The 288,358-nt window shown below is 39.1% G+C and overlaps 2 protein-coding genes and 2 non-coding genes across 4 annotated transcripts; 2 read left to right on the forward strand and 2 right to left on the reverse strand.

The window, feature by feature from the left end:
- Positions 1 to 30,226: 30,226 nt before the first annotated feature.
- Positions 30,227 to 198,381, reverse strand: CLCN5 (chloride voltage-gated channel 5). The gene is made up of 14 exons (XM_063083763.1): positions 198,304 to 198,381; positions 195,999 to 196,152; positions 74,758 to 74,904; positions 49,644 to 49,795; positions 46,742 to 46,841; positions 43,537 to 43,724; positions 40,099 to 40,221; positions 38,948 to 39,154; positions 36,176 to 36,256; positions 35,402 to 35,944; positions 33,388 to 33,574; positions 32,111 to 32,509; positions 31,738 to 31,954; positions 30,227 to 30,510 (listed from the first exon to the last, which is right to left on the reverse strand). Exons 2-14 carry the CDS (start codon positions 196,012 to 196,014, stop codon positions 30,420 to 30,422), a joined length of 2,451 nt encoding a protein of 816 aa, XP_062939833.1. The 5' UTR covers positions 196,015 to 196,152; positions 198,304 to 198,381; the 3' UTR covers positions 30,227 to 30,419.
- LOC134368768 (U6 spliceosomal RNA) lies at positions 171,659 to 171,765 on the forward strand. The gene has a single exon (XR_010022477.1). It is a non-coding gene; the product is annotated as a U6 spliceosomal RNA (small nuclear RNA).
- An 11,991-nt stretch (positions 198,382 to 210,372) lies between the features above and the next one.
- TRNAI-GAU (transfer RNA isoleucine (anticodon GAU)) lies at positions 210,373 to 210,446 on the forward strand. The gene has a single exon. It is a non-coding gene; the product is annotated as a tRNA-Ile (tRNA).
- Positions 210,447 to 253,137: 42,691 nt separating this feature from the next.
- LOC134368041 (ubiquitin carboxyl-terminal hydrolase 22-like) lies at positions 253,138 to 256,552 on the reverse strand. Its single transcript, XM_063084654.1, has 2 exons — positions 256,007 to 256,552; positions 253,138 to 255,652 (listed from the first exon to the last, which is right to left on the reverse strand). Exons 1-2 carry the CDS (start codon positions 256,550 to 256,552, stop codon positions 253,400 to 253,402), a joined length of 2,799 nt encoding a protein of 932 aa, XP_062940724.1. The 3' UTR covers positions 253,138 to 253,399.
- Positions 256,553 to 288,358: the final 31,806 nt, after the last annotated feature.

Here is a 288,358-nt window from a genome sequence, read left to right on the forward strand (position 1 = left end):
CCGATTTCCTTCTGGCCTGTAAGGTTTCAGTTGAGAAGACTGCTGTTATTCTAATGGGGGCTCCCTTATAGTTGACTTTTGGTGCTTTTCTCTTGCTGCTTTTAGAATTCTCTCTTTGTCCTTGAGCTTTGCCAGTTTGACTATAATGTGTCTTGGAAAGGATCTTTTTGTATTGAATCTGTTTGGGGATCTTTGGGCTTCCTGGATCTGAAGGTCGACATTTCTCCCTATACCCAGGAAGTTTTCTGTTATTATTTTCTTGAATAGGTTTTCAATGCCTTTTCCTTTCTCCTTCCCCTGTGGAATACCTGTGATTCAGATGTTTGTGCGCTTGAGGTTGTCTGCTAGCTCTCTCAGATTTTCTTCATTTTTAGAAATTTTTTTTTTTTTTTTTTTTTTTGTCTCCCTGGCTTATTTCAAAAAGAACATGTTTGAGGTCTGAAATTCATTCTTCTGCTTGCTCTAGCCTGCTGCTCAAGCTTTCTGTTCTGTTGTTTATTTCACTGAGTGAATCCTTCAGTTCAAGGAGTTCTGCTACATTCTTTTTAAAGGTATTAATCTCTTTGTAAATTTCCTCCTTCATATCCTGGATATTTTTTCTTGTTTCATTGTGTTCTCTGATTGATTCTTCTCTGATCTCTTTGAGTTTTCTAAAGATCAGTGCTTGGAATTCCTTTTCAGACATTTTGAGGGTTTCTTACTCTATGGCATCTGATACTTGACTATTACCATATTCCTTCAGTGGTGTCATATCTTCTTGTTTATTTGTCCTAGTATTTTGTCATTGATGTTTGATCATCTGGTAGGGCCCTTGTTTCTTCTATTACTCTGAAGTGGGCCATGAGGGGAAAGACTTTCTTTTCTATTTGTAGGCTGTGCTGGTGACTCTTCTTGTATCAGTGCAGTTGAGTGTGTGGCATGCTGCCTGGACTCCTGCCAGACAGTGGGCAGGCCTCTCCATGGCTCAGGTGTGGGCCCTGTTATGCTTGCATTCTGAGAACCATATGAGAGTAGAATGTATTACCTTTTTTGAAATGACAATAAATTGCATAGGCAAATCATTTCCTTAATGCTAAAATTTCATTTTTTATTTCATTTATAACCTTGTGTAAGTACATAGCCAAGTTTGGTTAGATTTTAGTAGAAATTATCTTCTAGAGTAGATATATGTCTCCTCTCACACTAGGATGGGTGGAGGTAACTTTATTGGAGAATTTCATGCATAGAAGGTGTGCTGAGCAGTGAGATTATTTAATATTTTTTAAACAATTGCACAAACATGCTACTGCTTAGATCAATATAGCCTCTAGGGTCCAGTTTCTTTTAGTAATTTACTGATGAATAAATTTTACTAATTTAATTTTACTTGGAATCAGATCCTGACTTTGCTGCTTATGAAGAGTAAAAATTGCCTACCTACCTTAGAAAAGCAACCTAACTATACTTTACCTCAGTTTCCTTATCCATATAATGGGGACAATAGTAGTGGCTCTTATTAAAAATTAATGAGATAATACATGTAAAGTTCTTTGCACAGTATATGGTAATGAGTAAGTACTTAATAGACACTAGCTATTGTTATGATTAAATGGGTTTTCCATAAAGGTAATGTAGTCAATTTCTAGATTAGAAACAGTGTGAAAGCTGTTGGTCATGTAATAGGTGGAGGCATATTTCTGTGTACCACTGGGAATGACAACTGGAGTGTAGGTTAACAAATAATTTTAGCACATCTAAGGAAAGGGTGTGTCAACAGAAAATGAGTGGTCACCATAGAAAAATGAGGCAAAATTAGATTTGGGAGTTATCCAGTGCTGTTCTAGGGAAAAGAGATAGTGGACCTAGGGGGCAAAAGTTGCAATCAGTGTCCTGGTTTCTCCAGAGCTTGGGTGACAGAGCCTCTCCTAATGTCTCCTTTTCCCTTGTTTTGACACCACACCCACCGGCCAACCTTATGATTTTACTTTCCAAGTAACTTGATTCTGGGTTGGAGATGGGCCCTGGGCAGGGCCATAAACATGGCAATAACTAGAAAGGGATCTTTCCAACTGAGAAGTAATAAATGAGCATTCTGTTTTAAATATGTCTTGTGTTAAAGGAAGCCATCAACAAGAGTACAAGAATTTATGGGTATACTGAAAATGTATTTTGGGGAGGGAGAGTAATGAGAGATCAAAGACAAGACCCTTGGTTTCTGATAACAAAACTGAAGTGCTACTCTTGGGTGTCCGATTGAGTGACCATTGCCCCTCCCCCCTAAAAACAATAACATGATCTGATGATCTATAATAGGAAATGTCTGCCACTTGTGCATCTGAATACTGCGGTCCACCTGTGAACAACACTGTATTCTAGTTTGTTTCAGTTCGACAAATATTTTCTGAGTGCTTACTCTGTGCCAGGCTGGATACTTAGACATGAGGGATACAAAAGTCTTAAAGGATGACCAAGAGTTTTCCAAGCAATAAAGGGCTATAAAGGTGTTTCAAGCAAAGGAAAACTGGGAGCAAAAACATGGAAGTATGATGCTGGGTTCTAGAGAATTACAAGCATACTGGCATATGCACTTACAGGGGTCCATTCAGTTATTCAAACATTGGGAGTCCGTGTGGTAGATTCAAAGGAATGTAGAACGTACCCGCATCACTGAGTGACCTTAGCAAGTAACTTGCCCTTTCTGAACCCAAGTTTTTCTCATATGCAAAATGGAGATGAAAATACCTCCCTTAAAAGATTGCTGTGGCTATGTACTATTTTACAAACACTTAAGGAGCAGCCTTGGCCACTCTAAATGATAAATAAGGGCACTGATCAAATGAAGGAGGTATTTGAGTTGTGATGAGATAGTTCTGAAAGTGGTTGCTCAGTTCTTAAGAGGTCTCTTAGATACAGAGAGTCATGCTATAATGTGACATATATGTTCCTTAAAATCACTATGCTGTCAAGATTTGTACAATACAAACCTTGGGGCTTATGGGGGAAATAGGGTTAGGGGCACAACACTCAAAACCTTCATCCGTGACACATTAAAAAAAAAGATTGGAACCTAATAAAAAATGGGCCCAGCTTAATACAGGTTAAATGCTCAGAAATACATATACATATGGCACCTTGCACTGAAAATTTGCTTGTGGAAGAGGTGCCAAAGGGCTGCAGCTTGTGAGTTGTCATGAAATGGTGGATGGGAGGTTATCTGAAATTAGAGAGGAAGTTGTAATACTACATGTAGATGCTATCTTGTATAGGTTTTGGTTTTATTTTGTTTTGTTTGTTTTTACTTATTGCTCTAGGGATCACAGTATACATATATACATAACTTATCACATCCTCCTAGTATTGAAATTTTACCTCTTCAAGTGAAATGTAGGTTAATTTAGGTCCTTTTATGCTCCCACTTTATCATTTACTTATCCTAAATATTTCCTTTACATACATTGTGAACCACATCAGACAATATAATTTTGCTTTCAATAACTTAAGTTTTAAAACTCAAGAGTAGATGGATAGTCTATTTACACATATCTTTACCCATTCTGTTGGTCTTCAATGTTCCAAGTATCCTTTCATTGCCGTTTCCTTTCTGTATGAAGAACTTCCTTTAGTCATTCTTTTAAGGCAGTTCTACTAGTGACATATCCCATTAATTTTCTTTCATCTGAGTATCTTTTTTTCATTTTCATTTCTAAAGGATATTTTTGATAGATAACGAATTCTGGGTTGACAGCTATTTCTTTCCATCACTTGAAAAATTTTGTGCCACATCCTTCTGGTCTCTATGGTTTCTGATGAGAACTCCACTGTCATTTGAATCTATGTTCTTGTAAAGGGTTGCCATTAAGATTTTTTTGTCTCTAGTTTTTAGAAGCTTTATTATGATGTGTCTAGATATGGACTTCTTTGGGTTTATCCCATTTTGTTTTCTTTCAGCTTCTTAAATAGGTAGGTTACGTCTTTTGCCAAAGTTGAGAAAATTTCAGCCATTATTTCTTCTAATATTTTTCAGCTCTGTCTTCAGCTACTCCTTTCGGAACTCAGATGGCATGAATGTCACATCTTTTATTATTGTTCCATAGTTCTCTAGGCTATGCTCATTTTTTAAAAAACTATCTTCTCTCTGTTGGTTTGACTAGATTTCTATTCATCTAGGACACTGACTCTTTCCTTTATCATCTTCATTCTGCTATTGAGTCATTATAGTGAGTTTTAAAATTTCTGGTTATTGGATTTTTCTGTTCTAAAATTTCCATTTTGTTCTTCTTTATTACTCATATGTTTTTGCCTGAAACTCTATTTTGTCATTTGTTTTAAAATTGTTTGCATCTACAAGAAACACATTTTAAATACAAGGAGTCTTCAAAACGTTAATGGAAAGATTTGCCTTGTCTTTTAATTAGATTTTTTCCACTAACTTTTTGAAGTACCCTCACATAATGATACAAGTAGGTTAAAAATAAATGTATAGAAAAAGATACACCAATCAAAAGAAAGCTGGCGTGGCTACAGTAATATCAGACAATATGGACTTCAGAATGGGCCAGTTTCTCAAAAAATGCAAAGTACCAAAACTCACCTGAGATGAAACAGATAATCTTAATAGTCCTATAACTGTTAAGTAAATTAAATCATTAACTTTAAAAGCTTCAGAAAAAGAAATCTCCAGGCCTAAATGTTTTTTTTTTTTTCCCAGAGAATTCAACCAAACATTTATGGAAGAATTAACATCAATTATGAGCAGCCTCTTCAAGAAAATAGAAGAGTCAGCAACACTTTCCAATTCATTTTATGAGGCCAGCATTACCATGATGCCAAAACCAAAGAGGATATTAAGAAAAAAATAAATAAATGAAAAATGCAGACCAGCATCCCTTATGAACACAGCCACAAGACTCCTTAACAAAATATTAGTGAACAGATCTCAGCAATATATCAAAATAACTATAAAACATGACCTTGTATGGTTTATTCCAGGGATGTGAGGTTCACCTAATATTTGAAAATAAGTCTATATAGTCCACCATATCAACAGTCTAGAGAAAAAAATCACAATCATATCAATTGATGCAGAGAAAGCATTTGACAAAATCCAATATCCATTCCTGATAAAAACTCAACAAACTCAATAAATGAGAACTTCCTCAACTAGATAAAGAACATATACAAAATCCTATAGATATTATCATACTCAATAGTGAAGTACTGAATGCTTTCCCCCTAAGATCAGGAACAAATCAAGAAAGTCAACTCTCATCACTTTTTTAACATAGTACTAGTAGACTTAGCCAGTGATACAGACAAGAAAAGGAAATATAAGGCATACAGATTGGAAAGGAGAATAAAAAAAGTCCATATTTATAGATGGTATGATTCTCTACATGGAAAACTCCAGGTAATCTACAAGAAAACCCTGAGAACTAACAAATGAGTTTGGGAAGATCACAAGAAACAAGATTAACAAAAACTCCAATCTACTTCTTTATGCTAACGATCAACTATTGGCAACCAAAATTAAAAACACAATACTATTTGCAATCACTCCACAAAAACACCCAGAAATACTTAAACATAAATCCAACAAAACATAAATAGGATCTATATGTTTAAAATTACAAAACCTTGATGAAAGAGCTCAAAGAACATTTAAATAAATAGAGACATGCCATGAATAGATTAGAAGCCTCTACATAGTAAAGATGTCAAGTCCCCCAAAACTGATATATAGATTCAACAAGTTTTTATTGTAGATATAGACAAGTTTATCTTAAAACTTATTTGAAATGACAAAGAAGCTAGAACAGTTAAAACAATATTGAAATGGGGGAATAATGTTGGAGGAGTCACACTGACCTATTTTAAGACTCAGTATCAAGAGAGTGTGGTATTGAAGGATGGATCTACACATAGAACAAGGAACAAAATATAGAACCCAGAAACAGAACCACTCCAATATGTTCAACTGATTTTTGACAAAGATGCAAAAATGATTCAATGGAGGAAGAATAACATTTTCAACAAATGGTGCTGCAACAATTGGACATCGATACCTTCTAAAAATATGAACTTGTACTTTAACCTCACACCTTAAACAAAGGTGACCTTAAAATGAATAATAGATTTAAATGTAAAATGTAAAAGTTTAAAACTTCTAGACTAGAACATAGGAGAAAATCTTTGTGACCTTGGCTTAGGGAAAGAGTTCTTAGACATGACATTAAAAGCATGATCTATAAAGAAAAAATGGATGCTAAACATTTTTTAAATAAAAAACTTTTTCTCTGTGAAAAATATTGTTAAGAGAATAAGACAAGCCACTGACTGCGAGAAAATATTTGCAAATCTCAGATCTGACAAAGGACTCATACACAGAATATATAAGAACCCTCTAAATTCAACAGTAAGAAAACAATGTAATTAGAAAATTGGCAAAAGACTTTACCAAAGAAGATAATAAGGATCTAAAAATGCATAAAAAGATATTCAACATCACAAGCCATTAGTGAAATGCAAATTAAAACCACAATGAGATATTTCTACATACTTATTAGAATGGCTAACATGAAAATACTGACAATATCAAGTGCTGACCAGGATATGGAGCAACTAGAACTCTCATACATTTCCGTTGGGAATAAAACGATAAATCTACTCTGGAAAACAGTCTGGTAATTTCTTATCATATGACTCAGCAATTACACTCCCAGAAAAAATTCATTCTAGAGGAATGTAAACTTAGGTTCACACACACAAAAAAAAACCCGTACACAAATATTCATAGCAGTTTTATGTGTAATAGCCCCAAACTGGAAACAATACAATGACCACCAATGGGTGAATGGTTAAACAAATTGTACATCCACACCATGAATCACTAGTCAGCAACAAAAAGAAATAAACTATTGATGTAGGCAACAACTTGGATGGATCTCCAGGGAATTATGCTGAGTGAAAGAAAGCTAATCCCAAAATGTTACATACTCTGTGATTCATTCATATAACATTCTCAAAATGTCAAAATTAGAGAGGTGGAGAACATTTAAAAACAGAAAGGGAAGGAGAGGGAGTGTGTAATTATAATTGGGCATCTTTGTGGTGTTCTGTCACCTTTGTGGTGACAGTAAAGTTCTATGTCTTGATTGTTACGGGGGTTATAGCCACCCACACATGTAATAAAATTAATGTAACAAAATTATAAACAAAGACATCCAAAAATGAGTGCATGCAAAAATTGGTAAAAATTTGGGTAAAAGCTATAGTAGATACTTGTATTGAGCAATTAATTTCCTGGTTTTGATATGCACTTTAATTACATAAGCTATCACCATGTACCTGGGTAAGGGTACATGGGACCTCTATGCTAATTTTATAACTTCTTGTGAGTCCATAATACTTAAGAAAAAATAAGTTCTTACTGTGATTTTGATTTGTATTTCCCTTATGATTAATGATATTGTGCATCTTTTCATACACCATTTGGCCATTTGTATGTCTTCTTTAGAAAAATGTCCATTCAGGTCCTTTGTCCATTTTTTAAACAGTTTTTTGTTTACTTTTTGCTATTGAGTTGCTTAAGTTCCTTATATATTTTGGATATTAACCCCTTATTGAATATATGGTTTACAAATATTTTCTCCTGTTCTGTAGGTTGACTTTTCATTTCATTGAGTATTTCCTTTTCAGTACAGAAACTTTTCAGTTTGATGTTGTCCCACTTATTTATTTTTGCTTTTGTTGCTGTGCTTTTGGTGTCAAATCCAAAAAGTCATCACCAAGTCCAATGACAAGATTTTTCCCTATGTTTTCTTCTAGGAGTTTTACAGTTTCAGTTCTTAATCTGAGTCTCTAATCCATTTTGAGTTGTTTTTTTATGTATGAAGTAAGAGAAGGATCCAATTTCAGGTGGTTTTTTGTTTTGTTTTTTGGGGTTTTTTTTTTTTTGGCATGTGGCTATCCAGTTTTCCTAACATCATTCAGTAAAAATGTTATCCTTTCCCCATTGTATATTCTTGGTGCCTTTGTTGATAATTAATTGACCGTATATGTGTGGGTTTATTTCTGGGCTCTCTATTCTGTTCCATTGGTCAATGTGTTTGTTTTCATGCCAGTATCATAGTGTTTTGATTACTATAGCTTTGTAATATAGTTTGATATCGGTAAGTTGTGGAACATACTATAAAGCATATGTACTTCACAGGGCCTGGTTTTCCAAAGCCTTGCAGTTTCAAATATTGACCTTGCAAGGACAGGAAATTTCCCTCAGGCTATAAGTCTCTGTTGCAAGATAAGGACTGTGGCACAGCAGGTTGCTGGCTCAAAGACAGACTAGTTACTGATTGTTATGTAAAGACACTGAGAAATTACTGTTAAGAAGGAATGTTTGCTAAGATCAAACTGTTGTTGATAGGACCACTTAATTGTCTACTGGAATGTCATCTGGCTTGTTTCACTGAAAGTTATCAGCCTATATTGTTAAATTATAACCCCACCTTGGTTCTCTTCCTGTAACTTCTGTTCTGGAAAATAAATGCAGGAAGAGAACCCCAATTTGGCGTTAATTTCCCAAATGGAAGGGTTGGCTCTCGCTTGAGCATTCCCAGGGAGATTAACCACTTCAGGGCCTCTCACTGCTCGGAAGAGATGGGCTTTGAGTAATCCTTTGCATCTCTGTCACCCAGGGGAAGTGGGGTGACAAATCTGTGGGGGGCAAAGCAACACAAAGCAACAGTAAGTGTGATGCCTCTAGTTTTGTTCTTCTTGCTCAAGATTTCTTTAGCTATTTGGGGTCTTTTGTGGTTCCCTACAAATTTTAGGATTATTTTTCTACTTCTGTGAAAAATGCCATTGGAATTTTGACAGGGATTGCAATGAGATATCACTTCACGCATGCTAGGATGGTTGTTATTAAAAAGTCAAAAGATAAGTGTTGATGAGGGTGTGGAGAAAAAGGAACCCTTGTATGATGCTGGTGGGAATGGAAACTGATAGAGCCATTATGGAAAGCATGGAGGATCTTCAAAAAATTAAAAATAGAAGTACCATAAGATCCAACAATCGTATTTCTGGGTACATATTCAAAAGAAATAAAATCACTATCTCAAAGAGATAGTTGCACTCTCATGTTCACTGCAGCATTATTCACAATGGCCAAGATAGGATGTTTCGGTCATAATGGACCACATATACAACAGTGGTCAGAAAATAGGCTATGTGTGTAGTAGGCTGTACCATCTAGGTTTGTGTAAATATGTTCTATGATGTTTGTGCAACAACAAAACTGCCTAACAACGCATTTCTCAGAACATATCCCTGTTGTTAAGCAACACACTACTGTATATACAATGCAATATTATTCAGCCTTAAAAAAGAAGGAAATTCTGCCATTTGGGACAACATATATAAATAAACCTTGATTATACTAAGTGAAATAAGCCAGGCACAGAAAGAAAAATACTGTATAATCTCACTTTTAAATGCAATATTTTTTTTAAAAAAAGCAGAACTCATAGAAAGAGAGTAGAATAGTCATTACCAGAGGCTGGGATATGAGAGAAAAAGGGAGATATTAGTCAAAGGGTATAAACCTTCAGTTACAAGATGAGTAAGTACTGGAGACCTAAGGTACATCATGGTGACTACCATTAATGATAATGTATTGTATAGTGGAAATTTGTTCAGAGTAGATCTTAAGTGTTATTACCATACACACACACACAAAATGGTAACTATGTGAGGTAATGGATATTTTAATTAGCTTGATTGTAGAAATTATTTCACAATGTATATGTATATCAAAACATCACATTTTATACCCAAGATAGATATAATTTTTATTTGTAAGTCATACCCCAATAAAGCTGGAAGAAATTTTAAGGTAAAAAGAGAGAAGAAACTTAGAGTTGGTTAGTGAAAGCTATCCCCTAATGTTCTAACGCTCACATGGCCCTTATTTGCTCAAGAATACTAGCCCAAGGGCAACTTTTCAGAGTATAAACCTTTCACCAATGTCTCTATAAAGCCCTTGGTCTTGAGAAGCTACCAGACTGAAGAAATGGAATATTGAATGTGCGGTCAGGTTGTTTCCCCTAAGACAAGGTTCTTAAGAACCCTGAAGTCTGGACCAGGCTTTTCAAGTCTATCAGTGCACCCTTTGATATTTTAGAATGGTGTTTTTTTGTTTATTTAGAAGCAATTCACCAACATGATAAAATATTTGTAGAGTACTGAAAGTTGAAACTTAAAATTAAGAGCTCCCTGATCCCAGAACTCTAGTCCTTCTATCCAAATATAATTTTATGCTTAACAGTTTTTGTGTATTCTTCCAGGAGTAAAGGAGACACAAATGGCACTATATTATATTCACAGTGCCTTGCTTTTTATACTTAACAATGCATACTAGAGAGCATTTCACATCAGCACTACACTCTACCTCTTGCTTTTAAATAGCTGCTTAATGTTCTTAATATTAATAGATGAACTGCAATTTATTTAACCAAATTTTAACAATGGATATTTAGTTTTTTGCCATCATGAAGAAATTCTACAATAAGCAACCTCATATGCTTATATCATGACACACTTTTGAGTATATATCCACATGGTAAGTTTCTAGCAGAAGTATTATTGGGTCAGAGATAAATGCATGGTGAATCTGATGCACACTGCAAAATTGCCTCCAAAGAACCTGTACCAATTTGAACTTCCACCAACAATGGAGGATAGCACCTATTCTTCTTTATGCTTTGCCAACCATGAGCATTATCAAACTTTATTTTTTTAACCATTCTGATAGGTAACACAAGACATCTCCTTGTTTATTGCTGGAAAGAACCAGCTTTGGATGATTAAGATTCTTCCGCCGTTCCTCTCTAACCTTTCCTCTTTGTCTGTTGTTGCTTATTTTAAAATACAATATTGTATTGTTTTTTCTTGCACAAGTAATAAATAACATTTGTTGTAAAAAGAAAAGTCAGCCTATATAGAAGTATAGAGAGTAAAAAGGAGAAAGCACTAACCTAGAGCATGGTTTTGAGACTTAGATGGTTTGGGGATTTGGGTGGGAGATGGGTGGAACGACTTTAAATGTAAGTGTAAAATGATGGTATGATGAGTCCCAATTTCAGAAATTTGAAAAAATAGTGAATTATACAATTGAAGAAAAACAGTAGTTATACAAGTATATTCAATGAATCTATTACTTTGGTAACACAGGTAGATGATGATGATGATAGTTAACATTAACATTCATTGAGCACTTACTTTGTCTCAGGTACTGTACTAAGTGCTTGCCAGATATTATCGCATTTAACCTTCAAAATAATCTATAGCTTCACAACAAACCTATGAGGCAGGTACTGCCATCATCCCTATTTAACAGATGAGGAAACTGAGGCATAGGGTGTTTAATTGACTTGCCCCAGTTCACACAGCTAGTCAATGTGGGAGCCACATTTTCAACCCAGTGTGTTTGACTTCAGAGGCCACAGGTTTCCGTCACTACATTGTGTTGCCACCTGAGAGCTCCGTGATCTTCAGAGATTTTGGTGAAATCAGATCAAACAACCTCTTTAGATGACCTTACAATTCCTGCAAATTCTCAGGGGCTTATATTCTCATGGTAATTTCTACCTCTGGCTTTTCTGTCTTTCTTCTGCTGAACCTCAACCAATCACCCCACACATTCCTGCCAAGTGCTTGGCTCTCCTGTCTTCCCTTTCCTTCCATCTCTCTCTTCTCTCTCCAGCTGTTTCAGGAGCAAAACCAATTCCCTTTTTTGTCTCATGCATAGCAATTTAGTAAGGGAAAGGAGGAAAGGAAAGATGAAAATACAAGGATATTTACAGATTTGATGTAGTTCCTATTTTGATGGCTTTTTTAAAAAATTTATTTTTATTTTATTTTTTTTTTTTTTGGTGGATGGGCTGCATTAATTACAAAAGCAGTACATGCTTGTTGTAAAAAAATTTTCCAAAACACATAAAGTAGAAGTGAAAATATCACTCTAATCATTTTTCTTAATTACACTCCCTAGAGGTAAGTACAGTCAATTGTTTAGTGTGTATCCTTTCATATGTCAATCGACAAATTTTTTCTATCCCACTAACTTTCCCTGCAAGATGTCCATATGCTCATGGTCACTTGGTCACTTTTGGCTTGAAGTACCTGCTGTTGGTCAATCACTCTATATCCTATTTACATTTTACCTCCTGTAGCTGATCTTTTCACCTTTCTCTGAAGCAATTCCTACATGAGACTCAGTCTCCTTTCCTTAATTTCCACCAAAATCACTCACAAAAGACATTTGTATATGTAGCAGACTTTACCAGAAGCTTGGAGCAATAGAGGGGAATTAATACCATAGCAATACCAAAAGAAACTTAACTCTGTATATTTGATATTCTTGTCCTTAAAATCCTTTGTCCATCTCCATAATAGATAATTTTCACTGTCTTCCATTCATTTTGCTAACTCCCCAGGATCTCAAGTTCCACATCACAAGAGGCTTATGAAGATATTTTCATTAAAAAATGCATTTCCCTCCCTAAGGGAACTGTAGTATTAAATTCTACTATTAAAATAACAAATGCTTAACACACTACATACAGATACAGAGTATTTTTTGTTGTTGTTGCCCACAAAATGGACTTATATTGTTCTTAATCTTCTGCAAATTGTTTCTTTCAATCGGTTATATTTAATGGCTATCCTTCTGTACCAGTCTATATCAATCTACTTTATTCTGTTTAGGGTATAGAGTCATTATATGGCTGTACCATAATTCATTAATCACTTCTATATTGATGTATGTTTAGGTTATATCCATTTTTACACGGTACAGTCATGAGATAAATATCCTTTTACATAAAGCTTTGCACAATTGTTTGATTATTTCTGTAGAAACATTTCCCAAAAGTGTAATATCTGGGACAAAGGGTACGTACACTTACAATCTGGGCAGATCACGCCCAGTTGGCCTCTATAAAAGCCGTTTCTATCTACATTCCAACCTAGGGTGTCTGGGGGTGTCCCTTTTGTTGCACTCTTTCCAACATGAGACAGCAATCTTTTTTCAATATTAATTAATATTTCTTTGACTATGAGTGAGATTGAATGGCTTTTTATGTGTTTGCCATTCGTGTTGCTTCTGTGAGTTGCCTGTTTATGGTTTTTGCCCCTCCCCACTCCCCTGCCATCAGTGTTTTGAACTGGATCCATCTTCATTTCCCTCCATGCCACTCAGGTCAAAGCCAGCCTCAAAAAAACTTCCACCACTTGAGGCTTCAATCACATTATTTGTTTGAGATGGTCTATTTCATTTAACATATTTTCTGTCATTCTTAGTATGAAAAGCAGGCTGCTTTTTAAGTCATTCTTTCAAGGAATATTTAATAAACTAGAAAACATAATGCACTGTTTACACTGTTAATGTAACCATTCCTCAAGAAGTTTGAAGCACTACAGTCACAACTTTGTGTAACCCATGCACATTTCTGCTAAACTTGAAATCACAGCTGGAGTGTAATTTGTGCCTCACTTTCAGCATTTATCATTGGAGCATTATTAACCTCAAGCTTTTCTCATCAACCCAGGGCCCATTTGCATTCCTTTGTTTCAGCCTATGGTTTGGGTTCTTTTGCTGTGCTTTAGTAAAGGAGGACTTGAATCTGTGACTTAAGGGAGTCACATGTTCTAGTTTGCTTCTAGAGTCATCGTTTCCTCTTATCTTCCCTGGGGAAGTTGCAGGTGGAAACTTAGTTACTGAGAAGTCACATGGCTGGAGGCAAGTCTAAAGGCAAAGCTCCCTTGGGCTTGGAGCCAGGGCCTGAAAAAGGATGAAGCTGGCCCTGAATGAGCTGGAGAGCAGGAAGTCAAAAGCCCAGGAGAGAAATCATTGTGAAGGAAAAGACATCTGTGGAAAGGAATCTGCTCCAATAAATGTTAAATGGGAGGAAAAAAAGAATCTAAGGCATCATTCCAATTCTGTGTGTGTGTGTGTGTATGTGTGTGTGTGTGTGTGTGTACAGTCATGTATAGAAAAATAATAAAAATAAATTCAACAAAATATTAACAGTGCTATCTCCGAGTAAAGCAATTATAGGTAATTTCACTTTCTTCACTATGATTTTCTAATTTTTTTTACAATAAACCTATATTTATTTTACAATCAGAGAAAAAGGAACACTATTACTTTAAAAAGCAAGTTGTTGCTTTCCACATGCCCCAATGCCATGTGTTGAACAGTTAGAAACTGAGGGGAGTGGGTTTTGATGTTTGGATTCTAATGGCTTCACCCAAGGAAGGTGTATTAGTCAGATTGGGCCGCCATAACAAAATACCATAGATTGGGTGGTTTACACAACAGAAATTTATTTTCTCAGTTCTGGAGGCTAGAAATCCCAGATCAAAGCCCAGCAGAGTCAGTTTCTGATGAAGCCCCTCTTCCTGGCTTGCAGGTGGCTGCTTTTTCACTATGTTCTCAGATGGGCTCGCCTCAGTACTTGCAATGGGGGGGAGTGAGTGTGCGCACACACATTGGCAAGAGCGTGTGCACGCTCTGGTGTCTCCTCTTATAGGACACTAATCCTGCTGAATTGGGGCCCCATCCTCATGATTTCTTTTAACCTATATTACTTTCTAACTCCAAATACAGCCACATCGGGGACTAGAGCTTCACCATATGAGTTTTGAGGGTACACATTTAGTCCACAACAGAAGGAAAAGGAAGGACTCTATCTATATGCCCACTGTATGCCAGGCAATTTCACACACAGTCTCATGAAATTCTCACAACAACTTTGTAAGATAGGTATTATTTTTCCCATTGTATATGTAGTAATAGCAATAGTAAAATTTATTAAGCACTTACGATGTGCCAGGCACAGGGCTATGAGGGATCCCTGTACAACATGCTCATAAACAACCAACAGGTTGAGGAGATGTTGGTCAAAAGACACAAATTTTCAGTTTGATACAAGGAACAATTACAAGAGATCTACTGTACAAAATGGTGAGTACAGTTGATAATACATCGTATTCTGACAAAATGCTAAGAGAGTGGATATAAAGTGTTCTCACCACAAAAGTGATAAGTATGTGAGATAATGCACATGTAAATTAGCCAGATTCAGCCATTCCACAATGCATATATACTTCAAAACATTATGTTGTACACAGTAAATATATGCAATTTTCTCTGTCAAATTAAATAAATTTTAAAATATTTATAAATTTCTATGGACTCCATGTATCTTCTTTGATGCGATCATCATAAATCACTAAATAACATATCGTTACTCTGTTGAACAGATAAGAATACTGACTACTCAGAGCAGTGAGTGCAAGGGAGAGCAGGGCTGAAAGCCGCATCTATTTGATGCTAACATCCATATGAAGTCCACGTCGTTATTACTCCCAGGTCCTTTCCCCTTGTATCCTTTCCCCCTTTCTCACTGATCCAGCTTTGTTTGGTTCTCAGCCCATCTCCTCCTCACACTTTCAGCAGCTCCTTATCCCAGAGACCACTCCCCAGATGCTCTGGCACATTGCCTGTACATCCAACATAAACATCTACTAGACTGGAAGGAAATGGATGTTTTGAACTCTTTCTGAGAGCATAAAACAATTGTTATATATATATATATCTTTCTGTGTACTGTTAAAGAGTGCACATGCCAAGGTGGGTGCTTTGTTTTAGACCTGTTCTCAGGGAGTGAGGAAGTAGACAGATGCCTCAGGGAGAGATGGAAAGTTCCCTCCTTGTGCAAAGGGCAGAGGAGTGGCAGGTGCCTGGAGGATCTAGAGGCTGCTGTAGAGGGAGGCAGGGGAGGGAGAACTGTTGGTCTGAGGGAAGTGTAGGAGACTAGAGAGGGCACAAACCCCGGATCATAGTGGGCACCTAGTAAATGTGCTTCGGAGAATGAGATGTGCTAAACTGTGGGAATCTATATAGAAAGGAAACCACCTTCCAAACTGAAGCTGTGACTAGGACAGCTGCCTGCAGTTATGTGGAAAATATAATGTGTAAGTGATTAATGGGATTATTTAATAAGATTTTCAAGCAAAGTGTTAAAGACGTGAGCTGGATTTTTCTTGATGCTTATAGTAAAATGTAAGAGGAGAGACATCAATTGAAGGAAGAACTATTAAACCAAAAAAGAACTAGTGTTTGATGATTCTCAGCCTCTCCAGATGGCAAAAGATGCTAAAATTAAGAAATGGCTTTCAAGCACTGTTAGGAAAGCATGGCATGGAGAAAAAGCCGTGGGTGTGATTCTTATTAAAACCTCAGAAAGATCAAAGGATCGGAGTGGTAATCAGTCACACAAAGAGACCTTTCAAGAGATTAAAGGTGTGATTTGCAGAACTTCTCAAACAATAGGGCCTCTAGGAAGCTCAACAGCAATGTATCTTAGCCCTCTCAAAAGGAGTCCAAGGTAGAGAAGGGCTTATCTCTAACAGATCTGTGGGTATGTCTCTTTTTTTTTAATGGAGTAAACCCCAGTTAGATCCACCAAAAACTCAAAAAGTTTTTGAGAAAGTTACTTAAGTAGAAATACTGCTAGCTTGGACTGAGATAGAGTACAAAATTAAAGAAGGCCTCTGGACCCCCCAAATTCTAGAGGCAAGAGGCAGGCTGATAAAAGTGCTCAGTTGCAAACATGTGCAACCTTTCATAGAAAAGGAAGGATAATTCAGAAGGCAGAACCAAGAGACCAAAGAGGCTTTAAGGACTAATCAAGGAATATTCAACATTTGCCCAGCTGGATTTCAGAATTGCCATGGACCACTGACTCTTTGATGCCTCTCACCCACCCCTTTCAAATGGAAATGTATATAGCAGTCGTCCTAAATCTCCCCACCATTTTATGTTGGCTATATGGAGGGGGGCAGATTACTTGTCTCTTTGGTTTTGCAGATCAACAGATTGAGAAGAATTTTACCTAAAAGACTGCATTCAAACCTGGACCTGACTTAGATGATGAGATTCTGGACTATAAGCAGATGCTGCAATGGGATGAGATTTGGGGGAATGTTGGGAGGGAATGGCTGAGCTTGGTGCTGAAACATTTGATCAAACATTATTCTGGATGTTTCTGTGAGGGTGTTTTTGGATGACATTAACATTTAAGTCAATGGAATTTGAGTAAAGCAGATTGCTCTCTATAATGTGGGTAGACCTAATCTAATCAGCTGAAGATCTTAAGAGAACAAAAGACTGACCTCCCCCAAGCACAAAGTAATTCTGCCAACAGACAGCTGTTGGGCTTGAATTGCAACATCGGCTCTTCTCTGGGTGTCCAGGATGCTGGCCCATCCTGAAGATTTTGAACTTGCCAACCTCCATAATCACGAGCCAATTCCTTAAAATAAATCTCTCACCACCACCACCACCACCCCCACACACACATGCACACACCCCATTGGTTCTCTTGAGAACACTGACTAATACAGCAAGGAACCAAGAGCAGCCACTAGCCAACAGCAAGCTAGGAACTGAGGCCTTCCGTCTAGCAGCCCACAAGGAATTAAATGCTATCAACAATCAGGTGAATTTGAAAGTGGATTTTTGACCAGTTGAGCTTCAGATGAGAGTCCAGCCCTAGCCAACACCTTGACTGCAGCCTTACGGAGAACACAGCTAAGCCATGCCAAGACTGCTGACCTACAGAAACTGTGAGATAAATATGTGTTGTTTGAAGCTGCTAAGTTTGTGGTAATAGTGTTACACAGTAATAGATAACTAATACAAACAGGTATGGAAACTTGGGGATTCCTGTCTATAAACTGAGTGTAGTTGATCCTTATTTTTTCTCTCAAGGACTCTCCTAGCTTCCAGCAAGTCAGCCCTGTGTAATGCTTCCTTAGTAGAAATAACCTATGGAAATACTGAAGCATTTGTGGTATTGCAGAAAGCAGCTCAGGAGTCATACAGACCTGGACTTACATGCCACCTCACTACTTACTATCTGTGTGACCTACGGCAAGTCACTTCACCTTCCCACCAGCATGAACCTTTCTTTTTCTGACATACTGACAAGAAGGGTTTAATAAAGTATCTATCTATTTCTCAAGGTTGTTGTAGGGATTAAAAAAATAATGGATGTGAAGCATGGAGGCTAGTGCTTGAAACAAGGTAAGCACTCAATACATGGAACTTTAAAACTAATCTGCAGAGGGTTCCTAAGCCTGTGAAACCCCAAGGACCAACACCATTGCCTCTTCCTGCCCAGATCCAGGGCCACTTGGTCATCTGTGGCAACAGCTGGTAGTGACGTGATGAAGATCTGGTGACCATGGTCACCATTCCCTCTAGATAGCCTAGAACTGCCAGGCCCAATAAATATTTGCTAAAGGCATACAAGGAAAACAAAAGAACAAAAACCTCCACTAGACAATAAGCCCTGTGAAGAAAAGGACCTTGCCTGTGCTGTTTGCTGCTATATCCCCAGCACTTGGCACAGTGTCTGGAACAGAATAGATGCTTAATAAATAGTTGCTGAATAAATAACTGAGTGACAAGGAGCTAGTCATGTGAAGGTCTAACAGAAGGACATTTGAAAAAAGTGAAACAGGTGCTGCAAAGATCCTGAGGCAGGAATAAACTTGGTGTGTGTGTGTGTGAGAGAAACTGAAAAGAAGACAGTGTGCAGGCAACGAGAGAAGGGGTAGAGTGGTAAGAGGTGAGGTGTGTATGACGGCACTTCAAAAACTTCATGGAAAAATAGAATTAAAAGATAACACGAATCTTTCCATGAATGTTTTGAAGACCCTTTGTATTCATTTGCTCAGGCTGCCATAACAAAGTACCACAAACTGGGAGCTCAAACAACATAAATGTATAGTCTCACAGTCCTGGAGGCTGGAAGTCTGAGATCAGCAGGGTTGGTTCCTTCTGAGGGCTATGAGGGAGAATCTGTTCTGTGCCTCTCTCCTAGCTTCAGGTGGTTTGCTGGCAATCTTTGGCATTCCTTGGCTTGTAGAAGCATCACCCCAATCTCTGCCTTCATCTTCACATGGTGTTCTCCCTGTGTATGTGCCTGTGTCCAAATTTCCCCTTCTTATAAGGACAATAGCCATTTGGATTAGGGGCCCACCATGCTCTAGCATGACCTCATTCTAACTTAGTTATAACTGCAACAGCCCTGTTTTCAAATAAGGTCACATTCTAAGGTACTGGGGGTTAGGACTTCAACATGATTTTTTGAAGGACACAATTCAACACATAACACAAGGTTACTTAGTGGGTTATGCCAGATGAAGTTCATGGAAGACCTCAGAGACCAGAGCAAAGAGTATGGATCTGCTATCAATGAAATGGGAAGTCACCAAAGGATTTCAAATCAGGCAAGTGACATGATCTGATTTGTTTTAAAATGAACATTCTGGCTGCTGTGTTACATTATGAGAGAAAACAGTCCCCTGTGCCTGCATGAGTCACATGGCTCCCCTGCTTGGGATGGGAATTCTCATCATAACCATTTACTGGACCTGAAGCTTTAGTTTTCATTATCATTAGTTCACAGGGAAAACTAATTTAGCTTCCAACTGTGAGATGGACACATCCTTATAACCACATACAAAAACACTGTTTTCTTTCCTAGATGTTTACTTTTAAAAAATTATAAAAGGAATACAAATTCTTGGTAAAAACTTCAAACAACATTGAGGGAGGTAAATTAGTAAATACAGGACCCCAGACACTGCTCCCTGACCCCTGTCCATTCCCACTGCTTAATTTCTTCACATCCACATTTTAAAAGAAACCTCTTTGGAGATCCCCTTCCTACAATTGTTTCTGGTCATCTCTATATGTCTCCATACAGATTCTTACCCACAGGGAACTAACACGAGGCTAACTGTCTGACTTCACCAGGAAGCCTCCTGTTAACTTCTTCCCATAAACTGGCATGAAAATGTCCAGGTTGAACAGGAGCATTGAGCCACAAGATTAGTAGCAGAGAGATCACTGGACTTGGGGTGAAAAACACTGAGTTCCAGTTTCTGTTACAACACTTTCCTGTCTCTGAGATACTGAGAAAATCACAATCAAGTCTTAGTTTTGGTTTCCTCATATTTTGTCTATTTCACAGGGTTGTTGTGAAGTTCAAGGGTATTTGTGTAATAAAGCATTTCGAGTGTATTGTTGCTGAAACAACCCTCCTCTCCACTCCCCACATACACACGGCCATATCTGTTGGTATTCATTCACAGACAAGGGAGTTTTTGTTTTGTAATAGAACTAGAAAGAGGAGTCATGCTGGAGTACAGGCAAAGGGGGAAGAGACACAATTGCCTTTGTCAGGCTGGTGATGTCTGGCTTAAGGGTTCTCTGAGTGGCTTTGCAGGCTTCAGATGTGGCCAAGTGGGAGTTGGAGTGGGGGGAAACAAAATGAGTACATTCCTCTTAACCCCCACAGCTGACAGGTTGGTTTGAGTGCGCCTGATTTAGTAGTGTACTCAGAGTCTCAGAGGGAGAAACAATGGGGAAGTATTCTGGTGGAAGAAGAGGCTCCAAGAATCTTCTAATATTCAGGAGAGGCTGCCCAGCCCGTAGACGTTGGACTTGGGGAAAACAAGTACTTCATCACTAGAAAGACTACTGGTTTATGCTATGAAAAATTGACTGTGTTTTAGATTGCCATCCAGGGAATGGATCTGTTTTTTTCCTTTCCTCGTACTCCTAGTGTCTAGTACAGTACATGGCACCAAGTAGTTGCTCAATAAATATTGGTTGAATGAACTATTCCTCATACATTATCTCCTTTAGCCCTCAGGACCAAATGAGCAACAACGATGTTCGTATAGCTAATTTGTAAAGTCAAGTTTTCATACCCAGTTTCAATTTATCGTTTCAACAGTCCAACAAGGCAGGTTTTATCATCATTCCTACTTTACAGATGAGGTTACTGAGGGCTAGAGGACAAATCACGTGCCTAAAATCACCTTGTGAATAAATAGAAGCACCTGAAGTAAATGTGCCCTCCATCATCTACAAAGAGTTGTACAGAGACGGTGATGATTTCGTTGCGACATAATATATAACATATAAGAACCCCTTGTGACTAGGTAAGCATGGTGTCCCCAGAAGGTGGTGTACATCTGGGCAAGAGACACATCTTCAGGCAGGAAACAGGAACTAAGCAGGCAAGCTTTACACAGCCAGCCAGTACTCAGCAAGCACTGTATTTTCTGAGGTCCTGCTCTGTATGAGGCACTGTACTTGGTGCTCGAAAGACAACAGCGAGAAGCAGCATGACGATGAGTTCTCTCAGGTGGTGGCAGGTGCTGAGATAGTGCCCTTCGTGTAGAAGGCTGATAAGGCTTCAGGGTGTGATGAAGTCTGTAATATCCCTCTAACGTTTTCCAAAGACTAGTCCAAGACCTGGTGCCAAACTGTTCAAAAATCTCTATTTTAATGCCCATTTCAGGTGATTCTGATGCACAGCCAGGCTTGGGAGCCACTGCTATAGGTAAGTTGTTTGATCTCATTGTGCATCACATTAGCTCTCTTTTATTTTCTCCAAGCTTTTAGGTGAAAACTTCTACCGTCACCTCAGCTGCACTACAGAGGCACACTTAGGCCAGAATATTATAAAAGGAGTAATATCCACCATACCCCTAGGCCAGTGAGGTAACCAGTAAAATTACCTCCAACTTAAGGAGAATCTTATGGATCATGAAGGCATACTCTGAGGTCCAGAAGCCCCTTTTCAAGAGGAGACTCTTCCTTCAAGGCCAGTCTTAGAGATCTTGAGTTTTGTTTGGTCAAGAAAGCTAGCAACTCCTTTACAGTCCAGGTCCTCTGGCTCCAAATCCTATGCTTTTTCCATTCTACCTATCTTCTATTCTATCTTCAGACTCCTGAATCAAAATCCTAAAATGGTCTATTCAGAGACAAAAGCAGCTGGCAACATGTAGGTATGGAACCTCCTCAACCTGGCAGCTTGAGGAGGCCTAAGGGTACCCAAAAGTTGCTTTCTCTCACCCTGAATGTTGCTCTTTGCTCCAAGCCCTGTTATTGTTCATTTGAATAAGAATTTTTTACTTGTGGTTGTTTGAGCATTTCTCTTATGTCACATCTCGATAGCAGTTGACAGTGCTTATTACCAGGGAGGAAAGAGAGTCCAGGGGAGGGGCCTCGGCAGTTCAAGGGAAGGAGCTTGGGAGACCTGAGGCTAGGGTCCAAAGGACAGTAGTTGGAGAACCTGAGGAACAGAGTGACCACACTTTTTGTTTTGCATGGGATAGTCCCAGTTTACGCCTGTTGTCCCGGGTAATTATTAACACCAGCCTCCCACTATCGAAAGTGTCCTAGTCATACAAGTGATACAGGTACCCTTCTGATGGAGGAACTGGAGCCCGTCTTTCCCCACTGTTTTCACGTGGGACACTGCTTTCAAAAGGAAAGTACAAATTTCAGACACCAGGAGAGTAAGCTCCTTAAAGGCAGGGACTGCCATGTGATTTTTTTTTTTTTTAAATAGGAAAAGCATGAAATTTATTATATACATTAAAAAGGGATTGTCTGATAATCTAAGAAACACGATGTGATTGACTTTTGTGTTTCCAGCACCAAGCTGTATGTATGAATTAGCACTTCTTGCCTGCCTAACCCTCAGACACAGTCCCTCTGGCCAAACCTTAGCCACATCAGTATTTTAGTGATTGTGCTGACATCTGGTGGTCTTCTCCAGGTTTTTCTCTGGGCGGCTCCTGTACTAGATGATGGATCCGTCTCTACCTCAGACTCCATCAAAGAACTTTTATCTGAGCCCTATAGCAACCATACATAACACTCTAATTTATAGCAAGCTTTTGATAGCTGTTAACAGGTGTATTGTTTTTTCTCAATAGGCATTTAGAGGCAGGGATGGTGATAGTGTGGAAGGGCCCAGTAAAATGATAAATAACATCAAGAACCGAAACTTTTTGTGGGATTTCAGACTTATAAGGGAGTTATTTTTACATAGTGTCCTTCCTGAAATGATACCAAGTAGGCCAAAGGCATTAAAGTTCTTGGTAGCAACAAGATATCAAGTCAACACCAGCGCAGATGTGATCAAATGTCAACTAGAGAAATTCTTAAACTAAAACTTGGGCACATGGTAAACCGCCTTACTAGTAGTGTAGTGTCCGGCTAACGGGGGTGGGGTGGGGAGGAGAGGCTGAGAGAGGAGTCGGATGAAGGAAAAACAGAGAAAGTAGGAAAGCCATTCTGCAAAGTATAGCTTTCCTTTGTTTTCTGTGTTCCAAAGAGGTATGGAAAGAAGTGTTTGCATATTCAACCATCTTTCCATGCCCTTCCATACTTTAATCTACATGGTCACTTCAGAGGGTTTCCCACAGAAGATATTTTAATCCCAACACACCATAAAGAGGGTACTAAGAACCCTAGTAATCATCAAAGGAACATTTTAATCACCCATCCTACTCCTTGTATGAAGTGACTATAGGCAAGAGGCCGGTCAAAGCCCATGATCTTACACCATTAAAAGCTCAAAGAGAGAGAAAAAATACAGCTCCCAGCTAATTCTCACGCCATCAGGAAAGTATCACCAATGTAGAGAGACAGGAAAATTTAAGTAGCCATAATGAATGAGGTACCTGGAGTGTCTCAGAAAACGCAAGTGCACCCTCACTTGCCACTTATGGTAAAAAGTATTACTGAATCTGTAAATATAAAAATAAGTAAGTATTTAATAAATCTTTTTAAAAAGTGAGCTTTGCCAGCAGAGTTTATAGCTGCTTTTTACACAACCCTTCCCTAAGCCCTACACCCTGCCCCCAAGCTTTTCTGATCAGAAATCAATAGCTACAAAGTTTAGGGTCTTCAAAAACACACCAGACACCAGGTTGGATAAGGCTGTGCTTTATTACATGCATAATTATAAATCTGTGCTAAGTGAAAATGTATAAAGCAATGGCGACCTGGGTTTAAGCCACACAGAGAAAGGGCTGAACGATCCCATTAACCCTTCTGCCAATGTCCACTCCATTGCCTTTAACATGACTGTTTCCATTTCTTACAAATTTGCATAGCACTTACTTGTCTTAAGTACTTTCCATTCATTGTCTCAGTTTATCCTCACAACAACCCTGTGAGGTAGGTAGGGCAATTAACACTATCCCCATTTTGCAGATGGGAATGCTGAGGCACAGAGCGGTTAAGATCTCAAGGCTAGTTAGTAGAAGCACAGGGAATAGAAACCAGGTCTCCTAACTCCCCAGTCCATGTCTTCCTTTTTAGATTATGTTGCTATGCATGACTAAGGAGCATAATAAAGTGAGCAGTGAACCACAGCTTTGGGTCAGGCTGTGCCTAAGAACAGGTTAGAATAAAGCTAAGAAAGCATAGCTAAAGGGCTGGCAACACTCAGATAAATAACTGCTCTGAACGGCTCAGCACCAAGCTTCCTGTGGAAACTCGGGCTATATTAGCTTTGGTTGAAGCTAGTTTCTGGATGCCTAGCTACTGCTGCTGTCTATACATTAGCTTCAGCTGAACTTTTACCAACTCTCAGGAATTAAAATGTCCAGTTAGACAGGTTTTCTTTGGCTACTGCAGTTGGAGCTCGCCCTACAAATGAGCTTATTACAGAGATATTCAAATAGTGGCCCATGGCCTAGAACCTAGCCCCTCTGACCCTCCTGGCCTCATTGGCTCACCCAACAGTTGGTATTTTTCCCATAGCCAGAAATGAATGGGCAGAGGTAAGAGCAAGAAGCTGGCCTTGGTCAAATGAAGAAGAGTCACCATTATGATATCACTGCTACCCTTAGGTGACGTGACCAAGGTGCTGTCAGGCCCAACTCCTTTCTGGCCAGTACCTGGTTAGCAGCATAGCTTCAAAAGACAGTTTACAAGAACAAAATATTAAACACATCATTTTTACCTTAATGGAATAAATTCTTAATCATTACATAGTCCCAAAGGACCAAATACATAATAATAAAAAAGTAAACACATAAAAAGCTGAGTACTAAAAAGGCAAGACAATGGGAAAGAAAGGAGACGAAGGGACAAAGTGAAATGGAGGAGGGAAAAGGAACATTCTTGAAGGACCATATATTCTGAGGTACCCTCAACATGATAGTGAGGCTGAACATTCCCACCCTGATAAAATTATCTCAGGCTATGCCCTTTTCCCATTTTACCAGATTGCATTTCATTCACCAAATCCCAGACTGCCCCTGAATTCCAACAGATTTGGACTAGTAGATAAAAATAAGTTTTGCAAAGAATACTTCATATGTCTACCTTGAGATGCCAAATCACTTGACACTCCTGCCAGGTATCACTGGCTTCAGCCCCTACAGTGGAGCAAAGCCCCATTGGCCCCATCAACTCAGAAGGATCTTCCATTCTCTGTTCTCAGAATGGTCCTCTCCTCCCCGCAAGGTCCACATTCAGAACAATATGCTTGTAGAGACTGAGAGAAATTTGAATTCAGGCCATGGTAGGGGGAGAGAAAAAGAGTGGGGTGGGGCAGAAATCATTTTTTAAACCCTCATATTTTTAGATCATCACATACTGTTTCTCATCAAAAGGCCAAACTTTAAGCAAGGCATTCATTCAATGAGTGTGCACACAGAGGCTGAAGACCCTTTGGCAGGAACTTAGAGGTAGGAATTTATGACTGCAAGATTGGGCTGGGCGACCTGATAGCTCCCTCCAAGAAATGCAAACTCTGCACATCATACACTCTCTTTCTTGGGTGATTTGGCAAAATCAGACTACACAGTGGAAAAAACAATTTTGTTCCCTACACCTCTTCAAAACTTTACCCAGATCCAGATGTTCAGAAATGAGAATGTGGCCAGCAAACATTTGGGGAGTAACTTAAAGTTGCTAACCTCAGTATTATTAGAACTGCTCTCCTTGGAGCAAACAACTGAAATTAAAGCAGAGCGAAGTTCAGCCATCACCCCAGGTCCACTACACCAACTAACTTCCAATTTACACAGCTCCTGAGCTCTGATCTGAGGAACTCTCACCTTTTTCTTTTCAATATACAATAAGAACATACTAGGGAGGCTAAAAATATAGATTTAAACAATATTTAGTTATCAAAACTCGAGACAATCTACCTAAGGCTTATCAATGAGGCAAAGGCAACAATGCCACATTATCTCACGAGCAGATGCCTTGAGTCAGCTCTCCCCTTAAAATAAGACTGCTTGCAAGCTGAACACTGCTTTGAGCTCCTACTTTGCTTAGAAATCCCGGTCTTTGAGGGATTACTTGTCTTTTTCTCCCCTTGAGACACATTATCAAGTGGTTTATAAATGCCAAGATGAATGTCACGGGGCATGGGATGTTTTCCTCCCACCATCTTATGCCATTCACATATTTTCGTACTAGGGCTTTTCCACTGCCATAACTTTCAATTCCCTCTCCAAAGGGAACCCAGGTGATCTCAGAAGTGGTTTTAAAAAAATCAAGGTTTTAGGACACTTAAGTTCAGACCACATATTTAGATGTCTATTTGTTAAAAATGACTCAATATTGTACCTCCCATTTACTTTCTAAATTACTAATTTTTCTCAGGGTTTTCAAGAGCTCAATACTCTATGCACCACCACAAAAGATATTCTCCTGCTTCCTCTGAACAGATGAGTGGCCAACATTTGGCTCTGATCCAGTGTGGGTAAACCAATTCCTCATAATACAGTGTGGTCGGTCATCAGTAAGTACTTCGGAAATACAAAACACATTGGCCATTTCAAGATCTTAATATTGCCTTTGCTATCACTATTAAAAACTCAACTTCAAAAATTACACTGTGATTTATTAAAAAACAAAAAGATAGTATGGGGATAACAAGTACACCTTCCTACTGATCACCTAGCAAAACAAACTGAAATCAAGATCCAACTGCAACAGGTAACTGAACTACTTAAAACATACACCAATGGTTGGTTACTTTCCATAATGGACTCCACTGCACACTAAGTTTTTTAAAATATATTTGCTACCCCCACATCTGAACGGGTTCATAAAATCTTGGTGGTGAATTACTTCATAGCCTTAGGCCACACTAAGTCCCCATTACTTTATAATTCTCACGTTCAACAGAATTGAAGACTTGTTAGAGAAATGTATACTATGCTCTTCCTGTAAAGGATTTTTAGATTCAGCCTTTGGTGCCAAAACAGTTGAATTGTGTTACAGTTCAATCAGCAAAGTATTTTGCTCTGCCAGCTGGCAAATTCAAAATATCATCAATGCCAGATCAATCCACCAGAAAATACCTGTTTTGTGGACCATACCACCTCTACTCCACGGCCAAGCCAGGATGCTGGGGCCAGAGAAAGAGGAGTGTAGGAACACATTTCTAAGAAAACATCCAAATAGAAATGATCTTTAAAGTAGCCATTATTTTTGCATTATCAGTCCCTTGCTTCTTCCCTCCAATATAATTAATCATGCATTAGCTATTTCAGCTTCCTTAAATTCTTTAAATCCAACATCTGAAAATATAAAATATAGCAGTTAGACTTTTACAAGTCTATAGACTCTCACTCTTTCCTGGCTGGATGTCTACCAGATATTTTTCCTTAGAAAATTCTAACTCTGTTGAAGCACTTATTGGCATTCTTTTGTAAATCCTTCCCTTGTGTCAGGCAATTTTCCTTTTTAATACCAAAATAGACTGGTCTCAACTCATTAACCTTTAAATCACAAATTATCTAGTCTTTTACCAGTGATGTATGTGGCCATCTGAGGCTACTGACATCTCTCTGTACTGGTGTTGGTGGTCAAGTATGCCCAACTGTTGAACTGGCAATGGCAGAAAAAACATCTGCCTTTACCTCAAGACGAGAAACTCTGAGTGTCATGGTGCTGAGTTTAGTAGAGGGCCATAATTAGCCAACCTTTGAGCCAAACCATAAGATTGCACATATAGCGGATACCAGACACTATAGCTACTTCTAGCATATGAGCTACAAGGATTCCTGAGAAGCTGAAGTTAATGAATGAGACGCATCAGGAGTGAGGTACAAAAGGGATATTGTCATTCTCTGGAGTGCCAATTGGTGCTTAGCTTCTAGAAAGTATACCTTGGCACAGTGTTATCTAATTTCTTGAATTTATTCTCTGAAGTAGCACCTTAACACTGGTTCATACTGAAGATACCTCCCATATCACTGCTGCACTATGAAATATGACCAAACCTTTCATTGCCATCAAATACCAGAAACAGTAATGATTCCTGTTTTGCAAACTTTAGTGGGGAAGGACGGCTAATAAAATAGGTATTGAACCAGAAATATAGAGATAAGAACTTTGATTTCTACACAATATACATTGTGGTCAGGCAAATAGTCTCATCTCATATGAAGGAATCAGTGGCATGGAAGGGACAAAAGATGTAAACTCACCAAGCTATGACTATGATATAATGTACCTTAGAGGTTTTGTTGTTTTTTTTTTCTTTTTCATTAAAACGCTGGAGTCATATACTTAAAAGGAGACTGACTGCCTTGATATTTTAAAGATAAAAATCAAAATAAGCCTTAGCCATCCAGTTCTGGGCAATAAAAGAATCAGATTTTGGAAAGATAAGAAGTAGGGGTAACAAGTCCTAGAATCAGGGATCAGCAGCTTTTAAAATGAGGTACACTGAGGTGTTTGGGGGTGGAGGGTTGGGGGGAATATGCTGAGTGACGGCTGATTCTGGGCTGGAAGGATGGTGAGAAGTGCTGTGAACGGATCTATAAAATGAGTGGGCTGAACTCTCACCCCTGGCAGCAGCAACTGGGCTACACAGCAAAGAAAAAGGCTGTATGTCACCTCTGGTTCATGTGCCATAAGGCTGCTAAGCCTCAGTTTATAATTTAACTAGCCGTGGGAGTTCTTTTTGTAATAGGAATGATTAACCAGGCATAGTGCTTAATTCCAAAGACAGGATTCAACTAAGAAGGAGAACAGAACAAAGTGTGTGTATGGGGGAGGGGGTATTGCACACGGGTAAAACTACAGAAAACAAAATAGTGGTCGGAATGATGGTGGTGGCTCTTTAATTCCACCAGGTGTCCCTATAGTGTGATTTATTTATTTATTTGTTTGTTTGTTTGTTTATTTATTTATTTTAACTGTAATAAAGGCGGCAGGAAACTAAGACAGGCACCTTTTCAATTGGATACAAGCACCTTTGGTGTCACCAGGCCTTGTCCATACCCCTGGGGCTTAGGATGGCTCTGCATTTTATTTAGAATTCTAAGGACCCTCAAGGGAGTCACAGCTGCCTATCCCGTTCCAACACCTTGAGTACATTTCAAAGTATCCCACGCTCATGGAGACAACACTGGCCTATTCTGTGCAGTTAACGCTGGGAGGAGGCGTAAATGTTTGGTTATTCCAGCACTCGTGGTCTTTACAAAGGAATGCATGAGGATGCAGATGCAGCTCTGAATCTTCCCTGGTTTACCAGTATGCAGTCTACGCTTGGTTCCCTTTACTGTTCTTACATATTCCAGAAGCCTAAAGCACCATCATTCATGGAGGTGGCCTCTGGGTAAGAGGATTAGTTAGGACCTCACAAAAATGTGAAATTCCTAGTCATTGACTTTGCTTTACTAATCATTCACTTCAAGGAAGCTGGAAGAAATCATTCCTTGCTACTAACAAATTCATGGCAAGGTCCTTGTCTACTAGCTAACAAATACCATCTGGAAAATTACCCTTTTTGCAGACAAGGAGAAAGCTCTATAACTTATCTTTGTGCACTTCAAAAGAGTACCAGAAACAAGCAAGCTATAAAAGTTAACCTCTCTAAATTCGTTTAGAGGAGATTAACCAAAGCAGCATTGTCTTATAACCAGAAATTAAAATTAACATATACATGTACACATAACAAACTAATAATGCTAAATATTATAACAGGAACAAGAATAACATTTGAACCGAACCTTCACAGTCTAGAAAATACCATTACCATTTTCCTTCTGGCTTTCCTTTCTGTGGTTTGAAAAGCAAAGCCCCCTACTTTGCACTTCATCTTCCACCAACGACAGTTAAATCCCAAAAAAGTGAATTTTTCATGAATTTCCTACAGGCTTTAGGTCAGAACGATTGGAATTTTTCTTGCATAGTTTTCAGTGATTGCATATTGGCTAACAATTATTTTCTAAATTAAAAAAAAAAAACTTAAAAAAAACAAATAGGATTAAACCATAGCAATCTTGTTTATACTTTCATGAAATCTCCCCAATGCAATATCACAGAAGCCCAACTGTATTTTCTCCTAGAGATGATTAATTTCCAGAGATTATGTAGTGCAACTGGTTAACTGGGAAGAAAGACACAACACATAGTATGACTTCACCATCCAAATATGGGAAACGTGTTTGGGTACCCAGTTAATAAAATATATCCATGGTCTTCAATGTTCCTTGTGTTTTATATCCAGAACAAACCTACGATTCTAGTTGAAAAGAATGGAATCAGGATCTTGGTTCGCCATCTGTGCTATATGCTTTAACACATCCTTTTTGGTAATGATTCCAAGCAATCGCCTAAAAGACAAACACAACACAACCAAAACAAAATAAATCTGTAGTTAAAGTAGCATTCCAAATGGTGACACTTATTCTTCCCAGTCCTTTTCAACTTTGTCTTTGAACACTATCTGCACTTCCAGAATGATGAGGTAACAAGAACAGGATACATGCCAAGGCAAATAGGACAAGGCACGGGCCCCTGAATATATGCAAGCGTTTCTAGCTCTAGATCTCAGATCCTGCAACTTCCTTTTGTTTAAATATTCTTCTCTACATATATGAATCTGAACTACTTATTGCAGCCCAGTTCAAATGCCCCTCTTCCAGAACACATTACCTGGTGCTAGAAGCCAGCAGAAACTCTGCCCTCCTCCCAGAAAAAAGCAAGCTCTATGCAGGCCTCTTCCAAAGCACTAATCCCCCCTTTGCTCTTGTTCTATAACCACCTGTGTGTTCTCACCTTCCCTATATCACTGCACATTCCTTAAGAGCAGAAAAGGATCTTATTCGTTTTTGCGTCTCCCTAGAATCTAGTGGAATATCTCTCACACAAAGTAAGAATTCAGTAAATGTTGACTGAACCAGTTAGGGAAATTTACTGATTTAAATCCTGTAAGACATTTGTTACACCACATAGAAATTTTAGAGGAGGGTGAAATTCTTATATAATTGCTGGATTAACATGCCATGTTCAGAAAAAAATCTGCCCCTCTCCTCAACCTCCCCTTTTTTTCCAATAAAAATAGCAGGACTTCCTTACTGGATAAGAAATACACCAGGAAGAAAGGGCCCTTGGCAGTCAGAACACTTGTGTTTAAAGCCTACCTCTACTATTTATTAACTGAGGATCCTCGTGTAAATCATTAGACCTCACTGAAACTTGGTTTTTCATCCTCAAATAACAATAAAGGGATTGTAAGGACCAAATACTACACGTAAACTACTTGATACTATTATAATTTCAGTGCTGTCTGTGCACAAGAACACAGCTGTTTCCATCGTGGGAGAGGAACTGGGTTATTTATAATATGCAACTAGCAGTTCACATCTTTCAAACATACTTTCTTCCCCAAACTCCTTTTTCATTAATGATGATGATAAAAGAAACACATCCATCTTTATCTCAGAGCTTCAAAAAGGCCTAAAAGTGCTACTAATGTTCATTTAAATTGGGTTCTCCCTCCTCTCTCTACATTCTCTCTTCTCCCACAATCCAATTTGCCTTCACCCAAGAGTTCTCACCCGTTGTGTGTAACCAGGCACTGCCGCAGTCCCAGCTTGCGGAAGATATCCACCACAATCTCCATGGGTGTAAGGTCCGTCACAGTGAAGGGGCTGAGATCCAGGATGTTCCGAAGCTTCAGGGTAGGTGGAGTGTACGGTGGCATTGGAGGAGAATGCTCAGTGAAATAAATGATGGAAGTGCTCACAACACCATCCTGTTTCTTTCGAGCATTTTCTATTTGAACAGAAGGGAAAAAAAGTTGAAAATGGAAGTGCTAGTTCTATCCTTCTGGCCCCTAACCAGTCTCCTCGTCCCTCTGTATTCCCCTGTCTCACACATATTTATTAAGTTCCACAGTGGATTATACTATCCCCTTTCTGAAATCCTTACCAATTGAAATAATGAGATCTCTTCGGAGGACAAAGCCCACAAGTCTTTGGGACTCCCGAGACACCACCACTGGGAACCCACTATAAGTGGTTTCACTGATTATGGTCTCTACATCTTCCACAGTCATACTGTCCTGAGTAAGGACAGTCAACAAAGGATCATTTCTCCGGGGTTTCATCACATCCATTGCTAGGGTCTTATGAGCAAACTCTTCTTTGGCTTCAAGAAAGGGGTATCCGTTGAGACGGATGTGGGCATCATAGATGCCCTCCCGCCCAAGAGCATCTGCCACCCACTTGCTTGTCATGGCTGCAGCCATCAGAGGCACAATGTATTCCAAGCCACCAGTCAGTTCAAACATTATGACAACAAGAGAAACAGTCATCCGAGTCACCCCACCTGTAAAGAAAAAGACACAGGCTACTGAAGGGAAGCAAAGTACAGCATTCATTACAATTATGGCTACAATTGCACAAAACCTTATTGTATTAAATAAGGTTAAAATGGACATGATTCAGATTTCTCAAAATAACATCTACAGAAGTTCAAAATGCCTTCTTGATTCTTATTTTTCATTTGTGTGTTGCTTATTTTCCCTAATTATAAAAGTAATGAATGCCCATTGTGGGAAATTAGGAAAATATAAAAGAAAGTCATTATCCATAAGCTCACTGCCTATAAATAATCAGAGTAAAAATTCTGAATGACTTTTTCAAGTTTTTTTCCTATGCAAAAACATATGTTTTTACATAAATAAGCTCATATTATATGAGGGTACTTCAAAAAAATTCATGGAAAAATAGAATTAAAAGATAAAACAAATATTTCCATGAACTTTTCGAAAACCCCTTGTATGTTTAACTCCCTGCCATGGTTTTTCCCTCTACTTTATGTTGGGAACATTATGCATATCATTACAAATTTATTTAACATCATATTTAAAGATGTTAAACATATTATCATCATATTTAAAGGCTACATAGTATAACATACATGGATGTACCATAATTTATTTAACCAGTCCCTTACTGTGCAAATTCAGGTTGATTCTAATTTTTTGCTCTCATAGATAATACTCTGATGCACATTCTTGTGCAGATATCGTCCAAATTTCTGATTTTTTCCCCAGTGTGAGAGAGTAGAATTAGCTTTCTTAAAGCATTTGAAAAATGGCAAACCCAACAGGAAATGGTCATTAAAAAAATTCTGGAATCCTGTGTTTAATATCACTCTTTTTTTTATGACACTTCTTTGAAACCAATGCAAACACTACTCACCTAAGCAGGCTGCAGCCCCAACCATCGCATAAAGGCCCGGGGTGATGCAGTCAGCTCCCTGACTACACCAACTATTGAAGATGGTCCAGTCTTGGTGGTAATAAGCCAGTTGTTCCATTCCTACTCCTAAAAGTCGACCTGCAATAGCACCAACAGCCATGCTAGGGATAAAGAGGCCAGAAGGGATCTGCAAAGAGAAAGCAATAGATGGTCAGTGAGAAATGATGTAACTGCTTGGCATATGGTAAGGGTTGGAGGACTGACCCTCTGCAAAGCAAACAGGCCAATGACAATTTAACTATGCACTATGCTAGCAAGTGGCTGTAAAGATTTGTGTAATACTACAGAGACTAGAGGTTCCTTGGGACGTGCAGGCAGAGATGACTGCAAAGAAGCTTACCCTGATTCGGGGTCCATCAGGCAAGAGCCTGAACTCTCCAGACCAACACAGAACTGGAGGCAGAAATTAGGCCTTTCCCAAAGAAAAAGGAAAATAGATGGAATTTCTCATATATGCAGACATTTCCCCCAATTTTGAATTCTTACCAATAACAACTACCCTTTATTGACTATCTACCATGTTCTATGCTGGATGCTCTACATACAAGATTTCATCAGTTCTTTATATAACAATCCTAGGAGGTAGGCTGTATTATTCCCAAATGACAGCAAACCTAAGGTTCACAGAGGTTAAGTAACTCACCCAAGGTCAAGATTTAGTAAACATTGGCAATGGGACTTAAATGGAATGCTCATAACCATATTCATATACTGAATCTTAACCCAGTGCTCACACAAAAAGGATGGCACATGAGGTTTCAGTTTATTTTGTAACACTATAAAGACTAAACAATTAAGTTTTTTAATGAGATAGTGACTATGGTTGCATGATTAACCAAAGAAGGGACCCTCATCTATCTCCCCACTCTTTTTCTTGACTCCTAGGATACTACAGTAAATTCTTAATTTTCTGTACTAAGAGAGGGAAATGATGATAAGGATAATCAAAACAGTAGATTATTAAAAAAAATAGCCTGTGTTTGATTCTGGAATGCATTTGAATCTGGTGTTCTGATTATCTACAAATTCCCTTAAATGAGAGAATGAAGCCACAAGGTGAAAATTAACTCAAGAAACACTGCAAAACTTTTCAGGTCTCCATCTTATCCCTGTGTTGAGGGGATTAATGATGTAGCCACAGAGATTACAGTATTGCCTAAACTGAGTTGCTGTCTCTTATTTTCTAGTTTGAATCTCCATTTCCCTCCCTAGAGAATAGAGGGAAATAACTTGATAGTGCGGTGCTAAAGAAACAAACAAATAACCTAGAAAGGAGGAGAAAAATACCTTAACAAATTTTCCTTTCCAGTTTTTTCTGAAACATGGAAATAATAACAAGTATTGAAAGTAAAAATGCCGGCCTGATGTATGCTTTTGATAGTTTAAATACTAATTTAGGATTACCTGTGAAATGTTTCCCACTTGTTAATAAATGAGCATTGACACCAACTGTAAAAAATACATTTAGCTATATTATGGGCTGAGTTACATAAAATTGCCATATTAGTGGTCAAAACAATTGAATACTGTAATATTCATTTGGTTCAACCTAATAATTGTGCTTTATGGTAAACTCTAAAGCCATCCTATAAGGACTAAGACCGTTGGTCAGATATTGTTTTAATACAAATGTACTGGAATAAATACCTCACCATCCTTTTTGTGGGGCAAATACGTTTTGTCCAGAAAAGGAGAAAACATTTCTCCCTAAAATTTCATCACCGAGGTTTGCATTTGGCCTAACACTAGGCTTGGACAATTTTAGGGAGAGGTACAATTTTCTGGGTAGTTATGAGAACATGTGGAGGTAAAAGAGGCATTTGGGAGTGGCGGAATAATGTTGGGGGGAAGTTGAAAGTGCACATGAACTATCAGGATTGCATGATACCTTGTCTTTGCCCTCCAAAACCCACAGCCACACACACAGCCACTGAGTACCAAAACAACTCCTCACCTTCATGCCAAAGGTGAATATAGTAATGACGATTTTCAGTATGAGAGTCAAAGCCAGCTGCCACATTGCACTGTAGACTCCCACGCCAGCCGGTCTGTCAGGCAGTTCACCCCCCTTGCTTGTGTTGAAGCGGTTCTTATAATCGCAGAGCTTGGAGGAATCCAGAAGTCCACAGTCATTGAACAGCTCTGAAATGAGCTCACTTGTGCTCATGCGGGTGTATTCATTGGGGAAAGCCAGGATGGCAGTGATGGCTGTCACGACGAGTACCTCTATGACAGGATACTTGCCCAACTGGGTTGTCTTACGTTTCCGACACCAGGCAATGTTTGTGCGGATAAACAGAGCTCCCCACAGACCACCAAATATGCCCAGCAGAATGAATGGCACAAGCTCAAAGAGATGCCAGGGAGTGTGAAACTCCACGTAAAACAGAACCAGGCGGCTGTTCCCAAATGGATTGATGGAGCGGAGAGTAAATGCTGCCACCAAGGCAGCAAAGAATGAACGCCACAACGTTTTGAGGGGGAAATAGTAGCTGACCTATGAGAGAGAAAGTGAGGAAGTGAACTTAGTTGATATGCAGAAACTGCTTCAGGTGAAAAGTTGGTGCTTTAGGCATTAGTGTCGAGGATGAAAACTGCCCAAGGATTTCTAGTTACATGGTAAAGTTGGGCAGAACACTCAGGGACTGCAATGTACACAGATATTGGCCAAAATTCCTGACACAAAAGCACGCACATGCTCTACAGACCATTAAAAGCCATTACTTACCTCTTCCAGGCTGAATAGTACTCCACCAATAGGTGCCCCAAAGGCAACAGATACACCAGCTGCTGCTGCAGCCGACAAGACCTACAATCCGAAACTCAAAATTAGCCATAGAATAATGCTGCTTTCCCATGTTCAATCACATTTTTAAACATTAAGAAAAATACCTTTACGTGCTCCATATCATCAAAAATGAAGTTCAATTTCTGTTTACACTGAGAGCAATCACTGTAAGCTGAATTCTGAACACACACACACACCACACATGGTTCATCTGCTTGAACAGCTAAGAAGGCCTTTCTTTTGCAATTAATTTAGGCATGTGCTTTTATTCTAAATTATACCACCCACCCCCAATATTCCCAAATCAATAATTGAATTTGAGTTTGTAGACCTATTTTTATTCACCACTGAAATGAAGTTCTTACAGTAATGTATTTACATAGCACTTTGTAAAGAAATGCATTTTAAATGAAATGTTAAAGAAGGCTCTACGTTACAAAACTGAAGTGACAATTGGCTCACAGTTTTCAGGAGCTGTGAGTATTCCTACAAAGAGTATTTAGAGTTTCCTGTACTACATGTTCTACTCCATGCCCAGTATGGAAACAGAAATAGGCAAGCAACTAGATTTTTAAGGGAAGAGAAGACCTAAATATGTTTAGGTGTGGCAAGGAAAGAGGCTAAGAGGGAGAGAGAATGGAAAAAGTGGTCAGCAGGAAAGAGAGACAGAGATCAGGAAAGAGAACAAGTGATATTTAGAGAGTGCTACCTCTGTGCATAGGCATGTGTGCGCATGGAAAATGTACATAACAAATGCTGGTGATGGCAAATAAACTGAAATTAATAGAAGGACCAGTCATTCCACTGGATTCTGGCTGCTGGACAGAGGTAGATGATGTGGGAAAGAAAATATTTTAAAGAGAAAGTTGAACAAAATTAAGAGTTTTGAAGAATAAAATATTTCTTGGAAAAATAAGTAGGCAAATTTCTCTGGGAGTATAGGCTGACCCAGGAAAATGAAGGGAGGAAAGAGAGAGATCTCTGGTGCTAACAGCGAGGACTTCAAAATTCATAGCCAGAATGGCTTTCATTCAGAAAGGATGAGGACAGCCAACATGCAACATGAGAAAGGGAATTTCGGTTACTATGTTTAGAATGAATTAGGAGGGAGAAGAAAGAATCAGGCTGACTAGGTTGCTTTAACTGTATATCTCAGAGACTTGTCTACAGCCTTCCTTCTCAAATCTCTCACTTTCAACCATCTGTCCACTTTGACAAGGCCACTGGACACAAAAGGGTTGCCACTGATGGTGAGAATAACAGGAAAAAATAAGTGGAAAGTCTCAATAAGCAATAAGAAGTAAATTTAAGATTCCAATATTTGTATGTTTAGTCAGAGGACTATTTGGTGTCTATACAAACAACCAAATCAAATTCCCCTCTCATTTTATAATGAACTGTTTGAACAAAAATGCCAATCTGATGGAATGAAAGCAACCAGCAATCTGTAGTTTCAAATTCACCTCCACCCATGCAAAACCAGCAACAATCAACACTTCACTCTGGCCCATTAAAATGTTTAGTCAACTCTAGCTTCTGTTATACATTATTTCCATTTAAGAACTTCACCAATTTAACACTGCCTTTACCTCCCTCTACCACATGCCAGGTAGCTAAACAACCTACTCAGATTTCCCTCTCTCCCTCTTGCTAGCTTTCCTTTTCTTTCTAACCATGCCAGGAACTTTCAAAATTTATGCCATATTTGAAATCTCAGCATCTCTGAACATCCTTCTGGGTCTTGTGGTTTAATAATCTCTGTTTTCAGAAGAAATCACTAGGTTCCAGTTTTGTGAAAAATTATTTTAATGAAATGACCTTGGTCTTGACCCATTCCATATGTGATTACTTTGTAATTCAAAGAAAATAAAGCAAGAATCATTATTTTCTTAGATCCTTAATTATAGCAGGACAAAAGTAACCAATGACTTTGAACATTTTTTTAAAAATATTCCTCCTCCTCAAAATAGCATACATTAGCAACTGCATAATTATAAGAACAACTACAGAGATGCTGTGGTGGGACTAATTTAGCTGGGTTGAGGCAGAAGGCAGAGAGAGGTACAATACAGAGCAAAACTAATTCAAGTGTGGTGTTGGGTATAAATAACAGATGAAAAAGCTGGCTGCATTTATATTTACTCTCGCACAGGAATAAACGACTTAGAAGCAACACATATTTGTACAGAATTACGTACAATACAAAGTTAGAGTACTTACTTCTCCTTCACTACCACCTCACTCTCCCACTCACCAGACGCAGACATTTTCAACTGTTTGGGGTAAAACTGCTTTCCAGACATTGTCTAAGCATATATGTACATACTTTTAAAAAATATTAATTGGCTTATACTATATACATTATTCAGAAATTGGCTTTTTTTTAACTTAACAGTATTTTATAGCCAACATTCCATGTCAATATATATATAGGGCTATCTCATTCTTTTTAAAAGCTGCATAGTATTCTACAGTATGGACAGAAGACATTTTGGTTGCTTCAGTTTTCCCCTATGTTGACAAATACTGCACTATCTCCATACACCTTTGTGCACACACATGCTAGGATGTCTGTAGGATATCCTAGAAGTGAAATTGCTGGGTCAAAGGGTATGTGCATTAACATTGGTAGAATCCCTGAATTCTCGCTCCTAATATTGTCCCATTTACGCTGTCATCCAAAAAGAGACTATTAAAGCCATTTGTTATTACCTCTCGGCGCTTGGCTTCATTCTTCCTGTATTTGTTGAAGCAATGGCACAAGATGTTCCCACAGCAGCAAGCCACATGCACTAGGGGGCCCTCTTTGCCCAGGCTCAAGCCTGATGACACTGCCAGCACCAAGGTGATGGTTTTGATAACCAGGGTCCACTTACCCAAATAGCCCCTAATAATGAAACCACTCAAGATAGTTTTTATCTGTAGGTCAAACACAGAGAGATTGAACATAGACTAAGGAAGTAAACAAGGCTAAAAAGCAAAATTCTTAACCTCATTATAGAAAGAGCACCTTCTGAACAAGTGACATATAAATGCTTGACCTACAGTGATCCCAATTTGTGGGGGAGCCCAGTAGCCAAAAAAAGCAAGAACTGTTCTTCAAGTTTTCATGTTCCTTTTATGTTCCTTTTTATTAGGAGAGGTGGGGGGTCATGTGATAACTGTGCAAGGGTGTACTGTAAGAATGAGACTGTGTGTACATGGAAAAGGGGGAGGTGAACAGGGAGGGACAGGTGTTTTCTTTACTTTACAAAATGGTGGCCCAAGAGGCATGTTCTGGGAGTGGGAGGTTAATGTCCCTGAAACAATCTTAAAGGTTACATGTAGTCCTGGTTCCCTGCTAAAGAAATTTGTGACTATTACGTGGTCAGGAAACAGAGGGGAGCAAGGTAATCCTGGTAACCAAAAATCTCAGTGGTTTCAGTCACTGTCAAGCAATTTAAATGAAAAGTAGTCAGAAATAGGGTTTTAACCAACCCCTTTCTAGCCTAAGTCATACTGTGGGAAATGTAGCAAAATGGTTTTATTTCTTCTGCTCTAAAAAAGCTGACAATACTACTACTTTTCAGGTCAGAATCTTGGCATTTACTCTGGGAGTTTCTTGGGTAGGGAGTTGGGGAGGTTTTCAGGAGCCTGGTTCATCAGGAACCCTCAGGAGGCTCAGAATCAACTCCTTTTAATTTCCAGGTGGCCCAAGCTTAGAGAAAATTTAAGGGAAGATCTAGAGAGGCTTTAGATGGCCTCAGGATCTGATCCTGTTTAATACTCACCAAATTGTGGTATATGTTGAAATACATATTTAAAAAATATGACCAAAAAGGATTCATATTATAACAACTTATAAACCATTTTAAGAGACTCACCTCAGGGATTCCAGAGCCACAGGCATAAGGTGCAAACACCTTGACAAGAGACACAGCAAGGAAGGCAAATAGGAGAGCCCAGAGGACGTACATGAAATAATTGACTATGTAGGCAAAGGCTCCCTGGAACAGGGGAGAAAAAAGAAGCTTGTTTTAGCCTAGATAGCCTCAGTAAGGCATGCAGCTCTTCTTAGTAATGGTTTTTCAGGAGAGAAGGTCAAAAAGAAAAAGACCAACATTAAATTGCTCAAGATATTTCTTTCCAGATTGTCAGCAAAGCAACTACTGAAACACCGCCAGGCCACTTGGTGCTGAAAATGAGATGCTTTGCTACACCCAAAGGAAATGTACAATAGATTATAAGGATGGACAAAGACAAGGAACATTAGATCTCTAGACTTATTCATCCTACCTAACTGTACATTTGTACCCTCTGGCCTACTTCTCTCCATTTCCTCCTCCTTCCTGCCCCTAGTAACCACTGTTCTACTCTCTGTTTCTATTTACTCAACTTTATTTTTTTAGATTCTGCATATAATGACTACATCCTTAAGAGAATTTTGCTACCACAAACTCAGCAACAAGTACAAGAGTAGAAAGTTTCGGGCCCTGTCAATGCCAGATATTCCAAAGAATAAAATGACAATAGCTATTTTTATTTTTTATTTTTTTATTTTTTTTTTTTTTTTTTTTTTTTTGTCTTTTTCGTGACCAGCACTCAGCCAGTGAGCGCACTGGTCATTCCTATATGGGATCCGAACCCGCGGCAGGAGAGTCGCCGCGCTCCCAGCGCAGCACTTACCAAGTGCGCCACAGGCTCGGCCAGACAATAGCTATTTTTAAAATGGAAAGAATATACTATTGAGATTATTCCCCCAATGATAACAAAGTGGGCCACAAAAGACATCTAGTTGTGACCACCAGTAACGATACGCCACCATTAAAGGGCTCACAAATAGTCAAGCCTTAGAAAAAAGCAATTTTGAATGTTAGGAGGTATGCTTGCTGGTAGAAATATTAGGAGTTGAAACTCACTCGAATTACATAAAATAGAAAACTCAAAGGATTTTGACTTTAAAACACTATTAAAATAATTCATTGACCTAGACAAGGAAAACCAGAATGCTCAGGTTTTTTCTGAGTGGTGAGTTTGACACAGGTTTTCCATTATCTTAGTGCCTCAGAGGAACAGATAATTGCTACTACTTTGCCTTTCAAATGTAGCTAGGGAGGAGGAAGACCCCAGAGGCAGGAAACAGAGGGAAAGGGAGGGAAAGGGAAAGTAGTTGAAACTGGCTAGAGGCAGAGACCAGGAGGCCAAATTCTTGGCAGAAGAAGGCTTCTTAAAACCTAGAAAACTCTTCCTCCCCCCCACCCCACCCCCCCCCCCCCGCAAGGATTTCATTCATAAAAAGGAGAGCCAGAAAAATTTGTCACTCAAGCAAATCTCAGTCTCCAGTTGGAAAGTAACTGTTGGAACACTTACACACACACAGAGCTGTGAGGGAGTCTTGTAGTGATAGAACAGTTCTAAATCTTGATAGTGGTGGTTGTTATGCAAATCTACGCATAGGATAAAATTGCAGAGAACCACACACACACAAATCAGTGTGTGTAAAATCGGTGAAATAAAGACTATGGATTGTACCTATGTCAGTTTCCTAGTTTTGCTACTGTACTATAGTTATGCAAGATATTACCATTGAGGGAGGTTGGGTGAAGGATACAGGGGACCTCCTTATATATTATTTCTCAACTTCCTATGAATCTGTGATTATTTTAAAAATAAAAGTCTCCCCAAAAAGCAAGGAACACACACACACACACACACACACACCCTCACACCCTAAGTTTCAGGGCCTCTCAAACTTTTCTACTCAAGTCTTCCTAATCTAGGAGAGTAATAGAGATACCAAGGTAAGGGATGGAGTACCCAGGAGCCGAGCTGCAACAGAGATCTTGTTTTTTCTTAACAAACATGGAATTTTGCATTCCATTTTTTAAGGATTGTTTACATTTAATTTTTGAAAAAAATATTTACTCCATATATTCAAAAACTGATGCTCTGGGAAGGCACATAACATTTACCCTGTAGTTTCACCTACACTCTGACCTTACCCCAGTTTGAGAAGCATAGACCTAAACCCTCTCAAACATACAGCATATTTCTACCCCTTTTATTGAATCCTTTCCCCAAGCCAATATGCACAGTCATGTATATACATAAGCACTCCCATTTCTGACTTTATTATTTTCCTATCCTTCTTTTCCCATGATTGATTGTGTATATATGTGTACATGACACCTCAAATTGTTTGTGGACCAAGGTGGGTAGTAAAAATAAATTTTAAAAGTACAAATGGGCTGGCCAGTTAGCTCAGTTGGTTATAACACGGTGTTATAACTCCAAGATGAAAGGTTCAGATTTCCACACCAACCAGCTGCCAGAGAGAGAGAGAGAGAGAGAGAATTAAAAGTATAAACATATATCCTAGTCTTATCTCCCTCACTTCACCAACAGAGTGGATAAGTAGTGAGCTAAGGTGACACCTGTTTTAGTTGGTGGACATCACAGTAGAATTGGGAGTTGAGTTTTTTGTTTTGTATGCTTTTGTTTTCAATAGGAGAGATCTAATATATAATTGAGCAGTAACAGAAAGGTAGGGAACTGAAAAACAAAGTTACTTTTGCATCAAGAAACATATGATATGATCTCAATCATATGTTGAATCTAAAAAAAAAAAAAAATGTTTCTCACAGAAGAAGAGAATAATTGTTACCAGAGGCCAAGAGGGGAGGGAAAGTGGTGGATTAATGGGTACAAAGCTATGCTATTTACCCTATGTGAATCAATGTATAGTATAAGCATGTATTGAAACAACACACTGTACCCCACAAATATATACAAATAAACATTTTTAAAAACAAGCTAAAAGACAAATGAAAATATTGATTTGATCAGAAGACAGGATAACGGACAATTTTATTCCAGGGTTTCTGTTATTTTGATGTGAAATGTATCATCACTTTTCCAATGTTCTAATGCAATGCTCAAGGTAAAATCTCTTTTGGTGTCTATACGATAAACACATTTCTTTGTTAGAAACTGCACCTTACCTATTGGCTGCCTCTGACATTTCTACTGAAATTATTAGGGAAAGATAAATTCAGTCACGCTGTGTACTAACAACTAAGAAGAAACACTGAGGTTATTTAAAACAAACAAAAAATTTAACTATAAGTATCAAATGACTCCACATGGCAGAAGAGATGTAAATAGGGCTGCACTTAACCATAGAGAAAGGCAGCTGGCACTGGTTCCCCTTTTCATGAAAAGGAAAATAGTGGATGATTCCACAGTTGCCAGGAGTACAGTACAGAAAGGAAATAAACGTAAGAACAAAATTCAGTGGCTCAGAAATCATCACTTCATGTTACCTCATCAGTGCTGATGATAAGCTGGGACCAGCTATTCCACTCTGGGCATTTGTCTCTGTCTTCAAAGGTGACATGATCAGAGTTCCAGCAACAATGTTCGTGGTTAAACCAGAATCCTCCTGTGCATATACCTTCTTTTAAGTCCGTCATCCAATGAGCAGAGATGTCTATCAAACCAGCTAAGGAACCTGATTTGGAGAGAGGGAGAGAAAGGCCAAAGTTAAATTCAGTCTCTGAAAGTCTGTTCTTTGGTAATCAGAATAAGCTTTGTCAGAGAAAATGAATGAAAAGGAATCAAAATAACAGACAAACACATACTTTCCTGTTCATGTGCAACCTCTTTCTGATTGTGTGTTGGCTTGATTCTCGCTTATTATTTGTCATTAAACACTAGTGTCTGTAGGATTTCTTTATAGGAGGGACTTAGGGGAAAGCAAAATGGTTGGGAGAAAGCAAGGGGCTAGTGGAGTTGTATTTATGTTGAATTTACAATAGCAAAGACACTGCTTTGACTTAGAGTTTATGAATGCTGATCCATAAAGACAGTCAAGTTTATTAAAGATTATTTTATTCTAGCTATATACACAAGATTGAGAAAATGAAAACTGCCCACATTGAGGAATATTCTATGACATTTATTTGAGATGGCTTGGGGAGGAGAGCTGACAAAGATTATGGGGAGAAGGGCTAAACCTTGATAGCAGGATTTTGTTCCATGGACAAGGGAATTTGAGCAACGGCAGGAAGGTACTGTAGGCTATGGGAATTGAATTTATCGAAGCACAAACTGTGACGTAGACATGTTGAAGCCTCCTGAACCTAGGACATGAACATTCTGAAGTTTTCTTAGGGAGAAGGAGCAAGCAGTGTTATACAAAGAACATTCACCAATGAAAATTATGGGAAATAAATAGTGAACTGGGGACTTATGCACTTAAAGCGAGCAGACTGATAGAGTTAAGACAGTTACAGTACTTTAGATTCTGGCCTTCTCATCCTTTCTGTCATCCAGATGAAGAAACTCTGGCATACAGAAATTAAATGGCCCAGAAAATAGGGAAATAGTAAAGACATCATAAAATTCATAGCCTCTGACCCAGACTACACCAACATTCAGACACATTGCTTCTATTGTTGCTCTCTAACGCTTAAGAACAAAATACCCTGTGTGTATGAGGGCTAGAAAAATATTCACTGACCACCTACTGACAAGAAATACATTAAAAAGGTGACGATACCATGCCTACATTCCAACAGGCAGGAGGCCATGTCATGTGTATGTTTAGGTAGGTGCTAAAAGTGTTAACACGCGTTACTTACATACTTGAATAACCTAGTCAAATCTAACACATTGTTTGACACCTACTCTTGGCCACTCCAGCTCCCAGCCGTCTCTGCCTTCTAAATCTTATTGCACTTACTGCCTGGATTCAGAAAAATTAACATGATGTTATAAAGTTTAGCTTGTTCTCTGGTTGTTTCACATATGCATGTCTTACTTTACCCAACACTGGTTCCCTCAAGCCTGTCTAGTTCTCCTCCTCCTTCTCCCAATGATTCTTTCTTCTCTGGTTACAAATTTTATTAGGGTTCCCCTACCCTAAAGAATAAAATGCTTTTGTCTCCCCTCTCTTTCTAATGACTACTAAAACTTATACACTGGGTGCCTTCCCTTGAAATCTGTCTCCTAATATTTACCTGAGTTGGTTTTTCAAGGTCATTGGTATACTCCTAACTGCTAGAATGCATAACCTTTTCTCAGCCATTTCCTTCTCCTCGGCCTCTCTGCAATACTTGGCATTACAGACCATCCAATCTGTTATGACCCAGCTCCAAACTGGCCAGACCATTTTCTATTTCTTCTAAGAGCCAGAAGGGGCAGAGTTAACACCTTAGGCCACAAGGTGGCAAATTATGGCCCAAGGATCCCCTACATTTGTAAATAAAGTTTTCCTGGTCACAGCCAGGCTTTGTCTACCTATGGTCCATGGCTGCTTTTCTGACGCATCAGCAGAGTGGAGTAGGTGCTACAGAGATCATTTGGCTCACAAGTCTAAAATATCGACTACCTGGCCACTTTAAAGAAAAAGTTTACCAATTCCTGCCCTAGACAATTACTGAAAACTCAGCTATGTAGGAGCCATTCCTCATTTGCTCCAGTCATTTTCTATTCCATGGCTCATTAATTATTATGTCTAGGTAAGAGCAGCAGCATCATTAACAACTAGGCACTGTGCTAAGTGTTATATGTGCTATATTTCAGTTAGTACTCTCAGCAAACTTCTAATATAGGTACTTTAATTATCCCCATTTTACACATCAGTAAACTAAAGCTTCCAGGGCTTTAAGTAAGTTGCCAAAAGCCATAAAACTAGCAAGAAATGAGGCTGGAATTCAAATCCAGGCAGTCTAAAACTGGAGTCTGTGCTGTTAACTACCATTTTATACCATCCACCTCCAAGTTTCCTAGCTAACTGCTATTTCAGCTCAAGTTTCCAGATTGTCCTTGGCTCCATCTTTTAACGCCATAAGGACACACCTCTCAGCATCTCTGCCTGGTATTCTTGACTCTCTGCTTTCCCCATGGGAGGGGAAGCCTGCTTGGGAACCTGCTTTAAAGCTGTATTTGCACAGCAAGTACACTATTCTTATCTTGTATGCTATTTGAAATGTCAGGGGAGGCTGATGGCATTTATAGGAAAAGCTAGTACCATCTCACCCCTCAGCCACCATAAAAGAATGAGAATGTAAGCTCCTTGAGAGTATGAGCCATATCATACATACCTTTCTGTACCAATGAGAGAGCAGATGTTTGAGACACACTTACACAATGTCTCGGGAAGTTCTCCTCCGCATCTTCTCCTATAAACCCCATGCAGTATGTGTTTAAAAAACTGTCTCCAACAGAAGGGTTCTTCCTCAAGATAAGCACTAAAATGCAGTACTAACATCACCTTAAAATGGATATGATATCTTATAGTGTACAAAATGCGTTTAAATGCATTTCCTCCTTTATTAAAGGAAGGTGATGCAGGTATTAGTACCCCTTACAGATGGAAAAACACTGAGTTTCCCAAAGGTTCACCAGCAATTTATTTTAGGCAGGAAAATTGGAAAACACAGCACTCAATTCAGTTCATGACCTGGTGGAAGAGCACCCCACAATTTTAGGAGATTTGTTTTGAAAAATAACAGTTAGCCATACCTGATAAAAGCCCAATAAGGAGCATCAACAACCAGCCAGAAAAAGCATCACTCACACTATGAATTAAGGCCCATGTTGACTCTTTGCTTTTGTTGGTAATCTAGGGAAAAATGAGAAAACGTTAGTGACTCTATACACATCCTTCCTTTTTTCACCTCAAAACTGCTCAATAAAGAAACACAAGGACAAATCACCTGGGAATAGAGACCAATTTAGAGTTGCTTCTCACATAATCTTTAGCTGAGCCAATTTCACTAAGAACTTGGAGGTACTGAACCACACCTTTATCTACAGTATTGCAATGCTCACAAGTAATTTATTTAGGGCTTCCCTATTCAGCTGCTAATTTCGTATAGCATCAACCTGTTCGTATATTGTAGTGGTCTCTTTCTGTACTGGACATTAGATATTCCAAGGATGATCTCTTGATTCACAGCAAATAGTTTGATTTTTTTTTTGGAGAATAAAAAACATGAGCTTATTTAAGTGATAAAAGTACAATTTGAGGTTTACTGCCTGGGGTTATGGTTCAGGTCAGGCAAATTCCAAGACTTGATTTCACAAACCCCTAATTTTACATTGATCACTAAATTGCTAAATTGCTGTGGACTGAATTCTGTCTCCCAAAGTCCATGTATAAGAAACTAACCCCCACCATGACAGTGTTAAGAGAGTGGGAATCCTATTATGGTAATTAAAAGGTGGGGCCTTGAAGAGGTGATTAGATTATGAGGACCATGCCCTAGTAAATGGATTAATCCATGGATGGTTTAATAGTGGTCATGGGCATGGTTCTGAGGTTTTTGAAAGAAGAGCCAGTGAGGAGGTTAGGTCTATCTCTGACTCATATCACTTCACTGCATCGCTGTAGAATTACCACCAAGAAAAGCCTCTCACCAGATGTGTTCCCCGGACTTTGGACTTCCCAGCCTCTGAAACTGTAAGAAATCAATTCTATTGTTTATACATTACCTAGTTTCAGGTATTTTGCTATAAGCAACAGAAACAGACTAATACATAAGTAATATCTGTGATGCACCTCTTTCATTTTCAAAACCCTGCTGGCAATATCTGAGGCTATCAAGAAGCACAGGAAGTTTTACCTTTTAGGTCCTAGCCTTGTCAATTTAACCCTTCAGTGCTCACATTTTTAAAACCTGTTCTGACTGCTTTGTCATTGGTCCATCCCTTCTCTGTACCTCTATTTCTTATCCTGAAACAGTGATGTAGCTACCCCACCTTCCTCTACAGCAACATCACAAATAATAATTATTATAAAAATTTCAAACACAGTTTTAAAATTAATTTTGACCTTTGACTTTACATTTCCTATTTCAGTGCTGAAAATGAAGTTACATTTTTCCTTGTGACACTGTTTCCCTTCTGATAATAAAGTTAATCTACAAAAAAGCCCCATTGGACCATTTGATAAACCTACTTTAATTAGTTTTATTCATTGGCATCATTTGTCTCAGATGCAACTATTAATATGATGGGAAATATGCCTTTTTTATATCATAGGTGACTCATTTTTGAATAACATGTTGACTATGCAACTGATAACAAACTGATCTGAGTTACAGATAGCAGAAATTCCAAAGTCAGCAAGATTCTAAATTCTAAAGCCTGACTGATGAATTGATATGATAGATAGAATTTGTGTTCCCAAATTGCAGAAATCTTATGAAAAACATAAAATGTTTTATAGAGATCACATTTTTGAGTTGTGATAAGAAAACTCAGTGGAATTACCACAATCCAAGGATTAAGAAGGAATTTCTCAAAACATGTACCCAGGATGACCTGACTCCTGAGGTCAGGTGGTCATGAGAAAATGAGTCAGGAGCTGAGAAAGGCTTTAAAATGAAAAGCAATCTCTACCTGATTGCTTGGGAGATTTGCTTAGCTCTGAGAGAAGGAAATCATAAACTCAGGAGAGAATGGAGTCAGCTTAAAAATCAAATTTTAAATTTGAAGTTCAAGCAGAAATAGTAAGAAAGAAAAAATAATTATCTCTATTGTAGGCTGAAGAAGTGATTCACCAGAGGACCACCTACTGAAAATCGCTGGGGCTGGGCACCTGCCTTTTAAACAAGTTCTCCCTATAGCTCACACACAAACTAGAAATCATGATTCCCTAATTCAAATGATACAGAGCAACATGTTAAAGGCAAATGGCCTTGGCAGACTACTCTGAGAAGTTTTCACAGTACTCCACAAAGAGAAAAGCGAGGAAATTCTCTTGCCAAATTTAAAAGAATCTGTGTCCTAGCCATAAGTACCATCTATTACCTATCACATTAAATGAATGTCCTTAATTTTAATTTGATTGGTCTTCTGGTTTTGCTGGAGTTGAATGCATAAATTTACTTTGGTTTTATGGTTGTACAACAGCTATAATCACAAGGAGTTTATCTTGTAAGTTTCAGTGACGACTAGGGCTCTGAGAATCTTTTCTTTTATTCGTTTAAAAGGAGCCCATTTACTTTTCATAGTTTTAAAAGTCCTGCTTCAAGGGAAAAACCATAAAAGGGAGATGAGATGGGTGAGGAAGATCATTGGTATTTATTTTGCCACCCTCACCCAAGTTTGATTTCACCTCTTTGAAAAGGCATTTATACCCATCTCAGGGCTCTAAAGATCCTTTTCAACTATTTACTATAGGAAGATAAATCATCATTAAATACAACTTTTTAGAAAAAAAAAAAAAGTTAGGATAAAAATCATATACAAGATGTCTTTAAAAATAAAAATAAAAAATGAAACCCTACATTGCCAATATAAACCAGATTCAGCCACATCCAGGGCTGAAGAAAGGAAAGAATAGAAAGAATACAGATCTTAAACTTCTTCCCCTGGTGTTTCCTCTAACACTTAACGCATGTACCATCTTTTCTCTTACCTCTCGGTGCCTATCCCGGTCTCGAGATTTCTCTCTCACCCAGTCAATTGTATTGAAGTCATCATAGGTCCCTACACCAGGGATTGGCTCCTCCAAGAAGTCCATGATCCTATTTGAAGAACCTATTCCTCCACCATTGTATGACTTGTTCTCTGTATTGAACAGGAAACAGACATTAGTACTTCAGACACTCTTAACATTTTTAATATCTGCTTTCTGAGCTCCAAAAGGTGAGCCCTTAAACTATCAGATGATTATGGTCAGGGTGTGCCAATAAAGCAATATAATAACCTGGTGGGAAACATCCATCACATTCACAGGTTTCTGTGGTCTAGGCACAAAATGATGAGGGGCTAAAGGCAGTGTGGATGGAAAGGGACAGATAGAGTGACAGTACAAAGAGAAAAATGACAAGAGTTGATGTGCAATGGGAAAGGATTTATAAAACAAAACACAGAAAGGAGCTTGGAGCAGCTTAGGCATTTCAGTTTATGGAAAGGAGACAAAAGGATCTAAGGTCTTTGCACACATATCACATCAAGAACCATTTTACATTATAAGGCAGAAATTCAAACCTATGTGGTGGCTTTTGCTTGACTGGGGACTCCAAAGAAAGCATGTCAGCTTCTTCAATAGTTAAGCTGGATGGAATGTACAAATTTCCCTTCAGGAGGTATAAGGCTTTGGTCCCTGATGTAATGGGCCTGTAGAAATTCTTGCTAAGTATGTCAGAACAGTCTAAGATTTACAAGAAGAGATTTAGAGAACAGTTCACGGCTCAGTAATGAAATGTATCTCCCTAATTCTTCAACCAGAAGAAACATATCCATTTGTCCACCCATCATAGTCCCTCATTTGCTTTGCTTTTAGCATTTCTATTACAATTACTTATGCATGTACTTTATTTTCCTTTCTAGACCAGAAGCTCTTTGCTGGTAGCCCTATATCTGATTCATCATTGCCTTGTCCACCGTGTCTAACACATATCCAAGACTCAATATCAGCTGAACCAAAATTTGTTTGATGATGGTGGGGATGAGGGACAACTATTTTTTTTTTTTTTTTTTGAAGGGGTTTTTATTTTTTTATTTATTTTTTTTTTTTTAATTTTATTTTGTCGATATACATTGTAGCTGATTAATGCTCCCCATCACCAAAACCTCCCTCCCTTCTCCCTCCCCCCCCCTCCCCCCCAACAATGTCCTTTCTGTTTGCTTGTTGTATCAACTTCAAGTAATTGTGGTTGTTATATCTTCTTCCCTCCCCCCCCCGATTTGTGTGTGTGTGTGTGTATGTGTGTGTGTGAATTTATATATTAATGTTTAGCTCCCTCCAATAAGTGAGAACATGTGGTATTTCTCTTTCTGTGCCTGACTTGTTTCACTTAATATAATTCTCTCAAGGTCCATCCATGTTGTGAACTATTTAAACACAGAAGCTGTACTCACACAAGGCTTAGCAAACTTGTTCAAAATACTTCTGCAATATAATCTGATGGAACAATATTTTGCTATTAAACACAAAATGTAAAACAGTATTGAGGAATTTATGCAAATGCACACTGGAGGAAAATGCAGAGTAATGCCATCATTTAATTCACCCAGCCCATGCTTACATTTGCAGCACCAACCTTGGCAGGGACAAGGCTTCATCCAGACTGTTTGGTAATGAATTCCTCTGCAGAGAAGGCCCAAGTGCGCCTGAGCTGACTTCCTCTCCTCCCATCTGCATCCCCACCTTCACTGTAAACTCCTAACAGACAAGCATTCTCATGGGGTAAGTTTGAATGAATACCCCAAGGAATACCTGTTTTACCAAATGTAAATCTTCTAAATACCTAATTCAGTATACCTTTCACAAGCAATGTGCACATTTCAAAGGAAAAGCTCTGCAGAGTCCAAATCATCTGGAGGGTGGGAGTGGAGTGGAGGAGGTGAACAAGTTAATCTTAAAACCCCAAACCAAAGTCCTTTCCATATCTTCACTCGTACCTGGTTGTAAAATGGATGGCTGCTGAATCACCAGCCCAGCATTTCCTATCATGTCAGTTTCATACTGATAAAGATGAAAGCTGGTGTGTTTTGAGAGCTTGGAGGGAAAAAAAGCCAGCTAGGAAATGAGGGCAGAAAAAGAATTAAGTATGGTGGGGGGGAGGAGGGGGCAGGGACCAAGCTGTTTCAATTCTCTAGTGAAATGCTGATATGAACACAGGATACCAAACAACCAGAAATTTACTTTTTAAGGCAGGTTAATGCTTCAGTTGAATTTGCTCTGGTTTAAGAGTTCTCCTTGAAAGAGGGGGGAAAAAAGGATTTTGTGAAACTGATTTAAAAAGCATCCAATAGCTATCTAATCTTACACTATATATCAAACGAGGCCCCCAGCTTTGAGGATATTAAGGCAAAATGAAGATCTGCAACAGCTTCCTAGCAGGAAAGAAAGAATCCTATTACATCACTACGTAACATGAGCACCGCAGCATCCTCCTTTGTAGTCGGTCTCTTGTTAGAAATGCAATTGCCATGCCACTTTCAAAGAGCAGGCAGTGATTAGAATCCTACAACTGACTGCTTGCGATTCTCCAGATCCCCTGCTCCCGGGGGCATGCTACAGTCTTTGGTCCGGCTCAAGTCTGCTTACCTTCAATCACAGTTTTCTTTTTCTCTGCCTTAAGGAAGAAATAACCTTGGCAGCCCGCATTTGGTCATTTAGGTTGAGGAGCTTTTACAGAAGTAGCCCCACTCTGAAGTGCTCTAGAAGGGCACTTGCTGCATTCTCTGCCTTTCACAGCAACAAACGCCACCTAAAGAACCACCAGTTTTCCGGGCGGTCAGAATGTGATGTCATTGTTGGAATCACGTGACCAGACCCTTGGACCAGCCTTGGAGACAGGAAGATTTTTTAACTGAGTACAGAAGCCTTAAAGATGTAGTCTCATCTAAACAAATGCCATCAAACTGGGGGTGGTTGGGTCAGCACAGAAAACTGGGGTCCAGACAAGTTTTAGTCTTCAGACCTCATTTAGCAGAAAGTCCAAGAAGGCAAAGTAGAAATATCTAAAAGCATTTAGAGTTATAGGGGTCCTGAAGAAAAAGGAGAGAGGCAAATATAGGAAAGGCTTTTTAAAAAGCGCACTGGGTAGCAGTAACATGGATAAAATCTCACAAACATAAGGCTGAGTGAAAGATACCAGACATAAAAGAGCACATAACGTTATGATTCTATTCCTATACTTTCAAAAACAGGCAAACCTAAATTATATTGTTTGGGGATGCAAATGTAAGTGACTACATTATAAAGAGAAGCAAGAAAATGACAAAAGTAAAGACAGGAGCTACCCAGAGGAGAGAGTCACCGTCTGGGAGGAACACATGGTCAAGGCAGGGCTTCCAGAATGCTGGTCATTTTTCTTGATCTGGGTGGTGGTTACCTGAATGTTCACTTTATAATTATTCTTTAAATTGTACACATATGTTTTATGCCTCTTTCTCTACGTACATATCATAATTAAAGAAAAATGTGAAAAACTAACTGCATATGAACTTACTATACAAGGCCAGTTCTTTAATAGCACTTCGTCACTTTGAAAACTCAGAGTACAGTGAAGAAAATGAGCTGTTTCTTAGTGGTAGTGCTCTACCCAGAAAGCAACATCAACTCTGATATTCATTAATCCAGCCTGGGTGAAAGTAGCTATTGCAGGACTGATAACAAATTCTCTACTATGTTCCCATCATTTTAAAGAATTTCCTTTCCCCAGCCCTATTACGAAGGCTATCTTTAAGCAGGTCTTAATTAACTGTGCAATAAGGCCAGTCCAGTAAAGAAGAATAAAATTGCTATCTCCCAGCTCCCTAAGTGAATCTGCAGGACAGCCATTGTTAAACATTAACCCAGTCACAGTGTGCTCCAATAATTGAACCCTAAGTGTAGGACTTTGAAATGTTATTACTCTCATCAATTCTTAAGGCTCGATGCATCCTGAAAGGTTAATACAACAAAACCTTATAAAATGTGAGGCACTGCATGAAGCCTGTATGTTTTTAGTCAGTCCATCAGTATAATATTTCACTCTCTTGATGAACTAATCTGGCATTAATGAGGAGAATTAAAATAAGTAGCAACTGATAATATTAAGTGGCAATGAGCTACAATGCTGTAAAAGGCAAAAGTTTTTTGAGTCCCAAGAGTGACTGTATTATATGATTAAACTTTTAGAAAAAGTACACATATCTTATTCAAAGAGGATAACATGCCCAACGTCATAAGCTTCCTTTCAAAGTCATTTTTTAATAAATATGATTTTACCTGTAGTATCTAAAGACAGAATTCACTTACATTATCTAATAAGACTTACACTATCTTAGATTATTTCACACTTCAGCAGATATAGTATTTAGCAGTCAATTTAGCAATGATACTATCTTTTTGGTACTTAGAAAACATGTAGTTCTATGGATTGCATAGCTGGTGCCATATTAATAACTTCTAATAAAAGTTCATGTATTTTTCAAATGCTCTATCACTGCTTCTAGGGGAAGGACTTTTGTATTCCACATAAAGTTACTTCCTTTGAGAACTTGAGGGCTGCTAGCTATGATGAAGTCCTCATACTAAAATGAGATCTAATTACAATTTAGATTAAGAAATGAGGCACCCGTATTCAGAGTTTGACATGCTGTATTTCTTTACTTCTTTTCTACCCCTCATTTCCTTCTCTGCCAAATTTGTAATCTCTAGCACATATTCATTATACAGATTGCCAAGTGTAGGTCAATTGATATTACTGTGAAAATAAGATAAAGAAATGCTTACCAATTTTTAATGCATCCTATGATAAAAACCCAATAATAGAGTTAATATTTTGGACCAAGCAAGTTGTCTTTCTGAAACACAGATCTGACCAGATCCCAATTTCTAAAATATCAGTGGCCTCTACAGTAATGTTTTGAAAACTTTCAGCACATGAAGGTCCCTAATGGGCATTTGGTACAAGTATAGAGCGGGAATGTATAAATATTCATCATAATTTTTAGAATATGAAAAATAAAATATTTTAAGATATAATAGTAATGATGATGACAACGACACTGCTACTATTTTAGATTTCATCAATGAGAAGGATTAAATTGTTTGCACTCTTTCACCAAGATATCTATATTCAACTTGATGACAAAGAGCTTTAGCTGCTGGTCATATTCCACATCCAGTTGATTTCTTTTCTTAGCATTTTTTAAAATTTAGTAGAAAGAAAGAGTAAATTCATAAAACTCAGTTGTCAATAATGGCAGCAGAGATTAACTACCCATTCAGGAACAACCAGTAAGGTACAAATAAAGTAAAATACAAAGAGCTTTTCAAAAACTAGTGCATTAAGAGTTAAGCTTCTGGTATGTAAATACGCTGCCAAAGAAGGCAGAGTAAAATTAAACAATGAGCCTAAATGTCAGACTGCGGTACTTAGACGAGTCTAGATTTTTGCCTCTATAAGAAAAAGTAAAACTAATTTCAAGTAAGTTTTGAGGGCATAGTGAACATAATGTATAAAATAATTTAATGCTCTAACAGAAAAATGATTCAAGTCAAAGCACAATTAGATCTCAACTTGAATAATAGAAGAAAAACACCCAAAAGGCTAATTTGCACTGCCTGCGTCCAGGAAAAACATACAGTAAACTACTCACATAAAAAAGTCAATTATTGAAGCAGCTTTCCCCTAGGTTACACTTAGCTCTAAAGATTTAACAATGGGTCTTTAGAAAAACACCGCCTTGAATGAGGAGGCGTATAAATGAATGCATTTAATCTACTTCCCATTATGAAAAGCACTTTCTAATTTTTTCCTAGAAATCACATGATGCTTAAAACTAGAAAACCCCTTAAAATACAAGAAAAGAAATTTCCATTTGAGAATAATGTTTATTTCAATCTCTAACCAATATGCCATTAGAAATTTACCTGGGGGTGCTGAACAGTAACCGATTAAGTGAACTAGTTAAACACTAACAAAAAAACAAGAGGAAAGAGGATAGAAAGAAACCTCATGCATAGACCTTGAAGTATTGCTTTAGTAATATCACAGCTGCATGAGGGCTTACTAACTGGCAACAGCCTAAAGAAATAAGCACTCAAAGAAATGGTGTGGGGCTGTTGGTTTGTATCACAGGACTTGAAAACAGTCCTTTTAAAATATATAGTTCAGTTTTACAGGGATATATTGTATTTGTGCAAGACTGGAACCACATCTAGAAAAAATTCAACACTATGCCTAGCACACATCAGCAGACCTTCATCCTGTAGTCATTTAAACTTTACCTTCATTCAACAGCAAATACAAAGAGCCTGTTATATGCCACTTCTTACTTCCATACCTGCACCCTCTTCCCTTCTTGTACTTGTTCATTCATTCTAGATGTCCCAATATGTCATAAATTCTTTCCCATTCCTTTTCACTTATATGTCTGAGAATACATCACAGCTGAAACTCTATTATCAACATTTGTAGGACCTTTCTATCTAGCATCTTGTGGCTCCATTTTGCTTTCCCACTTACCCAAACCCAGTGGACAAAAAGCAAATGTTGGGGGAGTAGCCCTCCCATCTAAGCCCTGGATAGTATCACTGGACCACGTTATGCTTTAATACACTATCTTAGTTTGACCTCTGGGACATTTATTCAGGGTGACTATTGTGTTGGTATGTATCCGTATACCACACTGGCTGTTAAATACTGAAATACCTCTCCAGCTATAGATAAATAACCACTCTTCCCTGAGGACTCTCCTCCCCTCACCCTCTAGAAATTCCTAAAGTTTCCCATGATCCAGCAGCTGGAATACCAGCAGGCTCCAGGACACTGCCCCAGAGCTATGTCTGACATCCAATCTGATTGGTCAATGCCTATGTTGTTTTGAATATCACCCCTGCACCCATTTCATTTAGGGATCCACTGCTTTAGTTCCTGCTTGCTGGTTAAAACTTGAAGGTGTCTAAGACCTAAGAAGGATAACAAAGAAGAAACTATCCCAACACCGCTAAGACAATAAAAGGGGTGGTGAGAGATATGGGTAATGTCAATGGAACTGCAAAAAACCACAACAAATCCATGATATACACTATTGAAATGAAGTTTGAGAGTTATGAGAAGAATTACAGGAAGGGGGGGGGCATGGCCGAAAGGGTTGGGGAAAGCTCTAGAGACAAACATGAATCTAGATCCTAACCCACCTTCTGACTAACACCACCTTGTTTCCCATTGGATACAGCTCTATCCCCACTGGGTGGTAGACATTTGCTTGAGGTGTATCTCTTATGTGCCTCCTATTCCTGGCATCTGCCCTAATCTGGAAGTTCCCAAACCAACCCACCTTCATCACCAATGGAGTCGGGATACTAATTGCCAGAGTTATCAGTTAGGAAAAATAGCATGAGGATTTTGGTATCTGCAAGTTCCCACTGGACTAGAATGCCACAGAAATCAATGTAGAACTAGAAGGGGATAGATTTGATGAAGTTGTTGAGAGGGCTATCTATATAAAGAAAACAGCCCTTTGTTCCATTACATGCTCTTCATTCCTTCCTTCTCCAATTTACACATTAATGGGATTGACAAGAAGATGGGGAATGTGATAGGTAGGGAGACACTGCCCTAAAATGCACATTACATACCACGGTACTGGGAAATCCTTTGGGCAGCATGAGCCTTCCTACCAACCTGTAATTACTGCTTAAGAAGCAGCAGTTCTCCAGTTCTTCTGTACTAAGTCTACATTGGTTTTTCTCTATTAATCCCCAAAAGCAAGTTGGGGACAAGCGATTAGCAATTATTCACTAGCAGGGAAAAAATCTTCAAGAGCAAATGCTAATTAGGAGATTCTTCTTGAACTCATGTGAATAGTTCGATGTTGTGGATAGAAAAATGAGTTTAAAAAGCATACACATATATACATATAATTACTCTTAAAGAAACAGTTGCACCTGTGCACATCAATGTATGTATGCCATTCATTGCAGCACTATTTGTAATAGCAAAAACCTGGAAACAATGAAAGTGTCCAGTAAGAGGGAAATAATGCAAGGAAAGACATAGACTGATGTGTACTGAAATAGAAAAATCTCCCAGACATATTATTTTTTAAAAAAAAGCAAGTCAGAAAATAATAAGTAGAATATATATATTTTTTAAAGTATGTGACTGGATAGAGAAAGAACTGAAAAGATTACACTGAATTCTTTTTAATGGTTGTCTCTGGAGTGGGAAGAGGGGGACTTTCGCATTTTATAGAAATGTGTATTGTTTGAATCTTTTATAGTGAAGTGTATTTATGTGTTATACAAATGATTTTGGAAAGAATAATAATAACAATGTAGCTAGAAGGGTAACGACAGGACACTACAAAGAGCAGATCTATATTCTGGGAGGCAGACCATTAGGACTTTTATGGACAAAGCAGGTGATAGCTTCTGGTGAACACTAGGAGGAAAGCCCTGAGAGGAAGATGGCTTACTCAGTTTTTAAATGAAAGTCAATGGGAAAAAAGTCTTTGTGATCGGACCTATGGTCAGCAGTGAGAAGATATGGATTCTAATCCTAGCTCCACAACTCACTAGTTGTGTCACCTTGGCCAACTGCCTTAATTTCCATAGGTTTACAGTTTTGCCATCTGTAAAATGAGGGGGTATGAGCAAGTATGATTTTTAAGGTCCCTTCCAACTTCATACTCCATCATTTTAGCAATGATTTTTTTGTTTGGTCACTTATATACTGTACCGAATGACTTCTGAGGGGACCTTATCTTTGAGGAATTCCAAATAGTATTTTAATTGCACAGTTATCTGAGAACACTCTTTTGGCAAGATCATAAAATGGCGCTACCAATCCTTAGAAAAGAATGGTAAGACTCAGCTGGCTCATCAGTGAGGTATAGGACAACCTAGTTTCTCACTGGGACCAAATATTTTCAGCATGTGGTTAACCAGAGCTATACCAATATGGCTACAGTATCTCTGGAGTACCTGGTAGCCCCAGACCCCAGAAACACACATTGTATATCCCATGAAGCATTACAGCAACCTTTTCCTCTAGTACATGTCATAAATTGGAACAAAGTGGGGCTGAAAATTATCCTCTCAGGAATTACAATACTTCCAAGGAGCCTCTAAAATATATTTCCTTCAAGAAGGGACCAAAGTGACTTCATTAATTGAAAAATAAATGAGGAACTCCCGGACTCAGCACCTACAAGTAAAGAGCTTAGAAGTCTTTACTCCCATCCTTACAATAAGAAAAGTCTGGACAAATCAATGATTTTTCATGGACTCACAGGAGAACTGAGGTTGCAGAGGAAAATGTCATCCCCAAATCTGAAGAAACAAGCTTATTCAGAGATATGGCTGAGGTCTGCTTACCTGGAGTAGAAACAGCTGGAGCCATAAACTGGTATGAACACTTAAACGGCAACTTGGGTGAACTGCTGGAGGCTGTGCTTGGACTGGTGTGTGTCTGAGAAACTTCCCAGGACCAAGATCTTAGGAGCGCTCCCACACCAAAGCTCTACCTCTAGGAACCCCACCAGGTTCTCACAGTGAAAATCCAAGAAAGAGCCCCTCCTTGCTCTGACAAGGGAGGGGAAGAGTAATTATTGTGAAATATGCCCAGAGACTTCTCCATAACAAAGGTCTATGCTCCAGGGAAAAATACTTTGTCAGAGCCTTATCCCAGTTGGGGAAAGGGCATTTCTCCCACTCTAGCCTCCTCTAGCCTTATTGTCTCACCTAAGGAGGGAAAAACATACTCAACAGGGGCCACGGTTTCAAGGAAATACTAAGCGGTCTTCAAAAATTCATGGAAAGATCTGTATTATCTTTTAATTATATTTTTCCACAATCTTCATTTGAAGTACCTTCATACATAGGGAATGCTGCAGTCAGCAAAGGGAGTAGAGGGCAGGGTGAACATAAAGCTGTATTACTGGAGAAAAATGTGTGAAGGTCACAGCCACAAAACATAGTCCCAATGAAACACTGAGATTTAATCAGAAGATTATAAAATTACCTCCTCCCCCATATTTTGCCACCACACCAACAAGGCTCTGGTATAATACCAGTGGATTACAGTTGAAAGAGCTGCAAGACACAGAATCACTAGAGGAGTTGTACTTAGGGAAACTCAAAATCAAAGGAGGAGACAAAAACAAGGTAACTATAGGAATTTAAACCCTCTAACACCTAGTTACATCAAACATTAAACACAGCCCAACTCCCAGCCAGTTGCCCATAAATCCTAAAAGAATGGAATTAACCTAGAAACCAATAACAGAAAAAAAACAGCTGGAAAATCCTCAAATACCTGGAAATTAAACATCACATTTCCAAATAACCCATGGGCCAAAGAAGTTTCAAGATAAATTTTAAAATATGTTGCAGTAAACGAAAATAAAAATATATATTAAAATGTGTTGGATGCAGCAAAAGCAGTGCTTACAGGGAAATTTATAGCATTAAATGTATATATTAGAAAAGAATAAAGATCTAAATCAATAACCTAAGCCTCCACCTTAGGAAACTGGCGGGGGTAGGGGGTTAAGCAATGGAAGCCTAAAGCACATGGAAGAAAACCAAAAAATTAGAGCAGAAATCAATAAAATTGAAATGAGGAAAATAATAGAGAAAAATCAACAAAACCAAAAGCACGTTCTTGGAAAGGGCCAATAAAATTGATAAACTGCTATCCAGGCTAACCAAGAAAAAAAGAGAGAAGGTACAAATTTCCAGTACCAGAAAAGGAAGAGAGGTCATCACTACTGATCCCTTGGACATTAAAAGGATAATAAAGACATACTATGAACAACTCTATGCACATAAATTTACTAACTTAGGTGAAATGGACCAATTACTTGAAAGATACAAAATACCAAAACTCACTCAGGAGAAACAGAAAATCTGAATAGCCCTACATCTATCATTATGATGATGATGATGATGATGATGATGATGATGATGATGATGATGATGATGATGATGATGATGATGAAAACACCAAGCCCAGATAGTTTTACCGGTAAGTTCTACCAAACATTTAAGAAAGAAGTAATACCAAGTTTTAACAAACTATTGTAGAAAATATTAGCAGAGGGAACATTTCCTAACTTACTCTATGAGCCCAACATTACCCTACATAAAAACTAAATAAAAACATTACAAAAAAGGAAAACTACAGATAAATATCTCTCATGAACACAGACATAAAAATCCTCAAAAAAAAAAGTATTAGCAAATCAAATCCAACAAGGTATAAAAAGAATTATACAGCACAAACAAGTGGGATTTATTCCAGGTATGCAAGGCTGGTTAAACATTCCAAAAATCAATGTAATTCACCATACCAATAGGCTAAAGAAGAAAAATCATATGATCACATCAACTGATTCTGAAAAAGCATCTGACATAACTCAACACCCATTCATGATTAAAACTCTAAGCAAACTAGGAATAAAGGGTATTTTCCTCAACTTAATAAAGAACATCTACAAAAAACCCTATAGCTGACATCATAGTTAATGGCGAAAAACTGGACTCTTTCCCCCTAAGATCAGGAATAAGGCAACAGTGTCTTCTCTTACCACTGATCTATTCAACATCTTAGCTAGTTAAATAGTACAACAAAAGGAAATAAAAGGGATACAGATGGGAAAGGAAGAAATAAAACCATCGTTATTCAAAGATGAAATGACTGTCTGTATAGAAAATCTGAAAGAATCCTAAAGAAATTCTAAAGGGAAAAACAACACAAAACAAAACAAAAAACCTCCTGGAACTAATAAAGAGAGTACAGTAAGATCACATGATATAAGATCAATATAAAAGTCAATTGCTGATGAGAGGAATGAATATTCTGAGGTTGTTGGATGGAATGTTCTGTAGATATCTGCCAAGTCCAATTGGTCTAAAGTGTTGTTTAGATCTTGTGTTTCTCTGCTGATTCTTTGCCTAGATGATCTGTCTAATATTGACAGTGGGGGGTGTTCAGGTCTCCTGCTATTATGGTATTAGTGTCTATTTCCTTCTTTAGGTCTAATAGAGTTTGCTTTATAAATCTGGCTGCTCCAACATTGGGTACATATATATTTATGACTGGTATGTCTTCTTGATGGATCAATCCTTTTATCATTATGTAGTGTCCCTCATTGTCTCTTTTTATGGTTTTTAGTTTAAAGTCTATTTTGTCAGATATAAGAATAGCTACTCCAGCTCGTTTTTGTTTTCTGTCTGCATGGTAAATCTTTTTCCATCCTAGCACTCTTAGTCTATGTGAGTCTTTATAGGTGAGGTGGGTCTCTTGAAGGCAGCATATAGTTGGGTCCTCCTTTTTAATCCAGTCAGCTAGTCTGTGTCTTTTGATTGGGGAATTTAAGCCTTTTACATTAAGAGTTGTTATTGAAAACTATTGACTTATTCCTAGCATTTTATTGGTGATTGTTTGGTTGTCTTTGGTGTCTTTTGTTCCTTCCTTTCTGATGTACTGGTTGTTTTCTGTATTTGTTGGTTCCTTGGGTTGTAGATAGCCTTTTTGTTTGTTTGTTTTCCCTTAATGAATGCCATTTTTATTATACTAGTGGGTTTTGATTCTCCTTGGGTTTTTATGGCAGTGGTAGTTATTTTTCAGGAACCAAACCCAGTACTCCTTTGAGAATTTCTTGAAGGATGGTCATGTGGTGGTGAACTCCCACGGTTTCTTTTTTTCTGAGACACATACTATTTGCCCTTCAATTCGGAAGGATAGCCTTGTGGGGTAGAGTATTATTGGCTGGCAATCTCTGTCTTTTAGTATTTTGAATATATCATCTCATTCCTTTCTGGCTTTTAGGGTTTGTGATGAAAAGTCTGATGTTAGTCTGATTGGGGCTCCCTTACAGGTGATGTGACACTTCTCTCTTGCAGCTTTTAAGATTATCTCTTTGTCTCTGAGTTTTGCCAATTTGACTATAACATGTCTTGGAGAAGACCTTTTTGGGTTGAATACGTTTGGAGATCTTTGAGCTTCCTGGATCTGAAGATCTGTGATTTTTCCTATACCTGGGAAGTTTTCTGCCACTATTTTGCTGAATATGTTTTCAATGCAATCTCCTTTTTCCTCCCCTTCTGGAATACCCATGACTTGGATATTTGAGTACGTAATGTTGTCTGATATCTCTCTCAGATTTTCTTCAATGCTTCTGATTCTTTTTTCTTTTTTTCTGTCTGCCTGTGTTATTTCAAACAGCCCATCTTCAAGTTCACAGGTTCTCTCTTCAACTTCCGCAAGCCTGCTGGTTAAACTATCCACTGTGTTTTTTATTTCGCTGAAAAAATTCTTCAGTTCAGCAAGTTCTGCTACATTTTTTTCCAGGGCACTGATTTCCTTGTACATTTCTTCTCATCATATTCATTCTCATCATATTCATTCTTCTCTTCAGCACATGGATCATTCTCCAGGATAGATCACATGTTAGGTCACAAATCAAGTCTGAACAAATTTTAAAAAATTGGAATTATCCCATGTATTTTCTAAGACCACAATGGATTAAAATTAGAAATCAATAACAAACGAAATTCTGGAAACTATACAAACACATGGAAATTAAACAGCATTCTACTTAATGACATATGGGTCTAGGAAGAACTCAAGTAGGACATCAAAAAAATTTATTGAAACTAATGAAAATAATGATACATCATACCAAAACCTGTGCGATACTGCAAAAGCAGTACTAAGGGGGAAATTTATTGCATTAAATGCTCAACTCAGAAGAATGGAAAGATGGCAAGTGAACAACCTAACACTTCACCTTAAAGAACTAGAAAAACAAGAACAATCCAAACCTAAAGTTAGCAGACGGAAAGAAATCATTAAGATCAGAGCAGAACTTAATGAAATTGAAACCCAAAAAACAATACAAAAGATCAATGAATCAAAAAGTTGTTTTTTTGAAAAGATAAAGAAAATTGACAAACCATTAGCATGGCTAACAAAAAACAGAAGAGAGAAGATTCAAATAACAAAAATTAGAAATGAAAAGGGTGATATTACAACTGATTCAGCTGAAATACAAGGAATCATTCAAGACTACTATAAACAACTATACGCCAACAAATTTGAAAATCTGGAGGAAATGGATAAATTTCTGGACACACACAAGCTCCAAAAACTGAGCCATGAAGATGTAGAAAATCTGAACAGACCAATAACAATAAAGGAGATTGAAGCTGTTATCAGAAGGCTCCCAACAAAGAAAAGCCCAGGACCAGATGGATTCACAGCAGAATTTTACCAAACATTCAAAGAGGAATTGACACCAATTCTTTACAAACTATTCCAAAAGATTGAAACAGACGCAAATCTCCCAAACTCATTCTATGAAGCAAACATCATCCTGATACCAAAACCAGGTAAAGATATAACCAAAAAAGAAAACTACAGGCCGATATCCTTGATGAATATAGATGCAAAAGTTCTCACTAAAATAATAGCAAACAGAATACAGCAACACATATGTAAAATTATTCACCACGATCAAGTGGGATTCATCCTAGAGATGCAAGGTTGGTTCAACATATGCAAATCAATAAATGTGATACACCATATTAATAAACTCAAACACAAGGACCATATGATCATCTCTATAGATGCTGAAAAAGTATATGATAAAATTCAACATTCATTCATGACAAAGACCCTCTATAAGTTAGGTATAGATGGAAAGTATCTCAACATAATTAAAGCCATATATGATAAACCCACTGCCAATATCATCCTGAATGGGGAAAAGCTGAAAGCTTTTCCTTTAAGAACAGGAACTAGACAAGGATGCCCACTCTCACCACTCCTATTCAACATAGTGTTGGAAGTACTAGCCAGAGCAATCAGAGAAGAGAAGGAAATAAAGGGCATCCAGATTGGAAAAGATGAAGTCAAACTATCCCTGTTTGCAGATGACATGATCCTATATATCGAACAGCGTAAAGCCTCTACCAAAAAATTCTTGGAGTTGATAAATGATTTCAGCACAGTAGCAGGATACAAAATCAACACACAAAAATCACTAGCATTTTTATTTTCCAAAAGTGAACATGCAGAAAGAGAAATCAAGAAAGCTTGCCCATTTACAACAGCCACGAAAAAAATAAAATACTTAGGAATTGAGTTAACCAAGGAGGTGAAAAATCTCTATAATGAGAACTACAAACCACCACTGAGAGAAATTAGAGAGGGTACAAGAAGATGGAAAGATATCCCATGCTCTTGGATTGGAAGAATCAACGTTGTGAAAATGTCCATACTACCCAAAGTGATATACAAATTCAATGCAATCCCCATCAAAATTCCAATGACATTATTCTCAGAAATGGAAAGAACTATCCAGACATTTATATGGAATAACAAAAGACTACGCATAGCCAAAGCAACACTGAGCAAAAAAACAAAGCTGGAGGCATAACACTACCTTACTTTAAAGTATACTACAAAGCTATAATAACCAAAACAGTATAGTACTGGCATAAAAACAGACACACTGAGCAATGGAATAGAATAGACAATCCAGAAATCAACCCACACACCTACAGCCATCTGATCTTTGACAAAGGCACCAAGCCTATACACTGGGGAAGAGACTGCCTCTTCAGCAAATGGTGCTGGGAGAATTGGATATCAATATGCAGGAGAATGAAACTAGACCCTTACCTTTCACCATACACTAAAGTCAACTCAAAATGGATTAAAGAATTAAATATACACCCTGAAACAATAAAACGTCTTAAAGAAAGCATAGGAGAAACACTTCAGGAAGTAGGACTAGACACAGACTTCATGAACATGACCCCAAAAGGACAGGCAAACAAAGGAAAAATAAACAAATGGGATTAAATCAAACTAAAGAGCTTCTGCACAGCAAAAGAAATAATTAACAGAGTTAAAAGACAACCAACAGAGTGGGAGAAAATATTTGCAAAATATATATACATCTGACAAAGGATTAATATCCAGAATATACAAGTAACTGAAACAACTTTACAAGAAAAAAATTAACAACCAATTAAAAAATGGGTAAAAGAGCTAAGTAGACATTTCTCTAAGGAAGATATACAAATGGCCAACAGACATATGAAAAAATGCTCAACATCACTCAGCATTCGGGAAATGCAAATCAAAACCACTCTGAGATACCATCTCACCCCAGTTAGGATGGCTAAAATCCAAAAGACTGTGAACGATAAATGCTGGCCACGTTGCGGAGGAAAAGAAACTCTCATACATTGTTGGTGGGACTGCAAAATGGTGCAGCCTCTATGGAAAATGGTATGCAGGTTCCTCAAACCATTCAAAATAGATCTACCATATGAACCAGCTATCCCACTGTTGGGAATATACCCAGAGGAATGGAAATCATCAAGTAGAAGGTATAACTCTTCCCCAATGTTCATCACAGCACTCTTTACAATAGCCAAGAGTTGGAACCAGCGCAAATGTCCATCATCGGATGAGTGGATACAGAAAATGTGGTATATCTGGAATGGATATGTGGTACAATGGAATACTACCTCAGCTATAAAAAAGAATGAAATACTGCCATTTGCAAAAACATGGATGGACCTAGAAAGAATTATATTAAGTGAAACAAGTCAGGCACAGAAAGAGAAATATCACATGTTCTCACTTATTGGTGGGAGCTAAAAATAAATAAATAAATTCACACACACACCAAAAAAAAAAACCGGTGGGGCGGGGGGAAGAAGACACAACAATTACAATTCCTTGAAGTTGACATGACAAGCATACAGAAAGGACATTGTTGGGTGGGAGGGGGAGAGGGAGGAGGGAGGGAAGTTTCGGTAATGGGCCACAAAAAAGATTTAAAAAAAAGTCAATTGCTTTCCTTAGACTAGCAAAGAACTAGAATTGCAAATTTTTTAAAAAATCAATACTGTTTACCAATAGCACCCTCAAAATTAAATACTTAGGTATAAATCTAAGAAAATACATATAGGATCTGTATGCAGAAAACTACAAAATACTAAGGAAAGAAATCAAAGATGTAAATAAATAATCTATGTTCATGGAATGAAAGATTCAATATTGTTAAGATCTCAATTATTCCCAACTTGATCAACATAATCCCAATCAAAACCTACACAAGTTATTCTGTTGCTAAAATAAACTGATTCTAAAGCTTCTGTGGAAAAGCAAAACACCTAGAATAGCCCACACAATACTGAACATGAACAAAGTTGGAGGACTCACACTACCCGATTTAAAGATTTACTATGATGCTATGGTAATCAAGACAGCATGATACTGTTGAAAGAAAAGATACACAGATTGAGAGAACAGAATAGAGAATCCAGAAATAGACCCACACAAGTATCGTTAACTAATCTTTGACAAAAGCACAAAGGCAATTCAATGGAGAAAGGACAGTGTTTTCAACAACTAGTGCTGCAACAACTGGGCATACATATGTAAAAAAGAGAACCTAGACAAAGACTTTATACCTGTCATAAAAATTAATTCAAAATGGATTACTGTCCCAAATGTAAAATGCAAAGCTCATATGTGGGAGCTAAGAGAGAAAGAATGAAAGAAAGACCACAGTGGTACACTGGACTTGCAGAGGGAGAGAACATTCCTTGGGCTACAAAGTGGAGTGGGGGGGGGGAAGAGGGATGGGGGGAAAGAGGGATGAGGAGGGAAGTTGGGGATAACTGGTTGGGGGACACAGAGTACAAATGCAATTTGTGGTAATGAGTGTGCTGCCAGTATGAATCTGGCCTTCACATCTTGGGCACAAGGGGTGACAATCAGCTTTGTATCTCATGAATATTTATAACCAATAAGAAAAATAAAAAAATAAAAAAATAAGAAAAAAAAAACTTCTAGACAATAACATAGGAGAAAGTCTACATAATCTTGGGTTTGGCAATGACTTTTTAGATACACTCAACAATAAGAAAATAACCCTATTTAAAAATGAGCAAAAGACCTGAAACTCACAAAAGAAGATATATATATGGCAAATAGCATATGGAAAGATGCTCAACATCATATGTCATTACAGAAATGCAAATTAAAACAACAAGATACCACAATACACCTATTAGAATAGCTAAAATACAAATCACTGACAACACCAAGGATGCAGAGTAACAGGAACTCTCATTTATTGCCGCTGGGAATGTAAATGTACAGCCACTTTGGAAGATAGTTTGGCAGTTTCTTATAAAACTAAACATAGTCTTACCATATGATCTAGCAATCATACACCTAGATACTGAGCCACCTGATTTGAGAACTCACACAAAAACCTACACACAGATGTTTATAGATGTTTCATTCATAATTGCCCAAAACCGAAAGCAACCGAGATGCTATTCAGTGGGTGAATGGATAAACAAACACTGGTACATCCAAGGATATACTATTCAGCAATAATAAGGAATGTACTATCAATCCACACACAAAGACATGGATGGGTCTTAAATGCATATTGCTACGTGAAAGAAGCCACTCTAGAAAGGCTGCATACTGTATGATTCCATTATGTGATATTCTGGAAAGGGCAAATGTATGGAGATAATAAACAGATCAGTGGTTGCCAGGAGCTCGGAGGGTAGGGAGTTGAATAGCTGAAGCACAGGGGACTTGTTAGGGTAGTGAAACTATTCTGCATGATACCATAATAGTGGATACATGTCACTATGCATTTGTCAAAACCCGTAGAACTTCACAGCACAAAGAGCAATTCTAAATGTACGCAAATTTTTAAAAAATCACTTGGGGGCCAGCCCGTGGCTCACTCGGGAGAATGCGGTGCTGATAACACCAAGGCCATGGGTTCGGATCTTGTATAAGGATGGCCGGTTCGCTCACTGGCTGAGTGTGGTGCTGACAACACCAAGCCAAGGGTTGAGATCCCCTTACCAGTCATCTTTAAAAAAACAAAAAGTCATTTGGGAGGTTGGGGATCCCAGGATGGAATGTGGAATGTCACAAAAGAATCTAACTGTATCACAAATTTATGAGACAGCCTCACTGAAGGGGATAAAGGGAAAATGTGCTGACCCAAGTAACTGTGGAAATGAATGAAGTCTGTAAGACTAAAGGCAAAAAGAATTGTGCATAAACACTGCACTCTAGTTGATAAAGTTGTCTCTCATGGAAAGTATGGGTTAATAATTCTGAAACCACTATAACTGCATACTGGAAGTGAATAGTTAAGTAACAGATGACGGGAGCCACGTTTCTCACTGTTGGGGTGGGAGATTACAGACAAGCAAGGGGAGGAAGCTAAAGTAAGCTATGGGGTAACTGATTAGAATTAGAGACATCAATAAGATTTCATGTTTAGCTTAGATGGAGGTGGCTACATATAGACATATTCATAAATTGTATGTGTATATATGTGTGCATGTGTGTGTATATATGTACACATACACATATATTTCCTTACCCTGTTGACTGAGAGGGCCTAGAAGCAACAATGCCCCAGCAGAAATGAGCAAGTATGCCTAGTGCTCAGATTGTGGTTTCTAGTACCATTCTCCAATGAAAGGAACCAGGGCTCCTTAGAGAAATGACTAATTCTATTCCTGGGGCAGGGAACATTCAAGATGAACCTGGGGCATCTTGTGGTACCAGAAAGTAAGGAAGTGCTAGGAAAAAAAAAAAAAAAAACCCACAATGATAGGGGTATGTCAAAGGGAAATGGAGCCAACTGAAAGAGCTCCCAATTGCCAAAACTGGAACAATTTGAGCAACAAAATAAAGTAGTAATGGATTATAACCCAAAGTATAAAATGAGTTCATACTTATATAAATAATTGAATGGAACATCAAGATGAAACATAATTTCCTAGTCCTTAGTGTGATCTACACAGTGACTTCCTACCAAAGAGTACAGTATCGAAAGGGGGAAAAAGGAGTAGCCGTACAGTGGAGAAACCTGACAAAGACAACCCCAGCCAGGTGATCAAGGTCAGCATCAGCAGTGGTAAGTCATGTTGACAGTGTGTACCCTTGATGTGGTATGATGAGAGGGCACTTAACCCCTGTGGTCCTCTCCAAAACTCATAATCCCAATCTAATCATGAGAAAAACACCAGATTAATCCCAACTGAGGGACATTCTACAAAATATCTGATTCTTCAAAACAAGTCTGAGAAACTGTCACAGCCAAGAAGAGCCTAAGGATACACGTTGATTACACATAATGTGGTGTCCTGGATGAGACATTAGGCAAAAAATAAGTAAAAATGAATAATGTATGTACTTTAGCTCATAAAAATCAATGGAGGAAAGATTAGAGGATATCAGTTCTAAGTCTTACCATTTCCCTATTAAGTAACCTAAAGGAAGCCTTTAAGGCCTGTGAACATCATCATTGGTCTCATTTTAAAGATTCGGCATATAAAACTGATGTGGTTTATGGCCCCACAGACCTTTTGATATGGGCTTTTTTTTTTCTTTTCTTTTCAGGCTCAAAAAGCAGCAATAACGATGGCCATTCACCCAGGCTAAGTGTTTGAGTATTACAACAAGGATGACGATTTCAAAGTACCTTTTCTTCTCCCCATACAATTGCACTCGTCAAATAGCTTAGGGGAAGCCTAACTGAGGTGATGATAGTAGGTTTCTCCATCATGTGGGGCCCAAGATGTTTTCCTTTGTTTTCAGTTTCTCTCTGGAAGAAAACTAGGACTATTTTTCACTGTAGAGCAGAACAAACAGAACTGTTTCACAAGTTACTTGGTGGATTTCAAGTACATACTGTCATGTTTTTCATTCTATCACATTTAACTATTAAGATTTTTTCTTCTCTGGGATATTGAGAAGTTATGTTGAGACTCAGCAGGTGGTATGGGGGAACATAGCCTATGCCATAATATGCTTAGGCTTTGAAGTCATCTCTGACTCTTCTCTATTTTATTCCCCATATCTAATTGATCCTATCAATTCCCCCTCTGAAATTTCCCCAGGACTTATTATTCCTTCCTGTCCATTCCTGTTATTTTCATTCAGGTCTTTTGGTCTTTTTCCTAGATTAAAAATAATAATAACAGTTCCATTGGTCTTCTAGCCTTCAACCTACACTTCCCTTCAATCCACCCTCCTCCACACTGCCAAAAATTCTCTAAAACTCAAATCTGACCATATCATTTAATGATACCTTGGTTACAAGGTAAGGTCCAAAAGCATAAACAATCTGGACCCTATGGAGATTTCTAATTACATCTTCTACCCTATCCTCTGCAGTCCTCCCTCTGCTCCAACTGCCACCACCCTCTCCACCCCAGGAGCTTTAGACCTCAGACACTCAGACTCTGTGTTTCTTAAATAAAAAAGGCTGTCTCATGCTTCTGTGCCTTTACTTGTGTTGCTCTCTCTGCCAGGAATGTCTCCTCATTCGACAGTTAGGGAGTAACAAAGCACCCCAGGTAGAAAGACAAGGAGATGAGGGAAAGAAGGGAATCAAAGAGCATTACTAAAACAGCACAGTGCTGGGCTCATATCTGGGCATTCCATAAATACTGAATGAATGAATGAATGAACGCACACACGCACACATTGTTGACCATGAGGTCCAGGCTGCAGAGGCAGGTAAGTGAGAATAAATGGACTGTAAGAACAGCTTTAAATGTTTTCTTGTTACTCAAACCCTTTTTCTGTTTTCCTCCCCCTCCACTTCTTTCAGACCTCCAAGTTTATGTTTCTTCTAATTTACAGACTACTATAACACTACCTCAGATGCATTTAACCATGCCATGCATAATTTATTTATTCATTCCTCATAAATCAATCCCTCCAGCCATCTGGAAAACAAGAACCACTTTTACTGCCTTTCAAGCTCCTTCTAACTATTTTTTTTAGTATGTGCTACTGTGCTAGTACAAAATGTAGCAGTATTTTATGCACAGTTTCACCCCCAAATATCAAGGACTTTGTGAATTTTTTTTTCTGTTGTTGTTGTCATTATTAGGAAATCCCATGTGAAACATTAAATAAAATAAGAACAATTAGAAAGCAGAGCAAGAAAATTATATCACTACAGAGTGTAGTTAGTGGACTGATTTTTGTGTGATGGAACGGAGCCTCATTATTTTATGATCAGACGTTGTAAACCACATGCAGTAATTCCTCTATAAAGGCTAGTGAAAAATGGTGAGGAACTATTCATATAAAAACACATTCTACAATCATAGACAATGTCAGAAATACTGTTCTGCCTCAGTTTTCTAGTCTATGAAATGGGAATAATGGATAGTCACTTGTCCCAATTATCTACTGAGGGCAACATGAACACACAAAAAGTTCTTTGGTGATATGGATGCTATATGAGACCATTTTCTATTAGAAGCAATGAAGATAACTAAGCTAAACCACTCTGGTTTAGCTAGAAGGCTTAAGTACAGGTAGCCTGTTTAAGTTTATGGATACTCTGACAGACCATGTCACTAGAGCCAGTGATTGATATAACTGACTCACTACGGTTATACTACACATACATGGGGGTGATATGCAAACACAGTTCCCTTTTGTAGAAGTAGGCAAATATGAAAAACCACTAAATACCAAACCATGAGTACCTCTCTTTTATGAACTTTATATTCAGGGGCTCTCTCCTACTGTAACTTCCCTGAGGTATCTTCCAAGGCAAATTTCTTGTCATCCTTTTTAACCTGTAGTTTTCATACTGGTACGTTAATCCCTAATTGGTCACTTCCTCAAAGAGGCCTTCACTGACCTTCCTAACTAAAGTGTTATTCCTTGGTTATTTATTGTCATTCAATTTATTTCCATCCTAGTACTTATCACAATGGGTAATTAACTAGGTAATCTGTCTATTCACTTATTTACTGTCTTCCCCAGCTATGTCTAAGTTCCAGGTCAATATTTGTCTTAATCCCACCTCTGTATCCCCAGTGCCTACAATGGTGTATGGTTCACAGCAGGTGCTCAAAAGCTATTTGTTAAATGAATGGATAAAGCAGCTTTGTCCTCACAGTGACAGTAAGGTTTATTCAAACTTGGGCATGACATTCAAGGCCCTGACTTACCTATTTGGACTTATATTTAGCCTTTTATATATTTTTATATTATGCCTATTGATATATCTGTAAAAGGTTGCTTTTGGCCTAGAATGCTCTTCTTCCCACCAAATAACTAATCTTTCAAGGCCCTGCTCCAATACACCTTTGCTGTGAAATCTTCTCCTATCCTTCACAGATATACAAACACACACATACACAGAGGAAATGCTTCCTCTGCTAAGTTCCTGTAAGAACTATGGCACTTATAGGGTTATCGTAGTAATAATAATATAATAATAATAATAATGATACCTAACATTTTGCTGAGCACTTACCTACACTAGGCACAGTTATAAGCAATTTGTATTATTTCATTTAATACTGAAAACAACTCTAAGAGGTAGGTACTATCATAAATACTTACATGGCATTTTTTTTAGCTACAATCAACTTCACAAAGGCAGGATGTTGTCTTAAAACCTTGCTAATTCCCAGAACCTAGCAAAATGTCTACAATGTCATATGCCCTTAATACAAGATTGCTAAATAATGAATTCTGACAGTAGTTCCTTGTCCTCTGACTTTATTTTGAGAATGGCAATTCCGGTCAATTAAAAACACAGACAGTAGTTTAAAAGTGATTATACAAATTTAATCTTAAAGTGATGCAGTCTTTTCTAAGTACAATGAGAAACTAAGAATCATAAAAGAAAAGGGTGATACACTATACCTGGCTATATAAAAATTAAAAACATTTGTAGATCAATAAAACAAAGTTGAAAAAGACAAACTAAAAATGGAAAAAAAATTCAACCTACATCAGACAAAGGATTAATAATATATGAAAGGCTCTGATAAATAAAAAAAGATAATCAGCCCACTAGAAAAATAGGAAGATCACATGAACAAGAAACTTCCAGAAAAAGAAATTAAAATGATTAGTAAACATGAAAATATGCACTCAACCTCATTAATTTCAAAAAGTGAAAATTAAAACAACAATGGGAATCATTTATTTATCCATCTATCCTATCATATTGTAAAGATAAAAGAAGAATTATAATATTCAGCACCGGTGAGGCTGTGGGAAAATAAGCACTCATTTACACTCATGCCACAAAAATGCTCTCCTACACTTAAAAGATATACGCACAAGGTTGTTCACTGCAGTACTGTTTGTAACAGAAAAAGATTGGAAATGACTGAAATGCACATCAATAGAAGATTGGTTAAATAAACTATACTATGGTTTGGTACAACTATACCATGAAATTGTATGCAGCTACTGAAAAGAATGATATAACTGGGTAACCAATTAACAAATGAGGGTAATTTTCATTTCATAGATGTATTCCAGTTAATTAAAAATCCAGTTATAAAAAGGGGAAAGAATTTGAACACACACTTCATTAAAGAGGATATAAGGTTGGCAAATAAGCACATGAAATGTCATTCAGCACATTAGCCATTTAGGAAATTAAACTGAAACCATGATGAAATAACACTACATTCCTATTAGGATGGCTAAAATAAAAATTATGGAAAATATCAAGAGCTGTCAAGGACATGGAGCAAGTGGAACTCTCATACACAGCTAGTTCAGATGCAAAACGGTACAGGCACATGGAAAATGGTTTGGCAGTTTCTTGTAAAGTTAAACCTGGTGATCCTACTCCTGGGTATACTAATCAGCAAGAAAAGGGAATGGACAACTTGGGTAAATCACCAAGTTAAGTGAAAGATGTCAGACTCAAAAGGTGACATACTATGTGACTCCATGTACATATCACATCATCCAAAAAAAAAAAAAAAACTATAGGGACAGAGAAAAGGTCACTAGTACTGGGGGGAGGTCTGACTGCAAAGGGGTAGGTAGCAAGAGGTAATTCTTTAGAGGGTTGAAGTGTTCTGTATCCTGTCAGTGGTTGCGGTTACAAGAATTTAGGCATGTGTTAAAACTCATAGGACAGTGTGCCAGAAAATAAAGGAATTTTACTGTACATAAATAAAAATAATTTTTAAAAAGATAAATTATCATCAGCAGTAATGATACCTTCTACTTCTCGGTCTAAGGGAGGAACATCATCTCTCATGGAGAAATCCATAGCTGTCGCTGCTATGTCCATCAAGTCTTCATCACTGGAGCTGCTCCGGAAGCTACTAAAACTCCCCTGCTGAAAGCCTCTGTTATCCATGGCTCCTGTACAGAAAGAAAAATAAGAAGCTTATGACAATGACCTCCAAGTCCCTTACCACTTCTGTCTTTTTACTGTGGTAAAGATATATAACATAAAATTTACCATTTGAACCATTTCAGAGTATACAATTCAGTATCACTGAGTACATTTACAATGCTGTACAACCATCACCACTATCCATTTTCAGAACTTTTTCATCATCCCACACAAAACCTCTATACCCAGTAAATAACAACTCCCCACCTCCCAACCCCTGGTAGCTTCTATTTTACTTTCTGTCTCTGTAAGTTTTCTGACTCTGGATACTTCATATAAAAGGAATAACAAAATATGTGGCCTTTTGTGTCTGATTTCTTTCATTTAGCATAATGTTTTCAACATTCATCCATGTTATGGCATGTAACAGTACTTCATTAATTTTTATGGCTAAATAATATTCCATTGTGCAGATAGACCACATTTTTGTTTATTCATTCATCAGTTGATGAACATTTGGGTAGTTTTTTCCTTTTGGATTGCTACTTATTCTTATGTCTTCTTTCACGTTCTCACTTTGACAATACAGACATGTGAACTACTTAATATATTCAGTTACTCTCTAGATGTAATATATCTCTAGCCTTACCATGTAGTTGAAAACAGTTTTTGAAAACCATTAAAATGAGCATAAACCAAATGAGGGCATGTGTACAAATATAATGGGAGTTCACAAGTAATCAATTGAAATAAAAGCTAGACATCAGTATTCAGAAACGTGCTGGCCATTTGGGAATGGAAAAAACATAACCTTATGCCTCTGACTTTCCCAGAGCTCCTAATACAACGTAGATGTATAGAAATACTGGGTGACTGACACATTGAAAAAGAGGCATACTATGCCATTCAATTTGCTCTCTGCTCAAGAATTTAATATAAAAAACGAAAAATTTTCTACATCAAGTGTAAATCTTCAGATTATAAATTTTACTAAAAAAACAGTATACTGATTAAGAAAAAAAAACAGTATTATGGTCTTTACTTTGCACCACCCTTCCCATTTTTTAAAATAAAATCTTGGTCAAAAATCATAGTCAGTAATGTTCTGTTGGATTAAGAAATAATACTCCTTTTGAAATTTCCAACTCTTTTAAGAAACTTCTTATTCTAGGTTTTCAGAATAATGTATGATGAATGAATGTGGTAAAAACACAAATAGGATAAATTAATTGTCCTGATAAATTGTAATCAGAACAGATAAATATTTTAAAGACTGAGCATAAAAGATAAAAAACCAACATTTACCAGGTACTTATCAATTTCCAGGCTCTGGGCTACGGGCTTAAAGCAAATTCTTTCATTTAATTTTTTCAATATTCCTATGCTGTGACATTATCACTCCTAGTGCAGATGAGGAAACTGAAGTTTGGAAAGGATAAGTAACTTGCCCAGTTACTATTAAAAAAATGTTAAGCTCCAAATCATGTGCTCAATTTCACAACACCTCACTTGTGATAAAGAGACCAGCCTAAGGTGTGAGTGAAATTTATGAGCCACCTACTATGCATGAATTACTGTGGGATAGTGGAACAGATAGAAAAATGATGCTGGGTAGACCAGATGAAATGAAAATTGTAAGGCAAAGATTTGGAAGTTAACAACATCAAGGTGATGGTTGAAACCAACAGAACAGATACTCCAAGGGAAACTGTTTACTTATGGATAAGGATGAATATCAGTAAAATAAATGGATTCTCAATATTCTTCTTTAGTATGTACAAATAGCTTGAAATCTGTGCAGATGTGAACTAAATAGATTACACTGGAACATTACCATACTTACATGATGATATGTAGTCAGGTAGGGAAGGAGAAAAATTTACCCCAAGTTAGTAATAATGTACAAAATTATTGATCATAAAACCGTTTCCTCACCTATAAAAACTAACCTTCTTATATGGAACAAATGGGTTGTGGGACGCTAAGAACCTATGTTTTGTGCCCTCACCTGAACTTCATTGCTCGCTAGTGCATCCTTGCTGGACTTTTCCCCCTTCTCACATCATTTGGGCTCTGACTCCCTAAGCCAGGCCACATACATGCACAGATGTCCTCTACAAACAAAAAAAAACAAAATTAAAAAAGAAAAAGAAAAAAATACCCCTTCGCTTTGCTCTGGATCTTAAGATCCACCTGACTGAGGTAATAGATGTCTCCCAGCCCTAACCTGATTTACTTAATTTTATCCTTTAAGGAAACCTACTATCTCTAGCTCCCTCAGACTTGAGTCCTGAATTCCCAAAAACTCCATTTGACACCTTTGTTGCTATTTCGAACTCAAGAGAAGGAAAATGAAACAGCAGTGGAAATAATATTAACCTAAACACAAATAATAAAATCCAAACAAGACATGTTTCTTGCCCCAACTCCCCGCATCAACTTTCCTTTTTAAATGCAGGCAGCATCAGAGGCAATATTACAGTTAATGTTTGTCTAACTCTGGGATTTACTACATTTAACAAATCTGCAAAAAGTACTCAATCTTACAAGTAGGCACTCCAGGTTGCTAGAAATCTTAGCTGAAAACAAGCACCTTTTGACTCAAGAGGTTCCTTTCAGTTTAAATTTATTAAATGTCCATGAGTTCAATACAGTAACTAGCACTGAAAGAAAGCAAGAAAATGTGTAAAGTGATACAGAATCACTTCCCTCTATCCCCACTGGTTATGTGTTTCATTCAGGAAGTGATTTAAAATACATGATTCCAGCAACTCTACATTAGCCACACAAATTATAGGAAGAAAAAGTGTGGGATGTCCAAAAATAATTTACGTTTGGTTTTGGAATGTGTCCTGTAAGTCGTAGCTTCAGATGGGTGTATCTATTGTTCTGGAAATTCATTAAAACAAAATAATGACTTGACAAAATGATGACCCAACAAAAGAGAAGCTGGAAAACTTCAGTTTCCCCACAGGAACCTAACAAACTTCTTCCTGTAACCCACTCACACATAACAATCTGGCTAAATCGAGCTGCCTTATTTCAAACATTTCCTGGAGCAGCTATCTGGTTCACTGTTTGGGTTATAAAGTGTCTCCTTAATAAATGCATAGAAAGAAAGTGTCAACAAAAGAAAATTAGAAGAAGTAAGTAAATCAAGCAAAACAGATGCCATGAATAGCAGTTCAACAAAGGAAATAAATTCTATCAGTAAAACTGAAAGTGATATTTGCCCACAGATAATCCATTCTGATAGTGTCTTTGGTTTTATTTTGATAAATATATTCAAGATATAAATGCTCAAGAGAAAAAATTGAAGCAGCAGAATAACAAGGAAACAATTTAAAGTTCCTTAGAGTTGAGATCTGAACCCATATCTAGCTGAACTCCAAGCCCAATGCTCTTTTTCTAACACCTTAGGGCTTACAAGAATGGCACATCTGGAATAAATCAAACCTCTAGATGGCCCCAAGCCTGAAGTCATCCAGCATTTGGGGCAGGCCAGGAACAATGTAAGGAGGTTTGATTTATTCTCCCTACTAGAGGATTGCAGATAGGACTTGTCATGCACTGAAGGGCTAAGGAGGAGAGCAACCAGTGAAAAATGTTGTTTGGGTAAATATTTGTGTTACAAAGCTGATACATGCCGTTTGTCATTTTCTTGCTTAAAATCATAAGCTGGTTCTCCATTGCCTAGGGGTCAAGTTTAAACTTCTCTGCATAGCATTCAGGACCCTATTGAGTCTGCGTCCCATCTACTCAGACAGACTTCTCTCATGCCATAAATATGTTATACCTCAAATAGGCCATGCACTTTTACACCTCCATGCCTTTGCTCAAGCCTATGTGGAATACCATCCACTCCTACCTCCATTCTCTTTTCAATCTGGTAAAATCCCATTCAGCCATCTAGAACCAGCTCAAACAGGCTTTTCCCCCTTTGTTCAGACATCTATGTTGATTGCATAATCTCCTCCACTTGAGCATTGTGACTACACCATGTCCTTCTCATTTCTGTTGTTCCAGCAACTCCTTTGCTGTCTCAGAGTAGGTGTTCAATAAATGCTTACTGAGGAGAATTCCAGTTGGGGAGAAAAGGTTAACACCTAATTAACATATTTATATAACTGACACTCAATAAATCTATACCTTGCACAATGAGGGGAGGAAATTTGGGATACAAAAATAGTTTATTACTCCATCATTACTCTCAAGGAATTTATGATCTAGCTGGAGAGAACACCTTCACATAAAGCCATCACACAACAGCTAAGTGTTAGAAAAGTGCAACTGGCATTCAGAAAATTGAGGGGGGACTGTAAACTAGAGAAGGCTTCATGGAAGAGAGAGGGAAACAAAGGCCCAGGAAACAAAACGGCCAAAGGCTTGGAGATGAAAATGAGGTTGGCATTTGTGCCTGACTAGAGGACAGGGTAGGTATCTGTGAGTAAATGGATAGAGATGGTCATGAAGAACCTAGGAAGCTAATGGAGTCACTGTGGTTTATGAGGAGGTAAGTGTGGCAGTAGTAGGCTGGAAGAGAGAGAGGAGGAAAGGGCTGGGAAGGCAGTTTACTACTTCTAGTTTCAATGAAGGTGATTGAGGTTGAAGGAGGAAGAGGGGAAAAGGAAGGAGGAGCGTGAATTCCCAACAGTTGTACTAAGACCAGGCAAGAGCCAGGTGGTGGGGGTGAATGGGACAGTGCTAATTTGTGGTATGGCATATTGGCATCTTGTTTTACTAGTGACATTGACACATGTTGTTTCAAATAAATTAATACTCCCTTCTCAACTAACCCATTTGTCAAAAACAAATGTATAAACTAATGGGTGGACTGATTCACATGACCCCTCAGATGAAAATATAAAGCATGTCATGTATTTCAACGCTAACGAGCATGGAGAAGCAATACATTTTTCTATTTCTTTTTTTCCTCCACAAAAATATCTGTTGACCCGCACATGGCATTCTGGGTAAGCAATATATGCCAGATACTGCAAACATGGAAAAAGGAGAATGCAAGAAGAAAAAAAGAGTAAGAAACACATACAAGGGTACTTCCAAAAGTTCATGGAAAAAAAGAATTGAAAGATAATATGTATCTTTCCATAAACTTTTGGAAGTATTGTCGTATACAATTTTCCAAGATATGAGTATTGTCATACTATTTAAAATAAACATTAAGACAATAATAGTGAAAGCAATAAGAGCTGGCACACACATAAAATCACCTTCTGTCTACCCACTATACTTGGAGCTACTTGAGGATATGGTTACTTAAATCTGTATTCCCAAGTGCCTGACACAAAGAGTGGGCTCAGAAAATAATCTAGTTTATACTCTAATTCCAATTTTAATTATTTTGTTTTGAGAAACAAATGAAATGCAGATCTCAGATGTTAAACTCTGAGATGCCATAGAAGGTGTTATTTGAGAGGTTTGGGCTAATCCTTAACACTTAACAAGGTACTTTCTCCACCCGTCAGAATTGCGGACATAAAGTCTCAGGAGGAAATAATAGTGCTTCTTCACAAAGAGTGGTCTTCACCTGGGAGTCATCCTCATAGATGAGTAGGGATTATGAGAAAAGATGAGAACTATGAACAGGCAATACCACAGCAACAGTTCTCAAGCTTTTTGATCTCAGGATCCCTTTAAATCTTCAAAATTATTGAGGAGTCTAAAGACCTTTTATTTATATAGTTATTTACTGTATTTGAAATCAAAATTGAAAAATGTTTAAAAAATATGTTTGTTTAAATATAACAATACTCAATACGTTAACATTAACATTTTTTGAAAAATAACTATTTTCTACAACAAAAATTACTGAAAGGCATTTTTGTAAATCTCTTTAATGTCTGGCTTAATAGAGGACAGCTGAATTTTGCCTCACATAGTCTATTAGCCATCAGAGCAATGACATCATCACCCTTCGCACAGCCTCTAGAAAACGCCACTGTACACTCTTCAGAAAATAAATGAAATAGGAAAATGATGTCTTAATATTAATATGAAAATGGTTTTGACCTTGAAAACCACCCAAAAGGGTCTCAGGAACCCACAGGCCACACTGTGAGAACTGTTGAAGCAAAGAAAGAACTCAGCATGGAGAAACTGCACTTTAGCAACACCCATGATTTATGAGGAGGAGGAAGATGATAAACCAGTCAGAAGAAACCATTTTGGCAGCTGTGAAAGTGAAGCAAAGGAACTAATCTTTTTTTGTAAATTATTTCCAATAATTTGGTAATAGCTTTGATATATAAACAGATTGCTTAAATCATTAAAATTAGATACCTAAAGACACTGGCAGATAATTTATTAAAGAAAAAATGGCTTTAAAACTTCAGATAAATTAAAATTAAAATAATAATGTGCTATCTTCCCTTAGATCAGCTCTTCTTTGGCTCTATATCAGAGATTCAGGTATGATAACAAATATCCTTTTATCCACGCTTTCAAGAATGTGATAAATGGGATGGCTAGAGAAGCACACTGGAGGATCAAGGACAAGGATCTACCAGGCCTGACAAAAACACAAGAAATTTATAGGTCACTTTCACTTTGGAACATACATGTAAAACTCCTAAACAAACTTTAACAAACTGAATGCAGTATCACATTGAAATATTTGCCTACTATATATAGGAAGTATTTATTCTAGGAATGCAAGACTGGTATCACAAATGAAAATATCAACATAAGTTATCAAAATAGCAGATAAATTTTTTAAATCCCTAATTATCTCAACAGATATCAAGAGTGGATTTTTAAAATTTACAGTTATTCTGGATTAAAAATTTTACTTTTTTTTTTATTGGTTATGAATATTCATGGGGTACAAAGGAAATTGTCACCACTAGTGCCTAATACGTGATGGCCAGATCCAAACTGGCAGCATGTCCATTACCATAAATTGTGATTATACCCCGTGTCTCCCACCCAATTATCCCCCCAATTATCCCAGATCTCCCTCCCCATCCCCCTTTCCCCACTCCACTTTGTATCCCTAGGTATGTTCTCTCCCTCTGCAAGTCCAACCAACTACTGTGGTCTTTCTTTCCTTCCTTCTTTCTCTCTTAGCTCCCACATATGAGTGAGTACATACAGTATTTATCCCTCTGTGCTTTGCTTATTTCACTCAACATAAGTTTCTCCAAGCTCATCCATGTTGTTGCAAATGGGAGAATTTCATTCTTTTTTACGGCAGAGTAGTATTCCATGGTGTATATATACCACAGTTTCCTTATCCAATCATCCACTGATGGACATTTAGGTCAGTTCCATATCTTGGCTATTGTGAACAGAGCTGCGATGAACATGGGAGTGCAGGTATCCCTTCGACATGATGATTTCCATTCCTTTGGGTATATGCCCAGCATTGCCTTCCTGTATTAAGGGGAATGATATTTTGCTTCTTGGTTTTAACTGAAATATTCTATATCATGTCATGAAAGAAATCCTCTACACAGGGTATTTTAAAATTTTTAATTTAATTTTTAATCCAGAGGCTCAGTGTGGATGCATTTGAGAGCTAAAAGCTTGAGGGGGCCCAGTCTTATTGAGATCCCACAAGTTCATGAGTTTTACCTTCAGAAGCCCTACAAGATTCTCACAGTGAAAATCAGAGAAAAATTCCCTACTGCTTCTAGCAGTGGGAGAGGAAATGTCATTTTGCAATACAATCAGAGAATTTTGTTCTTCATACAAGGCCAACCCTCAAGAGAAATGATTTTACAAGAGCCTAATCAACCTGGGGAAAAGTCAATATCTAACTATCTCCCTCTAGCCTTCCAATCTCACCTAAAGAGGCGGGAAACAACACAAAGCAAAACAGGGGAGAACTTATAAAGGTCATAACCAAGGGCACAGGCTCACTGAGACATAAGCATAGGACTATAGAATGCTTCCCTTTCCTCCATTCCTAACCACCACTTCAGTAAAGCTCCTGTATAATAACAGGGTAATATGATTGAAGGAACTGCACATCTTAAACCTTATTTAAGTCTCTAGGGAAATGGAAAAAACATGAGAGAGACAAAAACAAAGACACTAGCAGAAATTTCAGCCTTTGACACATAAAGCTACAGCAAATAGTAAACACAGCCTAACCTCTATTCAAATAAGCATAAAACCTCACACTAAAGGCCTATTTACCTCAGTTACCCCATATATCATGTCCAGCTTTCAAAAAAATAATCACAAGGTATACTAAAAGACAAAACAAACAAACAGACAAAAAAAACCACAGTACGAACAGAGTCAGATATGGAAGGAATATCAGAATTATCAGAAGAGCAGTTTAAAATAACAATGCTTAATATGCTAAGGATGATAATACAAAAAGAGGATGACATGCAAGAACAGATGGGTAACATAAGCAGAGAGATGGAAATCCTACAAAAGAATAAAAAGGAAATGCTAGAAATCAAAAATACAATAACAAATATAAAAAAATGCTCATCAGTAGACTGGACACAGAAAAGGAAAAAATCAGTAAGCCTGAAGAAATATCAACAGAAACTTCCAAAACTGAAATGCAAAGAGAAAAACGGAATTGAAACAAACAAAAAACCCAGGATATCCAAGAACTGTAGAATAATTACAAAAGATGTAACATATATAACAGGAATACCAGAAGAAGAAGAAAGAAAGGAACAGAAATATATGAATTAATAAGGACTGAGAACTTTCCAGAAATAATGATGACAGCAAACCACAGGTCCAGGAATCTCAGAGAACACTAAGGGGGATAAATAGCAAAAAATCTACACCTAGGCATGTCATATCCAAACTTCAGAAAATCAAAGGAAAAACATTCTTCAAAGTAACCAGGGTAAAAAAAAAAAAAAAAAACCTTATCTATAAAGGAGCAAGGATAAGAATTACAACAGACTTATCTTCAGAAATCATCTCTTCCAGGAGACAGAAAAAGATATAACATACCACTAATCAAAAAAAATCTGGAATAGGTATATTAATTACAGACAAAGCAGACTTCAGAGCAAGGAAAATTATCAGAGATAAACAGGAGCATTACATAATAATAAAGGAATCAATTCTCTCAGAACACATAACAATCTTTAATGAGTATGTGCTTAACAACAGTCAAAATATATGAGGCAAAAACTGATAGAGATACAAGGAGAAATACATGAACCCACTATTACAGTTGGAGACCTCACACCGCTCTACCGGTAATTGACAGATCCAGCAGGCAGAAACTCAGTAAATACATAAACTGGACAGCACCATCAATCAATTGGATCTAGTTGACATCTACAGAATACTTCATCTAACAACAGAAAAATACACATTCTTCTCAAGTTCACACAGAACATTTACTAAGATAGACGACATCTAGGTCATAAAATACACCTTAATAAATTTCAAAGAAGAGAAATCACACAAAGTATGTTCTTAAACCACAATGGGATTAGACTAGTAATCAATATGATAGCTAGAAAAACCCCAAATACTTGGAGATAAAACAACACCTCCTAAATGTTACATGGCTCAAAGAAGTCTCAAGAGAAATTTAAAAACATTTTAAACTAAATTAAAACGAAAAAACGACTTATCAAAATTTGTGGGACACAGAGAAATCAATGCTTAGAGGGAAATTTATAGCATTGGATGCATATATTAGGAAAAAAGATATAGAATCCATAATTTAAGCTTCTACCTTCCAAAACTAGAAAAAAGAGAAACAAACTGAATCCAAAGTAAGCAGAGGAAGTCTTAAAAATTAGAACAGAAATCAATGAAATTAAAAACAGGAGATCAATAAAGAAAGTGAACAAAAGCAAAAGCTGGTTCTTTAAAAAGATTTTTAAAAATGATAAACCTGTAGCCAGGTTAAACATGGAAAAAAGAGTGAAGGCATAAATTACTAATATCAAAAATAAAATAGGGACCACCACTATTGATCACATGGTGATTAAAAAGATAATAAGGGAACATTATTAACAATGCTATGCCCACTAATTTGATAACGTAGATGAAACTGATCAATTCTCATTGAAAGACACAATCTACCAATACTCACATAAGGAGACACAGAAAGCGTGAATAGGCCTATATCTATTAAAGAAATTGAATCACTAATTAATAAACTTCAAAAACAGAAACCAATCAGACCTGGATGGGTTCACTGGTATATTCTATCAAACATTTAAATAATAAATTATACCAATTCTCTACAATCTCTTTCAGAAGACAGAAGCAAAGAGAATACTTTCTAATTCATTCTAGGAGGGCAGCATTACCCTAATACCAAAACCAGATAGAGAAATTACAAGAAAACTATAGACCATTATCTCCCATGAACATTAATGCAAAAATCCTGAACAAAATATTAATAAATTGAATACAATAATGTATAGAAAGAATTATATACCATGATCAAGTAGGATTTATCCCAGTTATATAAGACTAGCTCATCATTTGAAAATCAATTAATATAATCCATCATATCAACAGACTACAGAAAAAAAGTCATATAATCATATCAACAGATGGAGAAAAGCATTGACAACACCCAATACCCATTCATGATAAAAACTCTCAGTAAACTAGAAATAAGGGGAACATTCTCAACTTTTTTTTGTTGTTTAATTTTTATTATTTTAACTTCTCAAAATACATTGTAGTTGATTTTTGTGTCCCTTTACCTCTTACTCTTTCCCCCCTCCCTCTCTCCACTCCCCTCCCCACTACATCATATCTGTTCACTTGTCTTAACAAGTTCAAAGAACTGATGTGATTGTTGTGTCTTTTCCCCCCAAACCATTCTTTGTTTGTGTGCTTATTTTTAGCTCCAACAAATAAGTGAGAACATGTGGTATTTCTCTTTCTGTTCCTGACTTGTTTCACTTAATATAATTTTGTCTAAGCTCACTGATGCTGTTGCAAATGATAGTATTTCATCCTTTTTTTTACAACAGAGTAGAATCCCATTGTGTAGATATACCACAGTTTCCTTACCTACTCATCTGATGATGGACATTTGGGCTGGGTCCAACTATTGGCTATTGTAAATAGTACTGCAATAAACACTAAAGTACAGGTATCCCTTCAGCATGATGATTTCCATTCGTCTGGGTATATTCCCAGCAGTGGAATAGCTGGGTCATATGGTAGATCTATCTTTAATTGTTTGAGGAACCTCCATACCATTTTCCATAAAGGCTGCACCATTATGCAGTCCCACCAACAGTGTAAGAGAGTTCCTTTTTCTCCACAACCTCTCCAGCACTTATCATTCTCAGTCTTTTGGATATTAGCCATCCTGACTGGAGTGAAATGGTATCTCAAAGTGGTCTTGATTTGCATTTCCCAGATGCTGCGTGATATTGAGCATTTTTTCATGTGTCTGTTGGCCATTCATATATCTTCCTTTAAGAAATGACTATTCAGCACCTATGCCCATTTTTTAATTGGGTTATTTGGTTTTTTGCAGTAAAGTTGTTTGAGTTCCTGGTATATTCTGGGTAATAATCCTTTGTCAGATGTATATTTTGAAAATATTTTCTCCCACTCTGTTGGTTGTCTTTTCACTCTGTTAATTATTTCTTTTGCTGTGCAGAAGCTTTTTAGTTTGACATAATCCCATTTTTTAAAATTTTTCCTTTAGTTGCCAGTGCTTTTGGGGCCATATTCATGAAGTCTGTACCCACTCCTACTTCCTGGAGTGTTTTCCCTATGTTTTCTTATAGGAGTTTTATTGTTTCAGGATGTATATTTAATTCTTTAATCCATTTTGAATTGATTTTGATATATGGTGAAAGGTATGGGTCCAGTTTCATTCTGCTACATATAAATATCCAGTTTTCCCTGCACCATTTGTTGAAGAGGCAGTCTCTTCCCCAGTGTGGAGACTTGGTACCTTTGTCAAAGATCAGATGGCTGTAGGTGGGTGGGTTCATTTCTGGGTTCTCTATTCTATTCCATTGATCTGTGTGTCTGTTTTTACGCCAGTACCATGCTGTTTGGGTTATTATAGCTTTGTAATATAGATTAAAGTCAGGTAGTGCTATGCCTCCAGCTTTATTTTTTTGCTCGGGATTACTTTGGCTATGCATAGTCTTTTGTTATTCCATATAAATGTATGGATAGTTTTTTTTCCATTTCTGAGAAAAATGTCATTGGTATTTTGATGGGGATTGCATTGAATCTGTAGATCACTTTGGGTAATATGGACATTTTCACAATGTTAATTCTTGCAATCCAAGAGCAAGGGATATCTTTCCATCTTCTTGTGTCCTTTTTAATTTCTCTCAACAATGGTTTGTAGTTCTCTTCATAGAGATTTTTCACATCCTTGCTTAACTTTATTCCTAAGTATTTTATTTTTTTGATGGCTATTGTAAATGGGCTAGCTCTCTATATTTCTTTTTCTGCATGTTCACTGTTGGAAAATAAAAATGCTACTGATTTTTTGTGTTGATTTTGTATCCTGCAACTTTACTGAAATCATTTATCAACTCGGCAGGTTTTTTTTGTAGAGGCTTTAGGCTGGTCAAAGTATAGGATCATATCATCCACAAACAGGAATAATCTGACTTCATCTTTTCCAATCTGGATGCCCTTTATTTCCTTCTCTTCTCTGATTGCTCTGGCTAGTACTTCCCACACTATATTGAATAGGAGTGGTTAGAGTAGGTATCCTTGTCTATTTCCTCTTCTTAAAGGAAAAGCTTTCAGCTTTTACCCATTCAGAATGATATTGGCAGTGAGTTTATCATATATGGCTTTAATTATGTTGAGATACTTTCCATCTATACCTAACTTGTAGAGAGTCTTTATCATGAAAGAATGTTAAATTTTGTCAAATGCTTTTTCAGCGTCTATAAGGATGATATGGTTTTTGTCTTTGCTTTTATTGATGTGGTGTATCACATTTATTGATTTGCATATGTTGAACCAACCTTGCATCTCTGGGATGAATCCCACTTATCATGGTGTATAGTTTTGCATATGTGTTGCTGTACTCTGTTAGCTAGTATTTTATTGAGGATTTCTGCATCTGTATTTATCAAGGATATTGGCCTGTAGTTTTCTATTTTTGATGTATCTTTGTCTGGTTTTCGTATTGGGGTGATGTTTGCCTCATAGAATGAGTTTGGGAGAATGGCTTCTGTTTAAATCTTTTGGTACAGTTTGTAGAGAATTGGTATCAGTTCCTCTTTGAAGGTTTGGTAGAACTCTCCCGTGAACCTGTCTGGTCCTGGGCTTTTCTTTGTTGAGAGCCTTCTGATAACAGCTTCAATCTCTTTTATTGTTATTGGTCTGTTCAGATTTTCTGTATCTTCTTGGCTCAGTTTTGGTAGTTTGTATGTGTCCAGAAATTTATCCACTTCCTCCAGATTTTCAAATTTGTTGGCATATAGTTGTTTATAGTAGTCTCTGATGATTCCTTGTATTTCTGAGGTGTCAGTTGTAATATCACCTTTTTCATTTCTAATTTTTGTTATTTGGGTCTTCTCTCTTCTTTTCTTAATTAGCCTTGCTAAAGATTTGTTGATTTTATCTTTTAAAAAATTTTTTTTTGTTTGTTTCATTGATCTTTTGTATTGTTTTTTGGGTTTCAATTTCATTTAGTTCTGCTCTGATCTTAATTATTTCTTTCGATCTACTAACTTTGGGTTTGTTCTTGTTTTTCTAGACCGTTTTTTGTTTTTTTGTGTTTTTTTTTTTTTTTTAAGATGACCAGTAAGGGGATCTTAACCCTTGACTTGGTGTTGTCAGCACCATGCTCTCCCAAGTGAGCTAACTGGACATCCCTATATAGGGATACAAACCTGTGACCTTGGTGTTATCAGCACCACACTCTCCCACGAGCCATGGGCCAGCCATTGTTTTTCTAGATCTTTAAGGTGAAGTGTTAGGTTGTTTATCTGCCATTTTCCATTCTTCTGAAGTATGCGTTTAATGTGATAAATTTCCCCCTTAGTACTGCTTTTGCAGTATCCCACAAGTTTTCATATGATGTATCATTATTTTCATTAATTTCAAGAAATTTTTTGATTTCCTGTTTAATTTCTTCTTGGACCCATTTGTCATTAAGTAGAATGTTGTTTAATTTCCATGTGTTTGTATAGTTTCCAGAGTTTCCTTGTTATTGATTTCTAAGTTTAATCCATTGTGATCAGAAAAAATACATGGAACAATTCCAATTTTTTTGAAATTGTTAAGTCTTGCTTTGTGACCTAACATGTGGTCTATCCTGGAGAATGTTCCATGTGCTGATAAGAAGAATGAATATTCTGAGGTTGGTGGATGGAATGTTCTGTAGATATCTCCCAAGTCTAATTGGTCTAAAGTGTTGTTTAGATCTTGTTTTTCTATACTGATTTTTTGCCTAGATGATCTGTCCAATGTTGAGAGTAGTGTGTTCAGGTCCCCCACTATTATGGTGTTAGTGTCTATCTCATTCTTTAGATCTAATAGTGTTTGTTTTATAAATCTGGCTGCTCTGATGATTGTTATGTCTTCTTGATGGATAGATCCTTTTATCATTATATAGTGGCCTACTTTATCTCTTTTTATGGTTTTTGCTTTCAAGTCTATATTATCTGATATAAGAATAGCTACTCAAGTTCGTTTTTCATTTCTATTTGCATGATATATCTTTTTCCATCCTTTCACTTTTAATTTATGTGTATCTTTATAGGTCAAGTGAGTCTCTTCAAGGCAGCATATTGTTGGGTCCATCTTTTTAATCCAGTCAGTCTGTGTCGTTTAAGTGGTGAATTTAATCCCTTTACATTTAGAGTTATTATTGAAAGGTGTTGATTTACTCCTAGCATTTTATTAATTTTTGTTTTGATGTCTTAAGTACCTTTTCTTCTTTTCTTTCTAATTTTCTGTTTGTCTTCAAACAGAAATTTGCATTTGTTGGTTTCTTGGGGTGGCAGATAAACTATCTTTCTCTTTGTTATTAGCATTTTTGTTCTGCTGGTAGGTTTTGTTCTTTCTTGAGTATTCATGGCAGCGATGGTTGTTTCTGGGGTATCAAACCCAGTACTTCCTTGAGAATTTCTTGTAAGGCCAGTTGTGTGGTAGTGAACTGCCCCAGTTTTTGTTTGTCTGAGAAATAAACTATTTGTCCTTCATTTTGGAAGGATAGCCTTGCTGGGTAAAGATTTCTTGGCTGGCAATTTTTGTCTTCTAGTATTTTGAATACATCATCCCATTCTTTTCTGGCTTTTAGGGTTTCTGATGAAAAGTCTGATGTTATTCTGATTGGGGCTCCCTTATATGTGACTTGCCACTTCTCTCTTGCAGCTTTTAAGATTCTCTCTTTGTCTCTGACTTTTGCCAATTTAACTATCACATGTCTTGGAGAGGACCTTTTGGGGTTCAATATGTTTGGGGATCTTTGGGCCTCCTGAATCTGAAGATCTGTGACTTTCCCTATATCTCAGAAATTTTCTGCTATTATTTCATTAAATATGTTTTCAATGTCATTTCCTTTTTCCTCCCCTTCTGGAATACCCATGATTCAGATATTTGAGCACTGAAGGTTGTCTGTTATCTCTCTTAGATTTTCTTCAATTTTTAAAATTCTTTTTTCTTTTGTCTGGCCTGCCTGTGTTAATTCAAACAGTCTGTCTTCAAGGTCAGAAATTCTCTCTTCTGCTTGTTTTAGCCTGCTGGTTAGACTCTCTGTTGTGTTTTTTTATTTCATTGAATGAATCCTTCAGCTCCACAAGCTCTGCTACATTCTTTTTCAAGGCATCGATTTCTTTGTACATTTCTTCTTTCAGATTCTGTATATTTTCTTTCATTTCATTGTGTTGTCTAACTGAGTTTTCTTTTATCTCATTTAGTTTCCTTACAATCATTGCTCTAAATTCCTTGTCAGTCATTTCATAGCCTTCCTGTTCTATAGGATCTAGAGCTTGAGAGTTATTATTTTTCTTTGGTGGTGATGTGCTTTCTTGATTTTTCATATTTCTGGTATCTTTCCTTTGGTGTTTTGTCACTGTGGTAGAGGGTATCACCCTGATGTTTGGCTTGGATCCTGAAGGGACTGCCAATTCCAGGCAACAGGAACTAGCCTGGGTCGGGGGTCCCATGGTGCCTGCCTGTTCTGGCACAGCTGACTTGGGGTATGTCAGTCCAGTGGCTCTCAGGCCTCTCTGGGCAGCAGGGACAGACCTGGGCTGGGGGTCATGCAGCACCTGCCTGTTTAGTGCAGCTGACTTGGGGTGTGTGGGCCCAGCAGCTCTCAGGCCTCTCTGCATGGTGGGGACTGGAATGAGCTGGAGATCCCACGTCACCTTCTTCTTCCGGCACTGCTGACTTGAGGCATGTGGACCCGGCAGCTCTCGGGCCTCTCTGTGCAGCGGGGACAGGCCTGGACTTGGTGTCCCATGGCACCTGCCTCTTCTGGTGCAGCTGACTTGGGGTGTGTGATCCCGGTGGCTCTCAGTCCTCTCTAAGCAGCAGGGACCAACCTGGGCTGGAGGTCCCATGACACCTGTCTTTTCCAGCACAACTGACTTGGGACACATGGGCACAGCAGCTCTTAAGTTTCTCTAAGTGACGGGGAATGACCTGGGCTGGAGGTCCCATGGCACCTGCCTCTTCCTGCATGACTGATTCAATTTGTGTGGGCCCAGCAGCTCTTAAGCCTCTCTAAGCAGTGGGGACTGTCCTGGGCTGGAGGGTCCCATGGCGCCAGCCTTTTCTGGCATGGCTGACTCGGGACATGTGGGCCCCATGGCTCTCAGGTCTCTCTGGGCAGTGGGGACTGACCTAGGCTGGAGGTCCCATGACGCCTGCCTTTTTTGGCACGGCTGACTTGGGGCATGTGGGCCCGGCAGCTCTTAAGCCTTTCTAAGCGGCAGGGACTGACCTGGGCTCCTCACCACTCCTTTTTAACACTGTACTGGAAGTCTTAGTAAATACAATCAGACAAGGAAACAAAATAAAAAGTAACAGTGTGGGAAGGAACAACTGTCTTTGTTCATAGATGACATGATTGTCTATGTAGAAAATCCCAAAAAATCAATAACACAGAAAACCTCCTGGCATTAAAACAAGGTTTCAGGATACAAGGTTAATATATAAAAGTCAACTGCTTTCTTATTTCATCAGCAACAAAAAATTGAAATTTGAAAATGAAAACAACGCCATTTACATTAGTACCGAAAAATGAAATAATTAGGTATCAAACTAACAAAATATATACAAAATCTATATGAGGAAAACTCAGAATTTTGATGAAAAAAATTAAAGAAGATCTAAATAAATGGAGAGATATTCCATGCACATGGATAGGAAGACTCAATATTGTCAAAAAGTCAGTTCTTCCAAACCTGATCTATAGATTCAATGCAATCCCAATCAAAATTCCAGCAAGTTATTTTGTAGATATTGACAAACTGATTGCCAATACAATATTAAAAGAGAAGAACAAAGTTAAAGGACTGATACTTTCTGATTTTAAGACATCAAGATAAAGCTACAGTAATCAAGACAGTATGGTATTGGCAAAAGAAAAGATACATAGATCAATGGAACAGAAGAGAAAGACCAGAAATATACCCACAGAAGTATAGTCAACTGATCTTTGTCTAGGAGCAAAGGTAATACAATGACACACAGATAGTCTTTTCAATAAATTGTGCTAAAACAACTGGACATGCACATGCAAAAAAAAAAATCTTATACCAGCCAGCTGCCAAAAATAAAAAAATAAATCTAGACATAGATCTTCAACTTTTACAAAAACTAACTGAAAATGGACCATTGACTTAAATGCAAAACACAAAACTATAAAACTCTTAGAGAATAACACAGGAGAAAATCTAGGCAACCTTGGGTTTGGCAATGACGTTTTAAATAGAATGCCAAAAACATGCTCCATGAAAGAAAAACTAATAGATTGGACTCCATTATAATTAAAAACTTCTGCTCTGCAAAAGCCACTGTAAATACAGTAGAATGAAAAGGCAAATCACATACTGGGAGAAAATATTTGCAAAACACATATCTGTTCAAGGACTTGTATCAAAATATACAAGGAACTCTTAAAACTCAATAAGAAAACTAACAATCCAATTAAAAAATGGACAAAAGACAGACACCTCACTAAAGGAGATATACAGATGGCAAAGAAGCATATGAAAAGATGCTAAATATCATATGTCATTACAGAATTGTAAATTAAAATGAAATACCACCATATACCTATTAGAATGGCTAAAATCCAAAACACTGACAAAACTAAATGCTGAAGAGGATGTAGAGCAACAGGAACTCTCATTCTTTGATGGCAAGAATGCAAAATGGTACAGCTACTTTGGAAGACAGTTCAGTGGTTTCTTAAAAAACTAAACATAGTCTTACCATATACCATATGATCCAGCAATCATACCCCTAGTATTTACCCAAATGAGTTGAGAATTTATGCCCACACAAAATTCTGCATACAATTGTTTACAGCTTTATTCACAATTGCCAAAACTTGAAAGCAACCAAGCAAGCTGCCCTTCAGTAGATGAATGGATAAATAAACTATGTTACATCTAGACAATGGAACATTATTCAGCGATAAAAAGAAACGAGCTGTCAGCCATGAAAAGATATGGAGGAAAATTAAATGCACAGTGCTGAGTTAAAATAAGCCATTCTGAAGAGGCTACATACTGTATGATTCTAACCATATACATTCTAGAAAAGGCAAAAACTATGGAGACAATAAAATGATCAGTGGTTGCCAGGGGTTTAGGGTGGGGGAGGAAGGATACAATAGGTGAAGCATAGGGGATTTTTAGAGCAAAAACTACACGGTATACTATATGATGAATACATGCCATTACACATTTGTCAGAACCCATAGCATGTACGACACAAAAAGGGAAGCTTAATATAAACTATGAATTTAAGTTAATAATAATGTATCAATATTGGTCCATCAATTGTAACAAGTGTACAAGACTAATATGTTAATAATAGGGGAAACTGGGGTGGAGAGTATATGGGAATCCTATACTCTCTGCTCAATCTTTCTGTAAACCTAAATATATAATAAAATAAAATAAATATAAAATAAAATAAAATAAAATAAATCAAAGGAGACCGAAAGGGCACTTTACTCATAAGGAAATTTCGACACTAAAAATCATTGTGTGTTAATATAGAAATCTTTCCAGTAATTAGAAAATGAAAATCTAAAGTTATTTAAACAAACATCTCTCAAACTTTACCATGAATCAGAATCACCTGGCAGGTTTGCTAAAACACAGATTGTCCGGCCCCACCCCTGACTTTTTGATTACGTAGGTCTGGGGTGAGAACTGAGAATTTGTATTTCTAACAAATTCCCAGAGGATGCTGATGCTGCTAGTCCCAGGCATCCAGAGATATATATATATAAATTCTGAGAAAAATAAAAGGCTGAGCAGTAACCAAAATGGGATTTTAGGGTATACAAAAGTTAAGGAGCATGTGTTAACCTGAATCTTTACTGCAGAGTACATTGAGAGAAGTTGGGAAAAAAGAAAAACCAAGAGTCAAAATTTATAAGTTTTATCTGTTTAAAAACTTAAGAAGACTGAAATGTAGAATCTGTCTTTCTGTCTCTATCTCTCTCACCACTATTTGTACTGTATTGCTATGCTGACCTGAAAATCATAAATTTGTAACAGGCAATGTGCAAAAGTCCTAAGAAAGGTAGGAATGAACAGATCAGCTTAGCTGAAGTAGAGAGTAACTGTGGAAGATTACTGCTGAGGTCTCAGGAGGGACAGGCTAAACATGAATTCTCCTACCACTCCCTCTTTTCTCTTAAAGATTTAGCTTAGATGGCTTCACTGGATTGTCCCCTCATTTCCAGAAGACAAAATGTACTGCTGATATGCAAATGTGAACTCTGGAACAACACTATTCTGCCTCTCTACACGCAAACCTGAAGTTAAAAAGTAGATGAGGATATATTAAGAGTTTCTAAGGAATCCCTATATGTGCCCACTAGACCAAATACCCACTACTGCCTACTGTGTTCACTGCTGTGTTTCTAGCAACCAGCACAGTGGCTGGCACATAGTAAATGCTTCCTAAATAACTGTGGGAAGAATGACTGAATCTGAAGTAAGTGATGTAAAGATGAACAGTCCCCCTATGTGATGACAATGCACACATTCCTTAAAGCCAAACACCCAGATGGTGCATTTAGAAAGCACTGGCATGATGTACAATGAAGATGAGAGAGGGAGCAGATTAAAAGGCTCAAGTACCAGTACTGTGTGTGTGTGTGTGTGTGTGTGTGTGTGTGTGTGTGTGTGTGTGTGTGTGTGTGTGTGTGTGTGTGTACATGTGCAAGCACCTCTACCTGCCTGCAGTGAGAAGGCTCATCCTGCCACACCAATCATGTGTGCAGCAGGTTGTGAGAGATCTACTCTTCCATACATTTCTAATAGTCTGCTAAGAAAGAAGGTTCACCTTTCTGTGTGTGGGGAGGAATAAAGGGAAGAGTCATTTCCTCGCACATTGAGCACAATGATAATAAATAAAAATGGTTATTCTCACACAAATCCACTAGACAGTAAGGCCACTGCATCTCCAACACACAGAAGACAGTCAATAAATATTTATCAAAGAAATAAATGAACAAATGGGAGAGGAATGGTAATCTAAGAGCACTCTGCACCTGTCAACATCAGATAAGGCTCACACTCTTAGAATTCTTGTAGCAGAGCACTGCATTGAGACAAGGCATCAAGGATGGGAGGGGGGAGTAAATCACACTGTGGGGTTCCTTTACTCCCTAGGTGAGAGAGACAGAGACACAAAGACAGAGACATATATGGTATCTTTCTATGTGACTAGAGAAATGTAATATAAAGATACAGGCTGCTCTCATTTCCATATTGTATGGTGTGCACACGAGATCAGCAATAAGAAGGGCCCACTGGTCTTCGCCCCCTCTCCAATTCAAGAAGAGTCTGTGGTAGGCATCTAAAGGTAGCTCACAGTCCTGCCTGCAGGTCCTGGGAGATAAGGGCCACCTGATAAGCTCAAACTCCTAAACATTCTGTAAGTGTGAAGCTTCTCCAAGAATGTGGGCATCTCCGTATCCTCACAGGGAATGAGGTGGAAGGAATAGGAAGGCTCACTCTTTGTTCCCCACCATCATTTGTGCCCATCTGCACTGTGGATTTGGATGAAGCTCACTTGCTGAAAGGTGCCCACCAGAGAGCACAGCCAGTGATTTTGCCTGTCTTGTTCATCACTGCATCCTTAACACTAAACAGAGTGCCTGACACATAAATAGAGACCCAAGACATATTTGGGAAGACAAGAAGGGAGACACAACAGCGCTCAGTCCTCCTCTGGGTAAGCAAGGCTCCCTCTCATTGAATCTGTAACTGGAGAAAACACTTGAGACAGCACTCACATCTAGGCTGGAAGGAAGTGAGTGAGGGAGCAGATCAGAAGGCTCTGGTTCCTGCCTACCACCCTGTGTGTGACTGCAGGAAAGAAATACAGAGAAAGCTCATTCTATCATACTCTGGGTACTTGAGCACGTGGACATTATTTAACAATGACATTTATTCCAGTACACAGACAAGCCCACCAAAGCGTCTGAAATCCCAAACTATCCTGTGCTTTCCCGACACATACCTGGCACTCAAAAACTATTACAAGGGAGGGGTAAAGTATAGGCTCTCTGTCCTTCTTGATGCAGTTGAGCTCACCCTCTCTGAATCCTTGCCCAGGTGCATTGCATTGAGATAGCACTAGCACCCAGATAGCAAGGATTAGAGAGGGGGAGCAAGGCAGAAGGCTCAGGCACCCACAGTGCCTGATGTGGGGAAGATTCTCTGTTCCACAGGACTGTGTGAGAGCAGAAATGAGAAGTCTTGCACTGTGTGTGTTGGGAGAGGGTGTCAATAAGAAGTCCCATCTGTGGCCCACCACAAACTCAGCACATGCAGGAATATTAGGTGACAAGGGTGTCCATTCTCCTCCATACATTCTTTGAGGCAAGGATCAAGTCCACCTTGTATATTGTCATATGCCCACTGCCCCAGCAGCACAGTGTCAGTACATACTAAGTGTTCAATCAATACCTGTGGGAGGGGGAGGGGAAAGGGAAAAAGGAGGAAGTGGTGATTCACAGGCACCTTGTCCTTCCACACGCAGAAAAGGGTCCCTCAGAGTCCTGGCGTAGGCATTGCATTAAGATAGCACTCACATCTAGGTGGCAAGGATACAAACAGGGAAGCAGAGCAGAAAATTCAGGATGGGCTCACCACGTGCACCGGTACCCACATCTGTGCAAGGGGATAAAGGGGAGTTCGATTTCTGGCACCCTAAGCCCATGTGTCCACAGGAAGTTGGATGTCATGAGGAAGTTTATTCTACATGAGCCTACTAGACAGTAAGGCTAGCATCTCTGACTGCTTAGTTCATCATGGGATCCCCAAACAGCAGGAATTCAGTAAATGTGTTAAAGGGATGGATAAAATCCATTAATGGACCCACCCAAAAAATGTATGCACAAATGACTGACTGAAAGAACCAGCAAAGGAAAGAGAAGGGCTGTGCAGGCTCTTTCCCACACATATACAAGGCTCACAACCTGGTATCCTCGCACAAGCCAGCTGTACTGAGAAGACAACACTTGTATCTGGGCTGCAAAGACAGGCGAGGGCAGAAAAATCAAGGTCCAGACACCTGCACATCAGACATGCATTTGAGGTGTGTGTGTGTAACAAGGAAGTTTACACTCCTGCAGACAAGTGTAGATAAGAAGGAGGAAAGTTTTGTATAGAAACACGTCCATATTTGCATGTGTGTGCATGCATGTGCATGCATGGGAGGAATTTGTGTAAGCATAAGAGAATGCTCTATTCCTGGCACACCTGTGTGCCTACTGTCTAGGCCTGAGGAAGTCCATTCACCACACACCTCCATTAGACAGGAAGTCCTGGAGAGAGAGATGCTGTGTCTTATTCAGCAGGATACTCTCAGCACAGCACATGGCACATCAAAAGTGATCGATAAGCATAGGCGGATTGAATTGTTCAGCAGAAAACTCATGATGACAAGGCTCCCCCTCCTGTATTCCATGCATACAGGAGGTGTTTGGAGAATTCACAACTCCGATATGCAATGGGTATAGGAGAAGGAGCAGTTTGTTCTTCTGCACGCCGAGAGAGAGAGAATGTGTGTGTGTTTAAAGTGTTAGGTGCATGCCTGGAGAAGTAGTGCAGATAAAGCTCTTCCCTAATAAGGTCTTTTTTGTGTGTTCACTTAGTCTCCAGTGCTCACCAAATGTGTGGTTGTGGAGGAGATGAGAGAGAGCAATGAGATGTCTTCCCAGCCATGGCCTGCATGGACAGAGCAGTGGGAATTAGATAAGAAATGGGGGAGCTCATTCCCTTCCACCCCCTCACCTGATTTGTCTATCACTGTGTCTCCAGCACTTGCACTAAATCAGTGATTCTCAAACTTGAGAGCACATCAAAATCTGTTGGAATGCTTGTTAAAGTACAGGTTGCTGTGGTTTACGATTTAGTAGGTCAGGAGTGGGGCCCAAGAATTTGCATTTTGAACAAGTTCCCAGGTGATACTGATGCTGCTGGTCTGGAGAATACACTTTGAGAACCAATGCTCTAAGCGGATATTAAGGAAATGAAGAAATGGGAGGGGTGATATGAAGACTCTACTCTTTTATACATGGATGAGATTCCCTCTCTGTGAATTTTTATACAAGGGCAATGGACTAGGACAGCATTTGCTGTCCAAGTACCAAGAATGAGAGAAAAGGACCTGAATAGAAAGCTCAGGCCATCTTCAAATTGTGTGTATGTGTGTGTGTGTGTACATGCATATGTCTGTATACACAAGAAACTGCACTCTCCTGCTCACAGGTGATTTGCCTATGATCATACAAAGGGGAAGTGTCTTTTATACATATGCATATGTGAGATGAGCAATAAGTAGGGCTCTTTCAAGCTCTGGCTGTGGAAGGAGCGTGTAGAAAGCTCACTGCCTTGCACACCAGACACAGGTGAGACAATGCTGCTAATGACATTCATTATTCCACGCACACTGTGGATGCAGCTCTGTATAAGGTGGGAGGGGCACCTTCTGTGTTTCTGTATCTGAGTGCTGTGTGTAGAGGGAAGGATGATGGGAAGGCTCACTCCCCGAAACACATGGATGCATGAATAATAAGGGACAAGCAAGCTCACTCTCTTAAACATGCCCACTAGACACATAAGGATTGGTCTGTGTCTGTGTTGTTCACCCTGTCTCTCTACGACTGGCACATGACAGGGTGTAGGGAAAATATAGGAAAATGGTCAGTGTCTCTCGGGGGTTCAGAGTCTTGCTGTGCATTTCATGTAAATATGCACGTGCGCCCAGGTGTTCCTTGGTTATTGTCTAATGTAATTGCGTATGTGCACCCAGGTGTCCTGGGTTATCAGACTTAAGTATAAAGGATGAATGGCTCTGATCCAAGGGGCCCCCCCACCACCGAGATTTCCCCCAGGGGGGCCACGGGGAGGCTGCCACTGCTACTAATGAGGAAGCTGAGGACTGAGCTCCTATTGTCTGCCAATGTGTCTGTACAGAAAGGTAAGGAAAAGGCTCTCTCTTACATGCAGCAGTGCAGGGAAAGTGAAGGTAAATGGTCAGGTGTTCAGAATCTTGCCGAGCATTTGATGTAAATATGCACATGCACCCAGGTGTTCCTTGGTTATTGTCTAATGTAATTGCACATGTGTGCCCAGGTGTTCTTTAGTTGTCTGACACCACTCAGGTGTTCCTGGGTTATCGGACTTAAGTATAAAGGATGAGTGGCTCTGATCCACAGTGCCACCCACCCCCCAGGATGCCCTGGGGGAGGGGGTCACAGGGAGACTGCTACTGCTGCTGCCAGGGCCCCTGGGACACCCTGGGAGGCCACCACCTCCACTGCTGCTGCTGAGGAAGTTGAACACCGAGCTAGCATTGGAATGAACCTATCAACTCTGTTAACAGCCCCTGGGGTCTTTTCCCAGTAACCTAGCTCATGACCTGTATGTGAGGGGTCTGGTGACTCAGCCTGGCAGGTGAGGGGTCTGTGACCCAGTCCATACAATGGGTCTGAAGGGTCTGTGGGCCCTAGCCCGACAAGCAGCAAGAAGGAAAGCTACAGTAAAGAGACTTCCTTCATTTATTCCCTATCTATGGGAGAGTAAAGAAAGCTCACAAGTCTGCAAACTGGGAATGGGAGAGGGGACAGCACAACAGGCTTCATCTCCTGCCCTTCCTCCCTATAAGTGGGGTTCTTTACACACAGGCCTGTGGGTCTGGGTGTACAGGGAAGGGTTTGAGAAATCTCACTCAAGCAGACCATGCACATGTTCAAGCTCATGGACTGGGTAACAAGGAACACATAGATCTACTTCATTCTTTTGAACAGTGGTCTATTAGTCCACAGTATTCATGTATCACAGTGTTTATTAGCCCCCTACCAGAATGTAGGATAGGAACCTTGTCCATTTTGATCCCTTCTACATCCTGTGACCAATATAGTACCTGGCATCTAGTAGACACTTGAATATTTGTGGAAGAGAGTGAAAGAAGGAGAGTTGATGTGCAGGAGCTCTGGCCCTTTAAATGTAGACAAGCCTCCTTCCCTTGGGGTCCTTGAGCAGGGACAGTGATTCAAGACAGCACTGGCACCTAGGCTGAAAGAATGGGAGTGATGCACCAGGACAGAGGGCCCACTCTGAGGGTCCGTGTCTGTGTGTGTATACCAGTCAGGCTCCTTATCCTACACACAGTACATTCATGTTGGATTGTGCTGAGCTTTAAAAGTCTCTCCCACACACATCTGTGTGAGACCAGAAGTGTGTATGTGTGTTGGCAGGGTGCACATTAAGTCCCAATTTGCAGCCCACCCACCCTCAAAACATACAGGCATAATAAATGAGAAAGAATCTATTTTCCTCCCTGGACTGTGCTCCATGAAGGTAGAGACCAGATGTGGTTCATTCTCTTATGGGCCAACGGCCCAGCACAGCAGCTGCAGTAGAGCAGGTGCTCAGGAGATAGCAATAGAAAGGATGGAAGGAGGAGGTAGCGGCGTTTTGTTCTATGCGAAGATGATGCTCCCCCTCATGGAATCCTTGCCCAGGTGCCTTGCATTCAGAAAGCACTCTCACCCAGGTAGCAAGGATTAGAGAGGAGGAGCCAGAACAGAAGATTCCAGCAACTACACACCTTGAATGTGCGTTTAACAAGAAGGCTTGCTGTTCTTGCCAAGTGCATTTACCTAGGATTGAACTAAGTTAAGGGAAGTTTCTCCTACAAGCATCGGTGTGAGAGCAGGAGTGAGAAGTCACACACTTGTGTTAAGTTGGGGGTGGGGGGTATTAGATAAGAAGTCCCCATGTGGCCCACTCGCTCTCAGTCCATATTCCTCCACGGACTATGAGATCCAGGAGGACAGGAGCCAAGTCTGTTTTGTCCACTCCTCTGTGTCCACTGCCAGCACAGTGCCCAATACATATTATTTGTGTAAAGAAAGAAAGAATGAGGGGCAGAAGGCAGGCAGACAGGCAGGCAAGCAGCAAGCACATGAGAGCTGACATACAGATTTTCTGTCCTTCTCCATGCAGAGAAGGCTCACCCTCTAGGAATCCTTGCCCGGGTGCATTGCATTCAGAAAGCACTCTCACCCAGGGACAAAGGATTAGAGAGGAGGAGCACAGCAGAAGCCTCAGGCACCTGCACCCTGTATGCATGTCTCTGTGTAAATTAACTCTCATGGTCCCATCCCTGCAAAGCATCACTGTGTGCATTTGGTAAGACCCACACATGTCCCTGGGGTGTGCACATGCATTCATCCCCACGCACAAGGTCACATGGACATACTCTCTTAGATAAAACCTCTGAAAATGTACTGTGAATGGCATCTTTCTTCAGATCATACTTGAGAGTCTGCATGTGCGAGATGTCCATTTGGGAGGTGGCAAGGAGGCTGGGACAATGTGTATGTGGGCACACATGCACACACACGTTGGAGGATGGTACAGTAAAAGGGAATACCTTATTCCCTTCCATTCCTCTGCTAAACTATAAGCACGCTGAGGGCAACAACTGGTTGGGTGAGTCTCATCACCCAATGTATGTTTCCCCATTACAGTATGTGACACACAGTAAGCTGGGAATAAAGAAGAACCTCATGCTCTGACAGAGGTGTAAGCCTGTCAGCTAGGAATGATTAAGTCATTCTCCCACAGGTGCCCTCTAGAGAGCCCACGGACTTTGTCTATCTTATCTACCACTGTATCTCTAACACCCAGTGCAAGGTCTGGCACCTCACAACAAACTGAAATATGTAAAAGAAGGTGAGAAGGTGGCAGAGGTGGTGTACCGGTACTTAGTCCTTCTACATGAAGACAAGGCTCAGCCTCTTTGAATCCTTGAATAGGTGTGTTGCACTGAAACAGCACTCACACCTAGGTTCCAAGGATTCGAGAGGGGGAGCAGACAAGAAGGCTCAGGCACCTGCTCTGTGTGTGTGTGTGCACGCGCGTGTGTGTGTAGCTATAACAGAGTAATGTTCTCGTGTATATAGTGTCATTTACCAGTCATGGTACAGAAAGGCAGAAAATGTTCTCTCCTGCATAGTTCCACATGAGATCAGAGAAGATTCATGCTTTTGTGCGTATGTTTCTGGGAGACCACGGTAATGAGAAGTCCACGTGGTGGCCCACCCACTCTCAGGGCATGCATGTATAACGGCAGATGAGGAATTCCACTCTTCTCCCTCAACTGTAAGCTCCATGAGTGCAGGGAACAGGTGTGTCTTGTTTACCATTGTATGCCCATTGCCCAACTTAGCATCACATGTAAAAGAGGTGGTCAGTACATATGCGTGGAATAGACGGAAGGAGGAAAGAAAGGCACTCTGTCCTATATGAAGAGAAAGCTCTCGCTCTTGGAATCCTTGCCCATGTGCACTGCATTCAGACAACACTCTCACCCAGGTAGCAAGGATTAGAGAGGGGGAGCAGGGCAGAAAGCCCCATGTGGATTTAATGAAGAGGGCTCACTCTTGTTCACACAAGGTACTTACAAATATAATGATACAGAAGTAAGGAGGAGATTCTGAAGCTTCGCATTAAAGATGTCTAGTTGAACACATTTTGCCTATTTTCTCAGACAACAACAAGAAAAAGGTATAAACCTACAAGGACAAAGAGACTAGGAGGAGAGAGAGGAGAGAAAGAAGAAAGAGAGAGAATGAACATGAGATAACACCAAGGCTCATTATCCCACAAATCCTTTGTGGGAATGTACTAGAAGGCAGTAGAGTTTAGCACAGTTGTTCTCAAACTTTAACATGCACCAGAAGCACCTGGAGAGCTTGGTAATATACAGGTTAAGGGGCTTCTGATGTGGTAGGTCTGGAGTGGGGCCCAAGAATTTGCACTTTTAACAAGTGCTCAGGCAATGCTGATGCTGCTGGTCTGGGACGCACTGGAGGAATCACCAATGTAGTAGAAGATCACGCACTTTGGCATTCACAAACCCAGGCTCAATTCCACACTCCACCACATATTAGCTTAGAGAATTGACCTGATTTTTCCAAGGTCATGTTACACTTCTGAAAATGGAGACAATAAAACCTACCTCTTAAATAGTGCCAAGAAAATGAAAAAAGATGACAAATAAACAAAGTGGAGCATAGCACCTGGCACACACCTATCATTATTTTTACTTCTTACCCACCATTATTATGTATGCATGTTTGAACAAGTGCACTTTTAAGAGGGGTGGTCACAGTCCTGCATGCAAGGGACATATGAAAAGGAAGACGTCTGAATATCTGTGAGTATGAGTCCCTATATGAGGGGAACACAGATCTATTCTCTTGAATTCCTTGAGTGTGAGGAAAATGGAATCAGAATAGTCAGGCCCCCTCACCTCATATCCAGCTGGGCATGATTCAGCATATCCATTGTAAACAAGTTATATGAGAGTAGTGAAACCATGCACGTGCACCTATATACTCCTTGGCTCACTGCTACTATTGTGTACTTTTGGTATAAAAAACAATGGCTCTGAACCACTGGTCGGCAGAGCCCATGTTGGAATAAAGCATGTCTACCCTGCCATCAGCTGCCAGAATCTTTTTTCAACTACCTGACTAGCGAGCTGCACAGGATGGGGCAGAGTGATCCAGCCTGACAGTGAATGAGTTCATCTCCCTAGATCAACAAAGTTCACACCCCTTCATGTAAGAGATATGAGGGAAAACATCAGAAGTTTCACTCTCTTCTACTGTGTGAGTGTGTGAGGGAAGAGTGAATGAGTGGGAATGGGGGTATTTGCCCCTGAGAAACGTAGCCATGTGGGCTCCCTTACATGCTCACTCTCCTGTCTACCTTGTTTGTGTGTATGTGCATATATAAGTATCTGCACATGTGAGAGAGAGAGCACTAACAAGCAAGTGCACCTTCACTCAACAGCTACTTAGGGAAGACTCGCATCTAGACAGCTTACTGCCCTTCCTGGGATGAATGAGAGAGCAGAATTAGGGCAGGAAGGCTCCACACTCAGCTTAGCTTGTCATGGGACTCTGTGCATACAGGTCCACACCCCTAGGTGCTATCTGTCCTGAGGGATGGGGTGGGGTGCTTGGGAAGAGGAGACTAAAGAGTAAACTCCTTCTCCAGCATCCCCAGCATGTGTGCTTGCCTGCACAGTGGGTACAAATGAGCTTCACATTCCTACGTGTACCCGCTAGGCTGTATACTTGGAGACTATGGCTGTCCTATTCCCTGCTGGCTCGCTACAGCCATCAGACTGTCTGGTGCATAGTAAGAAGTAAATAAATACTGGCAGGGAGGCAAAAGAGGAAGATGATGTGCAGGGGGGCTCTGTCCTTCCATATGCAGATAAGGCTCATTTCCACACACAGGAAGCACTAGCACCAGGTACCAAGGATTAGAGAGAAGGAGCAAATGAGAAAGATCAGGCACCTGCATCCCAAGGGTGGCACGGGAAGCGTGAAAGAAAAAGTTCACTTTTTCCAGCCCCTTGACCACATGAAGGAGAGCTTAATGGGAATGAGGAATTTTATTCTCTGAACAAGCTCACCACATGATAAGCCCAGGGCCCCTAATGCTTTGCCCACTATTGGATCCCCAAATCCAAAAGATGTTCATAAAGCTCTGTGAAAGGAACTATGAGGTGATAGATAGGTGCTCTCTTCTCCTCTGTGCAGAAGACACTCACCTTCTGTGAGGTGAGTCCTTGCCCCAGTGCACTGCCCTGGGACAGCACCTGCATCTGGGCACTAAGGATTAGAGAGGAGGTACTCGCACATATACCCAACTCACACGGGAGAAAGAAGAAGGAGAGGGTCCCGTCTTGGGCTCATCTTTCTTTCATACCTCACATCCAATATATCAGTAAGTCCACTTGGCTCTAACTTTAAAATACATCCATATCTGACCACTTTTCACCACTACCGCCCTGGTGCAGGCCTCCGTCAATCTCTCACCTGAATGATTTCAATGGCCTCCTAATCAGTCTCAGTTTCTGCACTTTTTCCCCCTACTCACCACACACCAGTCAGAACGACACTTGTGAAACAAAGGCATGTAAAACTCCTGTAATCCAGGTTTTGAATTGGAAGTGTAAGAATAGACTCAATGTATTTCATCTAGAAACAAGACACCTGATCATTGAAGAAGCCTAAAAACAATGACTAATCCAGAAACAAATATGATCTCTAAACATCATGTTTGACTAAAAGAAAGAAATCAAGGCTTCTTGAAGACATGGCAGATTCCAGTTTGGGGAAAGGAGATGTCTGAGATAAGCCTGGAACATTTTTTTTCATCCCTGAAAGCAGAGACACTATCGAGTAACTACTGGGGCCATGTCAAAAGGACTGAGGAGCCAATTTGAAGAAACTCCCACTGGCTAAAGATAGGACATTTGAGCTTCACTGAGGATAAGAACTGGAATGGATTGAAAGACGAAATATATCCACGAGTTTATCATAATAGTTTTTAAAAAGTTCTCTTTGGAGTAAACCAGTGAACCAACTCATTATTTTGAGTACTGATAAAATAAAGAGAACCAAGCATTTATCCTGTCTTTCCTATAAAAACTGTACCACTGGGTTATTAAATAGTTTAAAAAAAATAGTAGCTGAGGGGAAGTTTTTCTTTATAGAAGTATTCCAGCTAATAAGTAAAGAAAGATAATGGAATTAGAATATTATCATTTTGCAACACCTAAAGACATAATGGCTCTAGCAATTCAGCATCAATGACAACTAACATCACAGAGAGAGACAAAAACAGCCATTATGTGACTCTTGAGGAAGTGATTCTCCCCTGTTCCCCAAAATTAAGCTGGAATATGATCAGGCTTCTAGATGCAACTATCAATTTACAGGAAATACAAACAAGGAAAAGGAACATGTAAACTACATCACAGGGATGTAATCAGAAAAATACAGACTATATAGAATGAATGGCCCACTTTCTTCCAACAAATAAATTAAAAGGAAAAAAGTATAAATGAGGGGGAAGTTGTAATTCAAAGAGACTTGCCTATCAACCAAATGCAATGTGGACCTTATTTGGATCTTCATTTATGACATTTCCGAAACAACTGGAAATCTGAACAATGGATATGTGATATTAGGAAATTATTGGTTTTTTGTTTTTGGGGGGGTTTGTTGGCAGCTGGCCAGTATAGGGATCCAAACCCTTAATGGTAATTAAGTGTGATAATGGTATAATGGTTATTTTATTTTTTTTAAAGTTCTTACCTTTTAGAGATACATAATCATCGGCTTTCCCTTTCCTCCATCACATCTTACTACTTCCCACCCCTCTGCTGCTGCCACAATGGCTCTTTGTTGTTCCTACAACACAGTAGGCCTTTCCTGATTGTCCTTTATGACACTGAAATGTCTCCACCACCATCTCTAGTGCGACTTCTCCCCCATCTCCTTTTCCTGCTTTACTATTTCCAAAACACTTACCACCAATTGACACACTATGTATTTTACTTACTCATTTTGTTCACTATCTACCTCTCTCCACTAGGGCAGGGATTCTTGTCTTTTGATCACTGATGTATCCCTGGTGCATAGGGGAGTACTTAACACATGGTAGATGCCCCATAAATACTTTCCAAATGAATGAATGACTTACTGAATGAATCAGCTGAAAATCCTGGATCTGGGAGAGAACAGAGAAAGTGCACATTCTGATTCATGTCTATGTGAATGTCTAAGAAGAGAGAACTTCACACACCCTCTTGTGCAAATAAGTGTGCATATGGGAAGGCTTGGCATAGTGAGAGAATTCCACTTCCTGCAACCTAAATCTTTGAGGGTATATGCACACTTACATAGGCGTTAAGGAGCAGACGCAATTTCCCTCAGATCCTGGGCTAGTGAGAATTAGCTAGAAGGCTCCTATACCATCATGCCCAATGTATGGGAGTCCTGAAAAGGCTGTCTCTCCTTCCCTAAGTGATGGCAAGGCAGGACCAGGTCAAAAGACTCCCCTTCTTTCTAGTCTGTGTCTGTCCCTGAGTGTGAGGGCCTGTACTCTGTACTAGAGAAAGCTAAGAGAAGGTTCCCTCTCCTGCAAGATCTGGGTACAACTGAGAAGGAAGAAAGACATGGGGTAGTGGGTCGTTCTCCTTCCCTCCGCCTGGGTGTGTTTCTATGTTTGTAAGCGCACATGCACAAGAGAGCAAGAAAAGCTGAGGCTCACCATCCTGCAAACCCTGCATGTGGGAGGGGTTTTCAGAAAGCTCACCCTCCACCATGCAAGGGATGTGAGAGAGGGAGCAGGGAAGGGGTTGCTCTCTTGGCACTATGTGTGGATACACTCTATGAAGCAAAGGGCATCAGCCTGGGAGTTGCACGTGGGTGGCAAGGCAGCCACAGGAGAAGCACTGGTGGGTAAACCAGGAGGGGCATGCACGGAGGTGGGACAGTCATCCAGAGGGGATGCTTGGTGGCAGTGGTATATGTGTATGTGTGCTGCACACAGGGTATGTGAGAGAGGGGCTACATCTCTTCCTTGTGTATGTGCATGTGTTCATGCCTGTGCACTGGAGTGAAGAGAAGGCTCACTCTCCTGCAAGCCTTGGGTGTGGGAGGGTAATTAAGATGCCAACGGTCCTACACTCAAGGCATGGAAGAGAGAAAGCAAGATGGGAGGTTCGCTCTCCTGTACACTGTGTGCCATGTGAGTCTGTATGTCCTGGATGCCTTGGACAGGTACATGTGTGACTGTGCCCCGGACATGAGAAGGTGTGCGTGTGTACCTTCGCATATGTTCCTTCAGGAATGTCCACTATCTACAACCTATTTTTTTGTTTTCCTTCTTTCTTTCTTTTTATTTTTATTCCTAATACCAGTGTAGCATTTATTATTTGCAGAGTACTGTTCTAAGTGCATTTCATATATAACTCACTGATTCTTGAAAAATATCTATGAGGTAATGATCATTATCCCTATTTTACAGATGAAACAACATCAGACCACGCATATAGGACAAATAGTAAGAAAGCTCAGAATCTGGCATGTGGGCCATTAGACAGAGGACCCAACAAAGAAAGCTCAATCTCCTGACCTGTGTGTGTGTGCTGGGGGGAGGAGGGGGATGGAGAGCAAGGGAGAAGGAGGAGGAAGGGGTAGGGAGAGAGAGAGGTACAAGAGGACTTGCATTTGCCAGCCCAGGGATGAGCTGGATTAGGGAGGAAGTAAGGGGACGTGAGAAGTGGCTGTGAGAGACGTAGTCAGATTAGGCATGTATTTTGAAAGTAGAGCCAACAAGATTTAATAACGATTTGAATTTGGAGAGCAGAGAAAAAGAAATGTCAAAGATGAATCCAAAGACTTTAGCCTATTAAAATCCTCCATGTCCTTGGCCTGAGCAATTGGAGAATGCTGTTTACTGAGATGGAGAACACCAAGGGACAAATAGGGCTTTCTGAGGGCGAGGTGGGAGGAAAACCAAGATTTTGGCTATAGATGTGGTAAAGTTTGAGATGCTTATTAGACATCCAAGGACAGATGACCAGCAAAGAGTTGGACACATGCATTTGGAATTCAGGAGAGAGGTCCAAGCTGGAAATATAATTACAGAAGCCAACAACATAGGATGATATTTCGAGCCACAGGACAAGATGAGAAGAGCTGAGAACCAATGAGAAATGGAAAAAAGAAGTCCAAATACCAAGCCTTATATCTTTCTAATGTTCAGAATTCAGGAAGAAGAGGAGGAGCCATCAAAGGAGACTGAGAAAGAGAGGTTCACAAGGTAAGAGGACAACCGGGAGTGTGGAATCCTGGAAAGCAGGTAAAGAGTCTCAAGGCAGAGGGAGTGAACAACTGTGTGCCGAATACAAAAACTCCAGCACACGGAGAACAGTTGAGGGTGCAGTGAGGGGAGGAGCAGTGCTGCTGAACAGGTGACAAGGGTTGGGATCTAGCACACAAGCAGAGGGACTAGCTGTGGCTACGTGTGCAGACAGTTCATCTATCGTAACACGGAGAGGAGCTCACATTTAGGCACACGTGCAGGTGAGTGGAGAGATTTCATGGGAGCTTTGGAAGGTCCCTTCTGATGGCTTCCATTTTCTCAGGGAAGGAGGAAGTCAGGTCAGCAGCTGAGATTGAGGCAGAAGGATGGCAGGTGACACTGGAGGTTTGAGAAGGGAGGAGGATTGTGGAATAGTCAACCAGGGCAGTACTTCCTAAACATTTTCAGTTAGTGAGACCACACAGCTTAGGTGTGAGTTTTCTTCTAGCCAGAACCAGCTGCTCCAGGCAAAGCATGCAGAGTAAGGGAGTTTATTACACGTTAATCTCATATGTATCACCTCATGCAATCCTTACAACCATCCTATTGAGGTTGGCACAATTAGTAACTTTGTTTACATCTTGTGGAAATTTAGACACAAGATAAGCCACTTGTCCAGGATCACAAAGTTAGTGAGGGATCAAGCCAGGATTCCACCACAGGTAACCTGACTGTCGAGACAGTGGGCCTAACCACCGAAACCCAAAGCTGTGTGTACCCACATGTGTATAAGAACCAAAGGCGATAAGGACCCACTTTCTGGCATATCCTGGGCACACATGTGTGGGAGGAGGGAAGAAATGGAAGCAAAAAAGATTAAGAATGTTTAAGAGGAAGGCTCAAGCTGTTGTCATAAATGTGGGTGTGGACGCACACAGAGAAAGGAGTAATGAGGTGGCTGACACTATGGCACAGCCAGTTTGTGCAGTGGGAGGCTGTAATAACAATGTTAGTTTTAGTTCAAGCCATGCATGGGGTAGGAGGGTGATAGCACTAAAAGGCTTACAGTTCTGTGACGCTAAACAAAATGGGACAGCTCAGGTGTGTCCCTTAAACACACACTGTGTGCTTGTGTGTGCATGTGACTGAAAGAAAGAAGAAAGCAGGATAAGAGAAAGAGGCTGGTCTCCAGCAAATCCTGCAAGTAGGAGTGTGGGGGGTAAACAGAGACCCCGCTGGCAGGCTCACTCACCTTCACTCCGTGTGTGTGTGTGTGTGTTTGGGGAGCGTGTTTTTTATAGAAGAAGCTCATAGTCCTACATGGTCAAGGTGAAAGAGAGGGGACAGCTCAAGAGCCCTGCAGCCTGCATAAACAGTGGCGGGTGAACAACTGGGAGGAGTGGAGAGCAGAGGCAGAGATGGGGCAGGTATGTGAAAAGGGCTTACTGATGAATCCTATAACATTTTTAAAACATAAATATTCACACTATTTTTACAATGTAAATAATTATCATCTGAAGAATGTTCGACCACCTTTGAAACAACTAAAAGACAAAGGCCTTTTAATGTTCAAACCAAGAAAGCTAATTTATTCATTGTAGGATAATTCTCATATTCCTTTCCATAGATGTCAATTGCTTGACAACAAACTATAGTGTAAAGAGCCAAGTATGCGTTCACCTTGACACTTTTTCTTTAGTCTTCAATCTTGCTAGTCAAGAGATTAGAAGTTGCCCACTATTCTTAAAGGATAAACTCTGATATTTTTCTTCCTAAATTAAGAGGGGCAGATTATTTTTTATTCCTCAACATACTCCACCAGACAAAGCAAACACTAACAGCTGAAGAGTTCTTCTCCCTCACAGTGTGAGTGTGTGTGCATCTCTGCGTGTGTGTACACACATGTGAATGCACACGTGCTTGTGGTCAGAACCAGCTTTTTTTTTTTTTTTTTTTTTTTTTTTTTTTTTTTTTAAGTCCACTACCCTACAAAGCGTGCTTGTGGGCAGGGCATTGAGAAGGCAAGCTGGATTTAAGAGACAGGGCACAGCTCAGAGCTTGCATATCTGTAAACCTCATATGTGGGAAGGACCTGACCCAGCTCCCACCCCAACATGTGAGGCCTGTGAGACAAACAGTCCAGGAATCTGCTCCTCTGCTCCTCACAGACAAACGCTGTGCATGGACATAGGTATGAGGACGTGTGGGGCAATACAGAGCCTCATTCTCTTCTAGCCCTGTGTGCACCATCCCTGTGTGCATCAAGGGGCAAGGATGGTGCTGCCATAATAAAGCTCACTCTTGTCAACCGGGCCCATAAGAAAGGGACTAAGAAATCTCAGTCCTGGCTGTCGGTGAGAGAAAAGGGGAACATGCCCTGTGTGTGTATGGGGGGGGGGGGGGGCGTGCTAGAAAGTTCACCCTCCTGTAAGCTCCATATGTGGGCATGGGATTGAAAAAGCTCACACTCTACCATTCAATGCAAATGGGGAAGTGAACAGGTCAGATTCCTCAGACTGTGTGTGTGTGTGTACACACACGCACGTGTATAAAAAAAGGCTCAGGCCTAGCACACCCTGTGCTGTGTCATGAAAGTGCAAATGAGGAAGAGAAGTAACAATGTGGCTCACTCTCCTGAAAGCTCCACAGGTGGGAGTGGGGTTTGGAGAGATCCCTCCCCCACAATCAAGGCACATAAAGGGTGGTAGGGTCAGAAGGTTCTTCTCTCTGGCGCTGTGTGTGTGAGAGAGAGAGAAAGAAGAGAGGGAGGAGGTATGGCGAGGCTCAGTTGCCTGCAAACCTTTGGTGTGGGAGGGGGCTATGAAAACACACACTGACACTTCAGGCCCGTGAGGTGGCAGGCAGGTCAGAAAGTGGCATGCTGTGGGGCTGCAGTAGAAGGCTTATCTGCACATTTTGTGCATGTCTGCTCAGGAGAAGGTTCACTCTGTAGCACTTCCTATGCAGGCATATATGGGTACCCACGTAATGGCAGGAGTGGAGGGGGTGGTGAGAGGGTAAGTGAGAAGGGTCCAGTGACTACCCCATAAGCATATATTCCCGTGCACATATGAGCAGGAATATGCAGGCAGGAAACGGGGCTCAGGTTCCCACACACCTCCTACATTTATGTTATTTGAGTAGTACAGTGTAGTCTCAGCTTTGGAATTCCTGGTTCTGCCATTAACAGCTGTGTCTAATCTCCCTATTCCTGCATTTCCTCATTCATAAAATAGGGGTGGCAGTAGTAGCTGATTCTTAGGGTTGTCGTAAGGATTAACCGGGATACCACGACCAGTGCTGAGCTCAGTGCCTGGGACACTATAAGTGCTAAATGTTAACCATTGTCGTTGGCATCTGTAGCAGCAAAATGGGCATCTTTAAGGAAATGTCACTCAAAGATCCCCATAAATGCCCCTGACCCCAGCTGTTCACCACCTCCCTTGTCTAGGGCCAGAAAGGAGGTGCTAAAAGTTATTAGTTCCAAATGTTACTCTATGTTCAACAACCTGGGGCTAAAGCAGAAAGAAAGAGAACTAAAGAGACAAATGCAGAGGTGGAATCATCAATTAAAAAAATGTTCACTATTATAATTTCAAAGTAAAGGAGAACGTGACAGAATGGATTAGAGACTGAGAAGGCTGCACATATGCGTTCAGGAGGTGAGTGAGGAGGTATTGAGGGAAGGTGTGAAGGGTGGTGACTGTACAACAGGGACACATGGGAGGCAAGATTATAAAGGTGTGATTTTGATGCCTCTGGTAGAAACACGGGTGATCAACAGAATAAGCTAGATAAGGAGCTGAGAAATCCTGAGATAATGGTACATGCAATAGCATCCAGAGTCAGGAAAACTCTAAAAGGAAGACAGACATTTGGGGCTTGATATATATGACTGCTGTCCTCAGGGAGCTGTCCCAACTCTGAGAATTTATGATACAATGAGGACAGAATTAAGGACAAATTAAATGAAATACTCAACTACTGATACAAGGCAGAAGATGCAAAATGCAAGAATTTAGAAAGGAGAAATACTGCCACAGACCAGATGGACTGAAGTGAAGAGCAACCAAAGTGGATGGGAAAGACAAGGACAGGTCAAGAGGAAGAGGAGGTGCAGGAAGGTATTCCAGAAGGAAGGGAGGAGAGTATGTAAAGGTACTGCCTAAGGGGCCACATGTAAACCAGTTTGGCCAAAGTGGAGAGTTCTGCCAGGGAGAAGAGAGTGAATAAGGTCAAGGCCATGCTGTGGTCCTTAAGTGCTACAATAACAATAATGATCTGGACTATCAGTGTGGTGAGCAATCACTTAGGAGAGGGAATTTTGGGTGGCTCGCTGATGGTATTTCTCTTAATTACTGTGTCTATTTTGAGTGCAAAGAGGAATAAACTAAAATTAACCCCAACTCATGTTTGTATGGAGTTTATTGTTTGGGGTGAGACTAAAAGAGATATTTTAATTTTTAAAATGAGCCAATTTAAAGGAAGACAGCAATTGCAGATGGACTTGAAGATTGTGAAAACAGTATGCAGATGACTGGGCTCGTTGCCAAACAGAGCAACAGGCAATGTGCAGTTACCAAAGTTTTATGAGTTGGAAAGAAAAATGCTTCTTCAGGAAGTTTAGTCTAGCAGTGAGCAGAAATATGGACTCGCACTAGGGAGATCAATTTAAAAGCTTAGCTCTCACAATCTACAGATGAGAGAGTTGAGGAGTGCCTGAACTAGGCTGAGAAGAGGTGAGAACAGAAAGGAAGTGATCGGGGGCAGGGTGAGGAGTGATTCAGTAGATTTCAAGAACAGGAATTGGCAACTCATTCTAGGTGGTGTTTTATGAAGATGAATATTGCGACAGTTTTCAAAACAAGTCTTGAATGAGGATGGATGGTAGCTGAGCCAATGTAAATGAGACAAGCCTGAGGGACACTTTCAACAATCTACCGAACCTGAATGATCAAGCTTGGACATGATTACATCAGAAAATGCCAAGGATTCTAGCATTAACACAGAGACAGATAATGGCTCAGGCCAAGACTTAGGTATTTTGGGGTCTTAGTACTCTTCACTGAAATGGTCACATTGTGTTGCAAAGCAACAGAATGCTGTATGCTGCACAGATACCAAGGCATTTAATACGCTTTTGCTACTCCTGGACAAGCTACCTATCCTGTGCTGGTGTTCCCAATATGAAACATTAATATTTCCCGCATTTCCCAACCCCTATAGCTCTAAAGCCAAGACACAAACACATGATAAAACTGGCAGTTGAGTGAATTTTGTTTTATTGCTCAAGGGAAATTTATACAAAAAATGACAACCTTACTCATGAGCTCAAGTCGCCTCTAAAAATAGACACAGTTACACAATTCATTTGGTACATAAACTTATTACATCCTACCACGTGGTGGGCTGGCAGAATGAATAGATTCATTATCTCTTCATTTATGCTTTTCTTTGGAGCTGTCGAGCCTTTGCACTCTACATTTCTGTCAAGAGCCCACTCTAAGAATGTCTCTGCTATGAATTGCTCACATAGCACTTACATACATCTTGCCTTGCATTTGAGTTATTTTCATCGTGCCTTATCTCTCCTGAAAAAAAGACTGAATTTGCCTTTGCTAAGAGGCTTCAGATACAGGGCAGAAGCTCCATAACTATTTGTGAAATAAATCTGTTTGCTTTTAGGTTAAGTACAGCTGCTCCCATTCTGTTTGAAGTATTGCCATTTCAAGGGCCCAAATATGTCTTATCAGCAGCTATTCAAATTACTTCCTCTTTGCCATTATTGCACAAGAAAATATGGACAAAATGACTTACTAATTCAGGAAGATTTCAGGGTGCATCGAGTTTAGGGACACACACGCCATCCTTCCATCACTGTTCTGCCTAACCACCCACCCAAGGCGGGGTGACTACTAGCATTACAAATACCACCTCCACCTTACTCCGGAATTCTAAAATGTAAGCTTATGAATAAGTCTTGATCTGAATTTAGGTCCAAGAGACAAAATATACTGAGTTAAAGGTTAATCTTTATTCTTTCAATGTGCTAGAGCAGAAAAAGCATATTGAACAATCTGGGGAATTAGATTCTAGTTCCGACCCTGTCTCACTGACTTGAGCTGAGCCTTAAGAGCAAGTGACTGACACTTCTGTATCTTAGTTGCTTCATACCAAAGTTGACATGAACAGACATTTGTTTGGGGGAAAAAAGCCTGCTGAAACTTTGTGAAAGAATTCACCCAACCTTGTTTTACTTTTGTGACCAACTGTATACATTTTAAGAGAATAGGCATAATCCTTGATCTTGTGCTGTCCCTAGGATTTATGAAGCAGAATGGAGTCATGGGCAAGATGCTCCTGGGAATATCTGCCCTCTTGGAATGGAGTATAAGACTGAATAGGGGTATATCAAATTCTTCACTATTGTAGGTTGGGTTATAGTGAGATTCTAACTTGCCATGATAAAAGGGGCTTAATATACACTAGAATCTAACATAGCTAAAAGGATTTTTTTTTTTTTTTTTTTTTTTTTTTTTTTTACTTCCTACTCTCCTCAATTTCTTCTTTTGGTATCTGACATAAGATGACTTCCTAGTTCTTAAAATGCCCTCACCTTAGTTTATATTATACAGTATTCTCGTTCTCCTACTACCTCTCTGATCCTTCCTTCTTTTCGATCTTTATTGCCACCTCCTCCTTCCTTACTCAAGGTTCCTACTGTGTCTAGTCCCCCTCCCCCACCCCTGAATACATCTTTCTCATTATCTCTCTCTGAATTCTATTGCGGGTTTCAAACATCATTATTCTCAAATAAATTCCAAATTCTAAACATCTATTTCTGCTCTTCTATTCAAGCCACAGCATATCTCAAACCATTTGTCACCAAATAGAAAGTCTGACACCTGAAAAACATACCTACAAGCTAAACTCATTACCGTTCCCCAAAGCAGATTTCTTTCTCCCCAAATTCCCTGTAATCACTATTGCTATTTTGATTTTAACTACTTAGAATGTTGTTTTATTTTGCTCCCTTCTCTTTACCTGTATTTAATTCATTACCAAGTCTGAACTTATCTTGTTCCCAGTATTTCGTATGTATTCCTATTCTTTCTATCCCCACTTTTCCCACAGATGTGAGACCCTAGTTGCTTTACACCTTTCATCATGTTATTCCTCTTCAAAGCCAGTCCCTATTGTTGGCCACATTCTATCTCTGACTCCTCCCCACCCACTCCCCAGCTCTCCACACACTCTTCTCTAGTCAAGCCAGTTTCTTCAAGGGCACCCCCCACCCACCCTCCCCCAACCAGACTTGTGTTACTGGGCCAGACTGGATTATCACCCCTCCTTTCCACATTTCCAAATATTAACTGTCTTCAAATGCCAGCTTGGGTCTCACTTCTTTCATAACTCTCCCCTTTCTAAACTCCCTTCAGACAATGCCACTCACTACTTTATTAAATACTCATTCTACACCACAACCACCCCCCATTGTTTCTTGAAGAATAAGCACAAGAGAAGCAGGGTTGGGGCATATTTCTCTCACATCCTCCTCCACAGAGCTAGACACACAATATCTGCTCGAGAAATGCTTTTGGATTATACAATGATTGCTGTTCAAATTATACTATTTAATATAAAAATCTTTGCTTGTATTTCTCTCCTCAGAGATCATATACTGAATCTAGAAGAACCCATGAGAGTCATGACACTCTGGTCCCCCTCCCCACTTACCTCCCCTCTTTGGGATTTAACACATGAAAAACACACATCACACAACACTAAAAATTCACAATTTTAGAACTTTAGTAACAAAAAACCATAAAATCCAGCTAGATCCTTTCCTTACACGTGGAAAAAGTGTTTTTCCCTCTAGCATTCAGGTTTAAACAAAGCCCTTAAATTAAAAAGCAAGGACAACCGGAAACCCTTCCTTTCCAGATCTCTGGGGAAACGCTGCTCTGGGGCTGACCTTGGTGGTGGAAAAGGTGGGTGTGGGGAGGAAACCTCAAATGCCTGGAATCAAGAGTTTGAGCCAAGGGAGAAAGAGACCCAAATCCAGTGGGGCCCAGCACATCTCCCCTCCATGACAGAAGTTCACAGGAGCTTCACTTCCTAACTTGTCTTGTTGGATTCTTAAATCTGTTTAAATTATATTGCTTAATCTATCATCCATCCACCAAATAACAAGTCCTTCCTAGTTAGCTCAAGGAAACAACAGCACACTAGTCACACACCCTATTGTACCCTGCCTAATAGTAACTGCAACAGTTCAATTGTTGTGAGCCAACAGAACTTAATTAACTACTTTATAATAAACCAAGGAAAAATTATAGCTCTCCATATATGCAAACTTTTATAATTGCAATCTATCCCTTAATTAATCATATAGGCAAGCAAATTACTTGCATTAAAAGCAACCTGAAAAAGTTGCTGGCTTGCCTCAAGGTTAATATAACATTGAGTTAAGAAATTATTGCTAGGGGGGGAAATGAAAAAAAAAAAAATGAACACTCAGCATATTGTCCTAGCAAACTGTTAGTTAAGCTGTAATAGACTTTAGCACTGTGACTGTTTTTCTCCTTAACACAACCCATAAGCATTTAAGTAATTCTTCTCTTTCTTCTTTTTTTATTCTTAAACAGAGGTCTTGGAGATTCTGCCAGTAATACACCTGAATAGTCACTGGGAATTTTAATGGGGGCACTGATTAAAATGCCAACCCTGCAAACCATATAGTGTCTTTAAGAAAATAGACAGGTTTCCCTGCCACAGGTACTTTATGAGGGTTATGTCTAATCCTAGGGTAGGACACAAAATAATAGGTCAGAATTCATCTTTAGAAAGCACAAAGAAAGCAGTAATAGTGGGAAAATGAAGAGATGGGAACCTTTTTGTTATTTTTCCAAGCCAAAATTTTGGAGCCAAAAAAAGAAAAAAATAGGTGAGAAAGACAGAGAGAGACCCCAAGACCCCTTTGCAGAGTCTATGGCTCAAGTCAAGAAGATGTAGCCAGCCAGCTCATAAATTTACCACTAACTACAACTAAATATAATTCAAAACACCTGGAAAGCTTTTTAACTTTTTTTTTTTTTTAATAAATGAACTGAAAGACCCTATAGATTTGGAAGGTTGTCAGAATCTGTACTGCCAGACAGATGGCGTCAATGCTCTCAGGACAATGAGACAAGTCAAAGGCTTAATTCATTCAACTGAACAGCACCTTTGCACACGGATTACTATTTACACCTCATAACATACATTCCCACTAATGACATATGTTTAAGAAACCATCTTTGGGGCTGTGAAAGAAAGGAAAGAAAGTTCCTAGTCAAATTCTTACCTCCCTTGGTTACATAGGCGTATTCACTTTATGGTAAATCACTGATCTGTAACTCCGGACTCGCGCACTATTTTGTGCATGTGTTATATTTTAATAGAAAAGTTTAAAAACTTCTCGGCATCCTTTGGCTAAACTAGTAGCATCATTAAACACCTTGCTATACAAATGCTTAAATGACATAGCATTCTGATCATCTGGAATAAACTCACTGGTTGAGATGGAAAAGTAACTGCTTATGGACTACAGGCACATGGACAATAAGAACCAACCCTGCAACTAAATACGTAAGCGAGAAATTATTCACTAATCAAGGGGTGTGCCGACTGGACCACTTAACCTGAAACAGGCTAATTCAGCAATTTCCAAAATTTGGGCCACTGTAATGCTGTCTCAGTTCAAAGCTTCTTCTAACCTCTAAAGGGAAAGAGCATTCCACTGTGTGTGTGTGTGTGTGTGTGTGTGTGTGTGTGTGTGTGTGTGTGTAGAAATTGTGTGTGTGTGTGTGTGTGTGTGTATAGAAATTGGGCCAAAAAGTTTCACAACATTCTTAACATGTGACACTCCACAGAATCATAAAATCAGGGCCAGGAATAATTGGTCTGAATTAGTAGACAGTGCCTATGAGAGGCACAATACCCAAACCAAAACCTGTGCCACAGTCAACCCTCTACAGTGGCCAAAAGTTATGTAACCAGGCAATGTTGGCAAATGAGTGCTCTGTATGTGCCCAGACTATAATAAATCAACTTAATATATTTCTTAAATATGGGTTTTAATCAAGTGCCTACTATGTATTATGCAAAACACATTTTTTGGAGGGGAGAAAAACAAGATATCTTTATTTGGATTGAAGAAGATTCATTTATTCATTTAACCAATATGTACTGAGGGACTTATATGGCTAGCTGCTAGAATACACATATGTTTCTTTTCTTTCTTCCTTTTTTTTTTTTTTTTTTTGAGAGACACATTTTATACACTTGAGACTCTCAGGCTACTTGAAAAGGCATGGAGTGGGTGAGAGGTGCTAAGCAGTAGAGCAGCAGGAGTTCAAGGAACAGGTCTATTCAGTACAGCTTCAGGTAGATGTAGGGTGGACCCAGCCTGGGCCCTTTAGCATGGGCAAGTGAGCATGGGCACGAGAGACAGAGCATTCCAGGCCAGGGCAGGGAGAGGCTAAATGAAGGACAAGGCAATGTGAATTGGCAGGAGGCAAAGCAGTGCTATGCACAGTGTGGCTCAGGGACTAGTGACAGTCCTCAAACTCCTTACTACCAGTATTTATGGAGATAAGTACAGAAATTCAAAAGCATTTAGGAATTTTTATAGCAATTTGATAGAGTAATTTTATGTCTCATGAATCTAATAATAAAAAAATGAAGCTTATATTTTATATGGCTTCATAATTTCATTCTTCTAAGAATTTTTATTGTATTTTACAAAAGCATCAATCCATGATGGCTTAGAAGCTAAAAAGATAAAATAAAAACATCAGGTCTTTCAGCACAGCTACTCTGAGAAGCACTGGTTGAGGACAGCGATGGTACATCAGATTCGAGGGGCTGGGGTGTGTGTAGGAGAGCTGAGGGAGGTAAGGATGGATAACTGAGGTGAGGCAGGATTACCAAGGCCTTGAAATCCAAGCACATGGAGGAATTTATACTCAAGACAATAAGCACTGGAAAGTCACCTTAGGTTCACGAATAAGGAAGTGACATGAAGAAGGCAGTTATTTTACAGGCAAAGTCTGACAGCAGTTTGTTGGGTTTGATTGGAAGGGAGGACAATTTCTCAGGAAATAAAGGGATTAGAGTCATTTGGAAATATAGTGAGGAAGGTAAACTTGAATCGCCCCTGGCCCAGGGTGACAGACGGTAGCACTGGAGAACAAGGGGCAAAGCTTAGATCCACTGGCTATCTGGGGGTAAAAAAGGAAAACAGGACACCAAGGTTTCTTGCTGGAGGCCAAATACAAAATGCTCTTGCTTCTTTAAAAGGAAAAGCTAATACTTGACTGACGATGACAAGTAAAGACAGACCAGTAAAGAATGCAGGAGACCCAAAACACTGAATTACTTGGAGGATGAAGGGTTTTTTCTGGGGAGCAGGGTGGAGAAAGGGTATAATCATAGGAAGCAGGAAAGATTTAGAAAAGTAACACTTTAAACACTAAAACTCACCAAATCTATAAACTAATCGACAGTTTCTCCCCTGCGATTCCCATGCACTGTAGTGAGTGCATGTTAAAATGACCACCTGCAGAGGCGGTGGCAGGGAGGGGCCTTTCTGCATTGCTTCCCTGGGCCTCCCTTTCATAGGCACAGGCAACAGAATGCTACCCAAGATTTAACAGCGCCTAATGAAGATGGCCCCTTTGCTTGGGGACTTCCAGGAACAATGTTTTATTATGCCTTGAAAACACCATCATATGAAGTTTACAATTATAACACCAGTGGTCTTCCAAGCATATCTTAAATGATGGGCAGTGATTTTCCCCCCTTGCCATACTTGTACCTGTCAGGGGTTGATTCTTAGGGATTTAATAAGCAGTATTTAATAGACTGCTTTTATACAAATGCACTGCTGTTTGTAATTTTCCAAAAGCACAGAAAAATTTCTCCCAGAATCTGGTTGAGCGAAAGTCTTACCAGGTAAGATATCATCGGTCTTTCATGAGAAATACACTGTTTACCCCCAAAGGGGCTATGGAAGATTTAAAAAGCACCTAAAGGTAGGAGGATTACCATCAACTTTGGGCAAGTTTAGAAGATAACAAAGGACTATGCAACTGCAGTCTCTTAAGAGGTCACACTTTTAGAAATTTCAATAAACAGGCAATGTCAATGGACTTTGGTCAATGAAATATTCTAGGGACATAGGGCATGGTGGGGGGTGCCTGTGAGAATGAGAATCCATCATTTCAATGTATTGGCAATATAAACTGGTTCCACATATTACTATGATTGTTGAATCTTTATTTATTTATTTTTATTAGCTCCCACATATAAGTGAGGACATACAGTATTTTTCTTTCTGTGCCTGGCTCATTTCACTCAATATAATTTTCTCTAAGTTCATCCATGTTGCTACAATAGTACGTTGAGTTCATCCATGTTGCTACAATAGTACGTTGAACTTTTTAAGAGAAGAGAACAGAACTGAGGTTGCCAAGGGTGGGAAAGGGGGAGAGGGTGGGGAAAAGGGAGGAATTGGTAAAGGGCTACAAAAATCGATTACACTGCATAATGAGGAATATACTAATTATCCTGATTTGAACATCACATACTGCACACTGGTATTGATATTCAGTTCTGTACTCCACAGATATGTACAACCAACTATGTTCTAATAAAAATAAAATAAAATATATATAAACTGGTTCCCTCACCAGCACTCAGGCTTTCAGCTTATTCTATGTCTGTGTTTTAACTGTTCCTGAGCATGCCTTGCATTTTTCCTTATTACATAATCTTCTGTTTTTGAAGATTATCAAGTCCATCAGCCTCTTCTGAATAAGTGCAAGTATATATTCCTTAGTCCAGCATTTTCTAAACTATAAATTATGGAACACTTGGTTTTATGAGACGTTTCTATGTGCCTCTTTAAAGAAAAAGATATGACTGTCCCATGGTCAAACAAAGTTTGGGAAACATACAAACGTTGAAAGTTCTGAGAATTCCTGCGTAAAGATACTTATTAAATTTTTCATTTAACTCATCTAAATAAAGCAGCACAAGAAGCCAGACATCTGGGCAGATGGTAAAACAAGAGCTCCTTTGAAATTAAATGCACCAATTTTTTTTTAATCTGGAAGAACAAGTATTATTAATAAAAAATAAGATAGGACTCAACTATTATGCTTGTTTAAATAGCAAGCCAGGTCTAATTAAAAAGTTTTGCAATACTAAAAGTAGATAAGCAAAATCACAATGATAGGGTGAAGACAGAAGCAATTAATATAACATATGAAAGACCACAAGAAAATAAACAGAATATTATGGATGGCCTAACAAGTACATAAGAAAGACTACAGTTTTATGGCAAATAACCATTCAATTATTAGAAATTAAAGAATCAGAGCACACAGCAATAAGAAATTGAAGCAACACAATAAATTAAGAACTTCAGGCTATCTTCCACGTCATTAAATCATCCTTCAAATCTACAAGGATCAAGGATGAACTCAAAAAGAAAAAATTTTTAGCTAAATGAAAAATACAAGATAATTATAATGCTAAATTTTATGCAGTAAATATTATAAAAATAATTGTAAATTGGATTAACTAAAATCTGATGCTGTTTATAAAAATATATATAAAAATCGTCATTCCTTTTAAGTTTGTTAATGCAAATAAAAAGGACAGTAATCACAGAATCTGAAAAAAAAGGAAATTTTAAACCAAAAAATGACACTATAAAATAATAAACAAAGGCACCAGAAAATGATTTGTTTAAATACCCATTAAAGAAAGTGTAATGGCTTTTTACAAAACAAAACTGATAAATTCAACATGACATCATCAGGTTTCTCCTAAGATTCAAGTAAAAAATTTGGGAAAATGTTCTTTTATGCAATCATTTATCATGTACTCAGATACAAAGACATTCTCAGTGAATATGAAATGGCAGAATTTTTACACAGCACAAAGCAGTACGATAAGAAATGTGATATAAGAACGTAATCCAGCCACCTGGAAATCATAAAATATATCTTCCTTAAATGACAACTGAATGAAGAAAGTAAGGACTATTTAAAATACAAACAGTGTATCAAAATATAGCCATAGCTCTATACTTCTATCTTAATTGGCAGTTTGAAAAAAACTAATAAAGTTGATAAACTGCTAGTACAATTAAACAAAAGAGAAAGCAGACAAATTATTAACTTTAAAGATATATTTTAGTTACAGTTAATGCAAAAACTAATAAATCATTAGGGAATTCCATATGCAAATATGCTAGAAATTATGAATGGAATAATTTTCTCAAGAGGGAAAAAAAAAAAAAAAAAAAGCCCAAGTACCCGAAGTGAAATAAAGAACCTAAACAGATGAAACAAATAAGCAATATGATCAACAAACTTAAAAAGAAACAAAAACGGCTCTTAAGTGGTTCTAATATTAAATGAACAATAATCTCATCAACAAATAGTTCCTAACAGTATTCTATCAAATTCATTTTCATGAGGTGAACTTCAGCTTGATTACTAAACCTGACTTGTGGCTAAAATCTCAAAAGGAAAATTATATATTGTTATTATTTGTGGACATAGATACAAAATTCTAAATATGATTTTCGCAAACTACACACAAACACTTAAAAAAATTGTTCATCATGATCACTTAGGTTTCAGCCGGAGGTTGTAGGCTGATTTTAAATAAGGACAATGATTCATAAGAAAAAAGTAAAAATACAATTATGCTGATAAATATGGCAATAAAAAATCTGAAAATTCAAAGTTCATTTCTGATTTTAAAAGTAGAAGAATTTTCTTTTAATATTATAAATATGATATATCTGAGAGAAGTCAACATTATTCTTAAGGGAGGCACATTAAAGGTATTCATCAAAAAAGAAGAAAGAAGAAGAAGATGAAAAACCCCATGAAGATATCTAGTCATTATTCCTAATTAACCATGTTAGAAAGTTTGACCACTGTAATGAAGTATGAAAAATAAATAAGTAATACAAGGAGATAAAACTTAAAAAGCATGATTTGCACATTATATGATTAAATATATAACCTAAAAGACCAAGATATTCAAGAAACAAAATTTAACATGACTTCAACAAAGGTGCAAGTTACAAAATAAAACCACAAAAATCTATTGCATTCCCACTTCAATAATAAACACCCACCAAATACAAAGAAATCCCCTTTGCCACAGCAAAAAAAAAAAAAAAAAAAAACACAGCCCCCTGAGAATTACCCTAATTAGGCACATATATATGTAGTAGGGATTAACTATGTCAAAGATGACAATAGCTTAGGCCTTCATTTCCACCTGGACAGTTGCCGAATCCTGTCAGTGTTACCTCTGTAATGTGACAATATGACATACAAAAAGCTTGCCATCTAAATATAAAGTCAATGCCAGTTCCTCAGAACAAGAGGTTAGAGACAGATGGTTTGAATAAAAGGAAAAAATGAAATGAAGCACAATAATTATGAAGTACCATAACTACCCATTGTGTTCACAAAAAAATAAAGATAAAACCAAATAACTATTGGGCTATACAGATAAAGAAGACACTCAAGAAACAGTTTATACCACAACACATACCAACTGTTCTGACCCAGTACTCCCAGTTCTGAGAACAGGTATCCTCCTCAAAAAGAGACTTCTCATCTCACATCTGAAAGGGTACTTTGTACATAAGATGTTTCTCACAGCTGTATTCATAATTTTTTAAAAGTTGCAAAGTTGTAATGACACCAGCTCTGATACAGCATTTATTCCCCTCACTCACTGATCATTTATTTTGAGTGATATGCATATGAACAAAACATGCAGCCTCTGTACCAAATTGGATATGTTAATTATGTGCGGTTTTTTGTATACCAATTATACCTCAATATAGCTGGGGGAAAACATGCAGTATCGGATTTCAAGGAAACTATGTGATTTTACTTAATTCAGCCAATAAAATAAGTATTTGTATCACTCTGACACGTGGAAATGAATGTACAAAATAATGTTAGTTGAAAAAGTCTAAAAATAACAAAAACAAAAAACTGCATACCCAGTGATAAATGGAATGTGAAATGATTATTCTCTTTCTACACATGCAAATAGAAACAGAGGACAGAGAGAAGAATTTGTAAGAAATGGACAATAATAATAAACAATTGGCGTTTTAAATGTATGGATAGTTTTCTATACACACACACAAACTTGCACTGCAACTTTTAGAATGCTTTCAATAACAACGTTTGGCATTATTTAGCTGCTTCTATCCTAGAGCTGTATCTCTTAGAGAGACCAGCATTTTTACGTGTATGTAACTCAATATACCCTTCCTCTTCTCTCTCCTCTTTTTCTCTTTTAATTACCAATAACATAAAACTGAAGTACTTGTTGTAAATTACTTTCTACATTTTTTGAAAAGGGGTTTACATGTTCCCTTTTCCTAATTTCAAAACCAGACGAATGGAACATGTTCTATTTCTTTACTTTGTAAAAGTTGCTTTTTTTCCCCCTTGTGACCCTTAATTGAATTCTTTCAATGGGTCAGTGGCCCTCGATAGAACTTAAAAAAAAAAAGTTCTTCCATCCTGTTTTACATGTTATTTGTTGGAATATAAAAAGAAATCCTAAAAGCAGACATTACAAGTCTCCCATCAGGAGCAGGGGGCTCCTCTGCATTTATGCTACCCTTGGCCCTTCAAGACATTCAAAAGAGTTTTATAATGTTTATTATGAAAACTTAACAACTTTTTTTTTTTTCTAAATGCCACCTGCATTAAAAGCAATGTTTTGTCTCTATTGCCGCTATGAAAAACAGCCCAAAATTAGCAGGGCAAAATAGAGAAAGAAATGAGCATGAGTGATAATGGCAGTCAAAGGAAAAGAGGTACTGCCACTAAAGCTAGGATAAGCACCCCCGTGTCCTCTCCAATACAAGGCTGACTGGCTCTAGCTGGAAGCATTACAAAGCCGTAAGACTCAGAGGCAAAGTACACTGGGCCCAAGGACTTAGACTACTTTCCTTAATGATGCCACTGAGAGTCTGGTGAATTGAATTTTGAGAGCATTTATTAAATTGGTCTCAGCTTCATATTTAGCTTGAAGACAATTAGTTGTAGTCCAAATATTCTTCTTCATGTTCTTTCACTATTCTCTCAAAAGTTCAACTGGTGCTTTCTGGCTATCAGTAACAGAAAGGAGTGAATTTAGAAATATTTGGATTTAAACCCTGAATCATGAAAGACTTGAACTTTTATACCTTAGAATTTCATTTTTAAAATAATAAATAGATTAAAAACCAGCTAAGACTGAGCCACTAAAGCTGAGGCATGGAAAAATAAAATACCCATGGTGTCTCTCCATGCAATCTCAAGATACGGTTTTTTGTTTGTTTGTTCATTGGATCATTATTTTTTGATTGGGTTGTAGTACAAGGTTTGAGTTTCCAGATTAAAAAGTAGAGAAAGATTTGTGTAAGTTTCAGAGACAGAAGAATGCATTAACCATGAAATCAGAAATTAGAATAGGATTCAAGCAACTTCAGCTATATAATGGATGGTAGAAAAAGAATTCACACAATGTCTTTGGATTATAGTGTGAGAAATGATGGTTCACTGGGGAAAGAAACTTTTAATAAATGCTGCTGGTAAAACAATTAAAATTCATTCCAGATGAGTCAAGGATTCAAACTTTTTTTTAATTATGAAAAACTATAAGGAAACGGAATGGTACATTTATACTCAATATGTAAGAGAATTTTATTAATAACAAAGGAAAAGAAGAAACAATCAACCAAGTGTGATGAATATTAGTTAATAAAAATAAAGAACATTAAGAAAAATTACAAAGTTTAAAAGGAAAGCAATACAGATAAAAGTAGCCATGATTTTGATGGAGAAAGACCTTAATAAACAAAATAATAAAATTCTGATAAAAACTTTATAGTTAATACTACTTTCCTCTGGATAAGTGGCTAAAAGATATAAAAATATTACACCAACAGGAAAGGGACACTGGAAAATATTCAGCCTCATCAGCAATGAAAGTACTGCATACCTATTAGCCTGATAATAAAACTCAAAGTTACATTCATATTTTACCCTCCTGAAAATGATACCAGTTTTTAAGGATCAGTACTCTATTGGCTCTAGGTAAATTAGTCAAACCAACAAACACTGGAGAAAAATTCATATTTTCAGTCACTGGTGTTTTTTACATACTGGTCATTTCTATGCACCACTAGGGAGGGCAGTTCTATAACTTTCGGTGCATGCTTTTGGAAATTTGGTTGAAAATTAATGTTTCCAATCACATGTTCATTTATGCATAAATAGTTTTTGCATAATTTCTGGTGATTTTACTTACTTTTTAAAAAGCATTTTGGGCTCTTTTAAATTATTTTGTTTCACTGAAGCCTATATTATAAAGAGAAACGGGCCGAGCCAGTGGCGCACTCGGGAGAGTGCGGCGCTGGGAGCGCGGCAACGTTCCCGCCGCCACCGCGGGTTCGGATCCTATATAGGAATGGCCAGTGCACTCACTGGCTGAGTGCCGGTCACGAAAAAAGACAAAAAAAAAGAGAAACAAAACTTTCAACAAGGTTGAAGGAATGACTGAATTTTTTTTAGGTATTCCTAAAAGTAGTAGATTTTAAATGTTATTTTAACACTGTAGTGTAAAATCAAGGGAGATATATACAGACATATAATTAATTCAGCATCCCAATAATCATAGGAATATTTACATCTTTAACCCTAAATACATTAGACAGTACTACACCTTTAATGTGACCAATTAGTATTTATAAAAGTTGTCCTTGTACCAGCCAGCTGCCAAGAAAAAGTAAAGTTGCTTTGATATGAAAGAATTATAGAAAAATAAAGTGGAGAAAGTGTAGCCAAAGAGGTAAAGCCAGCAGGGAAGCCAAAATTTTTTTAAAAGTCATGTTGGTCAAATGATACAAAATTTCAATTAGACAGGAGGAATAAGTTCAAGAGATCTATTGTACAACATGGTGACTATAGTTAAGAACAATGTAATGTATTCTTGAAAAATCACTGAATAAATTTTAAGTGGTCTCAACACAAAAAATATGTATGTGAGGTAATGCATATGTTAATTAGCTCAATTTAGACATTCTACAATGTATACATATTTTAAAGCTTCATGTCGTACACAATAAATATATACAATTTTTATTTGTCAATTAAAATCAATCACCTGATAGTTTACCTATTACTGGAGGAAAATTTTTGAATTCATGAAGATACTGCCAAACAAGTTCAATAGGTATGACTGGCTGAAAATGAATTATATTTTGTTAAGTAGGACGAGTGGACAAAAACGACTCAAGGCAGATAAAAAGCTTCAGAATTACCCTGTGATAGAGACAAACAATATACAAGAATTGTGGATAAATTAATTCTTTCAAAAAAGTTATCTGCTTCTCAAATGTTTTAAAATAAGTCAATGAGTAATTAAACTCTGGTATATCAGTGAAGAACTAGAGTCTAGCCATCAAAAGTGAAAAATGATAAACATGTGGCCGTCTTTTCTGGTGAAAATGACAAGGATACAAAGAGATTACAGAGTTGTATAAACAGTTGGCACTTTGTGAGGAAGATATTGCCTTTTCTTTTAAGATATTTCAGTGAAGAAAAAAAAAGATCACCATATCTTCAACTTATTTTCCCTTGTTTCAGAGGATAGTGTTCCCTTCAACTTCTCGAAAGTGGGCCCCCTAACCTGTATTTTAATTATCTTCTTCCTCACCTGTGTGGGCTTGTACTTCAACTGTCCCCACTGGACCTCTGTATCTCCAGTGATGCATTTAAAACAAAACCACAAACACTCTTTTAATCTTGCTATCCCCTCCAGCAATCCCCCACCCTTTCACACACACTTGGTTCCTACTTTTATCATCCACATTGTTTTCAAAAATATCTACCTTTTTGGGAGAGTCTATAGGCCAAACCTACCCACTCAACATATTATATTCACTAAATAAAGAGTACACTTAAAATAGATCAAACAGAGGTTAAATTCATTACTTAAGAATTTTCAGAGATTTCAAGATTGGCCGACAGAGGCTACAAGCAGAGACAATTAGTGTGGACCTGATAAAAAAAAAAAAAAAAAGACTGTAAAAAAAAGGTAATGAATCCTTACATTTAAAGAGCCGCCATTATGTTTTTCAGTGTTTTCCTACCGGTTAGGGTCAGGGAATACCATAGGTATATTATATTTGTAGAAAAAATCTTAGACATGCTCTCATCTAGCACTTTTATTTTACAAATGAAGACACTGAGGCCCAGGGCCTTGTTAACAATGGCTAAAATCAACTGAGCCCTTACTCTGTGCCAAGTAAGCACTTTACATGCAACCTCTCCTACAAGCCTCAGTACAATCCCCATTTAACAGTTGAGGAAACTGACTCCGAGCAGTTAAGTAATTTCTCAAAGGTAACACAGGACAAGCTACATAATTGGCAAGGCCCAGTGCAAAATGAAACTGTGGGGTTCCCTGTTCAAAAATTGTTAAGAATTTCGAGACAGTGACAGCAGAGTATGAAACCAAGCACAAGGCCCTTCCGAGTGCTTGGCCCTGTGGTACTTGCACAGGTCACATGCCCACAAAGTCTACCCTGGTTATACAGTTAGTAAAAGTAGAAGAGCTGAAACTTAAACCCACTTCCCTCAAATCTCAAAGTCCTTACGTGTACCCACTATTCTGTCTCCTGAAGAATTAAGGGATCAGCTTACCTAAGGTCACACCGCACCGTTGATTTGCAACAGAGATAAAATCTGAACACGGGCTGCTTGCCTCCAGTTGCCCATGGCCACAACAGACCCTTTTGTGCCCTGTCCCTCTCCCAGGTGATTGAGATCAGCTAGTTATAAGCAACTGGAGAGGAGCAGCTGTCACCATCACAGCTGAATCGGCTCACTGCTGCGGGCTGGCCCAGCCGTGTCCACCACCTGTTCTACAACTCAAAAATCAGCCTTTGTACAGCCTGGGCTTCTGGGGAAAAAAAAGAAGAGGCACTGGGAGATGGGGGAGAGTCTCTCTCCATAGATCCTCTATGCGGGTGGGGGGTGGAGAAGTCTGGCCACATATTTTGAAAAAGTTCCCTTGTGGTCCTGATGTACAACTTTGGGTAATGACCACTGATTTAGTCTAACAGGGAGAGGAATGAAGGAGTCCCAGATAACCTCCAGGAATCTGACCACGCATGGCAACTGTATCACTGTAGAAATTACACTAGACTTGGAGAGAAATACACCAGGATTTAAAATTCTAGCCCTGACATTTACTTGATGTCAGACTCTGGCCATGTCGTTTCACCTCCTTGAGCCTCAGTTTCCTCATCTATAAACTGGGGGTACTCCATCAATTTCCCTGGGTTGTGAAGTGTGCTTAGATTCACTACACTGTGTGTGACATACATCTTCATGAGGTTTTAAAAAGAGAGAGAAAAAAGTTTTGTATGGACAATAACTGCTTTTTTAAAAAGTGTATATTCAATGTTAGAGAGTATTTCCATAACATACATACTCAATTTGTAAGGGAAACAAATCCCTAACCTCAACTCCTGTTTCAACTCCCCCTTTGCCAAAACAGACATGCTCTAAAATCCTTCCCTGCTCCCTAATCTTCACTCAGTAAAAAGCTTCTTTAGAAAACAATCCAATCCAAATGAACAAATAAGATAAAAGAAAGGGAATCCACAGGGTGGCTATGAGATACCGCTCTGGTTATCTACTACTTATGAGGCAAGCATTTTCCCTTAAAGGAGACCTTCTCTTTCACATTGTCTCATTTATGTCCTTGGTTTCCTTAATAAAGCTTAAGAAAAAATTCAGTTTGAAGTTGTTGGTCTTTGGGGGGTTTTTTTGTTTTTTTTTTTTTTTTTTTACTGTTTTCTTCTCAGATAACCAAAATCAGCATAAGTGCACTTGCCTTGCTTCTCCTAGGACCTCAGAATCCACCAAACAACCCTTCCCCTAAGCAGAACTGACAGCGGGATCAAGTTTTCCTTTGCTGCCATAGCCAAATGCTGCCTACTTCTCTGTCATAACCTTTAATGCCTTGATATTTACTGCAACAGCAGAAAATTCCACTGTAAAAATAGTTGTGTACATAGACAAAGCCTGGAAGAAAACACCAAAATAATAAGAGCTGCTGTGTCAGAGGAATGAGAGTACTGGCAATTTATTTTCACATGCCTAACATTAAATGTAAATTTAAAAGCAGTTCTTCTGCATAGATGACTGCAAACTAAAAGCCCCTCTCCCTGCTCAGACTTACCAATTCACTACGACATCATCCTGGCCTCCCCCCTCCATTTCAGGAGTCTTAACTATCAGTGATAGTCTCTCCTCCCTTTGTCTGTTCTGGTATTTAACAACTCTTCAGTTGTTTTGATACCAATGACCACTTTACCCTGGAAACCATCACTTCCTGTGAATTTTCTAACATTATTCCTTGACCATTCCTACACTGGCTTCTCTTAGGGTTCTAGTGTGGGCCCAGCTTTTTGACTTCAGGAGTGGTTCTCAAACTTCAGCCTGCATCAGAATCCCCTGCAGGGCTTGTTAAAACAGTGTTGGGCCCCACTCCCAGAGTTTCTCCTTTAGGGAGTTTGAGGTGGGACCCTAAAATTTTCCTTTCTAGCAGTTCCCAGATGATGCTGCCACTGCCGGGGGCCACACATTAAGAACTACTGCTTTAGGTAACAGAGAGCTGAACCAGATTACACAAGGTTTTGCAACCTCAGCACTACCAAATTTGAGGCCAGATAACTCTTTGGGGGGCTGTGTTGTGTACTGTACGAGTTGAGCATCATCCTTGGCCACTACCCTCTAGATGTCAGTAGATGCCCCCAACCAATTGTGACAAACCAAAAATGTCCAGACATTGTCAAATGTTCCCTGGGGAGGCAAAATCACCCCTGATTAAAAACCAGTGAGTTAGACTGACAACCAAGCTCTCTTTTTCTATCAAAAGATACAAATCTTTCTCATGATTTAGTCATTTTTTGTTTAATTCATCCATGCATCCATCCAAATATGTGTCAGGCACTGTAGGGATACTGGGTTTAATGAACATGTCCCTGCTCCTAGGGTACTCATAATTAACAAAAGAGACAGTACAATCAGTAGGCCCAGGAGACTGTGGTGACATGGAACGCCAGGGGGAGTGGGGGTGGAGTTCAAGGTAAGCTTTCTGAAAGATGATAATAAAGTAGGCAGGAGTTGGCTAGACAAAAGGGATGGGGGACAAGCACTCTAGGAAGAGGCGAGGGCATATTCAAAGGGACAACAAAGGATGACATTCAGAGAACTACCAGTTGGTCCATGTGGCTGCAGGCAATCCTATTTTTTCCATTGCAGGAAGAGGGAAAGTGGAGGAAAACAATCTTATGAACTCCTTACTTTCCTATGAATGACTCCTAAATCTTTTTATCTCCTATATCCACCTCTGGTAATTCTATGCCCCCATTGTACCTTAAGCTATTGCCATTTTTAAATTCTTTCCTACTAACCTCAGAGCCTTAAGGAATCACTTTCTCTAGATGCCTGAATTAAATCTTCCTCCTCTCTTCTTCTATCATGACACCCACTACACTTGATTATAATCATTTTTGTCTGTCTGCCCTAGGCAGGGAGCACTGTTATCTTGTTCTTCAATGTATCTCCAGCATCCTGCACTGTGCCTGGCACAGAGAAGCCACTCAAATTCCATATGTCCCAAACTGAACACTCACCAACTCTTTCCTTCCTCAAATCAGATTCTACTTCTGCCTTCAACATCTCAGTTATGCTACCTACCATCCCCTCCACCTTCTGTACACCTCATTCCCACAGACTCATCAAAATCTTGGCATGGTCTTTCACTTGTTTTTTCTCACATCATATATACATCTTTGGTGTCTCAAGTGAGAAGCAAGATCAGTCCTCTGAACTTTTATAAACACTCTATCTGGGAAACAGCCTATGGAAAGAGCATGGGTTTTGGAATCGGTAAAGGTGGGCTCATTTCACTTCTGCCTCTTTTACTGGGTGACTCTGAATAGGTTACTTACACTCTCAGAGCCTTAGTTTTAAATAGGCTTAGTAGCACCACCCTTACAAGGTTGTTATGGGGTTAAATGTGCAGTACTTAGCACTTCAGTGTTACTCAATAAATCTTTCCTTTCTCCACAGCATCTGTGGCAGGAGTAAGTGGGCAATACTACAAGCAGAAAGACCAGTAAAGAGCTAAAGAGGAAGGTCAATAAAATGGGGCAGAGTAAGAGGGATAACATTGAAAGCCAAAGAAGGAATTAAAAATTCCATTTCCCTCCAAAAGCCACATTTACTTTTCTATTGTTTTTTTCTCTCAAAATTTAACACATGGCATTTATGCTAATCTAAGAACACAGTACTACCCAAGAGAAATAAAAGCATGTGTCTGCCAAAAACTTGTACATAAATGTTCATAGCAAATAGCAAAAAAGTAAAAACAATACAAATGTCCATCACCTAGTGAATGAATAAATAGAATGTGTTCTATCCATAAAACAGAATATTATTAGGCAATAAAAAGGAATAAATTACTGATATATGCCAAAACATGCGACATTATGCTAAGTCAAAGAAGCCATACACAAAAGACCATGTATGATTCCATTTATATGAAATATCCAGAATAGGCAAATCTACAGAGACAAAAAATAAATTGATGGTTGGCTGGGGCTGGGGGGATAACTACTAATAGGTAGGGAGTTTCTTTTTGATTCAAGACAAATGTTCTGAAAGTAGTATGAATATACTTAAAGCCATTGAATTGTATACTTTAAATGGGTGAGTGGTATGATATGTGAATTATATCTCAATAAAGCTATTAAAAAAGAAAAAAGACACTGAAAGTAAAAGAAAAGTTAGAGAAATGGTAAAAAAAAAAAAAAAAAAAAAAAAAAATTCTAATTATTTTCTTCCCGTATCCTATTAGGTTACTTTGTATATCCCACTCTGAAGAATGCTGACTTCAAGCAAAGAGAAATCGTCTGGCTTTAGGGAAAGTCTCTCCGGCACTGGCCATGACAAGAATTCATGGGCACTGCCAGAGAGATCAGTGAGGGGACAATAAGAGTCAGGTTTATGTAGAAGCAAAGGGTCTCTGCTCTAGAAGAGCACTTCTCGAACTTTAAGGGACATATGAATCACCCTGGGTTCTTGTTTTCAAAGGGGGGTTGTGGCTCTAAAATGGAAGAATATATTTAAATACTTTGTAATCAGTAAAGTGCCATCTAAATGTTACACGGCCAAGTCAAACATTTCTGAGGATATATGGCAGCCAATTCTGAGAGAAGAAAGGGAAATGGCAGTAAGGTTTCTTTTTTCCTGCTTTGCTTAAGGGAGGATTTAAGAAATGATGGCCACTTAATCCCACTGAACCACAGTGTCTTCAACTGTATATGCTGGAAGCATCTGGCATAGTTTTTAGAGTTATATCTTAAATTGCTTTGACACGCATAAAGTAGGAAGTCACAGGTAGACAGCTGAGAGCTGATTCAGCAAGGTAATTTGGTGTGGAAAGAGTATGGAATCTGGGTTCAGAAATCCTGGAGTTGAGGCCTAGTTCTAATACTTGCTGAGCTTTGTATCTTTAGTAAATTCCTCAGTGTTTCTTCATATTTGATATGAGTGGGGAAAATATATCTTGCCTGTGTCACAAGGTGGTGGCAGGATCAGCTTGGCTGATACAATGAAAACATTTTGTCAATTTCTGGATTGATTGCTTCATAATTTTTTTTATTGCACACGTCTATCAGAAAAACATTTGAACATGTGATCACTGTACTAATATGATGTACAATTAAAACATATACAAAAACAGAGGGAGGAAGCATGAGATAAAAATAACTAGAAGATTAGAATTTCTATGGCAGATGAGATAATAGTCAATGTTAAATTAGCTGAAATCAATAACTATACTATGGCTGTACAAGAGAATATCTCTATTCCTAAGAAATATACACTCAATTATTTGGGGGTAAGAACCATGAGATATGTACCTTTATCCACAAGTGGCTCAGAAAATATGTAGACGTACACACGTGCACAACAGAGCATGCAGATGATAAAGCAAATGGGTGAAATGCTAGTAATAAATGAATCTGAGAAAAGGGTGTAAGGGTGTCTGTACCTTTTTAAGAAAAAGTCTTCTGTAAGTTTGAAATTATTTCCAGGTAAGTTTTTTAAAATTTAGAAGTCTTATATCCAGAATGGCAGAGTAACGAGCTTGGCAGATTCTCTCCCCAGCAAAGCAACAATTTAACTGGTAAAAATTATTTTTAAAAGCAAGCATTTTAAAAGCTCTGGAAATTGTCCTGAGGGCATACAGCAAATGAAGAAACATACATTCAAGAAAATCTAAATCTCAGCACAAACAGTAAGAGTGGGTGGCATCAAAGCTGCTTCTTTACCACCTCCCCCCAGCTGTGCTACAGAGGCTCCACCCTGGGTAGCCAAGAAGACAGGGGTTCTTCCTCCCCTCAGCTCCCAGTCTGGGGCTACAGTTTCACCCCAGGAGGGGCAGGTTGCTGGTATTTCTCATCCCCCCATGTTGCAGAGTTGTGTTCTGGGCAGACAGGCACCACCAAGAAGACCAAGTCTCCCTTCCCCCACCCATCCCCTATTTGCAGAGTGTAAACTCTACTCCAGGCCAGGCAGGCCAAGACACTGGGCCCTACTCACCCTCACCACAGCTCACTCCCACTGCAAAGGCTGCAACACTCTTTCATAAGAAAACCATTTAATAAAGTAGAAAGAGCAGAGAATTTAACCTGATTAAAGATGATCTCTGAAAAACCCAGAGCTAACATAATTAATGGTGAAATACTGAATGTTTTCCTCCTAAAATCAGGAAAAAGATAAGATGTACAATCTCATACTTCTATCCAATATTGTTCTGTAAGTTCTAGCCATGGCAATTAGGCAAAAAAAAAAAAAAAAAGAAAAAAAAAAGCATCCAGATTGGAAAGAAGTAAAACTCTCTCAATACAGATGACATGATCTTGCCCACTGAAAATCCTAAGGAATTCACTAAAATACTATTGGAATTAATACATGAGTTCAGTAAGGTTGCAGGATACAAGGTCAGCACACACTCAAAAAACATGCATTTTCATACACTAGCAATGAACAACATGAAATGACATTAGAAAAATAATTGCATTTATAATACCACCAAAAATAATAAAATACTTACGAATAAATCTAACAGAAGAAGTACAAAATTTGTACTTTGAAAACTCCAAAACATTGTTAAAGCAAATTAAAGAAAACCTAAATAAATGGAAAGACACATCATGACAGAAAATAACAAGTGCTAACAAGGAAATGGAGAAATTGGAACCATCACTCATTGCTGTAAGAAATGTAACATGCTGCAGCTGCTTTAGAAAACACTTTGGCAGTTCCTCAAAATATTAAACACAGGTATCACATGACCCAGAAATTCCACTCCTAGCTATACAGCCAAGAGAAATGAAAATATATGTCTACTCAAAAACTTATAAGCGAATGTGCATGGAAACATTATTCATAATAGCCAAAACGTGGAAACAACCCGAATAACCATCAAGCCAAAATGTGGAAACAACCCGAATAACCATCACCTGATGAATGGATAAACAAAAGGTGGTATATCCACACGATAGAATATTATTCACCCATAAAATGAAGTATTGTTACCTATTACAAAAAGGATGAGCCTAGAAAAAACTATGGTGAGTGAAAAGATGTCAGTCACAAAAGACCACATATTATATGATTTCATTTATAGAAAATTTCCAGAAAAGGTAAATCTATAGAGACAAGAAGTAGATTAATGACAGCCTAGGGCTAGGATGGGGATTGACTGCTAATGGGTACAGATTTCTTCCAGGGTGATAAATATGTTCTAAAATTACATTGTGATAATAGTTGCACAACTCTAAATATAACAAAAAACATTAAATAGTACACTTTAAATGGGTGAATTGTATGGTATGTATATCATATATATAAATAAAGCTGTTTTAAAATGTAAATGGTCTAAGCAAACCAATTAAAGGAAGAAATTTATAGACTGGATTTAAAAAGCAAGAATCCACTTAGTATATGATGCCTACAAAAAACCCACTTAAAATATAATGACACAAATAAGGTAAAAGTAAAAGGCTGGGAAAGAATATATCATACTAACACTAATCAAAAAAAAAAGTTGAAGTGACTTTATTAATATCAAAGAAGATTTTAGAGCAAAGACTATTACCATGAATAAAAAGGGTCATTTCAAAACATTAAAAGGAGCAATTTATCAAGAGTACCTAATAATCCTACAAGTCTATGCACCTAAAAATCAAGTTTCAAACATATGAAGCAAAAACTTATAGAAGTGCAAGCAGAAATAGATAAACCTGTAATTACAGTCAGAGATTTCAACACCATTCTCTCAAGAGTTGATAAAACAACTAGAAAGAAAATCAGACAGGATTCAGAAGACATGAAAAATGCTAGCAATTCTTAACTGTTGTAAAGAGTAGAGCTGTGATAAACATGGGAGTGCAGGTAATCTTTTGACATGATGATTTCCATTCCTTTGTGAATACACCCAGCAATGGGATTGCTGGATTGTATGGCAGTTCTATCTGTAGTTGGCTGAGGAACCTCCATACTGTTTTCCATAATGGCTGCACCATTTTACAGTCCCACCAACAGTGTAGGAGTGTTCCCCTTTCTCTGCATCCTTGCCAGAATTTGTTATTCTTTTTTTAATAATGGCCAGTCTAAATGGGGCGAGATGATAGCTCAATGTTGTTTTGATTTGCATTTCTGAGATGCTTAGTGATGTTGAGCATTTTTTCATGTGTCTGTTGGCCATTTGTATATCTTCCTTTGAGGAATGCCTATTTAGCTCCTTTGCCCATTTTTTAAATGGATTACTTTTTTTACTGTTAAGTTGTATAAGTTCCTTATGTATTCTGGATATTAATCCCTTGTAGGATGCACAGTTTGCAAATATTTTCTCTCGTTCTGTAGGTTGTCTTTTCATTCTGTTGTTTCTTTCACTGTGCAGAGGCTTTTTAGTTTGATATAATCCCATTTATTTTTTCTTTTGCTGCCTGTGCTTTTGGGGTATTATTCATAAAGTCTTTGTCCAGTCCTATTTCCTGAAGTGTTTCCCCTATTTTTTTCTTTTAGTAGTCTTATAGTTACAGGTCTTATATTTAAGTCTTCAATCCCTTTTGAGTTGATTTTGGTTTATGGTGACAAGTATGGGTCTAGTTTCATTCTTCTACATATGGATGTCCAGTTTTCCCAACACCATTTATTGACGAGACAATCTTTTCCCCAATGTATGTTCTTATTGCCTTTATCAAAGTATGTGAGTTGATTTCTGGGTTCTCTATTCGGTTCCATTGGTCCAAGTGTCTGTTTTTATGCCAGTACCATGCTGTTTGGGTTACTACAGCTTTGTAGTATAATTTGAAGTCAGGTAGTGTTATGCCTCCAGCTTTATTTATTTATTTAGTTTTTGCTCAGGATTGCTTTGGCTATTTGGGGTCTGTTGTTGTTCCATATGAAAGTTAGAATTGTTTTTCTATTTCTATGAAGAATGTCATTGGTATTTTGATAGCGATTACACTGAATCTGTAGATCACTTTGGGTAGTGTGAACATTTTCACAATGTTGATTCTTCCAATCCAAGAGCATGGGACGTCTTTCCATCTTTTTGCATTCTCTTTTAATTTCTCTAAGTAGTGATTTGCACTTCTCATTGTAGAAATCCTTCATCTCCTTGGTTAAATTGATTCCTAGGCATTGCTTTTTTTTTTTTTTTTTTTTTTTGGTGACTACTTTAAATAGGCTTGCTTTCTTGGTTTCTTTTTCTGCTACTTCGTTACTGGAATATACAAATGCTACTGATTTATGCATGTTGATTTTGTATCCTGCAACTTTAATGAAATTGTTTATCAGCTCTAGGAGGTTTTTTGGTAGAGTCTTTAGGTTTTTCTATATACAGAATCATGTCATCTGCAAACAGGGACAGTTTGACTTCATCTTTTCCAATCTTTTCCTGTCTGGATGACCTTTACTTCCTTTCTCTTGCCTTATTGCTCTGGCTAGTACTTCCAATACTATGTTAACTGCGAGTGGTGAGAGTGGGCATCCTTGTCTTGTTCCTGTTCGTAAGGAACAGGATGATATTGGAAGTGAGTTTGTCATATATGGCTTTTATCATGTTGAGATACTTTCCCTCTTTGCCTAATTTGCTGAGAGTCATTATCATGAAGGGATGCTGAATTTTTTCAAATGCCTTTTCTGCATCTATTGACAATTCATAGGGTTATTGTCCTTGATTTTGTTTATATGGTATATTACATTTATTGACTTGCATATGTTGAATGATCCTTGCATCCCACTTGATCACATTGTATAACTTTTTTGATGTGTTGCTCTATTCTGATTGCTAATATTTTGTTGAAGATTTTTCCATCTACACTCATCAGAGATACTGCCCCATAGTTTTCTTTTTTGTTGTTGTATCTTTCGTATTTTTCTTTTTTGTTGTTGTTGTATCTTTGTCTGCTTTTAATATCAGGGTGATGCTAGCCTCACAGAATGAGTTTGGGAGAATGGCCTCTGTTTCAATTTTCTGGAATAGTTTGAAGAGAATTGGTATTAATTCCTCTGTAAGGGTTTGCTAGAATCCAGCAGTAAAGCCATCCAGTCCTGGGCTTTTCTTTGTTGGGAGACTGCTGATTACTGCTTCAATCTCATTGCTTGTTACTGGTCTGATCAGGTCTCTGATGTGTTCTTGGTTCAGTCTTGGTAGTTTGTATATGTTCAGAAATTTTTCCATTTCCTCCAGGCTTTCAAATTTGTTGGCATATAGTTGCTTATAACAGTCTCTAATGATTCTTTGTATTTCTGTGGAATCAAGTATAATGTCTCCTTTTTCATTTCTGATTTTTGTTATTTGGGTCTTTTTTTTTTTTTCTTTTCTTTTCTTTTCTTTTTTTTTTTTTTTTTTTTTTGGTTAACCTAGCTAATGGTTTATCTATTTTGTTTATCTACACATAAAAAACAACTTTTTGTTTCATTGATCTTTTGTATCATTTTTGGGGTCTCCATTTAATTCTTCTCTGATCTTAATTATTTCTTTCTGTCTGCTAATTTTGGGATTGTATTATTCTTGTTTTTCTAGTTATTTGAGGTGTAGTGTTAGGTTGCTTACGTGAGATATTTCTATTCTTTGATGTATTTATTGCAATAAAATTCCCTCTTAGTACTGCTTTTGCAGTATCCCTCAGGTTTTGATGCAATGTGTCTTCATTTTTATTAATTTCAAGAAATATTTTGATTTCCTTTTTAATTTCTTCTTTGACCCATTGGTCATTCAGGAGCATGTTGTTTAATTTCCATGTATTCGTATAGTTCCTAGAGTTTTGCTTGTTATTGATTTCTAGTTTTAATCTGTTGTGGTCTGAAAAGGTACTTAAAATGATTTCAATATTTTTTAATTTGTTGAGGCTTGATTTGTGACCTAATATGTGGTCTATCCTGGAGAATGTTCCATGTGCTGATGAGAAGAATGTATATTCTGTCATTGTTGGTCTAAGGTATAGTTTACATCCTCTGTTTCTCTGTTGATTTGTTGCCTAGATGATCTGTCCAATGCTGAGAGAAAGTGTTCAGGTCCCCATATGTTATCGTATTGGGGTGTCTTTCTTTAGGTCTAATAGTGTTTGCTTTATATATCTGGGTGCTCTGGTGTTGGGTGTATATGCATTTATGATTGTTATGTCTTCTTGATGGATAGATTCCTTTATCATTATAAAGTGTCCTTCTGTGTCTCTTTTTGTGATTTTTGGTTTGAAGTCTATTTTATCCCATATAAGAAAAGCTACTCAGGCTTGTTTGGGGTTTCCATTTGCATGGTATATCTGTTTCCATCCCTTCACAAGTAGTCTGTGTGTGTCTTTACAAGTGAGGAGAGTCTTTTTAAGACAGCATACAGTTGGGTCTAGCTTTTTAATCTGGTCAGTCAGTGTCTTTTGAATGGGGAATTTAATCCATTTACATTTAGGGTTGTTATTGAAAGGTATTATCTTACTGCTGGTATTTTATTGATATTTGTTTGGATGTTTTAAATATCTTTTGTTCCTTTCTTCCCCTTTTATTGTCTTCAATGTTTGTTGGGTTTTTGAGGTGGTAAGATTTAGTTTCTTCCTGTTTTCTCATTTGCATTTTTGTTCTACCAGTGGGTTTTGTTCTTTCTTGAGTATTCATGGTACTGATTATCATTTTTTGGATTCGAAATTCAGGACTCCCTTGAAGTTTTCTTGAAGGGTTGGTTGTGTGGTGGTGAACTCCTACAGTTTTTGTTTATCTGGGAAATGCACTATTTCTCCCTCATTTCTGAAGGCTAGATTTTCTGGATATAGTATTCTTGGCTGGCAGGTTTTTCCTTTTAGTATTTTGAATATATCATTCCATTTTCTTCTAGCCTGTAGAGCTTCTATTGAGAAGTCTGCTGTTAGTGTGATAGTGGCTCCCTCCTAGGTGACTTGACGCTTTTCTCTTGCTGCTGTTAGGATTCTCTCTTTGTCTTTGAGCTTTGTCAGTTTGACTATAATGTATCTTTGAGAGGATCTTTTTGGATTGAATCTGTTTGGGGATCTTTGACCCTCCTGGATCTGAAGGTCTGTGTCTCTCCCTATACCTGGGAAGTTTTCCTTTATAATTTTGTTGAATAGGGTTTCAATACCTTTCCCTTCCTCCTCCCCTTCTGGAACACACATGATTCAGATGTTTGTACACTTAAGGTTGTCTACTAGCTCTCTTAGATTTTCTTCAATTTTTAATTTTTTTTTTCCTTTTTTTTTTTTGGTCCACCTGGGTTATTTCAAAAAGACCGTCTTCAATATCAGAAAATTTTTCTTCTGCTTGCTCTAACCTGCTGCTTAAGCTCTCAGTTGTGTACTCTACTGACATTTATATAACATTCTACCTAACAACGGTAGAATGCAGATTCTTTTCAAGTGCACCCAGAAAATTTTCTAAGACTATATTATGGTACATAAAACAAGTATGAATAAACTTAAAAGAATCCAAATCATATGTAGTATGTTCTCAGGCCACAGTGAAATTAAATAAAAAATCAGTAATAGAAAGATAGCTTCAACATCTGCTAAATATTTGGAAACCATTCCCTGGTTTCTAAATAACCCATGAATCAAAGATGAAATTAAAAGGAAAATTACAAACTACTTACAAGTGAATGAAAAAGAAACACAATATCAAAAATATGGGAGGTTGCTTGTTGCTTAAGCAGTACTTTGTGAAATTTATACTATGATCTCTTATTTTGAAAAGAAGGCCTCAAATCAGTACTTCAGCTTGCACCTGAAAAAACTTACAAAGAGCAAGTGAAACACAAAGTAAGAATTAAAAAGAAAATATTAAAGATCAGAGTGGAAATCAATGAGAGAAAAAACATAAAAATAATAGAGAAAATCAAGGAAATGATAAGCTGATTCTCTTAGAAGATCAGTAAAGTATATCAATCTCTAAGCAGACTGCACAGGGAAAAAAGAGAGAAGACTCAAGTTACCACTATCAAGAATGAGAGACAGGACATCACTACAGATTGTACAGATTTTAAAAATTTAAGAAATACTGTGAAGAGTTTTATCATATTGAAAATGTAGATAAAGTGGACAAATTCTGTGAGAGACACAAACTACCACAGTAGACTGAAGAAACAGATAACCTGAATATTCTATACCTACTAAAGAAATTGAATTTGTAGTTAAAAACATTCCCCCAAAGAAAAATCTAAGTCCAAATGGCTTCACCAGGGAATTATATCAAACATTTAAGGAAGAAGTAATAGCAGTTCAACTAAACTCTTTCAGAAAATTGAAGATGAGGGAATTGTTACCTGCCCATTCTATGAGGCCGTTGTTACTCTGACATTACAACCAGGCAAAGATGTTTCAAGAAAAGAAAACTGAAGACCTAAACTAATAAACATACATATAAAAATTCTTAACAGAATTTTAGCAAACCCAACAATATGTAAAACTGATAATCAAGACCCAGCGGAGTTCATCTCAGGAATGCAAGGTTGATTTAACACTTTTGTATTATAAAACTTTTCTTAAACCATATGATCACTGCAATAAATACAGAAAAAACATTTGAGAAAATCCAACATCCATTTCTAATAATAATTTTAAAAATACTATCAGCACACTAGGAGTAGAAGAGAACTTCCTCCACCTAATAGAGGGGAACTACAAAAAACCTACAGCAAACATCATTCTTAATGGTGAAAGAATGAATGCTTTCCCTCTAAGATCAAGAATAACACAGAGATGTCCATTCTCACCACTTCTGTTCAACATTGTACTGAAGGTTCTAGACAGTGCAATTAGGCAAGACAAAGAAATAAAAGCATCCAGACTGGAAAGAAGGACAAAAAACTCTTATTAGCAGTATACATGATCATCTATGTATCAAATCTACAAAGACAACTACTAAAACAATAAGTGAGTTTAGCAATGTTGCAGTATACAAGGTTAACATACAAAAGTCAATTCTATTTCTATATACTAGCAACAAACAATCAAAAAGTAAAATAAACAATACTATTTTAAATAGCATTGGCTGGCCGATGGCTCACTTGGGAGAGCAGGTGCTAATAACATCAAGGTCAAGTGTTTGGATACACATACCAGTCAGCCACCAGAAAAAAATAAATAAATAAATAGCATCAAAACATGAAATACTTAGGGATAAATCCAACAGAAGATATGTAAGACCTGTACATACACTGAAAACTACAAAATGTTGCTGAGAGAAATGAAATACATTCTATATAAAGATATCTTGGTTTACAGTATGCTGTCTCAATAAAGCTGATTAAAAGGCAGATAAAAATCACATGTTCTCAAGGTGAACAGAATCTCATAAAGCAACAGACCAATCCCAGGCAGATCCTCCAGCCCCTTTGTTATTTTGATGCTCCAGTTTTCAAGCTGAGGAGGAGTATGACCCCATGGATTCACCTTCCACATGGAACAAGCAACACAAGACTGTTGACTGACCTATTTCAAACCTGCTGGGTACCCAAGAAGCACATAGATTTTTGTTGTACATGAGGTAATTTTCAGTCATTGCACATACTGATATAGTTCAAGAAAGGTTTTTCCTAGAACTTTGGAGACTTGGTCACTAAAAGATTGAGGCAGAATAAAGTTATCTGATGTAGGGTCTGTAAGAGTCTGTTGCTGAGGGAGTAATGGAAAAGAGAGGGCTTGCGGAACTGAATGGTGTGATGGCCAAAAGAATGAGCCTTGCAGACAAGTGCCGGCATGTCTTACTAGTGCTAGCACTTACAGTGCTAGCACTTACATGCCTAGCACTTACTAGTGCTCCAAAAAATTAGTTAAAAATAGTATAATAAAAATAACAAAATTTAAAAATAAATATCATTAATTCAGAATTTGTCATAATCTGGATTAGAGTTGAGTAGAAAAAGATCTCTATACAGGGAGAGATAAAAGAGTTCAATAAACACATCGATAGCATAAGCAAGATTTCAGGGGGCATGATAAATTCACTTAAGCAAACTACCCTTGCAGGCCTTTCAGAAAGAACCTACTTATAGCTAAGTAAGGTAGCACAGGCTGCAGAAACAGAGAGCCTATATTCAAATCCCAACATCACAACTTGGTAGCCACATAATACAGGGCAAGGTACTAAACTTCTGCATGATTCAGTTTCTTCATCTATAAAGTAGGATTGAAAATAATATCTACCTCATAAGGTTATTATGAGGATTAATGAGTTAATATAATAAAGTTCTTAGAGCCTGGCACATAGTTCATCCTAATTAAGTAAAATATAAATAAATAAATTGCTGCTTGTTCATTAAAGCTATAAACTGTTCATGACAAAAGTCGATTTCAAGCTACAGTTTTCGCTAAAATGTACTGACTTTACTTACACGTGGATGGAATTAATAAGGTTTCTTTTCAAAAAGTAATCTCTTACCTACTCCTCCTGTGTGTGACAGTTCTTTCTAAAGAACATATTGTGGGAGTAGTTTACTGCTCTGATTTGAACAAAAGCAGCTCAATTATTCATATCATTTATATTTCCTGGCACACAGTTGGTGCTCAATAAATGGCTGCTGGACAAACATCCCTCTAGGCCAAAGCAAGTTTACCATACTTAGTATTGTTATTTATATAGTCAGAGTTAAAAATGCAATGCACATTTATCCAAATAGGGAATAAAGGACTCATAAGAGGTAGAGTTATCACCTATCTGGTTAACCAACTTCAACGATTACTGCAAAAGCAGCAGAATGAAGGCTTGGTTTCAATCAAAATAATGATGCAATGCAGGCATTCCTTAGCACTTTTTAGTGATAACAAGAAAAAAGACAGACTTAAACATGGTCTGCAAACAGGAAGAACATACGTATACTACATCAAAAATGGCCTCACTGAGGAGTTCTGGTCAAGATGGCAGAATAGACGGTCCCCCCAGTGTGACTCTCTCACACAAATCAACCAATTTACAACTATAAAAATGTAACAACATCCAAGCTGGGGCCACTGGAGCTCAAGGGAAGAGGAGGAGAGACCTATGGAGGTCATGAACGGGGAGAAGCCACAATGTAAGAAAGAAAAAACTGCTCAGAGCATTTTGGGCTGCAGCTGCTTTAAGGCTGGAACTGCTGAGTGCATGGAGCAGGAGCCAGCAGAAGCTGCAGCTGTGTTCTCCAGATGGAGTTGCTTGAAAGTGGCAGGGGAGTAGAGGGCCTTGGCGGCCCCCAAGACAGCAAGAACACTAATAGGGTTCCCATGGACCAACGCAGGAGTGAGGAGCCAGAACAGCTGAAAAAGGGGAGACATTCAGAAGCTGGTGAGTCATCGCAAGGGACGGGCACAGGGTCCATCCCATGGGAAGCGTTTGAAGCATGGGCAGTGGGGGAGACAGGCCCACCAGGAGAACACTGGGACACAGCAAGGACAGACAATCCACCCCCCAATCAGTGCAGGACCACTCAGAGGAGACTGGTTGGGAATGCAGAATTGCATAGGGTGAAGTTTGATGAAAAGACTCAGGCCCAGATCAGAGTTTCTACACAACCCAGGTGCACCCAGTCTCTGGAGAGCCAGAAGTACCTATAAGGTCAACCATTAAATCCTGAGCTGCACAAAAGTCTTCTCTAGGGAAACAGCAGCAAAGCAGCAATTTAGCTCAACCACAGAGCTCAAGTACTGGTTCTCACAGGAAGTCCCCCTGTGTTAGAAGTAAGCAAAGGACAAAAAATTAGTTCTAGCCCAGGCACATCACCAGCATGTCGGGCCACCAGGGTACCTGAGGCTTGGAGCCAGGGACCAGACCACCTGCCCACAACCACGCACACCACCAGCACCTCAGGGACCCACCTGGGGCCCTGCGGCATGGATCCGGGGACCAGGCCCCCCGCCCACAACCAGGCACACCACCTGTGCCAAGGAGCATGCCAAAAACATCACCTCCATGTGGATGGCCCACTACAGCCACCACAGTAACCACAGCTGCCGTGGAAGTGGCTAGACATCACAACCACCATGCAGACAGTCTGCCAGCCACTGGAGTGCACTGGCACAAGGAGGTCACCAGCAGAGACCAAAGAAAAGACTAGGATGTCTCTCTCCACAAAGCCCATTCCAGAGTGACAGAAGCATCTGCTCTACGATAATATTGGGGGACCTGAACACACCTTTCAGCACTGGACAGATCTAGGCAACAAATCAACAGAATAACCATTACTCTTTCAGAGGGACAGGAGAAATCTAGGGTAATCAGTGGTGGGAGGTTGAAGGGAGGGGAATAGAGAGAGACTGGACAAGGGTCATAAAGAATAAGTACAATTTGTAACAATATATATACTATAACATTGATTTGATCAACATGTCAACATTGAATCCCAAAAATATGTATAATCAATAAAGATTCAATAAAAAAAAATAATAAAAAAATACATAAATAAATAAATAAATAGCCTCACTGGAAAATGTAGAGGATTCATAAAGCAAATGTACTTCACAGGGCCTGGTTTTCCAAAGCCTTGCAATTTCAAATACTGACCTTGCAAAGGACAGGAAATTTTCCCCAGGTTATTGAATCTCTGTTGCAAGATAAGAATTGTAACATAGCAAGGTTGCTGGCTCAAAGACAGACAAGTTACTAATTGATATGTAAAATTACTAAAAAGCTGCTGGAAGGAAAAGGAATGTTTGCTAAATCAAGCCTTTGTTAGTGAATCACTTAATTGCCCAACAGAATGTCATCTGACTTGTTTTTACTGAACGGTTACCAGCTTCTATTGTAAAACTTGTTAAACTGTACTTAGCAAAACCCCACCTATGTCTCTTCCTGCAACTTCTTGGTCTGGAGAATAAATGCACGAAGAGAACCCAATTTGTGGTTAATTTCCCAAGTGGAAGAAATGTCTCACGCTTGAGGAAGTTCTGGGATATTAACCCCTTTCTGGGGCTTCTCATTGCTCAAAAGAGATGGGCTTTGAGTAATCTTTGGCAACTCCGTCACCCAGGGGGAAAGGGGTGACAAATCCGTGGGAGGCAAAGCAACAGGAAAACAGCACAAGTATTCAGAATTACTCTGACACAGAATTCACCAGTCATCCCTCTTTTGACAGCGATACTGATCTGGTTTGTAATGTTTGTTGTGAGATGCCTTCTAAGGTGGGAAATCAAATTCCCTTTTTCCAAATGTCTTCTTGCTCTGAGTGGTACAGGTGAGCAAAGTTAAAAGCATCTTCTCCATAGGTTACAAGTAAAGTATCTTCAAAAGAAGCTGCCTGGATACATATATGTATTTGAGCTTCTCAGCACAGAGGATGCAATAAGTTACAAGTGGTTACCACTCTGTTGCTGGCACTACGAGATATTTTTATTCCTCCTCCTTTCTAGACTAGTTACTAAGATGGTCACGTATTGCAGTCGTCTCTTCTGAAATCCCAATCTGCCTCTCCCTAGCCTTCAAACCATATACTTCAGGGAGAAGAGAGATAAACAAATGTAAATTTTCTTGCTCTTCACTCCTCCACTCTCAAAGGAAGGGCTATTATTCCAACATGACTTGTTCATCCTTGCTCCCATCCTTTTACACAAGTCATTCTACTCTACCCAGAATCACTTGCTCTTGCCCCTCTACCCCAACTCAAACACTTCCTTAAAAATATTTTTAAAGCCAATTTATGTCTCTCATTTCACCTCTCAGCTCCTTCTGAAATCACCGCTGCTTGTTAAGTCTGCATCCCTTTTATCACCATGTATAGTACAGACCCAGGCATGTCAATTCCCCAGTATCATTCTAAAACTGGACTTGAAGTTCATGTTACTGCCTCTAGGCTATGATGGTACCATATCAATCTGTTATCAGCACTCTACCTGGCCTGAGCCAAGAAGCGGGTGGGGGCCTTCATTCTTAATATTTCCTTCAAGGCAGTAAATATGGAACCGAGCCAGGCTTGAAATTAAATGGGTCAAATCCTCATTTGGGGGAAGCTCAAAGTGAGAATGACATTTAACGCCTAATCAGCTAAGGATCACCAAGGACAAGCCTGTGGTCCAACAAAGTCCAATTTGTTCACTCATCATAAGAGACAACACTCCAGAGGAACCATGGAATGCTGCTCAACAAGAAAGAGGAAGGAAGCTTCTTGTGGGCTCCTGCTGGAGGATTCTGATGAGGGTCTAAAGAAAGCAAGGATCAGTTCTGGAATGGTTACTATTTCTGAGACAGGATTAGGAGAAGCAGGGATAAACTAGAGGTTGGGTGCTGTAAGAAGGCAAGGGCAGCTCAGCAACTGGGAATCACCAATAATAGATGGGAGGACCAAAGTGGGTCTGGAGGCATCATTGATAAGAAAGCAGTAGTCACTGAAAGCAGGGGGTTTTATGACATTTTGCAGCTTCTGCATGACTTTGAAGGAAACCTTGCAATTGTCTCAGCCTGATTAACAGCAAGAGCTGCCTTTTTCTTTTTCAGTCCCAGCTGGATTCTCACACCCCAGATCTTTTTGACTCATTCAATGAGATAGGTATGGAGGCTACGCACCTTCCATTTTATTTTTAGTCCTGCAAATGTTTAGATCTGGGAACAAATTATACAACCAAGAAGAACCTGAACTGTATCTCTACTGACTTTGAAAGTTTAGGTAGAAAACTGAAGACTTTAGGGGCATGTGGAAGCTTTTCACCTCTTCTTCCTCTTGAAGGTCATGACTTTTCACCAGAAGGGAGGATATGGGAAATGAATATCTTGCTACTTAGATGACGTCAAAGAATAGGATGTGGTTTTGTGGATGATCACTTAAGATCTCAGAATGATGGATTTCTGGCAAGGGATGGAGGAAATTTCACAAAGACCAGGAAGAAATGATTTTGCTGAAGATTCACTAACATGATGAATATGAACTTAAAGGAAAATGTTAAGGGAGGGGGAAAATACCACCAAATGTGACACAGAAAGAAAAACCATAATATAAGGGATATCTACTATTTCTCAAGAGAAAACAGAACAAAATAACTATAAATCACACCTACAACTGAAGAATTACTGGTAACAGTCATTGGGGTGCTGAAAACAACAGAAAGCAAATATGCAAGTATGATCTCACAGTTAGCATCACCAAGAGCTGGTGACAAGGCATCTGGCATTAGGTCACAGAAGACAGTGGTATACTGGTTATGGTGCTTTGAAGCCAGGATGACCATGGTTCAACTCCCTGGGTTGCCTCTTCCTTGTCAAGTGATCTTAGTCAAGGCACTTGCCGTCTCTGAACCTTAACTGACCCATCTGTTAATTGGGTATTATAATACTTGCTTCACTAAACTGTTAGTGAAGATTAAAGGTGAGAATATATTTAAATATCTATCACAGTATATGGCACAGAGTAGGCATCCACAAAGTGGCCACTATCATCATCATCATTTGTAGTAAAAAGGTAGCACTTTCTTATGGAATTCAATAAACCAGAAGGTAAAAACATGGTAAATAACAATTGGCTGAAAATAAAAGCAGACAGAAAGACATAATGTTGTGACTGGATAACACTATGAACTTCATTGGAACAGAAGAAAAGTATAGTATTGAATCCTGCTCCCCCTCTCTCATACTTCTTTCCCCCTTTACACAAGCATGGGCAACCCCATGTGTACACACATGGCTTCCCTCTTCTGTTCTCTGTATCTCAGGACACACAATCCATCCAATTTGGAAGTCACACTGACCCATGAGTGGTCAGTTTTTAGTAGCAGGAAGAGTACAGAAGCCAGATTTCATGAGTTGAAGGATGAAAGATAAGGAAGTATGCATGGCTCTTCGACATATTTTGAGATAAAGAGAAGGAAAAAGATATCCCATTAGCCTATGGGAATGGTAGGATTAAAATGAAGACTTTGGAGGAGGAAGTGAAAGTGGGATTCTTGGATATGTTTGCAGACAGAAGAAAAAGAGCTCTTTGAGAAAAATATTAAAGATACAAGAGAGAAAAGACAAATAATTAATAGAACAGAATATTTTAAAGGAGGCATCAGGAGATAGGTAAAAAGAAAAACAAGGTTAACCTTGGAAAAGATGATACAAAAAGAATGAAGATAAAAGTAGCCATGAAAATAAATGTTTGCAGGGAAAACATTTGTGACCAATGGGCTCTCTCTTTTCAAGGAAGTATGTAACTGGATTATCTGCTGAGGAGAGCTGGGGATAGTGAGGAGACTGGAGGGGTGTAGTAAGAAAATGGACCAGTTACTGTGGGAAACTAGAAAAGAAACCAACTAGGAATGTGTAAAAAAGGATTAGTGAGCAGCCGTTGAGGATCCAGCTGTGGTTAGAAATCACAGTTTGGTCATGGATATAACTGGCATGGTGAGGCAATTTTCCCTAGTACTTACTCAGCAGCCTGGGAACAGGACAGAAGAAAACAGATGCTTAAGTCCATCTAGGTTTGGGGATTGGCAGGGCAGGTGCAGCAGAACACGAGGGACATGAGGGAATTGAGGATACTGTGGAAATTAATATCAAATAACTGAGCAGGGGTGGGAAATGGCTGTCGGGTGAGAAAGAACGCAGAAGCAGGAGGGGACCAAAAGTCAGGAAGAGAAGAGAAGATGAGGTCAAAGAGGCTCTGTGAGAGTAAGGAAGTGGGATGTGGAGGGCTAGAGGTTTTAGTTGAAACTCTGAATTTCATTATTTGAAATATAGAAGTAGAACAGTTCCAGATGGTGACATGATTATGAAATGTGGCCATATGAACAGGTTGCTGAATCAGAGTGAAAATAAAGGTCATATCATTGGAGGTCAAGGAAGTGGCCACCGATAGGGTCTAGGATGAGGCCAGGAGTCAGGTGGCACAGAAGACTAAGCTAGGTGCCAGAGGCCTCAAAGAATGTCAGCAAGTAACCCAGAGGTTGGTCTATGCCAATGAAGAAAGTCAGCATAATATCTGACAGCACACACATCAAAGAATAAGGGAAAGGGGAAGTTGTTCAACAACATACTGACACCAGAAGCTAGCTTGAGATTGAGGAATTGCCAGAGAATGAATAGTATCCATTTAAGAGGGTTGTGAAGAAAACAGTGTCACCAAGGGAAAAGAGCTCCAGAAAAAATGCTTGCAAATATATGGACATTTCTTGATCAAAGAACAAGAGTTCTGGAGGGAACAGGAGAACTGATAAGGAAGTATCAGCCAGAAAATAATGTGTTTATAAAAGGGGAAGGGCTGTACCGAACTTATATAAGGGAAATTTCATCCTTTAGGATGCTGAGGAAGCAACAAGAAGAACTACCAACTGTGTAAATTTGACCAAGAAAGAAGAACTGATTGGTAAAAGTAGAAGTGAAAGAAACTTTAAGAAACACAGCCATGTCATCTTAATTACTGTTGGGTAATGGCTACAGGACAAAAAATGATAGGAACAAAATATTCCCCAGATATTGGGAATGAGAATTTCTACAAGAGACCACAGTAACCCTTAAGTGGACTAATGTTTAAGAAGAATAAAAGATTTGGGGGAAAAGGTCTCATAATATTGTCAATCCCCTATGATCTTGAAGAACAAAAGGAGAAATGACTAAAGAATACAATGTAGGTAAAAGAAAACATGCTGATAGGCTACAAGAACTAATGTAACAATTGCAGATTTTTCAAGGTAAGATCATATACCCTAAGTAGAAGATAAATGTGAACAGGTGATAGAGAGAGAGAGCAAGCAGTGGAATGACTCAGTTCCTATTTCTATTCCATCTTAAATGATAAGGATAATTTTTCAAACTGAAAACGTTAATACAAACATGAACAAGAGTTCATCGGAGTCCAACAGATGCTGAGATATCAAGAGTAGCAAGCAGTTTCAAATGAATTGGGGTCTGTGGGCCCAGATAAAGGATATCCTATGGTATTGAGATAACCCTACATTCCTGATTGAGAAGCCACTGCTGGTAATCTCTGAAAAAAATCATGGCAGACTAGAAAAATGAAGAAGACTGTAGTCTGACAACTAACAGACCAATTTTCAAAAGCCAGGAGATTTCTGAAACAGCTCAGAATACAAAGACTGCTGATTTTGATGGGGAAAAAAATAGTCTACCACAGAGTATGAAATAGAAGGTTATGAGCAATGATCAGGTCATGAGAATGGTAGATCGAGGTAATGCCACTAAGTGCTTTTGAATTTCAATAAGTCATTAAAGACATTTTTCCCCTATAGAATACATTCACATGAGACAGTGAGGTGTGTGCTGGACTGCTATACAAGTAGGTTGATTTATGATTGAATAACCTTACTCAAAAAGAATGCTAATAGGGGCCGAGCCCGTGGCGCACTTGGTAGAGTGCTGCGCTAGGAGCGCAGCGACGCTCCCGCCACGGGTTCGGATCCTATATAGGACTGACCGGTGCACTCACTGGCTGAGTGCCAGTCACGAAAAAACGACAAAAAAAAAAAAAAAAAAGAATGCTAATAGAATAAACTATTACTAAATGCAACAACTTGCAAGAACCTCAAAGAAATTATGCTGAATGAAGAAAAAAAAACCTCAAAGGATACAAACTACACAACTCCATTTATGTGACATTCATGAAATAATGTAATTATAGAGATGGAGAACAGATTAGTGATTCCAGGGATTAGAAATGGGGAGAAGGAAGGGATGTAGCTCTAAAAAGGTAGCATGAGGGAGTGAGTAATATAAAACATGGAAATATAGCTAATCTGTTTTCAAATAGAACTAGAATCCAAAATTATCAACAGGCTAGACTACAGACTGAACGGTAATAGAGATAAAGATAGAACCCACCATTGTATCCCCAGCATGTAACACAGTGCCTAGCAAAGAAGAAGGCATAAAAAAATGTCTGGTGGAAAAATAGATGAATACAATTTTTAAGAATATTCAACAGGTTTAACAGGAGTTTATCTGAAAAGGCTCTTTAGTCAACAGAATAATAATATTCCCTCAAACTGGCAAAATATTGCACTTCATCAAAAAAGTATGTATGTTTTTAAGGGAGGATGGAAGTAAATATTATATTACCACTGTGCTCTGCACTAGTCAGACCGCATATATAGGACCAAGTCAAGTTCTGTGCACCATGTTTTAAAGGAAACACGAATGAACTGGAGTGTATCCCAACTACAGCAACTAAGATGGTTAAGTATCTAGAAATCTTATTTTATGAAGAACTCTAGCAGGAACACAAGATATTTAGCCTGGAAAAGATAAGATGTGGAAGGCAGAAGGACCAAATTAGGTAATAATTATAAATGTAAGCCATGATTTTCTTCTGTGAAGCCACGGTGGCTAAAGATTACAGAGACAGATTTCAGCTCAATATGAGGATGGAGCTTCAAACATTTCAGTCTACCTGACAATGGAATAACAATTGTATAAGCAACAAGACAATGCTAGTAAACATAACAAGTACTATACATTTATTATCTGATTTAATCATGACAGTCCTATGAGGTGGATACTATTATCTGTCTGGGGCCAGCCCGGTCATAGCCTGCCCAGGGTCATGAAGCCCTGCCAATAGCCCTCTGACACTAAAGATATAAATGCTGTGACCTTTCCGCCCTTTTCTCCTTCTTACTGCTTGCACAGCCCTAGGCGTAGATCACTGCTGCTTTGCTTTAGATAGCTGAGAAATGTTCCATTTCCCTGAATGATTTGCCCTGTGGTTTTTCCCAGAAAACATCTGCACACTTCCTTATCTGCTGATTCCCTCCTGCTGGCTATATAAGCTGTGACCTTCTGGCTAATAAATGAGACTTGATCAGAATACTGTCTTGTCTCCATTTCTCACGTCTCTTGTCCCATCCAATTCCCGTCCCCCCTCCAGGGTCTGTGTTGAATATCCCGCGGGTTGGGACAATTATCCCCATTTTACAGAGGAAAGAACTAAAGCACAGAGGAGTTAAATAATCTACCCAAGGCTATAACCACATTTAGTCGAGTATTACGCTAGAATTGACATTCAGACAGTTCCACTCCAGAGCCACGGCTTGTGGGGTAACTGGAACAATCACCTGCTAACGCCACTGCAGCGTGAGTGGTCTGCTAGCCTCACTGCACTAGATCAAAGGTAAGATAATAGGATTTTAGGAATCTTGGATGATAGGCGGTTTGGATTTGAAACCCAGCGTGGAGCCCTTCTGGAAGTGGTACGGCTCCTGTCTAGGGCTAATATTAGCTCTAAGTCCCAAAAGCAGGTTGTTTGAGAGTGAAGGCAACAGTGTCAGTCCCAAAGAGTTGACAGAAACCTTTGCAATCGTAGTGCAGTTCTACACAGGTTGGGATCAGTTCGGGCTTTACCAAAATTTGCAATTTGAAGATCCATTAGATTAGTGTCATCATAATTGAATCACAAAAGTATCTGTGTACTATTTCCTATGCCAACCCCTGTCCCCATACCGTATATTAAAATCACAAAGTTCACTACAGTTTGATAGATTTAATTAACAAGTTCTCTCAGCTCAAACCATATAAATTGAGATTTCCACCTCTGGGGATAGAGCAGTAGGGTTTTCCTTCATTAAAAATTTAAAAAAGAAAGACAACTGCCATGTTAAAAGTCAGTTTAATAATTGCTAGGGTGATAGGTTGAATTATCTTTGGAGTACACAATACATCATTAACAATAGAGATAGAATATAAAATACAGGTTACAGGTTAAGCATCCTTAATCCTAAAATCGAAAATCCAAAATGCTCCAAAATCAAAAATGTTTTGAGCACTGAGATGATGCTCAAAGGAAACGCTCATTGGAGAATTTCAGATTTCAGCTTTTTGGATTAGGGATGCTCAACTGGTATGTTTTTCTGAAAATACTCCAAAATCAAAAAAAATCCAAAATCCTTCTGGTCCCAAGCATTTTATGTAAGTTATACTCAACCTGTTTTGAGTCAAATCCAGAAAAATGTCTGAAAAATAAATTGGACAGTGAAAAATGGTCATCACAATAAGCAACCTGTATTCAGAAACAGTCAAATTATCTCAGACTTTTACCAATGGTTACACTTATTGTACCTCATGGGGCAGGTGGGGGGAGGGATGGGAGTGACTGTCCAAACGATAATAAAAAACAAAACAAAAAAAAAAAAACCCTGTAAAATATTAGTGCTTTGTTAGGTTAGGTGTCTACAGATTTGTACACTCCCATCCTCGGGGTTCTAGATGGAACTTAAGGAGAAGAGGTTAACTATGGGCCACAGAGTTTTGACTGCTTTACAGAGGCAACAGTCAGCGGGCCACACAAGGCTGAGGTTGGCACTGCCCACAAGGGGCATAACCTGGAAGTGCAGCCAGCTGGGCGAAAAGGTGGTGGCTTAGGAGTGGGTGGTGGGTAGGATTCTCTTATTTACTTACTTAGAGACTCTGAGAGGTTAAGTGACCTGTCCTATGTAACGCATGAAAGGCAAGTTAGTCACCAACCCTAGAGTCAAACGCAGATCTATCTGCCTCAAAGGAATGAACACAAGTCTGTCAGTTATAAGAAACAGCTTTGTCACTAACCAGCCCAGTGACTCTGAATGAATTACAGCCTAAGGATCAATTTCCCTATGTATAAAACAAGAGGAGTGGTGTTTGGGGAGACAAGTTCATTTTTTACCTCATCTTATCCCAAAGGAAATTCCAGATGGACTCAAGATTTAAATGTAATTAAAAGCATAACTATTACTATGAGAAACAGGTCACCCCAACATTTACGAGGCCAGAAGCAAGAATATAAATGTAGGCTCATAATCCCCCTTTCTCCCTCCTACCTGACTCTTTCCTACACGGCTAGAGGCCTTGGCCATCCATGTGTGGACCTCCCAGTCCACACATCCAAGCTCCACCCACAAATTTCTCCTGCCAAACAAGCACCCCTTAGACCTAGAAGAGTTCACACCTACAGCATATTTCCCCTTGAGAGGATGGACCCAGAGAAGAGGCCTTTATAAGCCCTGGAAGCAGACTGAACTGGGAATTTTTGGCTTCCGAGTACCTGGACTATGGTTTAGAAAGAACAGGCAGGAATTCCAGGTGGTCACATCTCCTTGGCCCTTAGAATTCCTTGCCCTGTAGTGAGAGACATGTAAAGTATAAAGAATAAAGGAAAAGGATGATACATTTGACTATACTCATACAGTAGCCCCCCCTTATCCATGCAGGATATGTTCCAAGACCCCCACTACATGCCTGAAACAGCCAGTAGTACCCAACCCTATATATACTATGTTTTTTCAATCTGATAACTAAGATGGCTACTAAGTGACTAATGGGCAAGTAGCATATACAGCATGGACATATTGGACAAAGGAATGATTCACATCCCGGGCAGGACAGAAGTGGGATGGCACAAGATGACATCATACTACTCATAATGGTGTGCAATTTAAAGTTTATGAATTGTTTATTTCTGAGATTTTCCATTTAATATTTTCGGACCATGGTTGACCATAGGTAACTGAAGCGGCAGAAAGCGGAACCACAGATAAGGGGAGACTACTATATAAAAATGGAAAACTTGTGGACATTAAAAACAGATAAATTACAAAGCAAATATTTGACGTACCCTCATATCAAAACTGAGAAGAAACATGCAACATTATGACAAAGAGTTATTATCCTTAATAATAACATAAATCAATTAAAAAGTGACGTGATAAGGAACTACGACTAATAAAAACATACAAAAAAAGTTCAACCTCACCAGGAATTAAAAGAATATGCTACAACAAAAAGCCCTTTTGACTTATCAAATTGACAAGTACAAAGAGTCTTCAAATAGTTCATGGAAAGATTCAGATTATCTTTCAATTCCATTTTTCCATGAACTTTTTGAAGTGTCCTTGTATTTTCCAAATGATAATACACAGAAGATTGACAGGAGTTCAGTGAACTACTGTTGAGAATGTAAATTGATCAACCTTTACCCTCCTATCTATCCAGTTCTACTTTTTATAACTTACACTGAAGAAACGGTTAAGGATGTGCACAAAGATTTAACTATGAGGATGTTCACCGTAGCCCTGGTAATGATAGTGGACATTTGGAAACAACTTAAATACCCAACAGCAGAGGATTGGTTAAATAACATAGTACGTCAATGAAACAGAGTAGTCAAAAGTTTTATTGTAGATGAAGAGCTGATAATATAGAAATATATCCACAATGTAAAGATGAAAAAAAAACAGTTATAAAATGATATAACCCATTCTATTGTTAAATTTACACACACACACACATGAGCACACACACACAGACAATCTAGAAGAGTACACACATGAGTGTTAACAATGGTTCTCTCTCTTTTTTAACTGGGGATGTTAAAAATTTTTTTTCATTTGTATTTTCTATTTTTTAAAAACTGTCTGTAACAAGAACATATTACCTTTATTTTTCATCTTTTTAAAAGAGAACAGATGGGTTATCACTTCTGACCAAGGGACCTAGCTACTCTAACATTTTACAAGAGTACCCCTTTGTAGTTTAACACTTTAGAATTCTATAAAAGGGAAAAACCAATTAACTGTATGGTATCCTCCTAAGAGCAGGAAAGAGTCACTGTAGCATATTCTATATTAATGGACCAAATTCTACTACCATAAAATAAACAAACAAAAATCCACCTAGAAGACAAAGGCAGCCCACCTGCAAATATAAATTACAGAGTTCTCACTACTTAAGGCTACAGAGTTCTTTTCTTTCCAGATTTTATCTTATAAGCAATATTCTTTTTATTTTCAAAGGTTTTTTAGTTTTAGGGTTTTTTTTTGTTTTTTTTTTTAATGCCAAATGACTTCCACATAAAGCAAAACCGATTAATTTGGTGTACAATTGGTAGCTGGAAGGAAAGACTAGAATTGAACACAGCGGTACAGGTGGGGTGGGGGGAATATTTTTTTCCACTCTTCCCACTTCAAGGTAAAGAAGCATCTGTTAAAGTAACATCCCTGGGATCTTTCTGCTCTCCCCATGAAGGGAGCTACAGTTATTTGCCTGAGAAATTAGACAAGAATAAATTCATGTTAAATCTAGGTTCCAAAGTGGGGCCATTTTAACCACAGTTTAAAAAGAATTTATCTGCTTGCCCCTCCATCTATACATACCTAAAAATGTATGCACAGGCACGAGCTATGTGTTTAATCAACACTTGCTACCTGGCTGATCTAGGAGCTAGAAATCAAAAGACTTAGGTAAGTAGTCTGTTCTATGATTGGAAGTTTCTGGGTTTATGAGGAAGGCATATCAACACAAATGGGTCCTAAAAAAATTCACATTTCAAGGTATCCATCTCTCTTCATTGTGTGCCACACACAGCTTCTGTTTCGTGAACAGAAAACTATGCCAGGTCAGTGACCTGCCATCTAGTTCTGCATGTCCCTTTGAGTATAGAGGGGACCTCTATTAAAATCCTATCCATCTTTCTCCAATCAGCTCAAATGTCACCTCCTTCCTAAACCTTCCTTCCTCACCCTAGCTGCAAATTACCTCCTATTCTCTTAACATTCTAAGCCTTTTGTTTCTACCACTCATTATATACAATCTTATGTATAGTCATATGTCTACATGTTCTCTTACTAGATTAAATCTAAGCTCCTTAATGGCAAGGTCCAAGTCATTGATTTTTAGATGAGCCACAATATTAACACAGTGTCTTGCACAGTTATTTGATAGATGTGTTTGGGACTAAAACTCTAGAATGTAAGTTTAAAAGCTTTCTCGCTCCTCACCCCTTAACAAAGCAAGCTTAGAGAATAGGCCTAATTAAGTCCACCTTGGAGACTTAATGACTACAGCAGCAAACTTTAGCCCAGTGTATTTAAATTTCTTTGGCTTCCTCAGCTTTTAGTCTCATGTATGATGTAAGGGTGAGATATCACCCACCTCCAGGAACTAGCTTGATAAAACTCTCTAGAGCAGTGCTGTCTAACAGAAAAATAAAAATAAGAGCCACATATGTAATTCTAAATTTCCTGGAAGCAATATTAAAAAAAGTAAAAAGAAGCAGGTAAAATTAAACTTAATACTATATTTTATTCAACCCAATATATTCTAAATATTATCGTTTCAACATGTAATCACATTTTAAAAATTATTGAGATATTTTACATCCTTTTTATTACCATAAATCTTAGAAATCCAGTGTGTGTTTTACACTTACAGCATATCTCAATTCATACCAAGTACTACTTAGTAGCTGAGAAAGCTAATTACTTATTTTCTTTGCCTCAGTTTCCTCAGTTTTAAAGGAGGGATAATAATAGTATTTACCCTACAGAGGTGCACTGAGTTTAATAATATAATATGTGTAAAGGGCTTAGAACAGTACCTGGCAAGTTGTAAGGGCTCAAAAATATTAACCACCATTATCATTATCATCATTCATTTATGAAAAAACTGAGCTAAGAGGGTGATCAGTGGATACAAAATATTAGAGAAATACAGAAAATGGAATTTAGTGTCCTATAGTCATAGAGGGAGACTACAGTTAACAAAAAAGTACTGTGTATCTTTGACTAGCTATTCAAGATGATGTTGAATGTTCCTAACACAAAGAAGTGACAAATGTTTGAAGTGATGGATTTACTAAGCACCCTGATATGATCAATCATTTCACACATTATGAATGTACCCAAATATCATATTGTACTCCATAAATATATACAATTATCATGGGTCAATTAAGAAAAATAAATTTAAAAGAGGGAAAAATGAGGGAAATAGAGAGTAGAATAGTGGTTACCAGAGGCAGGGAAATGGAGGGAGGGTGACAGGGAAAGTTTGGTAGACTGGTACAAAGTTACAGTTAGATAGGAAGAATAAATTCTGGTGCCCTAGGGTAACAATAGCTAATAATATTGTACTGTATATTTCAAACTAGCCAGAAAAGAGGCTCTTGAATGTTTTAACCATAAAGAAATGATAAATGGTTAGGTGACAGATATGCTAACTATTCTGTTTAAATTGCTATACAATATATGCATGTATTGAAACAACAAACATTGTACCTCACAAACATGTACAATGAAAAAATATTTTTTTAAATGATAATAAAAAAAGAAAATACTGAGCTAAAAAATCAAGTGTATTTCAAGTTCATAAAGTAAATCAACGCTGGTTCTACTCTCTGTCTTTTAAAATAGTTGTCTATTAAGCCAGGCGGGGCAGTTGGGAGCAATGGAAAAACCATATTTTTACTCATTCAAAATTCCAAAGTGCTAGCCAATTGGAGTTTGGGAGTCAGTCCTAAAGGCAAGATTCTTTAAAATGGTAGCTTAGAAAAATGCCATCCAGCTGTGTTATACTAATGGCCCTATCACTTCCTTTAAGCTCTGTCCCCATTTGCTATAATATTTCATCCATGTTATAACTTTTTATGCTTTTCTTTGCATTATTTTGAGTTAATTTTGTTGCTTTTTTTTTTTTTTTAGATGACTCGTAAGATTAACTATTCTTCTACAAATTTGCAAAATGCACAGAACCTAAGACCACTCCATCTTTGACATACTTGATTGTGCTCTTCCGGGGACTCAAAGCAGAGAAGATGTGATACAGAAGTGATAGGTAAATTAAAAGAACAATGGTCTGGCAATCGAGGAACCTAATTTCTGGCTTTGAGCCTATGAACAAATCACTGTGTGATCTTGGACAGCCCACATAAACTCCTGAGCTATATCTCAGTTTCAGATAAGGTCGCATGCAGTATTTGCCACTAAGTATTAAAATGTGATAACTCAAGATAAAATTGCATCAAGTCTTAGCATTCTAGTTTCTAAGAGTTGGGGTAATAAGCTCCCCCTTAAAAAATGAGCACTGAGTTTCAAGATGGCGGCGGCTGCGGCGGCTGGCGCGGAGTAGCTGAGGTGGAAAAGGTGGCCACTGAGCCTCAGGCAGCCGGGAAACTTGTGGACCTTCCTCTGGCCATCTCTTAAGGGAGGACTGCTGCTGCTGGCCGGTCGTGGGGGCTCAACGCCACTTTGCCCCCGGCAGAAGAGGCTGCCTCATTTACAGGTAACAGCTTTGAAGTGTGGAGCAGGAAAAGAACTGATTCTTAGCTGCAAAAGTGAGTCTTGAAACAGGGAACACGGCACCAGGGCTGCTGTGGATGCAGCCAGGATCCCGGAGGCTGGGGCCGCACTGAAGGTGGCCAGCTGCCCTATTCAGGATTCGAGGTTTCAGGCCGGCATTAAAGAAGATTCCTGGGAGCGCCCGAGCGGCGCCGCGACTGAACAGCCCGAGGCGGCAGCGCCGAGAACACAGAAGGCAACAAACCAGAGACAGAGCGAGCGCCCGACCTGGCACAGCACTGTGAGTGATCCCTGGCACAGCTCTGTTCGGGGGGTGGATGCCCACGCGGCTCCCGCCTGCACCACCAGGCCACTCACTGCCACGGTCTTGCCTCCATTTTCCCAGGTGCGGGCAGCTCCGCCCTGCTCGGCCATCACTGAGCCCATTTGCTTGGCCTGGCGCGGGGCTTTCCGGACCCTGCGGGCCGACCTCCTCTCCCACTCCCTCCGCGGTTCTCTGGCAGGGCTGGGGGTGTGGGGCGTCCCGACCAGTGTTGGGAGGGCTAGGAAGTACGGGCCGGCCGACTGTCACTCCACCACACCCTGGACTCCGGCCCCGGTAAACTTCCTGTTACTGGGAGGCAGATACCATCTCTGCGACCACCAGTTTGGAAAAAAGCCTAACGAATTTCTGGTTGGGAATAGTGTGGTAGGAGAGTTCCCAGGTCCGCTTGAACCTGCCGGAGAGCAGGCTGCAGGCAGGCACTAGACTCGGTTTATACCGGGGGGATACAAAGGTGAACAAGACCCGAGAAAGATCTACACAGTGCTACAAAGGCACCCAGAGAGACCGGTCGTCTGTGCCTAGCAGAAACCTGGTAGACTTCCTGGGCGAGGCGGTGCTGAGCAGGGTCTTGAAGGCCCAGCTGATAGACGAAGGGTGCAGAAGACACGCCCCAGCCCAGCACAGTGTGCACAGAGGGGGGAGATGTGCGGCCAGGGAGGCGGAGACTCGACAGAAACCACACACCCGGTGGGGTCGCCACTGCACGATCTAACAGCCTGGGCCAGAGCACACGGAACGGGGAGAAGTCCTGTACAGAAAGTGAAAGCTCAACAGAGATCACACACCCTGTGGTACGTGATCCACCAGCCCAGCAGAGTACAAGCTGACCAGAAAGGTGGATCCCTGGAGAAGCCCAAGACCCGAGGCAACCACACACACAAGACACTAGAGGCCAACTGAGCAGTCACGGCGGGAGCCATACCAAATTGGCAACCACAGCAACATCCTAGTTAGTCATTAGTCTTAAACCGGTGGACTGTGAAACCCCCTGCAACAATGAATAAACACCAAAAAAAAGACACCAGAAATACAAAAAATCAAGAAAGTACACCACCAAAAGTTAATAAATCTCATACTCTAGATCCTATAGAACAAGAAGCCCTTGAAATAACTGACAAGGAATTTCGAGTGATAATTCTAAGGAAACTGAATGAGATACAAGAAAACTCAGCTAGACATCATGATGAAATGAGGAAAAGTATACAGGATCTGAAAGAGGAAATATACAAGGAAATCAATGTCCTGAAAAAAAATGTAGCAGAACTTGCTGAACTGAAGAAGTTATTCAGCGAAATAAAAAACACAACGGAGAGTTTAACCAGCAGGCTTGTCGAAGTTGAAGAGAGAACCTCTGAACTTGAAGATGGGCTGTTTGAAATAACACAAGCAGACAAAAAGAAAGAAAAAAGAATCAAGGACATGGAAGAAAATCTGAGAGAGATATCAGACAACCTCAAGCGCTCAAATATCCGAGTCATGGGTATTCCAGAAGGGGAGGAAAATGGAGATTCCATTGAAAACATATTCAACAAAATAGTGGCAGAAAACTTCCCAGGTATAGGAAAAATCACAGATCTTCAGATCCAGGAAGCTCAACGATCTCCAAACGTATTCAACCCAAAAAGGCCTTCTCCAAGACATGTCATAGTCAAATTGGCAAAACTCAGAGACAAAGAGAGAATCTTAAAAGCTGCAAGAGAGAAGCGTCAAATCACCTATAAGGGAGCCCCAATCAGGTTAACATCAGACTTTTCATCACAAACCCTAAAAGCTAGAAAGGAATGGGATGATATTTTCAAAATACTAAAAGACAAAGATTGCCAGCCAAGAATACTCTACCCTGCAAGGCTATCCTTCCGAAATGAGGGGCAAATAGTATATTTCTCAGACAAACAAAAACTGCGGGAGTTCACTACCACAAGACCACCCTTACAAGAAATCCTCAAGGGAGTACTGGGTTTGGTTCCTGAAAAATAACTACCACTGCCATAAAAACCTAAGAAAAATCTAAACCCGCTAGTACAATAAAAATGGCATTCATGAAGAGAAAACAAGCTAACAAAAACACTATCTACAACCTAAGGAACCAACAAACAAAGAAACCAAACAGTAAATCAGAAAGCAAGGAACAAAAGACACCTAAGACAACCAAACAACCAATAAAATGCTAGGAATAAATCAACACCTTTCAATAACAACTCTTAATGTTAAAGGCTTAAATTCCCCCAATTAAAAGACACAGACTGGCTGACTGGATCAAAAAGCAGGACCCAACTATATGCTGCCTACAAGAGACCCACCTCACCCATAAAGATTCACACAGACTAAGAGTGAAAGGATGGAAAAAGATTTACCACGCAAACAGAAAAGAAAAACGAGCTGGAGTGGCTATTCTTATATCTGACAAAATAGACTTTAAACTAAAAACCATAAAAAGAGACAATGAGGGACACTACTTAATGATAAAAGGACTGATCCATCAAGAAGACATAACAATCATAAATATGTACGCACCCAATGTTGGAGCAGCCAGATTTATAAAACAAACTCTATTAGACCTAAAGAAGGAAATAGACACTAATACCATAATAGCAGGGGACCTGAACACTCCACTGTCAATATTAGACAGATCATCTAGGCAAAGAATCAGTAGAGAAACACAAGATCTAAACAAGACTCTAGACCAATTGGAATTGGCAGATATCTACAGAACATTCCACCCAACAACCTCAGAATATTCATTCTTCTCATCAGCACATGGATCATTCTCCAGGATAGATCACATATTAGGTCACAAATCAAGTCTCAATAAATTCAAAAAAATTGGAATTATCCCATGTATCTTCTCAGACCACAATGGATTAAAACTAGAAATTAATAACAAACAAAACTCTGGAAACTATACAAACACATGGAAATTAAACAGCATTCTACTTAATGACATATGGGTCCAAGAAGAAATCAAGCAGGAAATCAAAAAGTTTATTGAAACTAATGAAAACAATGATACATCATACCAAAACCTGTGGGATACTGCAAAAGCAGTATTGAGGGGAAAATTTATTGCATTAAATGCTCACTTCAGAAGAATGGAAAGATGGCAAGTGAACAACCTAACACTTCACCTTAAAGAACTAGAAAAACAAGAACAATCCAATCCTAAAGTTAGCAGACGGAAAGAAATCATTAAGATCAGAGCAGAACTGAATGAAATTGAAAACCAAAAAACAATTCAAAAGATCAACGAATCAAAAAGTTGGTTTTTTGAAAAGATAAATAAAATTGACAAACCATTAGCATGGCTAACAAAAAAAAGAAGAGAGAAGACTCAAATAACAAAAATTAGAAATGAAAAAGGCGATATTACAACTGATACATCTGAAATACAAGGAATCATTCGAGACTACTATAAACAACTATACGCCAACAAATTTGAAAATCTGGGGGAAATGGATAAATTTCTGGACACACACAAGCTCCCAAAACTGAACCGTGAAGACGTAGAAAATTTGAACAGACCAATAACAATAAAGGAGATTGAAGCTGTTATCAGAAGGCTCCCAACAAAGAAAAGCCCAGGACCAGATGGATTCACAGCAGAATTTTACCAAACATTCAAAGAGGAATTGACACCGATTCTTTACAAACTATTCCAAAAGATTGAAACGGTCGCAAATCTCCCAAACTCATTCTATGAAGCAAACATCATCCTGATACCAAAACCAGGTAAAGATATAACCAAAAAAGAAAACTACAGGCCGATATCCTTGATGAATATAGATGCAAAAATCCTCACTAAAATACTAGCAAACAGAATACAGCAACACATACGAAAAATTATTCATCATGATCAAGTGGGATTCATCCCAGGGATGCAAGGTTGGTTCAACATACGCAAATCAATAAATGTGATACACCATATTAATAAACTCAAACACAAGGACCATATGATCATCTCTATAGATGCTGAAAAAGCATTTGATAAAGTTCAGCACTCATTCATGACAAAGACCCTCTATAAGTTAGGTATAGAGGGAAAGTATCTCAACATAATTAAAGCCATATATGACAAACCCACTGCCAATATCATCCTGAATGGGGAAAAGCTGAAAGCTTTTCCTTTAAGAACAGGCACTAGACAAGGATGCCCACTCTCACCACTCCTATTCAACATAGTGTTGGAAGTACTAGCCAGAGCAATCAGAGAAGAGAAGGAAATAAAGGGCATCCAGATTGGAAAAGATGAAGTCAAACTGTCCCTGTTTGCAGATGACATGATCCTATATATCGAACAGCCTAAAACCTCTACAAAAAAACTGTTGGAATTGATAAATGATTTCAGCACAGTAGCAGGATACAAAATCAACACACAAAAATCAGTAGCATTTTTTTTCTCCAATAGTGAACATGCAGAAGGAGAAATCAAGAAAGCCTGCCCATTTACAATAGCCACCAAAAAAATAAAATACTTAGGAATTGAGTTAACCAAGGAGGTGAAAAATCTCTATAATGAGAACTACAAACCACTGCTGAGAGAAATTAGAGAGGATACAAGAAGATGGAAAGATATTCCATGCTCTTGGATTGGAAGAATCAACATAGTGAAAATGTCCATACTACCCAAAGTGATATACAAATTCAATGCAATCCCCATCAAAATTCCAAAGACATTTTTCTCAGAAATGGAAAAAAACTATTCAGACATTTATATGGAACAATAAAAGACCACGAATAGCCAAAGCAATGCTCAGCAAAAAAAATAAAGCTGGAGGCATAACACTACCTGACTTTAAGCTATACTACAAAGCTATAATAACCAAAACAGTATGGTACTGGCATAAAAACAGACACACTGACCAATGGAATAGAATAGAGAATCCAGAAATCAACCCACACACTTACTGCCATCTGATCTTTGACAAAGGCACCAAGCCTATTCACTGGGGAAGGGACTGCCTCTTCAGCAAGTGGTGCTGGGATAACTGGATATCGATATGCAGGAGAATGAAACTAGATCCATACCTCTCACCGTATACTAAAATCAACTCAAAATGGATTAAGGATTTAAATATACACCCTGAGACAATAAAACTTCTTAAAGAAAACATAGGGGAAACACTTCAGGAAATAGGACTGGGCACAGACTTCATGAATACGACCCCAAAAGCACGGGCAACCAAAGGAAAAATAAACAAATGGGATTATATCAAACTAAAAAGCTTCTGCACAGCAAAAGAAACAATGAAAAGAGTTAAAAGACAACCAACAGAGTGGGAGAAAATATTTGCAAAATATACATCTGACAAAGGATTAATATCCAGAATATATAAGGAACTCAAACAACTTTACAAGAAGAAAACAAGCAACCCAATTAAAAAATGGGCAAAAGAGCTAAGTAGGCATTTCTCTAAGGAAGATATCCAAATGGCCAACAGACATATGAAAAAATGCTCAACATCACTCAGCATCCGGGAAATGCAAATCAAAACCACATTGAGATACCATCTAACCCCAGTTAGGATGGCTAATATCCAAAAGACTATGAACGATAAATGCTGGCGAGGCTGTGGAGAAAAAGGAACTCTCATACATTGTTGGTGGGACTGCAAAATGGTGCAGCCTCTATGGAAAATGGTATGGAGGTTCCTTAAACAATTGCAAATAGATCTACCATACGACCCAGTCATCCCACTGTTGTGAATATACCCAGAGGAATGGAAATCATCAAGTCGAAGGTATACCTGTTCGCCAATGTTCATCGCAGCACTCTTTACAATAGCCAAGAGTTGGAACCAGCCCAAATGCCCATCATCAGATGAGTGGATACGGAAAATGTGGTACATCTACACAATGGAATACTACTCAGCTATAAAAACGAATGAAATACTGCCATTTGCAACAACATGGATGGACCTTGAGAGAATTATATTAAGTGAAACAAGTCAGGCACAGAAAGAGAAATACCACATGTTCTCACTTATTGGAGGGAGCTAAAAATTAATATATAAATTCACACACACACATACACACATACACACACAAACCGGGGGGAGGGGGGGGGAGGAAGAAGATATAACAACCACAATTATTTGAAGTTGATACAACAAACAAACAGAAAGGACATTGTTGGGGGGGAGGGGGGGAGGGAGAAGGGAGGGAGGTTTTGGTGATGGGGAGCATTAATCAGCTACAATGTATATCGACAAAATAAAATTTTAAAAAAAAAAAAAATGAGCACTGACAAAGTTTTGGGATAATTTACTTTAGTATTCAAATAACTAGAATAACTAGAAAAGCAAATAAATGGTTCATCTATCTGATATTTATGCTGTTATCAATGAAATCCAAGCAACTGTCATAGTCTCCAGCTTTCAACTAGGTAGCAAGGTTAAAAATTACAGGACATCAGCATAAACACAAAGGGGCATCAATGACCACCTACATGAATCTCCTGCCCTACCCCCAAATCTCTCAGATCAGGGTTCCTCAACTTCAGCACTACTGACATCTCAGGTCAGATAATTCTTCATTATGGGGGGCTGGCCTGTGCACGGTAGGATATTTAGCAGCTTCCCTGGCCTCTTCCTACTAGATGACAGCTTCCCTGGCCATCTCCCCACAGTTGTGACAACTAAAAATGTCTCCATTGCCAAATATTCTCAGAGGGGTAAAACTGCCCCAATTAAGAACCACTACTATAGATCCTCTACCATGACTACCCTAATTTCCTTTGGAATTAAGCTTTTACAGAGACCTGCAATTTTCAGTGTGTTACTGCTTATGACACAGCCTCATTAATACAACATGCAATGATCAACTGTCATTGGTATTCTCTAGATTCTCAAAAGACATAACCTTTCCAGTTAATTTGTATTTAATACACATATAGTGGAATATACTTTTGCAAAATGACCCATTACACTCCAGAGTTTATCCATGCATCTTTTTCAAAGCCAAAACAACATTTTCACACAAATGGTGATTCTGGTAGCTAATATTTTAGATTAAGATATTTAAGTTTCGGAACCCATGATATATATATAGATAGATAGATAGATAGATTTTTTTTTTTTTTTTTTTTTTTGTCTTTTTGTGACCGGTAAGGGGATCGCAACCCTTGCCTCGGTGTCGCCCGCACTGCGCTCAGCCAGTGAGCACACCGGCCAGTCCCATATAGCCGCGGCGGAAGCGCCGCTGCGCTCCCAAGCGCTGCACTCACCCGAGTGCGCCACGGGGCCGGCCCTATTTCTTTAATGTCAGGACTCTGACTTTAATTTAGTGACCAAAGTTTTCAATATACTACCCATCTACCACTGCATTCTCCTCCATCAAGTCCCCATGCTTCTCTTCTTGTTACCTGCCAAACTGCTCACATGTTCTGGTTCCCAAAGATTAGCCTCTATACCCAGTTATCCATCTTTTCATCTAAAGTTTTGACAGAGGGTTATTATATTTCCTTGGGTCTATGCATATAAGCAAATTGGGAAGGAATACTAATAACAGCTTATCAGCCATAAAATAATAGGATCAACCAAACATATAAAGAATATCTACTCTTTAATGCTGTGGAGACACAAAAAGAAATAAATATAAGACATGAAACAACCATAGAAAGAACTACATCAACCACATGCCCAAAATCATTCAGCTTGCTGATTTGATATGCTGATAGTGGAGCATTCAAATAAAGATATACTGATTGCAGCTACAGATAAAAACTAGAGTTCACCACAATATTTATAGAAATGGGACTCAACTCCTGGAAGAAAGGACACCGGCCTGATAATGGTGGTTACCTCTAAGGAGAAGACTGAAGGTTCACTTTTTACTCTAAATACTTGTACGTTATTTAAGCATGTTATCATGTGTTACTTCTATAATTTTTTTAAAGGTAAAACCAGGGGAGTAGATAAAATCTCATAAGCAGAGACTATAAAGACAGAAAAGGCAAAGAACATGACAGCCCTAAATATGGACATAACTAGGGGGCAGAAGGAAGTAAAAGCAATAGAGAAGCAGTGAGAGGCAGGCAGAAAGAGACTAGGGGAGTACAACTCAGTGGCCAAGGGAGGAACATTTCAAAAAGGAACTGGATAGTCAGAACCAAAAAGGGAAAAAGGGAGAGAAATAAGGTTGCAGAACAGAATTTAGATCTGAAAGAGGCTTCTCAAAAATCATAACTTTCTCCCTACATCACGCCCCTCAATCTTTGAGGAGACTGAGGCCCAGAAAGGGTAAGTGGCTGGCTAGATAGGTATTAGTAACCAGATGGCACAGCAAAGGGAGACCAGAACATGTTTATGGAGAGTCTAGCCAATGGGTCCAGTGGAAAGGAAGAGAAGAAGATACCAGAAGAAAAGGGGAATAATGAGATAATTAGTACCTGAAATAGACAGGAAGAGATGGGACTGAAGGCAGAAGTAGACAAAATTAATACAACTTTTCCTCTGAAGCTGGGTAACTTGTTTCCTTTTTTGTTTGGGCGATTACATTAGGAGGTCAGAGGAATCCCTCAGACAAAGTACCAGGATTTTCCCAGAATTCTACCCTTGGCACCCCTCTCCTCACAAAGTATACCCATGCCCAAGGTTCCATTTAACATCTGTAGATGAAGGATTTGCAAATCTCTACTCCAGCCCAGATCCTCTTCTAAACCCCAGACCCAGGGGAGAGGAACATCTTGACTTGGATATCTGATAGGCACCCAAACTCAAATCACCGTCTACACAACTCTAGTCCCACTCCAGCACTCTCTGTCTCAGTGGAAGGCCCCACCACAATGAATGATTTTAGGCAAATTATTGAACATCATCTCTCATTATATCTTTGTAAGCAACATGAAAAAACATTTGCTGGATGACAGTAAAGATATACACATACATACACACACACACATATCTATGCAATCATATCTAGATATAGATATGATTCCTTTTTGCTCTTGTGAAAGAGAGACTTTATCCCTTGCTGGCCTTGAAGAACCAAACCATTACGATGTGAAATGCCTATGGAGAGCACCAGGTGGCACGGAACTGCAGGCAGCCCCTAGGACCTCAGGGCCTCCATTCTATAATCACAAAGAACTGAAATCTGCCACCCACATGAGCCTGGAAGAGGAGCCTGAGATGAGACCACAGACCCTGCCAACACGTTGACTACAGCCTGTGAGACCCTGAAGAGAAGACCCAGATGAGCCATGAGAGACTCCTGACACACGGAAACTGGGAGATGATAAATGTGTGTTGTTTGAAGCAACTAAGTTTGTGGTAGTTTATTATGCAGCAATATAAAACTAATATCCCAAACAATATTTTATTACTTACTTGGATAAGGATATTTATGAAATATGTATGATAATAAAGCTAACACTAACAAGATGAACAAGAAATAAAAATTTAACTACCTTAATGTTTAAGTAAAGACAGAGAAAAGGCTTCTTGTTAAAGAAAATTGAAAGAGTGCTCACTTTGGCAGCACATATACTAAAATTGGAACAACACAGAGAAGATTGGCATGGCCACTGCACAGGGATGACATACAAATTCATGAAGCACTGCCTATTTTTTTTAAAAATTAAAGGAGAGAGACACTTGGAGAAAGAAGTAGGTCTTGGGCTCATTATGAAATCATAGTAAGACATAGCTATCAAAAATCCAATATACTACTTGAGATCATATTAACAGAGTATGATGTACAAAAGTCTTGTACCATATGGACTGGTTGAATCAAATCAACAAATGCTTTCTGGGTGCCTCTATTTCAGGAATCAGGAGGAATAGAAGGACATATAAACTATGCTCTTGTCCCTCAAGTATCTTCTACTCCATCTGGGGAACTAAGGTAAACACATAAAAAAGTTAAACCATAATAAAGAACTTAAATAACAGTTTAAGAAAAAGAAAAAAGATGTAATAAAGCTGGCATTACTATTCATCTGGCAACTGGTTAAAGGTAATAACAGAAGCAGGAGTTCAGGAGCGGGAGATAACACATCATTAATATACGATTATTATTTTCCAATATGATGTAAAAATGAGTGTATTCAATACTAGGATTCAATTTCATATTATCAAACATGATTACTCAAATTTTGAAAACAGGGATGTAAAAAAACATTCAGACAATCTGTTCTAGTTCAAGTGGCAGATAACATTACACATTTTACAGTTGAGTAAATGTGGGCAAAGAAGGGTTAAATAGTTTACTCACAATTATTAAGTCAGTAAGTCGACTGTACTGGGAAGCAGATACTCTCTTAGTATAGCATGCTAATAAAAATTCATATTACCTCTCTAGGTTACAGTGGCTACTTTTACTTAACATAATGTTTTCACTAAAATAATTAGAAATCCTGCATCATTCTTTAATCTTCTCCCTCCAAAGTTGACCAGTATTCAAACTTTGTCATTTCTTCCTTTGTAATGTTTCTCACATTTATCCCTTCCTTTAAATCCCTGAAGTCAACATCTTATATACAAGCCCTAATAATGTTCCATCTGAATTTTTCTTTCAACAATCTCCTAATTTATCTCTCCAATTCTAGTCTCTTCTTTCCATCTGCTCTGCATAGTTGTGATCATGACAGTTCTCTGCTGAAAGTCCTTCAAATGCACCCCACTATGTACAGGATGAAGTATAGATCTCTTAGTTTTGAAGCCAGAGTTGGATTTAAGTCCTAGCTCCACCAGTTCCTAGCTATGTGATGTAGGGCCTCATTTTTCTCATGTATTAAGTGGGAATGATAACAACTGCCTAACAAATCCTGGCTTTCCTGAGTCAGTCCCTGTTTATGCCTAGTCCACCTGATTAGAACTCCATTCTCAAAAGTGTCCTTGTTTTGGCAATAAACCATTTGGTCAATAAAGGGTTGTTATGAGGATTGAATGAGACAATGTATAAAAATGTAATGGGTTTCAAGATGGCGGCGGCTGCGGCGGCTGGCGCGGAGTAGCTGAGGTGGAAAAGGTGGCCACTGGGCCTCAGGCAGCCGGGAAACTTGTGGACCTTTCTCTGGCCATCTCTTAAGGGAGGACTGCTGCTGCTGGCCGGTCGTGGGGGCTCAACGCCACTTTGCCCCCGGCAGGAGAGGCTGCCTCATTTACAGGCAACAGCTTTGAAGTGTGGAGCAGGAAAAGAACTGATTCTTAGCTGCAAAAGTGAGTCTTGAAACAGGGAACACGGCGCCAGGGCTCCTGTGGATGCAGCCAGGATCCCGGAGGCTGGGGCCGCACTGAAGGCGGCCAGCTGCCCTATCCAGGATTCGACGTTTCAGGCCGGCATTAAAGAAGACTCCTGGGAGCGCCCGAGCGGCGCCGCGACTGAACAGCCCGAGGCGGCAGCGCCGAGAACACGGAAGGCAACAAACCAGAGACAGAGCGAGCGCCCGACCTGGCACAGCACTGTGAGTGATCCCTGGCAAAGCTCTGTTCGGGGGGTGGATGCCCACGCGGCTGCCCGCCTGCACCACCAGGCCACTCACTGCCCCGGTGCTGCCTCCATTTTCCCAGGTGCGGGCAGCTCCGCCCTGCTCGGCCATCACTGAGCCCATTTGCTTGGCTTGGCGCGGGGCTTTCCGGACCCTGCGGGCCGACCTCCTCTCCCACTCCCTCCACGGTTCTCTGGCAGGGCTGGGGGTGTGGGGCGTCCCGACCAGTTTTGGGAGGGCTAGGAAGTACGGCGGGCCGACTGTCACTCCACCACACCCTGGACTCCGGCCCCGGTAAACTTCCTGTTACTGGGAGGCAGATACCATCTCTGCGACCACCAGTTTGGAAAAAAGCCTAACGAATTTCTGGTTGGGAATAGTGTGGTAGGAGAGTTCCCAGGTCTGCTTGAACCTGCCGGAGAGCAGGCTGCAGGCGGGCACTAGACTCGGTTTATACCGGGGGGATACAAAGGTGAACAAGACCCGAGAAAGATCTACACAGTGCTACAAAGGCACCCAGAGAGACTGGTCGTCTGTGCCTAGCAGAAACCTGGTAGACTTCCTGGGCGAGGCGGTGCTGAGCAGGGTCTTGAAGGCCCAGCTGATAGACGAGGGGTGCAGAAGACACGCCCCAACCCAGCACAGTGTGCACAGAGGGGGGAGACGTGCGGCCAGGGAGGCGGAGACTCGATAGAAACCACACACCCGGTGGGGTCGCCACTGAACGATCTAACAGCCTGGGCCAGAGCACACTGAACGGGGAGAAGTCCTGTACAGAAAGTGAAAGCTCAACAGAGATCACACACCCTGTGGTACGTGATCCACCAGCCCAGCAGAGTACAAGCTGACCAGAAAGGTGGATCCCCGGAGAAGCCCAAGACCCGAGGCAACCACACACACAAGACACTAGAGGCCAACTGAGCAGTCACAGCGGGAGCCATACCAAATTGGCAACCACAGCAACATCCTAGTTAGTCATTAGTCTTAAACCGGTGGACTGTGAAACCCCCTGCCACAATGAATAAACACCAAAAAAAAGACACCAGAAATACAAAAAATCAAGAAAGTACACCACCAAAAGTTAATAAATCTCATACTCTAGATCCTATAGAACAAGAAGCCCTTGAAATAACTGATAAGGAATTTCGAGTGATAATTCTAAGGAAACTGAATGAGATACAAGAAAACTCAGCTAGACATCATGATGAAATGAGGAAAAGTATACAGGATCTGAAAGAGGAAATATACAAGGAAATCAATGTCCTGAAAAAAAATGTAGCAGAACTTGCTGAACTGAAGAAGTTATTCAGCGAAATAAAAAACACAACGGAGAGTTTAACCAGCAGGCTTGTCGAAGTTGAAGAGAGAACCTCTGAACTTGAAGATGGGCTGTTTGAAATAACACAAGCAGACAAAAAGAAAGAAAAAAGAATCAAGGACATGGAAGAAAATCTGAGAGAGATATCAGACAACCTCAAGCGCTCAAATATCCGAGTCATGGGTATTCCAGAAGGGGAGGAAAATGGAGATTCCATTGAAAACATATTCAACAAAATAGTGGCAGAAAACTTCCCAGGTATAGGAAAAATCACAGATCTTCAGATCCAGGAAGCTCAACGATCTCCAAACGTATTCAACCCAAAAAGGCCTTCTCCAAGACATGTCATAGTCAAATTGGCAAAACTCAGAGACAAAGAGAGAATCTTAAAAGCTGCAAGAGAGAAGCGTCAAATCACCTATAAGGGAGCCCCAATCAGGTTAACATCAGACTTTTCATCACAAACCCTAAAAGCTAGAAAGGAATGGGATGATATTTTCAAAATACTAAAAGACAAAGATTGCCAGCCAAGAATACTCTACCCTGCAAGGCTATCCTTCCGAAATGAGGGGCAAATAGTATATTTCTCAGACAAACAAAAACTGCGGGAGTTCACTACCACAAGACCACCCTTACAAGAAATCCTCAAGGGAGTACTGGGTTTGGTTCCTGAAAAATAACTACCACTGCCATAAAAACCTAAGAAAAATCTAAACCCGCTAGTACAATAAAAATGGCATTCATGAAGAGAAAACAAGCTAACAAAAACACTATCTACAACCTAAGGAACCAACAAACAAAGAAACCAAACAGTAAATCAGAAAGCAAGGAACAAAAGACACCTAAGACAACCAAACAACCAATAAAATGCTAAGAATAAATCAACACCTTTCAATAACAACTCTCAATGTTAAAGGCTTAAATTCCCCAATTAAAAGACACAGACTGGCTGACTGGATCAAAAAGCAGGACCCAACTATATGCTGCCTACAAGAGACCCACCTCACCCATAAAGATTCACACAGACTAAGAGTAAAAGGATGGAAAAAGATTTACCATGCAAACAGAAAAGAAAAACGAGCTGGAGTGGCTATTCTTATATCTGACAAAATAGACTTTAAACTAAAAACCATAAAAAGAGACAATGAGGGACACTACTTAATGATAAAAGGACTGATCCATCAAGAAGACATAACAATCATAAATATGTACGCACCCAATGTTGGAGCAGCCAGATTTATAAAACAAACTCTATTAGACCTAAAGAAGGAAATAGACACTAATACCATAATAGCAGGGGACCTGAACACTCCACTGTCAATATTAGACAGATCATCTAGGCAAAGAATCAGTAGAGAAACACAAGATCTAAACAAGACTCTAGACCAATTGGAATTGGCAGATATCTACAGAACATTCCACCCAACAACCTCAGAATATTCATTCTTCTCATCAGCACATGGATCATTCTCCAAGATAGATCACATATTAGGTCACAAATCAAGTCTCAATAAATTCAAAAAAATTGGAATTATCCCATGTATCTTCTCAGACCACAATGGATTAAAACTAGAAATTAATAACAAACAAAACTCTGGAAACTATACAAACACATGGAAATTAAACAGCATTCTACTTAATGACATATGGGTCCAAGAAGAAATCAAGCAGGAAATCAAAAAGTTTATTGAAACTAATGAAAACAATGATACATCATACCAAAACCTGTGGGATACTGCAAAAGCAGTATTGAGGGGAAAATTTATTGCATTAAATGCTCACTTCAGAAGAATGGAAAGATGGCAAGTGAACAACCTAACACTTCACCTTAAAGAACTAGAAAAACAAGAACAATCCAATCCTAAAGTTAGCAGACGGAAAGAAATCATTAAGATCAGAGCAGAACTGAATGAAATTGAAAACCAAAAAACAATTCAAAAGATCAACGAATCAAAAAGTTGGTTTTTTGAAAAGATAAATAAAATTGACAAACCATTAGCATGGCTAACAAAAAAAAGAAGAGAGAAGACTCAAATAACAAAAATTAGAAATGAAAAAGGCGATATTACAACTGATTCATCTGAAATACAAGGAATCATTCGAGACTACTATAAACAACTATACGCCAACAAATTTGAAAATCTGGAGGAAATGGATAAATTTTTGGACACACACAAGCTCCCAAAACTGAACCGTGAAGACGTAGAAAATTTGAACAGACCAATAACAATAAAGGAGATTGAAGCTGTTATCAGAAGGCTCCCAACAAAGAAAAGCCCAGGACCAGATGGATTCACAGCAGAATTCTACCAAACATTCAAAGAGGAATTGACACCGATTCTTTACAAACTATTCCAAAAGATTGAAACGGACGCAAATCTCCCAAACTCATTCTATGAAGCAAACATCATCCTGATACCAAAACCAGGTAAAGATATAACCAAAAAAGAAAACTACAGGCCGATATCCTTGATGAATATAGATGCAAAAATCCTCACTAAAATACTAGCAAACAGAATACAGCAACACATACGAAAAATTATTCATCACGATCAAGTGGGATTCATCCCAGGGATGCAAGGTTGGTTCAACATACGCAAATCAATAAATGTGTTACACCATATTAATAAACTCAAACACAAGGACCATATGATCATCTCTATAGATGCTGAAAAAGCATTTGATAAAGTTCAGCACTCATTCATGACAAAGACCCTCTATAAGTTAGGTATAGAGGGAAAGTATCTCAACATAATTAAAGCCATATATGCCAAACCCACTGCCAATATCATCCTGAATGGGGAAAAGCTGAAAGCTTTTCCTTTAAGAACAGGAACTAGACAAGGATGTCCACTCTCACCACTCCTATTCAACATAGTGTTGGAAGTACTAGCCAGAGCAATCAGAGAAGAGAAGGAAATAAAGGGCATCCAGATTGGAAAAGATGAAGTCAAACTGTCCCTGTTTGCAGATGACATGATCCTATATATCGAACAGCCTAAAACCTCTACAAAAAAACTGTTGGAATTGATAAATGATTTCAGCACAGTAGCAGGATACAAAATCAACACACAAAAATCAGTAGCATTTCTTTTCTCCAATAGTGAACATGCAGAAGGAGAAATCAAGAAAGCCTGCCCATTTACAATAGCCACCAAAAAAATAAAATACTTAGGAATTGAGTTAACCAAGGAGGTGAAAAATCTCTATAATGAGAACTACAAACCACTGCTGAGAGAAATTAGAGAGGATACAAGAAGATGGAAAGATATCCCATGCTCTTGGATTGGAAGAATCAACATAGTGAAAATGTCCATACTACCCAAAGTGATATACAAATTCAATGCAATCCCCATCAAAATTCCAAAGACATTTTTCTCAGAAATGGAAAAAACTATTCAGACATTTATATGGAACAATAAAAGACCACGAATAGCCAAAGCAATGCTCAGCAAAAAAAATAAAGCTGGAGGCATAACACTACCTGACTTTAAGCTATACTACAAAGCTATAATAACCAAAACAGTATGGTACTGGCATAAAAACAGACACACTGACCAATGGAATAGAATAGAGAATCCAGAAATCAACCCTCACACTTACTGCCATCTGATCTTTGACAAAGGCACCAAGCCTATTCACTGGGGAAGGGACTGCCTCTTCAGCAAGTGGTGCTGGGATAACTGGATATCGTTATGCAGGAGAATGAAACTAGATCCATACCTCTCACCATATACTAAAATCAACTCAAAATGGATTAAGGATTTAAATATACACCCTGAGACAATAAAACTTCTTAAAGAAAACATAGGGGAAACACTTCAGGAAATAGGACTGGGCACAGACTTCATGAATACGACCCCAAAAGCACGGGCAACCAAAGGAAAAATAAACAAATGGGATTATATCAAACTAAAAAGCTTCTGCACAGCAAAAGAAACAATTAAAAGAGTTAAAAGACAACCAACAGAGTGGGAGAAAATATTTGCAAAATATACATCTGACAAAGGATTAATATCCAGAATATATAAGGAACTCAAACAACTTTACAAGAAGAAAACAAGCAACCCAATTAAAAAATGGGCAAAAGAGCTAAGTAGGCATTTCTCTAAGGAAGATATCCAAATGGCCAACAGACATATGAAAAAATGCTCAACATCACTCAGCATCCGGGAAATGCAAATCAAAACCACACTGAGATACCATCTAACCCCAGTTAGGATGGCTAAAATCCAAAAGACTATGAACGATAAATGCTGGCGAGGCTGCGGAGAAAAAGGAACTCTCATACATTGTTGGTGGGACTGCAAAATGGTGCAGCCTCTATGGAAAATGGTATGGAGGTTCCTTAAACAATTGCAAATAGATCTACCATACGACCCAGCCATCCCACTGTTGGGAATATACCCAGAGGAATGGAAATCATCAAGTCGAAGGTATACCTGTTCCCCAATGTTCATCGCAGCACTCTTTACAATAGCCAAGAGTTGGAACCAGCCCAAATGCCCATCATCAGATGAGTGGATACGGAAAATGTGGTACATCTACACAATGGAATACTACTCAGCTATAAAAACGAATGAAATACTGCCATTTGCAACAACATGGATGGACCTCGAGAGAATTATATTAAGTGAAACAAGTCAGGCACAGAAAGAGAAATACCACATGTTCTCACTTATTGGTGGGAGCTAAAAATTAATATATAAATTCACACACACACATACACACATACACACACAAACCGGGGGGGGGGGGAAGAAGATATAACAACCACAATTATTTGAAGTTGATACAACAAACAAACAGAAAGGACATGGTTGGGGGGGAGGGGGGGAGGGAGAAGGGAGGGAGGTTTTGGTGATGGGGAGCATTAATCAGCTACAATGTATATCGACAAAATAAAATTTAAAAAAAAAAAATAAAAAAAAAATTAAAAAAAAAATAAAAAAAATGTAATAGGCAAGGCATGAAACTTTCTTTTCTAGTTCCCTCAAATGTACCTGGTACTCTTCTGGCTGAAATCATATCTCCAACTCCAACTATAGAAGAAACTACCCATATTACATGGTCTACCTCAATGTCACCTCCTCACCTTTGTCTAACTCCTGTGGTATTCCATAACTCCTTCAGAACATGTCTCTAACACCAGGTTGGGTCGTGGTTATTTATACACATTTTAACTTTCTCAGAGACTAGCTTTTGGGAAGACAGTGTCTGCTTCTGAATCTTCTCAGTCCCATACATGATACCTAGTAATATCTTTCACACAGAAGATATTCACAAAATTTCTTACTTAACTTTAGAAAGAATAAAGAATTTTGGCCCCAGAATGACATTTCTCTTATCCATAGGCTGTTTATTCAAGTCTTCTGCTTTCTTAGTCCCTGAATTCACTTCACTTGCTCATTAGGACCACAGCAAGAGAACTCTAATAGGAAGTTTCCTTCTTTCATAACTGGCCACCACCCTGGTGGTTTGGGGGTAGCAGCGGAGAAAGGATTCTGGGAGCAATGGCCCTAGGAATACAGAGTAACTAACAGCACAGGTTCTACAGCCAGACTGCCTTGGACCCAGGCTCCAAGTTACGATCTTGGAATCAACCACTTTACACTTCAGTTCCTACCTCCTGTACAGTTATTGTGAAGACTAAATGGGATAATCCATGTAAAGCCCTTAAAAAAGCACATGATAAGTACTCAATAAATGATAGCTGTTATTATTTGTTCTCTTTTCTTTTCAACTTCAGTCAGATCAGAATACTGTATTGTGGGGTGAGAAATCTAAGCAACATCCTATAAACAGGGCAGTCAAGTATAGGTTCTCAGCACGTACAAAGTCGAGCCCTCTCGCAGCTCAGGGTCTTCTCTAGCTGCCTTTCTAGGATGTCTGCTTTCTTCTCCCAATTCCTCTCTCTGTGCCTGGTCTAAGCTGGGGCCACCTTTAACAGCTTCTGTGATCACCAGCAAAAGTCAGAATTTTCCTGCCTGGTTCTCTATGCATAACCTCCAGGTCCAGGTTCAACCCCAAGCCACACACCAGGCAGCTCCTCATGTTCTTTGGTTCCTACAACCAGAAATATCTCTCAAAATTTGCACTCTATTTTATTCTGGTCTTTCTACTCCTATCTACAGCCTGAAATTACATAGCCTTTCTCCTTTCTCACAATTGTTCTCATCACTCCAGTCTCTACCACCTGCCCAGTTATAACACCTTTCTCCCTAAGTATCAAAGAGTAACACCTGTCTTGCTTCTTAATTCATTGTTTTCTACCATCCATCTCCTGGCTAAAATTCCAAATATTAGAGAATTAGTATCAGTTAACACAAGACACTGGCTCTTGCCTCTCAATGTGCCCAACTAGGTGAAGGAACCCAATCTTTCATTCTCCCAAGTCAAGGGGACATCCAGATGGACATTCCTTTGACTTCTTGTATTGAGGCCCTCTTTTGGGGGTGGAGTGGGGGAGAGGGTGGGCTAAAATAAGCCTGAACAATTTGAAGATTTAATTTAATCAAAACTTTGCAATGTAAATATTTGACAACTTACATCCTTCCTACTTCAACATTAGACTATACCTGCATTTCTCCTCAGGTCTCTAAGCAAAAAGCTCAAGAAATTGTAGCCTAGCATTCACTTACAACATTTAAGCAAGATGAACAAGAACAGCAGCTCCAGACACGGAGACATTTAATTTCTAAATTGTGGTCTGGAATACAATTACCATGCTACTTAGGTATTAAAACACCCAGAAATAAAAACTAATGACATAATTACAATTGTTTCATCAAAAAGAAAACTAATAAACTCACAATTTTTACCTAATTTAATCTCACTTATTTTCTTAGCACTAAGCTTTAACAAAGCAACATCTCCCCTAAGCCCTCTGGCCATGATGATTCCTTGATGACTTTTAGAGGCCCTTGGTTTTTCCAGAGTCCATCTTCTGTGCTTCAGACCTGACCTCTCACCTCAACCACTAATCTACCTTTTATTTCTTAGTATAAATTGATAGTTTGAAGGAAAGAATCTAATGGGGTGTTTTTATTTAAATGTTATTTTTTAAAGGTATTACAGGTTGTTGTGAACAAGTCAAGCAGGATAGAAAGTTATCAAGTGAAAATTAAAAACTCCTAGCCCTGCCACCCCTTATCTCCAAGATAACTGAGAACTGTTTCTTGTGCATCATTCCTGAAATTTTCTAAGCATATGTAAGTATGCATATATACAAACTCTTTTATCTAAGCCATAATACCTCCCCCTTCTTTCTGTTGTACAAATGGGATCCCTATAAAACATACCATTCTGTACCTTCTTTTTCCACTTAAAAATATACCTTGGACATCATTTCCTGTCACTATATATGGATCTACTTCACTGTTTTTAGTGAAATGAACAGCATTCCGTAGTGTGTAAATACTGTAATCAACATAACTGGTCTCTCATGCTGAACATTAAGACTGTCAATAGTAAAAAGATGGCAACAATGAAGTAACCAACATCCTTGTGACAAGTGATCTTTATGCTGTTCCTTTTTAGAATAGATTCACTGAGACAAAAGGTATACACATCTTGTATTTTGATAAAGACTCCCAACCTGCCCTCCAAATGGACTCTACCAATTTATACTTGGGCCAACAGTGCACAGGAGGTGGGCTTCTAAGTCAATTATGTGGTCTAAAGTTCCTGCAGCTCAAATAGGGAACTAGATATTTCACACAAAAATAGCAAGGCACTGATCATTTTGTTATATCTTTTATTTTAACAGTCTAGAAAGCCAAGCACCACAGTTGGTGGCAGCCACACCCTGCGTGATTATCCTTGCCCCCATCCAAATGCAAATACAGAGGGTGCTATTCCTCAGGATTAATCTAGTTCTTAAATAAGGAATTCCTTAGATTCAGAGATTCATTGAGTGAATTCAGCATACAAAAGAAACCTTGTATACCACCCCTGGCAACACCACCCATGATTATCTCTAACACCAGGAGCCCTACATAATGGTGTGATATAACGTAGTTTCCACTCACCCATAAAGGCATTGGCAATGGAGACACACTCTGAATATGTAAGAACTCAATGCGTCAGCATATTCATAGAGTGGGATGATCTAATTGAGAGATTTTGTCAGTTTAACAGAGAATGGAGTGGGGGGGGTTCCTAGTGACAGTGAATATCTGTAAGCATCACTGCATAGAATCTAGTGAATCACATTTAGAATAGAATTTACTTAGCATTTTCTATTTTGCAAAGCACCTTAGCATACCTTATCTCATTTAATCTTTATGGCAATCCTGGTAGGAAGGCAAGACAGTTATTACTCATTAAACAGAGATTCAATGAGCACACACTATGTGCTGGGCACTCTCTACCAGGTACTTGGTATGCAAAGATGATGAGACACTCCCCAGTCATTCACTGGTCACCCTGCCCTACCTGATGTATCTGCAACACCTTCACATTACCAAGTTAGGATACTTGGAAACATGGCCTACAGAACCCTGTGTGACCTGCCCCTGCCCACCCTTCCGGTTTCATTCTGTGTTCTTGTATAACCTCATTCACTACGGTCCGGCCACACTGGACCACACTCGGAAAGAACCTCAGAGATTTCTTTCCATCTCAGGGATTTCCACTTCATTTCCTCTGCCTGGGATGCTCTTCCCCCAACTCTTCACCTGGATAACTCCTACTCATCTTTCAGGTCTCAGGTGAACTTGTCACCCTTCCAGACTCTTCTTCCCGCTATTAAGTTACATCTCATTTATTATTCTTTTTCATAGGACTTGACTTCCTAGCATTTACAACATTTCATGAGGAAATATTTGTGCATTTGTTTGCACTCCAACTCAAGACTGCACGCTTAGGAGGGTATCACGAGTTTCTTGTTCACTGATATAACCCCAGCACCCACCCAATGCAGTGCCTGGCACACAGAAGACATAAGAACAAAGGTACCAAACAAATACTAATACCCTTGAGGGCTATACAATAGAGCCAGGAAACACACAAAGAAGGGAAAGGCTAATTTTACCAGAGGATGGGGGAGGTCCTGGGAAAGCTGATGGCTGGAAGGTAAATAGGTGTTTGCCAGGAACGCTACCTACTAGTCCACCAGGGTGACTGGCGTGAGGAGAGCACGGACTGTATGGTGCCTCTCAGAATTTGGGTTTTGGCATCTGGGTGCACAGTTGTATATTCAATACAGAGAAATGTAAGAGGAGGAGGCTCTATTATTATTTATTACAGGCGTATAGAACCCAAGGAAAAGAAGGCCTTGGCAGAGTTGGGAATTTGGATGACAGGGACTTCCCTGCCCACTTGCCTCTCACCATTCTCAAGCTAAATAGGAAAGATCATGACTTCAACCTCGGAATACTCAGTGCTGAGTCACACCACATGTCAGGCCAGTCCGGAGGGAGGGTGGCGGAAGCACCAGAAAACTTAGCATAGACAGAGCCAGGGGATTTCTCTACATGTGAACACTTTCATTGGCCAGAAGACATCAATAATGTACTTTAGTGTGCTTATCTTGGGGTGTGGGGTGAGAAGAATAAGAAAAGAGAAAAGAAAATTCAGTGCCCACAGTGTCTCACATGCCTGGTAAATATATTTTATTTCCACTGGATGGTCCCTGTCCTGGATATTTCTAATTGCTCTATGTTGCAATTTCTGTGTTGCTCTATGTTCCTCCTGGAAGTAGGCAGGGCAGAAGTCCTAAACAAATACAGTAAAGTGCCATCTACTGCCAGAATGGTATTGGGTTGAAAAGCATCAAAATACAACATTACTAAAGGAGTCACCTCATACAATTAACTCCTCAACAGCGTCTTTGGTCTGACCGGAGGTCCACAAATACCTGGGGTTTTAAGAGAAGGCTGCAAGAATAAGAAAATTCTGACACTTGTTGCCACCAACAGTGAAACTTTCTAGCCCTGCCTCCCACCACCCCTGACACACAGAACAGCAAGCATTACGTGAAGCAGGAAGCTCTGAATCACAATTCTGGTTAAAACATAAGAAACTCTAGTTTATTTCAAAAAGGCTAACACAGTGACAAGAAGAAAAAAAAATACCATGGAATCCTCAATGGAAAAACAATTCCTTGAGGGGAAAAAGAAAAAAAACCCTAAACTTGTCACAGTAGCAATAAAACATAGTAGGGAAAGACTAAAATTTAGCAGAAAATTATAAAATACCAAAGTCTAGGAGAGGCAGTGCAATGCAGTAAGGCTAGATAGGTAGAAAGACTGACAAAGAGCGAGGTGGGCAGCAGTGATTATCAGGAGCCCAGGGTCTATCCCTGGCTCTCTAGGCACCATGTGACAGCTGTGTGGCCTAGAATGAGTCTCACTGGGCCTCAGTTGCTTCCTTTGCAAGATTAGACCTTTGAAACAGATCACCTCCACAGAGCCTTTCCAGTTTAAAAACATCCCTTTAACAACATGTCTAATTTTATTTTTTATGCCACAATTATAATACAACCAGAGCAGCTACAATGGACCAGGCAGGCATTTCCATGATTATCTCATTCTCATCTAGAAAGTGTGAGCTAAATATTAACTCGTTTGAGGTAAATATTAACATATCCTTTTGCATATAATAACAGTAAAGGCCAGCATTTGTGAATGCTTAACAAGTGTCAGGTGGCATTCAAAGACTGTATACATGTGAATTAGCTTGTTACATCCTCCAAATGATTCTATGAGTAGGTTTTACCATTAACCCCATTTTATAGATGAAGAGGGTGAGGCACAAAGAGATTCAATAACTTGCCTAAAGTCAACATGGCTAGCAGTGACCGAGCCAGGATACAAACCCAGGGAGTCTGTCTCGAGAGACCACACTTGACCCCAGAGGAGACAATTGAGGCTTTCAGAGCTTAGGTAACTTCAGCTACCAAATGGCAGAGCTGAGTTCAGATCCAGGTATATCAGATTCCGAGGCTTATGCTCCTTCCACAACTGTGTGCTTTGAAAAGAATGGTTGGCCCTTAAAGAATAATTTTCTGAAAGATTGTTTTCATTTACCCCCTACTCAATGCTTTCCATCAGAATCCATCCCCCACCTATTTCTCCCCCTTCTCTCCCCACCAGGAGTTGTGGAAAGGCAATGGGTGAAGAGAAACAAAGAACACATTTTTTTTTCTTAATTTTTAAAAATTTTTACTTGTTTATTTTTTAAATTGACAAAGAACTCGTCTCCTGAGTACCTGCCATAGGTGAGGCACTGTGCCACATAGAAGGGAAAGGGGCAGGGAGATGGGGAGGGGTGTCTGCCTCTTTATTCCTGCTGTGACAATCTGACTTTGTCTCAAGAATCATGAAGATACTAACATTTTGGTCAACAGGCGGGACCAGGTAGCTTTTCTTAGGTGACAGTGATCCAATTATCGAGCCACACAGCTATCCAGATTTCACACTGAAGCTCTGACAGTTCACTGACTGCTCTGTGATGTGCCCTCTTGCCCTGCCGTGTGTTAGCTACATCACCAGTGTTTACGAAAGCACCGTGATGTACAAAAACAAAAAAGAAATCTCAAGGTTGAAACATATACTTCCTTCGGATTTCAAGCAGCAGAACAGTTTCTCATCAAAACCATCTATTGCATCACATTTTCCTCCGCCTTATTTTCAGGTTTACCCTCTCACCTTGTATTGTAACCTCAACATTAGATGCAATGTAATGTCCCTTTTTTTTTGTACAATCTCCCATCCCCACTCTCACTCCCAAGAGAGTTTTATGGAGTCAACAGGAGAGACAGCCAAAAATTACAAGAGTACTTGAGGAAGTATTAATAGCAAAAAACCTGCTCTAAAATCCTTGGGGTGCCTGGTTTCTTTTCTTTTGTTTTTTAATTTGAAGATAGAGGGCGACACAGAGCAGCTGAAGCAGTTGTCCAGAATCCCATATGTTGCGCTCTTGAAAGCCCTCTGTGAGAATCCACTGACTCTTATTTTATATTCCATTTCAAATCACTTGTTTCCCAGTTATAAAAGTAATACATGTTCATTGTATAAAATTTGGAAAATAAACAAAAGTATAAAAAAGGGGAAAACAAGTAAGCAGATCCTACCACCTGGAGATAACCACTTTAACAACTTTGGATCATTTCCTTCCATTCTGTATTTATCTTCACATTCATAGATGTACACGGGTACTTCAAAAAGTTCACGGCAAGATTCATATTAACCTTCAATTCTATTTTTCCATGAACTTTCTGAAGTACTCTCAGATATGTAACATGCAAACACATAAACACATAAACACAAATACAAATACATAAACATAAACAGAAATATATATACTCACATTAGAATTAAAAAGGCAGAGATGGGATAATCCCATATTTTTCCACTATATTATGAAGATTTTCCACAGCATTAGTCTTGATTTTTAATGGCCAGATATTATACTGTGCAGACCTGTATAATTTATTCACATTCCTCTAATATGGAAACTATGTCTTCAGCTGTTCACTATAAGTACTTTAGTATATGCAACTGTGTACATATATATATATATATATTTCCTTCAGAAATTATACTTTTCTAAATTAATAAGTAGTCCATGTTATTTACAAAAAAAGGAAAGATACAAATAAGCAAAAATAAAGTCAACTATAATTTCTTTTTTGTTAATACTTTTATGAATATCTCCTCAGACTTTTCCATATATTACACATACATGACACAAATACATATATTAAAATGGGATCACACTGTTAATAATTTTAAATAGCAATAATAATAGTTACCATGTATTGAATACTTACCACATGCCAGGCACTGTGATTTTCTCATTTAATCCCCTCAGCAATACCCTCAACAACCATTCAGCTCAGTGTTCCCAGGGAGCTTCAAAAATACTAATGTCTCATATCACTCAGGGAGCTTCAAAAATACTCATGTCTCATACAGGCCAGCCACCAAAAGCAAAAAAATAACCAAAAAAACAAAGGGGAACAAAAGTAAAATGGATGGACAGTTAGCTCAGGTGGTCAGAGCATGGTGCTGATAATACCATAGTCCAGTGTTTGATCCCTGTACCAGCTAGCCACCAAAAAAAGAAAAAAAAAAAAAAAGTAAAAATACTGATCTCTGCATCCCATCCCCAGAGATTTGGATGTAATTGGGCTGAATGAGGCCTGGGCTTGGGAAGTATTAACAGATCCCCAGGTGATCTTAATGGGCACACAAGCTGGGAACTATTGGTACTACTTTATCCCTATTTTACTGATGTGGAAATCAAGGAACATTAAGGCAAGTAATGTACTCAACGTCACAGAGCTGATGAAGGTGTAGCTGAGATTTAAATCCAGGTTTAAGCCCAGCACCCAGACTTTTAACTATTGATAATTTAGAATCTGCTTTTCCCCCTATTTAACATTATACCATGAACCTATTTCTATGTTAATAAATAGAACTGTACATGATGCATTTTTCCCATTATGGAAAATGGTGCAATTAATATCCTTATTGATACATCTTTGTGTTCATCCTCAATCATTTCCTTAGGATAAATTCCAAGGAAATGAACTGCTGGGTCAAAAGGAAAACACATTTTGTAAAGCTTTTAATAAATATTGCCTAATTGACATTCCCACTGGAAGTGTATGAGAACACCTGCTTCCTCCTGTCCTTGCCAACAGTGAGTTCTGTCATTCCTTTTTAATCTTTGCAAATTATACTGGAGAAAACAGTATGCCACTCTAATTCCCCCTTCTTTGACTACTACTGAGATAGTATATTTTTTCACGTTTACTGGTCATTTGGATTTCTTCTTTTATGTATTTTCCTTTGCACATTTTTCCCCATCTTTTGCACATTCCTCTAGTAAAACACTTGTATTTTTCTTTTTGCTCTGTAAGTCTTCATGTGTTAAGGATAATGAGTGTTGTTGCAATTTTTTCTAGTTTGCTCATTAACTTTATTTATGGTTTGTGCAGAAATTTTAATTTTTCATAAATTGATTATATTGATCTTTCTCTTTATTATTCTACCTTTAATATTATGCATACAAATATCTTCCCTACCCCAATATAAAATAGTCTCCTATATTTTTTCAGTTCCTTTATCATTGCCCCCTCTCTCTTTTTTTTTAACTTTTAATTCTTGAATGCAGCAGTTCCCAAATAGGATTACACATCAGAACTGCTTACAGAGCTTCTTTAAATACCCAGGTCTTAAGACTGAATCACTATTTGAGGGGATGGAACCTGAGCAGGAATATTCTTAAAAGCACCACAGGTAATTCTGATGCTTCTCTCCTTTATTAAGAAACGTTATTTTAATCTTTCTCAATTTATGTTGGTGTCATTTTTCCAAATTACTTCAGCACATCTGTTAAATAAATCATTTCATTAATTTGAAATGCTACCTTTATCCTAGTTGGTACGCGCCATGAGAGCAGAGACCATACCTATTTTTCACCAACCATTGCATCTCTAGGGCCCGGCAGAGTGCCTGGCACACAACTGGTGTTCAAAAATGTTAAGTGAATAATAAGTAACGCCTGACAACACAAGGCTCTAACTTCTAACTGACTAGTGTTCATTATTTTCTTGACCGTTAGACCAATAAAACAATGTTATTAATGATGAACCTGAGTTATCAAAAATATTAAATTATGCCCAGTATACTCCGTTTAAGTGGCCAGAAAATGTATTAGGAGGGCTCTGTTGGGAAAAATAGGAAAATGGACAGGGCCCCTCAGATGTTCAGAATCTTGCCGAGCATTTGCTGTAAATATCCTCAGGTGTTCCTTGTTACTACTTAATGTAATTGCCTATGGGCACCCAGGTGTCCAGGGTTGTGGACTTAAGTATAAAAGACTAACAGCTCTGATCCACAGTGCTTCTCAGAACTCTCAGAGAAGCCGCTAGGATAGTTGCTCCTAGATCTGAATAAAACCCATTCATTCTTTTCTACACCCACGTCTCCCAGAACCTTTTTTCCTATTACCTAGCTCAAAGACCTGAGTGTGGAGGGTTTTTGACCCAATCTGTGCAACAGACTCGAGGGATCTGTAAGCCCTAGCTTTTTACAGGCTCTATCAAGTGAAGTCAAAATGATAATGTTGACCATGTTTAAGATGGATGAGAATTCTGATCAAATTCTCCCTAGAGGAACTAGACAGCAATAACCCAACAGATTAAGGAGATTGGGTTCCTCAAGCTCTCAGAGTTCCTCAACTAGCACCAGAGACTGACTGAGAAGTGTCCTGGACCTGAGGACAGACCCATACATCCTCCCTTCCACAAGCCCATGGAGAGAACACTGAAACAGGCAAATGGGAGACCCGAGTTATAATCCTGTCACTAGAATCAACCTGTTTGATCTTGGGTATGTCACTTAACCTCTAGGGTTCAGGCTAGATGTTGTCTAATGATTTCTTCAGGTCTAACCCCCCACTTGAAAACTCAAATAGACTACCACAGGGCAGGGCTTCCAAGGACAGCATGAAATTACCTCCACAGAACAGGGTCCTAATGCCAATCCTGGCTATGGGAAAATAATAGTGATAGCACAGGTTGAGTATCCTCTCTGAAATGCTTGAGACCAAGTGTTTCAGATTTCAAATTTTTTCACATTTTAGAATATTTGTATTATAATGTATTGCATGATACATTGCATATTTTATTATGTGCCTATATTATACTGCATAACATAATGCATTATTCTTATTGGTTGAGCATCCCAAATCTGAAAACCTGAAATGCTTCAATGAGCATTTCTTTGAGCATCATGTCAGTGTTCAAAAAGTTTCAGATTTTGGAGCATTTCAGATTTTCTGATTTAGGATTCTCAACCTGCAGTAGTACTACTAGTAGTAGTAACAGCTATGGCTAAAGGTAACTGAGCACTTACATGATAAACAATATTCTAAATGTCTTACTATTATAATAAAGGCATAAACTTATATGGCACTTACTAAGTTCCAAGTGCTTTACATATATGAACTTACTTAATCCTCATAATAACCATCTAAGGTAAGTTCTATTATTATCTCCATTTTACAAAAGAAGAAACTGAGACATAGAGGGGTCAAGTGCCTTGCCCAAGGTCTCACAGCTACCAAGTGACAAAACCTATGGAGTTGAATCTAGACCCACATGTTTATCTATTATACCATCCTGCCTTCCAAACTACCATTCTAGTATGCTTGTCACTACAGAAGTTACCCAAAGCAAGGGATAAGCTGCAGTTATCTAAAGAGCTTATTTACATGGAATACTCCCTGTTGGGAAAATGGAACAATTTGGTCAGGCTCCCCTCACCTCAGAGCCAGTTCAGGGTGGTTCAGTAACATTGTGTGTGTGGGTGGAGTAAGTGCGCCTGCAAGGCGGCACCACTTTGGCTGGCGTTTTACTGCCTCGGGCGCCCGTCCGCCCTGTGCGGCCATGTTTCTTCTAGACCTGCAGCTTCCAAGGACCTTGTGGCCAGTTACCTAGCTTATAGACCTGCGTGAAGGAGTCTGGTGACCCAGCCTGGCGTATGAAGGGTTTGTGACCCAGTCTGTGAATGGGCTTGAGGGGTCTGGGAGCTCCAGACCCAGCCCTAGCTCAACCATTGGCCCAGTTGGTGCAGGATTACCGGCAGATAAAAGAGCCATGACAACCAGCATGGTCGCCTAGCTTTACAGTTGGCATCATGAACAGGATTAAGAGCTAGACAACTGGCACTGTGAGCAGGATTTCAGGCCTTAGCCATAGCTTTGCAGTAGCCAAACAAATTGGTGTAGTCGGCAGCGACAAGGGCTACTGCGAGGCTACTGCTAAGCTATGGCTAAGGCCTGAAATCCTCCTCACAGTGCCAGTTGTCTAGCTCTTAATCCTGTTCATGATGCCAACTGTAAAGCTAGGCGACCATGCTGGTTGTCATGGCTCTTTTATCTGCCGGTAATCCTGCACCAACTGGGCCAATGGTTGAGCTAGGGCTGGGTCTGGAGCTCCCAGACCCCTCAAGCCCATTCACAGACTGGGTCACAAACCCTTCATACGCCAGGCTGGGTCACCAGACTCCTTCACGCAGGTCTATAAGCTAGGTAACTGGCCACAAGGTCCTTGGAAGCTGCAGGTCTAGAAGAAACATGGCCGCACAGGGCGGACGGGAGCCCGAGGCAGTAAAACGCCAGCCAAAGTGGTGCCGCCTTGCAGGCGCACTTACTCCACCCACACACACAATGTTACTGAACCACCCTGAACTGGCTCCAAGGCGAGGGGAGCCTGACCAAATTGTTCCATTTTCCCAATGCTCCCTTCTTCACTAATGCTACAAAAATGAGGTTTCACTTCAATGTAATTTTAAGCAGATCAGATTTCAGGGCCTGAGCCTGCAAAATATATTATTTGTTAAGAAAATATGAGGAAAAAAAAAATATATATATATATACACACACACACACATTTTTTATTTTTCCATTTTGGAGACTGGCCGATATAGGGATCCAAACCCTTTACCTTGGTGTTATTGGCACCAAAAAGTATGATATTTTTATTAAGAATTGTTAAACATTAAAATGTTTTATTATAAAATAAAATCCCCATACTAGCCAGCTGCCAAAAAGAATAAAATAAATAAATCATTAACTACTAATGATATTTCCATCACCTACAGAGAAAAAACACAAGCTCTTTATGCATCATTAGGAATAAAACTTTAGACTCCCACCTGCACAAACTCCAGTTCCATGCTTTCAAAGCTGTCTTTGAAACATTGACCTGACAGCCCGCAGGTATCTCAACCCCAAAGGGTCAAACTAAACTCAGGACACTAACCATCATCCCCATGCCCTTCAGCAGCCCCTCCCATTCCCCATCTCAGAGAAGGGGACTGCCAACCCCCCGGCACCCAAACTGGCTGTCAATCCTCATTCAGTTCTTGCCACATCCAGTCACAGAACATTTCTAGACTTCATCCCATTCTCTTCAACCTTGCTGCCCCTGCTTCTGCTCAGACCCTCGCCATCTCTCCTCTAAACCACTATTCCAGAAACCTCCTGGCATTCACTGTCTAGCTCCAATCCCACCTCAGCACTGCTGCCAAAGTAATCTTTCTAAAACAAAATCTGATTATGTTACTTCCCTGTTTAGAACCATTGTCTTCAGGATGAAGTATAAAATCCTTCCTAGAACACACAAGGTTCTTTATTATTGGGCCTCCAACTAACTTCCCTGATTCCTCTGAGGTCGTGCCCCTACACATCTCACACTAGGCAAACAAAGCAACTTGTAAGTTTCCAAACAGCGCTGCTCTGTGTGCACAGAATGCAATCCTCTCACTTGCCCATCTGGCAAACTCCTACTCATTTTTTTTGACTAGCTCAAAACTCAGAGTCCCTTAGACCCAGTGTTCTGAGGTCAGATCTGGGTTTGGGCCGTCTCAATCAGAAAGATTAATGGCCTCTATCAAGCACATGAACATTGCTTCCTACATAGTGAGGAAATCAGTACCCAAGTTCTGTACCAAGCAGTAAAAAATCTAACAAAACTGTTTGGTTCAATTAACAGTAGATACTCAAATGGCTCCTTTTGACAGTTGACGGTTATGGCCATTCATTACCTTTTTCAATGTAATGAAGTATTTTACAGTCAATTTGTGGTGTGAATGTTGCTCTTGTCTTTCCTTGCTTACAAGCCACTTTCACATTGAACAGCTGTGAGACAGGCACATTGGGATGCCTACTCTTGTTAGTATTCATTTTATACTACCCAAGATATCATTTAATTTAGACAGGAGTATTTCCTTGTGATATTATTCTGTCCTTGTTAATAAAGTGCTGCTGTGTTTGACTCCAAACATATCTACTGAAACTCCTTCAAAGAGTTTTTTAAAAGGCTTTTCTCCTTTACAAGATGAGAAATGGGGTTGCTCCCTTTCTGTTTAGCATAATCTGAATCTGCACTAGCATTTAAACAAGAGATCTTCTTAAAATAAGAATGATTTATTGTGGCATAATACTTCTTTGAGCTCTATAATGAATATATACCCCATTACAGGAATAATTATTAGTAAATTTGTTATTTAGGATTCCATTAAATTTCTGTGGTGAAGGATAATTATTTTTTAGGTTAACTAAGCAACAGAATCTTGGTGAAAATTATCCATCATTGAAACTTTTGACTCAAGACATAACAGTGAAATTTATAGTTTTCTATTTAGTCATTGTTATTGGCAGCCATTGGTATTAGTAGTCATTGCTAAACAACTGAAACCCAGTTCAAATAAATAAATTATAATTGCCAAAAACAAAAAAACAAAAAACAAAAAAAACCCTCAGAGTCCATCATGCTGTTCTCTGGGCTTCCATCACATCTTGCACCTTTCCCTATTGTAACACTATTCATCGTGACACAATTATTTGTTTATATGTCTGTCTTTCCTAGACACAAGGAACCCTCTAGGGTTCTGCATCTTATTTACCTCTGTATTATGTTGAATGAAAGAATGTCTCAGTATTTAAGCAAGAATATCCAAACTGCTCTTGATAAATGCCCATTGCGTGAGTCAAAGCACATATACAGGCCAAATCCCACTTCAACAAACATCCTTTTTAAAATTATTATTATTTTAATTGACATATAATAATTGCATGGGGACAGACACTTAGCTCAGTTGGTTAGAGCACAGCCTTGTAACACCAAGGTCAAGGGTTTGGTTCCCTGCGCTAGTCAGCCTTCAAAAAATAAAAATGAAAAAATAAAGCTAGAAACTAATTTAAGAAAATAATAATAATTGTACATATTTATGGAGTACAATGTGATATTTCAACACATGTATATAATGAATAATGATCAAATCAGGGTAGTTGGCATATCCATCCCCCCAAACATTTATTTCTTTGTATTGGGAACATTCAAAATCCTCTCTTCTAGCTATTTGAAAATATACAATAAATTATTGTTAACTATAATCACCCTACAGTGCTATAGACCACTAGAACTTATTCTTCCTGTCTAGCTGTAATTTTGTATCTGCTAACCAACCTCTTCCTATCCCCCTTCCCCCTACCATTCCCAGTCCCTAGTAACCACTATTCTACTCTCTACTTCTATGAAATCAACTTTTTTAGCTTCCACATACAAGTAAGAACATGTGGTATTTATCTTTCTGTGCCTGACTTATTTCACTTAACATAATGTCTTCAAGGCTCATCCATTCAACAAATGTCTTTAAATTAAACATCAAAATTACTTGTTACATTTGTGTCCCTACATATTTTGAGCCATAACCAACACAATGAAACATTTTTAAGATACCAGCAAACCTACCTGTTGAACACAGATATATTCAAGCTATTTCATTCTACTCCATGTAAGCGGTCCTTAACCTTTTGTGAGTCACAGACCAATTTCAGTAGTGTTTGTCTATCATTTCTTAAATCCACACTCCTTTGTGATAAATATATAAATCATACACACACCTGGAGATTCTGATACTGTCCAGAAAGGCACAATCCTAAACCCCACCAAGATAAAAAAAAATAACTTTGAATGTGGTAGGAATTCATAGGTTCACAAGAGATTTAAACCATCAGCCAAGATACTGTTGAGCTTTGCCTTCATATAGTTCATATTATTAAATTAGGTATTTTCCTTCTATCACCAATACAAGCGTTCTAACATTAAACATGCTTTTTCAAACTGTATAAATCCCAAGAAAGTTTTATCAGGAAGAGGAATCTGGAGAGGCACTGATATCTGTCTCCCCCACCTTTGAGAATCTTATGATGGAAATTTGCCAGAAACAAATGAGAAAAAAATATCCTCCGTTTCCTCACATATAACCCCTACAAGCACATGTTTAAATGAAGGGAGTTCTTTTAAATGCTTCTGGAACAGTATTTTCCTGCCCCCCCACCATTCCACTTTAAAATAATTTGAACTTCTAGCTAGCAGCAGCTTCTTTTAAACTAATGTGCTTTGTCCTTGCAAAGACAAAGGGTTAAATTAAAGAAATGCCTGGCTGCCTGCCACTGGCTTGGGGGGTTGGGTGGGGATGGAGGATAGAGTAGGAGGAAAAACCAGTTAGAGGAATAAGCACTAATTTCTTACCCTGCCACATGGCCATCTTGATCCTATCTCCCACGCTAGGGTCACAGGCTCAGAGCTTCCCAGAGCTCCCAGTTTTGTAGGTAGACTTGAATGTGGTGTAGACGGAAAGGCAGCTATGTGGTCCCACTTTCTGCAAGACGCTAAAGCCCCAAACCTGAAAATGTAAACAGAAAAATGAATACCTAAAAAAAACCCCAAATGCATGAAAATTATCTTCCGCCCTTCTCTGAACCTGTCTTTCAAAGATACGCAGATATAGGCAGTGTCAAGTTTCTCCCTAAGCAGGCAGGTATCACTGAGGAAAGAAAATCAGGAGATTTAGGGTGAGTTAATATGTTGTATAATTCTGCATGAATCACTGAGCTTCAGTAAATGGTGTCCAGAATCACAAAGAATGAGTGGCTGGATGAGATAAGTGCCTTTCCTATGTTGAGGTTCCACACTTAGAGGAATGGAGAGCAGCACTAATATCCAATCCCCTGCCCAACCCCCAAAATACCCAACTTTACATTAAAAAATCAGTAGAAAGGAGACCAGATTTTGTGAATTCTTAAAGTTTTAAAATAAATCTTGCATGGGGGGGGGGGGAGGAAGCATAATTAAAAGTGAATGATGCCCTTTGGGTAGTGGCTCTTCCTCTCTGCTTCATTAGACTTTTCCACACCTTGCAAATTTCCTACAGTGAGCATATATTGCTTTTTTCTTCATTTTTATAGCAGTTTAGTTTTACAGAGAAATTGAGCAGAAAGTACTGACAGACCCCATACCTACCCTCCCCAACATATATTGCTTTTATAATTAGGGGGGGGAAATTAACCAAAGAAAAAGAAAATGTAAAAATAGAATACCAATTTAAGTAAAACCAAATTAATTTAGCTAATTCCTATTGCTAAAACTTCAAATCCAGCCTCAGGGCAATACTATTTACAAGGATATGAAAGGAGGTAGGAACGGCAGAAAAAAATCAGAGGTCTGACTACTTAGTTGTTGATTCAGAAGTTTAATATATTAAATACTCTGTTTGTCCATTTAAACAAGTTCGTTCTTAGTTAATAAGTTGGCCTTCCTTATGTAGCATACAAGCCAATCTGCTTGTTCTAAGAAAAAAAGTCCTCACCTTTTGACCTGGTGAACATCCATAGCTTTTATAAAACCCACACCTCCACCTCCAAGTGAAAGCGCTAAAGCACAAACACTGAAGGCTAATACTAACTTGAGAATCATGTTGACTTTCTTTAATGACCCCTTTTTTTAAAAAAAGGACAAAAGAGTTCATGTGTACACCAGTCCTAAAAACACCAATAGAGAAAAAAACTGCTTTGGATAAGGAAGGGTTCGCTAAGTCCAAGAAAAGTAGGAACTCACAAACTCCCAAGATGAATTCACCAGGAAAACGTTCTCCAGTGACCTATCTGGAACCTGGGACAGTTTGTTTTGGTTTGCCTTTTTTCCTTCCATTTCGTGTGCAGTTAAGAACTACTGATCCGCGCCGCGTGGGACAAAGAAATTTAACACCTCTGAAGTTAAACCCGAGTAGTTGCTAATAAACGTATGAAGTTAACGCAAAACGGATTCTTACTGGCTTTTTATGCCCCAAACTTCTGGATTTCCCTCACTTACTCGGGGCAGCTTCCACTGACGTTATCACAAGGTACACGTACAACCTCACTTGGAAATCCAGGCGACTGATTTGCTCTGAAATGTTAATAAAGGTAAACGCGCGTCAATGTAAAGGTGCAGCTTTACCTTGACGGAAAAAGCACTCAAGCGCAAGGCTTGGAAGGCTGGAGAGAACCAGCTCCTCACGTTGTGGCAAAAGGAAAAGGCGCAACAACTACTTTTCCGAGAGTTGGGACTTAACTCGGCTAAGACCCACACAAACCTGCGGCAAGTCCCGAGCAGGAGGGAGAAGAACGGGGCCTCGACTGAGCTTTCCCAGCAAAAGCCACCCTACCCCAGTCCTGGAAAAGGGACGCAGGCAGTTAACCACCCCGGTTCAAAAGCCAGGCGGGCTTGGCGCCGCTCCGTAAGGAAACTTCGCTCGGGCAGCCCAGGGACCCTCCTCGGAGCACAGGGTTGGGCTCCCGGGAAGATGCCACCCCGGACTGGCTAGACCTAGCCTGTCTACCTCCTCCGAGTGCCGGGTGGCGGCAGCCGGGCACGGGGAACCCCCATCACTGGGGGGCCGAGCCAGCAGGGGAGCGTTTCCCCTGTGTCGCTGCGCTCAGAGGGTGCTCCGGCGGTGGGCCATGGCCAGTGGCCCGCGAAGGACCTGCTGGGGAAGGGACAGCCCATTTGTCTTTACCTGTCGCCGAGGTCAGGAGCGGCGGAGCCCGTGTCCGCCGCCGGTGGGCGGCGCGCTCGGTCGGTTCCGGCGTCCAGGGCACTAACTTGAGCTAGAGCCCCACGTAGCCCGCAGAGCTTCATTCACACAGCCCAGCCGGGGAGGAGGGGGAGCGGAGCGGACGCGCGGCTCATGTGACAGGCGCCTAGCGAGTATCGGCTCAGCCCAGCCGGCTTCTGCGCGTGCGCGCCACGGCGGCCCCTACCCGGCACCTCGGCCCAGCGGGGGAGGGGGGACGCCGGCCAAGGAGGAGCTCCAGGGCGGAGTTTCAACTTGCGCAACCGCAGTAGGTCGGCCATCTCGCTGCCATATTTAATGAGGACTGAGTGGGACGTAACCCAGTGCTGGGCGTGTCAGTTGTGTTTGAAAAAGCAATTCCCCATTATGTTTCACTGTTTCCAGCCTGCAGTACTTTTTTTTTTTTTTTGGTTTGGTCCTTAGAATGAAACTGTTTATCCGAAGCTTCTGGCCCGCAGAGTAGTTAGTAGTAGAAATCTAATACTAATAACATTAGATCACATATTTTGAGCCTCTTATTATATGCCAGCCACTGTTCTAAGTTCTTTACTTTTTTCATCTCATTTAATGTTCACAATAACCCCAGGGAATATGGGCCATTATATCTCCATTTTTACCCATAAGAATACAGAGGCACAGAAAGTTAAGTAAGTTGTCCGAAGTCAAATAATAGTAATAGAAATAGTGATCAAATATAGCGATCCTAACAACCAACTTGATCCTAATAGCAACACCGGAAAATCTACACTGCACTTATCAATATTATCTCCATTTTAATCATTACAAAACGGAGGCTCAGAAAAGCAAAAGTCTCAGGACTAGGATTCCAACCTAGGTCTATGTGACTCCAAAGCCCTTGCCCTAGGGTGGGATAACATAGCCCGCCACACACACCCCACCCCACCCCTCGTTTTACAGTAGAGAAAATGTAAGCCAAATAGGGTGCACCGACTTACTTAAGATGGTCCAGCTAATTAGTTATTGGCAGAACTGAGAATGGAATCCATATACCTAGTCCAGGTAATATAACTAGAACCCAAGTACTCTGATGCAGAGTCTACTGCAATGAACAGTTTTGAATGCCTGCTTTGGACAAGCTAAGTGGTCAGGGATGCAAAACCTGTATCCTAGCCCAATCAGCATAAGGCCGCCAGGGGTAAATCTGCAATCTGACGAAGACTTTTGAACCACTGCAATGAGGAAGACTGCCCACCAGAGAAATCGTGGGCGTCTCACCAAGGAAAAATATAGTCATTACAGGATTTGGGGGAATGGTGAAGTTTAGGTGATTTTTTTTTTTTTTTTTTTTTTGGCAGCTGGCCAGTACGGGGATCCAAACCCTTGACCTTGGTGTTGTCGTTTAAGTAAATTTTAAATGAAGCAGTGTTTTGGTAAGCTCAAAGCAAAGCAGGACTGTGTCAACGGGGGGGGGGGGGGGGGGGGTGGTTGACCACCATTAGGTCTGGACTACAAAATAAACCCAGAGTTCTGTTTCCTTGGGAAGCACAAAGTAAAGATAGATGTGGAATGTTGTGTATAGATACCCCTTATCTGAAGCTCTGCACCTGGGTTGGAAATCAAGCCTGCTTCTCTGTATCAAAGAAACTTATGTCCCCCAGGCAAATGTGGGATGTTTTATTACTACTGATATGCAGCAAAGTCTCTGATAGTTTATAATTTTAGAGAGCAAAGTTTCTCAGTGAATAAAAACATGGCAGTCACTCAAATATGGGCATTGTTATGACTTTACAGCTGCAGCATCTCTTCGAAAGAAATATTGTTCTCTGTTAAATTTGCAGCTGACTTTATCTGTGTCTTTCATTCCAGCCTGATGAATGGCTGAATTTTTGCTTTCTTGGTCCAAAATAATTTTTACTTTCTCACCTGGTAACATTTAGTCCCTCCCTTTGGGTACTCACAGTGAGTGACATAGCCACAAGTAACTAGAAAGAAGCAGGACAATCTTCTAATAAATGTAAATCCAAGTGGAGGTAATCTTCTGCAAAAGTGTTCAGGCAGGAAGTTATATGTGAGGACCTGTGTGGCAAGGAAGTAGAGCAGAGTTGTAGGAGATATAACCAGAAGGTAAATAGAAATATAAAATTCTCCAATTTTGGAGAATCCTGAATATTGGACTGTGATTTGCACTTAATTCAGAAAGTGAATGAGAAGGAATTGAGATTTTTGAGCAAGGGGCAATCCCTCTATTGGAACTCTTCTTTAAGAAAGTGAATCTGGGATGATCATTCAAGAAGAGGTTTGTTTGCTTCCTTGCTTCTTTTCTGTCGTTGCAGGAGAGAAGAAACTGAAGCTTATCTGCAGGTTGAGTAGGAAGAGCCACCAATGAAACAGAAATTGAAGAGGAAAGAAAATGAGGGACAAGTAATGGAGTAAAATACTTGGGGAAATAGAAATGAGATCCAAAATACAAGCTAAACTTGGAAAATATGCCTCTTCTTCAGATACAGGGAAAAAAGGGGTTGAAGGATGACAGTCTGGTTGGAAGCAGGCTTGTCATGACACTGTCTCTGCAGAGCGAGCATACTGGCTTTACTTGGAGCATAGGTTTATTGAGGAGTGCTAGAGCAGGGGTGGTTTGTGGAAATTATGAGAGGGCTGCAGTACACCCAGATTACCATCTGATGTCGCCACCAACCACTGACAATTTAGAGTGCTCCACTTGGGGACCACATTTCAAATGATGTACATTTCAAAAAAAAAAAAAGAGAGAGAGAACATTTTATCTTTTGTGAATTGCAAAACAAAACCAGACTGCCTGGGCTCAAAGCCAACCAGGCTCAGACACTAGCTGTGTCACCTCGTTCAACTTACCTAATTTCACTCTGCTTCAGGTTTATCTGTAAAATGGAATAATAGGATTAAATATATTAATAGATGGAGAACAGTTAAAATAGATTAAGTAATCAATAAATGTTAGCTAGTGTTACTATTTTGGGTGATGAGGAGGAGGAAGGGGAGGATAATTAATAAGGCCCCTTCAGCCTTTGCATCTCCAAAGTTTTGCAGGAGTTATTTGTGTAGTGAGTATAAAAGCCTACACAACAATACCTCTCCAAGAGAAGTGGTTAGAGCCTGGTGCTAATGGTGCAAAGTTAACAGTTTGATTAAGAGGTATAGATTCTGGGGCCGGCCTGTGGCTCACTTGGGAGAGAGTGGTGCTGATAACACCAAGGCCACGGGTTTGGATCCCTATATAGGGATGGCCGGTTGCTCACTTGGGAGAGCGTGTGCTGACAACACCAAGTCAAGGGTTAAGATCCCCTTACCAGTCACCTTTTAAAAAAAAAAAAAGAAAGAAAAAAAAAGAGGTATAGATTCTGTTAACTCTGTTCTCTTTCCATGGCCCTGACCAGACTAGAGAACCTTAGCCTGGTGTCCCACATGTGTGTGCACATGTCACTAGTGGCTTTGGCCAAGAGAGTGAAGATAGATCAACATAAGCAAGTCCTCTGCTCTCCTTCTCCTCCCTTGGAAAAAATTGAAAGAATGTTCCCGCCCCCCCATTATGGTCAAAAGACTGTTGATCAAGAGATGGTTCAGGGTCTTACAAAGCAAAGAGTAAACACAATGTGATTTTAAAAATTAATTATAAAGAAAATAAAACAGTGAATTTCTCTGCGTAATAAAAGGTAGCACTTTAGAGTTAATTTTGCGAAAGAAAAACCTCTAGAGCAATAGATCACAATGATACCTAAACTGTCATGTCTAAAGCAGCTTTATCTTTCATTTTCAAATTGACATTGCAAATAAAGAATGAAATAGCTACATGATTACATTGTCATGTGGAGCAGTCAGCAAATGTTTCTGATACTGTTTTTCTCTATGTGTTGCACATTTTGTTGGGCCCTTACTATTGTGCTAGCCACTCTGCTAGCCCCTAGGGATACTAGTTTTAAAGTGAAATGTCTGGGGTGCCCAAGAGATGCCTGGGATCGTTTTAGAAAAACGAGGCAGAATAAAATAAAATGAACAAAAATCTCTAGCTCAGACAGTAGGTTAGGAAATTCTGATAAAAGAGTGATCTAAAATTATTTGTAATTGCCCTGTACCTGATGAGCTAAGTTTCAAAATTAACAAATAGCTTCTATACCAATAATGGATAGCTAACCTCATAATAGGAGAAATATTAATGAAAACTACAGTGAGACACCATTGGCAAAGTATGAAAATATTCACAACACACTGTGTTGATAAAGCGGGAAGGGGAAACCCTCTCATAAATTGCTGATGGGAATGCAATTAGCCAATTGAGGGCAATTTTGCAATAACTATACATAAAAATTACAAATATATGACTTTGATCCCAAAATTTCATTTCTAGAAATTTCTCCTCCAGTTATGTTTGCATAGGTGTAAAATGTTGTGTGTACAAGGTTATTCACCATAGCATTGTTTGTCGTAACAAAAATGGGAAATAACCAGATGTCACTCAATAGGGCACTGACCAAATAAATAATAATACATTTGTCCAATGGAAAAGAAAATGAGAAAGCTCTTCACATACTTATATGTAAAATTCTCTATGATACATATGTGGAAAAAACAAGATGTACAGTTATATACTTTCTCAATTTTGTGCCATGGAAGTGTGTGACCTATTCAATTATATATTTTAAAAAGTAATAGAGGAAAAATTTTTTGAATAGCCTGTCAAGGATTTTGTTTAGATTGAAGAGCCAGTTGGTTAGCTAACTCCTTAGTGCCAGCCAGAGGAAGATCCAATTAGTCTGCAAGCATATACTAGAAATTCTATGATATGAAAAAAAAAAAAAAAGAAAGAAATTCTATGATATGCAAAAGCCCAGTCTTTATAGTTCTCTACTTGGGCTCAGCATAATTTTTGACAGATGGTTTTCATGAAAAATTTTACTTTTTAAAAATCCATGTCAGGTTGCCCTCTACCTGGCAGAAGTCCAAGCCTAGCTAGATTAGAGTTGCTAGTACTCTAAGGGGGCAGATACGAAGGTTTGTTTAGGGAATGGTTTTGAAGATTTGCAGGTCTCTCATCTGTAAGTCCATCCAGCTCTGTATAGACTTTTGTTCCTTAAAGGAGTTGAAGTGCAACGGGATAGTGGTAGTGGTTTCTCTGAACCACTGTGAGACCCGTTCACCTACTAGCATGGGAGCCCCTTGAGGGCAGGGTCCTTGTCCTCTATATTTCCTTTTTATCCATTACAGCAGTGCTTTTCAAACTATTTGTGGGGAAGGCCCATTTTCCCAAATCCATCGTATTGATACTTATGATTATATTCAACAAACATAAAATTACTCTGTCAAATTGTTGTTAAGGTTTCAAAACATTTACTCTCAATTTCATTCCAGTTTAATATGGGCCAATAATAAACAGTTAGTGGGCCAGCACTAGGCCACGGACCACGCTTTGAATAGTATTGCCTGACAGCACTACCATTGCACCCAGCTCATTGTAGGGATTAAATAAATTATGTGTTTAATACAAGAGTACTTCAAAAAGTTTGTGGAAAAAATAGAATTAAAAGATAGTACAAATCTTTCTGTGAACTTTTTGAAGTACCCTTATATATCATTCTTATTGAGTATTTTCTACTTGCAGAGTGTTTTCACATCTTTTCCCCCCTTCTGTCCTCATGCCACCTTCAGAGTCAAGTGGAGCAGATTTTATCATCCCCATTTGACAGAAGAGAAAGTTGAGGCATGCAGATTGATTTCCCGGGTCTGAAACAGAACCCCAAATTCATCTCTGACTCCTGATGTATTTTGTGGCAGCAGCACTAGGAAAGCCCTCCAGTCAAAGAGAGCTTCCTAAGGGTTCCACCCATGAGAAAAAAATAGGCCTTCAGTTTTCCAAATGACAGCAGGTTGACAGTGTGGTATGACAGAAAGAGCAGAGACTCATCAGAGAGCTAGTTTGGAATCCAGCCTTGAGCAAGATATTTTGCCTCTGAGCTTGTCTCCTTATCTCTGAAGAGGATAATAACAACTTCTCCACAAAGCTATACAAAGAACTAAATGATGAATGTAAATAGCCAGGCACGTGATTCAGAAAGAATGGTTGTTATTGATACTAAGCTCTGTTTGGAAGGCCTGCATTGAAGAGCTTACTGGTTAATCTCATTGCATGGAATGTGCGCCATCTACAGGTAAAGAACATGGCTCAGGACAAGGACATTGCTCTCTGTAGCAAGGGGATCAGTGAACCATGCCCTTCCTGTCTTTCTCTTTTTGAGCTGGCTTCTGGAAAGCTTGAAGCCAAATGTTTGGTCCACCCCTGGCACGTGAATGGGACTTTATAGATTGTATTTTACGTTAACCTCACCGCTAGTTCTATTTTATTTTTCCACATCTGTATTTTCCCTTGTCCTGATTACCTCATTTTTGATATATTTTTGTAGTCACTTTAAATACTCTGTACAATAAGCAGAATAGTGATTTACTAAACTAGATAAGCATTTGACAAGAATACATTCTATTTTTTGTTATTGTTAGTCTGTTATCCTGGTAACCTCCAGAATGTAACTATAGGTACAAGAGAGATAAGGTAACTATAAGATATAATGGAAGTAAAAATAATTTGAATTTAAAATAAAACTTTAAGACTCCAAGCCTATGAAGATTGAAATGGCCACTACCAAATAGTACAGGGACACTACAACCAGAGTTAGGTGATATATTCATTTATTTATACATTAGGCATTTAACATGTGCCATACACTGTTCCAGGTGCAGAAAATACAGTGGTGAACGAAAAGACAGGGGTCCATGCCCTTGCTGAGATTACACTTTTGAGGGACGGGTGAAGACAGATGATGAAGAAGATAAATAAGAATATTGTATAATATACGTAGGAGGTAAGTGCTATGAAAAAATTAAGATGTGAAGGGATGTATAAAGAGATCCAACTTAAAGAGGGTTCCAACTTAAAACAGGATAATTGGAAATCAGAAAAGGGGGCACTTGAGAAGGTGACACTTGAGAAAGAACTTGAAGGAAGTGAGGGAGTAGGCTATGCTTGTATCTGAAGGAAGAGTATTTCAGGTGGAGAGAAAGCAAGTGGGAAGGCTCTTAGATGGAAGCATGCATTGTATGCCTGGGAACAGCTGGGATGGTAGAAAAAGAGTGAACAAGGAAGATGACAGTTGACAAAGGGGTCAGAGAACTAAGAGTGGGCCAGATCATGGACTGCTGCACAGGCTTTTGTAAGGACTTTGACCTTTGCTTGAGCTATGGCTTGGGAGCCACGGGAAAGTTTCAGAAAATGGGTGATAAGATCTGAATTCTGTCTTAAAAGAATTGCTCTGGTTACTGTGTTAAGAGGGAAAAGGTGGATGGAGAAGCATCAGTTAGAAGGCTATTTCAGCAATCCAGGCAAGAAATAAAATGGTAGCATGGCCCAAGGTTATAGCTGTAAGGGCCATCAGAAGTGGTCAGATTGTGCATTTATTTTCAAGGTTGCACCATCAGGGTCTTCTGATGGATTGAATGTGAGATATTAGAGAAAGAGAGAAGTCAAAAATGATTCTAAGGTTTGGAGCCTGAGCAATTGGGAATAATGAAGACAGGTGGATTTGGGGAGAGTGGAAATCAAAAATTCAGTTTTTAACATTTTAAAATTTGAAATATATATTAGATATCCAAGCGAAGGTATTAAATAGGCAGCTAGGTGTACAAGTTATAATTTAGGGGAGAGGTCTGGGCCAGAGATAGGTAAATAAAAGGAGGACAATACTGGATGTGGCATTGTAGAAGTTACTGGTGACTTTTACAAGATCTCTTTGGTAGTGTCATGGAGGATGAAAGCTTGATAAGAGAGTGGGTTTAAGAGAAAATGGAAAAGAGGGAACTTCTGAGTTCCCTTGTGCATCACAAGATGGAGTGATGCACTCATTCCTATTCATCCTATTAAGAAAAACTGTGGACATTTTTAAAAGATGAAGACAAGAAGGCAGAAGGACTAGGGACCTTGGAACCTGAGGAATGACTCAGTGCTTGAGTGCTGTCATTTGAGGCCTAATGGAGAGCTTGGGTTTTCACCCCTTCCCAATAGAAATGAGGTGCCTCTCCTTTCCCATGGTGAAAACAAGGTAGCAACGTGGTTTTCCACCCCCAACTGGCAGTAATGAGGCAGTGCCCCCTTCCTGACATGGTGTCAGAGGAGGCCAGTTAAAACAGCAGATCTGAATAAGATACAGAGTCTCATCACATAACACCCAAAATATCCAGGATACAAATGCAAATCACCTGACATAACAAGAACCAGGAGAATCCCAAATAAGAAAAAACAATCAACAGACACCAAGACCTATGTAACACAGATGTCAGAATTATATTACAAGGATTTTAAAGCATCCAACATAAAAACGCTTCAAAGAGCAGTGATGAACAAGCTTGAAATGAGTTAAAAAATAGACAATCTCAGCAAAGAAATAAATGACATAAAGGAGAACCAAATGCAAAGTTTAGAATTGAAAAATACAATAACTACAATTTAAAAACTCATTGGATGGGCTCAACAGCAAAATAGAGAATATGGAAGAAACAGTAAGTGAACCAGACAATAGAACAATAGAAATTATCCGGTTTGAGCAACAGAAAAATAGAGTGGAAAAAAATGATCAGAGCCTGAGGTACCTGTGAAGCTATAACAAGAGATCTAACATTCTGATAGGAGACCCAGAAGAAGAGGAGAAAAAATGTGGAGCCGGAAAAGTAATCAAAGAAATAAGGATTGAAATTTTCCAAAATTTGGGAAAATACATAAACTTTCAGATTCAATAGCTGAGCAAACCCAAACAAAGTAAACCCAAAGAAATTCATGCCAAGAAACGACAAACTTTTGAAAACTAAAGACAAAAAAAAAAAAAAAATCTTGAAAGTAGCAAGTTAGAAATGACACCTTACCTAGGGAATAAAAACAATTTGAATGAAGGCATATTTCTCATCAGAAATCATGGAATCCAGAAGGAAGTAGCACGATGTTTTGCTTTTTTTTTTTTTTTTTTTTTTTTTTTTTTTTTGTGACTAGTAAGGGGATCACAACCCTTGGCTTGGTGTCGCCCACACCACGCTCAGCCAGTGAGCGCACTGGCCATCCCTATATAGGATCTGAACCCGCAGCCTCAGCGCTCCCAGCGCCGCACTCTCCCGAGTGAGCCACAGGGTCGGCCCAATGTTTTTCAAGTGCAGAAAGAATAGAATATATTCAAAGTTGAGCAGTAAGAAAAGCCCAAACAATTCAATTGGAAAGTGAGCAAAAATCATGGGGAGGCATTTCACTGAAAAGGATATACAGTTGACAAATAAACACATAAAAAGATGTTCAACATCACTAGCCATTAGGGAAATGCAAATTAAGACTATAATGACATATCATTATACCTCTACTACAACAGCTAAGCTAATAAAATAGTGATAATACTGTATGTTGGCAAGGATGCACAAAAACTGGATACATTTCATACATTTCTGGTGGAGGTGTAAAATGGTATAGCTGCTCTGGAAAATATTTTATCAGTTTTTAAGTAAACTAAACATACACTCACCCTATGACCAAGAACAAGTGCAAGGTCCTGTCTGAGAAGGAACAGAAGGGGCCCATGACTGCCCTGTGTCATTGCAAAGGCCACCTGGTATCAGCCATTGGCCAGAAGAGCTTCCTGTGGATCCTGGGAGCCTGCGAACTGATGGCATAGCCTTGATCGACACCCAGCTGTACATCCACCAGATGAGCAGCGTGAAGAATTTCATCCTGGCCACGGACGCCATGAAGAGTACCTCACTACCACACTACAAGGAGGAGAGCAAGACACTGAGCCTCATGTCCCGGGACGCCAAGCCCCTCAAGGTGTACAGCGTGGAATTCACCGTGGGCAATGCCCACATGATGTTCTGGTGTTTGACTGAGACTGCAGCCTTGTGGTGTACATGTACCTGCCAGAAGCCAAGAAGAGTTTCAGGGGTGTGTGCCTGCTGTGCCGGACAGACTTCCAGGTGGGCACATTCTGAAGGATCCTGTGCCAGGGAGTCACCGAAGGGCCCACCAAAAAGTCGGTAGTGTGGGAGAACATACTGGATGGCGGCATCGGGCTTCTGCTGTGGGTGAAGGAGACTACCAGCGACTGCTGATACTGCGGAACGCGTTAACCACCACGCGACCCCACCACACTTGCCTCAAGACCTGCGCTTTCCAGATGCTGCTACGCGTCCTAGAGAACACAGTGTGGAGCGTCTTCGACAGGGAGCTGCTTGACCTCTGCCTTTGCCTCGGCACCATGGAGTGTGTGACGAGCTGTCCAAAAAGATCGGCACCACACCTGACATTGTTCTGGAAGACCTGTTGCAGACGCACGGTGTCGCTACCCACTTCTAACTCCGGGGATGCTGCGGCTGCCCCTGTGCTCTGCCATCCTCCTTTTGTACAAAACACAAGGAAAAGGGGGGAAAGGTAAAAAACGATTGATACATGCATTAACAAATGGATCTCAAGGACATTATGATGAGCGCAAAAAGGCAATCTCAAAAGGTCACATATTGTAGGATTCCATTTATGTAACATTTTCTAAATGAGAAAATTACAGAGATGGAGAACAAATTAGTGGTTGCTAGGGGTTAGGGATGGTGGGTAGGAGGGGAATGGGTGTGGCTATAAAGGCATAGCAGGAAAGAGATCTTCCTGGCAATGGAATAGTTCTGTATCTTGATTGATTTGGTAGTTACACAAATCTGCATACATAGTAAAATGGCATAGAATTATTCACACACATTGTATCAATGTCAATTTCCTTCCTGAATTTAATATTGTACTATAGTTTGTAAGATGTAACTATTGAGGGAATCTAGGTGAAGTTTACAAACGACCTCTCTGTACTATTTTTGCAACTTCCTGTGGATCTATAATTATTTCAAATTAAAACGTTTTAAAAAAAAGAATGGGAGAAGAGTAATTGTAGACGTTGAATATAGACAATTTTAGTGAGGAATTTTGCTGTAAAGGGGAGCAAAGAAATGGGGTGGGTAATGAGCCAGGAACGGTGCCTCAAAAGAAGTTTTTTTAAATGATTTGGTGGGAGCAATAATAGCACGGTTGAAGCTGATGGGAAAGAACCTGTAGAGGGAAAAAAATGTATACCACAGGGGCCGTAGAGAACTGCCTGAAGGGGATGGGATATAGTGAACAAGTGGAGGGGTTGACTTAGCTAGGAGTGGGGACAGTTCACCCATAGGAATAGAAGAAAGGGTCAGTATATATACAGATTTATACTACACTCTAGCTGAGCAGATGCAGTGGTAGAAATACGTGGGCTTTGTTTTCTGATTGCCTCTATTTTCTCCGTGAAACCGGAAGCAAGGTCATGAGCTGAGAATGAGGATGTGTGTGGAGGTGTTAGAGGTTTGAAGGGAGAGGAGAAGGTATGAAATAGTTGTCTAGGAAACCAGCAGAATAAATGGACTAGGATATTATGTGATTTCCTGGCAACATTAAGTGCCCACTTGAGGTCCGTGGTCTTGAATTTAAAGTGAGAGTGTCATTTTGTGTTTTTCTCCAGCCATGTTTAGCTCCAGGGATGTAGGAGAGAAATAGGAGTTATTGGTAATGACAAGATGGAGGCAAGGGGCTGCAGTTAGGTAGAGGACAAAACTGCAAGAGGGAATTCCAAGGAATCAAGTGGCTAGGGTGTTGCGAGGATCACGTATTGAGATATTGGAATCACAAAGAATTAAGACAGGATTAATTGTGCATAGTGACAGTGAGACAGAAGTTGAAATCTTGGAGAAACTGGAGGGGCACCAGGGGATCTATAGCAAGGTAGGATAGTGGGTAATATATCCTGTGACAGGGAATTTGAAGATGGGGATTCTTAGGGAGGAGAAGGGAGAATGATCTGAAAGTAGCAGTGAGGGACCTCAGGCTATGGGAGAAAAAATAACCACCATCTGAGTGGGCTGTAAGGTCATTGGATAAATCCATATTAGAGTTAGATCAAGAAGATGAAGGGTAGGGGGTGGGGTGGGGCTGGCTGGTTAGCTCAGTTGGTTAGAGCATGGTGCTGATAACACCAAGGTCCGGGGTTCGATCCCTGTACTAGCCAGCTGCCAAAAAAAAAAAAATTTTTTTTTCAGCAAACTGAAAGGATAAAGGAGATTTTGCTGATGACTTTGAGTTCTAGATAAAATGACCTTATCATTTATCATCCAATCTGGGATACTTTTGAGAATGACAGATGCTAAATCAGACAGGACATTACACACCATGGGTAAGCTAGAATTATCCTGGGCAAATCTGGACTATGATTTTACAGGACACAATAGAAGGATTTCAGGATCTGAAGAGGACTAAGATGGAGGGATAGGTTGGGGAAATACACAAAGCTGTATTGGGATTAGAACATGAGACACATGGATAATGACCAGAGTCCCAGGGTTCTTGTGATGACTGAGATAGCAAACTTGAAGGGCATAAAGAGCTTAGCTCTCTGGTAACCTTAAGAGATAGTCATGGCACATCTGTGAGTGTTGAAAGAGAGAAATGGGTGGCTGGGCAGGGCTTGCCCTTCACCCCTGCCAAAGGAGATAGATACACAGCCTTAGAGAGAAAAGTTCTAGTCCTAGCTAATAAAAACAGCAACTTGATCCTAAGCCCCACTAAAGGAGATCTTGATATTCCTGAAACTCTTGGTGCTTCCAGTATGAATTGTTTTGGAAACCAATACTGGGCTGATTACAGGTGAGGAAATTAACCGACCTAGCTGTGAGAGGCTGAGGATGGCAGAGACGAGGGACTTAGTTGTGTTTCCCACAGAAAATATAGGGAAACACACTGACATTGACAAAATTAGAATACCAAGCTCAACAGGAAAATGTATAGAGCCCCTCACATAGAGGCAAAAACCTAACTGCATGAAAAAGAAAAGGTTAATATGACGCTTAACTACTCAGGGGCTCAGTCCTTATTCCTCTTTTCCTTTCTGTTCTATGTTCATTCTCCAGTCTCATAGTTTTAATTACCTCCAATAAGCTGATGACTTCCAAACTCATCTCTCTAGACCTAATTTCTCCCCTAAACTCCAGATCACATATCTAACTGCTTTCCTGAGATCTCAACTTAGATGTCTAATAGATGTCTCAAACTTAATATGTTCCACATTGAACCCCTGACTTTTCCTTAAAATCTTGTTTTACCCGCAACATGCCCCATCTCAGTTAATGGAAAACTATCCTTCCAGTTACTCAAGCCAAAATTCCTTGGCCATAACTTTAATTCTAATTCTATCCCCAGTTCCCTTTGACTTGTTTTGGTTTTTTGTTTGTTTGTTTGTTTCTCACACCCCAACATCCAAACTACTAGAAACTCATTTTGCTTTCTCTTCAAAAGATAACCAGAACTAATCCACTGCTCACCTTTTCCACCTCCACCACACCATTCCTAGACACCCACCATCTATCACCTGAATTACTGCAATATTCTCCTAACTGCTCTTCCTGATTCTACTCTTGCCACCTTATACTGTATTCACAACACAGAAGTCAAAGTGATCCTTTTATTTTCTTTTTGTTTGTTTAAGTTAGTCAAGTTTAGCAGTGGGGGATTGTATACCAACTTTAGTGGCACTAACGTTAATGAGTTCTGATAACCCACTACCATCGGACCAGCCAAAGTGATCCTTTTACAACACAGGTCAAATTAAGTCACTCCTCTGTTCAAAACCTTCCAATGGCATCCCCTTCTTACTCAAATGAAAATCCATACTCCTCATGATGTCCTACAAGGAAGGCCCTCTGATCAGTACCATGAGTCACTGCATAACCTCTTCTCCCACCATTCTCCACCTCATTCACTCCTCTAGCCACATTGACCTTGTGCTGCTGTTTTTGTACCTGCTGTGCTCTTGCCACCTCAGGGCCTTTGCACCTACTGCTCTCTGACTGGAAAGCTCTCCCTGCCCCCCAAGACATCCCCTTGGCAAGACCTCCCACTTCATTTGGGTCTCTGTTATATGTCTTCTCCTTTTCGTCTATCACTCTTTCTAAAATACCACCCCCTTCATCATCCATTCCCTTAACCTGATTTATTTTTTTTCAAGCAATTTTCACAATACTATATAGTTCTCTTGTTGTTTACTTATTATCATTTCCTCCCTCAAGAATGTAAATTTCATGAAGACTAGAACTTTGTCTTTATTATCATTATATCTCTTAGCAGCCCTAACAAAAGTACCTGGCACATAGTAAGTACTCAAAATTTTGATTGAATGGAGATCAAAGTATAAATAATTATACAGATAGATCAAAATAAATTTTAAGTGGGATCATTTATACATATTATTTTAAGTAAAATACTGGCTTTAGATTTATTCCTAGATACCTTGTGGGGTTTTATTCTATTACAAATGAGATCCTTCTTTAAAATTACATTTTAACTGTTAATTGCTACTATGTAGGAACTCAATATTTATATGAGACTCTTGTATCTAGCAACCTTATTGAATTCTCTTCTTTTCATAGCTTGTAGATTCTCATAGATTTTTTTTAATATAGGTATATCATCTGTGAATTATATTTTTATCTTCTTTTTCAATCTTTATTCCTTTTTTTCTTTTTATTGTGTTAGTGCATTCATTAAAACTTCTAATATCGTGTCAGGAAATAATGGCACTAGGTTTGCTATAGGTTTTGTTTTTTCACTTCTGTTATCTGCTGTGTTTTGTTCTTCATTTGTTTTCAAATTATGAATGGGTGTCGAATTTTAGTTGCTTTTCTACAACTAAAATGATCATATGGTTTTTCTCCTTTTTATCTATTAATGTGGTGAATTACGTTAACAGATTCTCTAAGCCACTCTTGAAATAATGGGACCTTACTTGTTCATATTTTTTAAAGATTTATTAGGGAATAAATCTGCTTGTATTTTATGCAGGATTTTTCATTTATGCTTACAATCAATATTAGCCTATAAAAAACTTTTTATGTACTGTCTCAGTCAGGTTTAGATCTCAAGATTATTCCAGCCTCGAAAAATGTGTGAGATTTTCCTATCACCACCAGGAAAGTTGGGGTTATATATTTTTTGAAGGTTGGCTTAAACAAAATCTATGATAAGGTCATTTTCACCTTTTTCGAGGGGATTTTTATTTTTTACTACCATTTTGACTTGTTTAATGGTTACTGACCTATTCAGCTTTTGAAAGTTCTTTATATATTTTGGATACAAATCCTTTGTTGAGTATAGATTTGCAAATATTTTATCCCAGTCTGTGGCTTGTCTTTTTATTCTCTTAAAAGCGTCTTTCTAAAAGCAGAAGATTTTAGTTTTGACAAAGTCCAATTTACCGATGTATTCTTTTAGACCACGCTTTTGAAGTTATATATAAGAAATGTGTGCCTAAATCAAGGTTTAAAAAAAAAAAGATATTCTGCTATGTTTTCTTCCAGAGGTTTTATGGCTTTAGGTTTTCTATTTAGGGATATGACCATTTTGAGTTAATTTTTGTATGGAAAGAGGCATGCATCAAAGTTTATATATATTTTTTGCATATGAATATCTAATCATTTGAGCACCATTTGTTGAAAATACTATCCTTTCTCTAATGAGTTGCATTGGCATCTTTGTCAAAAATCAACTCTGTGGGCCTATATTTGTACTCTATTCTGTTCCATTGGTCTGTTCACCTATATTCATGCCAATACCACACTGTCTTGATCACTGTAGCCTTATAAGTCTTGAAGTCAGTTGTTGTAAGTATTCCAACATTATTTTCCTTATTCAAAATTGTATTTGACTATTCTAGGTTTTTGAAATTAACATATAAATTCTAGAATCAGTTTGTCAATTTCTACAAAAAATCTAATGAGATTTTGATTAGGATTGCATCAAATCCTCATATCAGTTTGGGGACTGACATCCTAACAAGGTGGAGTCTTTAGATCCATGCTCATGATATACCACTCGATTTATTTAGGTCTTCTGTAATTTCTTTCAGCAACGCTTCCTACTTTTCAGTGCACAGATCTTGCACGTATTTTGTTAGATTTTTACCTCTAAGTATTTCATATATTTTGATGCTATAATAAATGGCATCTTTCTTTTATTGAATCTTAGATAGTTCACAGCTAGTATATGGAAATGCAATTTGTTTTTGTGCCTTGAACTTGTATCCTGCAACATTGCTAAACTCATTTATTAGTTCTAGTGGCTTCTTTTGTGGATTACTTAGGATTCTCTACCTAGACTATAATGTCATCTGAGTATAAAGAGAGTTTTACTTCTTCCTTTCTACTCTGTATGCCTTTTATTTCTTTGTCTTGCTTTATTCCACTGCCTAGGACCGCCAGTAAAACAACGAATATGAGTGAAGAGCAGATATTCTTTCCTTGGTCCGGATCTTGGGGCAAGTATTCAGTCATTCACCATAAGTATGATGTTACATGTTTTTGTAGATGTTCTTTAACAGCTTGAAGAGATTCCCTTTTTTTTCCTGGTTTGCTGAAATTTTTTTTTTATCATGAAGAGATGTTGGATTCTGTAAAACGCTTTTTCCAAATCTATTGAAATAACCGTATGGTTTGTTATTTTTTTAATCTTTTAATATGATGAATTACAACAATTGGTATTCAAATGTTAAAACCGCCCTGTATTCTTTTTTCTTTTATTCTTTATTACCGTATTCATTGTTACAAATCGCACTTATTCTTTATGCCCCTTATCCAATCTCTCCCCTCCCCACTCCCGCCTCCCGCTCCCAAACTTCCCTGTATTCTTGGAATAAATCACTTGCCCATGATGTATTTGATGATTTGCTAAAATTTTGTTAAGAATTTTTGCATCTATATTCATGGAAGATATCGGTCTGTAGGGGTTTTTTTGTTTGTTTGTTTGTTTTTGTTTGTTTGTTTGTTTTCTTTACTTGTTTGGGTATAAGAGTAATGCTGACCACATACCGTTAGTTAGGAAATGTCCCTCTTCTTCTATATTCTGGAAAAGTTTGTGTAGAATTTGTATTATTTTTTCTGTAAATGTTTGGTAGAATTTGTCAGTGAAGCCATCTGTGCCATGAGTTTACTTAGTGGGAAAGTTTGTAAACAAAAATTTAATTTCTTTTTTAGTAATGGGGATGTTCAGGTTAACTATTTCTTCTAGAGTGAACTTTGGAAGTTTGTGTCTTTCAGATCATTTGCCCATTTTATCCATGTTGCTGGATTTATTGGCATCAAGTTGTTCATAATATTCCCCCATTATCCATTTAATGTCTCTGGGATCTGTAATGATGTTCCCCTCTTTCATTCCTGAGTCTAGTAAATTGTGTCTTTACTTCCTTTGTCATGGTCAGTCTAAATAGAGTTTTATAAATTTTATTGATTTTTTAAAAGAAACTGCTTTTGGTTTCATTGATTTTTTTTTTACATATTTTAGTTACTTTTTTATTATTGGTTATAAATATTCATGGGGTACAAAGCTGATTGTCACCACACATACCCAAGATGTGATGACCAGATCCACACTGGCAGTACGCCCATTACCACAAATTGCGATTATACCCCGTGTCTCCCACCCAATTATCACAAACCTCCCTCCCCGTCCCCCTTCCCCCAACTCCACTTTGTAACCCTAGTTATGCTTTCTCCCTCTGCAAGTGCAATGCACCACTGTGGTCTCTCTCCTTCCTACTTTCTCTCTTAGCTCCCACTTATGAGTGAGCACATGCGGTATTCATCCCTCTGTGCTTTGCTTATTTCACTCAACATAAGTTTCTCCAACCTCATCCATGTTGTTGCAAATGGCAGAATTTCATTCCTTTTAATGGCACAGTAGTATTCCATGGTGTATATATACCACATTTTCCTTATCCAGTCATCCGTCGATGGACATTTAGGTTGGTTCCATATCTATATTGTGAACAGAACTGTGATAAACATGGGATGCCAGTGTCCCTTCGACATGATGATTTCCATTCCTATGAGTATATCCTCAGAAGTGGGATTACTGGATTGTATGGGGGGATCTATCTGTAGTTGTTTGAGAAACCTCCATACTGTTTTTCACAGTGGTGGTACTAATTTGCTGTTCCACCAACAGTGTAGGTGCATTCTCTTCTCTCCACATCCTCACCAGCATTTGTTATTCTCATTATTTTTTATTATAGCCAGTATAACTGGGGTGAGATGATATCTCAATGTGGTTTTAATTTGCATTTCCCTGACGACTAGTGATATTGAGCATTTTTTCATGTACCTGTTAGCCATTTGTATGTCTTCCTTTGAAAAATGTCTATTCAGCTGCTTTGCCCATTTTTTAATTGGGTTATTTGTTTTTTTGTTTTTTGTTTTTTACTGTGTAATTGCTTGAGTTCCTTGTATATTCTGGATATTAATCCCTTGTTGGATGCATACTTAGCAAAAATTTTCTCCCACTCTGCAGGTTATTGTTTTACTCTGTTGATTGTTTCCTTTGCTGTACGGAAGCTTTTTAGGTTGGTATAATCCCACTTGTTTATTTTTTCTTTTGTTGCTTGTGCTTTCAAGCTCATGTTCATAAGGTCTGTGCCCAGACCCAGTTCCTGAAGTGTTTCACCTATATTTTCCTTTAGTAATTTTACAGTTTCAGGTCTTACACTTAAGTACTTAATGCATTTTGAGTTGATTTTAGTCTATGGTGAGAGGTGCATGTCTAGTTTCACTCTTCTGCATATGGATATCCAATTTTCCCAGCACCACTTATTGAAGAGGCAGTCTTTTCCCTGATGTAGGTTTTTGTTGCCTTTTTCAAACATCAGATGGCTGTCAGACTGAGAGGTGATTTCTGGGTTCTCTACTCTGTTCCACTGGTTGAGTGTCTATTTTTATGCCAGTACCATGCTTTCTTGGTTACTATAGCTTTGTAGTATAATTTGAAGTCAGGTACTGTTATGCCTCTGGCTTTATTTTTATTTTAATTTTTTTTTTTTCTGCTCAGGATTGCTTTGGCTATTTGGGGTCTTTTGTTGTTCCATATGAAAGTTAAGATTGTTTTTCCCACTTCTGTGAAGAATGTAATTGGTATTTTGGTGGGGATTGCATTAAATCTGTAGATTGCTTTGAGTAGTATAGACATTTTCACAATGTTGATTCTTCTAATCCAAGAGTCTTTCCATCTTCTTGTGTCTTCCTTAATTTCTTTCAGTACTGGTTTGTAGTTCTCATTGTAGAGATCTTTCACCTCCTTGGTTAAATTGATTCCTAGGTATTTTTTTTTTTTCCATGACTGGTGCAAATGGGCTTACTTTCTTGATTTTTTTCTATTGTTTTCCTATTTCATATTATAGTGATTTCTGCTCTAATATTTATTATTTCTATTCTTCTGTTTAATGTGTGTTTCACTTGCTTCTTTTCTTCCAGTTTCCTAAGATGGAATCTTAGATCATTTATTTGAGATCTTTCTTCTTTTCTAATATAAGTATTTAGTACTATAATTTTCCCTCTAAGTATTGCTTTAGTTATCACTCTCAAATTTTGATATGTCATATTTCTATTTTCATTCAGCTCAAAATGCTTTCTAATTCCTCCTCTGATTCCTTGATTATTTATTTATTTATTTATTTATTTATTTATTTATTTATTTATTTATTTATTTTGGCAGCTGGCAGATATGGGGATCCAAACCCATGACCTTGGTGTTACCAGAACTGTGCTGTCCCTGACAGCCCTGATTCCTTGATTTTTAAATCAAGAGATTTTTTAAATATGGAAAAAAAATGTATTTATCTACATAGTTACCTTTTTCAGTCTCTTCCTTTTTTAATATAGATACATTGCTTTATGTAGATCTTTATCTATTTCTTCTTAAAGACCTGGTATTTTCTTTCTACCTGAAAGACTTTCTTTAGCATTTATTGCAGTGTTGGTCCACTGGTGATGAATTATTTCAGCTTCTGTGTGTCTGCAAAGGTCTTCTTTTTGAAAATATTTTGGCTGTGTATAGAATATTAGATAGACAGTTTTTCTCTCTTTTTTTTTTTCTTTTGTCCTTTTTTGTGACCAGTAAGGGGATTGCAACCCTTGGCTTGGTGTCACCCACACCATGCTCAGCCAGTGAGTGCACCGGCCATCCCTATATAGGATCGGAACCCATGGCGGGAGCGCCACTGCACTCCCAGTGCGCACTCTCCCGAGTGAGCCACGGGGTCAGCCCAGATTGACAGTTTTTTCTTTCAGTCCTTTAAAGATGTTGTTTCACTGTTTTCTGGCTTAAATGGTTTCTCATGAAAAATGTGCTGTTGTTTTGACCTTTGTTCCTCTGTACATAACATGTCTTTCTTCTGGTTCCTTTTAGGATTTATTTCCTTTTTCTTTTTCTTTTTTTAAAATTTTTATTGAGTCATAATTGATTATACATATTTTGGGGGTTCAACATTGGCATATGTTGATCAAATCAATATTACTAGCATATATATTGTTACAAATCATACTTACTCTTTATGCCCCTTGTCCAATCTCTCCCTGTCCTCCTCTCCCTTCCCCCTCCCACCTCTGATAACCCCAGATTTCTTCTCTCCTTCTGAAAGAGTAATGGTTACTCTGCTGATTTGTTGCCTAGACAATCTGTCCAGTACTGAGAGATTTGTTCAGGTCTCCCAATATTATCAAAGAGCAGATGCTTCTTCTGTCACTCTGGAATGGGCTTTGTGGAGAGAGACATCCTCTTCTTTTCTTTGTCTCTGCTGGTGACTCTCCTTGTGTCAATGCACTTCAGTGGCTAGCGGGCCATCTGCATGGTGGTTGTGGCATCTAGCTACTTTCACGGCAGCTATGGTTATTGTGGTGGCTGTGGTGGGCCACCCACATGGAGGTGATGTTTTTGGCATGCTCCTTGGTGCTGAAGGTGTGCCTGGTTTGGGGGGATCCAGTCCCCAGCTCCAGACCTCAGAACCCCAGATGGGACTGGAGCTGCTGGTGGTGTGCCTGGATGTGGGAGAGGGGTCTGGTCCCCAGACCCATACCTCAGGATCCCAGGCAGGCCCCAAGGTGCTGGTGGTGTGCCTGGTTGTAGAAGGGGGGTCTGGTCCCCAGCTCCATAGGATTTACTTTCTTGGTCACTGTTTTTTGAGCAACTTGATTTTGATGTCTTTATGTTTATTGGCTTGAAGTCTATTGAGCTTCTTAGATTTGTGGGTTTATACATTTGTCATATTTGGGAAAGATTGGGCCATTATTTTTCCTAATAGTTTTACTTTTCCCTCCTTTCTCCTCTTCTGGGAACCACATATATATTACGCTGCTTACAGTCATCCCACAGCTCACTAATGTTCTATTCTTTATTTTCAGACTTTTTCCTGTGTATGTTTCTTTTTGGATCATTTTCATTGCCATGTCCTCAAGTTCACTAATCTTTTCTTTTATTGCAGTGTCTAATCTGATACTAATCCCATCTAGTGTATTTTATATCACAGACATTATATTTTTATCTTTACAAGTTCAATGTAGATCTTTTTTATATCTTCCATTTCTCTCCTTAACATGCTTATGCTTTCCTCTACATATCTGGAATATTTTTATAACAGTGGATTTAATGTCCTTGTCTACTAATTTTATCATTTGTGCCATTTCTGGGTCTGTTGCTATTGATTTTCTTACTATGAGTTATTTTTCCTGTTTCTTTGCATGCCTGGTAATTTCTCATTGTATGGCAGACATTGTGAATTTTATGTTGTTGGTACTAAATTTTTTGCATTTCTTTTAATAATTTTTACCTTTTTTCTGGGATGCAGTTAAGTTACCTAGGGAAAATTTGATCCTTTTGAGGCTTGCTTTTTATCTTTGTAAGGTGAAATCTGGAAGAGTATACAAAAATAAAATTGAACGTTTCCTGTCACCAAAAGGGAAAGAGATCTTTTCTCCCTCCCTTTTCTTCTAATATTTCCTTAAGAAACCTAATATTTGTGGGTCTTTCCTCTGTTCTTTTGATATGTATGTAAATCTTTTTAGAGACTATTTAAGCCTCTTGCCAGCTTAATAATCAAGGGATGTTCTTCTTTTTCTTTTCTTAAAAAATTTATTCATTTATTTATTTATATATATATATATTATATTCTAAGATGTTGCAGAGCAGTTGGGGAGGAGGGAGAGAAGTGAAGGGGGAAGGAAATAGGGTGGAAGAAGGAGGAAGGAGGTGGGGTGTGGTCAAGGCCTGTGGCACCTCCCTCACAGGAATGTTTTTCTTAAGGGACTGGGAACCATCTCTTTGAAATGTAGACATCAAAAGACAGCAGCCCTATATCTTCCTGTCATCCAGGGAGTTTAGCTTAGGTACCTTGCTCTATGATGTGAGCAGAAATATGAGAAAAGAGATATGAGAAGTATCACAGAGATAAGAGAAGGTTGGTTTTTTTCTTCAGATAAAGGCAATTAACTAGCACAGATGGCTATTCCAATTACCAGGTGAACTTAGGATGAACTATTAAAAAATGCATAGCAAACAGTGCTGTCAAGTCCTCTTACAAAAGGACAATTTATCATTCATTTTAAGAACATGTGTGTGCGGATACATTACATACATAAAAATGGGATTATATCTGTTTTTGCAGTCTTGTTAGTAGATTGCCTGTGATGCATCACAGTCTGGTTTAATGCTTATTCAATAATAAAACTGTTTTCTTTTCTACATTCATGGAGAGGATTTCCTGGGTTGGCAGGGAATTTTCTTTTTAATTTTTCCCCAACAGACCAGAGTAGCATAATATTTAAGTTTAAGGCTAATAATGCCCCTAAATCAGAGGCAATACTCTTCTGATTACTCAAATCCCCAACCCTTTCGGGGCTCCAAAACTTGTTCTCCATGCTCATTTCTTCTGATTCATTCTCTGGCCTTGGGTAAGTTCCCCACATGCTATGCTGTTCAGTACTCAGCTAAAGACCCCAGGGGACTGTGTACAAATTTCCAGAGTGCTCTCCAATCTCTCTCTCTCTCTCCTCTCTCTCTCTCTCTCTCTCTTTCTCTCTCTCTCTCTCTCTCTCTCCCTCCCTCCCTCTATCCCCCTCCCTCCTTCGCTCCCTCTCACTCTCTTCCTCATTCTCTCTTTTTATCTCTCCCTTTTTATCTCTCCACCCATACCCCACCCTGTGAATCTAATTGCCTTGTCCTCCTCATTTTATTTGCCTTTTTAAAAATTTTTTCCCAGCTTTATTGAGGTATGGCTTACAAATAAAAGTTGTATATATTTAGGGTGTACAACTTGATATTTTGATATACGTATACATTATGAATGACTACCATAATCAAGCTAGTTAACATATTCATCGCCTCTTAAATTTACCTATTGTGTGAGGTTAGATCTACTCTCTTAGCAAATTTCAAGTATATAATACATTATTTATCTATCTATCTATCTAAATATATATATATATACACCCGCACACCCACACACACACACACACACACACACACACACACAGAGAGAGACCATCCTCTACTTACCAATTGCGACTGAGCCATTTCATCTTACAGAAGCACACTTGGTAGCAAACTGGACTTTTTGTTTAAAAAAATCAATTTTTAAAACTTATATGCCATTCACAGTCAGTTATAAAAATAGCGGGAAAAGATCTTGTTTACAATGACAGCATCATTGAAAAATACCTAGGAACATACATAATAGAAAGTATAGGGGTCTCTGTGAAGATTACTCTAATACTTTTTTTACTAATTTTTTAATTGAAACATATTGATTGTACATATTTATGGGGTACACAGTTACACTTCAATACATGTATACAATGTTATATTATTATTAACTGTTGTCACCATGCTGTACACTAGGTCTCCAGTAGTTATTCACTTCTGTGTCCTTGATTCAGGGAGACCACCAAACTCTGGTTAGATCCTATCTGCCCATGCTGTGACCTGAAAACTCTTTCCAGCAGTGAGCTGAGGTAATCATAGGCCTCACTTTGTTTGTTCCCATTCTCTAGAGGATCAGTGTCCTTTACTACCTGATGTCCAATGCCTGAAAAACCATTGTTTTATATAATTCATTCATTCTTTTTAGTTGTTTAAGGCAAGAAGATAAACCCAGTTTCTTATGAGCAGAAGAGAAAGTCCTCATGTTTTATTTTAACCACATTTCCTTCTTTTTCCCCCATCCTTTCTTGACTTTCTTGGATTAATCACATTTTTAAAAGATCCCTGTCTATTTCTACAATAATTTTTAAGTTATTCATTATATGTCCTTTATGTCCTTTCTTTTACAGGTAAGTAACTATTTTTCTTCCTATTGTCCCAGAAAAATGGTGAGCTTCCTTGCCATATTTCTGGCCCTGTGGGTGAAATTTTCCTAGTTTTCTTTGTATGAAAGGGTGGCTTGTAGCTTAATGGATTCAACTCAGTTCCTGCTTCATGCTTCGTCTGTCTCTGTGAGCATATTAAAATTCTGATCCCTAAAATGTAGTGATTCTCACACTTTTTCATCTCAGGACCCATTAACACTTAAAAATTATTGAGTTTTGTTCTGGGTAAAATGGAGTAAGCAAATTGCACACTGTCTCTGCCACTAAACTCACCTTTCAAACCTGGACAGAATGCAGGGAAGAGCTATTTGAGTACTGTGAAAGTAAACAGTAGAGAGTGGATTGGGGGAAAAGACCAGATGTCATAGTAACACTGAACTATCTGTGAGTTTACCACTTTATTTCCTCTGCTAAAACTGGCATGGACTCATGGCAGTTCAAAACCCAAAGGTGTATGCTAAAAACTATAAAATGCTGAAGGAAGAAATTAGTGAAGGCCTAAATAAGCAGAGGGACATATGTTCATGGATTGGAAGATTCAACATAGTAAAGATATCAGCTCTCTCCAAATTAATCTATTCGTTTAACACAATTCCAATAAAAATCCAAGCAATATTTTTTGTCAAGATTAAAAGCTGACACCAAAATTTAAATGGAAAGACAAAGGAATGAGAATAGCTAAAACAATTTTGAAAAGAATAAAGTTGAAGTAATCACACTACCTGATTTTAAAACTTACAGAAAAGTCAAGACAGAGTGGTGTTGGTGAAGAGACACATACATAGATGAATACAGAAAGAGAGTCCAGAAATAGATTCACACTAATATGGCCATTTGATTTTTGACAAAAGTGCAAAGACAATGGAAAAAGGATAGACTTTTCAACAAATGAACAAATGTTATTGGAACAATTGGACTTCTGTATAACAGAAAAAAAAATGAACCTCAACTTTAATCTCACACCTTATGCAAAAAATAATTCAAAATCAATAATAACAAGAGGAGAAAGACAGTGGACTAGAGGTGCCCAGGGCATGTCCCTCTCACAGAAAAGGACCAGAAAAACTAACAGACAGCTAAATATTGATGGGAGCATCTGTGGGAGAGTGCAGGAGTGCAGCAAGAGACTCATGAGATCCCTGTGGAGCACGAAAGCCCAGGATAGCAACATAGAGAGGAGAGAGAGGCACACAGCCTCAGCCTCCAAATCTCTGCCACCAGGATCGGTGCATGAAAGACTTTCCCTTGTTGGGGAAAAGGTAGAAAGAGGGCCCACAACAATCCCTATCCTCACCACAGAGGCCTGCAGTTCCTGCTGCAGGAAGATTCCATAGCCCTTACAAGCCTGGAGCCAAGTATAGGGAGCTGCCTAAAATATACTCATTGCATTGCTCCAGAGCAGGATCACATAGTGTGCATTCCCCACCCCCTACCTTTGTGACCCAAACTGATGCAGTATGGTGCCATCTTGAAACCAGAGCCATTGAGGGAGTGCACCCTGCCCTGGGGCCATTAGCCACTGTGCATCCCCAGCCTTAAAGCTCCACAGTCATCCCAACACACTCACAGGACAGGCTACAGCACCCTGATCCCATCGACTTGAAGCCTCGACCCAGGAGCAGCTATAACACTAGTCCTGCACTTCTGGAAAGCCAATCCCAGTCCTGCTGAACTGATGCACCCCCACTTCCCCAGCCAGCGATCAGACAGGCAGACCTCCCACCATGAGCTGAGTTCTGTGCACCCAAGCTCCCAACCTGGAAAAATGGCTCACTGGTCCCTACCCTAACGAACATACACCCTGGCCTGTGATACTGAAGTATCCTCCCAAAGAAGTGGCCAGGTGGTCTCATACTCAGCAGCCCCATCTAGTGGCCTTATCCACTGCCCAAGAAGCAAATGGCTGGGCCCCCTCTCTGTAGGCCTGCCTAGTGGCTTCACCCACCACACAATAAGTAACACAGCAGCCCAACCCTTGGCAAATCAACTCCCAAACCACTGAGGGAAGCACAACCTCACACCTGGCCCCGAGAAGTGGCACAATGGACTGGCTCCAAGCAGAGCCACACCCAGCAAACCAAACCAAGTGTGCTGACACCCCCAACTCAGAGCAACAGTGCAGTTGTCACACCCCTGGTAGACCTACCCCTGGGTCTTTGAGCCATTGCATGTGCATGCATCCAAGTGATAAACAGCCTCGTGGATGCATCCACATCCAGTCAGAGAATCAGTATAGTAACCCTGCCACTGACAAACCTGCCACAGAATCTCTGACACACCACATGCCTACACCCCCGGAAAATCAATCCAGAAATCCCATCCTCAGTGAGACAGCTCCTGAGACATCTGACCTACAGTGAGCACATACACACCCCAGCCTGAGATCCAACATAGGGAGTTCACCCTCAGCAAAACCATGCCATCACCACCACAAACCTCCCAAGCATAGGATGCTGAGGCACACACAGACATAGAAAAAGTGGATTACAGCTGAAGAAATTACACAGAATCTACACTACTGCACCCATCCAGAACAAAATCTTTGTACTGTATCCAGCTGACACCCAAAGACACATTTTCAGGTGAAAGTCCTTCCCCACACAAGCAACTCTACAAAATTGCAAAAGATGTCTGTTCCACCAGATGCACAGATATCAATGCAGGGAAACAAGAAACATGAAAATATAAGGAAACATGCCACCACCAAAGAAACACAATAATGCTCCAATGACAGATCACAAAGAATTGGAAACTGCTGAAGTAGCTATACTTATATCACATAAAACAGACTTTGAATCAAAATCTGTGCTAAGAGATGAAGAAGAGCATTAAATAATGATAAAGTGATCAATACAACAAGAGGATATAACAATTATAACTATATACACACCCAACACCAGAGCACCAAGATATATAAAGCAAATATTATCATATCTAAAGGGAGAGGTAAATACCAACACAATAATAGCTGGGAACTTTAACACCCCACTTGCAGCACTGGACAGTCATCAAGGCAGAAAATCAAAAAGGAAACATTGGATTTAAGTGGCTCCATAGACGAGATGGACTGAACAGACATTTGCAGAACATTTCACCCACCAGCCGCAGAATAAACATTCTTTTCATCAGCACGTGCAACTTTCTCCAGGATTGACCACACACTAAGCCACATAACTAGTCTCAACAGGTTCAAAAACATCAAAATTATATCAAGTATTTTTTCTGACCATAATGGATTAAAACTAGAAATCAACAACAAGAGGAACTTTGAAAACTACACAAATACATGGAAATTAAGCAACATGCTCCTGAGTGACGAACAGGTCAAAGAAAAGATTAAGAGGGAAATCAAAAAGTTCTTTGTAACAAATGAAGACAGAAACACAACATACCAAAACCTGTGGGATGCAGCCAGAGCAGTATTAAGAGTAAAGTTTATAGCAATAAACACCTACAACAAGAAACATAGAAAGATTTCAAATAAGCAGCCAAACAATGCACCTCAAGGAACTAGAAAAGCAAGAACAAATCAAACCCAAAATAAGTAGAAGAAAAAAATAATAAAAATCAGAGCAGAAATAAATGAAATTGAGATGAAATGCAAAAAGAGACATTACAACTGATACATCCAAAATACAAAGGAACATTAGAGACTATTAGGAACAACTATACACCAATAAATTTGAAAAGCTAGAGGAAATGGATAAATTCCTGAACACATATGACCTGCTAAGACTGAACAAAAAATAAAGAGAAAACCTGAATAGACCAATAACAAGTAACGAGATTGAATGAGTAATAAAAATTCTCTCAACAAATAAAAACCCAGGACAAGATGGTTGTATGCTGAATTGTACCAAACATTTAAAGAAGAACTAATTTCAATACTTCTTAATCCATTTCAAAATACTGAAGTGGACAGAATTCTTCCAAGCTCATACTATGAGGACAGAATTACCCCAATACCAAAACCAGGCAAAGATACAACAAAAAAAGAAAACTACAAGCCAATATCCCTAATGAACATAGATGCAAAAATCCTCAATAAAATACTAGCAAACTGAACCCAACAGTACATCAAAAAGATTATACATCATGATCACAAGGGATTTATCCTAGGGATGCAAGGATGGTTCAACATGCACAAATCAATAAACATAATACATCACATCAACAGAATGAAAGAAAAAAACTTACATGATCATCTTGATAGATGTAGAAAAAACATTTGATAAAATTTAACATCCCTTCATGATAAAAGAACTCTCAACAAATTAGGTATAGAAGGAAAGAATCTTAACACAATAAAGGCTACATATGACAAACTGGCAGCTAAATCATAAAAGCTTTCAGCTTTTCCCCTGGAAAAGCTAGGAACTGGAACAAGACAAGGATGCCCATTCTCACCACTTTTATTCAACATAGTACTGGAAGTCCTAGCTAGAGCAATTAGGCAAGAGAAAGAAATAAAGATATCCAAGTTGAAAAGGAGGAAGTCAAATTGTCCCTGTATGCAAATGACATCATACAGAGAAACCTAAAGACTCTACCAAAAAACTCCAAAACCTGACAAATTCAGTAAAGTTGCAGGATACAAAATCAACATACAAAAATCATCAGTATTTCTATACATCAACAATGAACGAGCAAGAATACTATTCATTTACAATAATAGCAACAAAAAATAAAATAAAATAAAATACCTATGAATAAATTTAACAAAGGAAGTGAAATATCTCCACAATGAAAACTATAAAACACTGATTAAAGAGATTAAAGAAATTAAAGAAGACACAAAAAATGGAAAGACATCTCATGCTCATGGACTGGAAGAAACAATATCATCAAAATGTCCATACTACCCAAAGCAATCTATAGATTCAATGCAATCCCCATCAAACTACCAATGACATACTACACAGAAATAGAAAAAACAGTTTAAAAATTTATATGCAACAACAACAGACCCCAAATAGCCAAAGCAGTCCTGAGCAAAAAGAACAAAGCAGTGGATATTACACTCCCTGACTTCAAAATATATTACAGAGCAATAGTAATCAAAACAGCATGATACTGGCACAAAACCAGACACATAGACCAATGTAAAAGAATAGAGAATACAGAAATAAATCCACATACCTACAGCCAGCTGAATTTTCACAAAGGAGTCAAGAGCAAATGTTGGGGAAAGAACAGTCTCTTAAATAAGTGGTGCTGGAAAAACTGGAGATCCATATGCAGAAGAATAAAACTAAAGCCCTATCTCTCACCATATATCAAAAATCAATTCAAAATAGATTAAAGACTTAAATTTAAGACATGAAACTACAAAACTTCTAGAAGAAAACACAGGGGAAACACCTCAGGCCACAGGACGGGGCAAATATTTTATGAATAGGACTTCTAAAGCACAGGCAACAAAAGCAAAAATAAATAAATGGAATTATATCAAACTAAAAAGCTTCTGCGCAGCAAAGGTAAAAATCAATGTAGTGAAAAGACAACCTGCAGAATGGGAGAAAATATTTGCAAACTATGCATCTGTAGTGGACTGAATTATGTCCCCCCCAAAAGTCACTGGAGCTTGAATTTTGTCCCCCAAGTTCTATGTATTAGAAAAGCCCCCACTGTGACTGTTAAGAGGGTGGGAAATCCTAATATGGTAATTAAAAGGTGGAGCCTTGAAGAGGTGATTAGACTTTTAGGACCATGCCCTAGTGAATGGATTAATAATGGTGGTCAAGGCATGGTTCTGAAGGCTTTAAAAGAAGAGAGTATGTCTCTCTTGCTCTCTCTCTGTTCTCTCTGCCTCCACCATCTTGCAATGTGAGACCCCTGAGTCACTGTCACCACCACCAGATGGACTTTGGACTTCCCAGCCTCAGAAACTATAAGCAATAAATTTCATTTTCTTTATATGTCACCCAGTTCCGAGTACTTTGTTATAAGCAACATAAACGGACTAATACAGCATCCAACAAGGATATATCCAGATATATCTTTGTATATTCAGAATATACAAAGACCTGAAACAACCCAATAGTAAATAATAATAATAATAATTCTATTAAAAAATGGGCAAATTAGCTGAGTAGACACTTCTCAAAAGAAGACATATAAATGGCCAACACGTACATGAAAAAATGCTCAACATCACTAATCGCCAGAGAATGCAAATCAAAACTACATTGAGATATCATCTCACTCTAGTTAGAATGGCTGTTATCAAAAAGACAGAAAATAAATGCTGACCAGGATGTGGAGAAAGGGAAACATTGTTGATGGGAATGTAAATTAGCACAGCCATTATGAAAGACAGTATGGAGGTTTCTCAGAAAACTACAGATAGAACTACTATGCGAGCCAATCCAGCAATCCCACCACTGGTTATATATCCAGAGGAAAGGAAATCAACAAGTCAAAGGTATATCTGTACTCCCATGTTTATCATAGCTCTATTCACAATAACCAAGATTTGGAACCAAACTAAATGTCCATCAACAGATGATTGGATAAAGAATATGTGATACACAGACACACAGAGACACACAGACACACACACACACACACACACACACACACACACACACACATACTACACAGCCATAAAAAAGAATGAGTTTGGAGAAAATTATGTTAAGTGAAATAAGCCAGACACAGTAAGAGAAAAACCACATGTTCTCACTCATACGTGAAATCTAAAAAAGTTGATCTCATAGAAGTTAAGAGAAGAAAAGTGTTTACTGGAGAGTAGTAAGGGGAGGGGAGAGAGGGGATGGGGAGAGGGTGTTCAATAAATACAAAATTGTAGAAATATAGGAAAAATAAGATCTAGTGTTCTACAGCAGTACAGTGAGACTACAGTCAGCAACACATTATAGTATAACTTCAAGTAGCTGGTTGAGAGGATGTTGAATGTTCCCAACAAAAAGAGGTGACAAATGTTTGAGGTGACAGATATGCTAAATACCCTGATATGATTGATCATTGCACACTGTATAAATGTACCCAAATATCCATATTGTACTCCACAAACATATAAAATTGCTGCAAATTAATTAGGAAAAATAAGTTAAAAAGAAAAAACTTCAGAGTCAGAAGTAGATTAGAGGTTACCAGAAATGGGGGAGGAGAGGAATAATGAGAAGTTATTGGTCAATGGTGAAAGGATGAGTCGACACCAGTTGACAATCCACCGGAGAGAGCTCGTTTATTAGGCAGCACACACGCATATATATAGGGCTTTAAGGGAAAGCTGACTGGTTTAAAATACAATCCCTATTTAGCATACTGCATGGGGCTTGGGGGGGAGCTGATTGGCATGCGATTCACGCCGGCGGGAAGGAGAATGCGGAAGAGAAGGGCAACCAGCGCGGGGCATTTGGGTTCTTACAAATGGGTACAGAGTTTGTGTTTAGGATGATGAAAAGGTTTTGGAAATACAGGTAGTAGTTACACAGCATTGTGAATGTAATTAATTATGCTCAATTGTATGTTTAAAAATGCTTAAAATGGCAATCCTTATGTTACATTTGTTTTACCACTACCAGAACAACAATAACAAAAGAAAAATCAATAAGAGCTCTAAATGTAAAACATAAAACTATGAAACTCCTAACAGAAAACATAGGAGAAATAGCTCCATAACCTGGGGTTAGGCAAATAGTTTTTTGGACATGACACTAAAAGCATGATCTATACAAGAAAAAAATGGTAAATTGTACTTCATCATAACCAAAACCTTTTGTTCTGTGAAAGACATTGTTCAGAAAATGAGAAGCTATGGAGCAGGAAAAAATACTTACAAAGCATGTATCTGATGGAAGACTTACACCCAGTATATATAAAGAACCCTCGCAACACAACAGTAAGAAAATAAAAACACCGTTTAAAAAATGGCCAAAAGACTTCAACAATCACATCAACAAAGGGAATATAAGGATAAAAATAAGCCCATGAAAAGATTTTCAATATCTTTCACAATTAGGAAAATACATATTAAAACCATGATGTCATACTGCTACACACCTATTAAAATGGCTAAATAGAAAAATATTGACAAAACCAATTGCTAGCAAGGATGCAGAACGACTAGAACTCTTTTACATTGCTCTTCAGAATACAAAATGGTACAGCCACTTTGGGAAAGAGTTTAGAGTTTCTTACAAAGTTAAACATACCACCATATGATCCAGCAATCCCACTCCCGGATATTTACCATAGAGAACTATTCACACAAAACCTGTACACGAATGTTCATAGTAGCTTTATTTGTAATAGCCCCAAAGTGGAAATAGCCCAAATGTTCTCCAGTGGATGAATGGACAAACAAACTGTGGTACTACTTGGCAATAAAAAGTAACAAACTATTGATTCACCCAACATCTCGAATGGATCTCAAAGGCATTACACTGAGGGAAACAAGCAAGTCTCAAAAGGTTACATATTGTATGATTACATTTATATGACATTCTCAAAAAGATTAACTGAAATGATGGAGAACAGATCAGTGGTTGTCAAGGCTTGGAGTAGGGGAAAAGTGTGACAAGGGAATAGCAAAAGGGAGTTTTGAGAATAATAGAAGTGTTCTTTTTTTAATTTTTATGTTTTATTATTAGCATATTCATTATCACAAATCACGATTTTTCTTTATGCCCTTTACCTGACCTATCCCTCCCCAAACCCCCTCCCTCTCACGCCCCCCCCCCCCAATCTCTAGTATCCTTAGGTTTGTTCTCTCCTTCTGAAAGTTCAATGTATTGTTCTGGTCTTTTCTTTCTTTCATTTTTCCTTCCTTCCTTCCTTCCTTCCTTCCTTCCTTCCTTGCTTCCTAGCACCCAGTCATGAGTGAGAATATGCAGTATTTCTCTTACCTTGTCTGGCTTATTTCACTTAACACAATTTTCTCCACATTCATCCATGTTGCTGCAAATGGCAGAATTTCATTCTTTTTTACGGCTCAGTAGTATTCCAATGTGTATAACCACATTTTCCTTATCCAGTCGTCCATCAATGGACACTTAAGATGGTTCAATATTTTGTCTATTGTAAATACAACCGTGAAAACATGAGAGTGCAGGTATCCCTTCAACATGATGATTTCCATTCCTTTGGATATATACCCAGTGGTGAGATTGATGGATCATATGGTAGTTCTATCTGTACTTCTTTGAGGAACCTCCATACTGTTTTCCAAAATGGCTATGCTAATTCACAGTCCCACCAACAGTGTAGAAGAGTTCCCCTTTCCCTGCATCCTCACCAGCATTTGTTATTATCAGTCTTTTTAATAATGGCAAGTCTCACTGGGGTGAGATAATATCTCAATGTTTTTTTGATTTGCATTTCTCTGATGACTAGTGATGCTGAGCACTTTTCCATGTACCTGTTGGCCATTTGTATGTCTTCCTTTGAAAAATGTGTATTCCTCTCCTTTGCACATTTTTTAATTGGATAATTTGTGGGGTTTTTTACTGTATAGTTATTTGAGTTCTTTATATATTCTGAATATTGATCCCTTGTTGGATGTATACTTTGCAAATATTTTCTCCCATTTCATAGGTTGTCTTCCTGTTCTGTTGATTGTTTCCTTTGCTGTGCAGAAGCTTTTTAGTTTGATATAATCCCATTTGTTCATTTTTTCTTTTGTTTCTTGTGCTTATGAGCTCTTATTCATAAAGTCTTGGCCCAGACCTACTTACTGGAGTGGTTCCCCTATGTTTTCCTTTTGTAATTTAATGGTTTGGGGTCTTATATTTAAGTCTTTAATCCATTTTGAGTTGATTTTGGTATATGGTGAGAGGTACAAGTCCAGTTTCATTCTTCTGCATCTGGATGTCCAATTTTCCCAGCACCATTTATTGAAGAGGCAGTCTTTCCCCATATGTATGTTCTTATTGCCTTTATCAAAGATCAGTTGGCTGTAAGTTTGTGGGTTGATTCCCAGAGTTTCTGTTCTGTTCCGTTAATCTGAGTGTCTGTTTTCATACCAGTACCATGCTGTTTTGGTTACAATAGCTTTGTAATGTAACTTGAAGTTGGGTAGTGTTATGCCTCTGGCTTTAATTTTTTGCTCAGGATTGCTTTGGCTGTTTGGGGTCTTTTGTTGTTCCATATGAATGTTAGGATTGCTTTTTCTATTTCTGTGAAGAATGTCATTGGTATTTTCATGGGCATTGCATTGAATCTGTAGATTGCTTTGGGTACAATGGACATTATCACATTAATTCTTCCAATCCAAGAGCATAGTATGTCTTTCCATCTTTTTGTGTCTTTAATTTCTTTCAGTAGTGTTTTCTCATTGCAGAGCTCTTTCATCTCCTTTGTTAAATTGATTCCTAGATATTTTATTTTGGGGAGTGACTATCATAAATGCGCTTGCTTTCTTGATTTCATTTTCTGCAAATTCATTACTGGAGTATTAAAATGCTATTGATTTAGAGGTGTTGATTTTGTATACTGCAACATTACTGATATTGTTAATCAGCTCTAATAGTTTTTTTTTGGTAGAGTCTTTAGGTTTTTCTATATATAAGATCAAGTCATCTGCAAACAGGGACAGTTTGCCTTTGTCTTTTCCAGTCTGGATGTCCTTTATTTCTTTTTCTTGCCAGATTGCTCTGGCTAGTTCTTCTAATACTACGTTAAATAGGAGCAGTGAGAGTAGGCATCCTTGTCTTCTTCCTGTTCTTAAGGGAAAAGCTTTTCCCCATTGAGGATGATATTGGCAATTGCTTTTGGCCTTTATTGTGTTGAGATAATTTCCTTCTATACCTAATTTTCTGTGAGTCTTTATCATGAAGCGATGTTGAATTTTGTTGAATGCTTTTTTTTCATCTGTTGAGATAATCATATGGTTTCTGTCCATGGTTTTGTTGGTGTGGTGTATTACATTTACTGACTTGCGTATGTTGAGTGAATCCCATTTGATCACAGTGTGTAATTTTTTTTGAAGTGTTGCTGCATTCTGATTGCTAATATTTTGTTGAGGATTTTTGCATCTATATTCATCAAGGATATTGGCCTGTAGTTTTCTTTTCTTGTTGTATCGTTATCTGGTTTTGATATCAGGGTGAGGCTGGCCTCACAGGATGAGTTTGGGAGAATGGCTTCTGTTGCAATTTTTTGGAAAAGTTTGAAGAGAAGTGATATTAATTCTTCTTTGAGGGTTTCATAGAATTCAGCTGTAAAGCCACGTGGTCCTGGGCTTTTCTTTGATGAAAGATTGCTGATTACTGCTTCATTCTCTTTGCTTCTTCCTGGTATGTTTGGGTTTTCTATTTCTTCTTGGTTCAGTCTTGGTAGTTTGTATGTGTCCAGAAATTTATCCATTTCCTCCAGGTTTTCATATTTGTTGGTTTACAGTTGTTTATAATAGTCTCTAATGATTCTTTCTATTTCTGTGGTATTGGTTGTAATGTATCCCTTTTCATGTCTGATTTTTGTTATTTGGGTCTTCTCTCTTTTGTTGTTGTTGTTGTTGTGAACCTAGGTAGTGCTTTATCTATTTTATTTATCCACTTAAAAACCAACTTTTTGTTTCATTGAAATTTTGCATCATTTTTCGTGTTTCTGTTTCATTTAGTTCTGTCCTGATCTTAACTTTTTCTTTTCATCTTCTCCTTTTAGGATTGGATTGTTGTTGTTTTTCTAGTTCTTTGAGGCATAGTGTTAGGTCATTTATTTGAAGTCTTTCCATTCTTTTGATGTAACCATTTATTGCAATAAAATTCCCTCTCAGTACTGTTTTTGTAGTAACCCACAGATTTTGGTATGATGTACACTTTCATTAGTTTCAAGAAATTTTTTGATTTCCTGTTTAATTTCTACTTGGATCCATAGGTCACTCAGGAGTCAGTTGTTTAGTTTTGAGGCACTTATATAGTTTCCAGAATTTTGCTTATTATTGACTTGCAGTTTTAATCCCTTATGTTCTGAAAAGATACTTGGCATGATTTCAGTTTTTTGAAATTTGCTGAGACTTGATTTGTGACCTAACATGTGGTCTATCCTGGAGCATGTTCCAGATAATGATGAGAAGAACATGTATTCTGTAGTTGTTGGATGAAATGTTCTGTAGATGTCTGCCAGGTCCAATTTGTCTAAGGTGTAGTTTAAATCCTGTGTTTCTTTGTTGATTTGTTGCCTGAAAGATCTGTCCAATGCTGAGAGAGGGTGTTCAGGTCACCCACTATTATCGTATTAGGGTCTATCTCTTTTTTTAGGTCTAAGAGTGTTTGCTTTACATATCTGGGTGCACCAGTGTTGGGTGCATACATATTTATGATTATTATATCTTCTAACTGGATAGATCCCTTTATCATTATATAATGGCCTTCTTTGTCTCTTTTTATGATTTTTGGTTTAAAGCCTATTTTATTTGATATAAGAATAGCTACTCCTGCTCATTTTTGGCTTCTATTTGTATGGTATATCTTTTTCTTTCCCTTCACTTTTATTCTGTGTGTGTCTTTATAGGTGACGTGGGTCTCTTGAAGACAGCATATAGTTGAGTCTAGCTTTTTAAACCAATCAGTCAGTTGGTGTGTTTTGAATGGGGAGTTTAATACATCTGCATTTAGAGTTGTTATTGATGAGCATTGCTTTACTCCTATCATTATATGGCTTTTTGTTTAGATGTTTTAAATATCATTTGTTCCTTTCTTCCCCTCTTATTTTTCATCTTCAATGTTAGTTGGATTTTTGAGGTGACATGATTTAGCTTCTTTCTCTTTCTCATTTGCATTTTGGTTTTAACAATGGGTTTTGCTCTTTCTTATAAATCCGTGATAGTGATTACCGTTTTAGGTTCCGGATGCAAAATTCCTTTAAGAATTTCTTGCAGGGCCAGTTGTGTGGTGGTGAACTCCCATAATTTTTGTTTGTCAGGGAAATACACTATTTCTCCCTCATTTCTGAAGGATAACATTTCTGGGTATAGAATTCTTGGCTGGCAATTTTTTTCTTTTAGTGTTTTGAATATATCATCCCATTTTCTTCTGGCTTGTAAGGCTTCAGTTGAGGAGACTGCTGTTAATCTAATGGGGGCTCCCTTATATTTGACTTGGTGCTTTTCTCTTGCTGCTTTTAGAATTCTCTCTGTCTTTGAGATTTGCCAGTTTGACTATAATGTGTCTTGGAGAGGATCTTTTTGGATTGAATCTGTTTGGTGATCTTTGGGCTTCCTGGATCTCAAGGTCTGCATCTCTCCCTATACCTGGGAAATTTTCTGTTATTATTTCCTTGAAGAGGGTTTCAATGCCTTTTTATTTCTCCTCCCCTTCTGGAACACACGTGATTTGGATGTTTGTGCACTTGATGTTGTCTGCTAGCTCTCTTAGATTTTCTTCACTTAAAAAATTTTTTTTCCTTTTTTTGTCTGCTTGGTTTATTTCAAAAAGACCATCTTCAAGGCCTGAAATGCTTTCTTCTGCTTGCTCTAGCCTTCTGTTCAAGCTTTCTGTTCTGTTTTTATTTCATTGAGTGAACCCTTCAGTTCCTAGAGTTCTGCTACATTCTTTTTTAAGGTAATAATCTATTTGTAAATTTCCTCTCTCATATCCTGGATATTTTTTATTGTTTTATTGTGTTCTCTAATTGATTCTTCTCTTATCTCTTTGAGTTTTCTTAAGATTAGTGCTCAGAATTTCTTTTCAGACATCTCAAGGGTTTCTTGCTCTATGAGTTCTGATACTTGAGAATTACCATATTCTGTTTGTGGTGTCATATCTTCTTGTTTGTTTGTAGTTATAGCATTTTTTCATTGATGTTTCATCATCAGACAGGACTCTTGTTTCTTCTGTTACTCTGGAGTAGGCTATGAGGGGATAGACTTCCTCCTCTATTTGTAGGCTCTGCTGGTGACTCTTCTTGTAGCAATGCAGTTGAGTGTGTGGTGGGTTGCCTTGGCTTCTGCTGTCAGTGTGCAGGCCTCTCTGGGTCTCGAGTGTTGGCAGGTGGCTGCAGCAGGAGTGGCACACAGGACAGCACTCACCTGGGGTCCCACTTGGTCAGTGGGCTAGCCTCCCTGGGGCTCGGGCATGGGCTGTAGACTGTGTAGACCATGTGGTGGGGGTGGTGCATGGGACCAGCTCTCACCTGGGCTCCCACTCAGTTGGCTGGCAGCTGCAGTGGGGGCAGCACACAGGACCAGTGCTCACCTGGGCTCCCACTCCTGTAGAACTTTTCTTTATTCTGCATGCCAACAATGTTAATTTTACTGTATGAGGGTACTTCAAAAAGTTCATGGAAAAATAGAATTAAGAGATAATACATATCTTTCTTTAAGTACTTGAACTTCTTTAAGTACTCTAGTATGTTAAATTTAAAATAAAAATTAAAAAATTATTAAAATCCTTAAGAGCTTTTATGTGGGTTATATCTATAAATATTTAACGTAATAGAATTTAAAAGTGATAAAATATTAAAATATTAATTTGTTAATTTATTTAAAATAACAATACTGAAAATACAATACATGTTACATAAATAACATACTTTTATGATAAATAACTATATATTCCAAAATACACAAAAAATTTAATTCTATTGTTTTACATTTTTACTAACCTCTTTAATGTCTGGCTTAATAGAAGACAGCTGGATTTTCATATCTGCTTCTACTCTCAATCTGTTGCAATATCATAGGTCATATAACCTCAGGAAAACTCCACTGTGCACCTGATAGAGCAATAAATTCGAAAAATCTCACTGTTATCGTGAAAATAGTTTTGACTTTGTGAACCCCAGAAAGGATCTTAGTGTCCCCCAGGGATCCCCAAACCTCCCTTTTATTGATGCTAGTGTATGCCAAAATCTGATACTCTCCTTAGGCCATTCAGCTTCAGTTCAGGGTTGCTGATCTAACTTTTTCCTCTCTTTATCCCTGGTACTTGGGATCTCCCTTTCTTGATTTTGAACATGGCTCTACCTATTTTGTTTCCACTACATTTTATCCAGCATTTATGTATTTGAGGTGGGATGAAGGATTTCTCACATCAGCTTTATCTATCTTATTGGCTGTAGTTATTTCTATAATCATGGTGCTATTGGTCTTTTCCATTTTGTTTGGTGTGATTTCCTCGAGCTTTTTCACAGTGTTTCTCTCTTTTCAATTGTGGAGTTTGTTTGTTTGCTTCAATGTGGCTTTGTGATTTAGTTGTCTTTTCTATTTTGTTCTGAGATTTATAACCATGGTTTTTTAATCTTCCATTGTCTTAAATATCTTCTTTGAACTCTTATATTTTTTCACTGTGCCATTTTAAAGAGTTGTCATGATTCCTATAATATCCACATACCATCATGATATCTATTATACTTCCAGTGTTTCCTTTGGTAAATATTCTCATTGTGAATGCTCTTTATTTGCCTTTTGCTTATGTTCCTTTCTTGTTTCCTCATTTTCCCACAGTTTCTATGCATAGGTCTTGAACTGGTTCCTTTTTGATTCCCACTCCTACTTTGATGGTCTCACAACCTGCTGAAAAATACTGTAATTCTTGATATAGGTTTACTGTATCAAATACCCTGTCTCAAATTATATTGATTTATTTGCTCTAGGAAAATATCTCTCCTCTATCTTTGTGGGGACAGGGTGGTGGGAACAGCTTTCTGCACTGGGTGGCAATGCAATAAAGGGGTGTATTGTGTTTAGGTAATTTGAAGATAATAAAAACAACTAAAAGTTGTTCTGCTTTTTATTATCACCAAGAACCAGCAAGTCTAAATAATATAAGTGGTAAAATACTCCTCTCCCCAAGGATACGCTCCCATTGCCTCCCTCCATCCCCCACCCATGCCACTGATTCATCAGATCCATGTGATTCAAGCTCTTTATGACATATTTATAAAAGATGTGTCAAGTTTTTGCTCGAATGTTTCTGTGTATTTGGGATGGGAGTGAGGGCAACAGACTCAGCTGTTCCATAGACAGATCTTTAATTCATTTCCCTCTTTTCAGTTCCACTTCTCATTCCTACCAACTGCCAAATCCTGTCTAGGATTACATCGGCAAGACAAGCTTTCACCTTTACTCCAGCTTTCTTCCTTGTAAAAGGATTTTGGACTTAGGCTTCTCTTCCTCTTCAATATACATTCCATGAAGGCAGGGATTTTCATCTGCTTTGTTCACTTCTGTATCCCTTATGTCTTGTACAGTGCCTGGCACATAGTAGACGATTATCTATCATTCTAACTATCACTAAATCATCAGCCATGATCCTAGTTTTATCTGTATTGCTGTGTGGTGCATCCCAACGCATGGTACCATAGGCAGCATTATGAAGGATTACATGTCCCAACTGTGTCATGGATTCATCAGAGAGCCACCAGATTCTACGGAGCTGTAAGATCCAAGATGTACTCAGTGACAAACTATGTGGACAAATTATTGAGGACTAGCTGCCAATACTGATAGCCTGGCACTATTTAAGATATCAGGATTGTGGCACTGTCTTGGTGGTAGATTGGGATAGGTCATAAATAATATTACTGATGAAATGGGATCTCAGGGACAGAAATTAGGTTGAACTGTTGAATATAAAGTTATATTTTTTTCACACAAGTTGTGGACAGAAATTAATACCGGGTACACATATAAAGCTTACATAATTGAAACTATATCTTTGGAACAGATAATACACTCACATGTGATGGTGGCATTTCAGGCTTACTGTTCTGCCCTTTGTTTTCTTCACTTAATATATCCTGCCAGTTATTCCATATGAGTACACAAAGAGTTCACTCATTTTTTAACAGCTGCATATAGCAGTACCATAATTTATTTAACCGGTCCTCTATTAATAGACATTTAGGTTGTTCCCAATGTTGCAATAATAACCTTATACTTTCATCATTTTGCATGTATGCAAAGTGTATCTGTAGAATAAATTCCTAGAAGTGGAATTGCTTAGTATAAGTGTGTGCTTTTTTAATTTTGATTTCTCCTCCTCTTCCTTCTTGAAATAATTGCACCTTTAATTTATTGAGCACTTAAAATGGTACCAGGAATTGTGCTAAAGACTATACATATGCATTATCTCTTTGAATCTTCACAACAACTCTTTGAGAAAAAATTCTATTATTATAATCTACATTTTTGAAGTAAGATATAATTCACATGCCATAAAATTCACCCTTTAAAAGTGTACAATTCGGTGGGTTTTAGTACACTCACAAGATTTTTGCAACAATCACCACTAATTCCAGAACATTTTTATCACCACCCCCAAAACACCCATGTACTTATTAGCAGTCACTCCCATTCCCCCCTTCCCCCAACCCTCAGCAACCACTAACCTAATTTCTTTCTGTACAAATTTGCCTATTCTAGACATTTTATACAAATTAAATCACACAACATAAGGCCTTTTGTATCTGGCTTCTTTCACTTACCATGATGTTTTCAAGATTTACTTATGCTGTATTATGTCTCAGTATCTCATTCCTTTTGTAAGTGAAAGATATTCCATTGTATAGATATACCATATTTTGCTTATCCATTCATCAGTTGAGGATCATTTGGGTTGTTTCCACATTTTGACTGTTATGAGTAATGTTGCTATAAACATTCATGTACAAGTTTTTGCGTGAACATATGTTTTCATCTCTTTTGGGTATATACCTAGGAGTGAAATTGCTGGGTCATATGTTTACTCTATATTTAACTTTTTGAGGAACTGCCAAACTGTTCTCCAGGTAGGTGTATCATATTCCCACCAGCAATGTATGAGAGTTCCAATTTCTCCATATTATTGTCAACTCTTGTTATTATCAACTTTTGTTTTTATCAAATGCTTTTTCTGCAACTATTGAGATGGTTATGTGGTTTCTTTTCCCTTCATTCTATTAAATGGTGTATTACATCAACTGATTTTCATATGTTGAACCAATCTTGAGCCACAGGATACATCCCATTCTGTCATGGTGTATTACTTCTGTTAATATGCTGCTGGACTCAGTTTACTAGGATTTTTGAGGATCTTTGCATCTTTTCCATGAAATATATTTATATATAGTTTTCTTTTTTTTGTGATGCCTTTGACAAGATTGTGTTTGGAGGTGTTCACCCTCTCATATTTTTTTGAGTTTGTAAAGGATTGTTGTTGATTCTTCTTTAAACATTTGATAGAATTCACCAATGAAACCATTTGATCCTGGGCTTTTCTTTGTGTTCTAATTGCTTCTTAAACACTATCAACCAAGCCTTCTATTTTTAGTCCCACCATCACTCCTACTTTCCGAGGTTCTTGGTGCCATCAATTCCTGAGGTTTTTTGAGAATCCCATGGTATAAATTGTGTTGTCTCTCTACTTGCTCCACTGCCATTTTAGGATTCAGCTTTCTTCAGACTGCTAGGTCAGTTATTCAGCCATCTGCTTTCTCTGGCTTCCTTCAAACTTTCCGTCTTTGGTTCTCTGAAGTTTGGATATGCCTAGTTATGGGCTTTGTCTAGTTTGTTTTTTGTTTTTTGGTTTTGGTTTTCATTTTGGTTTGGTTTGGTGTTTATCTTGCTTGGTGTTCCCTGAGATTCCTGGGTTTGTGGTTTGGTGTCTGTCATTAATTTTAGAATGCTTTTGATCGTTGTTGCTTCAAATATTTATTCTACTCTTGTATTATTAGTTAGAGTTCTTACAAAGAAACAGAATCAACAGGGGAGATACAAGGGTACTTCAAAAAGTTTGTGGAAAATAGAATTATAAGATAATATAAATCTTTCCATGACCTTTTTGAAGTACCCTCATAGCTAGCTAGCTAAATAATGCTTGGGCTCAGAAAATGATACCCCTCAGAAGCAAAATTTCTCTCTGACCTTCTCTTCTCCTCCTGCTTCCCACCCCTCATTCTCCCCCAAGCTAAGCCATAGAAACTAGAATCCCTCTTCCCCAAGGTGTGTCACAGAAACCAGAACCACTTTTCTCTAAAGCCAGCCATAAAGCCTAAAAGGATTATTCCAACCTTCCTCCACCCTTCTGTGTAACAGCTGGCCATAAAGAAATTAAGACCCTCATTCTAGAGGGGTCTTGCCCCATACCCAGGAGGAAGGAAGGCTGCACAGAGAGGCCAAGAAGAATCGGAACAGACAGGCCTTCCTGGGTTTCCCCACTCAGTCTATTAGCATAGATCATACCCTTTTCTCCAATCACAGTTCTACACGGCTATCCATGCTTTATTGAACCTGAGCATAACAATGGATGGTTTTCTCTGTCTCTGGGTCTTCATTCTGAAGGATCCTGCGCCACATAAAAGTATGATCAAGTAAATTTATTATGCTGTTCTCTTGTTAATCTTTGTTATAGGGATGTTGGTAATGACCCTTATGATGGGGAGTAAAGGGATCACTTCCCTTCTGTACCTACGATAGATATAAAGTAGATTTTTAAATACAAATATAGATAGATAGAGATGGGTTGTGTTTAATGTTTGCTGTAACTGTAGGTACCAGAGGCTTCAAATTCCTCTGATGTCCTTATTTTTGTCTCCTTTCCTAGCTTTAGGTTTTCTATTTGTACGGCTCCTCAGAGAGTCTGTGTGTTACAGTTCTTTTAACTTGTTGATGTGGTGGTAGGGTATGGGGGAAGGAAATCAGTCTATGATCTTCTGATTAAGTCTCATTCTTTTAGTGGACCTCACTCTCAGGGTCCCTCCTTCAGAAGTCTAAATCTCCTCATTGTAATCTCTAATGTTTCTTTGTATTTCTGCTGTATCAGTTGTGATATCCCCTTTTTCATTTCTGATTTTTGTTATTTGGTTCTTCTCTCTTCTTTTTTTACTTAGTCTGGCTAGTGGTTTCACTACTCCCTCCCCTTACTGCAGCATTTCTAGTCTATTTCCCTTAAGCCCACTCCCTATTGTCTATATCCTTCCCACCTTGGGTGATACAAGCAGCCTGGAGTGAGGAGGAAATCCCTTCCACAGGTGGGACAAAGTTTCAGTACTGCGCTATGTTGAAGCCTCCCCCAACCTGAAGGTAGACTTTTTATGGAGAAGTACTCATCTCTGGGGGTTACACAATAGTTACTCTTCCTCCTACTCCTGCCAGATCCAGAAGGGGCTTTTTCTCAGTCTCTTACCATGAGAGCTTGGTGAGGTTAATGCAGGGAAAGCCCTCAATAGTGTGGGGCCTTTCCTATGATTGTGGCCCCCACTTGTTTCTCAGTCTCATGCTAGTCCACACTCACTTTCCAACAATTTGCCAAAATAGTAATTTTTGACAAGGCAAGTAAGTGATCCTACCGCTTATGGCTGTCACTGGCTTCTATTCCAGGTAAGTACATATCAGATGCTAAATCTCTTTGGACCTGCCTGTCTCTCCAGATTTCAGGGTGACATTTTGCCCTGTGACTTCAGCTCTCTGATGAGTCTAAGAAAAATCATCTATTTTCAGTCTACCCAGCCTGTTTGTCATAAGGACAGAAATGATGATGTTTAAACTTTTTACATGTCGGAGCTGAAACCAGAGCTGCTTTCTAGATCCCCTAATTTTATTGCTATTGTATACTCGCTCATTCTTCTTGTCTCTGTGGATTTGTTCCCCTTTAAAATCCTCTTACTGTCAAATTAGTGCGGTCTTGGGAGGGAGGAAAAGCTAATGTGGGATTCAATCCTCCATCTTTAACCAAAAGTCTCAAGAGATTTTCTAATAGTAAGCCGTCCTTGCATTTTTGAGATAAAATTTGGTCATGATACAGCTTTTTCATATATATTGCTAATTCAGTTTGCAAGTTTTTTTTTGGATTTTTGTATCTAGATTTATAAGTGAAATTGGTCAAAAATATTCTTGTCTTATACTGTTCTTATCTAGTTTTGACATAAAGATTATATACTAGTTGCATACAATGTTGTGTAAGTGTTTCTTCTTTTCATATTTCCTGGAACAGTTTGTATTAGGTAGGTTTGGTAGATCTCACCTCAGAAAACTTTTTCTTTATTTCCAGAAAAATGTAGATTTTTAAATATTGATTCAATTTTTTAAATATTTGTATGTCTTTCAGGCTTTCTATATCTTCTTAAGTTTTGCAAAGTTATATTTTTCTAGAAAATTGTTCATTTTATCTATGATTTCGTGTTTGTTGGTAGAAAGTTTTTTGTTGTATTTTTAAATCTCTGTTCTTTCTGTAGTTTTGTCCTTCTATTCATTCTTAATATTATTCTCTTGTGCCTTCTCTTTTGTTTTCTTGTTCAGTCTGCCAGAGATTTGTCTTTTCAAAGAACAAAGTTTTGGTTTTATTGATTTTCTCTATTGCATGTTTGTCTTCTATACCATTAATTTATTATCTTATATAGATTATGCCTTTTCTACTTTCATTAGGCTTAATTTGTTGTTAGTTTTCTAACTTCTTTAATTATGTGCTTAAGTCATTAAATTTTAGCCTTTTTTCTAATAAAAAACACTCAAGGCCATACTCTTCCCTTTAAGTTCTGCTTTAGCTCTATCTCACAAGTTCTGATATCTATATTATTATCGTTCAATTTTAAATACTTTCTAATTTACATTATGATCCTCCTTCAATATGAGTTACGTAAAAGTGTTTTTAAACATTCCAAACAACTTTTTTAAAGTTGATGTTGTTGTTGTTGCTTTTTATTTCTAACTTAATTGCACTGTGATCAGGGAATGTGGTCTCAATGAAACCAGTTCTGTGGTATTTGCTGAGATTTGCTTCATAGCCTAGTATGTGGTCAATATCCCAAGTGTGCTTAAGAATAAACTGTATATATCAACTCTTAGATGCATGGATGTGTGTGTGTGTGTGTGTGTGTGTGTGTGTGTGTGTGTGTGTGTGTATCTGTATCCATTAGATCGAGCTTGATAATTGCGCTGTTCAGGTTTGTGTTATATTGACTTTTTTGTCTGATTAACAGTCTGTAAGGGAGGTATGTTAAAATCTCCCACTGTGATTATAGATTTGTCAGTTTCTTCTTATAATTCTGCCCATTTTTGCCTTACGTATTCTGAAGCTATGTTACTAAAATTTATAAAACATAAAATTTAGAATTTTTACATCTTCCTACTGAATTGTTACTTGTAATGACTTTGGCCTTATAATCTATTTTTGTATAGTATATACAGAGCTACACTAGCTTTCTTTCAGGTTAAGACTTTCCTAGATATCTTTTTTCAGCCCTTAATACTTCCAAAATATGACCTTATGTTTTAGATATGTCTTTTTTTTCCACCCTTTGGCTGTCCGATATTGGGATCTGAACCCTTGACCTTGGTGTTACAGGTTGTGCTCTAACCAGCTGAGCTAAACAGCCAGCCTTGCAAATGTCTCTTTTAAAGAGCATATAGCTGGATTTTTTCAAAATTCAACCTGACACTTTATTCACTGGAGAGTTTAATTTATGTGTATTTACTGTTATCATTGTATTATTGTATTTGAATTTGTTTTCATCATTTTAATTTGTGTTTTCTATTTACCCTAAGTTTTTCAAAGCTTCTTTATTTTTCCTCTCCTTTCCTGCCTTAAATCTGATTGAGAGGGTTTCCCTCCTTTTTTTCCCTTCAATGGCTTGGAAGTTATATATTCTTTCTGCTTTTTGTTTGTTTGTTTGTTTGTTTGTTAATCATTCCATTTTTCTCTCTCTACTAGTGTGTAAGTTAGGAAGTCATGCACTACATTTCTATTTTTTAATGGCTATCTCAGAAATAACAACAAGCATAATTAACTTACAAAAGTCTACAATTTAAACAAAATTCTTTACCTTTTTTCTACATAATACAAGAACTTCGAACTTATATGTTTATTGTTGTCTGGTATTTCAAGTCTAGATTGCTTTTTCAAATCCCACTAGCAGTGATTATGATTCTTTTGTCCCTTAATGTTTATTTAAATTTGTCCACATGTTTATCATCATCCTTACTTTTTATTCTTTCACCCATCAGAGACCTACCTGGGATAATTTTCCTTCTACTTTTTACTTATGACACACTAGTTTGAATTTCCTTTAGTGAGGATCTGTTTGTGAAGAACCATCTCAATGTTTGTCTGAAAATGCCTTTATCTCACTCTCATTCTTTAAAAATATTTTTGCTGAGTATAGGATACTAAGTTAACAATTATCAAATTGAAGATTATTTCACTATCTTTCAATTGTTGAGAAGTTAGATGTTAGTCTAATTGCTGTTCCTATGAAATGAGCTGCCATCCTTTTCTGGCTTCATTTTCACTTTATCTTTGCTTTTCTGTCATGTCTGGGTGTAGGATTTTTTTATTTATCCTACTTGGGAATTTTTTGGCTTCTCCAATGTATGCATTGATTTATTTCATTAGGTCTGTAAAAGTTCTCAGCCATTATCTCTTTGAATATTGCCTCTGCCCTATTAATACTCATATTTATATTATCTTTCTCTCAGGCTGTAATCAAATATATGCTACATTTTCTCATGTATCTTATACAACTTTTACTCTCTCTCCTGTATTTTCTAGTTTTTTTCTTCTTTCCAAGCTGTATTCTTGATCATTTCTTTGGGTTTACCTTCTAGCTCATTAGCTCTTTCTTCAGTTAAGTCCACATTTCTGCCAGATACGTTCATCGAGTTGATATTTTTCACTTCTACAAGTTCTTTTTTCCTCCTATATGTTATGTCACTTTTTATAGGTTCCTCTCCCCTGCAGACATTTTCAAATTAACAATTTGTATCTTTAAATATGGTACACATAGTTGTTTTAAAATATGGGCCTGGTAATTCTATGATCTGAACTCTGCGTGAGTCTGTTTCTGTTTTTTTACTTTCCCTGCTGTTTCAAACTCAAGTTTTCTTGTGCATCTGACTATTTCAGTCTGCTTTCTGGTCATTGCCCATGAAAATGTACTTGTGGGGGTTCCCTGAGACCTGGAGTGGATATATTCTCCTCTAGCGGCTTTGTATTTGTTTCTACTGAGTACCCTGGAGTACTACCTGTCTGGGAGCCACCTAAAACCATGTTATGGCTTGAAGTTCTTTGGCTGACCCAGGCCATGGCTAATAGGGGAGTAAATCTATATGAAGCCTGGAGTGTGGCCTCATCTTCTTAGGAATGGATTTTTTTTTTATCCTTTCTTTTTAGCAAAAGGGCTCTACTTAGGGCCAAGGCAGCATCCTGGGGTATTTGGGAACAGGGGCAGGTTTGGTTCTGACCTTATGTAGCAGGTGTAGCACACTGGGGTTTCAGTTTAATGTGGAGAGGGTTTCTTATTAAACTCCTACACTGGGTTGGTCCCGAGCCTTGACTTCTCTCCCTCTAGCTCTGTATGGCCATTGAAGCAAAGCTCAGGTGGGCAGTGTAGGCGAATGCCCTCAGAACCAACTGGCTTTGGTGCTCTAATATTCTGTTTACCTGTCTAGTTACAAGCTTTCATCCAAAAATTGGCCTGGAAGTTTCCCTCTGTTCTCTCAGCTATTCAGTGCATTTAACGTTTTGAAAGATTTTGAAAGATTTTATCCAGCATTTTTTCATTACTTCACTAGGAAAGTTGAATCAAATAATTAAGTCTGCTTTTGCCAAAAACCAGAAGTCCATACTCTTAAATGTTTAGACATTCATACTTGACTTAACAAGGTCTAAATTCAGGCAATATTCCTACTGTCTTCCCAAACAATACAAGAACCTTAGGATGCTTTAAATATTAATAGTCCCCTGTTGTCTTACATGTTTTTGTGCTCCAATGTTTTTAGTGCCACCTTGTTTTTATACCCCAATTTGTACAACAATATTATTTCTTTATATTTATATTTATGTTTATACTTAATGTTTACTTAGATTTCCCCACGTTGACAATTTTTGTTCACTCTTCCTTGCCTCCTATTTACCCCTTCTCTCTGCTTTCAATTTCCTTCTTCCTGAAGTATACCTTCCAGTAGTTATTTTAGTGAAAGTCTATTGTTGCTAAAGTTTCTTAGAAATGTCCTTATTTCACTCTCAAAACAACTGTAATAGTTCCTCTCACCAGTATTTCTTGGGGATACTAATTCTCCTCCTTGTGGCAACTGGTGACTCTTCTTCATGGTGTACCATTTCTTTGCCAAGACTGTATTTTTATTGTTGCTTATTCTGAGCACGTCTTCAGCAGATATTTTCTTTTTCTGTGGGGTTCCATGTGCCCTGGATGGTAAAAATGTACTCGCTTTTGCCAAGTTCCTAGAGGTTTCAATGGTTCTGCCCCAATTTATATTTTTATTTTTATTTTTCAGTATGTAGTTCCCCTAACATGCAGTAGGGTACATTTGGACTCCACATCCACATATGACACAGGCTTGGGGGTTTTATTTCTTCTGGTGGCTCCAGAGAGAGCAGAAGCTCTTTCACTGCTTACATTCCAAACCCCTTTTAATGGATGAGAGAAGCTACTAAAGGCTTTACACCAAGGTTTCAGTTGCAGCTGCTCCGTCTCCAGTGCACCTGAGGCTGCGTTGCCAGTATCTGCATCAGCATGAGACTCCCAACGCCAAGCCCTTAGTCCCCAGGGCCTGATATATGGAACCAATACCACGATGGGTCATTGTGGTATCCATTTACAATTACTACCCTGGCTTTAATTTTTCTTTTTGTTTCTCCAGAGATTTTACTTTTTATTTTTTTAGGCTCACCTATAAATTTAAGTTTTTATTATACTTTATCTAGTGTTTGTAGGCACTATTTGTAACATCTTCGTGTGCTGTTGCCAGAAGAAACCACATTTTATACACATGATTTTGTCCCTGATTGATTGGTTGGCTGGTATACTTTATTTATAATTAAGCATTTTTTCCTTATTACTTCTATCTTCATAAATATCCAAAGAAATTAAGTCCCCCTCAGGACCATCCAGATTATGGGCACATATAAGGCCAGGCCTCCGTAGCACGTTGGATTATTTTCCAGGTCAATCACCCATGTAGTTTAAGTACATCACTCCCCTGGGGTCTAAAATTTCTTAACACAGTGATTTTCAACTTTCAAAAATATTAGTAGCATAATCCTTTCTTCAAATATTAATTGGAAACCCAAAATATAAAACAAATAAGACAGGAGTTGCTCTGGTTGAAGTGGGCCTGAGAGTTTTGATCCTCACCAATTTACCCTTCCCCTTACTCCCTAAAGTGCTCTCCAAGGTGGTCCCTGGGGCATCTTCATAGACTCCTTGGGCTCCAAATACCAGGGTATAAAAACAAATATATCAGTGGTTCTCAAAGTGTGATCCCAGAACCAGAAGCATGGGCATCACCTGGGAATGTGTTAGAAATGCAAATTCTCAAGCCCCTATCCCAGATCAGAAATACTGGGGGCAGGACCCAGCAATATGGGTGTTAACAAGCCCTCCAGGTGTCTCTGATACACATTAAAGCTTGAAAGCTTAGAATAAAGTATCCCATTCAGGAGCTATTGGATAAAGGCTGGAGTGTTGCCCAAGATTAACATTTCTGGGTACTTTAAACCAAGCTTCTCTGGAAGGCTGTTTACCATCCATCACCATTTTCTTGTACTGAGTGAGATTATAGACATTCTTGAGGTTCAACATTGCCAATGGCCTGGGTCCCTTTGAATTTATTCAATATGTCGGAAATCACTGGAAAGAGTAAGGATTCCTATTCTTAGTTCATTAGACAGAAATAATGAAGTTCCTTTTATTTTTCTTGAAAAAACACTTGAGGTCTGAAGCCCATAAAATGATATTGAGCAAAAGAAGCCAGACACAAAAGAGTACGTATTGAACAATTGCATTTATAGAAGGTATAAAAACAGGCAACACTAATCTATAGTAAAAGAAGTCAGAATAGGTGCCTTTGAGTTACAGTTAATGTTTCATAATCTGGATGCTGTTTACAGGGATGTGTTCATTTTGTAGAAATTCGTCATTAAATACTATATGTGCCCTTTTCCTGTATGTTTGATATACTTCGATACAAAAGTTTTAAAATAGCGCTGGGTCACCTGCAGGGGAAGGTAAGTGTGTAATGACACACTGCTGTGAGTGCTCAGAATACTCTCAAAGGACCTGGGCCTTCACTTTGGGTGTGAAATATACATTCAGAGCAAACACAGTTTCCTGGCACCAGGTCTACTGCTTTACGAGAATATGAGTTGTAAGGGGCCACTCTCTTTTCTTTTGGTTGATGGCATCCCTCATCAGGATTCCCTGTGGATGGTGAAGAAGTAAGACAGGGTTATCTATGTGACCTACTGTAGGCCAGAGTCAGTTTCAGCATCTGGCTACTGTAGGAAATGGTAAGTGGAAGGGTTCTGGATTTCTAATGAGGTTAGGCCAAGAAACTGTGGGGAGGATGTATAAGGGTGACAGGGCAGTACCCTAAAGTCTAGTCCCTCGTTCTGAGCTCTATGGGTGGTTAAGGCACTCAGTTGTGAGCACCCATCTTTTACTCGTGCCCTTCTGGGCCCAGATCATAAATCTACGTATGAACTAGGTCTCCCTGGCCTTACCACCTGTGGATGTAGATGGAGTCTCAGTTAAAGAATTAGCTTAAATTTCACCAGCTCTTGCCCCCATCGGCTCACATAGAAACTCCAGCCCGTGTGTAAAATAATCCAATTGTGTCTAAAAGTAGTCACAAACCAATCTATTTTCCCCATCTCCCATGCTCTTCCTTACTTATTCTGGGCCCTATCTTTGTGTACTCTGCCCTTCCCTCCCTCTGCCCCCCATACACTGCTGCTGCTATGCCCACCACAGCAATGTTGGTGAAGGTGCCAATGGTGCTACTTCCTGATCCTCCTAAAGCCCCCAGCCATGGAGATGCCCAGACACATGCTAGACATGCTCAAACATGCCTGAATCTCAGTTTGAGCTCAAGGTTACCACATACCTGTTGAATGCATGATGGCCTGGTCCCACAGTGGTGTAATCTGAAAGCAGGCCTTAGCTGTTGTTACATTTCATGGCTCATTTTTGGGGTTGGTGACTGATAAGGGCATAGGGCTGGGCTTGAATGTTGCTGAGGGACAATGGTGCTTTCCAGATAGAGGAGGTGCAAAGTTCAATCAGGAAGCGCCAGGCACAATGGCTCCCTCTGGTGGTTTGTGCCTTGCACCAGTGGAGACAGGGAGGTCAGCCTCAGCAGTCTGGAACCATTCATAGCTCTCAGTGAGTTCCTCTTAGAACTATTCCCGAATGCAGGTTATTTAAAAGACAGTTACTGTATCAGACAAACCCAAAATGAGGAATGTTCTACTAAAAATATGAATGCCATACAAGTCAAAGAAAGGTTGTGAAAATGTTCCAGATTAAAGGAGACTAAAGAGACATGACAACCAAACGCAATACCTCACCCTTGACCAGATCCTGTTATGGAGGAGAAAAATGCTACAAAGGACATTACCAGGTCAACAGACAAAATTGGAGTATGAATGGTAGATTAAAGTATCACATCAATGTTAAATTTTCAGAAGAAACACTGTGGTAATGTGGAGAATATGCCTATTCTTAGAAAGTGCACACTGAAGTATTTAGGCATGATGGGCCATGATGTAATTTATACTCATATGGTTCAAAAATACACATTTATGAAAGAATGCACATGTGCAAATGATAAAGCAATGGGGTAAAATGTTAATAGGTGGGTCTGGGTAAAGGGTATGTGCATGTCCTCTATACTATTTTTATTTTTGTAACTTATGCGTGTTTAAAATTATTTCCAAATAAAAATTTTAAAAATTTTAAAGGACAGTTCTTGTACAAGCAGTCAGAATCTGGTGGCACATACACAACTGAACTCTTCCTGTAGCAGAGATGAGGAATGAGGATATGGCTGTTTCTTTCTAGGTAGGGCTACCAGACATCCCAAACGGTAGCCAGACACCCTGCATGAAGTTACCAAGTGGCATCCGAGGCCCCCCACCTTGATCTCCTTCCTCCTAAAAGACCCCCAAAATATCAGGTTTTTACATTTTCTCCCAGGAAGTATGGTCCCTGAATGTTGATGAAATTTTGGTTAGGAAGGTGTATTGGTTCATTCATTCATTAATCCATCCATTCATTAAGTAAATGTTCTAAATACCTACTTACTATGTGCCAGGAACTGTGCTGCAGCTTAAGGATGCAGCCCAGAGTACAAGAAGAAACACAACTCCTGACCTAAAAAAAGCCTATGAGCTAGTTGGAGATGCACCCACAACCACATAAGTAAATATGTATTTCCAAATGAGTTGACCTCAAGGCAGACTTGGGAAGCCATGGGACGCCCAGCCTTTTATCAGAGTTTGCGGAATCTAAGCCCCATGGATCTGACACACACTCAATTCCTCCCAGGATTTTCTAGGTAATAGACACTTTTGTACCTGATGCTGAGGAGAGAAGGACTCATAGTTCTTACCGCATCCTGGGCCCATCCCATCTGTTTCGACTTAGCTCTCTGCAGGCTGCTCTGCCCTCTGTCAGGATTAGGGAAGGGGCCAACAATCCACTCTAACCAATATCCCTGGGATGATATGCCAGTGAGCTTTGGAAAACAGTCTTTCTACTAATTTATGCCTGTGAGTAAACACAGCAGCTAAGCCCATAATGCTTTTAGAAGGTAAAAACCACCAAGAACCCTCGTGTGGAAGCCTGGCAGACTACCAGCCATGAGAGTCCCATCACTGGGCTGCTGTGTCATGAAAATAACATGATTGTCTTCCAAATGGGCAGAACAATGACCTTATGGGGACAGTTGTGGTTCCCCTCCACCCCCAAATCCCAGGTGTGACACTGACTGTGATGTCCCATACACAAGGGACAATAGAGGAGTCCACTGCCTCAGGGCTCCAGGTAGACAATGTTGGGGAGGGGGTTAAGAGTGTGTGTGTGCACGTGACTGCATGTGACATGATGTGTCCTTTCTGCCCATGGGTCTCAGGTGGGACTGACCCTCTAATGCATTCTGGGGCCAGTCCAAAGAAGTTCCAGATTCGGATCCAACAAACATTTACTGAGTTCCTAGAAAGTTCCAAGTCTTTTACTTTATACTTTGACACATTTGATATCATTTAATCTTTAACAATAACCCATAAAGTAGGAATTATCTGCATTTTACAGATGAGAAAACAATCACAAAGAGGTTCATTGATTTTCTCAAGTATATCATACAGCTTTTTTAAAAAAAAAAAAAAAAAAAACACTCACACACTATACACACAGCCGAGGCCTGTCTGTGTTGGTTGCTTATCTTACAGCATTTCTTGTCTTCTCTACTTTTGGAGCGACTGCTCCCCTTAAACAAGCCCCTGTATTTCTTCTCCTTTCACTAGCCCAAGTGGGCTTTTTTTTTTAATACTGCATTTAATAGCACAAAAAATCACGAATACAAGGAAACTGGCAAAAGTGTTTGTCAATGAGATATCCCTGCCTCCTCCGCTTTTCTGCTTTCATACCCATGTAGGTAATGGGTTACATTTTTATAAACTTTTCTTTTCCCCCCCAAACTTATAACTGTTATATGATTGGTCAATTGAAGCTGAAACACCCATGGAGAAAGATGTTTTACGGTTACAAGGGCACACACACACCCCCACACCACCCCCCTCCCCCCCCATCTTCCCACACAACCTTTTGGAGGAATATAGGATATGTACCAGTGTCAGGATCTTCCTAATCCTGCCTTCCTCACCCAAGACATTCCTGCCATTTAATTCTCCTTTAAGTGACTGCTTAGACTAGAGCCTCTTCTCCCTCCCCTTCTATTTCTCTTCCAACCAGGACCTTTTGGACACTGGGTACTGTTCAGTTCTTACTCTGTCAGGCCCATGGGCCATGATCAAGTAGGTCCTTTAAATCTTGATGCCAGTTGCAGCATGGGCGTTGTCATCTTCCATTACAGGTAGGTCTGTGTGTCACTTCAGTAGGCTTGAGTATTCATTTCTTTCACTTTTTCTGACTCATGTTCCAGGGCTTGTTTGTGATAGAACAGTAAATACCCTTCACTGTCCAGTACATCCTTAATACTGGCCTTGGTGATGACAGCATCATCACACTTGAACCACTGGTCCTTGTGGTGCCGGATGAAGCTGGTATAGTGGCCACTCTCCAAGGTTCCTTGGTGATTAACCACAGCAAACAAGGAATACTTATTCTCGTTGTTTCCACTATTGGTTGGCAGCTGCAACTGTCCATTCATTCTACTCTCTTTACTTGAAGCCATAAACGGTGTCATATCCAGCTCCAGAGGAAAGGAAATGTATGTAGTGATCTTGCGCCTCTGTTTGGCTGAGTGTTCAAACCGTTTGAAATGAAAACAGGCAACAACAGGTAATTTATTCATTGTGAGCTGTTTGGTAGATTCCTGGTAGCTTTGGCAACTACCACATTTAATTTTGGCACTGCTTCCTAAGTGCTCTGGCCTTGTAAACCTCCTCAAGCAGTCTGTGAGGGTGGTGATTCCTGGTATGTGGCTTTCCCCGTTCACACTGCTCTCCCTCCCGGGGCTCATGGGCCAGAAGGAGGTGCAAGAGCCAGGCAAGTCCAAACTAATGTCCCAGCATGGGTCTATCGTGGTGGAGACACCATGGCAGGCCTGACAGGTGACATCGGACTGCAGGCCACCTGTGAAGATTTGGTCTATGATGCAGTTACAGTGGTTGGGGTTGTTGGCTGCCTTCCCGACGTCATCTCCTTTGCAGTGCCTATGCAGGACATCTAATGCTGCAATGAGGAACTCATGGGCATCCTGTTGCCTGTACCCTGCTAAATGACGAGCATGTATCCACACCAGGTGCAGTAACTTATAGGGAACATGAGGAGACGGGTTTCCAGAATACAACTCCCGAAAGAGTGAAGACATCTCACAGACCAGACACAACTCGGGACTTGGCATTTCACATCGGTGCCTGTCAGAGAGGAAGAAATCTCTCAGTATGGGAGTGTGGGTAAGCGCCTGGACGATGCAGTTCATAAAGCACGTGTTGCCAAGATTGATTAGTCCTCTCAAACCGATGGTAAAGCTGGAGGTTATTCTTCTCCTCCTTGGGTTGTGCCCCAGCAGTTCCAACTCGGGTTTCGTCGTTTCCCAGGTTGGATATTTCTCACCGAGGCCTGGCACCGAACACTGCTGGTGAGAAACCTCTGTTGAGGTGGAGGCTTGCAATTTCAAAGCTTCTCCTTGCTCTTCTTTGGCAATTTGCTCAATGTCTTTGTCGTACACATAGTCCTTACACATGAAACAGTATATACCTCCATAGTAAAGGTCTACGGCTAAGTTGTGTTGTTTTGTCTCGGCGTGCTCATGGATGTGTTTCTCGGTGAAGCAGCCAAAGAAGACACAGGAAAGGCAAGAGTGGAGTCTGTTCAAATGGGTGCCACACACATGGCAGATGCACGACTTTGCCTTGCTTTTCCTAGTCTCTGGGGTTCCGCACCACACGAAGCACTGGTAGATCACCCGCAGTTCCTGCCTCCAGTTCTCTCCCACCTTAAAGCTGTTCACGTGGGAACAACCTGGTGGCCCCACGACAAAATCCACATCCAGGCATCCGCCCCCAGGGCCGCGCCGGGGCCGTGGCCGGGGCGGGGGCCGTGGCCTAGGCTGTGGCGGGGTACGGAGCCGGGTCTGGGGCCGGGGCCGGGGTCGGCGGCGCGGGGCACGACTGCGACGCGGAGAAGGATCGGGGGGCCGCGGTGGGTTGGAGGGAAGGGTGGGGGGAGGAACCTCGTCGCTGCTGCCGCCACCGCCGCTCCGCGCTGGGTTCTCATCCTCCAGCTCCCGCTTCTGCTCCCCCTTCGGCTCCTGCTCCGCCTCCCGTACCGGCTCGGGTTCGGGCTCCAGCTTGAGCTCAGCCCGGCGGCCCGGACCCTCCGCCGTCTCCACCTTCTCGGCGGCGTCCACCTTCCCCGGCGCCTCCACCTTCTCGGCGGCGTCCACCTTTCCCGGCGCCGCCACCTCCGCCTCCGCCTCTGCCTCCGCCTCCGCCTCCACCTCCACCTTCCTCTCCGCCTTCTCCGCCGTCTCGGTCGTCTCCGCCTCCTCCGCCTCCTCCGCCTCCACTGGCGGCGGCTCCTCCCCCTGCTCGCAAGGCTCGGGCGGCCACTGGGCGTGGCGGCGTGGGGGCCACGCAGACCTCGGGTGTCCCCCGCCCGGCCCGAAGGAGAGCGGTGGCTGTGGCAGCTGGACCCAAAAGGGACTTTCACTGAAGGAGGCGGCGGCGGAAGCAGGCGACGCCCCCGGGAATCCTCCCCCCGAAGCCCTCTAGCGGAGGCCGCTTCTGCAGCCAGGCCCCGTTTCCTTTAATTATTTCCCAAACTTGCTTGTTCACGAGAATCACGTGGGGAGCGCGTTCAAATGACAGATTCCTCGGCTCCACCCGCGGGCCTACTGAATCAGAATCTCGAAGGGAGTACTGCGGAAACTGTATCTCTAACTGGGGCCCGAGAGGATTCTTATGATCGGGCAAGTTTGGGAAACACAGCTCTAATTCATTGAGGCTGGCGGGAAGGGGGGCGGGGACCGCGCAGTCTCTTTAAGGCGCTTCCAGTTCTCAGCTCCAATCGCTGCTTTAACCCCCTTCAGCGTCTCCTCCCCTCTCTTCCTCCTTCCCTTCGTCCATGCGGGCTTCCCCCAGCACTGCGGGACCAGGGACCAACGGTTGCCAAGTCCGGAAACGTTTCTGAAGCTCTGAAATGTCCCATCCGGGGCTGGGTCCGGAGGAGCGCAGGCAGGACCCATGACAGGCCACCTTTCGGCGGCCGAGCCTGCCCCAGTCCCCCCTCCCAGCCCAGGTCCTGCCCTTCCCGAAAAGGATGACACTCCAACCCCATTCTGAGGCAGCCCTGGCCCCCAGATCTGGAGGCGCAGCGCTCCCAAGGCCGCTCGGCCCAAAGAGGCACGTCCCGTGCCCATCTTATTTATCGCTGCACAGTCTGAGCCTCCTCCCCGGACTCTCAAGGCCTCAGGTGGATTAAGGGTTTGGCAGCCAGCCTTCTGGCCGAGCAGACGCTGAACAGCCCGGGGGCCAAATCCAACTCTGCTCTTCAAGGCCAGCGGGAGGCAAAAGGCCATCCCCACAGCTGGCACCTCCCCTACAGCTGAGAGAGGGGCCTAAGATACAGGACACAGCCCCGAGACCCCTAAGCCCTAACAGAGCCCTGGTTTGGACAGCAGGTGGGAGTAGAAGGGAAGTCTGTGGAGCTGCCAGGGGAGAGGGGGTAGGCATTGGCCTCAGGGGCCCCTGGGAACCCCTGTGCCGAGGGGCTGCTGGTACCACAGGGCCCATGAGGAGTGAGCCCAGAACAAGCGGCTGGGCTCTTGGGCATGGCTGGGGGTGTTGGGAAGCAGCTGCAGCTGCTGGTCCCACAGAGTACAGCCCCGGGCAGGCGTCAGGACGTGGGTCCAAAGGAGAAGCGGACAACTGTGCTTGAGGATCAGGCAGTGGGTGTTGTAGAAAGAGCTGGTCCCTGAGTCCTGAAGGCAGCTGGCAGCGGCCTAGTGCACACTACCAAGCTTGTGGGCTGTGCTGCCTGATTATACCCTAGCAAAGTTCTCCTTGGTTAGCACTGGGCATCACCCATCCGCCCAGCCCCTTCCTCCAGGGAGTGGACAGAGCAGGCCTCCAGGGGCTAGCAGCAGGAATTGGTCATCAGGAGTCAGGAGCACTAAAGGAGGATGCCTGCTAGTTCCCATACAGCTGAGGGTTGCCCTGTGCCTGCCCTTCCTAAGTCAGCTCTTGCTTCAATTCCTTGAAGCACCCTAGCATCCTTCCAATAAATGCCTGCCCTTTGTGGCCTACAATCAAAGGAACTGGCACACCCACTGAAGGAATCTTGCTGCTGCTAAAAGTGACTCAGGTCATGGAGTGTGGAGGGGGGCGTGGGGTACTCCCATCTCACTTTCACCAACTAACAGACATCAAAGAGAGCTAAAGATCTCTGTATACCTGGACTGTCTACCACTGGACACTAGCCATGGTAACCTGCTTGCCTTACTGATCAACTTCCAGCAGAAACCCAGAGGTTCTGCTGAACTGCCCAGGCCAACATGTTCTGGAAGTAGAGGGCTCTGCTCATTCGCACAACAAATGTTTATTCAGCACTGATCCAGAGCCCGGTGTACTAAGAGCTGCAGATAGCACTAAACCAAACAAATTTACTTCAGGGCCAGAATCAAGGCTGGCTTCCCCAAAAGGCACGCTTAGGAAGTGGCTAGGTCACCAGCAGAGAACAGGCACCAAAAATAAAATATAGAAGAAAAAAATACCAGATACCATTTGACATTTGATTTTTTTTTTTTAAGTAGTCCTCATGGGAAAAATCAGAATTTTGTTGTAGTTCCTCACATTTTCGTCTCATAATTGCATGTTGTTTTTGCTTTGAATCGCATGTGGAGGGTATCACCATGATCTTCAGATGTTTAGTGCTTGTATGGGTCTGAATTCAATTCTGGGCAAATGTCACCATCTCTGCCTCACAGATACCTGACAGAACACTGGCAGAAGAGGTTGACCTTAGGAGAGACAGCTCCTCATCAGTTGATGAGGGATTAAATACAACTGTGACCACAAGGTGGCAAAAGAGTAGATGACAATTCCTCATATATATTTTTTGTATGTTTATATAAAACCATTGGTTTATATCAAAATGCTCTCTAAAAATATTTTGAAAAACATGCTTCTTCACACCTTTTTAGGTTGACATCTAAAATTTTGCATCATAAATGTTCAATTGGCTGCAAAAATGTAATTTCTGACAAGTGTTAGCATTCAAAAATAAAACTGTTACATCACCATTTTACATAAATCTGGTGAAATCTAAATACCTTGGAGATTTGAGAGCTACCATCATGTTTTAAAAATTTATAACCAAGCTCTTGTTTGATCATTGGAAGTAGTACATCTTTCCTTTTCTCACTGAGTACTTAATTCCATCCCATTCTTCCAACAGAATTTTGTCCCAATTTTTTTGCACTGGAAACAATTTTATTGATTATCCTGTCATATTTATCTGCAGAAAAAATACGTACATATTTTGCTATTTAAATGCTCTTTAAGTGTTCCTGTGATCAAAAGGCTGTATTTAAATTTTGCCCTTGCTTGAGTTATTAGGACAATTAGTATTAGAATACGATGGATCAAAACATTGTAAATATATTACAAATTTTGATAGATAATTATTAAACATAAAAGAAAGCTTATTGGAGATAGAAAGGGCTTATTTGAAAAAAAAATTAGTGGATGTATCCATGGATAAACATTGCTTATAGCCGGAATGAGGCAGGATTCAGCATCTATTCTCTTCCTATTTTTTGTTTGGTTAAATGTTAGCACACAGAAGCCTTGTTTATACAAATAAGAAAATGGAAGTGGACATTTTGTTTTAGCATTCAAAAGTCTTTGAATTCCTTTGGGGGAAAGTTACACAATGATTTATCTTTAGAATTATTTCTCATGATTTATCAGCTGACAACGCCATTGGGTTTTCCTTCAACTTTACTGGAAGCAAAGAATTAGAAACTGTCTGACTTGCAAAAAGATTTCATCCTCATTCATTTCTTAGAGCAGTTTGTTTGTTCACCACTGACAGCATTGTTTGGAATTGTCTCCTGGTACCCTGAGGATTTTACACTGCAGGGTAGTGCACCCAGGTAAGATTCAAGGTGGTAAAAGGTATGCTTTTCTTTTGCAAAGTGCAAAAAGAACCATTGTGAAAGGGGTGATGGAAAAAGAACCAGCCTAATTCTTTGCTCTGGCAGGTCAATTTTAAAACACTACATTTGAAATTCGAGTATATAGAAATTGATTCCCTTAAAACTCTTGTACCCCAGGGTAATGCACATTTCACTTTGGAAGTTGCTGGTTAATATGTATTATTATAAAACTAATATATACAATATTTGTGGTTTTTTGAAAAAGGTATTGAAAACAGCATGACATGAAAAGTTAAAGCCCCATCTACAACTGACAACCACACCCAGTTTTTTTGTTTTGTTTAGTTTTGTTTTTGTTTTTTGGCTGCTGACCTGCTCAGTAATCCGAACCTTGACCTTGGCATTACAACACTGCACTCTAACCAACTGAGCAACTGGTCAGCCCACCCGGTCCTTTTTTTTTCTGTTTTTTTTTTTTTTAAGAAAATGTAATTTTATTAATATTACTTTTTACATTCTAGGATGTTGTTGCTGAGCAGTTGGGAGGGAGGGGGAAAGGGGAAGGAAATGGGATGGAAGAAGGAGGAAGAAGGAGGGGTGGGATTGAGACATGTGGCACCCCCCTCATTCCCACAGGGGAGATGGGGGGGGTTCTCCCAGCAGTGGCTTGGCCATTGCTGGGCTGGGTGCAGATGTCAGGGGAGTGTAGCAAAAGCCCTTACCCCCCACCATCCCAGCTCAGGAACCTGGAGCCCTTCTTGCTACCGCTTGGTGGTCATTGCTGGGCTGGTTGCACATGTCAGGGGGGCATGGCTGAGGCCTGAGACCCCCCCACTGCCCAGAGTTGGGAGAGCCCAGAGCACTTCCTATGGTGGCTCAGTGGTCTCCGCTGGCCCCCCCAGTTCTATTCCATGACATAGCCACTTGTTAATAATTTCTCATTCATCCTTTGAGAAATTTTCTGTGAAAATAAAAACGTGTTTTATACATATATCCTTTTTATGAAATATAAATGAGACTGTAATATACAGAAGTTCTCTCCAAGTCGATCTACACATCCAATGAAATGACAATAAAAATTCCAGTGAGTTTTTTGGGAGAGACTTTACAAAATGATCCTTAAATTGATATGGAAGACTCAAAGGCATTTTCCCCCTTCCTGGTTTCTTTTTCTTCCTTCCCAGAAATGAAGATTTAATGATTATAGCTGAGTAGCCATCTTACAACCAGTCATGATGGAAAGATGAAAAACTGATCATATCTAAACCTATTCTTACATGAGAAAAAAATACCATATTTTATCATCTCTAAGAAGTACATCTATCTCTTCATGTTTCAACATTCCTGAAATCTTTGAATGATAGTTTATGATTATATTTGGCAGCATTTTTTTTCTTTCTTGGTGGTACATAAAATACTGGTGTGTCTCAGTTGATAGTGTCTTAGAATCAGTGTAATGCTCGAAATGCCATCCTATTTAAGTCTTTGTTATTTGAGTCCCAATTATGTGTAGCTGAGCATAATTCCTAAATGATGGCAGGCTTTCTATTTCACTCCTAGTGAAGTCTCAAGTCCTTATCCTGGCCTTCAAGGCCCTACAGAGTCTGGCCTTGGTCTCTTAGACCTCACTTCCTTTCAACTTGGCCTCACCTCAAACTAGATTTACTTCTGTTCCTTGAAAAAGCAAAGCTGGCTCATGCTTCCAGGCCTGTGCCTTTATTGTTTCTTCTGCTTGGAAAGCTCTTACCCTAGAAATCTTCATGGCTTTTCTCTTTCACTTGCTTATATTAAATACTACACACACACATACATATGTATAATTACTGCTGATCAGGTGGGCTCCTCCCATCCCATTTGGACCATGCCAAACTGCCCTAAGTTGAGGTATAGCCAACTTGCTGTACCATTCATGATGACCAAGGGAGTCAGCAGCCCCTGCTTACCATTGCAGCAGAACTAATCCTTGTGCCCTCCACTCTCGTGGCCCTACCAGCAATCAAGGAACTGAGGAATGGGGTCATCAGATCACTACGGGCTTCCAGAAGATGCCAGCCCTACAGGGGGAAGCAGCAGGCCTCGTGATGTGGAAAGGCAGAGAATGGAGGAGCCCAAGCCTTCCTTCAAGCACACAGCTAGTCCCCAGAAGCCTGCACCCATGGGATTCCAATGGCCAGGCCCTTCTCTGGCTGAAATAAAGAAAAGGCTCAAAGAGAGAACAAAGTCTTGGTCATGAGGGATGACAGAAAAGATGTATATTACACTGCATCATATCCTAGCCAGCCATTTCCCCAGTTTTCACCACATATTGCCTCCAGCTAGTCAGTTTCTTAGCTTCCCAGATCTTCAGCAGCTTTGACTGTACTCCTTCAGACTGCTGCCTCATTTGACTTACACTTTTGATTCTCTACCAATCTTCACTTCATGGGCTCTGGTCAGCCTCCTGCATGCCAGCACAGCATCTGGCCAACCACCTATCTTACCCCTGACTTTTAGGAAAGCCCTGGAATCCCCAAATCTGTGTCCAGTGCTGGAAGTTGGCCCCGTGGGATATAGCTTGGCCCTGGGCCAGAGCTTAGACAGAAACACAATGAAGAACACATTCTGCAATTTTACTCACCACAGTGTACAATCTGACTCGTGTGCTTGTCCTAAATGCTTCTTTTAAGTCTGAAGGGTGGAGAAAGGTAGAGCTTGTTATATTGCACCCAAACTGGCAGATAAAAATTTTAATCACACTTTCTATTCTCAATCCTTTTAAAACCATGAAAAACAATACAAACAAAATTATATAGCCTCAATAGAGGGAAATTCAGCAATCTCAAGCAAAACTACATATGTTCACTATTTGACTCAGTAATTCCATTTCTAGGAATCTAACCCAAAGATACACTAGCAAAAGTACAAAATGACAGATGCACAAAGCCATTCATTGCAGCACTACATTCAATAACAAAAGACTGGAGGAAAAATCTGTCCATCACTAAGGAAGAAGTTGAGTAAATTATAGTAGAGCCATAAAATTGAATGCTATGAAATGAGACAAACTACTATATAATGATTAGGAGTAATTTCTGGGATATATTATTAAATGGGAAAAGCAAAGTACAGAATATTGTATATAGTATGCTAACTTTAGTGTAAGAAAGTTGGGGAAATATTGATATTTAAAGAAGCATTTACTTATATTTTTTTAAATGGTACAATGGAATATAAATTAATGTAAATTAATTTAAATAGTTACCTATGGGGGAAGGAGGAAATAGGGTGGAGGGACAAGGCAAGGAAATGAGACTTGTCTAAATGTTCCTTGTTTTACAGCTTTGACTTTGGAATTCTGTCAATTAAAAAGGGGGGGAAATCCCTAAAAGCAAACTGAATCAAATGACCCTAACTGTGTAGCAAATTGGTGATATAACCACAGAGAAAATAATCATTTCAAGTGACTTTAAAACCGTGTTTTGACTATACATCTCTAAACACAAAAGAAACTGCAAAGAAGTCTTTAACTGTGTTCAGTAGTCTTGCTAGAAGTATTATTGGTATTGCTATTTTGAAACTTAAGTGTATGTTGTAGGATAAAGCAAATAAGTAATTGCGATAACATTGTTAGAAATCAGGATTTTTAATGTAAGAGTAAAAACATACAATTATAAAATGTAAAAAGAAAAAAGTCTATAGTGTTACATAGACTTGGAAAACAAATCTCCATATGAACTCATGATTTATTTTCCTATTTCTAAAAAGTACATATTTCCTAGCTGCGCCCACTAAAAAGACATAGCAGCAATGGCAACCTAGTCTCAACGAGTACATCTGATGCCCAGATTGTGGTCTCTAAATATCATCTTCTACCAAAAAGATCCAGTACTCCTTGGAGAAATTATTGTTTCCAGGCCTGTAACAGGAAATGTATAAAATGAACTTGGGACATCTTGTTTTGCCAGAAAGCAAGGGAGATATCAAAGACTAATGAAGTCATGTCAAAAGAACACAGGAGCCAAGATGAGGGAAGTTCTCCCTTGCCTGTATTGGAACAATGAGAGCATCAAAAAAGTACCTGCAATTAAGCAAGCATCAAATGTATAAAATATATGAGTTCATAATGACATTTAAAAACATTGGTCACCCCTGAGTGATGCTAGGGCGTCAAATCATTATTGCAGAAATTAATACATAAAGAGGAAAACCAAGGACTGATCTACCTTTCCAGTGTGAACTGTATTTCAGGGTAACCGAATAGTTAATGATGTTCTTAAGGCAACAACTTCAGATAGCAAATGCAGGAGGAATGATAGAACCAGTATATCATCATTCACAATCCCTAAAGAAATAATAGATTTCTATTATGGCACTATTGACATTTGTGGCTAGATAATGATTCTGGGGCTGTCCTATGCATTGTAGGATTTTTAGCAGCATCTCTGGCACCAACCCGCTGGATACCAATAGCACTTCCCAATCCCACTGAGTCATGACAATCAAAAATGCCTCCAGGGCCGGCCCCGTGGCTTACTCGTGAAAGTGCGGCTCTGGGAGCGTCGAGGTCGCAGGTTCGGATCCTGTATAGGGATGGCCGGTGTCGCTCACTGGGTGAGCATGGTGCAGACCACGCCGTGCCGAGGGTTGCAATCCCCTTACCGGTCAGAAAAAAATATATATGCCTCCAGACATTGTCAAGTGTCCTCTGGGGGACAAAATCCCCTCCAATTGAGAACCACTAATCTAGAGCAATGATCATGAATGGATAAAAAAAGATTAAGTATAATGATGATGTTTATAATGAACTTTATAATGGAGGGATCAGACTGATACCACCTGAACCCACTGATCAATTATAGCATCACTAAGAATGAGGCAGCTACATATTATGTGACTCCTGATGTGATACAGTGGGAAACATAACAGCAGCACCTATGATGTATTGATGCCAAACATAAAAATTGATCCTAAGTCTAATGAAGTGTCTAGCTCTCTAACTCTCAGTTTCTAATGAATATAGGAGATAGAAAAACAAACTCAATTTCACCACTAGGAAACAATCAGCCAAATCCAGAATGCAGAATATTCTATGGAAAAAAATGACCTAAGTACTTAATTGATAAATGGCATTTAAAAGGGGATGAGGGAAACAAAAAAGGGAAATTTACAGAGTTTTAAAGAGACTTCAGAGAGATAAAAACCAGATGCAGTGTTACATCTGGTTTAAATCATATTTTGAAAAAATCAACTTAAAAAAAACACTTCTTGAGACAATTAGGGAAATTTGATTATGAACTGGTATTTAATTATACTAAGGAATATTAGTAATTAGTAAATTGTGATAATGGCATTGTGGCTATAGAAAATTATTTTCTGTTAGAGATGTGTACTTACATTGAGTGAAATGATATAATATCTAGGATTTGAGTTTAAAAGACTCCAACAAATCTTGTGGTAGGGAGAATAAATGAAAAAAGATTAACAAAATATTGAAAATTGTTGAAGCTGTGGAAAGGGGATTCATTCTATTAATCTCTTTACTTTTGTGTATATTTAAATTTTTCCATATAAAATGATTGTTAAAAACAAAGCAATGAGACTTTTGTTTTTGGAAAGATGGAGTCGGTGTACTTTTCCTTATTCCTCCTGCTAAGTACAGTTATAAACCCTGGACATTGTATATAGCACAAACATAAGAAGACTCTGAAAGGTAGGCAGAAAAAGGCAGACTGGCTATAGACCTTAGAACCCAAGGAATGATATAGTAATGAATTCTCTGACAGTTTTTGTCTCATATCTCCTGGAGTGGGTTCTGAAGAACCTGGTAACCTGGAAACATCAATGAACATACACCCAAAAAAAAAAAAAAAAAGCCTCAAGAAAAGCCTGCTCTCTCTAGGCGAAGGACCAGGAAAGGGCCAAACTTTCAAGACAGAAAAGTTTTAGATAATAACCACTATACTCCAATCAAACATCACAGAAAAAATTGCAGCACCTCCCATGTCAACAAAGGCCAAGCAGAAAATGTAGACTTCCACCTTTGCCGGTCTGTAACAAGGAGCCCACCCTCCCCATCCAAGTGGTGTCAGAGAAGTGCAAGTTGGGAGCCAGAACTTTCATTCCCTCTGGGTAGTAACAAGCCCCATCCCCTGACACAGTGTCAGTGACTACATGGGAATCCTGGACTTTCATGGCCACCTGGAGATAAGGAAGGGGTCCCTTCTCTTCTCCCCACTGGGGTGCTGTCATAGGAGGCCTAGTGGAGAATCAGCACTTTCACAACCACCCAGCAGTTAGAAGCACACCTCCCACATCACCACCATGGGGTCAGTAGAGGTCATGAGGAACCATATAACAAGGCATCCCTGCCCCTCTCAGCCAGGGATACTGCAGCAGAGGCATAGTGGGGAATCTGAACTCCCACCTTGTCAAGCAGTAATGAGACCCTCCCCCCAGGTATCAACAGAGGCTGAATGGGGAACCCGGGCTTCCACTCCACCTAACAGTAACAAAGTGTCATTCCCCTTCTCCTGCTGGACCAGTATGAGAAGAAGCTTGATAAAAACAGAAGATCCAGAGTCTCATAACATAACACTGAATATGTATGGGTTTTAATGGAAAATCACTCATATCGAGAGCAGGGAAAATCTTGAATGAGAAAAGACAATCAAAAGACACCAACGACAAGATGATATAGATGTTCATAAAGAGGCTTCAACAAGCAATTGCAAACATAATAAAAACAAATGAAAAAGTAGAAAGTCTCAGCAAAGAAATAGAAGATATAAAAAAAGAACTAAATAGAATTTTTAAAACTAATAAAATACAATAATTGAAATTTAAAAACTTAATGGATGGGCTCAATAGTGGAATGGAAAGGACAGAGGAAAGAATCAGTAAACTTGAAGATAAAATGATAGAGATTACCCAGTGTGACCAACAGAGAGAAAATAGACTGGAAAAAAAATAATAATAAACCGGTCCTGAGGAATGTGTGGGACTATAACAAAAGATCAAACATCTGTTTCATCAAAGTTAGGAAAGGAGAGGAGAAAAAAGTGTGGCAGAAAAAAATATTCAAAGAAATAATGGCTAAAAATCTCCCAAAAGATTCAAGAATTGACCATATCCAAATAGGGTAAACACAAAGAAATCCATGACAAGACATATCATAGTCAAACTTCTGAAAACAAAGGACAAAATCAAAATCTTGAAGGCAGCAAGAGAGAAATGACATCTTGCTACAGGGAAAAAACAATTTGGATTGCAGAGAATTTCTCACCAAAAACCATGGAGGCCAGAAGAAAGTAGCACATTTTTCAAGTGCTGAAGAAAAGAACTGTTAATCCAGAATATCTAGCAAAAATATCCTTCAGCAATGAAGGGTAAATCAAGACATTCTCAGATGAAGGAGAACTAAGAGAATTTGTCACCAGCAAACCTACCCTGAAAGAATAGCTAAAAGAAAATCTCAAGCAGAAAGGAAATTATAAAAGAATGAATCTTGAAATACTAGGAAGACACAACAATCACAATTTCTTGAACTTGTTAAGACAAGTGAACAGATATGGTGTAGAGGCGGGAGGGGAAGAGGAATGGGGAAATCAACTACAGTGTATATTGAGAAGTTAAAATTTAAAAAAATACTAGGAATGAAAAAGAAAGCATAACAGAAAGAGTAAATATATGGGTAAAAACAATAGATTTTTCCTTCTTTTGAGTTTACTAAATTATGTCTGATGATTGAAGCAAAAACTATTATACTCTCTAATGTTGTCCTCAGTGTATGCAGAGGAAATATTTAAAACAATTAAATTATAAGTAAAATAAGGTAAAGAGAGGTAATATTCTACACTTCACCCAAACTGGTAAAATGTCAACACCAATAAAATGTGATAATGTTATTGGACACAGATCCAGGCTCTTGGTCTATCCGTGAGAAGAAAAATCTTTTCACAGAGCCAGCTAAAGGAAAGGAAGAGAGGGAAAGAGAAACAGAACATCATAGGGCTTTATTACCAAGCGAAGGTACACACCAAAGTGCAGGCATCTCTGCCAGAGAGAGACACACGTGCCCCTGACCTGCTCCTTCCTCCCTGTCCCACGTGGAAACTCCTAATAGTCCCCATCCTCTGCCCCTCCTGTCCCACCTAGTGCACAGTCTGAATATTTATAAGCAGCCTCCCTGGGGCGTGTCCCTACTCTGCCCTTCCTCAATTCCCCCCCCTGAGAGTTTGCTCCCATAAATCTTTTTGGGGTGCTGAAGGCCATAGATCTTGTTAGTCTTCTATTGCTGCTTCCTGCTGGGTAAGGGCAGTTGTCCATACCTGTCCCTAGGAGCACAACTCTCTACCTAGACTGTCGAGCGGCCCCAGGGAAGGTTCAGGTGTGTAGAGGCACAAGAGTTCATATCTTTGAAGCCCCACGACAGGTTTTCTTGGATGGCAGTCACTCTGTGAGAACTCAGAGCAGGAAAGCTAATGCCCCCCTCCGAGAGTGAGCCTGAACCATTCTTCTCTGGTACAAAGTTTCACCAGGACTCCATCTAGTCCCTGCTCCCATCTTTGCTGTCACCTCAAGGTCCTGCTGGAGGGATGAAATCAGCATAGCTTTATTGATGTCTTTCTTGGCTTCTCAGGGTATGCAAGTCTGCAGCCTCAGGATGCCTGGAAAACAGCTTTATATTCATGTAAATAATGTCATCTTGCCATAGGAAAGAGGGAACCCAGAGAAATGCATGCTAAAAAAAAAAAAAAAAAAAAAAAAAAAAAAGAACTGTATTCTTTTAAAATTTTTCCTATAGCCAATGTGGTTTTAGGTCCCAAAATGGCTTCAGTTCTGCTCACTCCAACAATTTCCTACTATCAATACCTGCAATTAACAAGCTATACATTGGTACATTGACAATTTCAAAAACTTTCATCAATCCTTTTGCTTAGGAACAGAATGTCTCATCTGAGTCATGGGCACCCCCTTCAAGGCTGTGAATACCTTTAGAGAACTGCTTCTGTAGAAAAAACATCACTTCCCCCTTCTTGATCAACACATTCCTCATGAAAACATTAATGATCAGTGTTTTTTATTGAAAAGATCTTTCTTTTCTTTGTATTAATCCCTTGGTGCTGGGAAGGCTCATTCCCAGGTACACTGATACCTCGGAGCTGGGAAAGCTTATTCCCAGGATCTTATGTCCCTCATCAGAGGAAAGATGAAACAGCAGTTAGGCCAAATTAGGGCAACATGGGGTCAGGAACTTAGAAGAGACATGCTATTTTATAACCAATGTTTCCAGTTGTATCCTGCAAATAACTATATTGCCATGAAAACCATAAAGTCACAAAATGTTTTTTAATTATGGAGGAATCAAATAGGGAGAAAAGCAAATGCTTCCATCTCTGTTCATAAATTATATTTTACCAAATTGCTGTAAGCTATTGATAGCTTAAGAAAGGAGTTTCCTTAAATCTGGAAAACAAGACATTGACGTAAAGAACCAAAAATGAAAGTTAAAAAACATGTTTATCAGTCACTTAACTTCATGTAATTACTTTTTGCTTTGCTTGATCTTAATTAGCAGTTTCACAAACCCATTAGTTTCTTATTAGAGTTCTGAAAATTTTTTACTTTATCCATTGATCTTAAAGTTATTTGAAACCTGTGTTTAAGAGTACTTTTCATTTTTACTGACTGTGGACAACAGGACTTAAAATGAACATGACATGAAAATTTGGTTATTTCTGTGGTATACAACAATTTAAAATTACCAGAATTGTGACTTATAGCACTTATACGTAGACACACTAGTTTTCTAGGAACCTTATACAATTTTGGAACACATATTAATAACATCTCAGTATAACACACAAAGAAAATCAAATATTATTTCTTGTTTTGACAGTGCCTCCCATAGTTTAACCTATCAGATTAGCCAATTGGTTTTAATACCTCTCTTTTATATATATCCTTTGAGAAGTTCCAGGGCACTTGGAACCTTTCAAAGTTAGTTCAAGTCAAAAGACTGAATTTTTAGCATTTGGCTTTGGGAAGTTCGTCAAACAACAAAGATTTGAAACACTTAATTAAATAGGATTACAAATCACTATAAGATGAAACCAGAGTGACAAAAGATTTCAAAGGCACAAAGCACAAAAAATTGCCTTGATAAAACATTGAATGCATTTCCTCTGTAGTTATCTAAAAGATAAGGGGGGAAAAGTTCACAATTTTCTTTTTTTTAAAAAAAAGATGACCGGTAAGGGGATCTTAACCCTTGGCTTGGTGTAGTCAGCACCACGCTCACCCAGTGAGCTAACTGGCCATCCCTATATAGGGATCCGAACCCGTGGCCTTAGTGTCATCAGCATCACACTCTCCCGAGTGAGCCACGGGCCGGCCCTCACAATTTTCTATTAAGTGCAGTTCAGTGCTTCCAGAAAACCTGGTTGGTCCAAGAAGGGCAAACTCTAGCCTTGCATCAGAGTACTTTTGATGTTAATGCCCCCAACTTGTAGAAAAAGTTATACATAATTCACTTTTGATCTTAGACAATTTTAAATTTTCTTTTATAAATTTACCCTTCACAAATCATTATTATGACTTACTCGGACTTTCTGTTTTTGTCCTATACTTCCTACTTCCTAAACAGTCATTTTATTCCAGGACAAAAATTCATTACCCCAGATGCTTTCTCACACAAAAGTATTCTCTGTTCTTTTTACTCTTCCTAAACTCAACTACACCTTCATCGCTTTCTTTTTTTCTATTTTATTTTATTTTTATTTTTTAAGATAACTTATTATACATGCATGTGGGGTACAAAGTTGATTTTCTGTAGTTGTGTACAATGTGTGGTGGTTAGATCAGGATAGTTAGCTTATTCATCATTACAGTATGTAATCATTCTTTGTGCTCGTTAACCTATTCCTCATTAACCCCCCTCTCTCTTCCCCTCCCCCTTCCCTTTTCCACCTGTAGTAACCCCGGTTCTTTTCATAGCTTTCTTCATATCTCCTCTTCTCCTACATACTTGTTCCTTTTCTTATCAATACTAAATTGACCTCATTTGCCTAAGAATTATATAAAGAATGATCTTTCGTTTTAGACTGGGTTCACAACTTTAATCTTAAAAGCCTCTAGCAAAGACAAATGTAATCCTGTTTGATTAGTAAACCCAGGTAAAAATGTATACTGATAATGCTAAAAATATTTTTCATAGCGGTCTGATTTTTCCCTTTTTTTTTTTTTCTTTAGTTCTAGGTGGCCTGATTCTTCTTTAACAGGCTTCTGCTTTAACACTTGCAGAACTCTGTGTACAGATAAACATATTTTATCCAGAGATGTAGCCAATTGTAACAGTTTCAATTTCTCGAGCTTACTTAGAGAAACTCAGAGGGAAAGAAAAAAAATTTTTTTTTCTTTTTTGGCTATCAGATTTTCTTTTTAATGACCAAAAAGCACAAACTTAATTACTCAAACCTAAGCATGCAGAGCTTTTCCAAACATACAAAATGCTGGCTTTTTAATCCTTGAGTCATTTTTCATACCCAAATAGTATTTTTTAACGAACAGCATAGAAAGAGTGCTACAGAAGAGAAAAGATGCATGAAAAGGGATACAACAGAAAAAGTGAGGAAGGCCACAAAGCATATGATATTCAACACACTAGAGGTGAAAAATGTGGTGAAGGAACATAGAAAGGAAAGGCCATCCCTCATGTCTCCATTAACTTGGCTATTGTTGCTACTCTCTGAAACAGTTAGGTTATGTCTTAGTTTCATTGTAGGCTATAAGTTGATACTGTTTCAGTCACTGCAGGAAATATTTTACCTTTTTATCTTTAGCTCAGAATGTTACACAAACAATGTTTCTAAGTGAGTCCTGCGGTTTTTGAACAAACCCTGCCAGTGACCCTCTCTCAAACCTGAGCACCACTATTTAGGAGGGGGTCATCGAGGATGTCAGTCTTAGGGGGAGGAGTAGGCTTCACACTTCACTTGGATTCCCACGTAGCAAATCAGACAATTTCCTTTTAGTTTTGGATCCTGATATAAAGTCATAAAGGCCTGGATATATGGGACTTCAGTCCACTTACGGGCCTTGCAACATGACAGATCCAATTGTAGGATGGCGTTGCAATATACAGAGCCATTTGGGGGCCATTGTTCTCCATCATCTAACTTACACTGGGGCCAAGCCACATTGTAGAAAAATATGAGAATTTTCCTTTTCAAACCATCTAGTTTAAAGTAGCTCCAGTTCGTTAATATGCACCCCAAGGGTGACTGTTCAGGAATTGATGGAGTATTTCCCATCTTGTCTGCTATGGGCATGAGAAAAAGAGAGCCAAATGGAAGAAGAAAGAAAGAAGAGTCAATCACTAAGAAGCAAGCATCCTTTTCCTGGTACACTCCCTGCTCAAGTAGATGGGCAGGTGTCCCTCAGCCATCTATGACTGGGGTCATCAGAAGGCATCTCTCTCTAATGTTGCCATTTTGTCCTTGGACATCTCCAAGTTACAGGAACTCAATGCTCGATCCCCTCATCCCTAGGTGTCCCATAGGGGTATCCCTCCCTGTAGACTTTTCTCACGATAAAGCTGGTGCCTAACAATAAGGTTAGGCATGGAACTAAGGTGTAAGCCCCTCAACCTCATGTTTGCATGAGAGACAAAATGAGCTAACTGCCAGTTGGCCCTTTTACCAGAGATTTCAGGAGAACATTGAAAGTAATGGCCACAAGTGGTGTAGGGTCCATTTGTCAGAGCAGATTACCCAAGGCCCAGTCTGAGCCCTGGCCATTTCTACAGAATGGATATGTATCATTTCCCAGCCAAAAACCTGGCATGCTAAGTAGTTACAAAGGTATCTAGTAAAGGTCATGAGGCAGCAATCCTGGGTCTCCATGAATTTTACGGAAAATATATCCTATTTATCGTTTACTTTTTGTAGTATACTCAAAAGGTGAACACAAATCTTTAATTATATGTTAATATTACATGAAAGTCTTATTTATTTATTTATTTATTTATTATTTTTTTGATATTTTACTTAATTTTATTTTGACAATATACAATGTGGTTGATTATTGTGGCCATTACAGAAACCTCCCTCCCTCCTCTCTCTCCCCACTCTCTCCAAACAACCTCATATCTGTTCACTTGTCCTATCAACTTCAAGGAATTCTAACTGTCGTGTCTTCTTCCCTCCCCCCTCCCATTTATTTGTCTGTTTATTTATTTATTTATTTATTTTTAGCTCCCACAAAAAAATGAGAAAATGTGATATTTCTCTTTCTGTGCCTGACTCGTTTCTCTAAATATAATTCTCTCTAGGTCCACCCATATCATGGCAAATGGCAGTATTTCATTCTTTTTTACAGCAGAGTAGTATTCCATTGTGTAGATATAACACGATTTCCATATCCACTCATCTGACGGCAGACATTTGGGCTGGTTCCAACTCTTAGCTTTTGCAAATAGTGCTGCAATGAACATTGCAGAACAGGTATACCTTCCACTTGATGATTTCCATTCCTCTGGGTATATTCCCAGCAGTGGGATAGCTGAGTCATATGGTAGATCTTTCAGAAATTGTTTGAGGAAAGTCCATACCATTTTGCATAGAGACTGAACCATTTTGCAGTCCCACCAACAATGTATGAGAGTCTCTTTTTCTCTGCAACCTCGCCAGCATTTATCATTCACAGTCTTTTGGATATTAGCCATCCTAACTGGGGTGAGATGGTATCTCAAAGTGGTTTTGATTTGCATTTCCCAAATGCTAAGTGATGTTGAGCATTTTTTCATGTGTCTGTTAGCCATTCGTATATCTTCCTTTGAGAGATGCCTATTTAGCTCTTTTTCCCATTTTTTAATTGGGTTACTTTTTTTTTGTTGTAAAGTTGTTTCAGTTACTTGTATATTCTGGATATTAATCCTTTGTCAGATGCATATTTTGCAAATATTTTCTCCCATTTGTTTATTTTTGATATAATCCCATTTGTTTATTTTTCCTTTGGTTGCCCGTGCTTTGGGGGTAATATTCATGAAGGTGGTGCCCAGTCCTACTTCCTGAAGTGTTTCTCCTATGTTTTCTTTAAGAAGTTTTATTGTTTCAGGGTGTATATTTAATTCTTTAATCCATTTTGTCGTTTTTGTGACCGGCTGCCCAGTGAGTGCACTGGCCATTCCTATATAGGATCCGAACCCGCGGCGGGAGCGCTGCTGTGCTCCCAGCGCCACACTCTCCCGAGTGCGCCACGGGGTCGGCTCTTTAATCCATTTTGAGTTGACTTTAGTATATGGTGAGAGGTATGGGTCTAGTTTCATTCTCCTGCATATGGATATCCAGTTATCCCAGCACCATTTGCTGAAGAGGCAGTCTCTTCCCCAGTGTATAGGCTTGGTGCCTCTGTCAAAGATAAAATGTCTGTAGGTGTGTGGACTGATTTCTGTATTCTCTATTCTATTCCATTGATCCAGGTGTCTGTTTTTATGCCAATACCACGCTGTTTCGGTTATTATAGCTTTGTAGTATAGTTTAAAGTCAGGTAGTGTTATGCCTCCAGCTTTATTTTTTTTTTTTTGCTCAGAACTGCTTTGCTTATGTGTGGTCTTTTGTTATTCCATATAGTTTTTTCCATTTCTGAGAAAAACGTCTTTGGAATTTTGATACGGATTGCACTGAATTTGTATATCACTTCGGATGGTATGGATGTTTTCACAATGTTGATTCTTCCAATCCATGAGCATGGGATATCTTTCCATCTTCTTGTATCCTCTCTAATTTCTCTCAGCGGTGGTTTGTAGTTCTCATAATAGAGATTTTTCACATGCTTGGTTAACTCTATTCCTAAGTATTTTATTTTTTTGGTGACTATTGTAAATGGGCAAGCTTTCTTGATTTCTCTTTCTGAATGTTCACTATTGAAGAATAGAAATACTACTGATTTTTGTGTGGTGATTTTGTATCCTGCAACTTTGCTGAAATCATTTATCAACTCCAAGAGTTTTTTGGTAGAGGCCTTAGGCTGTTCGATATATAGGGTCATGTCATCTGCAAACAGGGACAGTTCGACTTCATCTTTTCCAATCTGGATGCCCTTTATTTCCTTCTCTTCTCTGATTGCTCTGGCTAGTACTTCCAACGCTATGTTGAATAGGAGTGGTGAGAGTGGGCATCCTTGTCTAGTTCCTGTTCTTAAAGGAAAACTTTCAGCGTTTCCCCATTCAGGATGATATTGGCAGTGGGTTTATCACATATGGCTTTCATTATGTTGAGATACTTTCCATCTATACCTAACTTGTAGAGAGTCTTTATCATGAACAAGTGTTGAATTTTATCAAATGCTTTTTCAGCATCTATAGAGGTGATCATATGGTCCTTGTGTTTGGTTTTATTGATATGGTATATCACATTTATTGATTTGCTTATGTTGAACCAACCTTGCATCCCCAGGATGAATCCCACTTGATCATGGTGTGTAATTTTGCGTATGTGTTGCTGTATTCTCTTAGCTAGTATTTTATTGAGGATTTTTGCATCTTTATTCATCAAGGATATTGGCCTGCAGTTTTCTTTTCTAGTTGTATTTTTACCTGGTTTTGGTATCAGGGTGATGTTTGCTTCATAGAATGAGTTTGGGAGAATTGCCTTTGTTTCAATCTTTTGGAATAGTTTGTAGAGAATTGGTACCAATTCCTCTTTGAATGTTTGTTAGAATTCTGCTGTGAATCCATCTGCTCCTGGGCTTTTCTTTGTTGCGAGGCTTCTGATAACAGCTTCAATCTCTTTTATTGTTATTCATCATTTCCGAATTTCTACATCATCTTGGCTCAGTTTTGGTAGTTTGTGTGTGTTCAGAAATTCACCCATTTCCTCCAGATTTTCAAATTTGTTGTCATATAGTTGGTTGTAGTAGTCTCTAATGAATCCTTGTATTTCAGAGGTATCAGTTGTAATATCACCGTTTTCATTTCTAATTTTTGTTATTTGCGTCTTTTTTTTTTTTTTTTTTTTTTTTTTTTTTTTTTTTTTTAGTTAGCCATGCTAATAGTTTGTTGATTTTATTTATATTTTCAAGAAACTAACTTTTTGATTCATTGATCTTTTGTATCATTTTGGGGGTTTCAATTTCATTGAGTTCTTCTCTGATCTTAATGATTTCTTTCTGTCTGCTAACTATGGGTTTGGATTGTTCTTGTTTTTCTCGTTCTTTAGGGTGAAGTATTAGGTTGTTCACTTGCCATCTTTCCATTCTTCTGAAGTAAGCATTTAATATGATAAATTTCCCCCTTAGTACTGCTTTTGCAGTATCCCACAGTTTTTGGTATGATGTATCATTGTTTTCATTGGTTTCAATACATTTTTTGATTTCCTGTTTGATTTCTTCTTGGGCCCATATGTCATTAAGTAGAATGCTGTTTAATTTCCATGTGTTTGTATAGTTTCCAGAATTTCGTTTGTTATTGATTTCTAATTTTTATCCATTGTGGTCTTAGAAAATACATGGGATAATTCCAATTTTTTTTAATTTGTTCAGACTTGATTTGTGACCTAACATGTGATCTATCCTGGAGAATGATCCATGTGCTGACGAGGAGAATAAATATTCTGAGGTTGTTGGATGGAATGTTCTTTAGATATCTGCCAAATCCAATTGGTCTAGAGTGTTGTTTAGATCTTGTGTTTCTCTGCTGACTCCTTGCCTACATGATCTGTCCAATATTGACAGTGGGGTGTTCAAGTCCCCTGCTATTATGGTATTAGTGTCTATTTCCTTCTTTAGGTCTAATAGAGTTTGCTTTATAAATTTGGCTGCTCTGAAATTGGGTGCATATATATTTATGATTGTTATGTCTTCTTGATGGATGAATCCCTTTATTATTATGTAGTGGTCCTCATTATCTCTTTTTCTGGTTTTAAGTTTAAAGTCTATTTTATCAGATTTAAGAATAGCTCCTCCAGCTCATTTTTCACTTCTGTTTGCATGGTAAATCTTTTCCCACCCCTTCAGTCTTAGTCTGTATGAGTCTTTATAGGTGAGGTGGGTCTCTTTAAGGCAGCATGTAGCTGGGTCCTCCTTTTTAATCCAGTCAGCCAGTCTGTGTCTTTTGATTGGAGAATTTAATCCTTTTACATTAAGAGTTGTTATTGAAAAGTGCTGATTTGCTCCTAGCATTTTAATGATTTTTGTTTGGATGTCTTAAGTGTCTTTTGTTCCTTTCCTTCTGATTTACTGTTTGTCTTCTGCATTTGTTGGTTTCTTGGGTGATAGATAAACTTTTTTTTCTCTTCATTGTTGGCATTTTTATTTTACTAGTGGGTTTTGATTTTTCTTGAGTTTTGATGGCAGTGGTAGTTATTTTTCAGGGACCAAATCCAGTACTCCCTTGAGAATTTCTTGTAAGGGCAGTCATGTGGTAGTGAACTCCTGCAGTTTTTGTTTTTCTGAGCAATATACTATTTGCCCTTCATTTTGGAAGGATAGCCTTGCAGGGTAGAGTATTCTTGGCTGGCAATCTCTGTCTTTTAGTATTTTGAATATATCATCCCATTCCTCTCTGGCTTTTAGGGTTTGTCATGAAAAGTCTGATGTTGGTCTGATTGGGGCTCCCTTATAGGTGATTTGATGCTTCTCTTTTGCAGCTTTTAAGGTTCTCTCTTTATCTCTGAGTTTTGCCAATTTGACTATAAAATGTCTTGGAGAAGACTTTTTTGGGTTGAGTACATTTGAGGATCTTTGAGCTTCCTGAATCTGAAGATCTGTGTCTTTTCCTATACCTGGGAAGTTTTCTGCCACTATTTTGTTGCATGTGTTTTCAATGCAATCTCCTTTTTCCTCCCTTTCTGGAATACCCATGACTCGGATATTTGAGTGCATAAGGTTGTCTGATAGATTTTCTTCAATGTTTTAAATTCTTTTTTCTTTTTTTGTTTTGTCTGCCTGTGTTATTTCAAACAGCCCATCCTCAAGGTCAGAAGTTCTGTCTTCTACTTCTTCGAGCCTGCTGGTTAGAGTCTCTGTTGTGTTTTTTATTTCATTGAATGAATTCTTCAGCTCGGCAAGCTCTGCTACATTCTTTTTCAGGGCATTGATTTCCTGGTACATTTCTTCTTTCAGGTCCTGTATACTTTTCCTTTTGTTTCCTTGTGTTGTCTAGCTGAGTTTTCTTGTATCTCATTTAGTTTCCTTAGAATTATCACTCGAAATTCTTTGTCAGACATTTCAAAGGCTTCTTGTTTGATAGGATCTAGAGCTTGAGAGCCATTACCCTTTGGTGGTATACTTTCTTGATTTTTCATATTTCTTGTATCTTTCCTTTGATGTTTAGTGATTGTGGTAGGGGATTTCATGGTCCAATGATTCTACACTATTGTCTGGCTAGAATCCTGCTGGGGCTCCTAATTTGGCACAGCTGCCTCAGTGTCTGTTTGGTCACCTGCTAGCATCTTGGGCACTTGGTCACCTTGGGTCTCGGGCCTCTCTGGTCGGCCTGCACTCGGTCATACTGGGGATGGGCTCCAGTGGCAGCAAGGCCTTCCTGCTAGGTTATGTGCTGGCACCACAGGGCACATGGTCTCCATGAGACTCAAGCCTTTCCAGGGGTTGTGCCTCTCTGGTCTGCGCACACTCAACCAGGCTGGGGATGGGGTCCAGCAACGGCGAGGCCTGCCTGCTCAGTCATGCACTGGCACCACAGGGCACGTGGTCTCCATGGATCTCAGACCTCTCTAGCAGGGCACCTCTCTGGTCAGCGTGTACTCAGCCAGGCTGGGGAGGGGATCTGGCAGCAGCAAGGCCTACCTGCTCAGTCACACACCAGCGCCACAAGGCACGTGGTCTCTGTGTGACTCAGGCCTCTTCAGCGGGGCGCCTCTCTGGTCGGCACGCACTCAGCCAGGCTGGGAATGGGATCCAGCAGTGGCAAGGCCTACCTGCTTGATTATGCGCTGGTGCCTCAGGGTGCGTGGTCTCTACAGGACTCAGGCCTCTCTGGTGGGGTGCCTCTGTGGTCCAAAAGTCTTATTTAAAAGAAGGAAACCAAATTTTACTTTTTGTACCGTGTACTGTTAATATTACAGCTAATTTTAATAAAAACTTATAAACAAATCTATCTAATCTCAGTTAGTTTTGACCACACAAGATTATTATAAACTTTTTACAAGCTCTTACAAACCCTTTAAATACCTTTAAACTAGACAAATGTTTCTTTTAACAAAAAACCCTGTTACATCTTCATGCCTTCTACAACTTTTACCAAAAACACATTTTACTTTTCTCACATCCTACTTTCTTTAAACATTCAGTGTATAAAGTCTTCTTATACCTAACAGTTTGAATTATGTATATTAACTATAATTAACTCTTAGTAACCTTAATTTCCAGTGAAAAACCTAGGAAGCAAGCAATTTTGAATTGTTTTATATTAATATTTGTAGATAAGAACAATTTCTAATTTCTGAAGAGACATGTTTTCAATTTTTTTTTTTTGGCAGATCCAAATATATTTAGCTTCTTAATGTATTGCATAAAAAAGAATGTTTCTATACTGGAACACCTCAGACATTTATAGTTACTTATTAATTTAATATAACATGACTTTAAGATTTCAAATAACTGAAAAGAATTTTGAAAGTTTGACAATTTCATTTATAAGGTTTTAACACATATATATTTGTCTAATTTACTTATTCCAAGTTACACCCTTATCAACCAGTATTAACTAAGGCCCTTAAGGTATTGGATGTAGGTCCCTTTTCCTTAGCAGTCATGGGTCCCAACTACCCATGTGGCATTCAGAGCCATGTGGCATCCAGAGCAGCCATGCAGAGCCCAGTGCTAAAGTCACGTGAACTTGAAAGCATTTACGTTTATCTAGTTAATCAGCACATATTATTTATAAGCCAATTTGGTACCATATGTATAGACATGAACATGTAAACATAACATACAGCTTACATATATACATATGCAGACATTTAAAAAAACACAGAAACAAAGACCTTTAGGTTTTGTTTAAAATGTTAGTAATGAGACAGATAAAACATAAAACTTACTAGTTTAAAAAGGACAACTGGATTTAAATCATGTCTCTGTAAATGAAGCAACATTGCAAAAAGTTTGAGTGTGTCAGAGGAGACACCGAAAGGTTTTTTTGTGTGTTTTTTTGTTTTTGTTTTTGTTTTTTTAAGAAATGGATGCTGATATCAAATAAAATCATAGAACTCCACCATAGGGTTTCCTTCGCTGGGTTACTGAGTCAAGAGCTGAGCCAATGAACAAATGGAACCAAAGTTATTAGACTCTTGGGGCTCCAAGAGGAAGGCAGCGGATCCACAAAGGAGGTCAATTGGCCTGCCATGGCTGCATTTCTCATGAGGCCTCTGTAGGGCAAATGCTGGACATAGACCTATTCCTCCTCCCTATGCATACCAGAGTTCCCCCTCCCCCCTGGGAAATTACCCCTGGCCAGGATAGTTACTCAAGGAAAGGCACTTCTCCTTTAAGACAAACATCCCCTTTAAGACAAACAGACGACTGGAGGAAGCAGGGACCCCTAAGTAAATTAGCATCCTGTTGTTAAAGCACTCTGGCGCCAGGAGAGTAGTGAGTAGATAAACTTATCTAAACAGCCAGATCTCCCTTGCACTCAGAGTTATGTGAGCTGGGTGAGGGTCTGTGCATAAGCATGCAAATGATTTACACCTCTACTTTGATCTGTTCACTGTATAACTGTTCTATGCACCCCATGGGGGAACAGATTTCTAGCTGACTGGCCGCTGTCAGCGACTCCCACAAGTCTAATAAACCAATGTCTCTACCTATTGGCCGTGTGAGTTCTTTGGAACAGGCAAACACTACACGAGTGCCCTCTCAGATTTGGGGCTCCCGCGATACACCTCAGAGTCTTTCAGCAAAACATTAACAAGACAAGCACACAGAGGTTCAAGGAAAAATAGTTTCAATTGTCTAAGTAGTTCCCTTGGAGAGAAGCAAAAATCCAGAGAGAAATGGAAGATTCCTAACACAGTCTTGGTGTACCTCGTGGCATCTGGGCTGGGAATGGAGCAGAATGCGTACTGGAGGGTTGGGGAGGAGCCAGCCAGATGTCTGGGGGGATGTGGTAACCCATGGCTACCGTGGTGGCAGTGAGAGCATGAAATCCTAACCATGCTTTCTGGAGCTCACTTTAAAAAGGAAAAAAACAGAAAGGAAAGAGGGAGAGAGTAAAAGAGAATAAAGCATTTTATCAGAATTTAGGCTCTTCTGGTTCCTGACTCAGAGTTCCATTATCTCCTGGCTGGCAAGCCAGTTTTGTTACTGGATGCAAATCCAGGTTCTTGGTCTATCTGTGAGAAGAAAAATCATTTCATGGGACCAGCTGAAGGAAAGGAAGAGAGAGACAGAGAAACAGAACATAATAGAACTTTATTACTAAGCAAAGGTACAGGCCAAAGTGCACAGAGAGAGATGAGGGTGCCCCCAACTTTCTCCTTCCTCCTTGTCCCACATGGGAACTCCTAATGGTCTTCATCCTCCACCCCTCCTGTTCTGCCTACTGCACAGATGCTGGCTGATCCAACCTGAATATTTATGAGCAGCCTCCCTGAGGCATGTCCCTACTCTGGCCTGCTTCAAGAAGGTATTGGATATATATATAAAATGCAATACCTATCAAAACCAATAAAAAAGTGATTATCCATAGTACACTTCAAAAACACACAGGAAGGCAGGAAAAATAAAACAGAGAAACAAAAAACAAAGAGATAAAAAAAAATAAATAAATCAGTAAAATGTCAGACTTAAGCCCTAACATATCAATATCAAAAACAGGAAACAACCAAAATGTCCTTCAACAGGCGAATAGTTAAACAAACTGTGGTGCATCCATGCCATGGAATACAACTCAGCAATGAAAAGTACAAACTATATACACAATAATTTGGATGGATGTCAAGGGCATTATGCTAAGTGAAAAAAAAAAGGCCAATCTCAAAAGTTCACAAACTATATGATTTCATTTATATAACATTCTTGAAGTGACAAAGTTACAGAGATGGAGAACAGATTAGCGGTCTCCAGGAGTTAGGATGGTAGGTGGGAGGGAAGTGGGTGTAGCTGTAAGGGGGTAGAGGAAGATCTTCCTGGGAATGGAACAGTTCTGTATCTTGCTTGTGGTGGTGGTTACACAAATCTACACGTGACAAAATGACATCAAACTATACACACAACATTGTTCCAATGCCGATTTTCTGTTACACAATATGGTAACCATTGGGGGAAACTGGATGAAGGTTACACAAAACAAAACCATAATCTCTTGAAAAAGAAATTCCCAATAAAACCAGGAGGAAATTGAATTCTGGGCAATATTTTTCTGCCATATCATTTTTAACTAGAATTTCAGGGTTTTTTCCCCTGAGTACCGAGGTTCCCAGGTGTCTCCAGAGGCTCTGATAAGACTGATCCCATAAAGTCTATGTGACAGCATATTCCTTACTGCTCCCCTGGGCAAAGTTGGTGGAATACAGAAAGCCCAGGCCTTAGTCCAGGACCACAGCCGTGGGAGTGTCTTAGTCCATTTGAGCTGCTATAACAGAATAGAAATTTATTTCTCATGGTTCTGGAGGCTGGTAAGTCCAAGATCAAGGCACCAGCTAGTTCAGTGTCTGGTGAGGGTCCTCTTGCCACATCCTCACATAATGGGAGGCAGAAAGGCAGAAAGGGCCTAAGCTAGTTCCCTCCAGCCCTTTTATAATGCACTAATCCATGAGGACTCTGTACTCATGACTTAGTCACATCCCCAAAGATTCTATCTCTTAATACCACCACAATGAGGACTAAGTTTCTGTGTGAATTGTGGGGGGAGGGGCACATTCAAACCATAGTAGGGGATGACTCTGCTCTCTATTCTTCTCTAGATCATAGGCCTCCGACTAAATCATAAATACCCTCCATCCCAGCCTAACCTGTGACTGGAAAATACAGATTTTTTTTCATGTGAATATGCTCCTTCATTTGCACAAGAGTGATTTATATAAATCAAATATAATACCCATGTTTACTATCTTGGCTGGCACTCTGCTATTTCTTGACCCTAAACTTGAAACTAGATTCAGGAATTTCTCACATTCTACATAAAGAAATCACTAATACTAGCACAGCTTTCAATGTCTCCCAATTTTTAAATGCTGGTAAATTGAGCTCTGTTTTATCTACTACCTTCAGATTGGACACCTACCCCAAACTTAATACTACTTCAAGTGTGGGAAAGGCCACCATTCTGAGGATAGTATTTTGTTTGCACTCAGAAAAAAGATTCTCCCGTTATCAGGACTTACTCTTTCTAGAGAGCAATGAAGAATTATGTCATAATTTTCTGCTTCTACTACTTATGTAAAATGAAAGGGTCCATAATTTTCCCTTTGCTTTTAAAGGAGATGTTTTAAAGGGCATTTTATCCTAGAAATCATTGAAATAGACATGATCAAATTATTTATTTGGAATAAATATAAATTATGTATCAAATAAAATGTAAAAACATTATAAAAATAATCTCACTGAAAGAGTGTTTAATGCCACCTGATCCCTTGTAAATGTGCATTCTGTCTAATATTAAGACCAATTAGATTGAAAGGTAGTATACCCACTTAGAATTTAGCAATACCCTCGTATTTCCCTGGTAACACAAAAACCAAAATTTGTAAAGCCCTATTAATTTAACAGTAGTAGGTAATATACTAGGAGTAGTAGTTTTAGTAGATGTCTCACATTTAAAGTGACTTAGATTGATTAAAAAGGTGAATTATAAATTATTAGAGACTTATGTTAAAATAATGTTATACCCATTGCAATAATGTCTATATGCACAATAAATATGATGAGGAGTTGGTTATACAAAATACAAAAGCAGGGAGACTAGGCCCTCACTAACTTCATACTCCCTTCTGGATCCTGCCAAATATCACTGGGGTACTTAGAGTGGTGGGCCAGAAGCAGAAAAGGACCTAGCTTCCTTGAGGGTCACACCACCCTGATATGATGTCCACTGGCCCTCCTCATCACAGCCATCAACAGACTCGCCTCATTATTGAAGTGTTTGGCTCCTAGCTCACTGTCTTCCAATGTTTTCCTATTTTTGTCATCAATCCTGTTGGCTTCACACTCCTATGGATGATCAAAATGGAGGGAGAATTTCTTACCAAGTATTTCTTACAGGAATAAGGAAATATGCTTGAGAGAGAGATTGAGACAATTTCTATCAATTCTTTTTTCCGTACATACAGCACATGGGCTTCCTTTATTTTTCAAGTTCCCAGTTTAAAGACTATGTAATTCACTGTAATGGTGACCCAGGGAAAAGTAAACAGGCAGTAAAGTATTGAACACAATTGTTCTACAAGAGGTCATATATACAGCATATGGTAAAACAGAGGAAGAAGGATGGCATAAATCAGCCTGGGCTATCAAAAAGTCACCATGGATTAAGTAGCATTTGACATGAGACCAGAAGAAAGTCTAAGAGTTTGTGAGGCAGACAAGCAAGGAGTTTGGGGAAGCCCATTTCAGGCAGAAGGGAAAGCAAATGCAAATCCCTGGGATCATGGGAGACTTTGTGGGTATATTCTAAGAAATTGCAGGTAAGTCAATATTGCCATGGGAAGGGAAGTGACATAAAAGAAATAGGAAGCCATAAACTAGATCCAGATCACAAAGGGCCCTGCATACAATGACAAGGAGTTTAACAGCTGTATTGCAGGCATTGGGGAACAATGGAAAAATCTAGAAGTGACGTGCCCCGTGGACAGATCATTTTGTTTGCAGGCTTAGAGGAGGTAGAGGCCATCCAGATCATCCTGAAGAGTGCTGAAGATGGCAACACCCCAAGTGGTTGTGCTCATCGCTTACAGAAAGGAATGATTTTTAGGTAGAATGCATGTTGACTGAGTGTGCAGAGTTGGAGAGGAGTGTAGGATGAATTCAAGATTTCTTCATGGGCAAAAGCTGATAGTGGTGACATTCACTGAGATAGGCAACACAGACAGGGAAACAGATTACAGGGCTGGGAAAGGTTGTGGTTTCAGCTTAATATTTGTTGGCATTGCCCAGGGATTGGTTTATCTATGTACTCTTCCCAGAAAGAGGCAGCCCTAACCAGACAAGGAAACTTTCACCACAATTCTCAAAGTAAATTCTTAATCCAGGGCTCATCGTGGCCCCTCACAGCTTAAGACAACTTCTGGTCAAATTTCATTTATGCCCCTCAAATAAAGAGCAGCCCTACCTATTCAAGAACATCACCACTACATCTCAGGTCAAGAAGCAAACCTCACCCAAAAAGAGCACTCCACACTTCTCTACATAACACTAGACTTGAAAGATTTAGGCCAATAACTACCACTCACTTTCAAATGTATAGACCTCAGACTTGCTCAGCCTCATAACACTCCATATTTCTAGTGGTTTTATTCCTACAAACTTTCATAAGAGCTTCACTGATAAGGCACGGCAGAGGGAACCATAATAGATCATTTTCACATTAACCAGTAAGGGGCCGCCATGTGTTGTCCATTCAGTCTTTCTGCTGGAGGGATGAAATCGGGAGCTGGTTTGAGGAAGTCACACCATACGTGAGTTTAGGCAAGGTATTTAACCTGGCTCTCAGGACCTGGAGTAGAGAGCACTAGTAGATTCAGGTGCTGCTCTCTCCGTCTTCATTATATAGACCTCTGCGACTTTTATTTTTTTTTAAAAAAGGAGAATTGAAATTACCCAGTTATAAATGCATCCTGGTTTTTTTTTTATTACTATTATTATTATTGAGTAGAAACAATAGTGGCAGCAGATCAGAATTGTGGGCCAAGTCCTGAGCCCACAAATATAACAGGTAGACCCTCCACAGAACTAGAAAGACTTCTAACATCTTCACATTGTCAGTACAGGCTTGGGGAGCCCTAAGTATGCCAGAAAAATCTACTGCCAAGAAATGTGACATGGAGGGGAGCCCACCGTCCTGGGGGGATTTGGGGCAGAAGATTCCGGAACTACATCCTTTTGGATGAAGACCATGTTATTTCTGGTGGAGAGACAAGAAAACAGGAAGGTTAAAAACAGAAACAAAGGGATCGCATTACCAAAATTTGTGGCAGAGTTCTCCCTTTCCATGAGGTGTGGAGCGGGAGCATGAACAAACTGAACAAAGTGTGGGACAATACTGATCTATTTTTTGTGGACAATGAAAGTGGCAGGCCCATCAGTTTCATTCCTAGAGGTCAACAACAGCTCTAACAAATGGAGGGAAAATTATAGGGAGCTGCCCTAAGAAGTAAATGGAAAGAATCTATCTGAAAGTGATGAGGTATTTGGGGAGTGCTAAGGCAGGGGACAAACCCTTATCATTATGGTACACCCATCCCCAGCTGAGTTCCACCAAGAGGGCATGTCTGCACATGAAGTTGTCAAGGCAAATCAAACAAGGAAGAAGATTTTCAAGGCAGACAATGAACATCCAGGAGGGAAGAGGGACAGAGCAGCCTGGGGCAACCCCCCAAAAAACCTGCTCTGCTCAGCCATCCACCCACCTTGGAGTAGAATGGGCATTTATCATTGAAAACCTTGAGGTCCAATTGAGTCCAAGACAGTTCTCAAGGCCAAGGAGGGTGTCCTAAGGACTGAAAAGTTTTCCATGTGGCTGATGGAGGTGAGATAAGGTATGGGGCAACATGAGACTGGAGACAAGAGAAATTTGTAGGGCTCTTTGCCCGGAGAATTGATATGAGGATATGTAGAAGGAGGTCAGAGAACATATAGGGGGCATTTGGGGATGATCCATCAGAAGGCGATGGGAAATTGAGAGCGATCCTCATGAGAATCACTGGGAAGCCTTTTTGCTAGTCATCACAAGGGCACTTCCATTCAAGTAGAATGGAACCCGTGGGCTTTCCAATCCCAGAATGGCAACAGCCACCCCAAAACAAAAAACAAAGCAAAAAAACCCTCTTGAATATTTGGCACTTGGCCCACTCTGTGAAATATGGAAAGACTATACTACTTGCCAAGTATTACATCCAAAAGACCTCAAAAATGAAAACAAGATGATTGATGCCAATTACTTTCCAGAAACCGTCTAGAAAAACTTGTGGTGGTGAACTAAAGGTTTGGGGATGATGAACCCCTGCAACAGACAAACGGTAGTTATTTTTTTCAGAGAGAAATGGGCAGAGACTGGGGAAGAATAAGAGGGTGTTAAGTTTCTTAAAAAGACAAACATACACTTACCATGTGACCCAGTAATCCTACCCCTACATATTTACCCAAGAGAAATGGAAATGTACATTTCCCCCAAAAATAAACCTGTATATGAATGTTTACAGAAGTCCAAAACAACCCAAATACGCTTATAGGTGAATAGATAAACTAACTTTGGTATGTCCACACAATGAAATACTATTCAGCAGTAAAGGGGAATGAACTATTAATATACACAATAACATGGATGAATCTCAAATGCATTATGCTAAGTAAAAGAAACCAAAATCAGAAGGCTACATGTTGTGTGATTCCGTTTATATTCTGGAGAAGGCAAAACCATGAGGACAGAAAATAGATCAATGGTTGCCAGCACCTGGGAGGAGGGAGGAAGGGGAGGGGTTGACTACAAAGGGGCATAAGGGAACTTTTTGAGGTATGGAAATATTCTGTATTTTTATTGTGGTGGTGGCTACACAACTGGAAATGTTTGCCAAAACTCATAGGACTGTGCTTCTAAAAAGAGTGAAGTTTACTTTATGTAAATTACATTGTAATAAACTTGACTTTAAAAATACTGGATTAAAAAAAATTTTAAACTGATTATCCAAAAACGGATACATTGGAAAAAAACACACACCAATCTGGTTGGTTCCTGTCTGGACCCAGTTTTAGATCAAGGGCAGGTCCCCAAACCAAAAAACCCACATAAATTCACCCATCATTCCTGGAAAGAGACCAGTGTCTCTACCCTTCAGAGAGAATGGATGTGTCCTGAGGCACTATGATGAGCAATCAATTTGGCTGCCTGTTATTGCATTTTACACATGGGACTATGCATCCGGGGGAAATGGAAGAAGTTGTTTTGGTTCTGAGCCAAGAATATCCGGAGACGTGTGACCATTCCACCCTCATAAATTTCAGGCTAAGAAAGCAGCAGTAGAAGGTCCCAGCACATAATTATTTCCTAAGGCCACACTGGGGCTAAGGGAAGAATACAGAAGGGAAAAGATGCCAGGACTCTCTCACTGAATTCTGAGTATAGGTCTAATTTATTGAAAATTCCTCATCTGTAGGCACTGTTTATGGGCTAGGAAAATTTACAGGAGTACCTGAAATATCACAAGCAACACCTAAGATTGAATTGGGCTTAAAGTGGTTATGCCATAGGAACCTCAAGGGTTTTGTGTTAGTCCGTTTCTGTTGCTTATAACAAAATACCTGGAACTGGGTGATTTATGAGAAAACAAAATTTATTGCTTACAGTTTTGGAGGCTAGGAAGTCCAGAATTTAAGGAACACATCTGCTGAAAGTCTTGGTGGTGGCGACAGTGACAACAGAGTATCACATTATGAAAATGGTGGAACAGAAAGAGCAAGAGTCCAACCTCCTCATTCACCCTCCTTTTAAAGCCCTCAGAACCATGCCCCTGATTGCCATTATTATTCCATTCACTACTGCATGGTCCTACGATATAGTCACCTCTTCGAGGCCCTGTCTTTCAGTTACCATAATAGGATTTCCCACCCTCAACAGTTACAGTGGGAATTAAGTTTTGGGCAGACATTCAATCCAGGGCAGGTTTCTTTTCTTCTTCTTCTTCTTCTTCCTCCTCCTGCTCCTCCTCTTCCTCTTACCTAATAGAGTCATCAATCTTTGTAATAGGGTACGGAGAAAGAAAAAGCTGCCACAGTGCAATTAATTGTGATGGGAGAGTTAGCTGGATGGTAAAATTCATCAAAGGGGTCATGTATCCATACCTGAGCTCAAGTTGGTATAACAGGTATGGCTACCACAAACTCCAACAGAAACAAGCCCCATTTCTTTTAAAGTCATAGAAGAAATGAGGACAATAGTCCAAAAATTGTTAGACTATTGCCAAAGAAGTATTGCCAAGGAAGTGTGTGAAAGTAGAGCTACTGCCAAGGTTCATCCAAAACATTCCTGTCTGATTGATTTGGAAATCAAATGGGACTTGGTGAGGGATTATGCTCTAT

This window comes from Cynocephalus volans, chromosome X (assembly GCF_027409185.1).
Source record: "Cynocephalus volans isolate mCynVol1 chromosome X, mCynVol1.pri, whole genome shotgun sequence".
Lineage (NCBI taxonomy): Eukaryota > Metazoa > Chordata > Mammalia > Dermoptera > Cynocephalidae > Cynocephalus > Cynocephalus volans.

Excerpts from the sequence above, each read along its gene's own strand:
- CLCN5 (XM_063083763.1), bottom strand. Across the intron at positions 35,945-36,175 it reads TACTATTCAGCCTGGAAGAG|GTCAGCTACTATTTCCCCCT; the intron begins GTAAGTAATGGC and ends TCTCTCTCATAG. Across the intron at positions 31,955-32,110 it reads AGATCTCATTATTTCAATTG|AAAATGCTCGAAAGAAACAG; the intron begins GTAAGGATTTCA and ends CTGTTCAAATAG.
- LOC134368041 (XM_063084654.1), bottom strand. The coding sequence starts at position 256,552 with ATGGCCTTTTGCCTCCCGCTGGCCTTGAAGAGCAGAGTTGGATTTGGC. Across the intron at positions 255,653-256,006 it reads GGAAGCGCCTTAAAGAGACT|CCACCGCTCTCCTTCGGGCC; the intron begins GCGCGGTCCCCG and ends CAGCTGCCACAG.